General features: G+C 44.2%; 1 protein-coding gene across 3 annotated transcripts; it reads right to left on the reverse strand.

Annotated features, from left to right (window-relative positions):
* Positions 1 to 17,323: 17,323 nt before the first annotated feature.
* On the reverse strand, positions 17,324 to 200,927 carry mn1b (meningioma 1b). Of its 3 annotated transcripts, XM_063034455.1 has the most exons (3): positions 196,344 to 200,925; positions 173,293 to 173,459; positions 167,693 to 167,829 (listed from the first exon to the last, which is right to left on the reverse strand). In XM_063034455.1, exons 1-2 carry the CDS (start codon positions 199,969 to 199,971, stop codon positions 173,434 to 173,436), a joined length of 3,654 nt encoding a protein of 1,217 aa, XP_062890525.1. In that variant the 5' UTR covers positions 199,972 to 200,925; the 3' UTR covers positions 167,693 to 167,829; positions 173,293 to 173,433. The 3 variants fall into 3 exon arrangements, with proteins under 3 accessions (XP_062890523.1, XP_062890524.1, XP_062890525.1); XM_063034453.1 differs by lacking the exons at positions 167,693 to 167,829; positions 173,293 to 173,459 and adding an exon at positions 17,324 to 21,172 and having other exon boundaries at positions 196,344 to 200,927; XM_063034454.1 differs by lacking the exon at positions 173,293 to 173,459 and having other exon boundaries at positions 160,527 to 167,829.
* Between the last annotated feature and the right edge of the window lie 87,431 nt (positions 200,928 to 288,358).

Genomic DNA, 288,358 nt, shown 5'->3' on the forward strand with positions numbered 1-288,358 from the left:
GAATCCTCCCATTGTCGCCTCTCCGGCTGGGCCGTTTGGGCGAAGAGCAAGGCTTATACGCGGACTTCATGGTGGAGGGCATCAAATGCCGTGCATTGGTGGATGGGGGTGGGGGGGGGTGTCAAATATCACCATCATCCGTCCCAATGTGCTTCCCACCACTGACCGGCAGCTGAGCAGTGAACAGGTGAGCGATCCTGAGCTGACCCGGATGTGGGGGATGGCTGAGCACGGGGCAGTGGCCAAAGTGGGCAGACATCTCCACCCTGGATCCGGAGACTAAAGCCCTAGACTCTCAGGGCGGCGTACTGGAGATGCGCGACGGGTTGCTGTTCTGGTAGTGGCCATTTTCCAATGACGACGGACATCTCCTGCAGCTGGTGTCCCCCGGGGGCTAGCAATTTCGGGGTCGCAAAGATGCTGAGCAAGCTATGCGAACGTGTCTACTGGCCAGGGTACAGGCAAGATGTGGAGATGTTCGTGCACTGCTGGGACGCTTGCATGTCCCAGAAGGGGCTGGGCCTCCAGTCTCGGGCGCCAATGATGCAGTACATGGTGGGGGCCCCAGTATGGGTCTACTGCCCCTCCCGGAAGAAGGGACTATCCCCCAGGTTTGGAAACCATTGAAAGGGGCCAGGAGATACAGTATGCTCAACTGCATCTCCAATGTGGTATATCAGATGCATCTGCCTAGCAGCAGAAGGCAGCTGTATTGCACTGGGACTGGCTGGCACTATATCGGCCCTCGCCCACCACTGACTTAACAAGGCTGAAGGAAAGAAGTGGCACTCAGGGTACCCTGCCTTTACTGAACAGTTGACCCTGGTTCAATTCCCGTCGCTGCCTCTAAGGAGTTTGTACGTTCCCCCCATTAACTCGTGTGTTTCCTCTAGGTTCTCTGGTTTCCTCCCACAGTCCAAAGACGTACCGGTTGGTAGGTTAATTGGTCATTGTAAATTGTCCTGTGATTCGGCTAGGATTAAATCGGAGGTTTGCTGGATGACATGGCTTGAAGGGCTGGAAAGGCCTATTCAGTACTGTATCTCAGTTTTTAAAAAGCCTGCAGGTGTTGGAAATCCAAAGTAACACATACACAAAATGCTGCACGTCAGGGGAGCCTCAATGGAAATGAATAAACAGTCAGCATTTCGGGTCAAGACCCTTCTTCAGGACAGTTTTAAATATATTGCTTTCCAAAAGATCTCTTCAAACAATATTCTCTTCGGATGTGGATGTTACCTGAATAGCAGCTTTTAATTTACATCCCTAATTGGACTGAAGGGCGTACCAGCTCATCACAAAGCCGCGTTGGTCAGATGGAGGAAATCAAGACACGTAGACAGATTTCCTTCCCGGAAGGACACTTGTCAACCAGGTGGGGGTTTTTTAAACCACAATCCATTTGGTTCACAGTCACCATTACTGACCCTAAATTGCAAATTGACATTGACCAGCTGCTGTAGTAAGATTTGAAGCCATGTCCCAATATAATTTAATTAAATTTACCTCTGGGTATTCATCCAGTAATTTAAGCATGAGGCTATTATGCCACCTGAAATTTCAGATGCGTATTCTGTAAAAACAGTGCATCAGGATAGATGTTTGTTGTAAAATCCCAACTGGTTGAATTTAATTCTGAATTTTCAGATACTTAATCGGTAAAAAACAGTCATCCGGATAGATATTTGTTGTAAAATCCCAACAAACCTGATTGAACTTAATTCCCCAGAACATAGAAGATTGAGGGGAGATATGATAGAAGTATAAAAAATTATGAGGTATATAGATAGGCTAAATGCAAGCAGGCTTTTCCATTGTGGTTGTGTGAGACTACAGCTAGAGGTCATAGGTTAAGGGTGAAAGGCAAAAAGAGTCAGGGGAATATAAGGGGAAACTTCTTCACTCAGAGAATGGAACAACTTTCCAGTGCAAGTGTTGGATGTGATTTTGATTTCAACGTTGAAGAGAAGTTTGGATAGGAACATGGATGGGAGGGATAAGGAGGGCTGTGGTCACAGTGCAGGTCGATGGGACTAGGCAATTTAAATGGTTTGGCATGGATTAGATGGGCCAAAGGGCCTGTTACTGTGTTGTAGTTTTCTATGATTCTCCTATCTTCTGGAAAGGAAAGCTGTCAATCCTACCGCCCTTGATTTGATGTGACTCCAATCCCAACTCAATGAGTTTGGCTCATAGCAACCCCTGCTTCGTGGGTCTCTCAGCTGTACACATGAAGAGTGAAAATGTCCAGTGCCAGCCAGTTCACTATCAACAGGATTTATATGGTCATAGAATCCTACACTACAGAAACAGACTCTTTGACCCACCTTCTCCATTCAGACCATTAAAAACCCATCCATACGAATCCCATTTACTAGTTCTTGGTCCAATGCCATCCATACCTTGATAATTCAATTATCCTTCCAGATACTTCCAATAGCCTAAAGAATGATACTAATTGTTTTAAAGTCACGTGGAGGAGTGGAGATAAGTTTCTACCAAAGGAGGTGTAAGGCTCCTTCCCGCTGCTAGCCTGCAGGTCACCCTTGGGCAAGGTGTAGCACCTGCTTAGCCCCCCCCCCCCCAGTAAGAGTCACGTGAAGCCGTGGGAGCAGGTGATGGATGGCTGTATGAACAACTGGTGCACATCACAAGTCCCAGTTATGCGACCACTGATGTCCGGCAGACAATCTCTGAAGAGTATTGATAATGGCTGGGATTACCCATCTTGTAAAGACACTGCCCAGAAGAAGGCAATGGAAAACTACTTCTATAGAAAAATTTGCCAAGAACAATCTTGGTCAGTAAACTATAATCACCCATGTCATGCAACACGGCACATAACAAGCAAACAGCTTACCATTTTGAATCCAAATGAACGGCAAGCCCTGCAACTTGCTTTTAGTGATGTTTCATCATACCGCCTGTAACTTTTCTATTTAATTCTTCACTGGATGCAGAGAAAGAGATTATCTTGTCGGAAGATTGTGCAAGCATGGTTTCTAGTGCGCGTCAGGACGCGGTGACAAGAAGAAGGCCTGTGCTCTGATTAGCATCTGCAGTGAATAGACTAAAACGCACAACATTGATGGCTCATTTCACGGCTATGGACGGATAGTTGTCACTGGGCATGGATGGCTTGTCGTACATTGGTCACGAGTAACTTGCTGCGAATTAGCTATACATCAGTGCTGTGTGCTGCACATGGGGAGCCAGAAATGAAATGGACATTGATGACAAGTTTTGAATGAAATATGGATCATTATTTATGTGAGCAGTGAATGTGGATGAATGATTCTGTGATTCTGATAGACCACACATGGGTGACTAAGCATGAAGCACATGGATGAGTGGATATGCATGGGCTTACATTAGGCTGCCCAGGAATGGCTAAGTGCAGCCATCTGTCTGGTAATCTATTTACCAGCCAGGCATAACCTATTGAACAGGAGACCTCACTTCCACATATCCTTCCCCAGGGTAACAGTCTATGCCTGAGCTTACTTGTTAGTATGGTCAGACATTCAATGAGGAGAATGTGCAGGAGGATGTCCCTCAGATTTATACATGCCTCGTTCTGGCCAAGAGTCGGGTCTTTGCTTAAAATCTATCATGTTTAGTTTGAAAGTGGGAAAATGGAACAGGGTGAGGAGATATGAGTGGAAGAGAAGAAAGCATTCATTAAGTTTATATTCTGACAGAAACCAGATGGGCGGAAAAGCCCATTTATTTGTTTCAGCTTCTATGTACTCCTGTTATGATGACAACATCCACCACTGAGGACCCCCATCACCCAGGGCATGCCCTCTTCACGTTGCTATCTTCAGCGAGGAGGTGCGGGAGACTGATGGCACACACTCAGTGATTCAGAAACAGCTTCTTCCCTTCAGCCATGAGATGAGATTTATGAATGGACATTGAACCCAGGAACGCTTTTTGCACTTATTTATTTTAGCTATATACATATATAAATTTAAATTAAACAAAAAGTGCAAAAAAAGTTGTGAAGTAGGATTTTTATGTATCTCAAAGGTTCAAAGATTGATTTTACTGTCAACGTATGCATGCACAATACAACTCTGATGTTTGTCTTCTCCAGATAGCCATGAAATACAGAAATAAACACAGGAGGCATTGAAAGAAAAGACATCACCTCCCTCCCCGCATGAATAGGAAAAAGAAACAAAACTCACAAACCCCAAACCCCCTACCCCGTCCCTCACACAAAAGCTAACAGATCGCCCACATGTAAAACAGCTGCTTCAACGTCAAATCCCAAATCCCCACAGTTTTTATAATTATGTATTGCAATGTAACAGTTGCCGCATAACAACAAATTTCAGGACATATGCCGGTGATATTAAACCTGATTCTGATTCTGAATAAAACTCATTGGCGTGAGCACAAGTTATATGAATGAACAAGTTCCTTTCACAAAGCAATTAGCTATCTGTCCGATTTTTACCAGAGTGCCTGGGAATTGAGTGTTCTTATAAAGCTCACTGAAGCTGCAGAACTTCTTTGGAACTGGCAACATTTAGCAGAAGCAAATACAATGCTCAAACATTAAAATTAAAACTCTTTTACTGACTACCGCCCCGCAAATTGGCGAGTAGTACAAGAATGATGGTCATTTCCTCCAATAAAGGCAATAGTCTTTTGTCTTGTAGGTTTTTACTATTGGGCATTATTTTTGGTACAATGCATCTTTGAAAGGCCAGTGGTGTACATAAATTACTATTAACCGCCTCTGCCTAACAAGGGCCAAACAGTTAGACTTTTCTCACTTTTCTTCCTGATTAAACATTGTTCATTGAACTAGATATAAATTTATGATGCTCTTTAAAATTTTACAGCTAACATTGTACTTTATTTTTATTTTATATTTTATGATTGTGACACCCGATGGAATTAGGGGAAAAAAAAGCCCTCTGTTAAAATCACATGAGGCCTGTAAGTCACACTGAACGAATCAAGCAGATGAAATAGTCCTGAGTGGAGCAAGGTAAATTGCTCCTTAGTTTCTGATCCTTGGAAAATCTTTCAGTTTTTTTACTTTGTGTCAGACCCCTCTTTCCATCGTCATTCCTTCTCTCCATCTTTCCAAACTCCACTCACTCTCTCACACGACATTTAGCAAATCATTATATTCTTCCTCTAACAAATTAACCAATCCTCATTAACCAATCAGCATCATAGATATCAGGAAAGGAAGAGAATTGGCCAGAGTTCTTGCCCTTTGATCATCACCCAGTGAAGGCCTGCTGGATAGCACACGTGTCCTTAAGAACCTAAGTCACCTGGGTTGGCATGGTAGCGTAGTGGTTAGGACAGGGCTTTACCATATGGGCAACCCGGGTTCAATTCCCACTGCTGCCCATAAGGACTTTATACCTTCTCCCCATGACTGCCAGGGTTTCCTCCGGGTCCAAAGACGTACCAGTTGACAGATGAATTGGTCATTCTAAAAATTGCCTGATAATTAGCCTTGGATTGAATCGGAGGTTGCTGGACAGTAAAGGCCCAGATGGGCCTATTCCATGCTGTATCTCAATAAAATAAAATAAAAGCATAGGAGCAGAATTGAGCCATTCAACCCATCGAGCCATTCCAACAAGACTGATTCAATATCCCTCACAAACCCATTCTCCATCCTTCTCCCCGTAACCTTTGATGCCATTAGTAACCAAGAATCTATCAACCTCTCCTTTTAATATGCCCAATGACTTGGCCTCCACAACCATCCCCTGGCTAAAGAAATTCCTCTTATCGGAAGGAACAGAGGAATAGATCCAGGATGTACTCTGGATCCTTGTATCCTCGCCCACAGTTAATGTTCAACTCCAAGGTGAAGATGATAGTCGTCATTGCTGCCTCCAGTGTTGGGTTCATACACACAGAAGGGATTCAGTCATTGGGAGTGGAGGGTAAAAAACAATCTGTTGGTTTAACTCAGCGGGCTAAGCTGCATCTGTGGGAACAGGGGTTCCCAACTCTTTATGCCATGGACCAAAGCCATCAAACAAAGGGTCATTGGACCCCAGGTTGGGAACTTCTGCTCTAAGGTCAAGTCCACAATGCACTGCAGGGTGTGGTGAGGCTTCATCTCATTGCTGTAGCCCATTGAAAGGCTCAGGACAGGGTCCACAAGAGTGAAACCGTCCCAAAGAGCTCCGCAGAGAGGAATCGTTGCTCAAAGCTCAAAGCTGTCAGTACCTGAATCTACTGGGAACCTCTTGACCAGGATGATCTCTGAGTCTCTTTCCTTGTACTGGCAGATATGAAGAAAAGGGAAAGAAAAATCCCTGCAGTGGATTGTCCTCTCTGGTAACAGATTATGTAAGGCGAGGTCTACAGCACCATCCCCTTACAGCATCCAGCTGACAGTGTAGAGCTGAAAACTGTTTAGGGGGGAAATAGAAGGTGAGAAAATGATGAATAACCAATACTTTAAGGGAAATGCTTCTCCGGATTAAACCGAGCTGGATCTGGCAGCAGATCTGCTTAGTCCGTATCATTAGGTCGATATTTAATAGTGTAATCCAAATGCCGATTTAAACAGAAGTACACACTTGCAAAGAAGAATTCAGCTAGCAGCCACTCTACTTGAACCTCACCCATCAAGCCTTAACTATTTTTGTGACATTTTCCAAACTAAGCCTTGCCTGGCTAAGTTAAGACCAAAAATATAGGAGCAGATTTAGGCCATTTAGTCCATCGAGTCTTGTCCATGATTTCATCATGGCCGTTCAAATGTCCCTCAGCCCCAATCTCCTTTGAACCCTCTCCAGTTTCAGCACATCCTTTCTAAGATAAGGGGCTCAAAACTGCTCACAATACTCCAAGTGAGGCCTCAGAGCTGCTTTATAAAGTCTAAACATTACATCCTTACTTTAATATTCTAGTCCTCTTGAAATTAATGATAACATTGCAAATGCCTTCCTCACCTCAGAATCAACTTGCAAATTAACCTTTAGGGAATCCTGCACAAGGGCTCCAAAGTTCCTTTGGGTTCAGTTTTTTGTATTTTCTCTTCATTTAGGAAATAATCAACCCTTAATTTTCTTCTGCCAAATTCTTTTGCCCATTCTCCTCATCTGTCTAAGCCTCTTTACTTCCTCAAAACTAACTGACCCTCCACCAATCTTCATAACAGCTGCAAATTTGCAACAAACCCATCAATCCCATCACCTAAATCATTGATAAGAATTGGTTTCAACACAGACCCCTGTGGAACACTACAAGTCACCAGCAGCCAATCAGAAAATGCTCCTTTTATTCCCACTCTTTGCCTCCTGCCAATCAGCCACTGCTTTCTCCATGCTAGAATCTTTCCTGTAATACCATGGGCTCGCAGTTTGTTAAGCAGCCTCACGTGTGGTACCTTGTCAAAAGCCTTCTGAAAATCCAAGTATACAACATCAACTGATTCTCCTTTTTCTATCTTGATTGTTATTTCTTCAAAGAATTCCAACAGAGTTGTTGGGCAAGATTTTTCCTTGAGGAAACCATGCTGACTACAGCCTATTTTCTCATGTGCCTCCAAGTACCCCAAGACCTCATCCTTAATAATTGACTCCAGCACCTTCCCAAACACTGAGGTCAGACTAATTAGCCTATAGTTTCTTTTCTTCTGCCTCTCTCCTTTCTTGAAGCATGGAGAGATAGTTGCAATTTTACAGCCTTCTGGAACCGTTCCAAAATCTAATGATTTTTGAAAGATCATTACTAATGCCTCCATGATCTCTACAGCCACCTTTTTCAGAACCTTAGGGTATATACCATCTGATCCAGGTGACTTATCTACCTTCAGACCTTTCAATTTCCCAAGAAACTTCTCTCTATTTATGGTAACTTCACACACTTCGTGATCCTCGACATCTGGAAATTCCACCATACTGCTAGTATCTTCCACCATGAAGACTAATGCAAAATATTCATTCAGTTTGTCCACCATTTCCTTTTCACCAATTACTACTTCCTTGGCATCATTATCTAGAGGTCCAATATCCACTCTCACTTCTCTTTTACACTTTATGTATCTAAAGAAACTTTTGCTATCCTCTTTAATATAATTGGCTAGCTTATTTTTGTATTCCACCTTTACCTTCTTAATGACTTGTTTAGTTGCCTTCTGCTGGTTTTTAAAAGCTTCCCAATCCTCCAGTTTCCCACTGATTTTTCCTTTGTTATATGCCCTCACTTTGGCTTTATATTGACTTTGACTTCTCTTGTTCGATATGGTTCTGTCATATTTCCTTTAGAATACTTCTTCTTTGGGATATATATATCTTGTGCCTTCCGAATTGCTTCCAGAAATTGCAGCCATTGCTGCTCTGCCATCATCCATGCCAGTGTTCTTTTCCAACCAATTCTGGCCAACTCCTTTCTCATGCCTCTGTACTCCACTGTAATACTGATACATCTGACTTTAGATTGTCCTTCTCAAATTTCAAGGTAAATTCAGTCATATTATGATCACTTGCCCCTAAGGGTTCTTTTACCTTAAGATTTCTAATCAATTCTAGTTCATTGCATAATACCTAATCCAGAATATCTAATCCTCTAGTGGGCTCAACCACGAGCTGCTCTAAAAAGCCATCTCATAGGCACTCTAAAAATTTTCCCTCCTGGAATGCAGCACCCACCTGATTGTCCTAATCTACTTGCATATTGAACTTCCCCATGACTATTGTAACATTGCCCTTTTGACATGCATTTTCCACCTCTTGCTGTAATTTGTAGGCCACATCGTTACTATTGTTTGGGGGTCTGTATATAACTCCCATCAGGGTTTTTTCACCCTTGCAGTTCCTTAGCTCTATCCATAATGATTCAACACCTTCCAACCCTGTGTCACCTCTCTCTAATGACTTGATTTCATGTTTTACCAACAGAGCAACTCTGCCTCCTCTGCCTTCCCGCAATTTATATCCTTAGATAGTAAGCTCCCAGCTATAAGCTTCTTTCAGCCATGATTCAGTGATGCCTACAACATTATATCTGCCAATCTGCAACTGTGCTGCCAGTTCATCTTCCTTATTCTGTATACTGCGCACATCCAAGTATAACACCTTCAGTCCTCTATTCAACCTTTTCAATTTTGTCCACCTTTTACATTGCAACTCATCCTGTTGACTGTGATTTTGCCCTATAACCAGCCTCTCCTCACTACACACTGCCTCTGTTTGTAAACCAACTACCTCATCTTCAGTACTCTCAGCCTTTCCTACGATACTTTTGGCATTGAAATATACACAGTTCAGGACACTAGTCACACCATGCTCAACCCTTTGATTCTTAACTTTGTCTGGGGTCTTACCAACGTCTGCCTCCACTACCTCTCCACTAACTTTTCTGGCACTCTAGTTCCCATGCCCCTGCAACTATAGTTTAAACCCCCAGTGCAGCATTAACAAATCTTCCCGCTAGGATATTAGTCCCCCTGCAGTTTAGGTGCAAACCATCCCTTCTGTACAAGTCCCACCTTCCCTGGAAAAGAGCCCAATGGTCCAAAAAGCTTATGCTTTCCTGCCTATATCAACTCCTAGCCACATATTAAACTGTATAATTTTCCTAGTTCTGGCCTCACTAGCATGTGCAACATCTCTTCCACTGGCACAGGCTCATCCTCAGTCACTTTTTTAATTAACAAGTGCTCTCATTTGTCAACATCACTACGCTCTCAGTCTCAGCCTCTACTTCATCAGCTTTATCTCTCCATTACCCATTCTACCCTCCGTGATCTTCCCCACCCAACTCCACCACCATCGTCTCTCAGCTGAACAAGCAACCCCACACGATTGCCACCGACGGGATCTCCTCCTGTCCTGCCCACAAGACTGCACCCCTACAGATCTCTCCCTGAAATGATACCTCGTGCTAAAGTTGCTGATTTTGTTGCTTCACTGGCCAACACCCTAATCCCAGATCTTCATAATCCGTAACTGTCCATAATTCCTAAACTTCTACCCTGCTATTCGCCAATCACATGTCTCCTGACTCCTGGATACTTTCACATTTTCTATCTAACTTTGCCCTCATACATTCTTCCTTCTCTTTGACCTACTTCACATAGACATGTCTTCTGCCACATAGACTCCATGCACTGAAATCCCAACCTGTATCTTCCTGCCCCACCTCCTTCCTCTCTTCTTCACTTCAAACTCCACATATTTGATCAAAATTATTTGGTTCAAGCAAAAACTACTGGAGGACCTCAGCAAGTCAGACAGCATCCCTGGAGAGGAATAAACAGTCGACCTCTCAGGCTGAGCTGAATCCATCGACTGTTTTTCCCTCTCCACAGATGCTGTCTGACCTGCTGACTTCCTCCATCATTTTATGTTTGTTGCTCTGGACAACCAGCACTTGCAGAACCTTTTGTGTTTAGTATTTAGTTCAAGATGTGTTCCTTCGTGGCATTTCCTTCTTCGGTTAACATGCTTTGGAAAACTCTTCTGCACTGAAGATGTGTTTAAAATATGAGTTGGTGGTCCTTGCTAGCAGGAACTGAACTATAGACACTCACAGAAACTCAGCTATTTCCAAAACTAGCAAGTAAGCTGCTTTAAATAAGAATGTAATTGTATTTTTTCAATCCTCAGGCACCAGCCAAGAAAGCATAAATATTTGGATAATTATGGATGGGGTCCCTACTATTCCTTTTCTCTCTTCCGTCTGGAACTCAGGGTGCTTCTCAACTGGCCTTGATGGATATCCACTAACTTTCTCAATTCTCCTCTATCAGATTTAGTTCATCCATAATCTCAGCCATATCTTCCCTTGCTGAGACTTCAATATCATCTACTTCATTGGTGAAAGTAGTAATTTATTACCTCAAGCATTTCCTCTGAATATAAGTAAATTTTGTTTATGTTCTCCCAACTGGTACCACATTTCCTGTTTATGTGCATGAAAAATAATATTGGAATCTCTTAGATTTGCAGCCAACCTTTTCTCACTCACTGTCTCCTTCCATTTCACTTCCACACTGAACTTCTGCCTGGTTCTCGCTTGTGTTAACAATTTGGCATTTGCCACAGTTTTTTTTTCTCTCTGCTGCATCTTACTCTATATCGTTTTAGACAGCTAGCAGGCTTTGGCTTTAATTTCCTTACCGTTCATCCTCATGGGAATGTGTCTGGGCTGTTTTTCCTTTGCCTTTGGATTTCTGTTGAACTCTCTTGTCCAGGATCACTGCTTCCATGAAGCTCTGCTCCTCTCTCCGAAGAGATTTCATTTTTTTTTTAACTTTGATCACCTTTATAGCTTTCTGCTTCCCTTCCTTTGTTAAAAAAAATGCTATTTAGTAGAACCTGTTTCCACGCTCCTTCTTCAGTGAATTGTCCCTCGCTATAATTTATTCCACATGGATCCCAGCTGAAATTCCATGGCTCAGATTTCAGGTCCGTTCACAATTATTTATAGCATCTCCACATGTACCTTTTTGTTCCCCACCAGCATTTACCACCCTATTTCATCTCATCATACTTTGTCTCTCCAGGGTCCCCCTAGATTTTTTCTGACTTTCAGCCCTTCCTCTGCAAGTTTAAATGGCCCTCGTTTGTAACTTTTCCCATTTCATTGAAAGGTCAAAGAGCTGAGATGTTAATTCTGTCTTCGTAGATGTTGCCTGACCTTTACAGCATTTCCTGCATTCCCTGTTTTTATTTCCTTCCTGACCAATTCAGAATGGGAAAGCATGGAAACAATAGATTATTAGCAGGTAAGACAGAGTCTGCAGAACTACCGTCATCTTGTTCAGATAATGTCATGGGACGTATGGAGAATAGAATATCTCACCTCCATTCAACATTCGCAGTGACCATTCCCAACACATGCCCAGGGAAGACATCAACCACTATCATTCCCTCACATTCCACTCCTTTAATTTACTTACTTACTGCCCATTATGCTGCTGGCGTTTAGGGCGGCAATGTCCTGCATTTCTGGCAGTGTTCAAGGCTTCCTTCATCATGTCAGGAGCTTCCTCAAGCTTTTCACTACTGTCAGTCATGCAGGTCCAAGGTGGAGGCTCAGGAATACCAATACACTCAGATGTAGAAGGATTCTTCATTGCTGTTTCCATAAGAATTTTGTTTTACCAGCCAGGATTGTTAGCGCTGAGCTGAACCCCCGAACCTGGAGGACCAGTGGACCACTCTTAGTCTGCCATCTACCTACCCTTTGACCTGTCAGCATGGGTAACCAAGAGCCAAAGCATAAAGCCCTGACTCCAACCAACATAGCTCTCCGGGTCATTGAGGCACAGAAGCCTCCAAACCCAATTACAAGTTTGTGGTCCCCTTGGAGGTACCGTGAATTTAGATAAAGACAAAAAGCATTCGGGAATAGATTTCTGCTTTACGATGTGTTGTTGAATCAAGGAGTTCCAAACCAGCCTTGGCAGATATACTAATTGAATGGGGGCAAGTGAAAAATATCTAAGGTCTAAAAGCAAAGCTAGAGTCAGCACTGGTGACCAAGAAACTGCTGAAACCTTGCAAAATATCACTTGGATCTCTAGTGTCCTTTGGGGAAGAAAATTTACCATCTTCATCCAGTCTGACCAACATGTGGCTTCAGCAATGCATTTGTCTGGGTATATCTACACTCAGGGTCCACTTTGTTAGGTATCTCCTGGACATAATAAAGTGGCCACTGAGTATATTGGGTGGAGAGGTGGAGATACATCTCTACCAAAGGAGGTGTAAGATGCTCCTTCCCTCCGTTAACCTGCAGGTCACCTTTCAGCAAGGTGTAGCACCTGCTTAGTTCCCTGATCAGGGTCAGATGATGGATGGTCATATGAGTAGTTGGTGCACATCACAAGTCCTGGTTATGTGACCACTGACGCCAGGCAGACAATCTCTGAGGAGTATTGATAATGGCCGGGGTCACCCACCTTGTAAAGACACTGCCCAGAAGAAAGCAAGGGCAAACCACTTCTGCAGGAAAATTTGCAATAACTATCATGGTCGTGGGATTGATTGCCCATGTCATACTAAACAGCGCATAATGATGATAACAGAGTATATGTTCATGGTCTTCTGCTGCACACCACTGCTGCAACACATGGTTATATGAGTTATGTTGCCTCTCTGTCAGCTTGAACCATTCCGGCCATTCACCTTTGACCTCTCTCATTAACAAGGTGTTTCTGCCCACAGATCTGCCACTCGCTGGATGATTTGTGTTTTTCACGCCATTTTCTGTAAATTTTAGAGATTGTTGTGCGTGAAAATCCCAGGAGATCAGCTGCTTCTGAGATACAGAAACCACCCCTTCTGGCACCACCGTCAAGTTCACTTAGATCACATTTCTTCCCCATTCTGATACTTGATCTGACAAGAACTGAAGCTCTTGATCACGTCGCATGCTTTTATGCATTAGGTTGCTGCCACGTGATTGGCTGATTGGATATTTGTACTTACAGGTGTACCTCATAAAGTGGACACTGAGGGTGGTTGTATCAGGGTAAAATAATTATATAATGAATTCTTTATGTGCTGTTTTAAGTAGCGTGTGCCTGGGCTTCAGTTGCTTCCTTAGAGTTGGCTTCATGTTGTAAATATATTTAGCTGGTTGTGCAGTGTTGTCAATGGTAATCAAAGCTGCATCACTCTCCATTGGCTGACACAGTTTATTTCAATTTCCGCTTCTTAAAAAAAACATTCATCAAATAAATTTACATCTCTTTACACAAGCTTGAGTCCTCATGAAATATTTACAAGATATTAGAAAAACTTAAAGTCCCATCAAAGTACATTTTTGACGATACTTAGAAAACAAAATGGCTGCTAATTTCTATGGTCTTAACTTTTCTGATTCCTTGTGGTGCAGTATTTTTAAAGACTTTTCTTTTGTAAATGAATTGTACCTTGCATGCATGGTTTGGAGAAGCTAAAACCAAGTTAGAACTGGAGACAGAGCTGGACCGACCCACACTATACCTTGGCAATACGTTCAAATCTCCTCAACAGCTTCTCAAAGAATATACTGACCCATTTTTTTTTAAAGAGAAAGTTTGGTGTGAAAACACACATTGATTTTAGTATACAAATGTCAACTTTACAATAATTGTTAAAATCTCTGTTATTACCATGTGTGGAGGAATTTCATACAAGCACATAAACATTTTGTACACTGATATGGCACTGCAGATTTCAGCCCAACCATTGAAAATTCAGATTCCAAGTCACTTGTGTTTCTACCTGGGCCTAGAGATTCTTTGATGCTGAAGAGTGCTTTGCTTGGGTACTGCCCCTGGGGACCTTCAGCATTTTGGGTGAGAAAGTGAGGGGGAAAACAATATTCCAACATCCATTTCGCACACGTTTAAATCGCAAATCTCAAAACCCACACAAAAAAAGTAAATTAAATCAGCATTAATCACAAAGTAACATGAGAAGGGCAAACTGCAACCATGGCAGGAGATCATAAACTGACATTTCTTGACAAGAACAGTAACTTCTATTAATTAGGCAGCTCTGGGTCAGATTTACTCTTGAGTGCTTGGATGAGACATGCTGCAGTTGGGCATTGGGACAGAGATTGCAGCATCCATGCGTAACCACGTCAAATGCATGGAAGACTGCGATGACATTCGCCATGGTATGCAAAAGAACTTTGGGACCTTGGTCCCTTATTTTCCTTAAGTTTGTTAAAAATGGCTAATAGACTCAGCATAGCTCAGTGCATGGTCTCTCAGCAAGGGCTTTGCAAAGTGGAGCTTAAGTCTTTCACTCAGAAAGGGAACAATACTGAAGTTTGGGAAAGTTTTAATTGCGATTTTAAATTTACCTTCCGCAGTGGATCAGCAATTAAAATCCTCACTGGTCACTTGAGTTGCTGCCAGTATTTTCACCTCTCTCTGCAGCAGGTGAAGATGTCAGCCTCCTATCTGCCAGCCACGTCCTTCGCAGCATGCCCACTGCGGGTGCTGAAGATTCTGTCTGATAAGGCCCATTATTCAAGGCTGGATCAAGGTCAGAAGAGGCCCATAAAGGTACTTTGTTGGGAAGTGTGCACCTCCAGGCCTCAGGGAACAACAGGCATCTTTTGCCCTCCACCCATCGGCAGACCCCACTGACCAAGTCAGCAATGAGCAATGTGCCATTCATTACCCCATCAGATGTGAGATAAACTGCGACGTTTAAATAAGACCAGACAGTTAAAATATATATTTTTTTTTTAAGTCCAGGGGGTTAAAACATGCATTTTATCCTACAAACCAAAACTTGGAGTTCTGAACTCTGGCTGAGAGCAGTCTTCGGCCAACTTGGGGCTGCATTGCAAGATTTTAAAGACTTAATGCACTCACAGAAATCCGGCTCAGGTTCCTGGACATCGCCAGGGTTGGCAACTTGCATCCTGATGTCACTCGGGCTTCTCAGACTGAGGCACACCTAAACAGATTATGCCTGCTCCACTATTAATGTTCCAGGCATTCCTGATCCACAACATGGGTGACTAAGGCAATGATCCTTTTGCATTTCTGTCCATTTTGTTGGTGTTTGCACCCACTTACTCTTTTGCTGATTTATTTCATGTGCCCCCACTCACACGTTGGAACTCCCTCCTTCAAGACCTAAATCCAATCATCATCACCACCACCTGACCACTCCCAGTTCCAGTGTCCCAGACCTCAACTCTTCCCTACCATCTGCTCCTTTCATTGGGCTACGTGCTCAGACCACCCGACAACGCTTGGCCTCATTGTCTTCTCCCACTAGCTGTGCAGTGGCAGAACTAACACAGTTCATTCATTCGACCCTGCTCCTCAAACATATTAGAATCTTGCTGCTGAGGGTGTTGTTGAAGATTTCAGTCTCAATTGACTCATCTTATTTTGAGAGATTTAAGAATTTCTGGGCCAAAAGGATGCTTAAAAATAAAGTGGCAAATGAATGCGGGAGCTTACCCATTTCTGCCTTTTCATAGCCCTGCTAGTTTCCAGTCCTGATCAGTCAGGAATTCAAATCTGTTTCTCTCTGAGCGACTGAGTGTTTCCAGAACTGACCAGAAACTGGAACGTTAAGATTTCTCTCGCTCTAGAAGGAACAATTCAACTGAACAGAAACAAAGGCCAAAAATCTCTCCAACTCTTGACTGAACTGGTCTTTGTATCTTCAGTAGAACTTCTGGGTCCTCTTAAGGAGATCCCCCACAACGTATTCTACTCTTGATGAATAGCAACAGAGCACTATTTTTTGTACAATCTTGGAAGTAAAATCAATTGTTAATACACAAAACAGAAATGGGTCCTAATTTAGGTAATGGATACTGAAAAGCAAAGACATCACAATTGACCTTGCCCAATCCTGGACTATTTCCGAATCTCCAGAAACAGTTCCTAAAGTGGATATCAAATTCCAAATGATGGTCATACTGTTACAATACAAGTAACAATTGATTGATTTTTCTTATTTTTCAACTAGGCCCAATTTTTGCATCGATAGACAAATCAAGCAGCCAATAAGTGGCTTTGCTGTTAAAGTGGCATTTGTGACCGAAATGCTTACATATACAAATTGAACCAATAAAAACGATTTTGAATGAATGAGATTTACATATAAAATAAGTTTTGGTTGAACTAAAGCATTCGCAGGAGTACCTGAACCATAACACCAAAACCAAGCTGAAACATGCCGGTTATATTGAAAGTGAAGCTGTATGAGAGTCTTTCATTATCTCACATTGGCTTCTTGAAGGTAGATTATGGTCTGATCCTGAATTGCTTTTCAACTGTGACCAACCCCAAAGGATGGCAGTTTAAATGAATTGATTACATTCTCGATGATATTAAATGTAATTGATGTGATTCCCACAAGAAAAAGAGATCGGTACAAAAATGGATTCTCTAATTTGAAACATGTTTAAAAGTGTTCAGTTTAAGACCAGCATCCAGCCATTTGGAAATCCTGCTGACTGGGCTGCTGACTCACCAGGTAATCTTTGCTGCACTCCCTTTCTGGTTGCTGGGGCCTCAATTTCTACACTTCCTTCTGACTGGCTGGGGCCAAGGTTCCCTTGCTCCTTCTGAGTTGCTGAGGCCCCGGTTCCCATACTGTTTTCTGACTCACCAAGGCCAGTTTTCCCAAATTCCTTTTCAACTCTGCAGTGACACTGTTCCTATCCTCCCATGGAACTCGCTGGACTTAAGGTGAGCAAGTCCCCTTTGGGATGGCAGGGTGGAGAAATATCTCTACCAAAGGAGGTGTAAGGCGCTCCTTCCCTCCGCTAGCCTGCAGGTCACCCTTGGGCAATGTGTCACAGCAGCTTAGCCACCCCCCCACCCCCCCGATCAGGATCACGTGAAGCCATGGGAGCAAGTGATGTATCGTCATATGAGCAGCCAGAGCATATCACAAATCCTGGTTATGCGACCACTGACGCCAGGTAGACCATCTCTAAAGAGTATTGATAATGGCTGGAGTCACCCATCTTGTAAAGACACTGCCCAGAAGAAGGCAGAGGCAACCTACTTCTGTAGAAAAGTTTGCCTGGGACAATCATGGTCATGGAAACATCACGATCGCCCACATCGTATGACGTGGTGCATAACGAGTGAATATCTCCATTAAATCTAGATTCAGTGGGAAACTTGTTATAATACTGGATAACATCTTTAAAAGGTGAATTTATAATGTGAAAGGGTATTAAATGGAATAGTATCCAATAGTCTAGAAAAGCTGCTGTTCTTGCACCACCGAAGTCCCAAGTACGCAAGGTTATTGGAGTTTATTATATTTAATCACCAATGTATGGTTATGCCTTCCTTCAATAAGCCTGGGTTAATTTTCACCTGCCTTCCCTTGTGTGGTTTGCCTACTCCATACTCGTCTGGGCCCAGTCTGAATAGGCCTGGTTAAGTTAGATCCTGTGTGGTTGAGACCCATGGTTCCCTTGGGCCCAGTTTGGTTAGGCTTGGCTTGACTCTGCTGGGATGTGGTTAGGCTGAATTCAGACTACAAATAATTGACTCTTGACCATGAATATCGAGCTGCAATATTCCTTAACGGATCAACATTCCAACGTCCTGACAAGTTACTCAACATTGTGACCTGGAGCCGCAGAAGGAGATAACTGGGAGTCAAGTCATCCACTCCACAGTGAAAAACAAGGTTCTGCAAGGGATGGGCAGCATCTCCTGTGAACAAGAGCTCTGTAAGGAGAGTGTAATGTGGAATCTGCCCATGTGCATTACTGAAAAGCAGAAGTCATAATAAATTAGTGTCACCTTTTGCCAACTTCCCACTCTTCAAGCATTTTCCGGACATTTCCTGAGGGTGGATTCTGTTGTCAAGGCTCTACTCCAAGTCTGGTCAAGCACACCTGAACATTCGTCATGTAAAATACAGTCAACAGTCAAGGCTAGAAAGTTAGATTAGAAAGAAGATGTTTCTATCTTGTTGAGGAAGATGTTAATTTAAAAGTGAAATTTTAAAGTAAAAGGTGTCAATTTGTAAAATTGAACTTTATTGAAATGTTAGCATGCTTTAAATGATCATTGGTCCAGACCTTTAACATCACCATTCAGTGGCATCCTTGGGGAATGTACTAACCATAACTCAATTTATACAGGAGGGCAAAGGGTTGTCACAGGTTGAATTTTCCCACAGCTCCAGAGACCTAAGTTCGAGCCTGACCTTCAGTGCTGTCCGTACGCAGTTTGTATGTTCTCCCTGTGACTGCATTCCCCACCATCCACAATTTCCCCAGATGCTCCAAGTTTCCCACCACATTCCAATGGTTCTGTGGTTAATTGGTCACTGTAAAGTAGGTGTGTGGTAGAGGTATGAGTTCACACTTAATAGGTGTGTGAGAGACCAAGTTCCAGAGAAATAAATGGAAGAATGGGATTTGTCTGAGAGCTAGTATAAGCAATGGGCTGAATGTTCTCCTTTTGTGTCAGAAGGAAATGAATATAAGAAGATTGGTGAGCCAGCAAGGAACAGGGAACAGTTGTACTGAGGAGACCTATGGTTACTCTGATCTGATTCACCTGCCCACTCACAAACAGTCCTGATGAAAAGCCTCACACTGAACATCAACTCTTTATTCCCCTCCATAGATATTGCCTGACCTGCTGAGTTCCTCCAGCATTTTGTGTGTATTGGTCTAGTTCCCAACCCCAGGATGGGAACCCCTGTTCTAGATGATTGGTGAGCCGACAAGAAACAGGGAACAGAATCTCTGTTTATCTGCAGAATCTCTTGTTTTTAACCATTTAATCTCTCACTCTTCTGCGGGCTCCCATTTCCTGCCTGAGTGGAAACTCAAGGAACTACACAGATTGAAAAGAAAGGGATTATCTTTATGTGTCACATGTGCTTTGAAATGTACAGTGAAATGCATCATTCGCATCAAGTTAAACCAGCTGGGCAGCCTGCAAGTGTCACAAGGCTTCTGGCCCACAACTCACTGTCCTTAACTGTTCATCTTTAGAAGGTGGGAGGAAACTGGAGCATCCGGAGGAAACCCACATCTTCACAGGGAGAAGGTACAAACTCCTTACAGACAGTGGAGGGGAGGGAACCCTGATCTTACAGCTGGCATTGAAAAGCGTTGTGTTAACAACCATGTTCCTGCGCTGCCCATACTGTAACCTGGAGCCAAAAAAATATTGCTGACGGAACTTAACAGGCCAGACTGCCCTAAGTGTCCTAAGACGTCAATCGTTCCCTCTGCCCCTGCAGATGCAGCCTGGTTTAGAGGACATGTGCTACCATGAGAGGCTGGACAAACCTGGGTTGTTTCCTCTGGAGTGGTGAAGGCTGAGGGGAGATCTGATAGAGGTGTTTAAGATTATGAGAGGCACGGATAGAGTTGACAGGCAGTAAATTTTTCCCAGGGGTTGAAACGCTTAATATTAGAGGATATACATTGGAAGTGCAAGGGGGTAGGTTCAAAGGGGATGTGAGGGGGAAGTTTTTTACTCAGACAGTCATGGATGCCTGGTATGATGGTGGACAATGTACCCTCTAAGGTGTGCGTGAGCCCACATCTTTTGCCACTAGCACACAAAAGATTGTCACTGTCTACCTCATTGGCACGTTATGTATATTTCACGATTGTACACAATCACATTTCCTTCCCCGGTTTCTGTTGACAAGGCGGAGTTTGTGATGATTTGTCTGCAGATCTTAGAACTGACTTACTTATATTGCTTTTATTGAAGAAATTACTCAGTGCACACATGTTGTTGTCACTAGGCAAAAAAATTGCACGGTACAAGATTTTTGCACACACTGGTCCTTAGAGGGAACATCAGGGGTGGGGGCAAACACATTAGAAATTTTAAAGAGACGTTTAGATAGGCACATGAATATGAGGAAGATGGAGGGATATGGACATTATGTAGGTAGGAGGGATTAGTTTTGGGTTTTTTTTTTATTTACTTTTTAGCTGGCTTGGCACAACATCCCTGTGTTGTAATGTTCTACGGTCTATGTTCCATATATGAATTCTTCCAACAGTTTGTACTCTGCCTGAGTGACGATGACTGGGAAACGTTTGCCTTCTCATCAGTGACTGGCACTTTTCCGTGCACAGCTTGAAAGCTATTCTTTAGCTGCGGGCCTAACATCACAGCTCTTCTTGCACTCTGGTTATAGCTGAGGTAGTCACAGACACCGATCGAGGTGGGACCACCAGGATGGCATAATTGGAAAATTACTTCAGCCATGAGCAACCATTTCTCATAGTGAGTTAGTGAAGGACTTTGACCAGGGTTTGAGAGATTGAAATGGAAGACCACATGGGCCAGCCAGAAGGAATATTGCAGCTCTTCTTCTCTGACTTCTCCAAACCAATTTAGAAGCATCACACCACACAACATTATGACCAGGCACAGAAATGTACCCCTAAAGACTTAAAAGATGTTAATGTAAAACTTTTGTTCCGTGGTTTTGGTAACCCTTTCCAATCGGCCTAACAAAATGAAGTCTCTTTCTTCCTCTCCCATTTCTTGATTCCTCCAACTATATACAAGTCAAGGCAGCGGCGAACGTCCCAGCTCTGTAACTGATGTCTGAATGTGATGCCATCCATGACTGCACAGGGCTCTGTGGCTTAGAGTCCATGAGGTCAGTACTGTGGACTGAAAGATGCTGAGAATGACTCCCGACCGGGCCCATCAAAGCCTTGCTTTGGGAATTGTCCTGGGCTGAAAAAAAAAATCAATACATACAGTCAGCAAGTTGCCTAGAAACCCAGACATACACGTATTTATGGAATCACATGCACAAGAAAGCACAGATACACACAGCTTTTAACCTTGAATATATCATTATGGAGCTCAATATATTGTAGTTTTGGCAGTGGTTATTAAAACAGCCTGTATTTCCACAAACAATCGTTCCATCTAATATCAGAAAAGGTAGACAATATACAACCTGAAATTCTTGCTCTCCATGGACATCCTCGAGACAGAAGGAAAAAACCCCAAAGAATGAATGGCAGAAAAAAGATGTGAGAACCCCAAAGTCCCCTGCCCCCTCCCACACACAACCAGCATTAACCCTCCCCCTTCCTCTCCCCCAAATTATTCTAGCATAAAGCATCAGCATTCCCACCACCCACCATGCAAGCAACAGCAAAGCCCCCAAAGGGAGACCATGGTCTACAGTCCATCAAAAACTAACTGTTCACTCCAATATTTTCAACATTCCACAGGCTCCTTCTCTCTCTCACTAGAAACCTAGCAATCGCAGGTCTTCTGGAGGACTTGGCTGATGGAAGGCATTGATCCCATCATCCATTTTCCTAGGTACAGTGCAGAGGGGATGGATCTAAAGTCAACCCTTTACAAACTGATGGGTAAAAACAGGTTGAAGACATGAACTCATCAACTCAGGGTTCTGGATTGTAGTTTACTAATATCATATGTACATGCTGTCTTATATGTGCCTTGTGATGTGGGTGACTGGTTTTACTGTGTTTTTCACCTTATTCTGTTTGACTGTATTCATGTAAGGTTGAACGACATTTAAACTTGAACTTTGAACTATGAACTAAATACAGAGAAAGTTCCCTCTTCTCTGCCCCCAACAAGGTGTCAGTCTCCAAGTTCTGAACAGCACACCACATTGCATCAGGTTTGATCTTCTACCACTCATCAGGGTGCCTTATCCTTCAGAGTGAGATCACCAACAGGCAAATGTTGGCCAATTTTTGAGACAATAAACTGGGGGCAACGTGCCATAGTTAGTCAAGTCCCTGCCTCACAGTGACAAAATCCTGACCCCAGGTGTGGATCTGCGCGATTTGTAGGTTCTCACTGTGGTTGTGAGGTACTCCCTTCCACTGACATACGGATTGGTAGGTTAATTGGACAACGTAAGTTGTCCCTAGTGTGCAGATGGTGATAAAATCTGAGAGAAATCAATGAGAATGTGGAGAGGATAAAAGAAGGATTAATCTAGGATTAGATTAATTGGGTAGTTAATGGTCAGTGCTAATTCGATAGACTGTAGGATCTGTTTCTCGGCTGTATCTCTTGAGACGCTGAGGATTTATGACTTTCCTAAAACCTATTTCATGTTGCAGGCAAGCAGAAATTTGGCCATGTTTCTTCTCGCTGTTGCAATTGAGGAAGGAAGTACAGAAACATTAGGTCCCACACCACCAGGTTCAGGAAAAGTTACCACCCTACAACCAATAGGCTTCTGGATAACTTCACTCACCTCAACTCTGAAGTAATTCCACAATCTACAGACTCTCTTTCAAGGACTTCATAACTCATGTTCTCAATATTATTTTTTAATTTATCTGTATCTATCCATCTATTTATTTATATATTTTGCTTCGTTTGCCTTCTTTTGCACAATGGTTGTTTGTCGGTCTTTGGGTGTAGTTTTGAACTGATTCTGTAGTATTCCTTTGTTTTCCTGTGAATGCTGGTGAAACACAACAATGACTTGCTGGCAGCAAATGAAATGACTAACTACTGTATTAATCACAATTTTTCTGGTAACCAGTCACTGAAATCAATACGCAAACAACAGGAATTCTGCAGATGCTGGAAATTCAAGCAACATACATCAAAGTTGCTGGTGAACGCAGCAGGCCAAGCAGCATCTATAGGAAGAGGCGCAGTCGACGTTTCAGGCCGAGACCCTTCGTCAGGACTAACTGAAGGAAGAGTGAGTAAGGGATTTGAAAGCTGGAGGGGGAGGGGGAGATGCAAAATGATAGGAGAAGACAGGAGGGGGAGGGATAGAGCCGAGAGCTGGACAGGTGATAGGCAAAAGGGGATACGAGAGGATCATGGGACAGGAGGCCTAGGGAGAAAGACGGGGGGGGGGTGACCCAGAGGATGGGCAAGAGGTATATTCAGAGGGACAGAGGGAGAAAAAGGAGAGTGAGAGAAAGAATGTGTGCATAAAAATGAGTAACAGCTGGGGTACGAGGGGGAGGTGGGGCCTAGCGGAAGTTAGAGAAGTCGATGTTCATGCCATCAGGTTGGAGGCTACCCAGACGGAATATAAGGTGTTGTTCCTCCAACCTGAGTGTGGCTTCATCTTTACAGTAGAGGAGGCCGTGGATAGACATGTCAGAATGGGAATGGGATGTGGAATTAAAATGTGTGGCCACTGGGAGATCCTGCTTTCTCTGGTGGACAGAGCGTAGATGTTCAGCAAAGCGGTCTCCCAGTCTGCGTCGGGTCTCACCAATATATAAAAGGCCACATCGGGAGCACCGGACGCAGTATATCACCCCAGTCGACTCACAGGTGAAGTGATGCCTCACCTGGAAGGACTGTTTGGGGCCCTGAATGGTGGTAAGGGAGGAAGTGTAAGGGCATGTGTAGCACTTGTTCCGCTTACACGGATAAGTGCCAGGAGGGAGATCAGTGGGGAGGGATGGGGGGGACGAATGGACAAGGGAGTTGTGTAGGGAGCGATCCCTGCGGATATCTGTCCCCCACTTTTCCTTCGCTATATCGACGACTGCATTGGCGCTGCTTCCTGCACGCATGCAGAACTCGTTGACTTTATTAACTTTGCCTCCAACTTTCACCCTGCCCTCAAGTTTACCTGGTCTATTTCCGACACCTCCCTCCCCTTTCTAGATCTTTCTGTCTCTGTCTCTGGAGACAGCTTATCCACTGATATCTACTATAAGCCTACTGACTCTCACAGCTATCTGGACTATTCCTCTTCTCACCCTGTCTCTTGCAAAAACGCCATCCCCTTCTCGCAATTCCTCCGTCTCCGCCGCATCTGCTCTCAGGATGAGGCTTTTCATTCTAGGACGAGGGAGATGTCTTCATTTTTTAAAGAAAGGGGCTTCCCTTCCTCCACTATCAACTCTGCTCTTAAACGCATCTCCTCCATTTCACGTACATCTGCTCTCACTCCATCCTCCCACCACCCCACTAGGAATAGGGTTCCCCTGGTCCTCACCTACCACCCCACCAGCCTCCGGGTCCAACATATTATTCTCCGTAACTTCCGCCACCTCCAACGGGATCCCACCACTAAGCACATCTTTCCCTCCTGCCCTCTCTCTGCATTCCGCAGGGATCGCTCCCTACACAACTCCCTTGTCCATTCGTCCCCCCCATCCCTCCCCACTGATCTCCCTCCTGGCACTTATCCGTGTAAGCGGAACAAGTGCTACACATGCCCTTACACTTCCTCCCTTACCACCATTCAGGGCCCCAAACAGTCCTTCCAGGTGAGGCATCACTTCACCTGTGAGTCGACTGGGGTGATATACTGCTTCCGGTGCTCCCGATGTGGCCTTTTATATATTGGTGAGACCCGACGCAGACTGGGAGACCGCTTTGCTGAACATCTACGCTCTGTCCGCCAGAGAAAGCAGGATCTCCCAGTGGCCACACATTTTAATTCCACATCCCATTCCCATTCTGACATGTCTATCCACGGCCTCCTCTACTGTAAAGATGAAGCCACACTCAGGTTGGAGGAACAACACCTTATATTCCGTCTGGGTAGCCTCCAACCTGATGGCATGAACATTGACTTCTCTAACTTCCACTAGGCCCCACCTCCCCCTCGTACCCCAGCTGTTACTCATTTTTATGCACACATTCTTTCTCTCACTCTCCTTTTTCTCCCTCTGTCCCTCTGAATATACCTCTTGCCCATCCTCTGGGTCACCCCCCCCGTCTTTCTCCCTAGGCCTCCTGTCCCATGATCCTCTCGTATCCCCTTTTGCCTATCACCTGTCCAGCTCTCGGCTCTATCCCTCCCCCTCCTGTCTTCTCCTATCATTTTGCATCTCCCCCTCCCCCTCCAGCTTTCAAATCCCTTACTCATTCTTCCTTCAGTTAGTCCTGACGAAGGGTCTCGGCCTGAAACGTCGACTGCGCCTCTTCCTATAGATGCTACTTGGCCTGCTGCGTTCACCAGCAACTTTGATGTATGTTACTGAAATCAATAGCCTGTAACTGCCCTTTCGGGCTTGAGCTTTTCAACAGTAGAAGAGGCCATGGATAGACATAACTGTAAAGATGAAGCCACACTCAGGTTGGAGGAACAACACCTTATATTCCGTCTGGGTAGCCTCCAACCTGATGGCATGAACATTGACTTCTCTAACTTCCGCTAACGCCTGCCTCCCCCTCGTACCCCATCCGTTATTTATTTATATACACACATTCTTTCTCTCTCTGTCCTTTTTCTCCCTCTGTCCCTCTCACTATACCCCTTGTCCATCCTCTGGGTTTTCCCCCCTCCCCCTTTTCCTTCTCCCTGGGCCTCCTGTACCATGATCCTCTCATTTCCCTTTTGCCAATCAACTGTCCAGCTCTTGGCTCCATCCCTCCCCTTCCTGTCTTCTCCTATCATTTTGGATCTACCCCTTCCCCTCCAACTTTCAAATCTCTTTCTAGCTCTTCTTTCAGTTAGTCCTGACGAAGGGTCTCAGCCCGAAATGTCGACTGTACCTCTTCCTAGAGATGCTGCCTGGCCTGATGCGTTCACCAGCAACTTTGATGTGTGTTGCTTGAATTTCCAGCATCTGCAGAATTCCCAGTGTTGACATAAAATTTGTTAACTTAACAGCAGTAGTTCAATGCAATACATAATCGAGCAGAGAAAAGAATAATAATAAATAAAATAACAAATAACAATAATAAGTAACCAAGTAAATCAATTATGTATATTGAATAGATTTTTTAAAATGTGCAAAAACAGAATTACTGTATGTTAAAAAAAAATGAGGTAGTGTCCAAAGATTCAATGTCCATTTAGGAATCAGATGGCAGAGAGGAAGAAGCTGTTCCTGAATTGTTGAGTGTGTGCCTTCAGGCTTCTGTACCTCCTATCTGATGGTAACAGTGAGAAAAGGGCATGCCCTGGGTGCTAGAAGTCCTTAATAATGGACGCTGCCTTTCTGAGACACTGCTCCCTAAAGTTGTCCTGGGTACTTTGTAGGCTAGTGGCCAAGATGGAGCTGACTAGATTTACAACCTTCTGCAGCTTCTTTCGGTCCTGTGCAGTAGCCCCTCCATACCAGACAGTGATGCAGCCTGTCAGAATGCTCTCCACTGTACCACTATAGAAGTTTTCGAGTGTATTTGTCGACATGCCAAATCTCTTCAAACTCCTAATGAAGTATAGCCGCTGTCTTGCCTTCTTTATAACGACATCGATATGTTGAGACCAGGTTAGATCCTCAGAGATCTTGATACCCAGGAACTTGAAGCTACTCACTCTCTCCACTTCTGATCCCTCTATGAGGATTGGTTTGTGTTCCTTCGACTTACCCTTCCTGAAGTCCACAATCAGCTCTTTCGTCTTACTGACGTTGAGTGCCAGGTTATTGCTGCGGCACCACTCCACTAGTTGGCATATCTCGCTCCTGTATGCCCTCTCGTCACCACCTGAGATTCTATCAACAATGATTGTATCATCACTGTTTGGCTGATTTAGGCGCCAGGCCAGATTGAAAAGGTCAGCATGTCAGGGCTGGAGGCAAGGGAAGGGCTAGTGTTCAGCTCACTGCTCACGAGGTTTACTCATCTCTGCACTGAACTGAGGTTGCTGCCTGTAACTTGGATCAGCTGTGACTGTCTCAGTGACTCTGATGAACCAGTTCTGAATGCTATTTGCTTACTTTTATTGTTTGCACAATTTATTTCTGCACATTGGCTGTTTGACGGTCTTCTTTTCTAATGGGTTCTATTGGGTTTCTTTGTTTGGTGGCCGCCTGTAAAGAGACAAATCTCAAGGCTGTATATAGTATACATACTTTGATAATAAAAGTACTTTGAACTTTTTTGGAACTTTGAATGTCTGCAAGAAAATGGACCTCAAGGTAGATATCTATGTAGTTTGATATTAAACTTACTTTGAACTTTGAAATATTCATGCCCATCAGAATGGGCTAATTAACTCATGCTGTTGAAATGGAACCTAAATCATTCAGAGAAGGTACTTGCTGAACATTTCACTGCCAAGGTACAGAATGAACATTTGAATCCCAGTCTGTGACAAACTTTCAGAACTACTTGCCCCTTCCCTGAATAAATGAGAGAGAAAACCTTATGAGCTTTCAATTGATACCTGGTATATTGTGCTCAGTTCTGGTTACATCATTATAGGATGGATGTGAAAGCTTCAGAGACGACACAGAGGAGATTTACCAGGATGATGCCTGGATTAGAGAACTTGTTTTATGAGGATAGGTCAATTGAGCTAGTGCTTTTCTTTTTGGAGAGAAGGAGGATGAGATGAGACTTGATGGAGGTGTACACGATGATAAGAGGCATAGATCATGTGGACAGTCAGAGACTTTTCCCCAGGGTGGAAATGGCTACTTCAGGGAAACATAACTTCAAGGAAATGGAAGGAAAGTTAGGGGAGGGGATGTCAGACATAGATTTGAGAGAAAGAGGAGAGGAGAGAGGGGAGAGGGGAGAGGGGACAGAGAGATATGTATACATATATATGCACCAAAACTGCTGCCAGGTCTGATGTTTTAGGCCAATACTTTAGGGATATTTAAGAGACTCTGAGTAGGCTCATGGATCAAAGGAAAATGGAGGGCTATATGGGAGGAAGCATTAAATTAATCTTGGAGTATTTTAAAGGGTTGGTACAATATTGTGGGCTGAAGGGCTTGTACTGTTCTATGTTCCATAATTCAAAAGTATATGGCAACACAAGAGCCTTCAATAATGAGTCAAACGAAGGGAAAAGTAAGTGTCAGGAACACCCACACTGGAACTTCCTCATTAGCCAATACAAAAACAGTATTAATGGACCCATATTGACATCTATATCACACACTGTACCAGGAGACACAATTCTGTGGGACTAAGACAAAGAGGCCGTGAACAACACAATAATCAGACAGTACTCATTAAAAAAAATAACATTCCTGTTTTTACAAACTGCCGTTGACCTCCAGAAGAACAATTGTGCATTCTTGTAAATTTCTTTTGGGGGGAGAACATAAAAGGCCAAGCAATTCTTGCGATGGCTTTCAGACAAAAGCAGCAGAGTTGCAGGTTGGGAATGCACAGTGAACTGCTGCCGCACAGGAGGGGAGTACCACAGCGCCAATGCTGCTGCCAGTTCGGGGGTCCCTCGTGACGTCACTCAGCTGCATTATTTGGAGGATCAATCAGTGCACAGCCCCTAGAGACTGAGCTGGAAGAGAAAGTTATTTATGAAAATGGAACTTAGAGCCATTTCCATGGAAACAATTGAGTAAGTTTGCATAGCTGAACTCGCCTTGACTATGTGTCACACACCTTTTGTTTTAAAGTGACCTATTCTCCTCTTGCAACCTCCTTCTAACCTCTTGCATCAAACAGCACACCCACAAAAGCAAGTCAAAAGCACTGGGTCTCCAGCACCAGACCCCTGCAGTTTTATCAATCCATCATTCGTTGACAGTCAAAGTCCCTGCGTTACTCCCCGGCAATGCACAGAGTAACCTTCCGCTGCTCAGGGGCTTTCTCTGCTCCCCTCGTTGGGGCTTAGGTTTACAATCCTCAAACACATCAAACGTATATTTCAATATTTATCACATTATGTACAGTATATACAAATGAACTGAGCAATATAAATGATAAATTGCTCCTGTTATTTGAGAAACATAGATGCACTATCTGGCCAAACATGAAACAATGCAAATGTCTAATGCAAACTGACAGATTGGCAGATGTAATGATGGATAAGCAGGAAAGCTGGATAAGCAGTCCCCGACTATCCCTGGGCTAGGAAGGAGAGATTTCAGCCAGCCTTGTGCTTCAGTTCAAATATCTGTGATGCTAGGATTGAGCGTCGCTGCGATGTCTTCTCCGGTCATCCGCAACCCGCTGACACACTGGGGGCTGAATTCAATTGCCCTGGAAAATGTCCACCGTTCTCATGCATTTTGACTGCTACCCAGGCGTACTGTGGTTTTGTGATTTCTGCTTATTGGAATGGTTTCAGCTTCCAGCTAATGCTGACCAATCCATTGATTGGGAGTTTCACCATCTGGGGGCCAAAAATGTGAGTGTGGCTGGCTCTAATTAAAGATAACCCACAACACTAGGATGTTTACAAGAACATTGCCAGAGCTGGGGGACCCGAGTTATAAGGAAAGATTGAATAGGTCAGGACTTTATTCCTCAGAATGTAGAAGATTGAGGGGACATTTGATAGAGGTATACACAATTATGAGTGGCAAATGCAAGCAGGTTTTTTCCAGAGATTGAATGAAATGACAACCAGATGTCATGGGTGAAGGGTGAAAGGTGAAAAGTTTAAGGGGTATATGGGGGGAACCTTCTTCACACAGAGGGTTGTGAGAGTGTGGAACGAGCTGCCAGCAAAAGTGGGGCATGACAGCATGATTTCAATGTCTAAGAAGTTTGGATGGGTACATGGACGGCAGGGATATGGGGGACTGTGGTCCCACTGCAAGTCAATGGGAGTAAGTTTAAATGGTTTGGCACAGACTAGATGGGCCAAGTGGCCTATTTCTGTGCTGTACTGTTCTATGACTCCATGACTAAAAGCTCTTCATGCACGGTGAACCCTCAATGCAGTAGATTCTATCAGCTATTCTAATGGTGAATCTGACCTGCGAAACAAGGGGAAATGCTGAATTATCAAAGAAAGTAGGCTCCAATGCTTTTACGGAGAACTTTGTAGAGGAGGGACAAAGCAGAGGAGATGTCCCACAACTGCAAGCAGCCACTAAAACATGTACAGAAAACAATGGTAGCCAATGACAGAAACCAATCCCAAAAACTAGGATATAGTATGGCAAGAAGTTCCATGATTTTGCAATGGCTGGCATCACTGGATATATCATTTTGTGATTTCTTACCTAATTATTGGCCTGGATTGAAATATATTCTGCTCTAAATTAACTTCGTCGAGCACCTACACACCATCCGCCACAAGCAGGACTTCCCAGTGGCCAAACATTTTAATTCCCATTCCCATTCCCATTCCGAAGTATCAGTCCATGGCCACCTCTTGTGCCAAGATGAGGCCACCCTCAGGGTGGAGGAGCAACACCTTATATTCCATCTGAGTAGCCTCCAACCTGATGATATGAATATCGATTTCTCTACCGGTTCCCCTCCTCCCCATTCCTCTATTCCCTACTCTTACCTCTTCTCACCTGACTAATTATTCTCCCTGGGTCCCCTCTTCATTCCCTTTCTCCTATGGTCCACTCTCCTCTCCTATCATATTCTTTCTTCTCCACCCCTTGACCTTTCCCACCCACCTGGCTTCACCTATCACATTCCAGCTAGCCTCCTTCCCCTCCCCACTATCTTTTTATTCAGGCATCTCTCCCCTTCCTTCTCAGTCCTGATGTAGGGTCTCGGCCCGAAACATCGACTGTTTATTCATTTCCATAGATGCCACCTGGCCTGCTGAGTTCCTCCAGCATTTTGTGTGTGTGTGTGTGTGTGTGTGTGTGTGTGTGTGTGTGTGTGTGTGTGTGTGTAAGTTTACAATTTCTATTGTCTATCCCTTGAGTAGGTTGAACTGTTTGAAATACTGAATTACTGCCTATACACGTTGTACTCAACCCCAGGAAGTGGCAGCACCTTACAGAGTGGACGAGAGAAGTTTGAAGGAACATCAAACACCAGCCGACGGTAGTGAACTGCCATTTGTCACCCTAAATATCTGTGTTTTATTATCATGATGAGGCCCACTTCTTGTACCCATCACCCTGTCATTAGATGGAATGAATGATTTATGTTTTCCCTTAAAAAAGGCAGAATTATGAGTCAGAAGAAGATGTTTTTATACAGTACTGAAATGGAATAAGGATAATTTTCCTTCAGCCTTCTTTCAGCACAAACTGTTCTTGGCGTTACCGGGACTCTGCCCCAAGAAACAACATTTAGCCAACAGAACAAGGTGTCTTTCTGTAGGGTTTCTTCGCAATCTCACTGAGGTGGTGAGGAATTAAACAAGCAGACCTCCACCACCCAGGACATGCCTTCTTCTCAGAGCTACCATCGGGAAGGAGGTACAGGAGTCTGAAGGCAGACACTCAGCAAACAGCTTCTTCCTCTCTGCGATCTGATTTCTGAATGGAACCCATGAACACTACCTCACTACTTTTTTCATTTCCTTTTTTTCTACTTATTTAATTTAACTATTTTATTTATATATAACATTTACAGTAATTCAGTTTTCTTTTTTCTCTCTACTATCATGTATTGAATGTACTGCTGCCGTAAAGTTAACAAATTTCACGACATATGCCGGTGATATTAAACCAGATTCTGATTCTGATCCTAAGATGTCGGGGCAGCAACACACTCAGCCTGAAACCTGTCCTGGATTTTGAAAGGGGCTTGAGTGGAGTTTGGAGTCGTGCTTTAGAAATGAAAGGTGGTCGGTTGAAACGCCACCTATAAAGTCAACATACAAGTGAAGTCTCTGCTCTCGTGCACCACAAGGTTACCCATTGTCAAGAACATCTGAACACAGGAAATGAAGAGCAGGAATACCTACTTTTCATATTAGCATGACTGATTAGCCCCAACCTCCAAGAGGACCACAGTCACTGGAATGTCATAGGTCAAAGGGTAGAGGTCAGACTAAGAGTAGTCCACTAGACCTCCAGATTCAGAGGTGCAGCTCAGGGCTAACAACCTTGACTGGTAAAGTGAAATTGTTACAGGAACAGCAATAAAGAATCCTTCGACATCTGAGTGCGATGCTATTCCTGAGTCTCCACCCAGGACAAGAGTGAAAATCAGGAGGAAGCTACTGACAAAATGAAGGAAGCCCTGAACACTGCCAGAGATGGATGACCTTCACTGCTGTCCCAAATGCCAGCAGTGAAACAGGCAGTAAGTCAGCCCCAAGCCTCAACTCCTTCACAGGCCAGTTCCTCCTCATCCCTCATTCTTTCAAAAATGTATCTGCCTCCTCTGTAAGTCCCTCACATGATCTAGTCTCTACAGCCCTCTGAGGGAGAAATTTACAGTCATTCATCCCCATCCTGTGAAGAAATTCCTGTGCACCTCAGTTTTATAGTACTTTTCCATCTTCCTCCCTCCACCCCCACCAACCCTATGTTGGAATCATGTCCGTTGCCTTGTTCAAGACATTACAACTGGTGGAAATATTTCAACATTGATTAACAATGTCACCCTTCACTGAGATGACAAGCCAAATTGCTGGTGCTGGTGCAGGGCACATCAAAACAAGATTCCCACTCAATCAACACACACAAAATGCTGGAGGAACTCAGCAGGCCCGGCAGCATCAGATCTGCAGATTTTCTCTTCTTTGTGATAAGATTCCCATTTCACGTGCATAGTAAGGGTCCAATTTTGAAGACAATTGTGTGGCCGCAAGTAATATGATAGGGCAAGGTTTTAGACTGTAACTCTACTTTTGCCTGCACCCTTTCTTCACACAGAGTCATCATTGGGTCTAATAGAGGCCTCTATAGGACTAAGGTTCACATTGGCAGTTCTCAAGTCAGGACTTGCAAGGCAGCACTAGCGCCGCTCTTAACAAGTCTCAGGTGCTTAAGGGATCCACTGATGCGGTATCTCCTACAGGTGTAAGATTCATGCATGCCTGGAGGCGGTTATCAGGATGGCCTTACTGACTTGCATTCAAGATCTTTGATCCTTTCCATTTCTCCTAAGCTACATAAACAGGGTGAAATCCTGATGATTGGAGCCATGGTGGCAGGAGTATCACAAAAAACTAGCAATGAGGTTCTGATGAAAGATACTCCCAGTGGTTAATTAGAACCACCTTTAGTTCAAACAGAGCACCTCCTAGAATTTATAAAAACCGGGGACAAGTTGGACATTGGACAATGCAATTTGGAAACAGCAGCATTTGGGTGGAGGCTTGAAGTATCTACCACCAGGGAGGAGGTACAGGAGCCTGAAGATCCACACTCAAAGTTTTCATGACAGCATCTTCCCCTCTGCCTTCAGACTTCTGGACGGTCCATGAGCACTACCTCATTTTTCCTAAACATGGGAAAACCTGCAGATGTCGGAAATCCCGAGCAACACGCACAAAATGCCGCTCAACTGGCCAGGCTGCATCTGTGGAAATGAACAAGCAGTCGACGTTTTGAGCCGAGACCCTTCTTCACGACTCGGTGGGTCTGGGTGAGCACATGGTCAAAGAATCGGAGGGCTGCAGAGATCCCAGTGGGGAGTAGTGAGAGAGAGTATCACTGAACTACCGAAGGGAAGATTTAAACTTCTTCAGGGTAGGCAACCCTCAAAGAGACGACAGTAGCAGTAGTGTCACAAACACGAGAAAGTCTGCAGACGCTGGAAATCCAAAGCAACACATGCACAATGCTGGAGGAATTCAGCAGGCTGGGCAGCATCAATGGAAAAAAAATAAACAGTCTACATTTTGGGCCAAGACTCTTCATCAGGACTCATTATTCCTCTTTTGTAATACCTATCTATTTATCTATTTGTGGCAACCCACTTTCTAGCACACACGAACTGGCGCGTGCCGGCAGAGAGGCCGGCCCCAAAAAGGGCGCCAGGCTATCTTCACCAGCAGGGGGAAAATCCCGCGCGCGGGAACGGGAAGGCTTAAAAAGAGGCCGCGGAGTTTGAATAAATCTCTTTTAGCGCAACTTATTCTAGCACAGGGTGTAGCACACCGCTACATATTTTTCTCTCTATCTACTTATCTATTTACTTACTTGATTGTTTTTATTTATTTATTTTTAGTGTAACTTATAATAAGTTTTGCATACACTATACTGCTGCCACAAAACAAGTTTCATGACTTATGGCAGTGACAACGTACCTAATTCTGATTTCAAAGTCAAAGTAAAATTTATTTTCAGAGTACATACATGTCACCACATACAACCCTGAGATTCCTTTTCTGCAGGCATACTTAAAAAATTTATAGGACAGTAACTGTAAACAAGATCAATGGACAACAAATTGTGTAAATGTAGGTATAAATAAATAGCAATAAATAACGAGAGCATGAAATAACTAGATACAGAGTCCTTAAAGCAAGACCATCGGTTGTGGGAACACCAGAAAGTAGAATGAGTGTATTGTTATCCTCTTTTGTTCAAGAGCCTGATACTTGACAGGCAGTAACTGTTCTTGAATCCTGAGGAACCTGTACTTTCTACCTGACGGCAGCAGAGAGAAAAGAGCATGGCCTAGGTGGGGAGGATCTTTGATGATGGATGCTGTTTTTCTATGGCAATGTTTCACGTAGATGTGCTCAATGGTGGGAGGGTTTTACCCGTGATGTACTGGGCCGAATCCACGACCCTTTGTAGGAGTTTCCACTCAAAGGCATTGGTGTTCCCATACCAGGCCATAATGCAGCCAGTCAACACACTTTCCACCACACATCTATAGAAACTTGCCAAGGTTTTTGATGACATACCAGATCTCTGCAGACTCCTGAGGAAGTGGAGACGCTGCTGAGATTTACTTGCAATTACATGTATATGATGGGTCCAGGACAGGTCCTCTGAGATAGTGACACTCAGGAATTTAAAGTTGCTGATCCTCCCCACCCCTGATGCTCTGAGGGTTACTGGCTCATGGACCTTCGGTTTCCCTCTCCTGAAGTTTACAATCAGTTTCCTGGTCTTAATGACATTAAGTGAGAGTTTATTGTTATTACACCACTCAGTAAATTTTCACTCTCCCTCCCGTATGCTGATTCATCACCAACTTTGATACATTGGCGTCACCAGCAATCTTGTATATGGTGTTGGATCTGTACTTAGCCACACAGTCATAGGTGTAAAGCACCTTTGAGAAACTCACCCAATTTCCTGGCAATAGACACCCCATCTGGTCAACAAAGAAGACAATAACCACAGAGCAGAGACTTCAGTTTTATCGAAAAGAGTTTTTACAGAAATGTAGTATCTTTCCTCTACGGAACTCACTGCCTGAAAGATAATGGAGAAAAGCTCCCTCATCAAATTTAAAATGTTGCAAATGAGCTTCTAACAAGCCACTACTGGTAAGGTTAGGGACCGAGATCACTGAAATGGGAATAGCATATGGTCTGTTTTCAAACAGCACAGACATGATGTAGCAAATCCCCTCCTCGTATGTCGCAAATCACCATGGTTCACTGAAGAAAATTGATTGTGTGGTGTGAGATATTCATAAGTTAGACAAGAGAGTGGAACACAGATGTCAACATCAGCACTAGCAATACTAAGAGTTATGACATAAGTTATCCGGTGTGACCTGGTGTGATTGGTGTAACTATAATTGTGTGGTAAGTACAACTCCAGTGTTATATTTAAATGTGCTGATGAAACCACATTGCTGGCCAAGACAGAGTGGATTGAAAGGCCTGGACAAAGTGGGCAGAGAGAAGAAGATTCCTCTCGTTGTGGATTCTAGGATCCTCAGAAATCAGGGACATCCATTCAGAACAGAGGTGAGGAAAAATTTGTTTAGACAGAGGATGGTGAACCTGTGGAATTCATTTCCCTCGGACGGCTGCACAGGCCAGCTCATTGGATATGTTTAAGGCAGAAGTTCTTGATTAATCAGAACATCAAAGCTTGCAGGAAGAAGGCAGGGGAATGGGTTGAGAGGGATAATAAATCAGCCATGATGGAATGGTGGAGAAGACTGGATGGGCCAAATGGCCTAATTCTGCTCCTATGTCTTGTGGTCTATGGTCTTAAATGAAAGGTGCTGACAAATCGGCATATAGAAGAGAGATTGAAAATCTGGTCGAATAATGCCACATCAACAAACTCTCACTAAACATCAGCAAAACAAGAGAGCTGATTATTGACAACAGGAGGAAGAAACCAATGGTCTGTGAACTTGTTCTCAGCCAGGCAAGTGTTATATTTTCTGCATTTTTACATGCAATAAAATTGGTAAGCAATAAGTAAAGCACTTTTATGGAGTGCAAAGTGTTATAGGGGAAATTGCCATGGACAAGTGTGATAAAAAGGGAATTGGTACTGAAAAGCAGTGATATAGAAGGAAATGGAAATTTTATTGAGGGAGTGCGACGGATGGTTGTGTGGTAGAAGGGAATGGTGTTGCATTTCCTTTACAATAGACAGGAGTGTAATGAATGGATGTGTTGTAACACAGTACTCTACATAATCCTCCAAGAGGTTTGTGTGCCTCAGTGACCCAGAGAGCTACGCTGGCTGGAGTCAGGGCTTTATACTTTGGCTCTTGGCAGGGTCATCCATGCCAAACAGTTCAAAGGGTAGAGACCAGACGAAGAGTGGTCCACCAATCTCCAGTTTCAGGGGTTCATCTCAGGGCTAACAACTCTGACTGGTAAAACAAAGTTGTTCCAGAAACAGCAGTGAAAAATGCTTCTACACCTGAGTGCAATGGTATTCCTGAGTCTCCACCCGGGACTTGCATGATTGGAAACCGAGAGGAAGCTACTGACATGATGAAGGAATCCCTGAACGCTGCCAGATTTGGAGGACCTTCATTGCTGCCCTAAATTAGAATGGTGTAATGGGCAGTAACTAACTCTATATCATATCAGGCTCTTGAGCAAAAGGAGACAATTACACTCATCTATTGAGATGTTACCGCAACCAATGATCTCACCTTATAGACTCTTTATCTTGTTAGTTCATGCTCTCATTATTTATTGCTATTTATTTATATTTGCATTTGCACAGTTTGTTATCTTCTGTGCTCTTGCTCTTTTATTGATCCTGTTTAAAGTTACTATTCTATAAATTTGCTGGATATGCATGCAGGTAGAAGAATCTCAGGGTTGTATGTGGTGACATGTACATACTCTGATGATAAATGTTACCTTGAATTTTATTCAATATACAAAACAAAGGAGTGCTATAGAGGGGAGTATTGTGGCACAGCATCCTCCTTAAGATTTATTTTGCAATAGATGCTGCAGTAAGTTGGTTGGACGTGAGCAGCAACTTTCAAAGCAGCATCCTGAGCACGCAAAGCTGCAGGAGATGGAGTCAAGTGACCCAAGAAATAAAACTGGAATATTTTATTAACGTTGAGTGGCTAGAAACGCTGGAGGAGAGGGATTTCTGTGGATACACAAGAGCATCAGTCAACAAAAGTATCCCAAAGTCAAGTCAAGGTGTGTTCTTTATCGCAACAGGGCTGCAATAAGAAAGTGAGGATCAGCTACTTCAGTTTTACAAAGTCATAATCACAGGCCAGTACTGTAAACGTGCAGCTTCAGCCACTAGTGAGGATGAATTGGTTTGGGGGACGTGCACAGCTCAGATTCACCTGAATGATACAAGGCCCAAGAGAGCTATGGTACAAGGAGAGACTGCACAACATTTACTTGTATTCCATTAAGCTAAGTTGGCTGATAGGTTCTCAAATTGAGGGGGGGTTTATTTATTGATTGAAGGAGTGTGGGCTTCATGGGCTGTGCCAGCATTTAATTGCCGATCCCTAACGTACTCTGGGAAGATGGTGGCCAGCTGCCCTCTTGATTCCCTGCAGTCACTTATGAGTTGGTATACACACAATACTGTTAGAGAGAGAGCTCCAGGAATTATATCCAGTAACGGTGAAGGAAGACAGGTCTATTTCCAAGTCAGAAAGATGTATGGCTTGAAGAGAAAGAAGTGGTTTTGATAGTGGCATGGCAGCATAGTGGTTAGTGCAACACTATACAGGACTGCCAACCCAGGATCAATTCCTGCCACTGCCTGTATGTTCTCCCTATGACTGTATGGGGTTCCTCCAGGTGCTCTGGTTTCCTCCCACAGACCAAAGGTGTACCATTTGGTGGGTTAATTGGTCACTGTAAATTGTTGGGATGCTGGGCGGTGTGGCTTGAAAGGGCCAGAAGTGCCTGTCCCACACGGTGTCTCAATAAACTTTTATAAAAGTAATTGTCCCTTCATAAATCACGCACAAAGATGAACAGCCTTAAGATTGGAGCTTGGCTGCCTTGGAGTAAAAAATAAAGGGGCCGCGAAGATGCAAACAGTGGTGTGGTGAACTGGAGTCAGCCGAGGCTCAAGCCCCATCACTGGAAAATGTGACTAGAAACAAATCAGCTCCTTTTCCATAGGACTCCGGATCTAGGCGAGGACAAGACGTGGCAAGGCAACAGGTCTGGACGTGGCGGCAGGACGCGGGACCAGAACTGGATGAGGACACGAAGCTAAGACTTGGACTTGGGAGACTGGAACACAGTGCCTTGGTCTTAGGAGACAGGAAAGCAGAAGACAGAGCCTTGGTAATCTTGGGAGACAGGAATGCGGAACACAGAGCCTTGGTAATCTTGGGAGACAGGGACGCGGAACACAGAGCTTTGGTCTTGAGAGACAGGAACACGGAACACAGAGCCGGGACCCCTCCTTGGGAACAGGACGTAGGACCGGGACTCAAACACAGAGCTGGGACCCCTCCTCGGGAACAGGACGTAGGGCCGGGACTCATACACAGAATGCTGAACACAACAAGATGGTTCCCAACACAAGGTAGCAGCAAACGGCCGGACCTACCTAGCGAAGGAGTGGACACAGAGACGTTTCCCAACACTAGGTAATGGCAAATGGCCAGACCTATCTAGTGAAGGTGTGAACACAAGAGACGGTTCCCAGCACAAGGTAGCGGCAAACGGCCAGACCTACCTAGTGAAGGCGTGGACACTGAGACGGTTCCCAACATGAGGTAGCAGCAAACGGCCGGACCTACCTAGGAAAGGCGTGGACACTGAGACGATTGCAAACAACGAAAGACAGTTCCTTATCTAGACACAGCAAGGCTCTGGTCTTGCTCCGGCGGTAGAACTTGACGGCGAGAATAGGTGAGGACGCAGGTGAGGCTTCAGGGGGAAGGGGGAAGGGGACAGTCCAGCAAATGAAGCTGAACCTAAGAGCTACTTATGTAGCCATCCCAAAATGAGAATCATGTGCTTCAATTAAGGCACACAACAGGACAAGGGAAAACCAGAAAACCTGGAATACAGATCGATGGACCAGACCATGAACTGGAATGTGGACTTCACGGACCGGACCATGACAGGTCCATGGCATAAAAATGGTTGGGAACCTCTGGGCTAGAGGAACTCAGAGGGTCAGGCAGTATCTGAGGAAGGAAATGGACAATTACGTTTCAGATCAAGACCTCAAGACCATTCATGCCACTTATTTCAGAAGCTGTCAATCACAGAGTTCTCACTGAGTACTGCCACTCTGGGCATTTCCCACATCAGTGATGATGGATCGATACAGGACTTCCCAACCTTGTTTATGCCATGGACCCCTACCATTAACCAAGGGGTTTGTAGACTCCAGTTTGGGAACCCCTGCATGGGTAGAACTTTTCCCTTGCAAACTGAAAGTCACCCCACTGACTATGGATGGGGCCGTCAGAAAACAGTGAATGTCTCTGTTGGTATAGAGAGTAATAAATATCCGTGGAGCTGTGTGTCATATTTTGTATTCTTGAATCAATTTGCGTAGGGAGATAGAAACTGTCTAGGGCATATGAGCACACACAATTTTACCCAGTGGAAATCCGACCGTATATTAAGAGTGCAGCCTCTTTCATGGTGTTTGCTGCTTTCCATAGGAAACGTAACAAAATTACTGGCAGAGCTAAACAATTTTTCATTGAAATGCTTGACGTAAACCTGTACTGAAGGTAGGGAGATGTCAAAAGATGTCCCTCAATTGACAGATTAGTGTCTTCAGGATGTCACAAAGACTTCGGTTTTCTGCATAGTGGCCTGAATACAACATTCACAACTGGCTGTGTTCAGTGCTGCAGGTTCGTGGACGAGGACAGATGTGAGCAATCTGTATCTGATACTGCTTGTGTGGTTCCTTCATTCTCTAGTCTGCTCCTCCAAATTCACTAAATAAAGCTTCCAATATATCATCAAACCAATCAAACATGTTGTCACAAGAGGGAGTACAGCTTGGTGAATTATAACTGTAGTAATGCTCATCTGCTTCTCTTTGTGAAGCTCGTTGTTTGGTGAACAGAATTTATTGAATGTTGTTCAAAACTTTCCAAAACACCATAAGACACCGGAACAGAATTAGGCCTTTCAGCCCATCAAGTCTGCTTCAGCATTTGATCATGGCTGACCCATTTCACTCTCAGCCACATTCTCCTGCCTTCTCCCTGTAACCTTTCATGTCTTGACTTATCAAGAAACCATCAACCTCCAGCTTAAATACACCCAAAGATTTGCCCTCCAAACCGCCTGTGGCAGTGAATTCCACGGATTCACCACCCCTCTGGCTAACAACATTCTCCTCATCTTCATTCTAAATGGATATCCCTCTGTCTGAAGCCACGTTCTCTGGTTGCAGAATCCTCCTCTATAGGAAACATCCTCTCCACATCCACTCTATCTATGCCATTCAACATTCCATAGGTTTCAATGAGATCCCCCACTCATTCTTGTAAATTCCAGTGAGTACAGGCCCAGAGCCATCAAAAGCTCTTTGCATGATAAGCCTTTCATTCCCGGAATCATTTTTGTGAGCCTAAATTGAACCCTCTCCAATATCACCACATCCTTTCTTAGATAAGGGGCCCAAACTGCTCACAATACTCCAAGTGAGGCCTCACCAATGCCTTGTTTTTATATTCTAGTCCTCTCTAAATGATCACTAACACTGCATTAGCCTTCCACACCACCAGCTCAACTTGCAAGTTAACTTTCAGGGAATCCTGCACGAGAACTCCCCAGTCCCTCTTCACCTCAAATTTTTGAATTCTCTCTCCATTTAGAAAATAATCTACCCTTTTATTTCTTCTACCAAAGTGCATGGCCTTACACTTCCCGACTCTGTAATCTATCTGCCACTATTTTGCCCCTTTTCCTAATCTGTCTAAGTCCTTCTTAATGGACACCTCCCTCTCCTTCACCGTTTCCCCAGCCTCCTTTCCCTCTTTCACCTTATCTCCTTGCCTACCCATCACCTCCCTCTAGCGCTTCTCCCCCCATTTCTTTCTTCCATGGCCTTCTGTCCTCTCCTATCGCACTCCCCCTTTTCCAGTCCTGTATCTCTTTCACCAATCAACGTCCCAGCTCTTTCCTTCACTTCCCCCCCTTGAGGCTTCACCTATCACATTGTGTTTCTCCCTCCCCTTCACCCCCTCCCCCTTTTAACTCTACTCTTCATTTTTCTCTCCAGTCCTGCTGAAGGGTCTCAGCCCGAAACATCGACTGTACTCTTTTCCATAGATGCTGCCTGCTTAGTTCTTTCAGCAATTTGTGTGTGTTCCTTCTTAAGCCTCCCTGCTTCCTCAAAACTACCTGTCCCTCCACCTAGTTTTGTATCATCTGCAAACTTGGCCATAAATCCATTGACATACAGCAAAAAGAAGCGATCACAACACGGACCCCTGCAGACCTCCACTAGTCACCAGAACCCAATCAGAAAAGGCTCCATTTATTCCCACTCTTTGCCTCCTGCCAATCAGCCAATGCTCTATCCATGCTAGTATCTTTCCTGGAATTTAGAAGGCTGAGAGGGGATCTTATTGAAACATATGAGTTTATTAAGGGATTGGACACGCTGGAGGCAGAAAGTATGTTCCCGCTGATGGGTGAGTCCAGAACCAGAGGCCACAGTTTAAGAATAAGGGGTAGGCCATTTAGAACGGAGTTGAGGAAAAACTTTTTCACCCAGAGAGTGGTGGATATATGGAATGCTCTGCCCCAGAAGGCTGTGGAGGCCAAGTCTCTGGATGCTTTCAAGAAAGAGATGGATAGAGCTCTTAAAGATAGCGGAATCAAAGGTTATGGGGATGAGGCAGGAACTGGATACTGATTGTGGATGATCAGCCATGATCAATGTGAATGGTGGTGCTGGCTCGAAGGGCCGAATGGCCTACTCCTGCACCTATTGTCTGTCTATTATCTAATACCATGGGCTCTTATCTTGCTAAGAAGCCTCATGTGTGGCACCTTGTGAAAGACCTTCTGAAAATCTAAGTACACAACATCTATCAATTCTCCTTTGTCCATACTGCTTGTTATTTCCTCAAGGAATTTTAACAGATTTGTCAGGCAAGATTTTCCCTTAAGGAAACCATGCCAACTCTGTCCTATTTTACCATGTATCTCCAAGTACCTGACATCTCATCTTTAACAATCGACTCCAACATTCAAGCAACCACTGAGTTCAGGCTAACCAGCCTATAATTTCCTTTCTTCTGCCTCCCTCCCTTCTTTAAGAGTGGAGTGACATTTGCAATTTTCCAGTCCTCCGGAACCATGCCAAAATCTAGTGATCCTTCAAAGATTATCACTAAAGCTTCCACAATCTCTTCAGCTACCTCTTTCAGGACCCTGAGGTGTAGTCGATCTGTTCCAGGTGACCTATCTACCTTCAGACCTTTCAGCTTCCCAAGCATCTTCTCCTTAGTAATAGCACCGTCACTCACTTCTGTCCCCTGACACTCTCAAACTTCCGACAAACTGCTAGTATCTTCCGTGGTGAAGACTGCAGGTAAATACTTATTAGGTTCATCCGTCATTACTTTGTCCCCATTACTACTTCTCCAACATCATTTTCCAGCAGTTTGATATCTGTTTTTGCCTGTCTTTTACTCTTTTTATATCTGAGAAAATTGTTGGGTATTCTGTTTTACAATATTGGTTAGCTTACCTTCATATTTCATCCTTTCTCTCCTTATTGTATTTTCAGTTGGCTTCTGTTGACTTTAAAAGCTTCCCAATCCTCTAACTTCCCACTAATTTTTATTATATTATATGCCCTCTCTTTAGCTTTTATGCCATTTTTGACTTCCTTTGTCAGGCACTGTTACCTCATCTGAATTGCTCCCAGAAACTCTAGCCTTTGCTACTGCCCCTCAGATTGCAGGGTGAATTCCATCATGTTATGATCACTGTCTCCTAAGGGTTCCTTTACCTTAAGCTCCCTCATCAATTGCAGTCCTTTGCACAGCACTCAATCCAGAATAGCCGATCCCCTAATGGGCTCAACCTCAAGCTGGTCTAAAAAACTACAAATTCTCTTTCTTGGGATCGAAAATAAGCACCAACCTGATTTTCCCAATCTACCAACATATTGAAATCCCCCATAACTATCACAACATTGCCCTTTTGACATGCATTTTCTCGCTCCTGCTATAATTCGTAACCACATCCTGGCTACTGTTCAGAGGCCTGTATATAACTCCCATCAGGGTCTTTTTGCCCTTGCAGTTCCTTAACTTTACCCAGAAGGATTTTATACCTCCCAATCCTGTGTCACCTCATTCTAAGTATTTGATTTCACTTTTTACCAATAGAGCCACACTACCCCCTCTGCCGAGCTGCCTGTCCTTTCAATACAATATGTTTCCTTGAACGTTAAGCTCCCAACTATAGTATAATCTTCTATCAGCAATGACTCAATGATGTCCACAACATCATACCTGCCAATCTCTAACTGTGCTACAAGACAATTTTTAGTAATCCACTCATAAATTCTACTTTATGAAGAAGCCATCAATCAAAAGCAGCCAATTCTGGCTTAAAGGGTGTTCTTCCACTTGCGTCAGAAGTCTTGGCCAGCAATGGCAATTCTGTTGACGTCTGCTGTCAGAAAATTAGATTAACTCTCACACTTGTTTTCCTTACATTACTACAGTTTGTATACTTCGATGAAGCACTCAAAAACTGAAACATGATAACAAGTGTGGGAATGCCATCAGAACAAACCCGAAACGTTGACGGAACTCAGCAGGTCAGGCGGCATCGATGGAGAAGAATGAACAGTCGATGTTTTGGGCCGAGAACCTTCTTCAGGGTTTAACTGGTTGCTTGGCCCACTTGAGATTGGTTTTGTAGATGAAGCAGGACAGTTCTGTTGATTCCAAATTAACGTCGTATGCTGGAACTTAGAAGAGTGAGGGGGATCTAATTGAAACCAATCAAATTGCTACCATCAGGGAGGAGGTACTGGAGTCTAAAACCACTGCCTCAATGATTCAGGAACAGCTTCTTCCCTTTGCCATGGGCATCAAATCACCTCACTTCTTATTTTTTAAAACTATTTATTTAACTATTTAATGTACATATATATATTTACCGTACTTCACAGTTTATTTTCTATTACACATACCAGTGATATTAAAGCTGATTCTGAATATTGAAAGGCCTAGTGGAGAGGATGTTTCCTTTTGTGGGGGAGTCTTGGACCAGAGGGCACAACCTCAGAATAGCGGGGCTTACATTTAGAATGGAGATGATGAGGAATTCAGTTAGCCAGAGGGTGGTGAATCTGTGGAATTCATCGCCACAGGCAGCTGTGGAGGTCAGATCATTGTGTATTTAAGGCAGAGGTTGATAGATTCTTGATAAATCAGGGCCTGAAAGATTACAGGGAGAAGGCAGGAGGATGGGGTTGAGAGGGAAATGGATCAGCCATGATCAAGTGCTGGAACAGGCTCAATGGGCCGAATGGCCTGATTCTGCACCGATGTCTCATGCAAGCATCGCGTTTGCCCGTGAGGCAGAATTGTTATCCACGCAACAATAATTCAAGCAAAAGCAGAGCCTTGCATCGTTACTGGAGCAATAAGTAACAGTGAGATTGCTGACCAAAACCTTGCAAAAAATCACTACCAAACTAGCCAACTGCAGGCAATAAACTAGCATTATTAGCACTCTTCACTTTTAAATTATAACCTCATCCAAGATAATAGCGAAAGCATTTGATTTTTTTTCCCAAAAACTCCAAGTTCTTCCCAATAAATTAAGGAACAGCCCAAGTCCCAGTAAAATTTCCTCACACTTAAGCATCTGCAGTATTCTCTAGCCAAGGGCAATACAGTAAATTATGGGACTAACAGAGAATCCATTGGGAAGTCGACATCTAATGAAATGAATGCTAAATTCCCAAAGGAGTTAGACTTGGATGAAGATACTTCATATCTAATGAGCACAGAACAGTTACCAGAAGCAATATAACCAGACGCAGTGGTCTGGGAAACTTCGCTTATGTTTTTTTTAAATTTTATTTTGCATCTCGGGATAAAAGGATGATTAGAATGTTTGGTTACCTCTAAACAACACTCTCCCACCACCAGTGCCTCTCATTATGTACAACAGTGCAAGATACCGAGTTTCTTGCTTCATAATTTTACCTGGGATGTGTCAGTGACTCCTAGACACAGCACAAATGCCCACACACCCCACAAAGCACTTCTTCACACTCTCGGTCATGGACAGATGGGATACTTTACCCTACAGAATCAACGGACACTCCGCAGAGTTCCACTGCAAATAATTGTCATCCTGCCAAATCTAGAGAAACTTCAAGCATTATTTTTTTCTTTGGTTACAGAGAGGCTAACTCTTTCCCTGCTGAATAAACATTTAACAAGTAACAAACTCCATCCGCTATCCGCAACTGAAGAAGATATCAGCAGCCCAGATGATTCTATCTGTGGAACAGCGTAACACTATCCCAGTCTGTGGAATGTAAATGATCCTTTTCTCTGAGTGTTTAATTACGCATGTAACTCATGCACCAAAAATTGATTGCTGGATTTTTATTCTGTGCCTATCACAGAGAAAAATACTATTGTGCACCCTTGTTTATACTGTTGGCTATACTTTCCTTTGATCATTTCTGTCATGGCAGGACGAAGGTACAGGTGCCCCAGGACTCACACCACCATGTTCAGGAATAGATAGTTTCAGAGCCCCCACCAACAGGTTTAGGAACAGTAATTACCACTCAATCTTCAGGCTCTTGAACCAAAAGGGATAACGTCATTCAACTTCACTTGCCCCATCACTTAAACGTTCCCTCAACCAATGGATTGAACTTCCAAGGCCTTTTCGTCTCATGTTCTCAATATTTATTGTTTACTTATTTATTACTATTTCTTTCTTTTTGTATTAGCACTGTTTGTGTCTTTAGCACACTGATTCTATTAGGGTTATTATTCTATGATGGATTTATTGAGTACACCTGCAAGAAAATGAGCCTCAGGGTTGTATATGGTGGCAAAATGTACTTGGTTATAAATTTACTTTGAACTTTGGTCCGTCAAGTTGAGTAAGATGTCTAATGGTGGGCCCTCAGGTAGCAGTCGAGGCTGGTCCGGGAGCCACATATTCTGGTGCAGGACGGACACCAGTGGTAGCTGTGATTAGTGGGTAGGTCTTTTGGTTGTTCGGCTTATTTCTGCAACAATGCTATCCCACAGCACTTGCTAATTAAGCAAGCTGTCACCCTCCAGGTCCTGCTTTGAAGCAACCGACTCGTGTTGAGATCCCCCTTTCCCATAGTTTCCATCCCTGTCTTTCCATACTGGAGCCAATACCTGATTATTCCCTTTCCTTTTCTCTACTCTCTTCCTCCATCACACACACACAGCCAAGATGGACTCAAACAGCTGTAAAGATGGAGACTGAGGGTTAAATTTATTTGGTAGGGTGATAACAGGCGGTTATTATTGGAATTGCAAAACCACTACTTATTGCATTAAGCCATTTTAACGTACTGAGCATTCCCAGTGCTTCATGCTGTTCCCCAATGCGCTACTTGCCTGGGTTAAAGGCATCTGTTAGTCTTGCGAGACTGTGGATCTGTGCCTGGAAAGTCTTCACTCTCCAGGGCGCAGGCCTGGGCAAGGTTGTATGGAAGACCGGCAGTTGCCCATGCTGCAAGTCTCCCCTCTCCACGACACTGATGTTGTCCAAGGGAAGGGCACTAGGGCCAATACAGCCTGGCACCAGTGTCATTGCAGAGCACTGTGTGGTTAAGTGCCTTGCTCAAGGACACAACACGTTGTCTCAGCTGGGGCTCGAACTCACGACCTTCAGATCGCTAGTCGAATGCCTTAACCACTTGGCCACGTGCCTGGGTAAACGTCCATCAACCTTCGGTGGGGGGGGGCCTCAGCAGGTCAAGGTCCATCCGCAAAGGTCAAGACTGCAACAGGACATGTGTCTCAGTGTGAAATATCAAACATCCTTTTGCCTCCACAGATGCTGCTTGACCCTCTGAGTTTCCTCAGCAGTTTATTTCTTGGCTTCACATTCTAGTGTCTGTTCTATCTCTTGTGCTTCCCTTAGTAAAACTGGAAAACCATCCAATCTCATCCGTTTCACCACTGGGTGGATTAGGTTGAATTTAACTGCAAAGGTTCATTTTATTATCAAAGTATGTATGCAGAATGCAACTCAGGGATTTGTCTTCTCCAGATAGCCATGAAATAGAGAAAACAATAGGAGTAGTTGAAAGAAAGACATCAGCCCCTCCGCACAGAAAGAAAAATAAAAAAAAACTCACAATTCCCCTCAGCCCCTTCCTTGCACAAAAACTAACAGATCACCCAAACCCCCAGCCCACGAACTGGCATCAAGAAAGAATGGGCGAGAATATGAAAAAAAATAGAACTGAAAGAGGACAATATGAACTACAATCCAATGCATAAATCTCAGAATTCTGATAACATCTCCAAGAGTTTCGGGACCCAGCGGTCCCTCTGAGAGCATCGGGACCGAGCAGCCTTTCCGAGGAAAGCAAGACGAACCAGAGGCCTCTCCGAGGGAAGCAACACGAAATTTAATTTCCATGTTTCATTGCATTTCTCTCAAACTGCTGCAAGTAAAACCTCACAAAAGATGCTCCACTGACAGCAGCGACGGCTGCAAGAGTGCAGTGCAAATACTTCAGTTTTACCCTGAGAAAAACTATTCAGCACAGTTCAGGCAAGCATCCAGATGTCTGCAGCCAATTTTTTAATGATAATGAATTCAAATTCACACTCAGACACAACATCTTTTCCTTTTAGTCTACTAGTAACACATATTTGCAGCCCTTAGGGGCCCCTAAGTCAAGGGTGCCTCAGAACGCAGTGCTTCTCATCAGTACCTGAGTAAAAAGGCTTTGTGGAATTGAGATGGGGCTGTGCTGAACCACCGAAGGATAAGAAAAAAGGGAAAACTCCCAGCCCTTTCTGTGAGTGCCATCAGCGGCAGACCATGCTTCCTTTCCTCTCCCCAGCTGATCGGTATGGGATTGTCTACGCATGACTGCCCCAGCTTTGCAAGACCACCGTTGACACAAAAACCTTCCGGCATCTGCACACTTTAGGGTCAATTTTCAATGCCCTCATCTGGCATCAGCGGTGCAGCATTAGCCTCCAAATGTGGGTGGAGAGCCTGGCTGCCCCACTCACACTGAAAATGCCAGAGGCTCCATTTTAAAAGAGGCCCCACATCAGGATTCCGAAGAGATTGCCTGCTACATCCCTGTTAGATTCGTGGCTTATGACTGGATTCTCTTAGCACTTTGGTGCAAGGGTGTTTATTAGATGCATCAAAACTCAAACTTACAAAAATTAGTAAAAACTGCCAATATTTACAAAAAGATACCCACCAGCAAAAACAATAATAGTTCTGTACTATTTTGTACAGTGTAAGTGCCTGGATGCCTGATTTCTCTCTCTCCCACTGAGAACCAAGACGGCCATTTTTAGGCACTAAGACACATCATCTTTAATTACCCAGAAAATTAACTTACGACAACACATGAATTTGAATATGCTGCATCCACAATGTAGTTACAATCATATTACAAAATAAGCAGAAGCATGTAGCTTAAATACGGTACAGAAACAACATTTACAGATCATTTACACAGCCCTATACTAAAGAAATGGAATACTCTGCTGTGTATGGTGGGAAAGGTACCATAAAGCCAACCCGAGCACATCAGCTCGGTTTCAGACCCATTATGAGAATATACAGGGGAAGACATTGAAGTCAGTACTCTCAGCGCAATGACAAGGCAGTGTGTGTATAAATGCTCAGATGTAATGAAAGCATTTACTGTGCACTCTCCATCACAAGCCCATAACTTACCCACGATTCCAATGACCATTTTAGGTCAGAACTCGTTACCAATGTACAAAAGTGAGAATAATAGAGTTAGGTCTGAAAATCAGTGTTTGACTCTGCCTGGAATTTGTCGTTGTTGATTGTTGCGAAGGAACTTATGTAGTTTTACACAATCACAAAAAGAAGTCTGCAGATACTGAAAATCCAAAGCCACACACTCAACATGCCAGAGGAACTTTGCTCTTCAGTAGTTATGGGTGCACCTGGCACTCTCTCTCCAAAACCTGGCTCCATTGTGGGCAAAGGATCTGTATTTCAGAAGTAACATCAAACATACAGCTGTTTGTGGCTTAGGTCCCCTTCCTAAGCAACTCCCTGGTCCACTGATCTCCCTCCTGGTACTTATCCTTGTAAGCAGAACAAGTGCTATGCCTGCACCCACACTTCCTCCCTCACTACCATTGAGGGCCACAAAAAGTCCTTCCAGGTGAGGCAACGCTTCACCTGCGAGTCTCTTAGGGTATCCGGTGCTCCTGGTGTGGCCTCACATATATCAGTGAGACCAGGTGAAGATTGGGAGACCACTTGGCCGAGCACCTTCACTCCATCTACCGCAAAAAGTAGGATCACCTGGTGGCCATCTGTTTCAATTTTACTTCCCATTCCCATTCTGACATCTCAATCCATGGCCTCCTCTACTGCCAGGATGAAGTCACAATCAGGTTGGTGGAATACCTTAAGTTCCGCCTGGGTAGCCTCCAATCTGATGGCATGAACATCAGCTTCTCCGACTTCTGGCCTCCCTCCTCTTCTTCACCATTTCTCTCTCGCACCTATCTCCTTACCTGCCCATCACATCCCTCTGGTGCTCCCCCTCCTTCCCTTTCTTCCATGGTCTTCTGTCCTCTCCTGTCAGATTCCCCGTTCTCCAGCCCTTTATCTCTTTCAGCAATCAACTTCCCAGCTCTTCACTTCACCACTTCCCCTCTCCAGCTTTCACCTATCACCTGCCACCTTGTACTTCTTCCTCCCCTCCCCCCACCTTCTTATACTGTATCCTTCCCACTCCATTTCCAGCCTCGAAGGGCCTCAGCCCAAAGTGTCGACTGTTTATATTTCTCCATAGATGCTGCCTGGCCAGCTGAGTTCATCCAGCATTCTGTGTGTGTTGCTGTTTGTGGGATTAAATGAAGCTCTGCCAACTAATTATCAAAGCTGGATTTTCCCAGATATATAAAAAAAATGTGAAGGAGAGTAATGTTCTCAAAGATTGCCGAGGGTAGAAAGAAAAGTCACTCAAAGAGATGTCATTTGTCATTACACTCAATTCTGGCAGCTCATTAGTGAAGAGGAGGTCGCAGATATAAAGTGAGGCAGCAATAAAATAAAACATTTTCAAAAACTGAATTTATGGGATATCATTTGCTTCCTTCCTGGGTCTACTGTGCCCGTAAATCATTGAGTCTAATGGGCAGAACAGAGACTTGCAGTGACAGAGGGATTATCAGAAGGACAAGGACGGGAGGGAGGGAACGCCGACTCAGACCATGAGAGGCCTGCGTCGGGCGTTTTCATGCCTTACAAGACACAGGTTAGGGTGTAATAGAGAGTATTACACAGAAGTGTGAGGTAAATCATTGAGTTTGACAGTGAGAAAGGAGGGCTATCTGACACTGTTACATGAAGTGTATCAGTGAGGTGGGATCGACAGGAAGTGTAAACAGGAAAAAAGGTGAACATCACAGAAAGTTTTCAAGTTGACTGTGTGGGCTCGTTGGAGCCTGTTTCGGTGAGCCAGGTGTGGTGCATCTAAGTGAATTTACCATCGGCTCAGAATGTCATAGTGGGAGATGCAGGTTTTCACTGATGGTTACTGTAAGGTTTATATGAATAGCAGAGGGTCAAGGCAAGGGTTCATAAATATTTCATGAGCACTAGCCTCCTTAGTATCCAGGACATTTTCGAGGAGCGATGCCTCAAAAAGGCAGCGTTCATCATTAAGGAGCCCCGTCACCCAGGACATGCCCTCTTCTCATTGCTACCATCAGGGAGGAGGTACAGGAGCCTGAAGGAACACACTCAACAATTCAGGAACAGCTTCTTCCCCTCTGCCATCCGATTTCAAAATGGCAAATAAACCCATAAACACTACCTATTTTTTTAAATTTCTATTTTGCAGTACTTATTTTGTTTTAACTATTTAATATGTATATATTCTTACTGTAATTCAGTTTTTTTTCTATATTTATCATGTATTGCATTGTACTGCTGCTGCAAAGTTAACAAATTTCATGACCTACGCTGGTGATATTAAACCTGGTTCTGATTCAGAGACTTTCACAAAGAGGGTTATGACAAATCAGAGCGGGTTAGAGTGGAGCTATGGATATTATAAAGGGGAATGAAGTTATTTCTAGGAGTGTTACAATGAAAGTCATGGGTACATCAGTATGACTGCTAATGGCATGTGATAGACCTTGAAATGAAAATCCAACAAAAGGTAGTGGATTCAGCCCAGTACATCATGGATAAAGTCCTCCCAACCATTGAGCACATCTACATGAAATGTTGCCATGGAAAAGCATATCCATCATCAAAGATCCTCACCCAGGCCATGCTCTTTTCTCTCTGCTGCCGTCAGGTAGGAGGTACAGGCACCTCAGGCCTCAAGAACAGTTACTACCTGTCAACCATCAGTCCTGGGGGTGGGGGTCCTTAATGATGGGTGCTGCCTTTCTGAGACAACAGTCCTTGAAGTTTTGAGTCAATGTTCCTCAAGGTTTCGAGTCCACAGCACAAAACAGAAATACTGGTGAACAAAAGGATTGAGAAGAAAATGTGGAGATGGCAAATACAGTACTTCTAGCTTGCTAAAACGGGAGATTTTCTAAATGAGCAGATTTCTGAAGCCAAATAACTGAAACTCCATCGGCACCTCAAAAAGGCTTAGCCTCCACTCAGGCATCTAACCATGACTCACAGCAACAAAATAAATGCCATGGCAACCGGATCACATGACAAGCAAGCAAGCACACAATTCTTTGGGTGAATAAATAACAAACAGCTGAGAAAGATGTACAACTATATTACAGAAAGAACCCTGCAGTTGAGTATTTCAGAATGTGAACTCAATTCCCCCTCCTTCTAAAAGGAGGGAATGATGAGTAATACAAAGGAAGGAATTATTTCACCCCTCCAGAAACTCCGCTTTTTTTTAGAATTTTGCTCATTGCCCAGCCTGTGAACACAACAGTGCCTCTAGCAGTCAGCTGTGCTATATTAAGAGTTGTCAGATATACCTGCTGAAAAGCCAGAAGAACTGCAGCAAAATGTAACCTGATTTAAGAGCTTGAGTCTGTGATGTCACTCAACCGCAATTAAAATTTTATTTATTTAGAGTAGGGGGTTCCAAAACCTAGGGTCCACAGACCCCTCACTTAATGGTATTGGCCCATGGCATAAAAAAGGGTTGGGAGCCCCTGATTTAGATATACTTTTCCCACACAGCACCTGCCCAACTTAACCCTAGCCTAATCACAGGACGACTTACAATGGCCAATTAACCCCTTAACAGGCACGTCTTTGGACTGTGGGAGGCAACCGGTACACCCGGAGGAAACCCACGTGCACACGTGAAGGAGTGCACAAACTTGCTTACAGAAGGTGCTGGAAATTAACTCCGAACTCCGATGCCCTGAGCTGTAATAGCATCGCGCTAACCGCTATGCCACGGTGAAACGAAATGATGCACAGTAAGAAAGACAAAAAGCTGATGCTATTTTGTATTACACCAGTGTCTGAGCATTTGTGGGGTTTGTGAAACATTAAGGTATGAGGGGTCCTGATACTTTAGAGTACAGACATTGAGAGGTTCCTCAGATATTGGGATATGAGCAATTGGTGACTACCACAGATATTAGAGTTAAGAAAAACAGAGGGATCCAAGGCATTTTTTTCTCTCTTCTCATTCATTTGCCTGTTGTTAGGAAATGTAGAGGAGGCCTGACCCAATAGCCAAGCAGAGGAGACAAGTTAACAGTAAACGATAACTTTAATAGTAGACCGCAAAATATCAAGTCACGGGGATTCACAAAGCAAGAGACAACAGAAACTAAGCAGAACAGGCAATGAAGTAAACCTTAGGCGGGAAGAGTGAATGCTAGGACCAACTGGTTGAGGCAGGCTGGTTTGATGGATGACCAAGGACTGTGGATGAAAACCGGGGCTAAATAGGCTGCAGGCAATGAGTCCAGACTGAGCAGCAGGTGAATCTCATTAGCTGAGTGGAGACTGGGAGGTGACTGCAAATGCAGGCTGGGAGGTGTCAATGGGAGCAGGCCTGACATTAAGAAACAAGAAACACTATCAATGTTCAGAATCAGGAGAAATGCTGATTCATTTTCGGATTTATATTAATGTCACAGCTTTGCAGGGAAGATCTCTGAAGGGGGCAGCATGTATAGAAGAAACATTCAGGAGTATTCCAGAGGTCAGGGAGTATAACTCCATCAAAAAAGTAACAAAATACAGAAGTTAGAGTGGGTTAAGTAGGATATAGAAGGAAATATGTGATTGAAATGAAACGACGCCTGTCCACTTCAGTGCTGACCAAAATTTATGTTCTGTGCCCATTACCATGATTTCAGTTTCCAGACTACAATTGTTATACTATTGCTGGCCTCAAGAGGTATTTATTTGGCTGTTTTTTTTTGATATAATGTCATTGAGTCAGCTGTCTTGCGAAGTTCTAAAACAAACGGAGATCTTTAGCCCAATCTATCATAGATAGCTATGGGTACTCTCACTAAAAGGAGGGTTATACTGTAGTCACCTAGTCTCAAAGGCTAGATCACTTCCCTGTTTATCCTCCATGGTGAATTTAGCTGCCAATGTCCATTATTTGAACAGTGGATTTTCTCCTTATTTCCAGCTAATGAAGTAATTTAAACACGTCTCATTTATTTTAGTGGTTCACAGTTAAATTTAGATAAAATTCTTAAAACGTATTTAAAACTCACTGAGGATTTCTATCTCTAAAAAGGTTTCCAAATGACAAACAAATCCTAAAACACAAAGGATTCCCAAACACAGGTACAATTCCTGAAAGCTAAAAAGACATTCCAACGAGCTGCAAGTGAACAAGATGTCCATCGCAGAAGTCAAAGGCAGAGAAATGGATTCTAGTCACCCCATCTTTCTGCCATTCTTCTTGTTGCTCCTTGACCATTCCTAACAATTCTGACTGCTCTCTTAAATTTATTATGGTTTTTCACTACTTGGTGACTTTACACACATGATATTTTTCCAGATACTGTACCTTCTCTGGGCAATTCACAAGAGATGGTCTATAAGCTCTGGGGTCAGAGATCCCAGACATTTAAAATGAAAGCTGAGAGGGCTGACTGTCTGAGTACACAAATCTCCAAACTATTGATAGATCATCTATTTGATGTGCTAAGTGATAGTATCAGTCTGATCTGCATGTTTCCTTGGACTAAATAACTCAGCCAGAATTGTCTGATTTAATGCAAGCCCAATGACCATATCTCTGTTGTTTTACACTGCATCTCTTGAACAGACTGCCCCGTGCTGTGGAAGAGCAGCCTGTGTTCTTTCACGCTTGCAAAGCTGTCTTTTTATCTTCAGACTGATCATTGCTTGCGATTTACATTAAGTACTGAAGACTAGTTCTTATTTATGACAAGAATTTGAACAAGGAATATAGGTTGTGAGTTTAACTTACTCAAAAACAACTCTTTGACCCCTGGAAGAGTCGGCTGCTGTGTTAGAAAGCTGAGCTTGGTAAAAAAAAAAAAGACCCCCAAGACCTGGACAGTGAATATCCATCACAATGAGTGGTCAGTACAAGTTAGTCTGCACCCATTACAGGGGAGGTGTTGATGCTCCAACAAACAGTGGAAACCAGGCCCGACAGCAGTCAAAAACATCTTCTCCAAATTTCATTCATGAGGGCTGGAGGCCTTATTGAAAAACAGGAGGAATCGTGAAAGGTTCTTTCATTACAGGAAGGCAGGAAGATCTTCATAGAGTGAGGAGATTGTCCCACAATGCAATAAGGTAATGACCTGAGATGGACAGTCAGACCCAGGAAATCCATCAACATATCTCTCAGCAACTGCACCATGGACCTATGCAACACATCCTCATCAACAAGGAGTAAAAAAATCTATGAGTCAGCACTGAGACCAAAAGGTAGATTCACTCACAACTATGTTGCTCGGACCTTTTGCCAATAAATCTGTTCTCCCTACTCTAACTCCACGTCTTTGTTTTGACCGGCTACCCGCCTCTGCAGGCCTTTCCTCTCCACTTCATCCTGATGTAGAAGGACCGGAGGGATCAAAAGATCAAAATTCCATATATGGGTGAAACTGCTGGAGGCTCAAGCAAACCTCAATCAAAAGCTGCAGCAGTTCCTCATGACTTCTGCAACTTCAACAATATCTGACGATGAGAATGAAGCGAGCTCTCCTTCCAAAAAGTCACCAACGTCATGCAGTTCATTGAGGGTCCTTCTATACACCACTGGTGGAATGTCTAACTACCTAATGTCTCACTCTGGATTCAACATAGAAGATAGTTCAATGGCAAAAGCTGGATCATCAGGATGTTGCTTTGGGTTACATCACATGAAAGTTGACCCCACATTCCATTTACTCTAGGTACTTCTTAATGTTTAAAATTTTGAGTTACAGCTCAGTAACAGGTCTTTCAGGCCCAGTGAGTCTCTACCTGCCCAATTGTACCCAGGTGACCAACTAATCTATACATGTTTGGAACGTGAGAGGAAACCAGAGCCTCTGGAGGAAACTCACGTGGTCACGGGGAGAACGTACAAACTCCTTACAGACAGCGGCAGAGTTGAACCTGACTGGCACTGTAATAGTGTAATGGTAGCCGCCACACTACCGTGCCACCCCGCCTGATGGGACTGAGTGACACGTGTTATCATGGCATCCAAGTTCCTTGGACAGGCAACTTCTACTGGCTCTCAACCATCAGGCTCTTGAAAACAAGGAGATGACTACACTCACTTTCCCATCCATTGAGATATTTCCACAACCAGTGATCTCACTTTAAGGACTCTTTATCAGATTATCTCATGTTCTCATTTTATTGCTATTTATTTATATTTGCATTTGCACAGTTTGTTGTCTTCTGCACTCTGGTTCATCTTTCACTGATCCTGTTATAGTTACTTTTCCATAGATTTGCTGAATATGCCCACAGGAAAATGAATCTCAGGGTTGTATATATAAAAGTAAATTTTATTATCAAAGTGACATATATGTACTTTGATAATAAAATTGACTTGGAACTTTTAACTTTTTTACTTCATAATTCACATACAAAATTGCGTGCTAGCCAATTGCGCTGAAAAAGGTGGTGTGAGAAAACCCAAATCTCACAGCTCCTTTCTTTCCACGATTCCAATTGTCCCTGAATTAATGTATCTTGCCCTTCTCTCTTCTCTCTCACTTTCTCCTGCAAGATATTTGGAAAATTTCTCTCCAAATCCACTCTCAATCCTGACCCAAGCATTCGGAAAATTAAGCATACCACAGCCGTCGCTCTTCTCAAAAATAAAGAATGTATTTTAACGTTTTAGCGAGATTCTGATAAACAATAGCTGGTTTGCCAAGAATTTATCTGCCTGGATCCAGATCTGTGCAGTGTGTTTGTATAAAACACAGCGATGTGGAATACTTGTACCGCAGCCCAGTAATCATTCACTCCAATCTAGCCTAAATCAAAAACGTTATTCAATACAATGTGATCTTTCACAGGAGAGTTGTGTTTTGAGAGAAAAAAAAATCTCAGTGTGCAGCTAGAAGCGAAGTACAATCACTGGGAATCCTTTCCTGGAATATTTAGAAGGGTCTGTTCTTAGATGTGTCCCCTCCCGATATCTACACGCCTCTATGCTGTCAAGAGGTTACGTCAAGTCACTGCACTTCTGAGTGTGTCAACACACATCGCGACATGTCTGCAAGCATCACAGATTAAAAACAAAATAAAAATGCTGGAAACACTCAGCTGGTCAGGCAGCCTCTGTGGAGAGAGAAGAAGAGTTAACGTACTGGCTGACGGTCCTTCATCAGATCTCGAAAATGAAAAAAACAAGTCAGTTTTAAGTTGCAGAGAGAATGGGGCGAAGGGGAAATTGCTGATGTTGGAGAGGTCAGCTTGCCATGTAGATGAATAGCAGAACGTTAGATTAACGGGGACAGTTAGAGAAAATGAAAGTGGTAGCGGCATGGTAGCGTAATGGTTAGACCTAGTGACGTGGGTTCAATTCCCGCCACTGCCTGTCAGGAGTTTGTACATTCTCCCAGTGACCGTGTGGGTTTCCACCGGGAGCTCCAGTTTCCTCCTACACTTCAAAGACATCTGGTTGCTAGGTTAATTGGTCATTGTAAATTGTGTCGTGATTAGGCTTGGATTAAATTGAGGATTGCTTGGCAGTGCGGTTTGAGGGGCCAGAAGGGCATATTCTGTGCAATAAATAAACAGATAAATAACAAAGAGAGTGACAGGTGAAAGCTGGGAAATACAGATTGAACTTACTGCGGAGGAATAAAACTGTATGGATAACGTTGGAAAAGTTTGGCCGATCAAGTGTTTCTCGAGAGAAGAAAAAGAATGAGTTAATACTACAGACAGATAACCTTACAGCAGAACTGGGGAGTTCTGATACTGAGAAAGTAAGCGCTGAAGTTATTGACACCCTTGACAGACACTGCAAATCTCTTTGACACCCCCCCACAGATCCCTGCGCGTCAGGCTGAGTCAGTGTGGAGCCCAACAAGCTGAGGTATGCTGTTGCCAATCTCTGTGGGTGGGAGTGCATCAGTGCAGATCCTGTGTGCTGGGTGACTGTGCAGATCTGAGACTACCAGTATTTCAATATCTCAATATTTCAGTGGGTAAAGGTAGGTCTCTGTAGATGTGTGCCCTGTGCCCTGTGTCCATGGACTGTTTCTCAACATCTCTCTGGAGCAGTTGTGTGTCATAGGAACATAGAAAACATAGAAAATAGGTGCAGGAGTAGGCCATTTGGCCCTTCGAGCCTGCACCACCATTCAGTATGATCATGGCTGATCATCCAACTCAGAACCCTGTACCTGCCTTCTCTCCATACCCCCTGATCCCTTTAGCCACAAGGGCCATATCTAACTCCCTCTTAAATATAGCCAATGAACTGGCCTCAACTGTTTCCTGTGGCAGAGAATTCCACAGATTCACCACTCTCTGTGTGAAGAAGTTTTCCCTTGTCTCGGTCCTAAGAGGCTTCCTCTTTATCCTCAAACTGTGACCCCTCGTTCTGGACTTCCCCAACACCGGGAACAATCTTCCTGCATCTAGCCTGTCCAATCCCTTTAGAATTTTATACGTTTCAATAAGATCCCCCCTCAATCTTCTAAATTCCAGCGAGTATAAGCCTAGTCGATCCAGTCTTTCATCATATGAAAGTCCTGCCATCCCAGGAATCAATCAGGTGAACCTTCTTTGTACTCCCTCTATGGCAAGAATGTCTTTCCTCAGATTAGGGGACCAAATCTGCACACAATTCTTCAGGTGTGGTCTCACCAAGGCCTTGTACAACTGCAGTAGTACCTCCCTGCTCCTGTAGTCAAATTCTCTTGCTATGAGTGCCAGCATACCATTCGCCTTTTTCACCGCCTATGTCTCTGCATATTTACACAAAAGTACACAAATTACAAATAAGACAGTGAACAAATTCAAATATGACTATTGTCTATTAAATAGTCAAATCCCTGGGGGTCCCACCGTTCATGGAAGTCCCTCAGTGTACCCATTGTGGCCGCATGCTCCCTCTCCAAGGACACCCGGGCACAAACATATACACATCCCCAGAAGAGGACAGGCAGTTGGCCCGCACAGAGTCCTCAGTTGCCACATTCACATCCAGACTGTTTTTACACGCACACACACACACACACACACACACACACACACACACACACACACACACACACCCCGACCATTAACACACACTCATATGCGCACTCCCGGGCTGTTCACACATACGTACGCATACGCACATACACAAACACACACTCAGACTGCTCACACATTCACACCAGGACCATTCACAGACTGTTCACACACATACTCACACCCTGACTGTTCACACACAGGCACACACACACTCTCCTAATCCTCTCACACTCACACTCAGACTGTTCAATATTACATAACACTCACAGGTGTGTCAGAATTACCAGCTACTGAACCAAACACAATGCTCAGATGTGCCAAACATCACATCCAAACTTACTGGGCAACACACCCAGACAAAGCAGGCAGGACATACGACATCACATTCAGACGTCATATCCAGAGGCAGCAGACGTGGAACTCGGGTGCAGCAGACTTCACAGCAGCCAGCCATCCAACCTATCCAGCCGTAGTGACACTCTGCACCCACATGCGGTTATTTCCATACTGGACACTAGACATTACTCCAAAGCACTTCCACTGAAATGATCATACCTCATTTACACTGATCCCAACCTCTTTCATGTCAACTCTTTTTCAACCTCTAGCACTGAAACACAACATCAAAAGCCTATTATGGCACTTGACACCCCTTCATTGAGACCACGTTCTTCGCCTGCCATTGATTGAGAAAGGCCCTTGATGAGACACACGCTAAGTGACAGTGAGTGCAATCCAGAGATGCTTCACAGCCCTAAATGTCAAAGCATGCTCCCTTCTGCCTGACCTGTTACTGCAGAGAGGCCTCCGGCCATGGGCCAAGCCCGTCCTTGCCTGTACAATTATTGGCATCACACTTCAAGAGGATGCAAGAAGTAGATTGTTGGACGACAGGCATGTTGTGTTATGCAGGTGTTACGGGGCATGCACGTCTTCCAGCTCTGAGAGGCCTAAATTCCACACTGACTTTTATTAACGCGATGAATCAGTGCAGATCATTGTGTTAATGCTTGAGGAATCCAGTGATTCTAACATGCAGTTAAAAACACATGGTATCAATTCTTGTACAAATTCTTCTCAAAAGCTAACTATATCCTTACAAGGAACAATGCCAGTCTGATGCATCGGATCATATTACAATCTATTTTATTTTAAAGAGATGCATATGCATATTTATGTTGTTAAGGTTAACTGTGATTGAGATAATCCACATCGTTTTGGATTTAACTATTGTTTTGTTTTTTTTTACTGCAGTTCCGGAGGGAATGATTATGAACAAGGGGGAGAAAAAACCCAATTGTTTAAAGTGATTTTCTTTGATGGTAAGCATGATTGTTTAGAAGACTTAATGAAAACCTTTCGAATAAAGCAGTTGGAAAGGCTGTACAACGGTTAGCCCTGCTGTGTCACTGCCCCCGGGACCTGGGTTAAATTCTAATCCTGGGTGTTGTCAGTGTGGAGTGTGACTACATAAATTCCCCTCAGGTGCTTCACTTTCCTCTCACATCCCAAAGAGCCACTCGTGGGTTAGTTGACCTTTCTCAATTATCCAGTGTCGGAGAGTTGCAAACGAATCAAAAGGGAATTGATGGATATGTGTAAAGGGCGGAGGGAGGAAGTTAGTATTGCTCTGCTGTTAGTCAGCATGGGTTCAATGGGCTGAATGGTCTCCTATGCTGTAATTAATAATTAAATCAGAATCAGATTTACAGTACTATCACCAGCATCGTATGTCGTGAAATTTGTTAACTTTGCAGCAGCAGTACAATGCAATACATGATAAATATAGGGGAAAAAACTGAATTACAGTACTGTAAATATATATATATATATATATATATATATATATATAATAGTTAAATTAAAACAAGAAGTGCAAAAACAGAAAGAAATAGAAAAGTAGTGAGGTGGTGTTCATAAGTTCAATGTCCATTTAGAAATCGGATGGCAGAGGGGAAGGAGCTGTTCCTAAATCATTGAGTGTGTGCCTTCAGGCTCCTGTACCTCCTTCCTGATGGTAACAATGAGAAGAGGGCAAGTCCTGGGTGGTGGGGGTCCTTAATGATGGGCGCCGCCATTCTGGGGCATCGCTGCTTGAAGATGTCTTGGATACTATGGTGGCTAGTGCCCACGACGGAGATGACTAATTTTTCAACTTGCTGTAACTTTGATCTTGAGCCATTCATTGATCCTTAAGAAGGATAATGACAAGTAAAGGAGTGATCCACTAAAACATCAGGCTGGATGAAGAAAGGTTGGCATGGGGATCTCGTTATGATCAGTCTTACTTGTGGCAATTGAATTGTTCTCCTATGTTGCTGCAGCCTCCGCTCCTACTCACAGCTCCGGCCACCAGTCTCACTCTCTCAACGCCTTCATCCAGCTTGCAACAATCATCACGTCATTATTGATGAGGGTTGCTGCCCCTCTCCAGTTTCACAGCTCTCATTCCAGCCTCACGCCCTTGCTGCTTCGCTCCGTGTTGGAAACTGGAAGCATCAAACCGCATACAAAGGTAGCGTAGCGCGCCGCTGCCTGTAAGGTGTTTGTACGTTCTCCCCCATCACCACGTGGATTTCCTCCGGGTGCTCCGGTTTCCTCCTACAGTCCAAAGACCTACCAGCTGGTAGGTGAGTTGGTCATTGTGATTAGACTAGGATTAAATTGTGGATTGCTGAGCAGCATGGCTGGAAGGGCCTATTTCATGCTGTATCTCAATAAATAAATACACTAATTCAGTCTTTATTTATTTAGCAGTACAGTGCAGAGTAGGGCCTTCTGGCCCCAGTAACCCCCGACAAAACCGATTAACCCTAAACTAATTGTGGGACAGTTCACAAAGACCAATTAACCCAGCTGGCGTGTATTTGGACTGTGACAGGAAACTGGAGGACCTAGAGAAAACCCACATATTCCAACGGGAGGATGTACGGAGACTCCTTACAGAACGGGGCCGGAGTTGAACTCCGAACTGCGGAACGCAGGCTGTAATAGCATTGCTTTAACCGCTATGCTACAGAGGCACCACGTTATTTATCTCTAACATCTTCATCTCGTCCAATTTTTCCTTCTCACTTTAATTTACATGTTTAAACCCTCCTCCAGAAGGTAGGCTAATCATTAAGCTGTCCAAATGTTTACATCTCCCTTTCTCCCATGGTCCACTCTCCTCTCCTATCAGATGCCTTCCTGTTCGGCCCTTACCCTTTCCACTGCTCACCTCCCAGCTCCTCACTCCACCCACCACCCCTTCCCCCATTCACCCATCTTCCTCCTCACCTGGCTTCACCTATCACCTGCTCACACGCCTTCCCCTTCTCTTCCTTTCCAATCCTGATGAAGGGTCCCTCCTCAGATGCTGAGTTCCTCGAGAGCTTCGTGTCTGCAGGATCTCGTCTGCTTATTATTTTAACTTTTTTCCTTGAGTTTTTTATCTCCACTGTATGACCCCTATATTGGACCTAGGTGTGTTTATTTTTCTCAGCTTAACTGAGGGCAACTGTATACAATCAAGCCCAATATTACTTCCACCCAATGTTCACCAGGGTGAAGGTAGCTTAGGATGGTAACCAGCTCCTGGCTCATTTTAGACCATGAGAGTCTGCTCCACCATTTTGTCATGGCTGATCCCATTTTCCTCTCAGCCCCAATCTCCTGCCTTTGCCCTGTATCCCTTATACCCTGACCGATCAAGAATCTATCAACTTCTGCCTTAAATATACATAAAGACTTGGCCTCCACAGCCACCTGTGGCAAAGAATTTCAATTTTCTCCTACCTGATCCACTTATATTGAGGCAAGTTATAATTCCTTAACTGCCCCTAACTAGTTTATCAAGGACCACACACACACACAAGATGGAGAGGATGTTTCCTACAGTGGAAGGGTCTGGACCACAAGGCACAACCTCAGAATAGAGGGATATCAATTTCGAATGGGGATGAAGAGAAATTCCTTTAGCCAGAGGATGGTGAATCTGTGGAATTTGTTGCCACTGGCAGCTGTGGAGGCCAGGTCATTGGGTGCATTTAAGCTGGAGGTCAACAGATTCTTGATAAATCTTGATAAGTGAAAGGTTATGGGGAGAAGGCAGGAGAATGGGGTTGAGGGAACAATGGTGAAGCATACTCGATAGGCTGAATGACCTAATTCAGCTCCAATGTCTGATGGTCAAAAATGGTGGGGGAACTCAACAGGTCAGGCAGCATCCATGGAAGGGAATAAACCATCTGCATTTTGGGCAGAAACCCTTCATCAGGACTGGAAAGGAAGGGGGAAGAAGCCAGAATAAGAAGGATTGGGGGTGGGGTGTGATAGGAGCGGGGGGAGGTGGGTGGGTGGGGAGGGGGGTGGAGTAACAAGACCATGGAACGTTCCAGAAGGGGATATATCAGTGCCAAACCGTGCACCCCGGTTAGCACGACACTGCTACAGCTTGGGGCCTTCTGGTGTTCGGAGTTCAATTCCAGCACTATCTGTGAGGAGTTTGTACGTTCTCCCTGTGATCGCGTGCGTTTCCTCCAGGTGCTCTGGTTTCCTGCCACAGTCCAAAGACGTACCGCTCAGTAGGTTAGTTGGTCATTGTAAATCGTCCTGTGATCAGGCTTGGGTAGCTAAACAGTGCGGCTCGTTGGACTGGACAAAGCTGTTCCATGGTCTATCTCTAAAAAACAATCCCCTAACCAGACACCGGAGAATTGGACTTTACTCACATGCCTGACTGATCCATTATTGACTAATATTTGTGCCCTACTCATCGATCACTGGAGAGTTGAACCAGCTCCCTGAACCAAAGCAGCCCAGAACCACTCACCTCCGTCAGACTGAGGGTAATGCGAGCATCTTGCCACTCCATAAGTGGACGACCGTGTGGATTTGATTCAAACAGATTAGGCAACACAACCGAAGATCAAGAGCAGTTTTGTACTCTTTTAAAAACAACAAAATGTATCTGATATTTGCATCTGGATTTTGTCATCTTCACCCTCCTTTTCCAGTCCGGAAGAAGGATCTCAGCCTGAAATGTCGACCGTTTATTCATTTCATAGATACTGCCTGACCTGATGAGTTCTTCCAAGGTTTGTGTGTGTTGAAATACATCTGATGCCATTGTCTGTGTCCAGTCTACAGAATAATGGAGCCTATGATTATTCTGCCAACAATAAGCACTGTTTAAAAGTTAACTCAGTGTATTAATCAGCTTAAAAACAGGGCCCTAAAGAGGTAAGGTGCCTGGAAAGGCACATTATGTCATCACCACATGGTGGACTAGTGATCATCTGGTTCAATTGCCTCAAAATTCAGTATCACACAGGTTCCAAAGCTCCCCCTCATTGTTGAGCTGCTGATCCCACATCATGTCATGGTTGAGTTAATATAATTAGAAATGGATTCTGTGGCCAGCGAGACTTAGTGACGCTCACCTCTTATTGGCTGAAGTTCAGCAAAGTCCTATTTTTTGCACTGTTTAGCCGACTCCTGAAAAACTCCTGCATCTGCTAATATATTGAGACCATTTGCTTGTTTAATTTAAAGATTAAAATTGAAATAGGCTAACATATTTTAACCAGTGAATGAAGAGCTGTATCCTTATAAATTTCAACTACAAGTTCCTCAAAACATAGAACTAGCAACGTAATAGAGAGAAGTCAAGATGCCATTATGACCAGTACTGGTTTGGAGATCTTCTCTCAAATAATCTATTTACACTGGACTGTTTAAACGCACAGATAAATAATGGTAAATTACGTCTTCTCAGCTGCCCATCACCCCCCTCCACCCGGGTCCACTCCTCCTTCCCTTTTTCCTGTTGTCCACTCTCCTCTCCTATCAGATTCCTTCCTCTCTAACCCTTGAATTTACTCACCCACCTGGCTTCACCTATCATCTTCCACTTATCCTCCTTCCCCTCCCCCCACCTTCTTATTCTGGCATCTTCCCCCTTCCTTTCTAGTCCTGAAGGAGGGTCTCAGCCCGAAACGTCGACTACCTATTCATGTCCGTAGATGCTGCCTGACCTGCTGAGTTCCTCCAGCATTTTGTGTTTGTTGCTGAAGTACCGGAGGATGGTCTATAGTATGAAACATTATCTTTGACATGAGCTGGATACAAGGTCCTGAGGGACTTCCTAACGCAAATGGGATTAACAAGTCACCATAGTGTTCTTTTCCCTTCTCGTCTGCATTGCTTGGCAGAGAATTAGACAGGGAGTTCACTGTCCTGAGCTGGGGAGTAATCTGACCTTCCCTTCCTTCCAGCCCTGCTCTGATCTTTTGTTACAGCGTTATCCCCACTCTATGGTCAACATTGCTTTTGCTGTTTATGTATTTTTTTATTCGTGCTGCTTCCTGTGCTGAATGTTCCTGACTGGTGCTTGCTCAGGATTTCGACAATCCAGCAGGATCAGCCATACTTCCCAGCCCACACAGTGTTTTAGATGAAGCCACATCTAACCGTGCAGACCCTAGGAGAAGATTTAGGGACAACTGAAAGGATAATTAGAGTATGTGCAATTATCTATCTTGAAGATCCTTGTGCACACTAAACCTATACAGATTGTATTATAATTAAAACAGAGAACATGGTGTTGGTGCTGGAAGACCAATTCCATCTTATGCCAAGGTGAGGCACATTCCGGGTGGAGGAGCAACACGTTATATTCCATCTGGATAGCCTCCAAGCTGATGGTGTTAGTATCAGTTTCTCCTTCCAGTAAAAACATCACCCCTAACCCCTCTTCCTCTATTCCCCACTCTGATCTTGTACCTCTTCTCACCCTCCTCCTGGGTCCCCTCCTCCTTCCCTTTCTCATATGGTCCATTCTCCCCTCCGACTTGTTTCTTTCTTCTATTTATTCTTTTCCATAGATGCTGCCTGACCTGCAGAGTTCCTCCAGCATTTTGTGTGTGTTCTTCTGGTGCTGGAAGAAACAGAATCGAGAGCACAAATGCACAAGGACCAAACTTCCTCTCCGCAAAGTTTTATCAGTGATTGAACAAATGGGTGATTAAAAATGCTTGGGGCTTCTACCAGTAAACCAAGTTAAGAGATTCAAGAGATTACTGCACAGTATGTCAATGTAGGAAAGAATGGCCGAGAGTAGGAGAGGAGCGAAGCCTAACCAGGAAGTGGAAATCAATGGGTCCTCTCCCTTTTTCTTGCCACGTTACAAATCAGCTGTGTCGTTGCTGGTAACACAGCACACTCACTCTGAGTCGGAATATCCTGGGTTCTAGTTCCACTCCAAGAATTTAAGCACTGTAACATCTTCACAGATGTATTAAGGTTCGGAATGTGCACAGCAAATGAGTTTGTGGTCGATGTGCGAGTTGCAATACTTAACCCTCACAATGAGTCACATGCTGTGTTCCAGTCAGTATCGTGATACAAAGCAGGCACACTAAACTAATCAGAACCACAAAACTTCTACACTGAGAAATACAATATACTGTCTCCCTCTTTACTAAAGACACTTTTGTGTCTACCTCTTCTATATTTTCAGCAGTGAGCTAAGATATCAATAGAAACAATTCATGATTGTGGGACATGTTTCAGATGTTCAGTTTAATAAAATATTTTCACACTTTGGGTCTTTTGGTTCTGTATTTAAATCCAATGAAGGATTTATTTCTTTGTCAGATTTATTTGGATTTGACCTTTCATCTCCTATCATGTGTAGCAGATCCAACTCAGGCACAATCTCAAGATAAAGTGGTCCACCATCCAGATTAAGGCAGTGCCGGTGATACACGGCACCATTTTGTAGGCAGCTCACAAGATGACTAGATATAATTCTTTTCAGCTATGATTACTGCAACCTGCAGCCTGTAATGTCCCTTTGAGAAATGTACATTTAAACCGTCCAAACACACAAGTGATACCACAATCTCCTGAAGGACTCAATTTTATTTATTTATTTAGTCTGTTTTTGTATTTGTGTGGTTTGTCTTCCCTCACACAATGGTTGCTTGTCAGTTGTGTGTAGTTTTTCATTGATACTATTGTATTTCTTTGTTCCACTGTGAATGCCCACAAGAAAATGAATCTCTGGGTAGTATATGGTAACATGTGACAGAACAGGTTGGCAATGTTAATTCTCCTGCTAACCTTGCCCCTTTACTCAGTTAGTCACTCCTCTTCGTTCCATCCCCGATCTAGTTTCACCAGTAGTTCACACACGTTGCCCCTCCCGTTCTGCAGTTCTTGGGAGTTCACCATTCACACACCCAACAATAAAACAATCATTAGCTTGGCTAATCAAATCAATCCCTTCAGTCAACGTGCTCTACTGGTTTACAACTCATAAAAATAAGAATTCTAGACACAGGCATTCCAAACAGTTTCATTTATTTTCACTCATACCGTTATATCGGTTTGCGGACAGTAGAACAGTCCCAAAAGACCCGAGGGACAGTTTGGGGCGTCCTAAAATAATGCCTGGGTTGGTGGGAGCGAGTGCACTACATCCTACACAGACAACACCACTGGTGGGGAAGCATTATTCTTTGATATTCGTTTGAACATTTAGACACTGATCTATGGACTTAACTAAGGCATTTGTTGTGTAATAAAACTGTAGGATGTTGGAATCCCTGTTTAAAATGTTCCAATTCTAGACCTGAAATAATTATCATGGTCTGGTCACATGATTATTCTCCCCTGCCCCCACCTCCCCCACCTCCTCCAGATCAATAGTAGGATTTCTTGGTCCTGCTAGGCCAGGTGGAGGCAGATTTAAATCTTCAGTCTGTCCTTACTGAGAGGTGTGGAGATTGGAGTTGACAGTTGGTGAATAGTGGTTGATTTATAGAGAAAAGTTAAAGACATGATAAAGAAGGAGGCCATTCAGCCCATTCAATATTTACTGACAGAGCAATCTCACCACTTATTTACTTACTTTATGGTAACCTATCCTCTCACACATGTGCCCAACCTGCTTGGTAGACAATTTACAGCAGACAAGAGACATATCAACCAGAATATTTTTTGGGATAAGGGAGAAAACCTGAGCATCCTGGAGCTACAGGGAGAATATGAAAACTTACAACAGATAGCACCAGAGATCAGAACTGACCTGTGAGTCAGCTGCACCACCAGCAGTCGCACAGGGCCACTTTTATCATTATTCCTTCCTCGCACTTGTGTGGATTTGACTTGCCATCTGTGCTTCGAAACTATTCGAGTTCGTGTTTATGGTGACACTGTTCATCCAGGAATTCAGAGGTGATCCAACAAGTATGTTCTCAACATCTCTTCAGCAAAGGTCCTGAAGGTAATGCAAGGGTCTGTGGTATCACTGGAAGATGGACAAATGCCATTTCCATGCTTCAAAGATTCAAAGGACACTTATTATCAAAGTCTGTAACTAGTACACAGCCCTGAGATTCGTCCTCTCCACAGACAGCCACGAAACAAACACATGGAACCCGTTCAACGAAAAACCTCAAAGCCCCCATGCAGAAAAGAAATCAAATTGTGCAAATGGCAAAAAAAATGAGTGAAAGACACAAAGTATAAAACACAAAAATCGAAAGAGTCCAGGCATATCTGTCTCAGTTCAATCTAGCACTGTCGTTCATTATCTGAGCGGCAAAAAAAAGAAGCAACCAGAAACCGGAAATGCATCATAACGTGAACTACAGAGTCCAATTCACGTTTCATGCTGAGCTCTGAAAGTCCCTGAAACATTCTTCCTTGACAACTAATTTCTGTGATTCTCTCTCACCCTTTGACCATTTGATGCCAAAGGATATGAAGGGACGTGACTAGGGTTGATATCATACTGCTGGGTTAAAATTGGTGACCATACAGAGGGATATTGCTAAGAGCTCTTCCAAGAGGACCACAACCTTGTTATGGTTTGGAGACTTGTGTGCCTCAGTGACCCAGAGAGCTATGCTGGCTGGAGTCAGGGCTTTATGCTTTGGCTCTTGGTAGGGTCACCCCTGCCAAACAGGTCAAAGGGTAGAAAACAGACCAAGAGTGGCCCACCAGTCCTCCAGGTTTGAGCTAACAAATAGAATTGTTACAGAAACAGCAATGAAGAACCCTTCTGTATCTGTGTGTGATGGTATGGACAGACTGAGATGGAGGACCTTCATTGCTGTCCTAAACGCCAGTGGTGTAATGGACTGTAGGCAACTAAGTATTATATGAATGGGTAGACCACAAATCCTGTATAGTATGAATAGTAATGGTATATGAACCACATGTCTTCACCAGTACCAGAAATTTGTCACTCCCTTTCTTCACATGTGTATATATTCTCTCTGTCAAGATCAGGGCAGTCATGACCTTGACCATGACTGCAAATCTGTTTTATGAGCTTTGTTGCATTGTTCCAATAATTTTGGCAAACGTTACAATTGTTCATCAATATTTCAAGGTCACTGAACAAACAAGGGTTATGAACAAAGTTTCTTGCACTAGCATTCCTACTACTCAGTCCTGTGTGCTTAACGTGAAGTTCAGCCAAAAACCCCCTCTCATCATGAAACAGCCATAATGTGCCCCATCCCGTTGTACTCCTGTTCGCATGAAAATCCACAGCAAAAACTGTGAGACTGTTTCAGTTCCTCAGCTACACACAGATCAAATTCTGTCTCTCCTTCCAGTAAGTTCACCGGCATTCGGCCACATTAAGCCTTTCTGGGTGTTGTCTTAGGGTGGCAGGGTGGAGATATGTCTCCACCAAAGGAGGTGTAAGGTGCTCCTTCCCTTCGCTAGCCTGTGGATCACTCTCGGGCAAGGTGTGGCACCTGCTTAACCCCACCCACCCTGGTCAGTGTCACATAAGGCCATAGGAGGAGAGGGTGGATGATCATATGAGCAGCTGGTGCATATCACAAGTCTTGTTCTGCTACCACTGGCAGCAGGCAGACATTGATTATGGCTGGGGTCACCCATCCTGTAAAGACATTACCCAGAAGGCAATGGCAAACCACATCTGTAGAAAAAAGGTCCAAAAACAATCAAGGTCATGGAAAGACCACAACTGCCCACCTCGTATGACACAGCACATAATGAACATAGAACAAAGAATAGTACAGCACATTACAGGCCCTTCGGCCCACAATGTTGTGCCGACCCTCAAACCCTGCCTCCCATATAACCGCCCACCTTAAATTCCTCCATATACCTGTCTAGTAGTCCCTTAAACTTCACTAGTGTATCTGCCTCCACCACTGACTCAGGCAGTGTATTCCACGCACCAACCACTCTGAGTAAAAAACCTTCCTCTAATATCCCCCTTGAACTTCCCACCCCTTACCTTAAAGCTATGTTCTCTAGTATTGAGCAGTGGTGCCCTGGGGAAGAGGTGCTGGCTATCCACTCTATCTATTCCTCTTATTATCTTGTACACCTCTATCATGTCTCCTCTCGTCCTCCTTCTCTCCAAAGAGTAAAGCCCTAGCTCCCTTAATCTCTGATCATAATCCATACTCTCTAAACCAGACAGCATCCTGGTAAATCTCCTCTGTACCCTTTCCAATGCTTCCACATCCTTCCTATAGTGAGGCGACCATAACTGGACACAGTACTCCAAGTGTGGCCTAACTAGAGTTTTATAGAGCTGCATCATTACATCGCAACTCTTAAACTCTATCCCTCGACTTATGAAAGCTAATACCCCATAAGCTTTCTTAACTACCCTATCTACCTGTGAGGCAACTTTCAGGGATCTGTGGACATGTACCCCGAGATCCCTCTGCTCCTCCACACTATCAAGTATCCTGCCATTTACTTTGTACTCTGCCTTGGAGTTTGTCCTTCCAAAGTGTATCACCTCACACTTCTCCGGGTTGAACTCCATCTGCCACTTCTCAGCCCACTTCTGCATCCTATAATGATGATGATTTCTGACATTGTTACTGTAAAGTCCTTATTGACTGCATTCAACATGTAGATTAAAAAACAAATTGCTGGAGGAACTCAATAGTTCTTGCAGCTATAGGAGTGCTGCAGAGTCAGGTTTAATATCACCGGCATATGTTGTGTAATTTGTCTTTGCAGCAGCAGTACCACCCAGGACATATTAATAGAGAAACCAACATGAATTACAGTAAATATATATAGATACCCTGGATACTACGGAGGCTAGAGCCCCTGACGGAGCTGGCTGAGTTTACAACTCTCTGCAGCTTATTTTGATCCTGTGCAGTAGCCACCCCCAACCCCGTACCTCATGGTGATGCAGCCAGTTAGAGTGCCCTCCGCGGCACATCTGTAGAAATTTATCTTGACAATTCCAACACCCTGCCCCCCACATAGCTGCTACTTGACCTGTGGATGTCCTCCACCAGACTGTATTTTGCTCCAGATTCCAGCATCTGCAGTCACTCCTGTCTCTATTTAACATAGAGATAAATGTTTTCACTTCCACCATCAGAGTTCCCTCAATGGTGGCCACCATGGAGCACTCCCAGCAGCTGCATGGCATCACCATGTTTTATTTCTAATTCATGCTCTTTGGCCCAGGTGATTAAATTGAAAAATGTTGATGACACTATGGTAATACAATTCGGTGTGGCTCAGTTCCCTTCTCCGTGGGGTTTACTTGTCCCTGCACTGAACTGAGGCTGTGACCTGCAACCGATGGGCTCCTGGATCAGCTGCAGCGATGACTGGCTTCACTGGCTTCATGAACGTCAGTTGTTTGCTTGCTTTTGTTGTTCACACATTGGATGTTTGATGGTCTTTTTTAATGGGTTCTATTGGGTTTTGTGGCTGCCTGTAAGGAGACGAAACTCAAGGTTGTATATAGTATACATACTTTGATGATAATAAATGTACTTTGAACTTTGAATAATTTTAACTTGGTATAGAATTCCTCCGGCATTTTGTGTTTGTTGCTTTGGATGTCCAGCATCTGTAGAATTTCTTGTGTTCATAATTTGGGAGCTGTTAGCTTAAAATTGTTGCAAGGATAAAGGGTATAGCTGGAAAATACTAAAGAAATCTGAAGATTTCCAATGTAATTTCCAGCGTTTCTATCAACCTGTGCATAATTATGTTCCCTTCTCCTTCATTCACCATGAGCTCCATTCTTGCACCTATGCCATAAATTGGCAAGTCAAGTCAAGTCAAGTCAACTTTATTGTCATTTAACTATATGCATATACACTATCAAATGAGACAATGTTTCTCCGAACCAAGGTGTAAAGCACAGTAGCACACATTACACACATAAAAAAAACAATAACTTAGGAAAGAATTAAATCTACAAATAAATTATGCATAGATAAACAAAGTAAAGTGCATGAATTAAATATTGCAGGGTATAATACAAATTATCCTGTGACACTTCGAATGCAATGCGGCAGGAAGTTCAGAAGCCTAATGATCTGAAGGAAGAACCTGTTTCACATCCTGACCATTCTTGTCTTTATGCATCGGAGTCTCCTGCCTGCTGGTAGAAAGTCAAAGAGGATGCTGGATGGATGGGTGGGAGGGATCCTTTAAAATATTAAGGGCCCTGCGTATGCAGCACTCCTGATAAATGTCCTCAATGGATGGTAGGGAGACCCCTATGAATCCCTTGGCCATTCTCACAGTCCTTCGTGGGAACTACTGGTCCAATGATCTGTCGCTCCCATATCAAATGGAGACGCAGCTTATCAGGGATGCTCTCAATTCGATTAAGGTGGGTGGGGCAGGGGGAGCCTCGCTTTCCTCAATCTCCTCAGGAAGTACTGCTGTGCTTTCTTATTCAGGGAGGTGATATTGAGGGACCAGGTGAGGTCACCTGTAATGTGAACACCCAGGAACTGGATGCAGTTAACTCTCTCGATATCAATACTACTGCAAATAATAAAGAGAACTGTATTTGCCTAGTTTTTCTTGCTTTATTTATACGCATGGTGTTAATCCTTGCTCCACACCCATTTTATATTCTTTTCCAAAAGTGATGAAATGGTCTGAGCACCATCACAGGACCTGGACGGAAGTCTGTAATAATCTCAGTTACAACTATTGCCCAGAGACATCTTCAGAACATAACCTCAGTCACAACTATCGCTCAGCTATATCTTCAGCCTTTTTTGATAGCCTTTACTATTTCCTTCCTGAATTGTAGGCCAACAGCCCCAGCCTACACTCACTCTGTCTCTACAAAAATGAAAATTTCCCCTACTTCGGCACCATATTCTGTTCATGTAATCCCCTGAATGAATCCTCCTTAATCAGAAGGATTTTCTTCTTCTTCTTTTGGCAATCTATAGATCAATTTAGTTACACAAACCCACTCGATGGGAAATTACATCCACACGATACATGGGCAAAGACTTGAACACATAGGATAATGTCATGTACAAGTGATGTTGACAGTGCTGATTTTTGGTCAGCATCATATTTTGGTAGATAAGGAGAGTTCTAATTTTGTGAATACGTTTCACAGTACTAAACCTGCATATCGGTGCACTGCATATATTAGTCCTGACGAAGGGTCTCGGCCTGAAACGTCGACTGCACCTCTTCCTACAGATGCTGCCTGGCCTGCTGCGTTCACCAGCAACTTTGATGTGTGTTGCACTGCATATATTGTTCATTTTCAATGGCTCTTTTTAGTGTACTTTCCAATCTCTGCACAGTTTCCCTTGCCTTACAAATAACCAATATTGGCATAGGCCACTCATTCTTGTCAGCTTTCACAAGCTGTTTTGTTGTAGCTTATCCAGTTCCTTTGCAGCTTAACACCTAAGGTTAAAAGGGAGTGATCCAGGCTGACAGTCGGCCACTTGGTACAATGCAAACGGAAGTACCCTATACTGTTACACGAGTGAAGCCGTCTCTAGACTTATCACATCCTATTATTCCTTCTCAAAAATGCTCCAAGGGTCAGCTTTGATTCAGATTCAGATTGATTGATTGATTGATTTACTTATGTACTTACTGAGTTACAGTGTGGAATAGTCCCTTCCGGCCCTTCGAGCCGTGCAGACCAGCAATCCCCCGATTTAACCCTCGCCTAATCACTGGGCAATTTACAAAGACCAATTATCCTTCCAACCAGAACGTCGTGGGACTGCGGGAGGAAACGCAAGGATGCCCACAAGTGTCGCCACACATACCAGCGCCAACATAGCATGTCCATAATGCTTGGCAGAACAACACAGAACACAAGAAAACAAAAAGACGTCAAGCAAGGAAACAACCACATCAAAGCAAGCCCCTTCCCTCCTTCCTACCTACCCACACACGCACAGACAGTCCTGCAACCCCTCCACAGGGACTCTGAGCCTCCAGGCTTCAGCTATCAGGCTTTGACTTCCGGAGTTCAGATCAGCTTTCGGGCTTCAGTGACAGAACCCCTGAACTCCATCATTGACGGAAGTATTCTCCCAATCCAGCATACATTTTCTCTGCCAGTCTTTCTGCTTCAGTCCCCTAAGGTTGTTCTAACCGGGAGTGGAAGAGCGGGATCCTGAGCTGGAGCTCCTAAGGCAGCCTACGTTGAGTTCAATGCTGACTGGCAACTCCTGCGACTCCACGGGTGCCAGTCTGTTTCAGTTTCTGCCGTTCCATTGCATTCATCAGCTGTGTAGAGAGAGGGAGCTTGCTGCACGGACGGCAGCTTGCTCTCCATATTGTACTACCCTGGCTTGTGTAACACACAGACAGCTAGGATGCGGCATTCATGGTCAACCTTGGCCAATGGAGGGCCTCTCTCTGCTTCAGAAATGCCCTGTTTCTATAGCTTGCCACAAAAGTGAGTATCTGAGTTCACTAAGGGTTCTATAGGACGGCAAATTCCATGTAGCTCCCAAGTGGAATAGGTTTGCAGGACAACCTTTTCCTTCAATAGCATCTTGTTGAGTTTGTTAAAATATCTTTAGATTAGATTAGATTAGGTTCAACTTCATTGTCATTGTGCCGAGTACGGATACAAAGCCAATGAAATGCACTTAGCATCTGATCAGAAATGCAAAGAATAGTATTATTTGCAAAATAACTGCAATAAAAAAAGTGCTACAGCACACAAATATAAAAGTACTGGGACAGTACAATACGGATGCAATACTGCTTAGTGCTGTGATGAGAGGTTCAGCAGTGTCACAGTCTCAGGGAAGAAGCTCTTCCTGTGCCTGCTGGTGCGGGAGCGGAGGCTCCTGTAGCGCCTACCGGATGGGAGGAGAGTAAAAAGCTCTCATTCCTGAAGAGTTTGCAGCAGTCATCTCACATGGCAATGATAGTTGTATACCAATACCTTACTTACAGCTCCCTGTGTACCACTGTTACCTAATAATAATGTACCGCCTCATTTATGCTGATAAGCAAAACCTAACAGAATAAATGGGGGCAATGCTTCACTTTCCCGATGAGCACGTCGTCTTTTATGTATGCTTGAAGAGGAAGAATAACAGGGCACCCTTGCAAATCCCTAGAGAATCTGATGACCCTGTGGCACTGATGTCAAAACATCCTTCAACAGGGTGAACCCTTGCAAGGCATAAGGCCCCAGTGATGCACCTGGCAGGCTGCTGAAAATCAAACCAACTGGCTGGAGTGTTCAGGGACATCGTCAACCTCTCACTGCTGCAGTCTGAACTGCCCACCTGCTTCAGGCAGACAGCAATCATACCAGTGCCCGAAAAGAGCAAGGTGAGAGCTACTAGCAACCAGTAGCACTCACATTTACTGTGATGAAGCTCTTTGAGAGGTTAGTTATAGCTAGAATTAGCTCCTGTCTGAGGAAGGACATGGACAGTCTCACTGACTCTCCATTCTGCTCTGAAGCACCTAGACAACTGCAGAATATACAGCAGGCTGCTGCTTGTCAATACAGCTCGGCTGTCAATACATCATCCTCTCAGTATTAATCATCAAGCTTCTAACCCTCTGTTCCTCCCTCTGCAACTACATCCTTGGCCTCCTCATCTGGAGACCATGTCAGTTCAGATCAGTGATCGCGTCTCCTCCTCACTGACAATCAACACAGGTCACAGGTCAAAGGTGGGCGCTCGGCCACTGCTCTACACAGCTCAAATGCCATTCGTAAATTTGCTGATGACACCACTCGGATGGCAAGAAGAAAACTACAGAAGTGAGATAGATTGGCTGGCTGAGTGGTGTCACAACAACAGCTTTGCACTCAGCGTCAGCAAGCATTAGGAATTGGCTGTGGGCCTCAGGACAGGTGTCCCACCAGCTGGGAGTGCACACACCAGCCTGACTTGAGGGGTCAGCATTGGACAAGGTGAGCAGCTTTAATTCCTAAGTGTCAACATCTCCAAGGATCTGTCCTGAGCCCAACACATTGATCCATCATGGAGAAGGCATGCCAGATAAGAACTTGAGGAGATTTGGTATGTCACCAAAGATTCTTTTAACTATCTATGGATGTATGATGAAGAACATTCAAGAGGGCAGCATCCATCATTAAGAACCCTCACCATCTGCAACATGCATTCTGCTCATTACAACCATGGCTCTGCTCATTACACTCTGCTCATTACAACAATCACTCTGCTCAATACAACCATCACTCTGCTCATTACACTCTGCTCATTACAACCATCACTCTGCTCATTACAATCATGACTCTGCTCATTACACTCTGCTCATTACAACTGTCACTCTGCTCATTACACTCTGCTCATTACAACCACTCTGCTCATTACACTCTGCTCATTACAACCATGACTCTGCTCATTACAGCCATCACTCTGCTCATTACAACCATCAGGGAGGAGTACAGAAGCCTGAAGACCCACACTCAATAAATCAGAAACAGCTTCTTGCCCCAGTATCAGATTTCTGAATGGTCCATAAACTCATGAACACTACCTCATTAGTCCTTTTATATGCATTATGTATTTATTTTGTCCTCACACACAAAGTCGGCTCTGGTGGACTGGGTCGATGAGATCTACAGCAAGATACAACTGCCAGGAGGGCAGTTCCGTAATGCTCCACAGAGAGCGGAGGGCATGACGAGGCACAGAAGATGTCACGGTCATCCACTGCAACCAAGGAAGACCCCAGTTTTTGACGCCTGTTTGTACCACTGGACCCGGACCTCTGAGGTCAAGAGCGTGAAATTGCCCCAGTGCAATGGCTTTACCACTTTAAGACATCTCCAGCACAGATTTCCTGTCAGCATCAGACACAACGGACAACCACCATCATATATTTATTTTGTAATTTATAGTCATTTTATGTATTTGCACCGTACTGCCTCAACAAATCAGCAAATTGCATGTCATATAACACTGTGATAATAAACCTAACCTGTTTCTGATTTTGGTTTACTTCTTCCTTCCCCAAATTTACTTCCAAACAATGATGTCCCCCTTTCTATGGTTAATTCAGAACTGTTTTTGTTGCTGGTTTTGGCTTTGGAATGCGATCTTTCATTTTGCAGCTGAAACAACTGGCTCTTTTTATCACCGACCAGATGCCACGATAGAGTAACAGTTAGCACGACGCTATGACAGCTCGGGGCGTTCCAGAGCTCAGAGTCCAATACCATTGCCGTTGTGTAAGGAACCTCTGTCTGACTGTCCTCCCCATGGAGTGTGTGGATTTTCCCCCGGCGCTCCAGTTTCCTCCCACAGTCCAAACACGTAGCAGGTAGGATAATTGGTCATTGTAAATTGTCCCATGATTAGGTTAGGGTTAATCAGGATTGTCGGTGGGGGGAAGGGATCGCTGGGGTGGCGCGTCTTGAAAGGCTGAAAGGCCCTACTCCGCACTATATCACTAAAATAAAACTTCAAAAAAATAAAATAACAACTGGACTCATCAGATCTGGTTGGGTAGCCTTCAGCTTTGTTCCAGCTCGCTAACTGTAGACTGTAGCTTTGCCCGTCATCTGGGTGAACAAAGCTCTCCAGCATCCTTAGATGCCTGTTCCATAAACCACAGAGATTTTACAAATATCATGCATTGCATTCAGAATATGTTCATCTGCCAAACTACACACAATCCTACCACATCAGGCTACATCTAAAACTGGGGTTCTTAACCTGGAGTTCTCAAGGAGAGATTCCAGGGGGGTCTGTGAACTTTGATGGGGAAAAAAAATTACATCTTTACTGACCTCGAACTGAAATTTAGCATTTCCTTCAATTATGAATGTAAGTAACAAACCACAGTAGTACTAGCAGCAGCTGTCACTTTGTCACCAACGGAAATCACAGTCATTTTCATATCACACAAAATGCTGGAGGAACTCAGCAGGCCAGGCAGCATCTATGGAGAGGAGTAGAGTCGACGTTTTGGGCCGAAACCTTTCGGCAGTACTGTAGAGTTTCGGCCTGAAACATCGACTGTATGCTTTTCCATATTTGCCGTCTGGCCTGTTTAGTTCCTCCACCGTTTTACATGTGTTGCTTGGGTTTCCAGCATCTGCAGATTTTCTCTGGTTTGTTATTTTCATATCACATTACAGTGGTTACAGATATCTCAAAATAGAGCTTATAGTCATCACTACTTCCGTATTACTGTAGCTATTTGACACACCGCTAGGTTGAACGTGATTGCAGTCTTCCTGTCTGCAGATGCTCATCTGACATAGTTGTCCAACTATCAGGCAGCCCTGTGCCTTTTAGCCATTCACATTTATATGTCTTTAAAAGAATAAAATTTTATTTTAACTTGCCTATATTTTAAATGTAGAGCATTTTGATTTAATGTGTTAACAGAGAGGCACATTTCTTACTATATCACAAATTTTTAAAAATACTTTGTTAACTGTATTTCAATATAATTGATTTATTTTGTTACCAAATGTATTTAATTATATATAAATACATTATTCTGGGAAGGGGTCCATAGGCTTCACCAGAATGCTAAAGGGGTCCATGGCATAAAAAAGGTTATGAACTCCTGATGTAAAAGGACACCAGGATTGCAACGTAAGGTTATATTAAAATAAACAATGTATCCACTAATCACCTCACATTGCTTTAGACTTATTCTTTTCAGCGATTTCTTGCTGCTTTGGATTAAAGTGATCACCCCGTTTCTGCACGTTACCTTTAAACAAGATATCCTTCAGCTTGTGTGAGACAAGAATTGTCGGCTGCCTAATCGCATCAAGAGAGTTGCTTTTGTACGCTCAGATGTTACATCATTTTGGATTCTCACAATATCAACTTCTCCGTCACTGTCTGCAATATAGTTTAACTTAAAGAGCATGTCCATTCACTTGATGCCTGAGTTGAACAATTCCCAAGCTTGGTCATACATGCTGAGGTGCTGATGTAGCTTGTCAGAACAGCCATGTTATCCTACACTTCTTCAACGGTAACAGAGCTACCTGTAGAGCAGACAATAGCCGATTGATAACTCAATGCCATTGCCTCTTGTCACCATGGCTTGATGTGATATGCGCTCTTGATAGTACACCTGGAGAGCTTTAAACATGTAAGATTTCACGTAAGTTGTCATAGGAAAACACTGCAGGAACTTAGTTTACCCGAGTTCTTTGGCAATGCCGGAAAAAAATGGATTGACATCCTATCCGTTTCTGTAATCTGTAAACCTCTATGAACACACCCCATCCTCATTGAGAGATCAGAAGAGGAAAGGGTGAGCAATTTCAAGTTCCTGGGTGCCAACTTCTCTCAGGAACTATCCTGAACCCAACATATCGATGCAGTTACAAAGAAGGCATGACAGCGGCTATATTTTATCAGGAGCTTGAGGAGATTTGGTATGTTACCAAAGATGCCCACAAATTTCTGCAGATGTACCATGGACAGCATTCTAATTGGCTGCATCACCTTCTGGTGTGGGGGTGTGGCGGTCACTGCATAGGATTGAAGTGAGCTGCAGAGAGTTGAAAACTCAGTCAGCTCCATCATGAGCACTCGCCTTCCCAGCATCCAAGACATCTTCCAGGAGCAATGCCTCAGAAAAGTGGCGTCCATCATTAGGGACCCCCATCACTCAGGGCATGACCTCTTCTCGTTGCTACCATCAGGGAGATGGTATAGAGCATGAAGGTACATACTCAACGATTCTGGAACAACTTCATCCCCTCTGCCATCCGATTTCTGAATGGACACTACCTCACTACTTATTTAATTTAACTTTTTTAACCTATATTAACAACAAATTTCATGACATATGTCAGTGATATTAAAGTTGATTCTGACCTCTGCAAAATGTACTGTATGGATGCATCACAAAGTAGAACATTCTATCTATAGGCCTTCGAACTTCCATCGCAAATTGTGCCTTCCAATTAGTGTCATTATTACAGAGTGGCCCTTCGCCAGACCCTCTTGACCAACAGGAGCAAAGGTCCTCGAATCTCACAGGTACACCAAAATCACAAAACCCAAGCGTGATAAAGAGTGCCGGTAACACTGCAGCTTTGGAGGCCTGCCTTCTGCATGAGGGGTTCAACCTGTTCTCTCGGGAACACCTACGCAATCACATGGTAATATTTGGAAAAGGAGCAGGCAAGTTATCCCAGGGGTCCTGCCCAATATTTATTCCTCAATCAACAACCTGATACACATTATCTGCTCATTAGCACATTGTTGCTTATGGAAGTTGGCTGTATACAAGCTTGGCTGTATACAAATTGGCCTGCTCTCTTAACTGCATTAAAACAGTGATTACAATCCAACAGCAGATAATTGACTACAAAGTGGTTTGGAACAAGCTGATGATATAATTGATGCTATATACAACACTTTGGAAAAGTCTTAGGTACATATATATATATATATATAGCTAGAGTGCCTAAGACCTTTGCACAGTACTGTGTTTGTCAACATAGAGTGGCGAGTGAGTTTGTAAAGGGTGTTGGGAATGGCGAGGGTAGAGCACTACGGGAAGGGTGTGGCAGAAAAGGAGTGCCAGGGTAGGGTGTGGCGTGGGTGCAGACATATTGCTCCTCTCTTTTCCCCTTTTCCCAGCCATGATTCCCCTCTCCCTGCCCCCTTTCTACTCTCATTCGACAATAGAGACCCATATCAGTAATACTTCTCAGGCTAAGAATGCAGGAACAAACAGGAGATATGCAATTAAAGTCAATCCCAATTACTTTGGGACTGCAAAAAAAATCTGATTGAATGAGATTAGTGCATTACTGTGTATTCCCTGCATTCTGGACAACTCACTCAAACTTAATTAAAGAAATATTTATTAAGTTGATGAAGCTGCATTTGGAATATTGTGTTAAGTTTTGGTCAACCTGATATAGGAAAGATGTCATTAAGCTGGAAAGGGTGCAAAGGAGGCTAATGAGGATGTATTGTTGTTCAGAATGCAGAATATGGCCTTACATTTGCAGAGGAAATGTAGCACAGGCAGACAAATAAAGCAACAGCGATGATGAGGTAGATTGAGAGATCCGGTTCTTTAACATACAACTGTTCTGGGTAGAATGAGGAATGTTATGGTTACTGTATTTATTAATGTGTCTTTAAATGAAGGTTGGAAGTTAAACTAAGAACAGGAAAAATATTGTGGGAGGATAATGAGCCAAAGATGGGCAACTGGCAAGGAGATTACTGTGGTCAGCATGGACCATTTGGGCTGAAGGGCCGGTTTCCATACTGTATTACTCTATGACTCTGACACGATATCAGAATCAGGTTTAACATCACTCGTATATGTCATGAAGTTTGTTCTTCTTTTGCAGCAGCAGTACTGTGAAATACATAAAATTACTACAGTACTGGGCAAAAGTCTTAGGCGCCCTATCTATATATAGTATATGTGCCTAAGACTTTTGCATAATACTGGATGTCCTCTAGTTTTCAAGAAGTTACCATTTCTTTAATTATTATATATTGGAATCTTCGGATCTACATATTCTTATTGCCTGTACAGAAAGTGCAGATTCTAGTAATATGTCTTAATTTTTACCTATTTGATTAACCTGTAGCAGATACTTTTTGTACATTCTGCTGTCCTGTTTCCTCAAACTCTTCAGGGAGCGAGACAGTGAAATTGTTGTTGGTTGTCAAATGAAATCGCCACCACTGAACAAGGTTTAAAAATAGTTTGGTTCTTTCGAAAATCAAATGCACTAGGTGAGGTTCGAACTGCCAGAGGACCGTTCCTATTCCCATTGCTTATTTGTTGGCTTGCTCTGAGTTGTAAAGATCAGAAAATAAAGTTTTTAGATGTTTTTTTCTCCTTCCTGCTGAGCACCAATAACTCTTGTGATAAGACACGAACACTCCTCCGATTCAGACCTGTCGAACATCCTGGATTTTAATTGCTTCTTCATTGGTGGCTGTGTATTCAATTGGCAGATTAGTGAAATTCCCCACCTAATATTACTGCCTCTCAACCCATCTCTCCTTCTCTGAGTCAGTCTATTAGCTATTTCTTTTTAACTGAGCTCTTTCTTATCAGGACTGATGACTTATTAGCTTACTGTCAAATTCTGTTTGATGACACCCCTGTGAAGTATCTTAGGATATTATGGTATGCCAAAGGTGCTATATACTCAGTGGGCACTTTATTAGGTATCTCCTGTACCTAATAATTTAATATTTGTGGTTTTCTGCTCCTGTAGTGAAGGTCAAAGTTCAATGTGTTGTGCATTCAGACAAGACATGGTTATTTGATTTTCCTGTCACCCTCCTGTCACTTTGACCACTCTAGCCATTCTCCTCTGACCACTCTCATTAACAATGTGTTTTTGCCCACACAACTGCCGCTCACTGCACGCTTTTGGCTTCTCGTACCATTCTCTGTAAACTCGAGAGACTGCTGTGCTTGAAGATCCGAGAAGATCAGCAGATTCTGAGATACTCAAACCACCCCATCTGGCACCAACAATCATTCCACGGTCAGAGTCATTCAGATCACATTTGTTCCCCATTCTGATGTTTGGTCAGAACAATAATTGAACTCTTGACTAGGTCTGCATGCATTTATGCATTGAGTTGTTGCCACATGATTGGCTGATTAGATGTATCCGTTAACAAGCAGGTGTACCTACTAAAGAGGCCACTGAGTGTATAAAGGCAAGTTGTTGTTATTATCATTAAAGCTGTAACTATTCCATAGCTCTCATATATATTCCAAATTTCTCAGCAATTTGATCATTTTGGGTCTTCCACATAATTGTGTCTTTGGTCATATGATGCTGTTTGGTCCAATATATAGACAATAGGAACTTAATTATAAGACCAGAAGATAAAGGAGCAGAATTAGGCCATTTTGCCCATCGACTCTGCTCTGCCATTTCATCATGGCTGATCCATTTTTTCTCTCAGCCCCAATCTCCTGCCTTCTTCCCCGTATCCCTTCATGCCCTGACTAATCAAGAATCTATCAGCCTTTGCCTTAAATATCCAATGACTTGGCCTCCACAGCTGCCTGTGGCAACGAATTTCACAGATTCAACACTCTCTGGCTAAAGAAGTTCTACCTCATCTCCATTCTAAATGGACACCCCTCTACTCTGAGGCTGTATCCTCTGGTCTTAGATTCTCCGATCGTAGGAAACATTTCCTTCACATTCAATCTATCAAGACCTTTCAGTGTTCAATAGAGATCCCTCTTCATTCTTCTGAATTCTAGTGAGTACAGGCCCAGAGCCAACAAATGCTCCTCATATGATAATCCCAGAATCATTTTCATGAACTTCCTTTGAACCCTCTCCAATGTCACCAATTGACAAGAGTTATTCTTTTATTGAGTAATGTCAGACACTGACACCATTTGCAATTGGGTTGGAAGTGGAGTTTGAGAGAGAAAGATGTGTATCAAATGAAACATTCTGAAGTGAAAATTAAAAACTTGATGGGGATAGTTTTAGGCCTGCATGATTGTGTAAATTGAGCACTGTCAATGTAGCTACTGATTGTACACGTCTATTGCCTTCAGTGGAAAGTAAAATGGGGAGAGATGTACAAGGATAACTGAATCAGTATTGACTCTATCACACAGATATCCAAAGTCAAAATTACGCATAAGAACAAGAATGATCAAATTGCTGAAAAGCATTGGAATATACTTGGTGACCATGGAACACAATAATGGCTTTATAAAGCATCTTTGTCAAAATTTAAATGAATTTTGCAGGGAGATGGGAAATGGAGTGATAGGGCCGAGGATGGGGCAGTTTGTATACAGGTAGATGAAGTGCATAGTGAGACTGTGAGGAAAGACAGGTAGATGATCAGACAAAATTGCAGTCAGTAGGATGAGTTAAACTGTAACATTGGGGCAAAATTGAAAAGGGTGATGAATACAGGACCGCAGGTGTTATATTTGAATGTATGCAGTTTACGGAATAAATAGAGAGATCTTATAGTGCAGGTAGAGGTTGGCAGTTGTGACGTTGTGGGCATCACTGAGTCGAGGCTGAAAGATCATAGTTGTCAGCTTATCATCAAGGACGCACATTCTATTGAAAGGACAGGCAGGTAGGTCAAGATGGTGGGGTAGCTCTGTTGTTAAAAAATGAATTCAAATCCTCAGAAAGAGGTGATATCAGATAAGAAAATGTAGAATCCTTGTGCGTAGGGTTAAGAAACCGCGAAGGTAAAATACCCTGATGGGAATTCTATACAGACCCCTGAACAGTTACCAGGATGTTGAATATAAATTACAATGGGAGATAGAAAAGGCATGAAATGTAAAAGGACTTGGGAGTCCTTGTGCTGGATTCCATAAAGGTTCGCTTACAGGTTAAGTTAGTGGTAAGGAAAGCAAATGTAACGTTAGCATTCATTTTAAGAGTTGGAGAATACAAAAACATGTCAATTTGTTTGGTAGCAGTTTTCCTAATCAAAGGAAGGGTTTGTCTTATCTGCCATCGGGAAGGAGTTTGTATGCTTTCCCTGTGACCGCATGGTTTCCTTCAGGTGTTCCAGTTTCCACCCACCGTCCAAAGACCTGCTGGTTGGTAGGTTAACTTGTCGTTGTAAATTATCCCGTGAACTGGCCAGTTACCCGTCCCATTTGCCCCGCTGTCATCACAGTTGGTGGCGGGAGGGTCGGGGCCATTCACCATTGTGATCAGCCGTGGCAGAAGGAAGAAACTTTCACACCCCTCTGACTTCAGGATGGTGTCTCTGAAGCAGGCAGAAGGGCATTGTCTCAGGTCCATTGAAGAGAGAATGACAGGACATCTAAACACTGAAGAGCTGAAGCCCTCTGGTCCAAAGAGGCCTAACAGTACAGAAAATAACTCTAATAGTTAAAGTAATGCTGGACTTTATACTTGAAGGACTGAGGTAGAAGAGGAAGGAACTATACCATCGCTGTGTAAAGCCAGTTTAGACTGCACATGGTATAGTGTGGGTGGATTTGGGCAATGCTGACTTTGGAGAGAGTGCAGCAAAGATCAATCAGAATGATAGCTGGAATTAAATTACATGGAATTATGGCAGAAATAACATAACTATGATTGTTGGGGGAGAGTCATTGACTGAAGTTTTCTAAATTTGAAATGGAAACTGCTAGCAGTAAAGTGAGAGAGAAGGAAAGAGAGGAGAGAGAGATAGTGACACAGAGACAGATAGAGAGAGAGACAGAGACAGAGACAGAGGCAATGAATGAGAATGTTTTCTCTCATTGGGCAGTCTAGGATTAGTAAACAGTCTCGGAACCAGAGCCAAGTTCATCACTCTCACGGTACATGAAATGGAACATCAGAACAGTCATCTGTACATGGTAAAGATCATCATCAGAAATCTGCGCCACCCTAGACGTGCTCTCTTCCTGCTGCTGCCATTAGGTAGAGGGTCCAAGAGCCTCAGGACTTACACCACCAGGTTCAAGAACAGTTACTACCCCTCAACCATCAGGCTCTTGAACAAAAGGGGATAGCTACACTCAGCTTCACACTTTCAAGGATGCTTTGTCTCATTATCTCATGTTCTCATTATTTATTGCTATTTATTTATATTTGTACTTGCACAGTTTGTTGTCTTCAGCACTCTGGTTGATCTTTCATTGATCCTGTTATAGTTACTATTCTACAGACTTGCTGAATATGCCCATAAGAAAATGAATCTCAGGACTGTACATGTACATGGTGACATTTAAGTATTTTGACAATAAATTTACTTTGAACTTTGAATTATTGAATGCCAGGTCAATTGGTAATTCGAAATGTAAAGGTATTAAGGGATATGGAGAGAAGACTGTCATCATATTACCAGAATTGCAATAGGTTTGAGAGGCTAAATTATCCAATACAGTCCTTATGTTGCCTTATGGAATAACAAAGCAGATGCAGTGTCCAACAGCAGACTGATACTTCAGAAATATTGTCTGAGGTGCAGGAATTATAGGCCACTTCAATATGCACAGAAGTGTTGACCAGAAAAAAAACTGCCTTGCACAGAAGGTTTGCATCAACCACTGTAACTGCAAACCACTCACAAGGAGCAGCTCATTCAAACACCGTGACAACAAGCTGCTTCATCACAAACGGTGGTTACACAATCAGTAATTCTTACCCTTTAAATATGCAGCAGCTTCAACAGCCACACAATGAATAAGGAAGAAAGAAAGGGACTTACTTCAATTTTTATTGCACCCTATCATGCCTCTCAGAAATATCCCAAAATATTTCACTTTCAGTGAATTGTTTCCTCATGCGATCACTGTTGTTATGGAGACAAACTTTCCACATTAGGGCACTGAGTAAGTGATAGTTCTAAATAAACAGGAACTCAGTACAATTACCCGATGATAGTTGTACTTTCAAAAATGTCTGAGGGTCCACTGTTTTGGAAGAGGGGAAATTAAGCATTTTTGGTGGAACCTTCCAGCTTGGGCTGAACGGTTGCCACAAGAGCAGATCGCAACTACTATCTCAAATCATAATACAGGAGGAGACCATTCAATCCCTCACGCCCAAGTCAATACAGGAGGATTGTCCTATGGCCTGCCCATTTCCTCCACCTCAGCCCCTTGATCCTGCAGGCCTAATGCCTTTGAATGCCCATTCCCATTCCCTTTAAATTATTGAGCACCCCGGTGGTGAATATTGATCGCTCGGGTTGAGGTGCTTGATGTTGCGGTGTTTGCTGACCTTGGCAACTAGCTTACAGACATTTCGTCACCTGATGAGGTGACCTCTTCAGTACGCAGTTGATGGTGTTTCCTTCTGGGAGGGCTCGCTTTTATATAGGCCCCGTTCGTAGCTGGCATCTATTTCGATATGTTTATTATATGTCTATTTTGAAATGGAGACATGATCCACTCTTGAAGAACAAGAAGGACACCACTTTAACTGGGACACCTTGGAGGTTCTGGCACAGGCAAACACAGGCACGATAATTTTTAGAAGTGTGGTTCTCTTCTGATAGATCGATGTACCACCAAATAGAAATAAATGCCAAATATGACCCCAAAAAGCCAAAGAAGCACAAGCCAATAGAATTCAAAGGTCAACTGAAGGGGTAGCCAATTGCGACTGAGGCAAGCAAATAGGGACCTATACAAATACAAGCACTCCCAGAGAGAACCACCAACAATTGTGCACTGAGGATGTCACCTCGACTGGTGATGAAACATTTGCAAGCTAATTGCCAAGCTCGGCAAACACCACAACTTCAATTGATTACCATTCTCATAGGTAACAGGTTTCAGGGTACTGTCAGTCTCTGCAGTAATTACTTTTTCGTATGTATCCTATACCACCTGCCAGAAATTTTAAATCTGTATCCCTGGTCCATGGACCAAGGGCCAACAGAAACATCTTCCCTTTGTCTGCTTTATCAAAACCTGTCATAACCTTGTATACCTCTGTCAAATCTCCTACAACCTCTTTTGGTCCAAGGAGAATAACCCAATTTCTCAAACCAAACCATCAAACTAAAATGCCTCTTTGAAGGAACTGTTCAGGTAAATCTCATCCACTTATGGAGAAGAGGATTTATACGCCGTGTCGTCCCTCTCTCATTATGGGCAATGTGAGATCGCTGGGTAATAAAATGGACGAGTTGATGGCGCTAGCCAGGAGTCAGAGAACATTTCGGGAGAGCAGTGTTATGTGTTTTACTGAAACATGGCTGCACGAGGACATACACGTCCAAAATGTTTCCATAAAGGGCTTCCAGACCGTTCGGGCTGACCGGAAGTGCACTGAGAGCAGTAAGCGTAAAGGAGGGGGGTTTGCTGTTCTGGTTAACAACAGATGGTGCAATCCTGGTCATATTACGATCAAGGAACATGTTTGTAGCCCGGATATTGAACTTTTTGCTGTTGGACTCCAGCCATATTATTTGCCAAGGGAAATCTCACATGCAATTGTAGTTGTTGTGTACATCCCTCCCTCTGCCAACCCGACGTCGGTGTGTGACATCGTTTACACTGTTGGGCACAGGAGTACATTCAGCCAGAGACTCATTCCACTGGGATGCAGCACTGAGCGTCATAGAAAGACATTCCTGCCTGTGGCCATCAAACTTTGCAGCTCCTGGGAGGGTCAGACACCCTGGGCCAATGGGCTGGTACTGGACTTATTTCCGTCTGGCATGGTTTACATATTATTATTTGATTGTTTGTGGTTTTGTATTGCTATGTTTGTACTCTGTTCTTGGTTGGTACAACTGTAACGAAACCCAATTTCCCTCAGGATCAATAAAGTATGTCTATCTATCTATCTATCTATCTATCTATCAAGCCTTCAGAGATCTCCTCAACCTTCCCAGAGCTGGGTGCAACTTTCTAGTTGAGGCTGAACCAAGACAGTTTTAGGTATAATTTCTATGCATTTATACTCAACACTTCCAGTTATGAAGTGTGGCCTGGTGCCAAGCAATAACCACTTCCTCAATGTCAACAAGACAAAGGAGATGGTTATCAACTTCAGGAGAACTCACACCACTCGCACTCTTCCTTTTGTCAGCAGCACGGCAGTGGAAACTGTGAACAGTTTCAAATTCCTGCGAGTGCTCATCTCGCACAACCTCTCATGGTCCCAGAATACGTCCTGCTCAATCAAGAAAGATCACCAAAGCCTCTACATTCTGAGGAGGCTGGAAAGAACTGGACTATGCACACCAATACTCAGGACCTTCTACAGATGTGCAATAGAAAGGACCTAACATATTGCATCACTGCTTGTTACAGACACTGCACTGCGCTGGACAGGAAGGTTCTATAACGCGTAGCCAAAACTGCCCAATTCATCACTGGCACCAGCCTACCCACCATCAGGGATGTATGTAGAGAAAAAAAAAACAGCAATATCATGAAGGATCCCATCCACCCCACTCGTGGACTGTTATCCCACTTCTATCATGATAGCAACCACCAGACTTAAAAACTGCTACTTTCCCCATGCAGAAAGGCTAATCAACCCTTGCGTTCATTAGCTCACCCCACCATTCAGAGTCACCTTATGTATAGACACTCTTGTGTCTACCATCACTTGAGGGACATACAATCTATCTACATATATAAGCTATCTGATGTATTTATACTTATTACATTTTTTATTACTGTGTTGTTTATCTTATTGTGCCTTTTGTGCTGCATTGGATATGGAGTAACCATTGTTTCCTTCTGCTTTACACTTGTGTACTGGAAATGATATTAAATAATCTTCAATCTTCAATCTAAAATGGAGCCTGAGATCTCATATGGGGATATTTAAGGCAGAAATTGATAGATTCTTGATTGCTAAGGGGATTAGGGGTTACAGGGAGAAGGCGGCAGAATAGGGTCGCAACAAAATTCAGCCATGATTGAATGGTGGAGTGGATGCAGTGGGCTAAATAGCCTAATTTTCTGCTCCAATGAATTATGGTCTTTAGCTAACAGTTCTTCTGACTAATGTGCTGACTCCTTCAAAAGATTTTGCACATGGACTCCGAGGCCCCCCTATTCCAACATTCTGCTTAGAATTATCTGCCGATATCTATCTTTTGTTTCTCCCAACCCTTCCGTCAAAATTCTCTGTACCAAGTGCTACCTGCTTCTTGTCTTCCTCTTCTGCCAGGCTGTCTACTTCTCTCATCCTCAACAAATTTTGAAAATTTACTCTGCATTCGAATCTTCATAACAAAATCAATGAAAGACTGCCCAACTGGGGCGTTCAACCAGAGTGCAGCAGACAATAAACTGTGCTAATACAAGAAGAAGAAGAAATAATAATAATAAATAAATAAACAATAACCCTATCTGAGGAAGGCTGAAGAGCAAGCCATTCCAATATTGCAACGCTCTTGCCCTAAAACTTGAGGATCTAGGATGCAGACTATTTTGACATCCACTCCAAGCCCAACCAGCTTTTCCAGCCAATCAATTAAAGAGAGAAGATATAGGAGAAGATTTCAGCCATTTGGCCCAGTGACTTGGCCTCCACAGCCATCTGTGGTAATGAATTCCATAGGTTCACAATCCTCTCTCTGAAGGAATTCCTCCTCATCTCTGTTCCAAAAAGACATCTTTCTATTCTGAGGCTGTGCCCTGTGGTCCTATACTCTCCCACTAATGGAAACATCCTCTCCATATACAGTATTCAGTACAATTCAATGAGGTGCCCTTATTTTTGTTTTAACTCCAGCGAGCACATGCCCAGAGTTACTAAATTCTCTTCCTTCGTTCATTATCATCCTTGAAAGCTTGCTTCTTCACTCTGAAGTGCATTGGCTGTCAAACAGTTGCTGCTTAACACGTTTCTTTGACCTTTTTGACACTGTGGTTGAATTTTTGCTCGAAGTCGACTGGAGCTTGGGAAACAAGATTGAACTTGTACATGGAGATGTGGCATACCTAGCTGATCTATATGACAAAATGAACATTCTAAGTATGAAACTGCAAGGTGAGAATCTCAACGTATTCCAGGCAACAAGTGCAGTATCCATTTTTATTGGAAAATTAGAAATATAGGACACACTCTCTTTCACAGACAGTGATTTGCAAGGGTACTGCTTACACCTGCAGTCACTGAAGAAAGATTTTCAGAATCAATTCAAGGATTTGAACAAACTGGAAATTCCAGATTCGGTAACTAACCCATTTCTTTGCAAGGTGGAAGAACAGGAAGAGAGCTTGCAAAATGAAATTATCAAAATTCAGAATGATGAAGAAACAAAAATGCTTTTCAAAAATACTGACTTTTCTGCTTTGTGGCTACTCTGTCATACAAAGTTTCCCGGTCTTTGGAGAAGAGCCAACTGCTCTTCATTGCATTTCCATCCTCCTACCTTGTTGAAAGAGGCTTCAGTACAGTAAACCACATACTCACAAAAAACAGAAACTGCTTGGACATTGTTACACGTAGGGACTTAAGGCTTTTGCTGTCACAACTTGAACCAGATATTTCAACTCTTGCTAAATCCTATCAAGTTCAAGGATCGCATTTATATCAAAGCTGCTGTACAGTGCAGAGGTACTGTATTAGCTTGGTTTAAAGACAAATAAAAATTCAAAGCAGAATCATTTTTCTCATGTTAGAATAAGGTAGACATGTTTTTACATTATGGGTGCACTGGAACATATATTGTGCTTAAGAGGGGTGTTGACAAGTATGGAGGTGCTCTGGGGGTGGGGGGGGTTGGCAAGTATGAAAATGCTTTAGGGCTAAAAAAGGTTGGGAAATTATTTGATTATGGATTTATGAATATGCCTGCAAGAAAATGAATCTCAGGATTGTATACAGTGACATTCATGTACTTTGATAATAAATTTACTTTGAACTTTGAATGCCTGCATAAGGACTCACTCTTAATGCACAAGTTTTTTTTTCCATTGGCTATGATGTACAACAGGAGTAAGAAGGTAGTCTTTATTTGTCTGCATCAATACCGAAGAATTTCAACATCTTCCAGGCAAAGTGGCTTGCATTCATGGTGCAAAAACATATCCACCACAGTCAAGAAATCTGTCCAACAACTCTAGTTTCTGAGGAGTCTGTAGTCCATCAATATTCATGACCATGTGCAGACACACAGTCGATGTGCACCCTAACATACTACATCTGCTGTGTGGTACGGAGACTGGACTGCAGCAGACGGGAAGGCTCTACAACAGGTAGTCAAAACTGCCCAATCCAGCACCAGCACCAATCTACTCACCATCAAGGACATATATACAGAAAAAAAGGCCAGCAATATCATAAAGGGTCCCACACACCCTATTTAAAGACTGCTTATTCCACATGCATCAGGGAAGAGGCTATGTAGCATCTACACCAGGACCACTAGATGCAAAAACAGTTACTTCCTCCAAGCAGTCTGGTTGATCAACACCTCCACTCAATAGTCAACCCTCACCGCTACAAATGCACCACTTAGTGTCACTTTATATGCATACAATCAGTGGGTGTATACATCAGTTACTTGTATGTTGGGTTTTATAGGATTGATTTTATATTTATATTTATTGTGATTTTTAAAATTTTTTTATTGTGTTCTTTTTGTTCATTGTGTTTTTTTAAGGCTGCATGGGATCTGGAGTGACAACCAACAAAGGAGAGTTTAAATTCTCCTTTACACTTGTGTAATGAAGAATGAGAATAAGCAATCTTGAATCTCGCTAGCCCTCCCTGTACTCACCACGAAGAGCTACAGGCGCATTGGTGCTTGCAGTGCATACCGTCCACAAGTTTTGCCAGGGCTTCATCAACAGCACCTCCCAAATCTATGAGCTTGTGAATCTGTGGTTCATGGAGACACAAGCGCCCACAGCTTCCCCTCCAGATCTATCTGGTATTGTTGTTCCTTCCTCATTGTCAAAGTCCTGTTAACCTCATCCTCCAACAGGGATGCAAGAATACTTTTACCACACATACCACAGTGGCCCCCCTACCACTTACTAAAGCCCAGTCCAGTAAGGGCAATGAATGTAACTTTTAGGAAGAAAAAAAATCTAAAAGTAACTCCATCGACTTCCAACAAATATGTCTAATTTCAAGCTTGCAGAAGCCTTCTATTTGTTTTCTGTTTCCATACTTATTTTTGTCTTCATCAAATCACCAAAACAGACTGGCAATCAGTCTTATGAGTGCTGGTTGTCCTTTGTAAAGTCTATTACTGTGTTTGATAGGCATTTGAATGGGCACTTAGATTAGAGAGGAGAAGAGGGAGACGAGCTGAAGGAGGGCCAGTTAGGTTTGCATCAATAGACATCACAGTTGGCATGGGTGAGGTGGGTCATAAGATCCCATTTGCGTGCTGCATGTTTCTATAATTCCATGGTTCTCTGCCATGAGGGACAAACATCAACTCTACAAGCATAAGTCTAGCCATTGAGATTTTGCAGAATTTATCCTTCCTGGTCCTATGACTGCGCAATAGAAGAGCCTCCCGTTTCACAAAACTGCCTATTCTATCAATACATATATATAGTTTTCTTAAATGGCCAAAGTTTATCCCACCCCCTTCCCGCCCCAATAAGAGTATCCAAGGAGCTGTGGAGTTGCTAGGCAACTGGGCCGCAGACGGCGGGCCTTGCTTCGTGCTCCGGTGACTCGCACACATGGCTTGACTGGAGGCGCTCTGACCTGTCAGCTTGTCAGTCCGCTCGCTGCTAATACGATCTTGTGTCGAGCAGAGCACAGGCACCTAAAGCCGGTCATGGGGATGCTCGAGCTCATGTCCCTGCATTAGGGAGAGTGTCAGCGATATCAGAGGTGCAGGAGAGCTGATCACAACAGGCCTGGCTGGGCAAAAAGCAGACAGCACAAAGCCCTCGTCAGATGTCAGAGGGCACCGGGCCTTTTCTGGGCCTCTCACAATAGGAGTTTTAAATCAAACTATTCCCTGTAGTATAAAGTACTTACTCTGAAAAAATATAATTCACAGCTTGCAAACAAACAAAAGATGATTTGCACACTCCCTTGGCTATGGCACAATTCAAGGTTGTTCCAATTCCCTCGTGAGCAATGTTATATTTTTTTCTAAAACACAGACCCCCAAGGAACAATTCTGTTCTCCTCCAAAACACAGAGGGAGGGAGAAGTGCAGAATTTCTAGACTGTGCCAAATTGTTGGTTCTGCTTGACTTGAAACCAGCCTCAGAAACAAACCAACCCACACAAGGCAGGCCTCCCCCTCCGTGGTTTATGGTTTCATGGTGGCACTTGCCAAGTTTTAATAACGTGCTTCAAGTCTGAACTGCCTGGCTGAACACAACACGGACAAGTCTCACTCTGGGTCCACTCAGCGTTAGGGACCCTTTCGAATAAACCCTGCTTTTGCTGAATAAACAAAAAAAAATTCTCCACAATTGCACAGTTGGGATTCCCCTCCAATTAAATAAGCTCCCAGGTATTCCCCAATTCTGAAGCTGCACAGCTTGCTTGTCCCATCGGCGACAGGGAAACTCAGTAACGAGGAGCCAGGAGAACCAGCAGGCACAGACGTGTGCACTGGGGGAGTAAATTTCTTAGAAACCCAGGGATGTCCGAGTTACAAAAAGACTTCATGCTGACCGGGATTCCCACACCCACCCTTCTTTCTACTGGGGATCAAACTGATAATAGGACTCTCACTCCCACTGGTATTTTCATTCCTACTGGTTTGCTTTCTTCTCTTGGGACTCCTGTTAATGCTGAATCTGCTGGTCCTACTGGAAACCCCATTTGCTGCATCTCCCAGTCCTGCTGGGATATCCGCTTCAGTGGGGAATAGACCTGATGTATCCCCCCCCTCCTTCCTGGCTTTCATGTTCCTGTTGGGATGGCACCTCCTGCTGCTTCTCGTTCTCCCACTAGAGTTGATCCTTCTCTCTTGCTTCTGCTGAGACTGCTCTTCCTCCTGCCCAGACTCCCACACCCAATATTGCTTCCAAAAGAGACACAACACTCCAAGATCTTGCTTCACCTGCCCAGGCTTGTATGGGCTTGTCACGTCTCGACAAGTGTTCCCCCTCTTCCTGAGGTGCAGGAAGAGTCGACAGTTCAGGAAGAAGGCCACTGACCTCTGCCTGAAAGCAGCAGCTTGGTCTCCAGGCAAGAAGGTACGGCAGCATCTCTGCATTCTCAGAAATTTGCGAAGACTCGGGATGTCGCCTAAGACTTTGACAACCCTCTGTAGATGCACAGTGGAGCGCATACTGACTGGTTGCATCGAGGCCTGGTATGAAAACGCCGACACCCTCGAACAGAAAAGCCCAGCCGATCGCAGGTAAAGCTCTCTCCTCACCAGTGAGCACATCTACAAGAAGTGCTGTCACAGGAAAGCAGTATCCACCATCAAGGACCCCCGCCATCCAAGCCGTGCTCTCTTCTCGCTGCTGCCATTAAGAAGGCGGCCTTGGGTTCCACACCATCAGGTCAGGAACAGTTATTACACTCAACCATCAGGTTCCTGAACCTAGTACTGGATAACTTCACTCACCCCAACAATGAACTGATTCCACAACCTATGGACTCACTTTCAAATACTCTACAACTCATGTTCTCAATATTTATTACTCATTCATTTATTAATATTAATTCCTATTTAATTTCTTTTTCGTATTTGCAGAACGTGTTGTCTTTTGAACATTGATTTGTATGCGGTTTTTCATCGATTCTATTATGTGCCTTTGTAAATACCGTGAATGCCCACAAGGAAATTAATCTCAGGGAGGTATGTGGTTACATATAGTGTGGGCACGTGGCCAAGTGGTTAAGGCATTGGACTAGCGACCTGAAGGTCATGAGTTCGAGCCCCAGCCGAGGGAACGTGTTGTGTCCTTGAGCAAGGCACTTAATCACACATTGCTCTGCGACGACACTGGTGCCAAGCTGTATGGGTCCTAATGCCCTTCCCTTGGACAACATTGGTGTCGTGGAGAGGGGAGACTTGCAGCATGGGCAACTGCTGGTCTTCCATACAACCTTGCCCAGGCCTGCGCCCTGGAGAGTGAAGACTTTCCAGACACAGATCCATGGTCTCGCAAGACTAACGGATACCTTTATTATTATTATAGAAACATAGAAAACCTACAGCACAATACAAGCCCTTCGGCCCACAAAGCTGAAAAAAAAAATCAGCCAGGAAATCATTGCACCCTCACATCCGACACAAGTACGACACGGTAGCATAGTGATTAATACGGCACGATTGCAGTTTGGAGTTCGGAGTTCATCTCTGGCCCCGTTCTATCAGGAGTCTCTGTATGTCCTTCCCGTGACATGCATGGGTTTTTCCTGGGTGATCCAGTTTGCTCCCACAGTCCAGGTAGGTTAATTAGTCATTGTAAGTTGACCCACGATTAGGTTCAGGTTAATCGGGGTTGTGGGGTTGCTGGGGTGGCGCGGCTGGAAGGGCCTGATCCCAGCTGTAACACTAAATAAATAAATAAATAAAGCAGCAGGTTTCTGAGTGGGAGAGTCTATGACCGGAGGAAACAGCGTCAGGACAAAAGGATGCTCCTCCAGAACACAGGGGAGAAGGAATTTATTTAACCAGAGTGTGGTGAATCTGCGGAATTCATTGCCACAGACGGCTGTGGAAATGGAGTCATTAGGGAACGTCGACTCAGACCATGAGAGGCCTGCGTCGGGCATTTTCATGCCTTACAAGGTGCAGATTGGAAGTCTGTGTGGGGCACCATTCCTCGCACAGACACTAGAGCAATGTGTGGTTAAGTGCCTTGCTCAAGGACACAAGCACGCTGCCACAGCTGAGGCTCAAACTAGCAATCTTCAGATCACTAGAAGAATGCCTTAACCACTTGGCCACGTGCCCAACACAGTGGAGTCATTTGGGTATATTTAAAGCAGAGCTTGATAGGTTCTTGACTAGGAAAGGAGTCAAAAAATATGGGGAAAAGGCAAAAGAGTAAGGTTGAGAGGAAAAATAATTCAGCCAAGATCAAATGCTCAAGCAAACTTGATGGGGAAAATAGCCTAATTCTGCTCCAATGTCTATGGTCTTTTATTTATAGGTCTATGGTCTTGAGGTTAGAATAACAGAATCAGGGGGGTTGGAGGAACCTTATCCAACCTGATTAACGCCATGATCTGTGCCTGTCCCTCTCACACAGCGGACTTGATCACCTCTGGGGAAACGCTGCAAACCCCAAGGACAACGTAAAGAGGGCAGGAATGTGGCCAAAGGAGTCCCTCTCTCGAATTTCTTTAGATGTACTATACTCAGGGTCCCCATTAATCGAGGGGTCTATGGACCCCAGGTTGGGAACCTCTGTGCTAGAGGAAGGATCCTGATGGGTTGCACCTCAGGCTAGTATGGCAATTGCTCTACTCTGGGCCAACAGAATCGGCAGAGAGTGGCCAATACTGCCCAGTCTGTCACAAGCATTTCACCTCCTTCTACCCAGTTCATCCTCATGGAATAGTCTTCAGGAAGACTAATAGCATCATCAAGGATACCTTCTACCTTGATCATCTCCTTTGCCCTTTCCTACCTTTTGAGAGAAGATACAGGAGCTTAAAATCCCAGAGAACCAGGAATTAGGACAGCTTCTTCTCCACAGTGACCGGACTTCAAAATAAATCACCACTTGCACTGGCCCTTCCCAGTGATGCTGCCACGTTCTCAAACTCTTCATTCTATCTCTTGTGGTTATTCTTTTATTGTTCCTTCAGCATTTGTTTTTGAACGACTTGAGATTTCACTACTATCATTGCATCATTCTCTTTTTTTGTGCTCTTTGCTGTAATTATTGCATTTAATAGAGCACTGGACATAGGATCAGAATTAGACCATTTGGCCCATCGAGTCTGCTCAGCCATTCCTACATGGCTGATTTATTATCCCTCTCAAACTTATTTTCTTGCCTTCTCCCCATAGCCTTTGATGCTCTGACTAATCACAAACCTACCAACCTCTGCTTTAAATATACCCAATAATCGGCCTTCACTGCCATCTGTGGAAACAAATTCCACAGATTTACCAAGTCTGGCTTAAGAGATTCCTCCTCATCTCTGTTCTAAATGGACATTCCTTCATTCTGAGGCTCTGCCCTCTGTTCCTAAACTCCTCAACAATAGGAAACATCCTCTCCATATCTACTCTATCTAGTCCAGACAGTATTCTATAGGTTTCAATGAGATTCCCACTTACTCTTCTAAGCTCCAGTAATTACGGGCCCAGAGCCATCAAATAATCCTCGTACATTAACCCTTTCATTCCCAGAATCATTCTCATGGACCTCCTCTGCACCCTTTCTAATGCTAGCACATTTTTTCTTAAGGGGCCAAAACTGCTCACAATACACCAAAATTCAGTTTGACCATTGCCTTATAAAGCCTCATCATTACTTCTTTGCTCTTATACTCTAGTCCTCTCAAAATGAATGCTAACATTGCATTTGCCTTCCTCACCACCAACTTAACCTGCAAGCTAACCTTCAGAAAAACCTGCATGTGGACTCCCAGGTCCCTTTGATTTTTCAGTTTTCTCCCCAATTACAGTCTACAACTTTATTCATTCTACCAAAGTGCCCTGTATACTCAAACAACAGGAATTCTGCAGATGCTGGAAATTCAAACAACACACATAAAAGTTGCTGGTGAACGCAGCAGGCCAGGCAGCATCTCTAGGAAGAAGTTCAGTCGGCGTTTCAGGCCGAGACCCTTCGTCAGGATTAACTGAAGAAAGAGGACTAACTTCCTTCAGTTAGTCCTGACGAAGGGTCTCGGCCTGAAACGTTGACTGCACCTCTTCCTAGAGATGTTGCCTGGCCTGCTGCGTTCACCAGCAACTTTTATGTGTGTTGCCCTGTATACTGTTTACTCTTTAACCTTCAACAAGCAAGGAATGTCATTGCACGCCGATGTATCTGACAATAAACTAATTGGAATTTCAAACCCAATCTGTATCACAATCGGAATCTGAATCTGAGGTGAAAATTTCACAAGAGAGAATTTCAAATGCATGGTTCATAGAACTGCACAGTCTGGCATTCCTAGCACTGTCAGTTTTAGCATGGCGGCCCCTGCTGAGGTGTTGCAAGTTTTCACAGTTGTAGTGTACACAGATAGTGAAATCTTTCAAGGTTCCTTGACGTCTTAAAGGGACACAACACAAAGCAAACCAGACTTGTCTAACTATAGAAGAGAACTGCTAAAGAATAAATAACTGGTGTAAGTAGGGAGGTCTTACCAAAGGAGGTGTAAGGCGCTCACTTCCTCCGCTAGCCTGCAGGCCACCCTTGGGCAAGGTGTAGCACATGCTGAACCCCCCAATCAGGGTCATGTGAAACCACGGGAGAAGGTAGTGGATGGCCATATGAGCAGCTGGTGCATATCACGAGTCCTGGTTATGTGACCACTGACGCCAAGTAGACAATCTCTGAAGAGTATTGACAATGGCTGGGGTCACCCATCTCGTAAAGACACTGCCCAGAAGGCAATGCTAAACCACTTCTGTAGAAAATTTTGCCAAGAACAATCATGGCCGTTGGACAATGATCGCTCGGGTCACATGACACAGTACATAATGACGATGGTGACGAAATAGGGAGAGTTTGATGGAAGGGGGTGGTCTGAGTAGTAATCGGAACAAGATGGACAATATCCATCGATTTCCCTCACACCTCTGTGACAAAAACTCAAATCTTCAGTGGGGAGAGTTGGCTGCCACAGGATGCCCATATAGTTTGAATATCTATGATAGGCTCCCACTGTAAGGAACTGTCCAGATGAAGTCTCGGCCCTAAACACCAACTGCTAATTTCCTTCCATAGATCCTGCCTGGTCTGCTGAGTTCCTCCAGCATATTATTATATTGTAATTTGTCCTCTACTGTGCCTATTGTCTTGTTTATTAATTATTGTAGTGCCCTGCACTGTTTGGTGCACTTTATCTAGTCCTGTGCAGGTCTGCAGTCTAGTGCAGTTTTTATGTTGTTTTATGTAGTCTGGTGTAGCCTTGTGCTGTCTCACACAGTCTAGTGTAGTTTTGTGTTGTTTCATGTAACACCAGGGTCCTGGAGGAACGTTGTTTCGTTTCTACTGTGTACTGTACCAGCAATTTATGGTTGAATTGACAATAAACTTGACTTGATTTGTGTGTGCTACTCAAGGTTTCCAGCATCTTCAGGATATCTTGAGTCTCAGCAAGCTTTACAAGCCTGCTGCTTTAGTAGGTCTTTGGGCCCAAGGCCTACTGACAGTCAAGGCTAAGAGTGTGCAGCTGAAGTCTTCCTTATGTTTCCTGACACAAGACCTTGCCAGAGGCAGACCAGTACTTGGGTAGCAACCAGACACATGCCACCAAACATGAGCATTCTTTCCCAAGCAGGTGCATTGAGTTCAGGTTTCGCTTGCTTGGGGCAGGTATCAAACATCAAAGGCAGACATGGTATGTCCACTGTGAATATCAGAGCTGGATTCATGGGCTGGAGAAAGGTGCTCTGAAGACATCCTGCTCTCCACTTTAATAAATGCATTCAGCAACAAAATCTTCAACTTAAATTTACATCACACTGCTAAAATAGTATTGCAGGTTGGGATGCTCCACAATGTTTTCTATTTAATATTTAGTAACTTTTGAGTAACTTTGTAAATATTTGTTGTTTAAGCAGTCGTTTGCTTAATTCACTACAGATCATATATAAAAATATGTGAACTGCATACGTCATGACACTACCATGTGATATGTACACGCCTCGCTTAAAGAACGAAGTTAGACTCACATCTCTCAGCTCTCTTGTTTTCCTTTGAATTAGTTTAATGTTTTGAAGTTATGAAACAAAACACACAATAGCTCTATCGAATTGAAACTAGCTACAGGATACCCTGAGGAGCTAGTAGGTTAAATGCTCAGAACTTTAGTCAAAATGGTTGGTTTTACCAAACTTCCTAAACAATGGCAGCAGTTTGAGGCGTGGTGAAGCTTGGATAAGGAAGTCTGGAAAGGATCACAACACCAGGAGGGACAGAGCGATGATGAAGCTTCTATCTTCATTGATCAGCAAGGAGTCAAAGTGGAGAAGTCAGTTACCTTAGTGGGTTATAGAGGACAAAGTCTTTGGAGAATGTTTCAAATGATATTCAAACTGTAAACTTAAAGCAATGTTTCACAGTGTACATCAGGCAGGATAGAGGTGAGAGTGAATGGGATGGTGCAAGTTAAGATAGGAACAGAAGAGATTTTGAGCACCTCAATGTTGCAACTGTGCCAGTACTGTATTGGAAATGATGGAAAACAGAGTTATGAGTGAAGGTTTCAGCAGGAGTTAAGGGCACAAGTAAAGCAGCCAGGAAAGAAATCATCAGATATAGATTTGCTCAGGCAAGCTGAGATCTAATTGTCCCTGCACATCCTACCCTCCTATAAATGACACACTGGACTCAAAGGCATTAGTTTGAAAATAGTCAGTTCTAAAGATAGAAGTTATCCACTTCAAATCCATTTAAAAACGTTAGTGCGACAGTCATCTGAAAGAGAGAGAGAGAGAGAGAGAGAGAGGGGAGAGGGAGGGACAGGAAGGGAGAGATAGGGAGAGGGAAGGAGAGGGAGGGAGAGGGAGGGAGAGGGAGGGAGAGAGGGGAGAGGGAGGGAGAGGGAGGGAGAGGGAGGGAGAGGGAGGGAGAGGGAGGGAGAGAGAGGGAGAGAGAGGGGAGAGAGAGGGAGAGAGAGGGAGAGAGAGGGGGAGAGAGAGGGAGAGAGAGGGAGAGAGAGGGAGAGAGAGGGAGAGAGAGGGAGAGAGAGGGAGAGAGAGGGAGAGAGAGGGAGAGAGAGGAAGAGGGAGGGAGAGGGAGGGAGAGGGAGGGAGAGAGAGGGAGAGGGAGGAAGAGGGAGGGAGAGGGAGGAAGAGAGAGGGGAGAGAGAGCGAGAGAGGGGAGAGAGAGGTAGAGAGAGGGAAAGGGAGGGAGAGGGAGGGAGAGAGAGAGAGGGAAAGAGGGTAGAGGGAGGGAGAGGGAGGGGAGAGAGAGGGAGAGGGAGGGAGAGGGAGGAAGAGGGAGAGAGAAGGAGGGAGGGAGGGAGAGAGGGGAGAGGGAGAGAGAGGGAGGGAGGGAGGGAGATGGAGGGAGATGGAGGGAGAGGGAGGCAGAGGGAGGGAGAGGGAGGGAGAGGGAGGGAGGGGAGAGAAAAGGAGAGAGAGGAGAGGAGGGAGAGAGGGGAGAGGGAGAGAGGGAGGGAGAGGGAGGTAGAGAGAGGGAGAGGGAGGAAGAGGGAGGGAGAGGGAGGGAGAGGGAGGGAGAGGGGGGAGAGAGGGGAGAGGGAGAGGAAGGGAGAGGGAGGGGAGAGAGAGGGAGAGAGGGGAGAGGGAGGGGAGAGAGAGGGAGAGAGGGGAGAGAGAGGGAGAGAGAGAGGGAGAGAGGGGAGAGGGAGAGAGAGGGAGGGAGAGGGAGGGGAGAGAAAGGGAGAGAGGGGAGAGGGAGGGAGAGAGAGTGAGAGAGGGAGAGAGAGAGTGAGAGAGAGGGAGGGGAGGGAGAGGGAGGGAGAGGGAGGGAGAGGGAGAGAGAGGGGAGAGGGAGGGAGAGGGAGGGAGAGGGAGGGAGAGGGAGGGAGAGGGAGGGAGAGGGAGGGGAGAGGAAGGAAGAGAGAGGAGCGAGGGAGGGTGAGGGGATAGAGAGAGGGAGAGAGAGATGGAAAGAGGGGAGAGAGAGGGAGAGGGAGGAAGATGGAGGGAGAGGGAGGGAGAGAGGGGAGAGGGAGAGAGAGGGAAAGGGAGGGAGAGGGAAGGAGAGCGAGGGAGAGAGAGAGAGAGGGAAAGAGGGTAGAGGGAGGGAGAGGGAGGGGAGAGAGAGGGAGAGGGAGGGAGAGGGAGGGAGGGAGGGAGAGAGGGGAGAGGGAGAGAGAGGGGGGAGAGAGGGGAGAGAGGGGAGAGGGGAGAGAGGGGAGAGGGGAGAGGGAGGGAGAGGGAGGGAGAGGGAGGGAGAGGGAGGGAGAGGGAGGGAGAGAGGGAGAGGGGGAGAGAGGGAGAGAGGGAGAGAGGGGAGAGAGGGGAGAGAGGGGAGAGAGGGGAGAGGGGAGAGGGGAGAGAGGGGAGAGGGGAGAGGGGAGAGAGGGGAGAGAGGGAGGGAGAGGGAGGGAGAGGGAGGTAGAGGGAGGGAGAGAGAGGGAGAGAGAGGGAGAGAGAGGAGAGGGAGGGAGAGGGAGGGGAGAGTGAGGGAGAGAGGGGAGAGGGAGGGAGAGGGAGGGAGATGGAGGGGGAGGGGAGAGGGAGAGGGAGAGGGAGAGAGAGGGAGAGGGAGGGAGAGGGAGGGAGAGGGAGGGAGAGGGAGGGAGAGGGAGGGAGAGGGAGAGAGAGGGAGAGAGAGGGAGAGAGAGGAGAGGGAGGGAGAGAGAGGGGAGAGGGAGGGAGAGGGGATAGAGAGAGGGAGAGAGAGAGGGAAAGAGGGGAGAGGGAGGGAGAGGGAGGTAGAGAGAGGGAGAGGGAGGAAGAGGCAGGGAGAGGGAGGGAGAGGGAGGTAGAGAGAGGGAGAGGGAGGAAGAGGCAGGGAGAGGGAGGGAGAGGGGAGAGAGGGGAGAGAGGGGAGAGAGGGGAGAGGGAAGGAGAGGGAGGGAGAGGGAGGGCAGAGAGAGGGAGAGAGAGGAGGGGAGGGAGAGGGAGGGAGAGGGAGGGAGAGGGAGGGGAGAGAGAGGGAGAGAGGGGAGAGGGAGGGAGAGGGGAGAGAGAGAGGGAGAGAGAGGGAGAGAGAGGGAGAGGGAGGGAGAGGGAGGGAGAGGGAGAGAGAGGGAGGGAGAGGGAGAGAGAGGGAGGGAGAGGGAGGGAGAGAGGGAGAGGGGGAGAGAGGGAGAGAGGGGAGAGAGGGGAGAGAGGGGAGAGGGGAGAGGGGAGAGAGGGGAGAGGGGAGAGAGGGGAGAGAGGGGAGAGAGGGGAGAGAGGGGAGAGAGGCGAGAGGGGAGAGAGGGGAGAGGAAGAGAGGGAGGGAGAGGGAGGTAGAGGGAGGTAGAGGGAGGGAGAGAGAGGGAGAGAGAGGGAGAGAGAGGGAGAGAGAGGGAGAGAGAGGGAGAGGGAGGGAGAGGGAGGGGAGAGTGAGGGAGAGAGGGGAGAGGGAGGGAGAGGGAGGGAGAGGGAGGGGGAGGGGAGAGGAAGAGGGAGAGGGAGAGAGAGGGAGAGGGAGGGAGAGGGAGGGAGAGGGAGGGAGAGGGAGGGAGAGGGAGGGAGAGGGAGGGAGAGGGGAGAGGGAGGGAGAGAGGGGAGAGGGAGGGAGAGAGAGGGGAGAGGGAGGGAGGGGATAGAGAGAGGGAGAGAGAGAGGGAAAGAGGGGAGAGGGAGGGAGAGGGAGGTAGAGAGAGGGAGAGGGAGGAAGAGGGAGGTAGAGAGAGGGAGAGGGAGGAAGAGGCAGGGAGAGGGAGGGAGAGAGGGGAGAGAGGGGAGAGAGGGGAGAGAGGGGAGAGAGGGGAGAGGGAAGGAGAGGGAGGGAGAGGGAGGGCAGAGAGAGGGAGAGAGAGGAGGGGAGGGAGAGGGAGGGAGAGGGAGGGGAGAGAGAGGGAGAGAGGGAGAGAGGGAGAGAGGGGAGAGAGAGGGAGAGAGGGGAGAGGGAGGGAGAGGGGAGAGAGAGAGGGAGAGAGAGAGGGAAAGAGGGGAGAGGGAGGGAGAGGGAGGGAGAGGGAGGGAGAGGGAGGGAGAGGGAGGGAGAGGGAGGGAGAGGGAGGGAGGGAGAGAGAGGGAGGGAGAGAGAGGGAGGGAGAGGGAGGGAGAGGGAGGGAGAGGGAGGGAGAGGGAGGGAGAGGGAGGGGAGAGAAAGGGAGAGAGGGGAGAGGGAGGGAGGGGGAGGGAGAGGAGAGAGGGAGAGAGAGGGAGAGGGAGGAAGAGGGAGAGGGAGGGAGAGGGAGGGAGAGAGGGAGAGAGGGGAGAGGGAGGGAGAGAGAGGGAGAGGAAGGGAGAGGGAGGGGAGAGGGAGGGAGAGGGAGGGAGAGGGAGGGAGAGGGAGGGGAGAGAGAGGGGAGAGAGAGGGAGAGAGGGAGAGAGGGAGAGAGGGCAGAGGGAGGGAGAGGAGGGGAGAGGGAGGGAGAGGGAGGGAGAGGGAGGGGAGAGAGAGGGTGAGAGAGGGAGAGGAAGGGAGAGGGAGGGAGAGGGAGGGAGAGAGGGGAGAGAGGGGAGAGGGAGGGAGAGAGAGGGAGAGGAAGGGAGAGGGAGGGGAGAGGGAGGGAGAGAGGGGAGAGGGAGGGAGAGGGGGAGTGAGTGAGAGAGAGGGAGAGAGAGAGGGAGAGAGGGAGAGAGAGAAGAGAGAGAGAGGGGGGAGAGGGAGGGAGAGAGGGGAGAGGAAGGAAGAGAGAGGAGCGAGGGAGGGTGAGGGGATAGAGAGAGGGAGAGAGAGATGGAAAGAGGGGAGAGAGAGGGAGAGGGAGGAAGATGGAGGGAGAGGGAGGGAGAGAGGGGAGAGGGAGAGAGAGGGAAAGGGAGGGAGAGGGAGGGAGAGCGAGGGAGAGAGAGAGAGAGGGAAAGAGGGTAGAGGGAGGGAGAGGGAGGGGAGAGAGAGGGAGAGGGAGGGAGAGGGAGGGAGGGAGGGAGAGAGGGGAGAGGGAGAGAGAGGGGGGAGAGAGGGAGAGAGGGGAGAGGGGAGAGAGGGGAGAGGGGAGAGGGAGGGAGAGGGAGGGAGAGGGAGGGAGAGGGAGGGAGAGGGGGAGAGAGGGAGAGAGGGAGAGAGGGAGAGAGGGGAGAGAGGGGAGAGAGGGGAGAGAGGGGAGAGAGGGGAGAGAGGGGAGAGGGGAGAGGGGAGAGAGGGGAGAGGGGAGAGGGGAGAGAGGGGAGAGGGGAGAGAGGGAGGGAGAGGGAGGGAGAGGGAGGTAGAGGGAGGGAGAGAGAGGGAGAGACAGGGAGAGAGAGAGGGAGGGAGAGGGAGGGAGAGGGAGGGAGAGGGAGGGGAGAGTGAGGGAGAGAGGGGAGAGGGAGGGAGAGGGAGGGAGATGGAGGGGGAGGGGAGAGGGAGAGAGAGAGGGAGAGGGAGGGAGAGGGAGGGAGAGGGAGGGAGAGGGAGAGAGAGGGAGAGAGGGGAGAGGGAGGGAGAGAGAGGGGAGAGGGAGGGAGAGGGGATAGAGAGAGGGAGAGAGAGAGGGAAAGAGGGGAGAGGGAGGGAGAGGGAGGTAGAGAGAGGGAGAGGGAGGAAGAGGCAGGGAGAGGGAGGGAGAGGGAGGTAGAGAGAGGGAGAGGGAGGAAGAGGCAGGGAGAGGGAGGGAGAGGGGAGAGAGGGGAGAGAGGGGAGAGAGGGGAGAGAGGGGAGAGGGAAGGAGAGGGAAGGAGAGGGAGGGCAGAGAGAGGGAGAGAGAGGAGGGGAGGGAGAGGGAGGGAGAGGGAGGGAGAGGGAGGGGAGAGAGAGGGAGAGAGGGGAGAGGGAGGGAGAGGGGAGAGAGAGAGGGAGAGAGAGGGAGAGAGAGGGAGAGGGAGGGAGAGGGAGGGAGAGGGAGAGAGAGGGAGGGAGAGGGAGGTAGAGGGAGGGAGAGGGAGGGAGAGAGGGGAGAGAGGGGAGAGAGAGAGGGGAGAGAGGGGAGAGAGGGGAGAGGGGAGAGGGAGGGAGAGGGAGGGAGAGGGAGGGAGAGGGAGGGAGAGAGGGAGAGGGGGAGAGAGGGAGAGAGGGGAGAGAGGGGAGAGAGGGGAGAGAGGGGAGAGAGGGGAGAGAGGGGAGAGAGGGGAGAGAGGAGAGGGGAGAGGGAGGGAGAGGGAGGGAGAGGGAGGGAGAGAGGGAGAGGGGGAGAGAGGGGAGAGAGGGGAGAGAGGGGAGAGGGGAGAGGGGAGAGGGGAGAGAGGGGAGAGGGGAGAGAGGGGAGAGAGGGGAGAGGGGAGAGAGGGGAGAGAGGGGAGAGAGGGGAGAGGGGAGAGAGGGGAGAGGAGAGAGGGAGGGAGAGGGAGGTAGAGGGAGGGAGAGAGAGGGAGAGAGAGGGAGAGGGAGGGAGAGGGAGGGAGAGGGAGGGAGAGGGAGGGAGAGGGAGGGGAGAGTGAGGGAGAGAGGGGAGAGGGAGGGAGAGGGAGGGAGAGGGGAGAGGAAGAGGGAGAGGGAGAGAGAGGGAGAGGGAGGGAGGGAGAGGGAGGGAGAGGGAGGGAGAGGGAGGGAGAGGGAGGGAGAGGGGAGAGGGAGGGAGAGAGGGGAGAGGGAGGGAGAGAGAGGGGAGAGGGAGGGAGAGGGGATAGAGAGAGGGAGAGAGAGAGGGAAAGAGGGGAGAGGGAGGGAGAGGGAGGTAGAGAGAGGGAGAGGAAGAGGGAGGTAGAGAGAGGGAGAGGGAGGAAGAGGCAGGGAGAGGGAGGGAGAGAGGGGAGAGAGGGGAGAGAGGGGAGAGAGGGGAGAGAGGGGAGAGAGGGGAGAGAGGGGAGAGGGAAGGAGAGGGAGGGAGAGGGAGGGCAGAGAGAGGGAGAGAGAGGAGGGGAGGGAGAGGGAGGGAGAGGGAGGGGAGAGAGAGGGAGAGAGAGGAGAGAGAGGGAGAGAGGGGAGAGGGAGGGAGAGGGGGGAGAGGGAGGGAGAGAGAGAGGGAAAGAGGGGAGAGGGAGGGAGAGGGAGGGAGAGGGAGGGAGGGAGAGAGAGGGAGGGAGAGAGAGGGAGGGAGAGGGAGGGAGAGGGAGGGAGAGGGAGGGGAGAGAAAGGGAGAGAGGGGAGAGGGAGGGAGGGGGAGGGAGAGGAGAGAGGGAGAGAGAGGGAGAGGGAGGAAGAGGGAGAGGGAGGGAGAGGGAGGGAGAGAGGGGAGAGAGGGGAGAGGGAGGGAGAGAGAGGGAGAGAGAGGGAGAGGGAGGGGAGAGGGAGGGAGAGGGAGGGAGAGGGAGGGAGAGGGAGGGGAGAGAGAGGGGAGAGAGAGGGAGAGAGGGAGAGAGGGCAGAGGGAGGGAGAGGAGGGGAGAGGGAGGGAGAGGGAGGGAGAGGGAGGGAGAGGGAGGGGAGAGAGAGGGTGAGAGAGGGAGAGGAAGGGAGAGGGAGGGAGGGAGGGAGAGAGAGGGGAGAGGGAGGGAGAGAGGGGAGAGGGAGGGAGAGGGGGAGTGAGTGAGAGAGAGGGAGAGAGAGAGGGAGAGAGAGGGAGAGAGAGGAGAGAGAGAGGGGGAGAGGGAGGGAGAGGAAGAGAGAGGGAGGGAGAGGGGAGAGAGAGAGGGCGAGAGAGAGAGTGAGAGGGGGAGAGAGAGGGAGAGAGGGGAGAGGGAGGGAGAGGGGAGAGAGAGAGAGAGACACACACACACACACACACACACACACACACACACACACACACACACACAAGCCAAGCAAACTGATATTCTTATCCAAGTTCTGTTTTGCCTCGGGCACTGCAAAAGCTAATTTTACAGTGGTTTTGTAGGCTGTGCGAGCAGCCAGTGTGAATTAACCAGACTGCCTGCTGGCATTCACTCCTGTTTACTTGTAGGTATTCTACCTCCTGAGTTATTCTGGTCACTGCTAAAGCAAAAGAGTTACAATTGGTTGTGATTTTGGCCAGCGTTCACAAAGATAAGGCCATGGAAGCTGGGGAGGTGGCTGGGCTGGTAAACTATTTGTCACAGTACTGAGGTCATAACTGCACCTTGCATTAATCTCCTAGCTTTAATATGGTAACCACCACGACACACCCTCCCACCACCACACAAGGAGTTTTAGAGGAGAATAACTAACTGCTTTATATGTGTAAAACTGACCCCAACCTAAAAACAAAGAGTATCTGTTTCCCAGGGTTGAGGTATCTAATACCAGGAGGTATGCATTGAAGATGAGGGGGGTAGGTTCAAGGGGGACGTGAGGGGTAAGTTTTTCACTCAGAGAGTGGTGGATGTCTGGAATGTGCTGCCTGGTGTGGTGGTAGAGGCAAATATTTTAGAAGCTTTTAAAAGACGTTTGGATAGGCAGATGGATGTAAGGAGGATGGGGAGATATGAACGAGGTGTAGGTAGGAAGGATTAGAGTTTGGATGTTTTCAATTTGATTTTTAACTGGTTTGGCACAACACTGGAGGCTGCATGGCCAGTCCCTGTCCTTGTCCTGTACTGTTCCATGTTCTATTAGGACATGTGATTATAAGCTTGGCTAAGCAAAATCATCATGCTTACAGAGTTTGTTGAAGGCACCGAGCGGTTTACAAAGAGTAATGTGGAGTTTCGGACTGAGACATTTAAAAGCCCATCTGCCATATTCGAAAACAGGATATAGACAAGGGGCTGGAACAGACAGAGTTCTCAAAATGTCATAGGTTACCTCTGATGTTTCCTATAGAGGGGGAGAATCTAGGGCCAGAGGGCACAGCATTGGAATAGAATGACATCACTTTAGAACAGAGTTGAGGAGGAATTTCTTTAGCCAGAAGGTTGTGAATCTGTGGAATTCATTGCCACAGGCAGCTGTGGAGGCCAAGTCATTGAGTATATTTAAAGGTTCTTAGTAAGGGTGTCAAATGGTACAGGGAGAATGCAAGGAAATGGGGTTGAGAGGGATAATAAATTCGCCAGGATGAAATGATGGAACAGACTTGATGGGCCGAATGGTCTAATTCATGTCTAATGGTCTTATGGAATAATGGTTACAAAGATAAAGAGAAATGGAGTCATGTAGGGAACTCCTGGGTCTCTGTTCTGTTCTCCAGTGAGGGGGCACTGAAGACATTGCATGGTTCGAGATGTCTTGTTAATTTTCTCAAGTAACATCCAGTGAGTGGGTTATTTATTTATTGATTGATTGATTGATTGAGATATAGCCTTTCTGGCCCTTCTAGCCACAGGCCCAGCAAACCCCGGTTTAAACCTAGCCTAATCACCGGATAATTTACAATGACCAATTAACCTACCAACCAGTACATCTTTGGACTGTGGGAGGAAACTGGAACACCCGGAGGAAACCCACGTGGAATCGGGGAAAATGTACAAACTCATTACAGACAGCAGCGAGAATTGAACCCAGGTTGCTGGTTCTGCAAAGCAATATGCTAACCACTACGCTATTGTGCTGCCCAAAGTGTGCGATCAGGTCCAGCAGCAATATTGTCCTTGAATGGTGCAGCTTCTGGTGACAAACCAAAATAACTTCAGAGCTCATCTGTAGAACTTTGCAACTCAGACAATGGAATGGCCAGGACACGGGATGAGGTAGGGTTACAAATGCTGTCAAGCATCAAACTCTCCTGAGGGTGTGCAGGATGAGGCAGAAGACATGTTGGGTGGCATTTGGGGAGGCTACTGATCTGGTGCAGTAAAAAGGGGAAAACAAAACTTTAAACTGAGTGCTCCTTGCGATTTCAGTGCAGAGGGAGTGCCACAATGGCGGGGAGTTAGCACCTTTTAAATGAGATTCAAAACCGAGGCCCTTCCTGCTCTCTCAAGATGGCGCCGAAGATCCCACTGTCACTAATTCAAATAAGCTTGTATCCTTGGTAACACACACAAAATGCTGGGGGAATCTCAGCAGGCCAGGCAGCATATATGGAAAAAAGTAAACAGTCGACATTTTGGGCCAAGACACTTCCATCAGGCCTACGAGTTCCTCAGCATTTTGTGTGGGTTGCTTTGGATTTCCAGCATCTGCAGGTTTTCTCGTGATTGTATCCTTGGTTCCCAGGTCAATATTTAGCCTTCTGCCAGCATCATTAAAACCAACGACCTGACCGTTGTCGCTTTGCTGTTTGTGAGAGATAGCTGTGCAGATGGTCACAGCTACATTTCCTAAATCACAATCATGACTGCCCTTCAGAAGTACTTTACTGGGTTTAAAACATTCTGGCAAGCCAGGCATAGGGTCATGCTGAGGCTTTCTAAGGTATTGTTTAGACCCTGCTTTTCTGACCCTTATCTGTGGAATTATAGCTAGCATCGGAGAGGGTCCAGAGGAGGTTCACAAGAGTGATCCTGGGAATTAAAGGGTTAACGTACGAGGAGCATTTGATGGCTCCAGACCTGTATTTGTTGGAGTTTAGAGAAACGAGGGTGGATCTCATTCAAATCTATTGAATATCGAAAGGCCTAGTTAGAGTGGATGTGAAGAGGATGTCTCCTGTGGTGGGGGAGTCTAGGGTCAGAGGGCCGAGTGTTAGTACAGAAAGATGTCCATTTAGAACAGAGGTGAGGAGGGATTTCTTTAGCTAGAAGGTGATAAATCTGTAGAATTCATTGTCACAGACAGCTGTAGAGTCTAGGTCATTGGCGATATTTAACGCAGAGGTTGACAAGTTCTTGAGTAGCAATGTGTCACAGGTTACTGGGAAAAGGTAGGAGAATGGAGCTGAGAGGGACAAAAAAAATCAGCCTTGATAGAATGGCAGAACATACTCGATGGGCCGAACAGCCTAATCCTGCTCCAATGTCTTATGGTCTCTTAAATCTCCCTAGACAAGGTACAAATCATTTTCTTTTTTTTTATGAAGGGAAATTTCACGGTAACCTTGAACATGCCTTGAGAAAGGAAGGACACAGAAAGATCTCTCAATGGACAGCAATGGAACCCAAAGTGAAAATGGATCTCTGTACAGGTCTGCACACTTCTCTGGAGTGGTTTGCGACTGGGTTTTGGCCCGTTTGGTGCATTGTTGGCTGCTTCCTTCAACACGACCATTATAAGTTGAAGGTTTCAGCCCAAGGGGTCAATAAAGTAAACAGCACTGAATGCCAGGGGACTGACAGCAATAAAGATATTAATTACTTGAAGCATTTACTGCTTAAGAGAGGCCTTTGTTGCTGCAGTGAAGCTGATTTATAAGCAGGATCATCAGTAAACACATTATTGCACTGAAACGTAAATAATTTTAAAAAGAAAAGCTCTCGCAATCAAAGCTTCACTTTCTTAACATTTTGCCTGCTCAGGTACAGGTTGATCCTCTCAAACCTGATCTGTCATAAGTACTATATTTGTCTTTCTCTATTTCCTTTTGTTTCATCGTGTATATATTGGATTATTTTTTCATTTCATGACAGTGCAAGGAGTGGTGTCACAGAACAAGCTTAGTTTGGATGAATATTCTTTTTGTTCAAATCAAGTCTCCACACCTCCACCTGAAAGAAGAGAAGATTTCATTCATGCCTGTGGCAGGCTGGCTGCTCTCCCAGTGGCCCAGAGAGTAATTGCTTGAGACAGCGTGCAACTGTGCCTTTCAGATCGGACGGCCGCAGGATCAACCCTCGATCTGGGCCAAGAAGTTGGATCACTAACCGGCGCAGCAATGGAGACGCGGCAGGTGGGCCTCAGCAGGCATGGGACTATACAGCAGATGGTCTCTGCTGACGGCTATCCCGCCGGAGGGGGTGCGCAGTTGACTGCGGGGCCTGGCTCGGCTCTTCTGCAACCCGTGGTCAAAGCCACCCGCCCGCAATGCATCCAACAGCGCAGCGTGGCGCTTGTCTGGGGCAGCTGAAGATCCCTGTTGCCTGGGGAGATGCTGTTCCAGCCGGTATCCATGCCAGTCGGCAGGTGGAGAGGAAAAGGGTTGCTTATTTATTTATTGTTTGGAGATACAGCACAGTAACTGGCCCTTCCAGCCGAACGAGTTAAACCCTGTGACCCGTTGACCCAACAACCGGTACGTCCTTGGACTGTGGGAGCACCTGGAGGAAACCCACACAGTCAGGGGCCTCCTGCTGGAATTGTCCCCTCCTATGCTCCTCCTGCTCCCGCAGGAAAAGTCCCCTCTGTTCCTACAGCACATCTCCTGCTCCTGCTGGGACTCCTGTTCCTTCAGCTGCTCCCATGAACAGACACGGTGCTCCAACAGCATTTTCAATATGGAAAGGCCGAGCCAGAGTGCACGTGGAGAGGCTATCTCTTACAGTTACAGTGGCGGAGTCCAGGACCAGAGGGCACAGCCTCAGGACAGAAGGACCTCCCTTTAATTTAACAATTATATGTGTGTATATATATATATAAAATAGTTAAATTAAATAAGATTAAATAAGTGGTGCAAAAACTAGAAAGAAAAGGTAGTGAGCTGGTGTTCATGGATTCGATGTCCATTCGGAAATCTGGTGGCAGAGGGGAAGAAGCTGTTCCAAGATCATTGAGTGTGAGCATTCAGGCTTCTGTGCCTCCTTCCTGATGGTATCAATGAGAAGAGGGCAGTCCTGGGTGATGGGGGGGCCTTGGTGATGGACGCCACCTTTTTGAGGCTTCACTCCTTGAAGATGTCCTGGACGCTACGGAGACTAGTGCCAATGATGGGGCTGACTGAGTTCGCAACTTTCTACAACTTCTTTCGATCCTGTGCAGTAGCCCGTCCCCCCCAAAGCACTCACAGCAGACAGTGATGCGGCCAGTTAGAATGCTCTCCATGGTACGGCCGTCGAAATTTACTGAGAATATAAGTTGTTGAGTCCATAAAAGTGAGTTCATAGGCTGTAGAATCATTTCAGGTTGAGGTGAGTAAAATTAGCCACGCACGTTCAGGAGCCTGATGGCTAAATGGTAATAACAGCTCCTGGACCTGGTGGCGTAGGACCCCAAGCCTCCTGTACCTCCCTCGCAAAGGCAGCAGCGAGAAGAGAGCATGGCCTGGATGGTGGGGGTCTTTAATGATGGATGCTGCTTTCCTGTGACAGCACTCCTTGTAGATCAGCTCGCTGGTGGGGAGGGCTTTGCCTGTGATGGACTGGGCTGTGGCCACCACTTTTTGTAGGCTTTTCCATTGTTGGATATTGGTGTTTCCATTCCGGGAAGTGATGCAAACTGTCAGGATACTTTCTACTGTGCATCTACAGAAGTTTGTCAAAGTTTTAGATGACGTGCTGAATCTGCACAACCTTCTAAGAAAGTTAGCTGAAAGTTCTGCTGCAAGAGGAAAGAGAAAAGGAACAAAAGGTTTTGCCTTTATGTAGCACCTATCACAAATATAATATGGCCAATGAAGTAGATTTGAATTGTCAGCACCATAACAGGGTGAAGGAAGCTTTAAAGTCTACACACAGGTTCACAGAAGGAAAATAGTTAGTGTCCCTGATAAGGAGTAATAAACTTTGACATAACTCAAGGCAATCCATTTGACGAACACTGGGGGTAAAACAGACGCCCCACGAAAGGAGCAACCTTGTAAATAGAGAGATCAGTGTTTTTCTCCTCACTCCTGTCTAGATGCAGAGCCTTACTGCACATTATCTCCGAAAATGCTTCCCCTCCTACTGAAGGATTTCGGCTCACGGGCAATAACAGCAAAATCAATTTCACCGATCGTGCGTCAGTGCGGCCGAGCGACCAGGCAATCGACTGACTCCACCCCCCCCCCACAGAGCAAGCACAAGATCGACCTGCCCTCTGAACGAGGGACCCTGATCACAGCACAAAGCAGCACTGGATGCATTCCCCACCCTCCTGTCCCTGGTCCTGGTCAATAGAGTCGTATTTCAAATCTCAGCTCCCTGATGCTGCACCAGTAGGTACACCACCCAATATGATGCTGAGATACAGGGATTAAGCCAGTCATGGGTTTAATCCAAGATCTATTCTCTTCATTGATTTTAGCTGGTGGGCTTCGATCAGCACCCCTGGCTTCGAGAGAATGCACGCCTCTCTTTTCACTGACTATTCAGCAATCAAAAATAGAAACATGACCTTCTGGGTGGAGGTATGCTGCGCATCTATCACTTTTACTCTTCTTGTGTTTCCCTATCTTTACTCTGTCACTTGTCAGACTGTTTATGATCTCCGGGATCCTAACCCAAAATCTTCCATCACAAACATGTCATTTAACTTCCAGGAACAGACTCATTTTTCACCCAGTTCCCAGATCCACCACTCCGATATTTTCACAGTCACTCCACTATCCACCACCTCCTTCGTGCCTCACTCATCGGTCACCCCTCTCACTCTTGCCCTGGCTGACCTGCGCGAGATCCTCACCCCTCCCCACTCGAAAATTCTTACCCTCGTTTAAGTACTGCGGCCTGTCCTGGCGCCAAAACAAGCCCTTCCCAACTTTTTGCAGGCTAACAATTTTACTGATTCGGACATCTTGCATCTTCCCCCACCCCTCCCATTTTGTAGCCCAACACTCTGGAGTTTTCTCACTAAATGCCCCTACCTCCCAGCTTCCTGTTCTTTTTAGGAAGCCCTCCGTTAGTACCGAGCTTTCTGATCCGACCCACCCCACTCAGAGACTGTCCCACTCCCACCAGGGAAGAGGCTCCCACCATGTCAGAACCACCAGATTCAAAACCAGATACCTCACTCACACCGACAGACTGATCCATACCTCCACCCCACTCCCACCACTTTAGCCTTTCCTGTCCAAATCACCTTATATACAAATTCTCCTGTACCTATTGTAATGTTATGTACATTTATACTTTATACTTATACTTTATAGTTGCCAAACAATTGATACTAGAATGTACAACCATCACAGCGATACTTGATTCTGCGATATCTGCAATATATGCAGTCTATCTGCATCCACCAATCTTATGTATTTGTGTTTAGTGTTGTTTGATGCTGCATTTCAGAATCAGAATTAGAATCAGGTATAATATCACCGGCATATGTCATGAAATTTGTTAGCTTAGTGGCCAGCAGTACATGATAATATAGAAAGAAAAAAAAATAAGTAAATCAATAACAGATATATTTATATAAAATAGTTAAATTAAAAATAGTGCAAAATAGAAATGATAAAAAAAAGTGAGGTTGTGTTCATGGGTTCAATTTCCATTCAGAAATCGGATGGCAGAGGGGAAGAAGCTGTTCCTGAATCGTTGAGTGTGTGCCTTCAGGCTTCTGTACCTCCTCCCTGACGGTAGCAATGAGAAGTCCTGGGTGATGGGGGTCCTTAATGATGGATGCCGCCTTTCTGAGGTACTGCTCCTTGAAGATGTCTTGGATTTTGAAGAAGCTAGTACCTATGATGGAGCTGACTAATTTTACAACTTTCTGTAGCTTCTTTTGATCCTGTGCAGAAGTCCACCCACCCCCATACCAGACAGTGATGCAGCCTGTCAGAATGCTCTCCATAGTACACCTGTAGAAGTTTTTGAGTGTTTTCAGGTAATAAACCTAATCTCTTCAAACTCCTAACGAAATGCTTTGCCTTCTTTATAGCTGCAACGATAAGATGCCCCAGAAGGCCCAGAGTTTGATTAACAATTATTTAATTCTGCTTACGCTTGTGTACTGAAGAATGATAATAAACAATTTTGAGTCTTAAACCTTAGTGTTTAGTTATCTTTCCTTCTCTTCTCGCCTATGCTCTGCATTTTTATCTTTGACCCTGCCTCCTCTCTCTCACGCTCTAATGTATTCTTCCTCAGTTATCCCCCCTCTACCTCGATCACTCTGTCCTCGCCCTCTCTATCTCCATGCCTCTAATTAGTTTTGTCTCTCCCTTTTCCTTGTTCCATTCCTTGCTTTCTAGCACTCCATCCTCTCCATTTTTCCTGTCAGCTCTTCCATTTTGTTGTGATGGCGAAGGGACCTGACAAGAAACCGGGAGGGAATGGGTTAAATTATTGAAAAGCCCTCAGCCCTCTGGGCTCGCTGATATTTTCTATCAATGAATTATGCAGAACTCACCAGATAATGACCCACCAGGCAGAACTGTTTAACAAAACCAGAAAAACAAAAAAAGTCAATCAATGCTGAGGCTGGAGTACTCCAGGGAAGCAATAGCTGGGCACGGCTTGAGAGAGGGAAAAAAAGGGTTGGGGGATGGGGAGAAGAGGTGCAAAGCACATCCCTTAACCCCCCTTCTCAATATGTGGTTTGGAGCCAGAATTTATGAGGATAATTTAGATGGTAATTGAGTGCATTCAGTATCTACAGCCATGAATTACACTACGCACTTGATCTGAGTTTTAGTGAAATCATTCCCTGCGCATCCAATCTTAGGCACATACATGAGCAAATATACACACTGACACACACACACACACACACACACAAAAGAACAACTACACACATTCCCTTCCTCTCTCACACACACAATCAAGTAAGCAGACACAGAGGAGAAAAAAGACACACACACACACACACACACACACACACACACACACACACACACACAGATTAAAATGCAAGGTGCACGCACACACACACATACACACACACACACAAACACAAAATGCAAGGTGCATGCCCACACACACAGAGTAAAATGCAAGGTGCACGCACACACATACACACACACACACACACACACACATACACACACACACACACACATACACACACACACACACAAATACTAATAAGCAAATACTGAAGAGAATAATCATACTCAAATACATGCAAATATATACACACAGACAGACTACACACACACACACAAAATGATAAGCAGGCACAGAACCGAATACACACACAGATATATGCAAATACACACACACATTAAGAAGAGACAACAGAAACAAATAAACACATGCAAATGCATACAAATAAACACATGCACACGCATCAATAAGCCAGCACAGAACCGAATACACATTCAATTACATGCAAATACACATAACCACACTTACACACACACACACACACACACACACACACACACACACAATATCACACAAATCCACATGCCTCCCTTCCAGGACTGTGTATAACAGCTCCATTTTCCCCTGAATAAAACAGACAACAGCAGCAAGGGAATAATCAGAAGGTGTTACCATCACTGATGGAATAAAAGAAATCAGCTCCTCGTTAGACACTATTCCAAATCTAAACAGCCAAGAAAGGCCGAGGAAGAGCAGGAAGGATTCAGATGTCAAATGCGATTCACGTTAACCTATCTCGGCACATTAGGGGGACTGCCTGCTCACCATCCTGGGGGCAACTTCTGTACGGGACAGAAGGAAGACCCCCACTAGGACTGTCTGCGGACAGGTGCCTCTGGCGTTCGAAGGGTTATACATGGGTTACTGCCCCAATACACTGATGTTGTTAGAGCCTCTGTGTGCAGCTCAGTGAAGGAGAGAAAGAAAAATCCCTGTTCAGCCTTTTGTCTGGCTTCCCAATATCAAGCAGATTCAAGCTAAACACAGAACATGCTCAGTGGGTTGAAAGCCCTGGCCCTAATACCATCATAAAGCACGCTGCATTGTCAATAGGTAAAAGCAGCAGCCAGTTCAGGTTTTCCCACACAGGCCTCGGCACCCACAAAACCAGAGTGGAATTAAATCATCCTCAATCCCGAGCGACTGCCGAAGAGTTCAAGTCAACCGGGATGGCCCTGCTTTTAACGCCTATCCCGTGATGTTGGTTGTTTTATACTGATACTCTGCAACAGTAAATTTAATTCAAAGTTCAAAGTAAATTTTATTTATCAGAATACATATATGTCACTACGTACAACCCAGGGATTACGCTTCCTACATGCACACTCAGTCAATCTATAGAAAAGCAACTATAACAGGATCAATGAAAGATCAATTAGAGCTTAGAAGACAACTGTGCAAACGCAAATATGAATAAATAGTAATAAATAACAGGAGCATGAAATAACAAGCTAAAAAGTCCTAAAAGCGAGATCATTGGTTGTGGGAACATCTCAATAAATGAGTGCAGTTGTTCTCTTTTATTCCAGAGCCTGATGGTTGAGGGGTAGTAACTGCTCTTGAAATTGGTGGTGCGAGTCCTGAGGCTCTTATACCTTCTACCTGATGGCAACAGTGAGAAGAGGGCATGGCCTGGATAGTGAGTGTCTTTGATGATGGTATGGAGGCCCATTGGTGTTCTGATTTAGAAGTCCTGAGGAACATCACAGAGATTCCCCAATCCTGATCACCCTTCAGAGGAAACTCCTAGCAACGTCCACCTTGGCTGACAATGGGGACAGGATACAGATGGCTTTCACTGCAAAGGAGGTAAAGGAGCTTTAGGTACCACACCACCCAGTTCAGGAACAGTTATTCTTCAACCATTGCGCTCCTGAACCAACATGGCTAACCTCACCCACCTCAACTCTGAACTCACTCCACAACCTATGGGCTCACTTTGCAAGTGGACTCTATGATTCATGTTCTCAGTATTATTTATTTATCATTATTTGTTATTTGGTGTGCTTTGTATTTGCACAGTTTGTCTTCTCTTGCACTTTGGAAGCTTGCCTGTCTTTGTTGGTTTTCACTGATTCTATTGTATCTCTTTGTTCTACTGTGAATGCCCACAAGTAAGTGAATCTCAGGGCAGTAAACGGTGGCGTATACACACTTTGATAATAAAGTTACTTTGAACTTTGAAGTCCTCTGCAGTGCTGAGCAAAAGTCTGAGGCATGCGAGATTTTTTATATGGTTTCAGATAGTATGGCCTCCATGGAGCCCTGATCTCAACATCATCGAGGCTCTCTGGGGTTACCTGGAGAGACAGAAGCAAACAAGACAACCAACATCTGCAGAAAAGCTGTGGCAAGTTCTACAAGATGCTCGGAACAACCTACCAGATGATTTTCTTATAAAACTGCAAGACAGTGCATTGATGCAGTTTTAAAGGCTGAGTGCAGGTCGGTGGGACTAGGTGAGAGTAAGAGTTCGGCACGGACTAGAAGGGCCGAGATGGCCTGTTTCCGTGCTATAATTGTTATATGGTTATATGGTTAAAGGCAAAGGGCAGTCACGCCAAATATTGACTTGATTTAGCTTTTTACTGCCTACTGCTCTTTATAGTATTTTTTTGATATTTAGAAACTTTTCATTTCATTATATTTGAAAGTATCTTCACTTTATATATTTTTTTACATGTGTTTAAGACATTTGCACAGTACTGTCAATCAGAATACTTGTAATCACTTAAAAGTCCTGTTACTTCGTGAAAGATACCAACAGGACAACTGACCTGCAAACTTTTGACAAAGGTGGTATCAAATAAAGACAGTTTTAAATTAAAGACCACCCCTCCTCCCCACTCTATCCTAAGGCACTGGCAGAGCATGCAACACACACAAAATGCTGTAGGAACTCAGCAGGCCAGGCAGCATCTATGAAAAAGAGTGAACAGTCGATTTTTTGGGCCGAGACCCTTCATCAGGACTGGAAAGGAAGGGTGATGACATCAGAATTAAAAGGTAGGGGGAGGGCAAGGCTGATACTTAGAGGTGATTGGTGAAGCCAGGAGGGAGGAAAAGGTAAAGGTCTCTTCTTTACTCAAGAGAGTGGTAGCTGTGTGGAACGAGCTTCCAGCGGAAGTGGTTGAGGCAGGTTCGATGTTGTCGTTTAAAGTTAAATTGGATAGATATATGGGCAGGAAAGGAATGGAGGGTTATGGGCTGAGTGCAGGTCGGTGGGACTAGGTGAGAGTAAGAGTTCGGCATGGACTAGAAGGGCCAAGATGGCCTGTTTCCATGCTGTAATTGTTATAATATGTCTAGAGAATTGTTATAATATGTCAGATAGGAGAGGTGAGTGGACCAAAGGAGAAAGGGAAGAAGGATAGGCACCAGGGGGAAGTGATAGGCAGATGAGAAGAGGTAAGAGGCCAGAGAGGGGAGCAGAGGGAGAGGGTTGGGGGAGGGTGTATGAGACCCTCAGTCCTGATGAAGGATCTCGGCCCAAAACGTCGACTGTTTACTCTTTTCCATAGATGCTGCCTGGCCAGCTGAGTCCCTCCAGCACTTTGCGTGCACTGGCTTGGATTTCCAGCATCTCCAGACTTTCTCATGTTGGCAAGAGATGAAAGCTGTTACCTTCCTCTGATCAGCCAGTGCGTCAGACCGCACGTTTGATGTTACACGGACACCGAATGGCAATCCCTCTTTCATTCCTTAACACCAGAATCAATCCTCAATTGTGAACAAGCTGCCCTTAGCGAGAACACCTGAGATTAGGTCAATTAAAAGCCTTTTCCCTTCCTCATTCAATTGATTAAAAAAGCCCCAAAAATAGAGAGGCTTAACGCTGTATCAAATCACCAATTAACATAGTCCTGTCATTGATCGACTCTGACAATGCCAATTAAAGTCTTGCAAATTTGGCCCAATAAAATAGCCTTCTGTTCACTAGTTCTACGTAAGGGATCTGCCTGACTTCCAATATCTAAAGGTTGGCTTGGGATCTCAGAAAATTAAAGGCTTCCTTCAGACTAGCCAGGGAGGAAGAGTGCAGATTTCTGATTTCTCTTAAATGACATTTGCTAAATTTGCAAATAAAACTTGAAATGAGCAACTTTTTACAACCCATAACTGTGGCCGGCACATCGCTTTACAGTACCAACAACCGGGTTCAATTCCCGACGCTGCCTGTAAGAGGTTTGTACGTTCTCTCTGTGACCGCGTGGGTTTTCTCCGGGATCTCTGGTTTTCTCCCACAGTCCAAAGATGTACTGGTTGGTAGGTTAATTGGTCATTGTAAATTGTCCCGCGATTAGGCTAGGATTAAGTAATTTATTGAGATACAGGGCGGAATTGGCCCTTCGAGCCACGCCGCACAGTAACCCGATTTAATCCTAGCCTAGTCACGAGACAATTTTAAATGACCAATTAACCCCCAAAGTGGTACATTTTGTTTCGGACTGTGGGAGGAAACCACAGCAACTGGAGGAAACCCACGCGGACACGGGGAGAAGGTACAAACTCCTTACAGGCAGCTGCCCGAATTGAACCCGGGTCACTGGAACCGTGAGGCGTCGTGCTAACCACTACACCTCTGTGCCGCCCCATCACAGGGGAAAAGCTGGACGGTGTGGCTCGAAGGGCCTATTCCACGCTGTATCTCAAAAAAATCAAATAAAAAAAATAACTCTTTTCAAATCTCACATTATTTTTCACATAATGGAGACATCTTTCATTTCTGATGATTCATTCTGTGCAACCTGTAATTCGCTGAGACAGTAAAAGGACTCCCACAGCAATACTGAGAGACAAAGAGAAATACATGGTTCCCCATTTTGCATTGGGCTAATTCAGTTGAAGAAAGGCTGCAGCAGTAGTAGGTCTCTGGGTTCTTGAGCTCAAAGAGAAACGTAAAGATCAAAGTTCAAAGTAACTTCATTATCAAAATACATACATGTCACCATATACAACCCTGAGATTCATTTTCTTATGGGCATACTCCGCAAACCTATAGAATAGTAACTATAACAGGATCAATCAGAGATCAACCAGAGTGCAAAAGACAACAAACTGTGCAAATGCAAATATACATAAACAACAATAATTAATGAGAACACGAGACAAAGAGCCCTTAAAAGTGAGATCATTTGTTCTGGGAACATTTCAATGATGGGGCAAGCGAAGTTATCATTCAGGTACTGCAGTTTCATTCCACATTCCAAAGGTGTACAGGTTAGTAGGTTAATTTGTCACATGGTTGTAATTGAGCAGTACGGGCTCGTTGGGCTGGAAAATCCTGTTACTGTGCTGCATCTCTAAATAAATCAATCAATCTATTATCCTGCTGTTCAAATTACTCCATGGCCTTCTCTATGATTTTCATCTCCACAGCACTTTAAGCCTTTATTGTCCGCCTCTTCCATTTCCTTAAGTCCTTTTAAGTCCACAGCCGGCAATCGTAACTTCAAAATAATCTGCAGATGCTGGGGCCAAAGCAACACCCACAACACACTGGAGGAACTCAGCAGGTCGGGCAGCATCCGTGGAAACGATCAGTCAACGTTTCAGGCCGGAACCCTTCGTCAGGACTGTAGAGGTAAGGGGCAGAGGTCCTATAAAGAAGGTAGGGGAGGGTGGGAAGGAGAAGGCTGGTAGGTTCCAGGTGAAAAACCAGTAAGGGGAAAGATAAAGGGGTGGGTGGGGGGGGAAGCAGGGAGGTGATAGGCAGGAAAGGTGAAGAAGGAAAAGAGGAAAGCACAATGGGTAGTAGAAGGAGGTGGAACCATGAGGGAGGTGATAGGCAGCTGGGGGAGGGGGCAGAGAGAAACTTGGATGGGAGAAGGGAGGGGGAGGGAATTGCCGGAAGTTGGAGAATTCAATGTTCGTACCAAGGGGCTGGAGACTACCTAGACGGTATATGAGGTGTTGCTCCTCCGACCTGATCATAACTTCAGTCGCCGAAGCACTTGGCTTTGTTCTTTCCTCCCTAAATCTCAGCATCAGTCCATTGTCATGGGCCCTTTGGGCCTCTGCACCTTGCTGTAGAGTGTTGGGCTTTCTCGATCACCTGTATTTACTAACTGTCATCTTAACGAGAGTTGTTGAGCCTTTGTGCTTCCTGTTTAACCCTGTCAAGTTAGCTGTGACTGGCTCGGGTTTTCCTCATTCTACGATTATTTAATGCGGACTCCCATTTAGCACTGTTCGTGGAGTCTTTGTGTGGAGAATGATTTGCCTTGCAGCGCCGCACAGTCATGCTGCCATTTTGGTATTCCTGTGTATAACCTTCTGTTTCCGTCTCTGCATGGAAATCTGCTGTTCCTTAGCAGCTGGGCTCAGCCCTTGCAGTGCTCACCGTGACAGAGTCTGTTTGTCCCTCTACACTTGGGTTCAGTCGCTGCCAGTGCTCCCCTTGACAGTCTGCCACTCGTGTGCACCTCAGTTCAGTCGCTGCCAGTGCTCCCCTTGACAGTCTGCCATTCGTGTGCACCTCAGTTCAGCTGTTGCCAGTGCTCACCCTTACACCCCACTTTTTCCCTCCTCTTCGACCGCTTTCAGTCCCCCCTCCCCCACTGGTTCTGTGTTGGACTTTACCCGATCATGTTCCATGTCCTATTTTTCTATACTGAAGGTATAACTTAAACACAGTTCCAGTAAGGGCACCCCATTTTGGACCAGCCACACGCACAAGATGGTGGAGGAACTCAGCAGGTCAGGCAGCATCTGTGGAAAAGAGTAAACCGTCGATGCTTCCGGCCGAGAAGCTTCTTCAGGACTGGAAAGAAAGAGGGGAATGAGAAAGAGAATAGAAGACTCTGACTCCTCTTCCCTTCCTGTCCTGATGAAGAGTCTCAGTCCAAAACGTCGACTGTTTACTCATTTCCATAGACCCTGCCTGATCTGCTGAGTTCCTAAAGCATTTTGTGTGTATTGCTCTGGATTCCCAGCATCAACAGAGCCTCTTGTGTTTATGAATTTGTGTGTGTTACAATGATTTCCATCATCTGCAGAATCTCTTGTGTTTGTATCCCAAAACTTCCTGTCTTTGGCTTCCTTCACTTCATTCTCTGCATTACTCTTTCATCTCTCCACTTGTCCTTCACTTACTTGTTTCTCTCCTTCCCTCTATTTAGTTCTGTGTGCTGATCTTTTCTGTGTGTTTTAATTAAATGACCAGGTCTAAATTAATCTGTCAGAAGGTGGTTGTTCTTTCACTTCCTGTCAACTCAAGTCATCATGAGATACAAGGCGAGAGATTACCGTTGGTTGGTAATAATATGCATTCATCCAACATTCATCTGTCTGCCCTCTTAACAAAGGTGTTAACTCATTTATTTTAAATTAGCAGACAGGGAAATGTCATACAAACTGGTTAAGCATTCATTTGCTAATGTCACTAAAAGCCATTTCTAACCTATAGTCCTCAGTCACTGCTGTCACCATCACCCTTGAGAGGCAGGTTGTGGGAAGAAATCATTTGGACAAGGCAAATGGAAAATCCCTTTTTCTATTAAAATTATCGCTGTATCTCTCTCCCTTCTCTTATACAGGTCAGTAAATGTGATGCATAAAAGGGCTGCGAACAGCACCGGGACAGGCCATCTAACCTTGGCGAGGCTTATAAGCAGACTGAAGTGTTAATCAGAGGGAGGAGCTCTCAAAATCTAAACACCCCATGAAGTCAAGAAGGGTTAAACAACGCTTGAGCTTCTGGTAACCAAGCTGCCTCTGAACAAGCACGAAAAGAAAACTTGATTAAAACCCTTTTTCAGACTCCCACCTCCTGTTAATGGAAGGTACTCCTCTGAGCAGAATGCCCATTCTTCGCCTTCACAGATTTACATTTGCACAGACCCTCTATCAAAGTGCCCATTGTCTGACATGACCTATGGCATTTCCCAAGGGCACTGGGAACAGCTCTCTCTGATTTCTGCAAAGCCCCTCTGGTTCCTGAAGAGTAGGGAGGTCCCGAAAGACTAAAGGCAGAATACGATTACAAAAAGAAAAATAAAAGAATGAAACAAATTTGCAAGCCAATCACTCCATCACAGTTTGGACTGCAAAACTGATCAGCCATTTTGCTGGGAGGCAGGAAGTGTGGAGGGGGGAGGGGAGAGGCACATACACTTCGTCATCACTCTAACTCTGCCACTCTGTCCGAGAATATAAATGTTAAATACAGACAAGCAGGATCATTTGACCCATGTTAACTTATTCATCAGGAAAGAAATATTAACAGATACCTCCATCCCATCATCCAACAAGCTTTTGAATGACTGCGAGGGTCTTCCTTCTCTAGTCAGGACCCTACTCCCAAGCAACACACACAAAATGCTGGAGGAACTCAGCAGGCCAGGCAGCATCTATGGAAAAGAGTAAACAGTCGATGTTTTGGGCCGAGACCCTCCCAAATGTTGAGCATTGTTTATTTGAGGAAATTCCCTAACCTAAACTTAACAAGCACAATTGTAAACCAATATCAAGTTGCTGATTTGCCCAAGATAATGGATGCAGATTTATATGCACTAAGCCAGTTTATATCTAGCAGCTGTCTTCTCACTGCTGCCATCAGGAAGAAAGTACAGGAGTCTCAGGACTCACATCACCAGGTTCAGGAACAGTTATTACCCCTCAACCATCAGGCTCTGATGGGGGATAACTTCACTTGCTCCATCACTGAACTGTTCCCACAACCTATGCACTCATTTTCAAGTATTCTTTACCTTATGTTCTCAATATTCATTGCTTAATTATTATAACTATTTTGGGTTTTTTTCCTCTCATTCTGTATTGGCAGAGTTTGTTGTCTTTTTCGGATTGGTTTTGTCCGTCCTATTGGGGGAGGTCTTTCATTGATTTTATTGTATTTCTTGGTTTTTTTCTGTGAACCCCCACAAGAAAATGAGTCCAGTATCAGGTTTCTTATCACCGGCATGTGTCATGAAATCTGTTAACTCAGCAGCAACAATACAGAATATAGAAGGAAAATAAAAAAATAAATCAATCAATCAATCAATCTCAGGGTTGTATATGGTGACATATATGTACTTGGATAAAAAATGAACTTTGAACTTTTATATCTTATGGATTTTATACCACTTCCTGGGGCTCTTCCTGCAATGCGTCCAGGACTTGAACACTTGCCTTATGTTCCATACACACACAGTCCATTCTGATCAGTGCACGACATTCTGTAGCACGCACTCCGTTAGTTCGGCTGTGCAGCTCAGCATGCTTTTCGTTCTTCGCTTACCGCATCAAGATCTTCAGTGGGGCTGCTGAGACTCAGCAGAAGACAGTAAGGATCCCATCCAAATCTAGTTTCAATGCAGGCTTTCTCAAACTCCAGGGAAAAGAATATCCTCGTGTCATATTTATTCATTGATCGACTGATTGATTGAGATACAGTGTGGAATAGGCCCTTCAAGCCGCGCCACCAGCAACCCACCTGGTTAAACGCAGCCTAATCACATGACAATTTACAATGACCAATGAACCTACTAACCGGTACGTCTTTGGACTGTGGGGGTAACTGGAGAACCTGGAGAAAACCCACGCGGTCACGGGGAGAACGTGCAAACTCCTCACAGGCAGTGGCAGGAATTGAACCCTTGTCGCTGGTACCGTAAAGCGTTGTGCTGACCATTACGCTATCGTGCTGCGGGTGGTCACGATACACGTCCACTAATACCATGACTCTTTTCCAATCTCACTTCCAGAAGAAAAAGTTGAATTTTACAACCTTGGGATTCCCAGTGAGTATTACAGTCAATAGGGAAGATAGATAGATAGATAGATAGACATACTTTATTGATAACAGCTCAACAGTATGGCATGGCAGTGTAGCAGTTAAGGCAACACTTTTTAGTGCCAGATGTAAGTACGGGGTTCGATTCCTGCCACTGTCTGTGAGGAATTTGTACGTTCTCCCCGTGACCACATGGGTTTCAATCCGCGCTGATTTGCTATTATTGCAAAACTATTCATTTCACTCTATCTTTCAATGTACATGTGACAAATAAAGCTAATCTTTGAACTGGAGTCCCATTTGTAATGCAGTATATCTTCACCCATTCCTCTCTCAAAGTGCCCCACATTTAATGTGCTGAATTTCATCTGCATCTCTTTATGTATCATTATTCCGATTCAGCTTTTTCTTAACTCCATTTGGAATCACTTATAACTTTGGCTGATTGTTCAGACAGATTTAAAACAGAAGTTCCAGCAGTTCCGTGTCCAGTCTATGAGCCGCTCATCAGTGAGTTGATGGAGCTTGGGTGAAGGAAGTGTGAAATGAGTGTGGAGCCACATGGATGGCAGATGCTGGAATCGGGAGCAAGACACGAAATAAAGGAGGAACCAGCAATTGGGCCACAGCTATAGAGGGAGATGAACAGTTGATATCTTGGGTCAAGACCTTCCATCTGGACTGGACCCAGATGAAAGGGTCTTGACACAAAACATCAACTGTCCATTTTCCTCCACAGACGCTGCCTGATCTGCTCAGTTCCTCAAGCATCTTGGGTGTTAAATGGTGGGTGGGTGGGATTGATTTATTTCAGAAAACTCTCCTCTGTGTCCACCTTCCTGAGTGAGCCGGCCGAGTTATTTCAGTCGCTTGGATCAGACCTGAATTATGATAGATCCTTTTTTGCAACAAGAATCTTCGCTGGAATGGGATGTGCCCCCTTCACTGCAGATCAACATTCAAAGTAAATTTATTATCAAAGTACATAAGTGTCACCACATACAACCCTGAGGTTCATTTTCCTGCAGGCATTCACAGTACAACAAAGGATCAATGAAAAACTACAAAGACTGACAAACGATCGATGTGCAAAGGAAGTCAAACTGTGCAAATGCCAAAAATAAATAAATAAACAAACAATACTGAGAACATGAGTTATAGAGGCCTTAAAGGCGAGTTCCACCTTACATCACACTGATGTTCAGGTATAACAACTGCTCAAAGTTTGATTTGCAAGAGAAATGTCCTATTCAATATAGTACAACTCTTCCAACATTGGTCAGCACCAGGAAGACAGCAGGACAGCTCTTCCAATTGGTTGTACTGTTTTACAAAAGGAGATGGCAGAAAAGAAAGGCAGGGGCCAATTCAGTCAAGTTACCTGCCCTCTTCAAGGTGTGTTCAGCTTTCTAGTTTTGGACCTGGAGGAGAACGACACCCTTCACTAGCACAAGTTATATTGAAGTTACCCTCCTCAGATACGCAAAGAGTTTCTTGACACCGACATCATGAAGTACTCAAATATCTATCCCCCTCGAAAAAGTGAGTTACTGCAGTATACTACTCACAGAGATGTGTTTGCCTAAATGAAGTTTCAAGCAAAATGTTAAGGTCCTTCTAGGCTCCTGTTGCTCCTGTTACTGATCATGAATATTGTGAATTACTCCTCCTTCCATGCAGAAGATGCACCAGTGATCATCGTTGTCATCATTATGTGCCCTGTCATGTGACATAGGTAATTCTGGTCTTTCCATGACCATGATTGTTCTTGGCAAATTTTTCTGTAGAAGTGGGTTTGCCGTTGCTTTCTTCTGGGTAGTGTCTTTACAAGACGGGTGACCCCTGCCATTATCACTACTCTTCCGAGATTGTCTGTCTGGCATCAGTGGTCACCTAACCAGGACTTGTGATCTGCACCAGCTGCTCGTACGACCATCCACCACCTGCTTCCATGGCCTCACATGAATCTGATCTGGGGGCTAAGCAGGTGCTACACCTTACCCAAGGCTGACCGGCAACCTAGCAGAGGGAAGGAGCGCCTTAAACCTCCTTTGGCAGAGGCGTATCTCCACCCTGCCACACAATCACCAGTGATAGCCAGATTATTTCAGCTCCAAACTCCTCTTAGAAGCAGCTGCCTCTTGTCTAGAGGCTTCCTGTGTAGATAGGCAGTAAAACAGGACTGCATCTGTGCCCTGACAATGCAGTGTTGTCAGAAACAGCTTTAGGTCTGTGCAAAAGCTGACTCCCAGGAAGCTTTCCCTATGAATCTTGTGGTTGTTGAATACAGTTCGATACAAAGCAGCAAGAGTGCATTCAAACTCACAGCCATAATTCCTCACGCTCTGCTTTATTGATCTTAATTGTGTCCACTGGTGGATATAGCAGGCAGTGATCGAAAAGTGTAAACAGGGTAGGAAAACAGTGAGAGAGCAGCCGAGAGAGTCACACTCATGCACCTCCAGTGACTACATTCTAAGCAGTATCGACAGTCGTCTCAACCTTATTGGAATACAATCAATATTCTCCAGACACAAGATTACCCATCTATTCAGCAGCACAATGCTTTAACCACTCTTGTTCCACACTCCGCCTGGTAAGGCAGAGCCGGAGGAAGGTGACACTGCACGTGACGGTCTCTCTCTCCCTCTCACTCGCTGCTCCCGGGGGAAGGACCTTGCGTTCAAATGATCTCTGCCTCCCCGTCGATGCTGTCAGAGGATGGCACCGGAGCAAGGTCTGATCGATGCAGTTTGTGGATTGGGCTCTAATTCATGTATGATGTATTTCTGGTTTCTGGTTCCTCCTATTTTTGTCGCTAGTCTGGTGGCTTTTGCATCGGGTTTGCCTGCAGATAACGAACACTGAGCTGAACTGAGTATGCCTTTTGATTTTGTGTATGTTTTCGCTCTTTTTTTTGTTGCCATTTGCTTGATTTTTTTCGTGCGTGAGGGGGTTGATGTTTTTTTTCTCTTTGAATGGTTCTTCTTTCTGTTTGACTGTGGGGAAGATGATCTCAGGGTTGTGTACTGCGTGCATACCTTGATAATAAATATGCTTTGAATCCTTGAATCGTTTGAACCATGCCAACAGACCAAGATTCATGCCGTAAATTTTTGTCCGGAATAACCTTCGGGTAATGGCACACCTTCCATCCACAAAGCTAAATGCTGAATGTATGAAAAGTGCAGACAAACAATACTAAACTGCTGCTCAAAGAGCCACACATGAAGAAGTGTTCAAAGAGAAAGTAAGCAGAGGGAATCTGTTCTTCGGAGGGTTCAAAAAAAAGGAAGAAAAAGAAATGATAGCAGGGGTATCGTGTTGCAACTAATCTGTTCATTCAACCTAGAAATTACAAGTTTTAAAAATAGAACAGGCTATAATTAAGGTTAGGAGTAAAACATGATCAATATTTCCACTTGTCAATTGTCAGCAGAACTTCAAACTCAAAATTAGAATCAGGTTTATTATCATTGACATATATTGTGTGGGGGAAGGGGTGGTAATATTCTTGATGCTGTTTGTGTGATTTGTTTTTTGTGCGTGAAGGAGAGGTTGATGTCCATATTGCCATTTACGCAATTTTTTTTGTGCGTGGGGGGGGGGGGATTGTTGCTTTTCTTTCAAACGGCTGCCATTGGTTTCTTTCTTTCACGGCTGTCTGGAAAAGATGAATCTCGAGAGTTGTATACTGCATACGTACTTTGATAATGAATGTCCCTTGAACCTTGAACTTGAAATGTATTGTCTTGTGGCAGCAGAACAGTACAAGACATCAAATTACCATAAATTACAAAAACAAATCAGTAATGCAAAAGACAAATAATGTGATGGTGTTCGTGGGTTCATTGGGTGCTCAGAAAAAAGGAATGAAGCTTTTCTTAAAACATTAAGTATAGAACATCAGGCTCCTGCACCTCCTTCCCAAGAATAGTAAAGTATTGATTTAATTATTTTGTGTAGTCAGAAATTCCAATGTGGCCACTATGTTTATCGATGGTACATTCTTACATAGGTTGACAACTTTCCAACCTGCCAATTTTACATTTCCAGTTGTTCATATTATACATTTTAAAATGTTCACATTAAAAATGGACTTTGGTAAGGCCTTTGACGTGGTTGACTGGCCTGGAAGGTGAGAACACATGGGATATGGGGTGAGTTTGTCAACTGGGCACAAATTAGCTTGGTGGTAGGCAGCAAAGGGTGGTAGTACAATGTTCGACGCTGATTCTTCTGCTGTTTATCATACAAGTGTTTTCTGTGAATGATGGTAGACACTGATGCAATCATCATCATCATCATCATCATCATCATTATGTGCCGTGTCGTATGACACAGGTGATCATGGTTGTTCCATGACCATGATTGTCCTGGGCAAATTTTTCTACAGAATTGGTTTGCCATTGCCTTCTCTGGGTAGTGTCTTTACAAGACGGGTGACCCCAGCTATTGTCAATATTCTTTGGAGGTTGTCTGCCTGGCGTCAGTGGTCGCGTAACCAGAACTTGTGATATGCACCAGCTGCTCATACGACCATCCACCACCTGCCTCCCATGGCTTCACATGACCCTGATCAAGGTGTGGGGAGGGGTGCTATGTAGGTGCTACACCTTGCCCAAGGGTGACCTGCAGCCTAGCAACTTTGGTAGAGACATATCTCTACTCCTGTAATAGGGGCACTTAAAAGACTCTTAGTCCAGCACATGAATGTTAAAAGAAAGGTGGTTTTGGGGCATTGTAGGAGGAAAGAATTAGATTGATCACAGAGTAGATTTATATAGGTCTGCTCAATATCACGGAAAAGTCTCTTCCAGCAGCACACACGCACATCAGTCAGCGTCTGCAGTGAAAGGTGGCGCAGTGTTTGCCAGCGGAAGTCAATCGGAAAACGATGCTGATCTGACATCCTTCCAGCAGGGGGCAGCCATCAGCAATAAGGCATCAAGCTTCTGACTGAGGCTTTCCGCTGTCTTGAGGCCATGTGAGCAGCCAGGGACCTCCACCACAGCTAAAACATTAAATTGCCATCAGTGAAAGAGCTCTATTCTCTTAGTGAACAGTGCCATGGAAACCCCACCCTATACAAATCACCCTCAATTACATCCCTACACACACACCCCTATTCTCACACACATGAACTCACTGCATATCCTCACAGGGGAACAGGGGTATGTAATATCACACTGAAACATACTGATATAAAATGTTATCTTTTTATCCAATTACAAATAAAATGCAAACTATTAACAATATAAAAGCAATGCTGAATTTTCATTTGTCGTATAAAATGAGTTAGTGTGTCCCAATTATTGGCAGAGGAAGCTGCAGAACAACTGTGTTTCAAGACCGCCAGAAACCCTCCCTGTGGAGTAATATCCAACTCGAAATTAGTTTAAATAATCAATGTCAGATTACTCTGTGGCTCTCACTAATAAAGCATATACTAAAACTTATATCTTTCCAAAAAAAAACACTAACCTGGTCTTGCAAAAAGAAAGAAACAAAGCGACTTCCCCACTCATAAAACAAAAAAGAGAGCCTGGTATCAAAGGCCCATTGAGGAGCAAGGGGTCCCTCATTCATTCATCTCAACGCCAGGGAACAAACGCTTTCTATTGGATTTCACTACAAGGTCAAAGTTCACTCCTTTTTCCCATTGAAAAAGAATGTGAATTTGATGATGGTTTTTTTTTCTCTCTTTCTTTCTCTGTCTGTCCCCACCCCCTCCCCCTCTCTTTCTCTTTTATTTGCCTGGTCACTAAAGAAACAAAACACAACCAGGCAATGGATTTCCTATTAAAGTCGATCAACTAGATAGACGATTGCAGGAAGAAGTAGGGTCAGCCCACAGCACGAAGAAACGATTAGTGTAACGGCAGCCCCCTTTTCACTTGGACGGCTCAACGATGATAAATCTTCAGGCAGTGAGGGTATTATTCAAAGGCTAAGGCTGCCAGGTATGTACGCACGTATAAGCCCTCAATCAAGTTTGCTGTTTGATTGAAATTGGGGCAATGCCCTTCCATACACAATTTGTTATGGCAGAAAATACTCCAGCTCACTCAGGACCGTGCCGCACTCTACCTCTCTTGCCCTGTTCTCCAGAATGGCTTATCTCATCCCTCTCCTGCCCACCTCCAATTTCCTTCCCACTTCTTCTCGGCTGCGGGAACCGCACACAGCAGAGAGGAAGGGGTTTCCACGGACCCCGCAGGTAATGGTAGGGATTTATGGCATGAAAAGGGTTGGGGACCCCTGAGCTAGAGGTTCCCTGGTTCATTTTGAAGAAGGGCAGCAGCGCAATCTCCAGAGTCAATGCCATCCCTGACCAATACCAACAACCTTGCACCCAAAGTCAGTAAGACCAAAGAACTGATTGTGGACTTCAGAAAGGGTAGGACGAGGGAACCCACACCAGTCCTCACAGAGGGATCAGAAGTGGGAAAAGTGAGTGATTTCAAGTTCCTGCATTTTTGTTGTGGGTTCTCAGAAATCTGAAGATCTAACTTGGACCCAACTTATCGATGCAGCTACAGAGGAGGCACGATAGCAGCTATATTTCATTAGGAGTCTGAGGGGATTTGGTATGTCACCAGAAGCATTCAAACTTTTCTACAGATGTGCTGTGTTGAGCATTCTAACCAGCTGCATCACCATCTGGTATGGGGGAGCTACTGCACAGGATCAAAGTAGTTTGCAGTGGGTTGTAAACTTAGCTCCGCCATGGTCACTAGTCTCCACAGTATCCAAGACATCTTCAAGGAGGGAGCAATGTCCAAATAGGTGGCGTCCATCATTAAGGACCCCCACCACCCAGGTGATGCCTTGTTCTCATTGTTGCCATCAAGGAGGATGTGTAGAAGTCTGAAGACACACACTCAACAATTCAGGAACAGCTTCTTCCCCTCTGCCATCCAATTTCTGAATGAACATTGAACCCATGAACACTACCTCACTGCAATTTTATTTCTATTTTTGGTACTACTTATTTAATTTAACTATTTAATATGCAGTAAACATACTTACTGTAGTCACAGTTCTTTTCTCCATTATTCTGTATTGCCGCCTCAAAGACAAGAAATTTCACGGCATATGCCGGTGATATTAAACCTGATTCTGAAGTTTATTTAACACCTTAGAATACCCTGAGGGTGTAAATGTTTCTGCTAGTCTTTTCCTCTGTGTGTCTTGTTTATTTTGATTGGAAACAGAAAAGGAAGATGGTCTCATCGCTCCCATCAGTGTCACTAGTTGGGGTCTGGGCTGAGCCCCCATGCCGAGGGACAAGGTCACTTGTGTAACTGTTAAGAGCTGCCAGTGCTCACAGGATAACTCCAGTGGGTGCCTCCTTCAGATGTTCCCCCCTTAAATGGTGAGGGGCACTTTGTCTTTGCATGTGACACCTTCCCCTCCCCTGCCCAGTGGGGCCCGTCTTCCAAGGGATAATTAATCCAACATTGCAAGACCTTTCTAAAGCTCCCAAGAGCTACACACCAGGAATTAGAAGCTCTGCTGTGACTGTTTAACGAACAGAAAAGGAAAGAATTTCCTGGGAACTCCCTCTGACACGCCCCCCCCCTGACACCAGAGGGCAAGCACAAGATCCAACCTGCCCACCCACATCTCAATTGGACTTTAAAGGTCCAATGCAAATGTCCCCGCATCCCAACAAATTGGGCCAATGCCAATGTCCTGTTTTGAAATTGATTTTATGTCCGAATCTCATCCCTAGAATTTTGAGGGAAAAGTATTATATTTAAAACTATCTAAGTTTTATTGTTTAGTCAATTTTTTTTTAACCAGGATACTTTGCAGCACCCTGCTGTTGTCTCCCCTTTCATCCTGATGCAGGAAGTTACTGGCTTATATCGTTTCAGTCACGTTGTAAGACAACTACGTTTAATGACAGCAACGATGTCCTCCTTGTGCCTCACCAATAGTACGGAGTAGTAAAGCTGTATTTGTCTATTGTTTTGTACAGATGAAAGGACAGAGTAAATTAGTTTATAATTGTCACATGTTCCAAGGTACAGTAAAAAATTTGTGTCACGTGACATGGGTGATCATGGTCTTTCCATGACCACGATTGTTCTTGGCAAATGTTTTCACAGAAGTGGTTTGCCATTGTCTTCTTCCGGGCAGAATCTTTACAAGATGGGTGACCCCAGCCATTATCAACACTCTTCAGAAGCAGTCTGCCTGGCATAACCAGGACTTGTGATAGGCCCCAGCCGCTCACAATTCATGCTGATCAATTCATTACACAATCTCTGAGGATCTAACCTGGTCCCAATCTATCGATGTGGTCATAAAGAAGGCAAGACAGCGGCTATACTTTATTAGGAGTTTGAAGCGATTTGGCATGTCAACAAATACACGCAAAAACTTCTATAGTTGTACCATGGAGAGCATTCTGACAGGCTGCATCACTGTCTGGTATGGAGGGGCTACTGCACAGGACTGAAAGAAGCTGCAGAAGGTTGTAAATCTAGTCAGCTCCATCTTGGCCACTAGCCTACAAAGTACCCAGGGCATCTTTAGGGAGCAGTGTCTCAGAAAGGCAGCGTCCATTATTAAGGACCTCCAGCACCCAGGGCATGGCCCTTTCTCACTGTTACCATCAAGTAAGAGATATAGAAGCCTGAAGGCACACACTCAGCGATTCAGGAACAGGTTCTTCCTTTCTGCCATCCGATTCCTAAATAGACTTTGAAGCTTTGGACACTACCTCACTTTTTTCTAATATACAGTATTTCTGTTTTTGCACATTTTTAATAATCCATTCAATATACGTAATTGATTTTACTTATTTATTTATTTATTATCATGTTTTATTTTATTTATTATTATTACTTTTTTCTCTCTCTCAGCTAGATTAATATTGCATTGAACTGCTGTCGCTAAGTTAACAAATTTCACATCACATGCCGGTGGTAATAAACCCAATTCTGATTCTGCATCAAGGTAGTAGAAGTGAAAACAATAATAGAGTGCAGAATGAAGTGTTACAGTTACACAGAAGGTGCAGCGCAGGTAAGCAATTATAGGCCACAACAGAGTAGACTGCGAGTTGATATTGTAGTAGGGGACCGTACAATAGTCTTTATCAGCGAGATGGAAGCTATCCTGAATCACAGTTATCATATCACCATCTCTCTTCTTGCTGCTGTCATCGGAAAGCGGGTAGAAGAGCCCTGAGTCCCACCCCACCAGCTTGAGGAACAGTCATTACCCTTCAACCATCAGGCTCCTTAACCAGCCTGAATAGCTTCACTCACCTCAACACTGAACTGATTCCACAACCTATGGACTCACTCTCAAGGACTCTATAACTCATGTTATCAGTATTATTTATTTGTTTGTTTATTCTCATCATTTGTTTATTTTATATTTGCACAGTACATCTTCTTCTGCCAAGGTCACTCTTGGGCAAAGAATTTCACCTGCTTATCACCCCTCCCTGCCACTGATCAAGATCACGCGAAGCCATGGGCTCAGGTGGTGGATAGTTGTATGAGCATCTGGTGCATATCACGAGTCCTGGTTATGCGACCACTGACACCAGGCAGACAATCTCTGGAGAGTATTGATAATGGCTGCGGTCACCATCCTGTAAAGTCACTGCCCAGAAGGTGGTAATGGCAAACCACTTCTGTAGAAGAATTTGCCAAGAACAATCATGGTCATGGAAAGACCATGATCACCCATGAAATACGACATGGCACGTAATGAACGAGTGTCTTCTTTTGCACATTAGCAGTTTGTGTATAGTTTTTCATTGATTCCAGTATATTGCTTTGTTCTGTTGTGAATACCTACAAGAACTTTGAGCTTTGATCTTACCGTACTCGGGAAACTTTACATACCAGTGAGATATAAGGTGAGCTTGTTAAACTAACAGGGATATTCTTGGGCAGTAAAACAATTCGTGCCTTGGGGAAACAGAAATGGTGTGTTACCAAAGCATGAAGATCAGTGTTTGAGTTCCACATCACTTCGTGCTAAATTGATTGATCTCTTTCAATTTAGTTATCCATGTTCCTGAAGCCCGGGGCTTTTCTGCATGCTCATTTATGGACATTGGGGCAAGAGCAGGATTGGGACCAGCTCTGATATGTGGTTAAATAAATGGCCAACATTCACATGGCGAATAGCCTCTTTAGCAAGAAACACGACGACATGGGCATCAATGATACAAAGGCACACGATAGCATCCATATCTTCAGGATAGCAAAATTACTCTAATGAGTTAAACCAGGCTAAGCATTAATCATTGATCACTAATTTTGATTAATTAGCTGTCAGAGTGGTTCCTTAAATTTGTCATAGCCGGGGTGGTAGTGGGGTTAAGTTCCCACTATCTATTAAATAGTCCCCTGGTCTTCATATGTGGCCTAACTACTAAGCCCGGTGGAACTGTTTCTACTGACAGGAGAAGGGGCAAAGGCTTAAGACCAGTCACTTTGGGCAGACGGTGCTCGTCGGGCATGGTTGGCAGCTCGCTTAGGGGAAGGAAAACTTTCACCTCAAGCCTCACTGCCTTGTGGCTGTACCCACTCATGGGGAAGGCTTTGGGAGTAAACTCTGAGGGAAAATATCCAGAGTGAAGTCCCTAAGGCAGTCTTACTGTGAGTGCAATGCTGACTAGCAGCTCCTGCGACACTGCTGATGCCAGGCTCTACTGGTCTCTGCCGTTCCTTTGGGTTCATCAGATCAATGGAGAAGCGGAGCTTGCTACATGGGTAACAGTTTACTCTCCATATTGTACTGCCCCGGCTTGCTATCTAGACAGCAATAAATTCTAAATTCTAAATTCCAGGAAACAATATCTAGAGTCAGCCTTGACCAACAGAAGCCTCAGAATCTCGTATGGATGCAGGTTTAGATTGAAGCGCAAGGAAACTTAGTCCCCTTAATTTCTCCAACACTTTTGTTACTTTAAGTTTTACAGTATCATTGAATTCTGGTTCTCTCCATTCTTATTACAGATACGGTGAGTTCTGCAGTGAAGAGAGATATAAAATATTTGCTACATGGTTTAGCTATTTCCTCATTCCCTACCTGCAGTTAATTCTACCATTTTCTTTATAGGAACTCACTTCACTGTGTTGGTATTTCATGCTAGTATGGTCCTGTGCTTTACCTTCTCCCTCGCCATTCGATGAGTTATCATTAGAAATCAAATTGTCCTGTCTTACTATTTGCCCTGGCAATGTTACAAGCCTTCTCTTTTAATTTAATTGTATCTATAACCTCTTTGGTTAGCCTCGGAGGAATCACATATTTACTGGAGAAAATTTCTCCCCGTCAATAAAAATTACCTCCATTAAAAATGTTAAAATCTCTCTTTAATTGCTGGTTATCACTATTGGTTGGCAAGCCTAGATTCAAACTTACTTTAACCGAAGCACCCCTCCATGCGTACAATAATTGGCTTAATTTAAGGACCTATGACGGAGCTGTCACCGCGAAAGGACATGCAACATTTCACCCTATTGTGACCACTTTTCCCTGGAGAATCTCTTGGGATTACTAATTATTCATGTCTTATGACAAACATAAGGTTTAAGTGGTCTGTCCCTTAATGATGCTGTAACACATTGTTCTAGAGAACTGATGTACTCATCCTCTAAAGTACTTTTGCAAAGTTGACTTTTTGAAATGGTGGGAAGTTGATCAGCCTATCTCACCACTATTAAATATACCCCATCTAGCCCTGCTTTATGTACATACAATCTCTCTCTCTCTCTCTCTCTCTCTCTCTCTCTCTCTCTCTCTCCTCTCTCTCTCTCTCTCTCTATATATATATATACACACACACACACGGGATTATTTTTACATTTATACTAATTGTGTCTTTTTTTCATTGTGTTCTTTATATTTATTGTGTTTTTTTTATTCCACATCGGATCCAGAGTAACAATCATTTTGATCTACTTTATACTCTGTACTGAAGAACAATATTCATTCCTGAATCTTGAATTTTGTACCCCCACCCCTTCCTATTTTTGGTAGTACCTTTGGTGCAGACTTTTCTGATTTCTTTCTAAATTTTAAAGTACTTTTGTGATTTCTTACCAATTTACTTCTGAGAGAATGATTGAAGCAGAGTCACTCATGCAGTGTCTAGATGAGGACTGGAATCGCAGAATCATAGAGAAGTACAGCACAGAAACTGGCCCTTCAGCCCATCTAGTCCATGACAAACCATTTAAACTGACTACTGCTGTCAACTAACACCAGATAGCCTTCCATACCCCTACCATCGATATACCGATCCAAACTTCTCTTAAGTGCTGAAATCAAGCTTGCTTGCACTATTTGTACTGGCAGCTTGTTCCACACTCTCATGACCCTCCGAGTGAAGAAGTTTCCCCTCATGTTTCCCTTTAACCTTTCACCTTTCACCCTTAACCCATGATCTCTGGTAGTAGTCCCATCTAACCTCAGTGGAAAAAGCCTGCCTGCATTCACCCTATCTATACCCCTCATAGCTCTATCCAATCTCTTCTCAATCTTCTATGTTCCAAGGAATAAGGTACTAACCTATTCAATCTTTCCTTATAAGTCACGTCCTCCAGTCTTGGCAACATCCTTATAAATTTTCTCTGTACCTAGGTATACAAGGCTATAGACAAAGTGTTAGAAGATGGGTTTAACATGGATGGAAGGTGTGGACAAGATGGGGCAAATAGCCAGTTTCAATGTTGTACGATTCTTCTACCTTCTCCATTTTGTTCCCATTGTTACGGAGCATGTAAACTTTCTAACTTTCTTTTTTATTGCTTCTTTTCACTTTCACCTGTATTGATACTGATTTGGCTTCCTGTCCTTGTAAGACACAATCATGCCTTACATCACCCTCATACCTTGCTTTAATTCAAGGTAATCCCATTTTGACCAAGTGCCGAGTGACTTCACATAATGTTCCCAATGCTCCCCCAAACCCTTACCTAGATTCTAGTTAAATGGCACCTTGTGATGCTATTTTATTGTAATTCATATAAAAAAGTAATTGCATCTGTTTATTACCAATCTGCCAAAAGCCTATCATTAATTACTTCAGTAGTTTTAAGAAACATTATGCAAACTCCAACAAGAAAATATCAATTTAGGAATTTGAGAAGTCACAGCTTAATTTGGCTGCTCCTCCACACTTTACCACCCAAATTGGCCACCAACTCCAATGTCTATAAAATGTTCTCTAGTAAAATACATTTATTTTCCAATAAAAATGTTTAATTTACCAAGGTATGCAAAAGAGCCCAGAATTTGCCTGTTGTTCAGATTACTAGAGACCATTATAAGGTATAACATACCAGGGCTTTGAGCTATAATGGGATGTGTCCTATTTTCTCATTCCTGGCTTTGTTTTATGCCATGGAAGACTATTTCGAGGATTCTGTGGTTTGAAGTTTAATATTCTGTGAGTTATTCACTTGCTTTTTGCTGTTTGCATGATTTGTTGTTGTTTTTTTTCAAAGTTCAAAGTACATTTATTTTCAAAGTATGTATGTAGTATTGCTGTGGTGTAGTGGCATCCGTTCTGGACTTCAAAGTGAGTGGTCCTGGGTTCGATTCCGGCCGGCTCCTTGCACGCTTTCCATCCGTGCTGGGTTGAGCATCAAGACCGAAACTCGGCCTCATAAAAAACAGACAGAATGCTAAAGAAACAGCAAGGTTGCCACCTGATGCGCCACAAGGCGCGGAAAAGGACAACGAAACAATGTAGTTAGTATATAACTCTGAGATTCATCCTCCCGCAAGCAATGAAACACCATGGAATCCATTCAAAGGAAACATCAAACACCCAATGCGCAGTTTAAGATGACACTGGTGAAGCCCAGTGACTACTTACAAACAGCAAATGAATCTTTGAATGACACAAACTAAGGCTCATTGTCTTGGGATCGGGACCAAGTCAATATCCGGACCTGCATCTCGGTTTTTTTGCACTACCTTACTTCCCATTTTTCTATTTTCTATTTATGATTTATAATTTAAATTTTTAATATTTACTATCGATTTGTAATCCAGGGAGTGGGAAGCGCAGAATCAAATATCGCTATGATGATTGTACGTTCTAGTATCAATTGTTTGGCGACAATAAAGTATAAAGTATAAAGTGTAGGCCAGTGCTAACCCAATGGCCTAACTGTGCACATCAACAGGGTCTATATCGCATAACTGTCTAGTCTCAATTGTGTTACCAGAAAGTTGTCTGTGCTAACACTCAGCATCACCCAGATTGTAATATATATGAACTGAATATACTTCTCTGAAGCACTCTTACTAACCTGTCAGAGGAGGGAAGCACAGGAGCTCATGAGAGCAGCATCCTAAATTAAATTGGCTTCAATGTTTACGAAACGTCTTGAGGAAATTCTGGTAATTGTATTTGGCAACTAGTGCTGGGTGCTGCAGAGAATGCCAGCATCTTCTTCCATTTTCAATGGGGAAGAACAGATGTGAGGTAGCAAAGTTTATTTTTTGTTCATTTACATTTACATTTTATATCTTTTTGAAATGCTTTAATACTTTCAGGTTTTCTTGGTAGTTCTGATATTACATCATGTCTGAAATATTTGCGCGTTTTGTTAGTGGGAGGAGCTAAGCCGGCTGAGAGTGTTTCTCATGAGTTTAACTGGTGAGGTTTGTTCCGATGACTCGGTGGATGGGTTATAAACACAGGGGACATTGTTGCCCTGTTGTATCTTCCCATTTCAGATGAAATTGTCATTGTGCATCATTTTGCCCTGAGGTGATCGACACAGCGAAAGAATGGGGACGGCATGGTCAGCACAACGCTTTACAGTTTGGGCGAATTGGGTTCAATTCCTGCCACTGCCTGTAAGGAGTTTGTATGTTTTCCCTGTGACTGCGTGGATTTCCTCTCACAGTCCAAAGACGTACTGGCTGGAAAATTGTTCATTGTAAATTCTCTGGTAATTTGACCAGGATTAAATCGGGGGATTGCTGGGCGGCACAGCTTGAAGGGCCAGAAGGGCCTATTCCGTACAGTGTCTAAATAAATAATCTTCTTCACTCAGAAGAAGTGGAACGAGCTACCAGCGGAAGTGGTGGGTACAGGTTCGATTCAACATTTAAGAGAAATTTGTGTAGGTACATGGATGGGAAGGGTATGGAAGGCTATGGTATGGGTGCAGGTGGATGGGACTGGGAAGATTAATAGGTTGCCATGGACTAGTTGGGCCAAAGGGCCTGTTTCAGTTCTGCAATATTCTAGGATTCCATGACTCTATTAACTGTTTCTCTTTCCACAGGTGCACCCTGACATGCTGAGTTTTATTTTCCATCATCTTCTGCTCTTGTTTCAGAACTTGTTGAAGGAGCAGTCCTTGGATTCCAATGATGTAATCTTGCAGTCTCGCTGTTTCGTGGCAAGAAAATGCGAAAATGGGATTAAAATTTTCACTACTTCTTAATGTGCATCGGTTTACTTTGGCTGCAAACTGAAAATTTGCATTTGGCTCTATGGCTCAGAACTGACACATTCCTGGGAACTCCCACTGAGCAAGCTAATGAGCATTTTCCGAGATTCACTTTCGCAAGGTGCTTAATAGGACTGATTATCAAACAAAATTTAGGACGCAGAATCCACAGTGAGAATCGGTGAAAAAATTGTATCAGTTTGTCGAATTACTCTAACTTACGGAAGTAATTAAATACTTCTCAACGTTAAGTCATGTAGGATACAGACAGATAAACTCCATGTTGCAGAGGGTAAAAGAGGTTAGGGTATGTGCTTTGCAGAATAGTAATATTTAGTCCTCAAGCAAAGAGCCCATGTTTCCAATCGTCTGTCATTTTACCTAACTGACCAACTCCCATCCCCACCCTACTCAGCCTCCTGAGAATCACAAAAGCAAGTGTCCTCGAAAAAATGTGGTTCCAATGAAGTCTCAGTGACTTGATGTTTAAAGCTTGCCTCCTCTACAGATGCTGCCTCTCCTGCTGAGAATTTCAGACATCTGCTTCACAGAGTCAGAATCACTTTGCTGCCAGAATGTGAAACAGACCAGAATTGATTGTGGTTCGGTGCCAAGCATAAAACAAAGGACAGCACCATAACAGACAACACAATAGGAACCAACAATTTACAAGACAACAGCCCAAACATCCATGAGCAATCTACAATTAGCGGGAATGGTCACACACACAAACATCAATAATCAAACTTCAATAAATGTGACCCTATGAACAGACTCAATAGTTATCAGCAGAACACGGAGAGCAGGACAGACCATTTAACGGATGTTGTGCGGGGACAGTCAGGGTATCACACCTGAGTGAGTTTTGTTGAGAAGCTGGATATCTACAGGAAAGGAGATGACATGTCGTCCCAGTGCTTATAGACTTGTAGCTAGAGTTGCTGGAGTTAGCAGTAATTTTTTCAGGCAATACACACAAAATGCTGGAGGAACTCAGCAGGCCTGACAGCATCTATGGAAAAAACGCTGTCTGGATGCTGTCTGGCCTGCTGAGTTCCTCCAGTATTTCGTGTGCGTGTTACTTGGATTTCCAGCATCTGCAGATTTTCTCTTGTTAGTAATTCTTTTAGCTCTTTTTTCACTCTGATGAAGAACAGGTCTTTTAATATCTTTAGGGGCGGTACAGTAGCGTAGTGGTGAGCTCAACACTTTACAGTAACAGCAACCCAGGTTCAAATCTCGCCACTACCTTAAGGAGCTTGTATGTTCTCCCCATGACTGCATGGGTTTCCTCCAGGTGCTCCGGTTTCCTCCCACAGTCCAAAGACGTCCCAGTTGATAGGTTAATCGGTCATTGTAAATTGTCCATGATTAGGCTAGGTTTAAATCAGGGCTATTCCTCGCTGTATCTCTATGAATAATATTGATAACTGACAGCCTGATGGGACCACTGCTGCAACCTGGACTTGGAGAAGGAGGAGGCGGCGGGAAACCAAATGGTGACAGAGGCGGTCGCAACCCTCTCAGTGATGGCTGAGTAAAAATTTATCGGGGTACACCCTGAGATGTAACAAGCCCTCTTATTTTTGCTACCCAAGTCTGTAAGTGCTGCATGCTAGCCACTTTCTCCCTCCCTTTCATTGAAGGCTTTCAAGTATCTGATGGGAAGACAGTGAGAAAATATGGACTAGGGGAAAAATGTGCACTTGATGGTCAGCCTGATCTTGGAAGGACGTGGGTTATGACCAAAGGACAATTGGCTGGAGTCACTTAGCACTTTAGTGGAAGGACATTTATTAGGTATCTCAAAAATCAAACTTACAAAAAATAGTGAAAAGAAAACTGCCAATATTTACAAAAAGATATCTACCAGAAAACAGAATAATAGCTCCATACTTTGTCCAGTGTGAACTCCTGACAGCCCCAATCTCTCTCTCTCACTGAGAGCAATTCCCATTTACTGGACACCAGGACATCCCATCTTTAATTACTCACACAGTTAACTTACAGCAACACATGAACTAGAATATGATGCATCGCACAACATAGTTACAATCATATTACAAAATAAACAGAAATATACATTAAACACAGTACACAAACAATATATACACACCTACACATCCCCATTACTAAAGAAATGGAACATTTTGCCATGTAAGGTGGGAAAGGCACCATAAAGGCAACCCTTTAGGATCCATTATGAGAATACATGGGGGAAGACATTGAGATGCACACACTCAGTGCAACGACAGCAGAATGACAAGACAATGCGTGTGTGTGTGTGTGTGTGTGTGTGTGTGTGTGTGTGTGTGCGCGCGCGCGCGTGTGTTCGTTCAAAGTACATTTATTATCTGAGTATGTATACATTATACAATCTTCAGATTCGTCTTCCATCAGAGAGCCACAAAACAAAGAAACCCTAGAAAACGCCTATAAAAGAAGACCGCTGAACACCAATGGTGCAGAAACAAAAATAAACAAATCAGGGAAATAATAAGGGCGAACAAACAGCATTTTGAACTGAAGTGCACAAAGAGAGTCCCAGACCCATAGCTCAGCACAGAGCTGAGCAAACATTGCAGAACGGAGAGCTGAACCCCTTGCCTCGCGCACCGACACGCTGACCTTTCCAATCTGGCCCTGCGCCTAATCGCCGTCTGAACACTGGGTTCTGTCCCCTCGATACGCTCTGCTGCCTGGACTTCTCCACCTCGATTCGGCCTGGGCCCGCCCTTTCCAATTCAGCCCAGCGCTTAAATCTTCATCTAAACATCTGGGGGGGGGGTGTAAAGTGTGCGTTTACCTTGTAAACTCCATCACAGACTGAAGGGCTTACTTCAGTATTGCATCCATGATTTCATGAGTTAAAGTACTTCCAATATGACTGCTTTATCATTATTTTATAAACAGTGCGCTGGCTGGATGAGATGATAAATTACGGTGAACGTTACTGTTTCTAACACCCGCTCGCTGAGAAGCTCTATCATGCTTGATACGCTGTGCCAATAGGAAACAAACAGACAAGAGACTAAAAGCAAACAATCTTAACTATTTAATAGGCCCACTGGGGTATATCAGAATAGAACCTTAGGCCCAGTCACTGCAAAGGATCTCCCATTCTAATCTGTGTAATCATAAATCATGAAAGGACAGTTTCCAACAGGTCAAATTAAGATAAAATGCCTTTAATTATCAAAGCAACAGCTACTTGTCCCATCACAAGCTGTATTTCATCCCTGAAGAGAGTCTGAGCAAGCCACTGACGAGATGCGTTCATTGTGCTGCCGTGACACCAGGCAACCTTCAACTGGCTTCCTTTCCAGGCATGGAGAGGAAGGTGGCTTCCTCTCAACTGCCACTCAACTATTCCAAGAAAGGGAATTGTAAACAGTGGCTGGGGGAAGGGCCCCAATCAAGAACAAATGCTCTCCGCCTCCCACCTCACTCCCTGGCTTAAGGCCTGCTGATTAGGCCAATTATCATTACTTAATGACTTTTCAATACCAGAACAAAAAAAATCTAGTAGCACCACAAAAGGCTCAAGGAACAACTGTCTGGATTTAAGATTCTATTACGGAACCAAACCTGAAACTGGAGTCCCGTCTTAAGTAAGCATCATTCAAGGGCTGGGATATGTGAGAAAGTTCAGATTGCACAAACGTTCAGAGGAAAAGCCTTTTGTCTCTGTGGTATTCGGCCTCCACTCTCAGTGCCCCTGGCGTGGTTTTTTTTGGCAGCCTTATGCTGAGGGTGCGTGCGTGTGTTTTTTTTAATAAACTATTGATTAGATTTGTTTGCTTGGCTGGCTGGAGACTCATTAACAAACAGCTGAGAAGTCGCTTTTTCAGGATTTTAATCCCCCCAAATCTTTAGCCTCTGAAAAGGCTATTGGGCTGCCCTCCTGCTGTTTGAGCTCGACCCTGGCACCTGGGTCACCATTCACCACCCCCGATGACGGCTCAGAGATATTCGCACACAACACAACTTAACTCTAATCTGTGGATTCAGAGGCTACGCAAGGCACAACTGCATCATTAACCTCTGGTAACCTGTAGTCAGGGGCAGTCCAGTAAAGGTTTCATCTGCTTATCGTAACAGCATTCTGGTCTTGTGGGGTTTTTAACAGAGCCAGGCCCTCACATCAGTGTTGATCATACAAACTTTTACACCAAGTTTCAGCAGCAAATACCGAGGATCGAGCAGTCAAAGAGACAGCTTTTAAAGTATGTCTCAGAGTATAAAGAATGGGGCAACATTGTGGCGCAGTGGTTAGCACGGCGCTTTACAGTACAGATGACCCAGGTCAATTCCCACTGCGGCCTATGAGGAGTTTGTACATTCTCCCCATGACCACGTGGGTTTCCCCCAGGTGCTCCAGGTTCCTCCCACAGTACAAAGACTTACCGTTTGGTAGGTTAATTGGTCATTGGGCTAGGATTAAATCGGGGGATTGCTGGGCAGCGTGGCTCAAAGAGGTGGAAGGGCTTGTTCCACACAGCATCTCAATAAAAGAAAATAAATAAATAAGGATTAAGGGTCTCATAGCTTAAGGAGAGGTATCCAGACTTTGGTGACTTGGCAGTGAAAAACATAGCCACAGTGGTGGAGCGATTAACCTGAATATAGACAAGAGCCCAGAAGTTAATTTGGTGGCTATCAGGGGCTTGCATGGGGAGGTGGGGGAGCAAATAAGGTCATGACCCTGCCCAGTAATCACTAAGCACATAAGTATGTGTAATATTTGCCCAAAAGAGCTGCTTTCTGTACTCACTTCTCTTGGAAGTTACAGAGTTAAACGGCGTCTAGGGAGGGAACAAAAACATTTGCTATTTGCTTGGAGTGGTGGGTGAAATGGAAGAGGATCACAACCTGCCCATCAAAGTCAGATTTAATATCACTGGCATATGTCATGAAATTTGTTAACTTTGCAGCAGCAGTACAATGAAGTACATGATAATAGAGAGAAAAAACTGTGAATTACGGTAAGTATATATATTAAATAGTTAAATTAAATAAGTAGTGCAAAAAAAAGAAATAAAAATGTAGTTAAGTAGTGTTCATGGGTTCAATCTCCATTCAGAAATCGGATGGCAGAGGGGAAGAAGCTGTTCCTGAATCATTGAGTGTGTGCCTTCAGGCTCCTGTACCTCCTTCCTGATGGTAGCAATCAGAACATGGCATGTCCAGGGTGATGGGGGTCCTTAATGATGGATGCTGCCTTTCTGAGGCACCACTCATAGAAACAGAAAACCTACAGCACAATACAAGCCCTTCGGCCCACAATGCTGTGCCAAACATGTACTTACTTTAGAAATTACCTCGGGTTACCCATAGCCCTCTATTTTTCTAAGCTCCATGTACCTATCCAGGAGTCTCTTAAAAGGCCCTATTGCATCTGCCTCCACCACCATCACCAGCAGCCCATTCCACACACTCACCACTCTCTGTATAAAAAACTTACCCCTGACATCTCCTCTGTACCTACTTCAAAGCACCTTAAAACTGTGCCCCCTCGTGTTAGCCACTTCAGCCCTGGGAAAAAGCCTCTGACTACCCACAAAATCAATCCCTCTCATCATCTTATACACCTCTATCAGGTCACCTCTCAACCTCCGTCGTTCCAAGGAGAAAAGACCAAATTCACTCAACTTATTCTCATAAGGCATGCTCCCCAATCCAGGCAACATCTTAGTAAAACTCCCCTGCACCCTTTCTATAGTTTCCACATCCTTCCTGTAGTGAGGTGAACTGAGCACAGTACTCCAAGTGGGGTCTGACCAGGATCCTATAAAGCTGTAACATTACCTCTTGGCTCTTAAATTCAACCCTACGGTTGATGAAGGCCAATGCACTGTATGCCTTCTTATCCACACAGTCAACCTTGCCAGCAGCTTTGAGTGTCCTATGAATTTCGGACCCCAAGATCCCTCTGATCATCCACACTACCAAGAGTCTTACCATTAATACTATATTGTGCCTTCACATGTGACCTACCAAAATGAATCGCCTCACACTTATCTGGGTTGAAGTCCATCTGCCATTTCTCAGCCCAGTTTTGCATCCTATCGATGTCCCACTGTAACCTCTGACAGCCCTCCACACTGTCCACAACATCCCCAACTTTTGTGTCATCAGCAAATTTGCTAACCCATCCCTCCACTTCCCCATCCAGGTCATTTATAAAAATCATGAGGAGAAGGGGTCCCAGAACAGATCCCTGAGGCACACCACTGGTCACAGACCTCCATGCAGAATATGACCTGTCTTTGCCTTCTGTGAGCAAGCCAGTTCTGGATCCACAAAGCAAAATTTCATTGGATCTCATGTCTCCTTACTTTCTCAATAAGCCTGCCATGGGGTACCTTATCAAATGCCTTGCTGAAATCCATATACACTACATCTACTGCTCTATTTTCATCAATGTGTTTAGTCACATCCTCAAAAATTCCAATCAGGCTCGTAAGGCGTGACCTGCCTTTGACAAAGCTATGTTGACTATTCCTAATCATATCATGCCTCTCCAAATGTTCATAAATCCTGCCTCTCAGGATCTTCTTCATCAACTTACCAACCACTGAAGTAAGACTCACTGGTTTATAATTTGCTGGGCTATCTCTACTCGCTTTCTTGAATAAGGGAACAAGATCTGCAACCCTCCAATCCTCTGGAACCTCTCCCGTCCCCACTGATGATGCAAAGATCATTGCCAGAGGCTCAGCAATCTCCTCCCTTGCCTCCCACAGTAGCCTAGGGTATATCTCATCCATTCCCGCTGACTTATCCAATTTGATGCTTTCCAAAAGCTCCAGCACATCCTCTTTCTTAATGTCTATATGCTCAAGCTTTTCAGTCCGCTGTAAGTCATCCCTACAATCACAAGATCCTTGTCCATAGTGAATACTGAAGCAAAGTATTCATTAAGTATCTCCACTCTCTCCTCATACATACTTTTCCACTGTCAAGCTTGATTGGTCCTATTCTCTTACATCTTACCCTATTGCCCTTCACATAGTTGTAGAATGCCTTGGGGTTTTCCTTCATCCTGCTCACCAAGGCCTTCTCATTTCTCCTTCTGGCTCTCCTGATTTCATTCTTAAGCTCCTTCTTGCTAGCCTTATCATTTTCTAGATCTCTATCATTACCTAGTTTTTTGAACCTTCTGTAAGCTTTTCTTTTCTTCTTGACTAGATTTTCAACTCCTTGAAAATGTCCTGGACACTTCAGAGGCTGGTGCTCATGATGGAATTAACTGAGCTCATAACTTCCAGCAGTTTATTTCAATCCTGTGCAGTGCGTCCACCACGCCCCATGCCAGATAGAATGCTCTCCACAGTACATCCGTAGAAATTTGCAAGTGTTCTTGGTGATGTACCAAATGTTCTCAAACTCCTAATGAAATATAGCCACTGCCGTGCCTTCTTTACGACTGCATTGATATGTTGGGTCCAGGTTAGGATCTCTTTGTAGCCCCCTGGCCAGCCTCAGGGTCGCTCGGCTCGCTGTTGTCTAGGGAAACAGCCCTCGGCCCCGCCAAACTGGGTAATTAGTTTGTGTGGATGCTGTGTGATGTACCCCACCCCGCCCAAATTACAGACAATACCACCAGATACGATTAAATGATTTACAGTTTATAGATATTACTGGAACTATATAATTAATAGAGAATAAAATATAAAAGGAAAATAAAAGGCGCCACACTTATCAAAGTTCAATCTCTTCATGCACAAACAGTTGGAACTCAGGACCCTTCTTCTTCACCCTGAGACCCTTCGGACCACCTCGACCGGCCACCTGGGGCCAACAATGGTGGTCAACCAGACACTCCACACGAGTCCGTCTTCGTCTCCTCTTCTCGCCGAACGCCCTCTTCAGGGTCCGACCTTATTAGCGGACTCACAGCACCTGGTCCATCCTCTGTCTTTCTCTCCCGCCTTCTGCCCCAAAACCCCGCGCATACAGTATCTTTAAATACACCAAAATCATAACAACTATCCCAATTGGTTCGTAACATCTTCATATCACCGCCTAACCCAAAACAAGCTGCTAGCGCAAAGCTTTCTCAGCGTTTAACAGAACAAAGAAGCATTCCCAAGTATAACATAACACAGAAGCCATTTTAATTAGCCTACACAGTAGTATAAAGACGGAACCCCTTACATCTAATTTCCAGAAACAAATTGCTGTCCAGTTTTTCCCTCTCCACTCTCCGTACATCAGTGAATGTTGAACCCCCCCACACTCCCTCGCAGACCATCAGCACCTGATCAACATCCATACATCATATCTCTCCATCTTTGTACATATATAAACGTTACTTTCCCTTGATTCTGCAGTCTTCCAGCTCTTGACTGCTTCAATGTCATTCTGGGGTACTGCATTTAACCCCTAAAATCATTTGAATGCTCTGGGAGATTTATTCACACATTCACAAGCCTGGAGGATGGAAACACGTGGGTGACGTGATTGAACCAGGAATGGACCACTGAAGCTAAGGCATAAGTTTCACCCCATCACCTCAGCCAAAGAATTTAGAGATGGAATAACTTGGAATAAAAACAAAGGCTATATCATTAACAATAGCCATTCTGTAGATGTTGGAATTCATGGGTAACACACACGAAATACTGAAAAAAGAACAGTCAACGTTTTGGGCTGAGAAACAGTCCAATGATTGATGCTGAGTAACACGCACACAAAATACTGGAGAGACGAGGCAAGGCAGGCAGCGACCCTAAAGGGGAACAGAGAATCGACATTTCAGGCCGAGGTCCTTCATCAGGTCTAGTCAAGCGTCTCAGCCCGGACCGACGGCTGCTTATTCCCCTCCATAGATGCTGCCTGACTTGCTGAGCTCCTTCAGCATTCTGCGTGTGTTGCTCTCGATTTCCAGCATCTGCAGAATCTCTTGTGTTTCTGACTTGCTGAGTTCCTCCAGCATTTTGCGAGTGTAGCCTACGTCATCAGCACCATGAAAGCCATCTGTCTTTCAGAGAAGGAAATCTGCCGACCTTAAGTTGCCTGGCCTTTATGGAGTCCACTTTAACTCTTCACTGCTTCCTCTGGTCAAGGGCATTTAAGGATGGATGATAAATGCTGTCGTTGCCAGTGACATCCGCGCCCTGTGATAAGTGAAAGGGAAAGCAGGCTTGTGTTTGACCGATGCTGGACGAAGCAGTAGGACATCGCTGCGTCTGGCTTGGAGCAGGAGTTTACACTCCAATCTCCTGCAGGTCCCAACAATGGTGAGGCTCACCATGTTCAGCAGATCCTCACAGCCCTGTGCTTCCCCAGAGTCCCCCGAGTGCCATTAGTTTTATGAGAGAGCGTTGCCTTCACTTATTGATACACTCGGGAGTCTGCTGGCTGTGGCCAGGCAAAACATATTTTCTTTGTTAAGGCTGAACAAAACCAAAAGAGAGAGAAAAGAAAGGATGCATGCTTCCCCCCCTCCCCCCACCAGTGCCAGGAGAACAGGCAGCAGCGCTCTCTCTGAAATTGGATTCTCCCAAAACTATTCTCTGAAGCGACATTGACACTTTCTTTACCGAGGTGCTGTTTAGGAATAAAGAAGATGGAAGCTGGAAAAGGGAAAACAAAGGGGAAAAAGTATAAATAAAATGCCTCGAATGTTTGCGTCATTGAAATCTGATTACATGCATTTTACAAACTCAGAGTGATCTTGTGGTTAAGAACAGCCAAAGAATGGAATCCGAAGGAGAACAACACATACAAACTACGAGGGGTGATTGATAAGCTCGTGGCCTAAGGTAGAAGGAGTCAATTCTAGAAAACCTGGCTCATTTATTTTTTAACATAGTCCCCTCCTACATTTACACACTTAGTCCAGCGGTCGTGGAGCATACGGATCCCTTCTTTGTAGAAGTGGTCCACAGCAGGGGTGATTGATAAGTTCGTGGCCTAAAGCAGAAGGAGATGAGTTATTAACTTCAAACTTTCTGCATAATCACTCAGAGCTGACCTGCACGTGCATGTAATGAGAGCTGTATATCTCCTCTCCTTCGACCTTAGGCCACGAACTTATCAATCACCCATGCTGTGGACCATTTTCTGGAGGTCCAAGACACCAACTTCCACAAAGAATGCAGTTTACTGAAGACTTAAATTTCACATGTGGAGATCTGATGGGGGCCTGCAGTCAACAAACCACACAGCGCTAAATTGAACTGAACTGAACTACACTGCTAGACTGCTCCGAGGACCCTGTGGTTTGATGTTTAATATTATGTGCGTTACTCACTCTTTTTTTTTGCTGTTTGCATAATTTGTTCTGTTCATTTTATGTGATGGGTGTTTGATGGATTCCACTGCGTTTCTTTGTTTCGTGGCTCTCTGTGGGGAGACGAATCTCAGATACTGCATATGTACTTTGATAATGCATGTACTTTACATCTTGTACAAGCCAGATTTCCACATCATACACGTGAAGCTTTTTTTACCTCCAGAATCTCCGTTTGTATTTTGCCACACAAATCCTCAGGACATCCTAAAATGCCTTGGACCTCAACGCAGGCAAACATGGTGGCCATTTTCCACACAGCAAGATCCCACATTTGATTGAAGTGAGGTAAGCAACCTGTTTTCATTATTGTTGGTCAGGGGAATATATTCCAAACCAACAAGAGAACGGTTCAGGCCTTGGGGAGGCTTCACCTCCACTTGACATGCTCTTACTTGACATCACACAGCACTCCAACAGTGCAGCGTTTCCTGGGCTCAGAGTCTGCCTGGATTATTGGGCGAGGCAATTGAACCCCAGGTTTTCCAAGTGAATTTACAGTTCAGGAAGTTTCAAGCCTTTGCAACCAGATCTCAAACAGACAAAGCCACGTGGTGTTACAGATGACACAATGAGGCAAACCAACTCAGAGCTCTGCACATGGAACGGGAAACATTTTGGCAAAACTGACAGCAATCAGCTCCGATTACATTAAGTTAAAAGAAACAATACAGAGTGATATCCACTGACTGTTTAAACCAAACAAAATGGTTTGTCCCCCCCTCAATGCTTACATACCTGTGGCACTGCCGCAAGGAAGTATTTTTAATTGTACTTGTACCTCGCTGCAACTCTGCTTAGGAGTTTCGGGAGACTTGATGTGTCACCAAGGACTCTAGCAAATTTGTATTGACATACAGTGGCGGGCATTCTGAATGGTTGCATCACAGCCTGGCACGGACACTCCAATGCACAGGATTGCAAGAGAGGGAAGTCGACTCAGTCAGAACCCTCCCCACTATCGGAGACATCTCGACGAGGCAGTGTCTCAAAAGGCAGCATCCATTACTGACAGCTCTCTCCAGAAAGGCAGCATCCATCTTTAAGGACCCCCATCACCCAGGACATGCCCTCTTCTTATTACCACCATCAGAGAGGAGGTACAGGATCCTGAAGACACACACACTTAACATCACGGGAACAGCTTCTTCCCCTCCACTGTCAGATTTCTGAACGGACAATGAACCAAACCATGAACACTACCTCACTATGTTTGCTCTCTTTTTGCACTAATTTAATTTATGTATATTTATATCTATCTTAATGCAATTGTATTTTTTATGTAGTGCTGCCGCAGAACATCAGATTTCATGGCAGTGTCAGTGATATTAAGGATGATTCTGGTTTGGATCTGGGACCTGCTATCTTCTCGATGGGGCAGAAGGCACAGAAGCCTCAACCTCCATACAGAACAGATGAGAAACAGTTTTTATCCCCTCCACCGTCAGATTTCTAAATGGTCCATGAGCTATGAACACTACCTCATTATTCCTATTTTTGCACTGTTTACTTATTGTGTCATTCACAGGAATTTTTTAATGTCTTTTAACTAAACTACTGCTACAAAATAATAAATTTCCCACGATAACATATCTGATACTGATTCTAGTTATGGTTACGACGATAAACTTGACTTCACTCAACTCGGTGTGCATTAAGCCAATCAAGCTCATTTGCTCCCATTTCAGATTAGATAGTGCCAAGAGATACAACTGGCTGCTTTTCCCAGCTGAAGAAGATATATAAAAAAAACATCAGCCAGTAATTCTCCTCCATTTTCTGATTAATAACCATTGTGAGCACAGCACAGGGTCAGGACAGATCCAACATAAGCAATGCCCCACTGATCCAAATCATTCCGGCTGTCCACATGTGTGAGAAAAAGAAAGCAATTACAAAGATTTGTATTTTGTTTCCAAAAGAACAGCAACCCAACCAAGATAACTGGGTACAAGTGAAAACATCAGACTGCAATCAAAGTGGATCGGTTTAAGCACCGTGCCAAAGGCCGAATCGGGCAGCGAGGTCCGGGCGCCGGAGCTCACTGATTTGTCTGATCTCGATGTTCGGACGCAGACTTAAGCACCATGCCGAACTGGAAAGGTCAGTTATAAGCCGAAGCTAGGTGACGAGGTCTGGGCACCAAAGCGTACGGAACCGACTCGATTTGATACTTGGATGGAGACCGAAGCGAAGGGCCGTGTCAGAAAGGTCAGTTACAAGCCGAATCAGACCATATCAAGGCAATTGAACCCAATGTCTGGACCACAAACGAGAGGAAATCTGCAGGTGCTGGAAGTCCTAGCAACATACACAAAATGCTGGAGAAACTCAGCAGGCCCGGCTATGGAAAGCAAGTGTGGTAGACGTTTCGGGCCGAAACCCTTCGCAGGACTGGAGGAAAAAAGCTGACGAGTAGACTTAAAAGGTGGGGGGAGGGGAGAGAGAAACACTAGGTGATGGGTGAAACATGGAGGGGGAGGGATGAAGTGAAGAGCTGGGAAGTTGATTGGTGAGATGAGGTGAGAGAGGGAAAAGGGATTGGGAAATGGAGAAGGGTGGGGGAGGTGGCCAGAAGTTTGAGAAATCGATGTTGGTACCATCAGGTTGGAGGCTACCCAATTGGAATATAAGGTCTTGTTCCTCCAACCTAAGTGTGGCCTCATCACGACAGTGGAGGAAGACATGGATGGACATATCGGAATGGGAATGGGAAGTGGAATTAAAATGGGTGGCTACTGGGAGATCCCACTTCTTCTGACGGATGGAGCATAGATTGCTCGGCAATCTCCAATGCTTGGATGTCAATAGTTTTCTCCAATGCTTGGATGTCAATTTAGGTGCCGGACCAGATTGAAAAGGTCAGGGTGTCGAGGCCCAAGGCGAGGGATGGGCTGGTTCAGTTCACTGCTCCCCGAGTTGGCTCTAGGCTGAACCACGGGACTCTCATTGCAGATTTCAGTTCAGAATGCTATTTGCTTCCGGTTATTGCCTGCACGATGTGTTTTTTCACTCTGCACATTGGGTGTTCAATGGTCTTTTTTAGATTTCTTTGTTCTATGGCTGCCTGTTGGGAGACGAACCTCAATGTTGTATAACGTATACATACTTCAATAATAAATGAAATGCTGTAGGAGCCCAGCACTGAAATCCAAAGCAGAAGTAACAAACCCAGAGGACTGATGAGATGAGAGATTGGCTTTATTTGCCTCATGTACATCAATACATACAGTAAAACGCATCATTTGCGTCAATCACCAACACAGTCTTGAGGATGTGCTGGGGGCAGCCGGCAAGCGTTGCCATGCTTCCAACACCAACATAGCATGCCCACAAACATAGAAACATAGAAACATAGAAAATAGGTGCAGGAGTAGGCCATTCGGCCCTTCGAGCCTGCACCGCCATTCAGTATGATCATGGCTGATCATCCAACTCAGAACCCTGTACCTGCCTTCTCTCCATACCCCCTGATCCCTTTAGCCACAAGGGCCATATCTAACTCCCTCTTAAATATAGCCAGTGAACTGGCCTCAACTGTTTCCTGTGGCAGAGAATTCCACAGATTCACCACTCTCTGTGTGAAGAAGTTTTTCTCATCTCGGTCCTAAAAGGCTTCCCCTTTATTCTTAAACTGTGACCCCTCGTTCTGGACTTCCCCAACATCAGGAACAATCTTCCTGCATCTAGCCTGTCCAATCCCCCCTCAATCTTCTAAATTCCAGCGAGTATAAGCCTAGTCGATCCAGTCTTTCATCATATGGAAGTCCTGCCATCCCAGGAATCTATCTGGTGAACCTTCTTTGTACTCCCTCTATGGCAAGAATGTCTTTCCTCAGATTGGGGGACCAAAACTGCACACAGTACTCCAGGTGTGGTCTCACCAAGGCCTTGTACAACTGCAGTAGTACCTCCCTGCTCCTGTACTCGTATCCTCTCGCTATAAATGCCAGCATACCATTCGCCTTTTTCACAGCAAGACACTCGGCAGACGCTGAACATCCTTAGCAACTCACAAAAAGCTGGAGGAACTCAGAAGTCAGGCAGCGTCTATAGAAGGGAATAAACGCTTGATGGACCCTTTATCATCACAGCATGCCCACAACTTGCCAAACCTTACTGACCTATATTTCTGATATTTCTATACCACCTTCCTCAGGAAGGTCTATCAAACACTGGTGGACAAAGCAAACGCTTCAAAGATCGCATCAAAATCTGCCTGAAGAAATTCCACATTATATCTAAAAACTGGGAAGACATTGCCCTCAATTTGTACTCCTGCAGAACATCTATTCAAGAGGGAACTCTGCTGGAACAACCTCCACTGACCCCAGCCACCACTCACTCTTGCCCACACTGCTCCAGAACACGAGGATCCCGGATCAGCCTCTACATCCACCCTAAGACCCACCAATAAACAACCCCTGAGAAGAACATCATACTTGACTTGAGTGATTGCATACTATATCTACTACCTCCCCTTCCTCACCGGTCCTGATGAAGGGACTCAGCCCGAAACATGGTAGGTTTGTTTTCCTCCATGGATGCAGCCTGGCCTGCTTGAGTTCAACCAGCATTTGGTGCATGTTGCTCTGGGTTTCCAGCATCCGCAGAATCTCTTGTGTTTGGAGTTGTTTCTATGTCAATTCAAGTCATAAACTGAGGGAGTTATGATCTTGCTGTGGTTCATCACTGGCTGGGTCAAGGCTTCCAGTTTTTTTTGCCCACATCCGCCAAGCTCCCTCCCTCTGGACGAACGGACCACACTGTTCGAACAATGGCTCCTCACACACAAAAGGCAAGTTTGCCCAGCAAGGTTTCAGGTGCACACACTGAATGGGGCAGGCTGCCAGCGGGTTTTTGAAGCCGGTAAAGTGGAGATCTGTGTGTTAACGTTACTTCAGAACTTTCATCCGGGCTGAGGGTGGACCTTGGACACGCAGCAAACAAAAGGAGGCCCACACAGCCAAAATGCTTCCGAAAACTAAACTTGTGCATTTATACAGTCACTTTCACGGCATCACAGTGCGGGCCTTTCAAATTGTGGTCTATGCAGGTAAAGTGTGCAGAGTAAGATCCCTGATAAAAGACCATTGATCATAAGACTGTAAGACATAGGAGCAGAATTAGGTAATTCCAACCATCAAGTCTGCTCCACCATTCTATCATGGCTGATTTATTTTCCCCCTCAACCCCGATCTCCTGCCTTCTCTCTGTAATCTTCAACCAGCACCCTCCACTTTAAATATACCCAATGATGTGGCCTTAACAGTCCGTCGCAATAAATTCCACAGATTCACCACCCTCTAGCTAAAGAAGTTTCTCCTCATCTCTGCTCTAAAGGGAGTCCTTCTATTCAGAGGCCCCTGGTCTTAGGCTCTCCCACGATAGACCAGAATACAGAACACAGAACACAGAACAGTACAGCACAGTACAGGCCCTTCGGCCCACAATGTTGTGCCGACCCTTATGTTTCTCATAACGCTTACAAGCCAGTTTGCTCCCACCTCAACCAAAATGCTGCTGGGGCTGCCTTCCTAGGTCACTGGGTGTTGTAATGTGAGCATTATAAAAATAAGTTAATACTAATTAGGATAATATTCCCGCTAGGGGAAGCTGTTTGTAAAGAGAGGGCTGGTTCCGGGGTTGAGGGTGTTTTACTTCCGTTTCTCTCCAGTGTGCATGTGTGTAGCTTCTCAGCCATGCAGTACGTCTCAGTGAAAGCCTCTGTATGTAAATATTGGTTTTGCCGTCCCAGATAAAGTTGTTTTTTTCCGGCATGAAGTTGTGGAATGGTCCTTTTTCAAAGTAGAAGTTACAACACTGGGAATAATACCCCCCCTGCCCCCACCCTACCCCACCGCTCGTCCTCAAAGTAGTGGCATGTGATCTGTAACATTCCTCCTAAAAAGGGAGAAACACGACAACTCCAAAGATGCAGCACACCTTCAGCACGGAACCAGCGAGTCTTAAAAAGAACTTAAACCGACATTTTTATGGGGGAGCAGTGTTTAAAATCATTGCTAGTGAAAACCTTGCAGGAGATAGGAAGCCACGGTGGCGTAGTGGCTTAGCACAACGCTTCACAGTACAGGCGACTGGGGTTCAGTTCCCGTAAGGAGTTCGTAAGTTCTCCCTGTGACCGCTTGGGTTTTACTCCCGCAGATAGTAGGTTAATTGGCCAATGTAAATTGCCCCGTGATTAAACTGTAAGTTGCTGGGAGGCCTGTCTCTAAGGGCCAGAAGGGCCTATTCCACAGTGTATCTCAATAAAAAATAAATAAACAAGCCTTAGGTCCCACACCATCAGATTCAGGAACAATTATTACCTACAACCATCAGGCTGTCAAACCAGCATAGAGAAATTCACAATCCTCACAACTGAACCAGTTCAAAAACCTATGGACTCACTTTCAAGGTTTCTACAATTTATGTTCTCAGTATTATTTATTTTTAAAAAATGCATTATTTGCACATTAGATGTTTATCCTTTTTTGTTATGCACAATTACACATAAATTCAATTGTATTTCATTACTTGCCTGTCAGAAAGTGAAACTCAGTGTAGTAGATGGTAACGTATATATATTTTGATAATAAATTTACTTTGAACTTCTGCGTCGACTCTGCAGTATAACTCACTGCCGAGTTTCTTTTTAGGCACAATCAGTAACAGTGTAAATGCAAGGATTATTATTCTAAATGTGAGCCCTGAATTTGCAGGATTTTCATTGGTTTTGTGTAACAAGCCTCCTAATACAAAAGCGGGCTATGTCCTTGCTGTTGCCCTTACAGCACGAGTGAATGCTGGATTGACAATGATTCCATACACAATATGGTCTGAAACAGAAACCTCATCGCAATTTAACCTGATCCCAGCTTTCCCAAAGAAAGTGAACCATTCCATTGAGGAATGTTATTCAGTAGTCACCAGTGCCCTCCCCTCTACCACCTCCCTCTCATTCTCAGGGTCCCAGTTGGTTCCCTCAGTGAATTCAGGTGACACTGCACAGATCATTGTGATTGATGTCCCCGGGGCGGGGGGGGGGGGTCACAGGTAAATCCATCCCCACCACTGAGAACATCTACACTAAGTGTTGTCGTGGGAAATCAGCATCCATCATAGGGGAACCCCCACCACCTCGGACATGCTTTCTTCTCACTTCTGCCATCAGGAAGAAGGCACAGGAGTCTCAGGGCTCACACCACCAGGTTCAGGAACAGTTACTACCCCTCAACCATCAGGCTCCTGAACCACAGGGGATAACTTCACTCAATCTCACTTGCACCATCATTGAAGTGTTCCCACAACCAACAGACTCATTTTCAGGTCTGCTTTATTCAATTTTCTTGATATTTCTTGCTTATTTATTTATTATTACTCTTTTTCTTTCTTTTTGTATTTGTACAATTTGAGTCTTTTGTACACTGATTGAACCCCTAAGACAATGCAGTCTTTCATTGATTCTGTTATGGTTATTATTCCATTATGGATTTATTGAGTATGCCCGCAAGAAAATGAACCTCAGGGTTGTATGTGGTGTCATATATGAACATTAATAATAAATTTACTTTGAACTTTGATGCAGTATCCAACAGAGAAGCTCGTTTACTTGGAGAGCATTCTGACTGGCCGCATCACTGTCTGGTATGTAGGGGCGGGTTACTGCACAGGATCGAAGCAAGCTGCAGAGAGTTGTAAACTTAGTCAGCTCCATCATGGGCACTGGCGCCCGTAATACCCCAGACATCTTCAAGCAGCAATACCTTAAAAAAAGGCAGCGTCCATCATTAAGAACCCTATCGCCCAAGACATGCCTTGTTCTCATTGCCACCATCAGGGAGAAGGTACAGGAGCCTGAAGGCACACACTCAACAATTCAGGAACAGCTTCTTCCCCTCCACCATCCGATTTCTGAATGGACATTGAACCCATGAATACTACCTCACTACTTTTTAATTTCTATTTTTGCACTATTTATTTCACTATTATAGATATATATATATATATATATATATATATATATATATATATATATATATATATATATATATATATATACTTACTGCAATTCACAGGTTTTTTTCTCTATTATTATGTATTGCATTGTACTGCTGCCACAAAGTTAACAAATTTCACAACATATGCTGGTGACATTAAACCAGATTCTGACTCTGACCCAGTGAAGGAGCTGCCATTTGTTTTAAATCAGCCAGCAATAGGTTCACAGCAGCTCAGTTTCCAGGGGTGTCAAATAAAGAAAGATGCGAGAGGAGCAGACAAGAGTTATCACTTGCATTATATTTTATTCATTGTCTTGTGTCTCATTAAAACATATGTATACATTAGGTATGAGTACAGACAGGTGAACACACCTACAGTACATAGTCCATATCTTTATATTCTTCCTGTTTCCAGAACTAAGTCCTGTTGCACTGAACGAGACAAAACACTCAGAAAACCCGTGGGAACTGCTGGAGTCAGTCAACAGGGACTAAAGCAGCATTGTGTAAGAGACAAGAGTCAAACAAAAACTCCAAATTTCAAAATGTCAATAACAGGATTTGTCAAACCAAACAGCAAGAAGTTATCGCAGTTATCAGTTCATATTGTTACATCTGCAGCTAGATCTGAAGTTGAGGGGAGGGCGGGGGTGTGTCCTATCTCACCCTGGTATTTGAAGAAAATTTGACCGTGACCCTGCAATAATTCGATGCACAGGCTATTCTTTTCCCTGCTCTCCCAATACACATTTTTAAACCAGAGAATAGTTAAAGTCAGTCACAATCATAATATAATATGGTCGAATCATATCCCCGATTCTCACACAGTAATTTAATGCCAGGAGGGTGGTGCTTGTTCGTTTCGGTGCCCGAAATGTGTGTTGTTCTTTGCATGGGGATCCAGCCCAGAGAGAGAGGAGGAAGATCTCTCCCTGGCGACAGTCGGCTCTGCGCGGTGGATTGCACAATCTGTCCTTTCGCCTCCCTACTCAGTTTGGATCCCAGCCCAGAGTGACAGGCATTAAACAACAAGACGACCTGGGCAGTCTCAGCATTAACAATGACGGGTCTCAGATCTGTGGCTTGCACTGAAAGCAAAATGCTAATCGTGACGTTGGCAGAGTGACCTCAAGGTTTGTTGTCCCAAAGAAGAGGAGTATGAATTTATAACAACGTGCACTTTACACTGTGAGGGACAGCTGATGTGGCAGAGGTGGTGCCCCAGGGAGGAGGTTTTATTGAAACACAAACAGGAAGAATTTAAGAGGCTTGAACGAGGGAAATGAGGTGTCAAGGCTAAATTACAGAGAGTCACTGTGGATGGGTAATTAGTGGCAGAGGTGTTAATCACTGATACTGGGTAAGAATAGAGGCTGGCAGATAGGGGTGCCAGAGATTGATGAGATCAGGCAAGAGGGGTGGGGTGAAATGATGCGGTATTTAGAAGTGCAATTAAAAAACAAGGTGAAAAATGTGCTAAAGAACATTTTGAATTTTACTCTGCTGAAACGAGTTATCAATAAATTAGTGCCAGTGGAAAAGAGAGGGGGCTGAAGGATTGTGATGGATTATTCAATACTTTACTGACATAACATGTACATGTGACCAGAACACTTCAAACTACCATCATAAAGCTCTCAGAGGCAGTGAAATATCCAGTCATTACTAAACGTCAAGCAACTGTGTGCGGAATGCTGGGTAGCATCTGAGCTAGACACCATTTAACACCACTTACAGATCGAACAAAGGTACTGGCAGGGAAGTGTGTGGTACAAATTACAGCAATGATTATATTGTTAACTTAAGGAATTGGACCACACTGGAAGGTGTCAAGTGTGGAATGATTGTCCTTAATGACTGTGTGAAGAAGCGTGTGTTTCAACTGGGTTGTACAACAGGTAACATAACACTTGGTATTCGTCACCAGTCGCACTCAATGATTCTCTGCAGTTCCATGCACCAGAAACAAAGCAAGGCAGCTCAGCCATGGCGATAGACTCCACAATGGAGTGAAACTCCTTCACGCTTAACGGAGCCAGTAAGCTGTGAGCAGAACAGAGCCCATGTTCCATTTGCAAATTTTCATGAAAGAATCTGATTTATTAATCAACAAAACAACTTCAGATATTTATTTATTAAGATACAATGCGGACCAGGACTTAAAGCCCTTCGAGCCACGCCGCTCAGCAATTCCCCCGATTTAACCCTAGCCTAATCACAGTACAATTTACAATGACCAATTCATCTATCAACCGGTACGTCTTTGGACTGTGGGAGGAAACACACGCGGTCATGGAGAGGAAGTACAAACTCCTTATAGGCAGTGGCAGGAATTGAACCTGGGTTGCCTGTACTGTAAAGGGTTGTGCTAACCACTATGCCACCCCAGCTAGTGTGAGCTGAGGAACCTTCAATTTCATAATTAGATGTAATATTTTGCCGAATAGTTACTTTATAGTGCTGAACAGTTTTAATAGAAGTGACCAAAAGTGTGCGATTTTGGACGCAAGTTTGCATAGAGTTAAGACGTATGGGTCAACAGGTATGCCATGGAATAGGAAGAGACTGATTTTGTATCAGCTGTCTGGGACGTAGTGGGGCAGCCTCCTGAAGACTCTTGGGTGTTGATATGAATAGTCAATATTGCAATGACTGTAGAACTGAATGTCAGCAGGGAGGTTAACAAGTGCCTTTATCATGCTGTCCTTGTCATAGGGTTTGGAGGCCTGACTGCCTGAATGACTTGGAGAGCTATGTTGGCTGGAGTCAGGGCCTTTGGCTCTTGGTAGGGCACCCATGCCAAACAAGTCAAGGGTAGAGGACAGACTAGAGTGGTCCACTGATCCTTCAGGTTTAAGGGTTCAGTTCAGGGGTTCAACCCTGACTGGTAAAACAAAACTGTTACAGAAACAGCAATGAAGAATCTTTCTACAGCTGTGTGGCCAAGGACAGACATGGGAGGGCCTTCATTGCTACCCTAAATGCCAGCAGTGTAATGGGCAGTAATAAGTTATTATGCTAAGCTGGAAGACAAGCCTCAGAGCCCCATCCTCTGTCTACAATTTTCAGCAAAATTAACACAGCACTCTGCAAGAAAGGGTGGGTCTGCCAGGAAAGGTGATTGGGAGACACTGTCACTTAGTCCACCATGATGCTAATATAGAGTAGAAACTGGATATATTCCTCCAAATTTCATTACGTTGTGACCAGGTATTGCAGTGCCCACTTGAAAAGACAATGGTGTGTTGGCTGTTCCACAACACCACTGGGACCGTAAGATTGTTTCACAAGTAACCATCGACCATCACCATTAAAGAAGTGTTCTGCATGGCTTATTTAAGACAGCAATTAAAGCCGATGGAAAGTCAGTCCTAATACAAAGTCTCTTTGCACATTGCTCAAAATGGGTTTGAAGATCAAAGGACATCCCTGACAACAGGGAGACCAAAACAATTCATAGAGCTGAGCTGCATAACATTTCAAATGAATGCCTTCCCTAGCAGGCCATTGGGAACCCGTTTCCTAACTGCATTGTTTTATCTTCAGATAAAATGTAGGAAATAACTCAGGTCTGAGTACAAATGTCTTCAAAATAGAAGATGGAAGTACATCACAATTGGCTGGGGTCCCTACCAGTATTTTGAAAATTGATCACGACCGGACCTCTACCAAACAGCCCATATGATCGCTTTTTAGCCTTCAAAGAAAGTTTAAGGAAGAAAATGCAAGAAACCTGAAATTATTGCATTAAACAAAAGATGTTAGACACTCTCAGCAGGTCAGGAAGTTGGACTTTCTTCACAGACGCTCCTTGACCTGATGAGCATTTTGGCTATTCCTTGTTTAATTTATGATGCTGCTGTTTTAGGCAGGTGCCAAACAATGAATATTGAACTGAATGTTAACAGATTGCTGGAGGGTAAATAGAAATTATAAACTAAAAAAAATCAATGCCTTTAGATTAAAAGAAACCTACCTCAAATTGAATTACCCAGTCACTGGAATCTTACTTTGAGCAACAGAACTGTTCTTAGCTTCCTGTTGTGATTCATTGTCATTATCCTCTCCATGGGAACAATTGGTTAAATGTTCAGTATACCAAAAGATTGCATTGTTTTCTAAGGTCTTTTCCTGATAAATAATCGGTCAGATTGGAAGTTGGAATAGATCCTAAATGAAATCTCTTTCCACTTGCTGTCTGATTTTTGTCTTATGGAGGAATAACTCACCTGTGACCCACACCTTGTGCATAAGGTTACACCAGCCTGCAGGTTTGGGGATGAGGGGTGGTTGTTTTGGCTTGGTCCAACGTGATTCAGTTCACCATGTTTCACTGCAGTCTGTGGAACAGACTGTGCAGAGGAGAGTTGGTGCTCTGGGATGGTGATGAATGTTGGTAGCTCGGGTTGAGGTGTTTGAAGTTGATTGATTGCCAAGCTCGACAAACATCAAAGTCACTGTTCTCACACATACGTAGTGTTGGCAAACTCAAGCGAACCTCCTCCACTCAGACGCCTATATTCCAAGAAGTCAGTGCCGTGAGGGGGAGGATTGCCAGCCGTCACTGAGGCAGGGTACTCTCCCACAGTTACTCAGAGAAGGGCAACTATGGGAGAATGTCCTGCCAGAGCCGGGTCACATGGCACACAGTGTGGCATATCCACTACCCTGCCACGCACCCAGCTAACTTAACTGTGGACAGGCAGCAGGGTCTTCCCCCAGCGTTCTCTTCTGCAACCAGGAAGTCCTATAAAACCCTTGTTGCTGCACCTATTACTCTGTACATCATCTCACACCAGATCATAAAGGAAAACAATTAAGTACGTTCCCGGCTTCAGCCAATGCGTGCACACGCATTCCCTGGCAGGGAATCAAAACAGGGAACTCTCCCCCTTCTCATCAGCAGCTCACTGAGGACAGTATTGCTCCCAGCTGGCCACAGCCATCTCAGGACACTTTGACAAGAGGAACCAGCCTGCTGGGACTGTGGGGCTCAGCACGTTCAACCCACTCATTTAGTGTCCATTAGAAATTCAGTTCTCTCCCTCGGACAATCCTCCCTGAGCATTGTCTGGTGTTCCAGTTTTAACATGCTTTCTACGACGTGAATGCAGAAGGGTTGGGCATGGGACTAGTAACCCCATCCCATAAAAAAAAACCCAGTGCTCTAGAAACGCCAACAAAAACTCCAAAAACCTCCTGGGAGGAGATGGATACACCAAGATGGGCCTGCTGGGGTTAACGTGAAAGATTGGCCCAGGACAGGGGACTCTACTATTGTCAGCAGCCTATGCCCCAGCAGGGATGATGGGGCTTATGTAAAGTGGTTTTCTGGCTGTAGGGAGGATCGAACTGTCAGTTTCAAATGGTCACCTACAATGGATGAATTCCGGGCAGGACAGACGTGGGCAAGCCTCTTTTAATGGCAATTGCACCACAAGGTGAACACTGTCAAACTGTGAACGGTATCAAGCCAGCTGGCTTCACTCATCAAACATGAGGCTCAAACGAGCACTGAATTGGAAACTTGGGAACTGTTGGTATTAGGGATAGTGGACATTTGGAAGGAATACTTGGTACTCATCAGCAAGTATAATTATCAGATTGTAGTTAACGTGTCCACTGCTACCTTTATGGTTCCTCTTTTGTATCTGACAAGGCACTGAATAAAGGATACAACCTATTTCCCTCACAGGCAAAAGCACCATAAGGCTCTCAGTCCTCACCTTCCTTGATCTCTTTCAACTTGGTGAGAGGGATACGGAGTCTGGGCTGCCATCCTTGGCGGCAGCCACCCAGAGGATTTATATTCTCTTGGACGCTAACCTCCTCCGCATGGACAGACCCTCTGCATAAAGCCAGAGGGAGGAACACCTAGGCTCTAACAACTGACGCACAGAACCCTCAGAGCTGCTAGTGGGACTTTCAGTCGCTCGTTTGTGAAATGTAAAAGAGAACATGAAGACGGGGCAGGTAGGAGGGGAGAGTCCTATACTGTCGGCTTTGCCGTGCATCATGGCCCTCTTCCTCCTCCATACCCTGATGTATCTCTGGTTCCTTATAAAACTGTTAGGGTGTAGGAAAAGACAGACGACTGCACCCATAGCACCTTTCACTGAGATCAGTGTTCCAACTCCAGATGCCTGCCTCTGCCCCTTTACACAATGCCCGATGTGCCTTGGGCTGAAATGGTTATGGAGTGTTGAATGCCAGTGATAGCGTGCAGGCCAAGGCAGGGGATATTCCACTCTGCTTTTCACCTTTAATGTTCTGATCACTGATTTTTGCTGCCTGGAAGAACAACTTTAAAACATCCTCCAAGTGAAAGAAACATTTTCAAAAACTACACAGGTCATGGGAAGCAACTGACGATTTTGTGCGTATTTTTTTCTTTAATGTACTTTTTTTTTCTGCAGAAGGTTTAACATATTGAGCTCGGATTGGCCCAGGACCTCTACAGCTGAATATAACCTGGTGGAATATATTGACTCCAGCACCGTTTTGCTACCTGTTTCGATTTTATTTTACGGTCCAAACATTAGCAATTTCTAATAGTTTATTAAAACACATGAATATCTATTCCCCCAGATTTTCTGTGTCTCTTCACCATTGAACCATTATTGTCTGAGGATATAAACAAACCATCACATCAGCAAAGGAAACCTCTGGACCTCAAGCCACAATCCCAGCCCCTCACCTTCACCCCTCCTGTTCCCCACATGACTTTGGCTGAAGGTGACAACTCCGTCTGAGCTGACGGATTTTGCAGGTTGCATATCACGGACTTTAGACTCCTGATGAAGAGGACCGAGAGGAATATTGCCATCAATGCTTTGTTGCTGCCTAGGGGGCAGGTGCCTGGCGCGGGGGGGAGAAATCAGGTTATAAGTGCAAGGAATCCACTGAGAAGAATGTCGTACAATTCCAAACACAAGCATTTTGTTCAGCTCAGCTTGGGACTGGCCGCTGCATCATTTACTGAGCAATCCAACAGGCCTGGTATCAAGCTAGCAACGGCGGCCAAAACCAGGGTGACGTGGGCTCGGAATTAACCCTTTCCAGGCCACCCAGCCAATGTTGCGGGTCATGAACCGAAGTGCCAGCAAGGGAACCCAGATCCTTTTGTAACTATTTTATCTGTTTTGATGTCCTGTCTGTCTGTCGCACTGCAGCAGCCAAAAGGAGGGAAACGATTTTTTTTAAAAAAAACAACAAGAGAAATCAAAAGAAAATTCATCTCTGTTCAGGTCAAAGCAGCCACGAATGTCCCAAATCGATTAGAGATGTCCGAATGCAAAGATCTCCAAGTTTGCATAGGGCTCCGGCCCTTAGAGTCAGTAAGGTCGTCTGTGCAGTGAACTGACAGGCACTGCAAGTGGGTGCCAGCCTGGACTGATGAAGCCTTGTTCTGGGAAAGCTCGTGGGCTGGAAAGGGTTAATAAACAAAATAAGTTTTAGTTTTCTGCCTTATGGTTTATTTTCGTCTTTTTTTCAAAAAAAAATACAATTTGATTACTTCTCTTATAAGCTAAAGTAAAACCCTCTTCCATTCAAAAATAAATCCATAGTGTTTAAGAAGCTGCTTCAAAGAACCTGGACCCCCAGCCCTGTCGTTAGTTAAGTGAATGAAGGAATGAAACTCAGACAACAAAATTATAGGCCCTAGAGCTACAATTCGACTGAGGAATCATCATCTTCTCCTGGTCATGGATATCTGAGATGAGGACGTTGTACTCAATGAACCAACATCTTATTTATTTATTTGTTTATTGAGCTAAACAAATAAATAAATAAGCTGTTTATATGTGTGAGCTCGTGGCCAAGTCATTAAGGCATTGGACTAGCTACCTGAAGGTCGGGAGTTCGAGCCCCAGCCGAGGGAATGTGTTGTGTCCTTGAGCAAGGCACTTAATCACACAGTGCTCTGCGACGACACCGGTGCCAAGCTGTATGGGTCCTAATGCCCTTCCCTTGGACAACATTGGTGTCGTGGAGAGGGGAGACTTGCAGCATGGGCAACTGCCGGTCTTCCATACAACCTTGCCCAGGCCTGCGCCCTGGAGAGTGAAGACTTTCCAGGCGCAGATCCATGGTCTCGCAAGACTTAACGGATGCCTTTATTTTATTGAGCTACAGCGTGGAATAGGTGCTTCCTGCCCTTCGAGCCACGCCGTCCAGCAACTCCCAATCAGCCCGATCACAGGACAGTTTACAATGACCAATTAACCTAGCGGGACCATGGGAGGAAACTGGGGCGCCTGGCGGAATCACAGGCAGCCACGGGTAGGACATACGAGCTCCTCAGAGGCTGTAGCAGGAGTTGCAGCCGGGTTGCTGATACTGTAAAGCGTTGTGCCAAACACTACGCTACCATGCCGCCTGTGGGTGCTTGACAGTCTTCTTTTTCCTAAACGGGTGCCATTGAGTTTCTTTGCTTTGTGGCTGCCTCTAAGGGGATGAATCTCAAAGTTTTATAGAGTATACATACTTTGACCATAAACTTTGAAATGTAAAAACAGCTCAATAGTTCTGATTCAAATAAGTTTAAGAAGCACCCACTGTAGCAAATCTTAAATAGTTATTCACTACTTAAAACTGTAGGGTGCTATTCAGCTGCATTCACCCTGAAAACAGTTTGCAGAAGAATATTATCATGACTCCCCTCCTTTGGGTCCATTTTCCTTGGACTCTGCAGACAATGGAAACATAAATCTCTTCTGATTTGGTTGGATTATAGCATTCAACAGTTTCTTTTTATGTTGACCAAAAGAAAGAAGTTGCAAATGGACTAACTTTGGGCCGCCTAAGCTTCAAAAGTGGCATCATCAAAGCACCTGGCAGTGCTGTTGGGCAGGTCAGCTTTCTCTCCAGTTACCATTCATTTAATACACCACCCTATTGGAGCACCCTCAAACAGCAGCAATGGTGAAACACTGATTCAGAACGGCAATTGTGAATTGCAAACTCATTTCAACACTCCTATCTTTGAAAAGGTAGGGATGTGGATTTGCCCACGCTACACCAGCAAGTGCTGTGCCCAATTCTCCATTTCGGTTTAACACTCAGAGCTTTACCTTAAGGACACACCATAAAAAAACTACAGCACAGTTACAGGCCTTTCAGCCCATCTAGTGCAAGCTGAACCATTTAAACTGCCTAGGCCCATCAACCTGCACCTGAACCGTAGTGCTTCATACCCCTCCCATCCACGTACCTATCCAAACTTCTCTTAAATGATGAAATCAAAATCACATCCACCACTTGCGCTGGCACAAGTCCCACACTCTCACTGCCCTCAGAGTGAAAAAGCTTCCCCTCATGTTTCCCTTAAACTTTTCACCTCTCACCCTTAACCCATGACCTCTGGTTGTAGTCCCACCCAACTTCAGTGGGAAACGCCTGCCTTGCCTTCACCCTATCGAACCCCTCATAATTTTGTATACATCTCTCAAATCTTCCCTCAATCTTCTAACTTCTAGAGAATAAAGTTCTAACCTATTCAATCTTTCCTTGTAGCTCAGGCCCTCTAGTCCCAGCAACATCCTTGTAAATGTTCTCTGTACTCTTTCAACCTTATTTACATCTTTCCTGTAGGTAAGTGACCAAAATTGCACACCAAATAATCTCAACAACGTCTTATACAACCTCAAAATTACAGTTTACAAAATTCTAATTCTGTCGACTTTTCAGGTACGTTATTTTACTGACTGTTGTTCATTGCAACCTTATTTTGATTTTTGTTCAGAACAATCTCTCAACTTCATTTGTAAATGCAAGGTTACTGACAATGGACAACTATTCAGTTCACTTCCCAGTTAAGGCCACATGCAAAGATGACAGAACATTAATCCCTTGATTTTGCTGAGTCGGGAAACAGCAGTAAACTATGGATATTTCTTTTCTAAGAAGGAGTCTGCAGTATCCTTGCAGTGTGCAATGGTAGAATTGAATCTGGTTGCAGTACGTCACAGAGGGATGGTTGATCAGCAAATATTTTGTTTTCTCATATGAAAACTGGCATTTGGGGAGAGCACCAGAGGCCCAGCATTGCCATTGGTAGAGTACCCAATGCCAATCGGTCTCCAATGTTGCCTTCTCAAAGAAACAAGAAGACTCATTCAGAAGTAAAATTGACTGAAAATATTCTGACATCTACTAAAGGCCAGAAGAAAGAGAGAGCACCTCCTTTAATCAGACACCTCTTTCATCTTTTTCTATTTCAAGCAAGCAGAAAAGTTTGTGAGGGAAAATAAATACTCTCTTTCAGTCTTATGGTTTTTGTATTTTGTGTTATCGCCCATACTTCCATTGTTTTGTTTTGTGTAGGGGAGGGGGATTGGGGGTGGCCGATGTTCTTGTTGCATTTTGTATGGGGAGGGGTTTTAGGGGTTTGATGATCGTGTTGCCATTTTTTTTTTGTGGGAGGGGTTGGGTTTGCGGTTTCTCATTTGAACTGACTTCTGCGATTTTTCTTTGTTCCGTGGCTATCTGAAGAAGACAAATCTCAGAATTGTATACTGTAAACATCCTTTGAGTGTTTGAACCTTTTAGAACCTTTTTTTAATCCCACTCCTTGCCCCAGAGGGCAGAGGAAGTGAAGGAAATTCCACAGTTAATGACTTAAAAAGAAGACACAAAGGAAGAAATAAACTAGTAAGATAGCTTCAGGGTCATATTTTGAGCACTTAAATAGAGCCAGTTGCTCGACTATTCGATAATCTGCCAGTCTGTGCACTTGAATAGATGACAGACGGATAAGTAAGCATTCACCAATAAAACAAATTCTCCACACCCATTTATTTCCACAGTTGATCACAACAGATCCTCAAATATTGGAAGCTTCAAAACAGCTTGGGTGACAAAGGTGGTCACTCCACACAGACACTGAAAGGACAGACTCACAGAGTGACCCTTTAGATCAGGAGATCCCAACCTTCGGTTAATGGTAGGAGTCCATGGCATTACAAATGTTGGGAACCCCTGCGTTAGAGGCAGTGCCATTCCTCTTCAGTGGCCAAGTTTCAGCAGCAGACATCAAGGTACACTCAGTGTGTGTGTGTGTGTGTGTGTGTGTGTGTGTGTGTAACTTCAGGAAGCTGAGTTTTACTGCTGAATGCCCACCACTCACTCAGTTTGTACAAGAGTAACTTCAGCTGAACCAAAGCGAGAACATCTGTGATGAGAATATTTACAGAGAAGTATCAAAATAACAACATTCAGTACACCATACCAGATGGACTATGGGACTCCCAACATAGCTAATGACGTGAGTGGCAAGGGTGGAGATATGTCTCTACCAAAGGAGGTGTAAGGCCATCCTTCCCACCGCTAGTCTGCAGATCGCCCTTGGGCAAGGTGTAGCACCTGCTTAGTCTCTCTTCCCACCCCACCTCCCAGTCAGGGTCATGCGAAGCCATGGGAGCCAGTGGTGGATGGTCGGATGAATAGCCGGTGCATATCACAAGTCCTGGTTATATGACCAGTGATACCAGACCGACAATCTCTGAAGAGTATTGATAATGGCCAGGGTCACTCATCTTGTGAAGACACTGCCCAGAAGGAGGCAATGGCAAAGGAACAATTTGCCAAGAACATGGAATGGAAGACCGTGATGGCCCACGTCATACGACACAGCACTTGATGATGATGATGAACATAGCCACGTTTCCTCCTGCTAGGTTGCAATCCTCACCCCATGGCCAGGGGGTGAACAAGACTGCTGGATCAACTTCCCGGCCAGCGTCTGAGCAAACAATTCAGGGATGCGAAACCCCTCAGAGATGCAGAATGTTGGGGGTTAATGGTGAGGGATCATCCTATCAGGTAACAATAAGTACCTGCTTTCTAACTAGCTCAGAAGAGCTCAGTTGATGAGGGAAGGCAATGTGTTCCACGACCGCTGTGTCAGGTAGTCTTTGGTGGGGCGTGTGTGGGGGGAGGAGGCAGGGAGAACCCTCCAAGAGCACATCCTGTCAGAGCTGACAGACTCGTCAGTACCTGTTGCCCTCAGCTCCTCCCTGGACCTCTGGGCCCCCACTCACAGCCTAAACAAACACAGACTAGAAGACAGAGCTGCTCCCTGTTCTCACACCCCGGCAAACCAAAAGTAATGCTATTCACAGGCAGGGCTATCCCAATTTCTAAGTCACAGGTAGAAGGCACGTGTTAAATAGAAATTTTATTTTTCTTATATTCAGTGTGGAGCAGGCCCTTCTGGCCCAACGAGCCACACCGGCCAGCAGCCCCCTATTTAACACTAGCCTAATCACTGGACAATTTACTATGACCAATAACCTTGACTGAGTATATCTTTGGACCGTGGGATGAAACTGGAGCACCCAGAGGAAAGCCTGGTGGTTCATGGGGAGAATGTATAAAACTCCTCACAGACGGCGCTGGAATTGAACTCCAAGCTCCGGAACGCCCCAAGATGTAATAGTGTGCTACCGTGGACCCCCTACTGCGCTGCTACTCGAATGCAGTAAGTGTGATGGGACAAAAGTTCCTGGCCTCCACCTGCCAACTGCCTCTCATTCCACAACTGAGATCAGGGACTTCTGTCCTCGTCGCAGCACTGCGAAGTATCTGATGCATTCCTCGAAGGGGTCCCGTGCAAGCAGGAGCTCAGGACTGTAACACAGGCCAAAATATTACCCTGTGCCCCGAGAAGAAAGTGCATTATTGTAGATGAATGTGGAACTTCATGAGGAAACAATGGTCCTGTTACCCTGGTGTCCACTCTAACTACATGCTACGATCACAGGGTTGAGCGGTACGGTATTTGCCGCGTCGGACTGACGCTTTCGGGGATCTGTTGCACAATGAAAAGACCGATCGGTACTCAGCTCTACTGATATCAGCACAACACATCCTGGGAGGAATACGCACCGTGCTTTTTGTCGCGCGCTCGTGCGTCGATGTCACGCTGAACACCTCGAACAGCTTTACGTTTTTTGTTTCAGCCCATGTGCACGCCAACTGCCCAGCTACAGACTACAAGTAACAAGTTTGCCTTATCGCAACATTGTGTCAGCTGTCCTCGTGGAGAACGGCATCTAAAAAACACAAAGAGGGCAGTCAGAGCTGTACTCGTATATCCACTCACCCCCAGCCACCCCGAAAAGCAGCGCATCCTCTTGCAAGGCCAGTCACAATTAAACAGGGAGCTGCCACCACAGATACAACGCGGATCTATCAAGACACAAGATTGCTAGCAATCTTGCTGGAGGAACTGAGCAGGTCAAGCAGCATCTAAGGAAGGAAGGGAACTGCCGACATTTCAGGTCAAAACCCCACATCAGGACACAGGATAAATAGTGATATTGGTATGATGGTCTTGGCTGCAGCAAAGGTGTTGGAAAGGCAGTCTCTGGCCTCTGCTGCACAGTCCTATCCTATCACACTGCTGTAGCAGGAGCTTTCCTTAGAGGGGGTCCTAAACAGGTGATAGACCAGAACTGCAACCTACAAGTTCTGAGTCCAGACACAGGGGTTCGAGCCGAATCGTTGGCAATTTCTTTTCTCCAGCAGATGCTGCTTGATTCACAGTACTCCTCCGGAAGGTCATTTGGTGAACCCGCCAAGGCTCACTTCAACCTACTTCTGTCCCTCGTCTCTTCCACCTCCCTGCAGGAGATGCCTCAGATGCTAGCCATCAACTTGAACTCTGCTCCAGCACCCATTTATGGTCCTGCTACCCTAACTGGTGTCTATTCCAACCGTGCAAAGATCTGGTTCAAACTGACACTTTCAGTGACGTTCGTCAGACTATTCCACAACTGCGAGCTACCACAGTTAATCCAAAGTCTTACTTCACCCCACATCCATACCTATACACCTTCCCGAACTTAACTTATAGTGCTTGGACCCCCAACTCAAAACATTGTCGGAATACTAGTATCAACTAGCTCTTCACAAGCCCAGAAATAAACAACATTCATGATACAAAAATCACACTGATTAAATCAAATTTGCCTTTCTGAATCTTAATTGCCTAACTATTCTTATGCACTAATCCAGAGATCTTTTAGATCTTGTGTGTAAAACACATGGTTTATTCTTATCTGTGCTGTTCTTCCCTTCTCCTCCTTAGGCTCTCACAACAACCCAGCTAAAACAGATTTCTCTCTTCCCCCACATTGAAGCCGTGGTCCCGGGTGCATTTATCCTCAATTCCCTCACACTTGTTCCTTCTATAATTTTTGCCAGCACCTCTGAGGTGCTCACCTCCAGCTCCTTCAGTCACAATCCTCTAATCCCCAGCATCAATAGCAACACACGTAAGATGCTGGAGGAACTCAGGAGGCCAGGCAGCATCTGTGGAAAAGAGTAAACAGTCGACGTTTTTGGCCGAGACCCTTCCTCAGGGCTGTCAAAAGACCTTCAAGCTGTGCCAATAACGCTTGTGCCCTCATTCCTAGTTTCCTTGCTCCTTGAGGCCACACTCTTTATTCCCTCACCCTCCAATCACCCCAGTTGAGTCCCTTCACCCTTGGTTCCTTCCTCTCTGATGCACAGACCTCTAACCCCTCCTACCCAAGTGTCCCTCAACCCAGGCCAATTCACCACAAGTCCCCTCACCCGAGCAGCCACATCCCTAAGTTTCCACACTGCTGGTACTTTCACCAGTGTCTTCTCGCCCCCTGGTGCCGCACCCAGGTTTCCTCATTCCTAATCCCCTCACCGCTCATTCCATCACTTCTCATGCCCCCAGCCAAGTATCTTCACCCACACTCCTTTGTCTCCTCACCTCTTCTATCATCTCTTCATCCACACTGCACTCACCCTACTGCTCACCTCCTGCACCCTCGCTCCTCGTCACTGGTACCTTCACTCCCTGTACACTTATCCCTCACCCCACTGCCCTCATCCTGTCCACTTCACCCCCATTCCCCAATCCCTCTCGTAGGCTTCCAACTCACGAAGGTGGAAGGAAACATAAAAGCTTTAATGTTTCCTTGACACCACTGCTTTGTCCTTGACGGTGAACGTCACCAGCCGAAAGAGCTGTAAAGAACAGCCTAGAGAAGTAACTTAATAGCTGCATCCCTAACACCTGCACATCAAACATACTGCAACTTATTTTTGTAACAACTACCGAACAATTGTGGTTGAAAAGTAATTGAGCTGAGGAAGAGGAGCAACAGCTTCACAGCTAATAACACGTTAGGTTCTGTGCCAAGAAATCTGCAATGCAACGCTAGGACAGCAGCGGACGTGACGAGTCACAGTTACAACAGAAATGCGCGATGGCGTCAGTGGCATTGAGAAAGGACTCTCACTGGTAATTCCGTGCCCCTCCTGAGAAAGTCACTGGGAAAATAAGCTAAACTGCTCATATATTAACTGAAAACTGGAACAGGAAAGGTCATTCTAAAAACGCCAACAGCTGTCAAGGTGCAACTGGACATCAGGGGCACTTCATCCAATAATTCTGTACCTGGGCAGTGACAGACAAGGCACTGTCTCTCTGACATACACGTTGCACTTGACATACATGGATCACACCGCACGTAAAACTCCATGGCACGTACTGCAAGCATGCAACAAAAAAAAGCACTGTGCATACACAAGTTGCATTGTGTGCATCATACGTAGCCATGCTCATGCGCACGGTACTGTATGTGTGCATTAAAGATCAGCCTTACTTGTCACCTGAAACATACAGTGAAATGTGTCACTTGCGTCAAATCAAGTCTGCGAGGATTGCGCTGGGCAGCCTGCGAATGTCATCGCATTTCCGGCGCCACCACTGCGTGCCTGCAACTTGCTAACCTTCGGAATGTGGAGAAAACCGCAGCACCTGAAGGAAACCCCACGCAGTCACGGAGAGAACGTACAAACGCCTTACGGACAGCAGAGGAAATCGAACCCTGATCTTACCGACAGCACTGAAGACATGACAGTGTCACTACATGCTGATGACTTAATACACATAGAAACCCCAAGAATAGTTTTTTTTAGATATTTGTTTTTCAGAATCTGGGTATTACTGACAGGACCAGCATCAATTTCACTCATGAAAATGGTAGTAAAACGCCTCCTTAATCTCTGCAGTCCTTTTGTTGACGGTACCCCAACATGCCTTTGGGAACAAAGTTTTGGGAATGACAGAAAGCAGTGATGAAGGAAGGGCGATACCTTTTCTAGTAAGATGATTTGCAAATTGAAGGTGGAACCTGCAGATGTGGCGCTTCCAGGCACTCTCAGCCCTCTTGTCCTTCTCAGAGGCAGAAGTTGGTGGTTTGAGAGATGTTCACCCGCAAATCTGCGAGGGCCGTCTATTGTGTCTGGTGCTCCCGATGTGGCCTCCTCGACACTGGTAAGATCCGTTGTAAATTAGAGGACTGCTTCATCGAGCAGCTCCACTCCATCTCCCAAAAGCAGAATTCACCGGTGGCTAAACATTTAAATTCCCATTCCCATTCCTGTTCCAACATGTTGGTCCATGGCCTGCTCTTGTGCCATGATGAGGCCACCCTCACGGTGGAGGAGCAGTGCCTTATATTCCATTTGGGTAACCTCCAGCCTGATGGCATGAATATCGATTTCTCCTTCCAGTAAAAAAATTCTCTCCCCTCTCCTTCTTCTATCCCCCCACTCTGATCTCTTAGCACTTCTCATCTGTCTATCACCTCCCTGTGGGTCCCCTTCTCCTATTGTCCACTCTCCCCTTCTATCAGATTCCTCCTCTCTAGCCCTTTATCTTTCCAACCTACTTAGCTTCACCTATCACCTTCTAGATTTCCTCTTTTCTCTCCCCCCACCTATTTAATCCGGCATCTTCCCTCTTCCTTTTCATTCCTGAAGAAGGGTCTCAGCCTGAAACGTCAACTGTTTATTCATTTCCACAGATGATCTGCTGAGTTCCTCCAGCATTTGATGTATGTTGGTTTGGAAGCTGTTGTTGGGAGCCAGGCAGCCAATTAAGAGTACAGATTATTGATGGTGCACACTGTTGCCTCTATGAATCAGAGGGAGTGAATGAATGCTTAGGATGGTGGATGAGGTGCCAGCCATCAATTTGAAAGTGGGCACTCAACTCTTAAGAAACACCTCAGCAGAGAAGGTCTGAAATCAAGGCTTCGATGGAAGTATTTTCAAACAGCAGTGAGGCTGACGCTCATCAGCGGCTGAGCCAAGTCCACAGCTAAAATCAACTGAATCTGTTACCACAATACCGAAATTATTTTCAAAACCTGTGACCTCTTTTAGCAGCAACAAACACACCCAGATATATGGGCTCCTGTAATTCTGGTCGCTTGCACACCCACAATATTTATGCCCTCATTTTCTGTAACTTCATTTCGCTACATTCACTCTGAGCTCTGGAACTTCTGATATAAATTTCCCCTTTGTAACGCTCCTTATCAGGTTTGCTGACCAAACCTCCTTCGTCTTCTTGGCTTCAAATTCTGGAGAATATTAGTTTCTGCAAACTGCCTCCAGGAAGTTTGTTTTTAATGGTAAACACGCTACATAAATGTAAGTTGGTTGTGCTGTTGGCTGTTTGGTTAGAGGATTGAATGGGACCTGAATCAGAATCAGGTTTAAAACGGCAGCAGTACAATGCAGTACATAATAACAGAAAAAAAAACTGTGAATGACAGTAAATATATTTATATGTGGTAGTTAATTAAATAAGTAGCGCAAAAATAGAAATAAAAACGTAGTGAGGTAGTGTTCATGGATTCAACGCCCATTCAGAAATCGGATAGCAGAGGGGAAGAAGCTGTTCCTGAATCGTTGAGTGTGTGCCTTCAGGCTTCTGTACCCTCTCCCTCGTGGTAGTAATAAGAAGAGGGCATGCCCTGAGCATTGGGGTCCTTAATGATGGATTCCTTTTAGAGGCATTGGTCTGTGAAGATGCTACGTAGTCTAGTACCCATGTCGGTGCTGGCTAATTTTACAAATCTATGCAGCTTACTTCGATCTTGTGAAGTAGCCCACCCCCCCCAACCCCCATACCAGTTAGAATGCTCTCCACACTACATCTGTCAAAATTTTCAAGTGTTTTTAGTGATGGCGGCAAAACCCTAAACAGAGAGGGTTGGCACTTCCCTCCAGGAGGAGGGAGGAGAGCACAGAGGGAAGAAACTGAGAAAGAAAATGTTCACCTTCTGAGCAAAAAAAAAAAAATCCAGGCGGTAGGAATCTGAATCGCAGATTTATCCTTGGCTTTCTTCTCCCGGGGAAGGTAGAGTCACACACAACAAAGAGAAATAAATGGGCCTTTTAAAAGCTGGATACACATATTCCTGTACTGAAAACACAGCCAAGTGTGAAATCTAATTCCCATTCCTGCCCTACATAAAAATAATTAAAGTGAGCAGGAGCACAGTGACAATACATTATTCAATTTTATATTTCAATCCATTTCATTATAATCTTTACCTATCAGGTCATCACACTCAGTGAAATTGAGCATGTAAGATTTGGGGCCTTTGTTGGCTATCCTACTGTACTCAAAATTAATACCTCACTCTCTTCATCTTCCTGCTTATAAAGAGGACGCACTTCCCCCTTACGCGATTTACCACCTGCACAGGGCATCACAGGAACTTCAGAAGAAGCATCAAGCTCCAAGGATTTGAAACACAAACCAGAAATCCTTCCAGCAGAAACCACAAGCAGTGACTTTACATCAGGGAGCTACGCTGTGATATTATGTGTGCGCGGTCTCATTTCTGATGTTGGCTCCTTTCTCCTCTGTGCTGGGAAGTTATTTGAAATTGCAATTTGCCAAGGGTCACTCCTGAGAATCAGATGTACACTGTAGTTAAGTGCAACTGGGAGATTTTAAGTGACAGGCCCAAGTTTGAGTACCTGCCGCAGACTGTCGGCCTGCTGGAGTATGCTGACAAGGTGCCTGGGCTCCGTCCAGTCAGCGCAGCACGGGACCTAATATGAAGATGACCACTCACAACAGCTCATCAAACACGTTGAGATCCTGATCTCCTGTTCCTTCTCTCTCTCTCTCCTCCCATTCCCTCTGTCCTTCTGTCTCCCCCCTCACTATTCTTCTCCCTCCCCCTCCCCCTTTCTGTCTCCCCCTCTCTTTCCCTACCCTTAAAATGTAAAATAAATTCACTTTCCCTGAATGGCTACAAAATAGAAATACACCTCATACTTAAACAATCACTAAGTTAAATACCGGCCTTGCGTTTAACTTCTGAGGTTCATTTTTTTAAACAAGCAAACCAGTTGTTTCAGCTGCAGTTCATAAACCAGTCAGATACCAACAGCCGACAGAAACTGGTCTTTCAACTTGGCTGCCCCTGAAGGGGGCCCTGCTCTCCCTGTCCTGCCTTTCCCATCTCAGGCAAACTGACCCTGGAATAACACGGGGTCAACTGTGGCGGGAAAAGAGGGGGGAGAAAATTCCTTTCTTTCTCCCTCTTCAAATCGCACAATACGTCAAGCTGCCAACATGCCTGGTGGAGTTTAGTTGATTAAGGGACTGCAGCATCCACTTCCTGTGCCCAAATGCATTCACACAAAGGAAGGATCTTTGACGTGCTATGCATTTTAATATTCTATGAGTTTATAATGCATTAAGTTCAAAGAACTCCTCGAGATTATGAGCTGACACCGATCCCCAACCCATATCTGTTACCTCAAAAATGAATATGTCCTTGGAAGTTTCACAAAATTCAGGCCTCAGACAATCCAAATTTTTTATCCTGTTTCACCAATAACTAAAGTGTCTGAAGGAAAATCACAACAGTATAGAAATTCATCCTCTGTTTAATGGGCTTCGTGCGCAACGTGGTGACAACTATACATCGAACTCCCACCTGAAATTCTGCTTCGGTCACTTTAGAATCATCGTAAGAGCTCAATGCCCACAAGTACTGAAAAGACATACAAGGACGTTACCAGGACTTGAGAGATTGAGTTACATGGAAAGGTTGGACAGGCTAGCTAGGACTAAATTCCTTGGAGCGTAGGAGACTGAGGGATGATTTAATAAGGTTTCTAAAACCATGAGGGGCATAGATAGGGTGAATGCTTTCAGTCTCTTTCCCAGGGTTGGAGAATTAAGAACTAGGGGGCATGGGTTTAAGATTTACTAAGAGCTTGAGGGGCATTTTTTTACACAAAGGGTAATACATATCTATGTGAAACGAGCTGCCAGAGGAAGTGGTTGAGGCAGATACTATTACAAGGTGAAAAGACAGTTGGACATGTATATGGATTGGAAAGATTTAACAAATACAAGGGATTCTGCAGATGCTTTAAATACAAAGCAACAGACACACAAAATGCTGGAGGAACTCAGCAAGTTAGCAGCATCGGGACCAAGGCTCTTCACCAGGAATGGAAAGGGAAGGGGGTAAAAACAGAATTTGCAGAATTTTCAGGCACCTTCCCCCTTCCTTTTCAGTCCTGATGAAGAGCCTTGGCCTAAAGCATAGAAACAGTACACGAGCAACAGGCCCTTCAGCCCACAATATTGTGCTGAACCAGCTAAAAAGCAAATCAAAACACCCAAACACTAATCCCTCCTGCCTACAGCATATCTATATCCTTCCAGCTTCCTTACATTCATGTGCCAATCCAAACGTCTCTTAAAAGCCTCTAATGTATTTGCCTCTACCACCATACCAGGCAGCATATTCCAGGGATCCACCACTCTGTGAGTAAAAAACTTACCCCTCACATCCCTCTTGAACCTATCTCCACTCACCTTCAATACATGCTCTCTGGTATTAGACATTTCAACCCTGGGAAACAGATACTCTCTGTCTACTCTATCTATGTCTCTCATAATCTTATAAACCTCTATCAGATCTCCCCTCAGCCTCCGACACTCCATCCCAAGTTTCTCCAGCCTCTTGTGATGGCACATGCCCTCTAAACCAGGCAGCATCCTGGTAAACCTCCTCTGCACCCTCTCCAAAGCCTCAACATCCTTCCTATAGTGGGGCAACCAGAATATTGACTGTTTATTTCTCTCCATAGATGCTGCCTGACTTGAAAGGGTTTAGAAGGTTATGGGTCAAATACTGGCAAATGAAACCGGTTTGGATGGGGCATTTTGGTCAGTATGGATTAATTTGACCAACAAGCCTGTTTCCGTGTTGTAAGTGACCACAATGCACATCTCGTGCACACAACGGAGGATGGATTTCCTATTTTGATCTAGTTTGGTTTCACAAAATTATTCTATGGCATCAAAAAAAAATCAATTTGTGACGACCCCAAAATAATTTTGAAAGGTCGGCAACCCAATCCAATGCCTAACATCACTTCCAGGTTGAAGGTCGGCCTGCTTTTACAGGCCGCCACTGCTGTTGGTGGCTTGGCCGTGTGCTGAGCTTCCTATCATCCTGTTGCTTTCCTAACTATCATTCTAGTTTCCCCCCCCGAATCATCTCAACTTGGACTTGGGATGAGATCACATGTAATTCTGCCCACCTAAATTCACAACCCGTGTGTGCACCCTAGTAGTTTTTAATGGGCAACTTAGAACCATGGACTTCAACAACCGGGAGTTTCAAAGTTATAACAACTTTTTCAATGTTTCCCCAGGCAATCTGGCTTACTACACTTCAGCAAGAACATGTAAAGTCTGCTGTTGTTCCACCAAGTTTGGTGTATTTGAGCATTTGAGCCGGGGGGCGGGGGGGATCACACTATCACCATTTGCCCCAGGGTTCTCTAAACCTGAGAGGGATCTAAAGCTTCTGCAGTGTATTTAGTGTTTAAGTAATATTTGAGCGATATTGTAAATGTATGGTTTGATCAAGCATTCTTTGTTGTGTACATAATCCATTATGGGTTCTATGTAAGAAGTATGTGAATGGCATACGTCATTACGCCACTGCGTCACGTGTGAGCACCGCACTAAAAGAGAACTAAGTAAGCAAGTTATCCTGGACTCCCGAGCTTCTCGCTCGCTTCATTTCTGGAGTAACAAAACATAATAGCTTCTACTTCCATGTAGAAATCGGGCAGGGAAAGGATCACAATGGGTGAGAACCTTTTCCAAATTTAAGTTTCTTCTGACATGAAGAATTCCCACTTGGTGTATACAGGACCACTCAATACTGTTAGCAGATGGAGGATGGGAGGCACTTTACTACATAAAAGGAAATATATATGAAAATGCAACCTTTAAAATATAGATGAAATTCCTTTCTTGTTCCCACATTCTGCTGTCAAACAAAACATGTGACAAGTGCCTCCTGCTAAGAGCATACATCTTTAAGGATTAATTTTCAATACCATGCCACACATTATTCCCCACAGACCACAGATAAGAAAAGTTACCTGCTTCCAGTGAATATTTTAATTCTTTTACAAAAGAAGCCAGAGACCAACACTACATGCAAGTTGTCAGATTTAGAAACACCTTGAAGAATCATATTGTGCTGGCTTAAGCTTAGTCTGAAATTAATAAAAGCACTTAGAGCATTGCATAAGCTGTGAAAGTTCAGTGGAAGTAGTAAGGAATTAAAAGTACTTAAAACTCTGCACAAACTGTGAAAGTTCAGTGAAAGTAGAGAGAAACAAGTCTGAGATGAGTACAAAGCACATTTTTACGGTTGCCAAAAATCAAACAGGGTACACAATTCACTAATGGACACACCAAAAATATATATTGGATGCAAACTTTCTGAAGAATCATTCTAACCATCAGTCTGTCAAATCAAATATGACAAATATGCCACAGTGCAGACAAGCATAACTTGTCAAAGATACAAGCAGATTTGCGGTTTCAACATTAATATTAAGATAATACTGATTACAAACTCTGGGTTAGATAGAGAGAAGAGGGGCAGAGAGAACATCAGAGGTGAACAAAGATGGGAGATACAGATAAACAGAGTCGGAAACAGGCAGACAAAGACAGGAAGAGTAAACGGGCATGGATAGATGTAAAGGAAGACAGACAGGGAAATAAAGATGGACAAATACTTATTAGTTGGAGAGCTATGAATGTCTTTGCCTGCTTGGTCTCTATAGAGAAATATAGAGACCAAGCAGGCAGATACAGACAAAGATGTTCCTCCAAAGAAGTCCAGACCAATAGGCAAAGATGGACCGACTTGGCATAAATAAACATAAAATGTTATGCGTATGAGAGATAGAGCACCAAAAACAGGGTCTTCAGCCCACTCAGTCTCCCTGACCATGAAACACCCATTTTACGCTAATTCTATAGTAATCCCATTCTTATTCCTCCACTTTCTCTTTAACTCTTCCCAAATTCTACCCCTCATCCACACATGAGGAGCAATTTACAGTGACCAATTAATTTACCCACCTGCATGTCTTTGGGATGTGGGTAGACGGTCAGGCAGACACAAGAATTTTGATACAAGTAGTCAATCATAGGCAGATGAAAGACTATAGAGGAGTCAGTGAATAGACATTGGAAGGTGCCTGAACAAAGGAATGGAAAATGAATAACGACAGATGAGAACAAACAGACAGACAAAGGGAGTCACAGAGAATGATGCAGACAGACAAATGAAGATAGACTGATTCGAACCGAAGGACACAGATAGACAGACAAACACAGAAATTCAGGTGTAAGGAGATGGATACAGTGGAGACAGGGAGACAGGAACTACTAAAGAACAGAGACAGATACGTGGATGTGAGAAGACAGATACAGACAACGGAGTCAGGCAGGAGGACAGACACATCTGTGAGGCCACAAGAACATGCAATATATCACATACAAGGCTTTACAAAGTTGGCAAAAACTGCACTGATCAAATTCAGCATTAAGATTTGCATTCAATTGCTTACGAACATGTTAAAACCAAACCCACAGCTATAACATTATCCTGAACATGCTGGCCATTGACACTATAAACATGCAATAATGAGCAGAACTGTTCATGGTGGAGGGAAGGTTTATTTTATCTGAATTATAAGACTGGACACTGATAGTATTTGCAGCATTTCATTTGGTAAAATTAACAGTCCTCCAGCAAATAATTATATGGAGACCATTTGTTTTTATTAACACCAATTATTTTCAATCCTTCGCTGAAAGCATAAACTCCCTGGGGTGGGCAGGGGTGTCTTCCCTCTCCTGAACATTCAGACTTTTTCAGCTGGGGAATGAGGCAGTGGAACCAACTCTCAAATCTTGAAGATGCCACCTCTCACCAACTCTCTCCAACCCTGGTGCCACCTCTCCTCTCCCGAAGATGCCACCTGTCACCATCTCCCCTCTCCTAAAGATGCCACCTGTCACCAATTCTCTCCAACCCTGAAGGTGCCAACTCTCCTCTCCTGAAGGTGCCACCTGTCACCAACTCTCCAATCCTGAAGGTGCCACCTCTCCTCTCCTGAAGATGCCACCTGTCACCAACTCTCTCCAACCCTGAAGGTGCCAACTCTCCTCTCCTGAAGGTGCCACCTGTCACCAACTCTCCAGGTGCCATCCCTCCTCTCCTGAAGATGCCATCTGTCACCAACTCTCCTCTCCTGAAGATGCCACCTCTACCAACTCTCCTCTCCTGAAGCTGCCACCTATCACCATCTCTCCAATCCTGAAGGTTCCACCTCTCACCAACTCTCCTCTCCTGAAGGTGCCACCTGTCACCAACTCTCCTCTCCTGAAGATGCCACCTGTCACCAACTCTCTCCTCTGCTGAAGGTGCCTCCTCTCGCTGGCACTCCTATCCAGAAGCCTGGTACATCTCCTTTCAAATGTGCTGACTTTCAATGGTCTTCCTTCCCTGAAATCCCCTCTCCCTGATACCAGTCCATACTTGAGTCTCTCCTATCTTACTGTGCTCACTTTTGCTGGCTACAGGTACTAGTCACTCTCCATTCTTTTTCTCAGATGATTGTGTTTCATATTTGAGTTTATGATTGAATTATCTGACCTGTGTTGCATCATAACTCCCTCACCCCCGACCTCCCCAGGTTAACAGTGAACAAGTTCCAGGAAATGAAACTGAAAATTATAAAGTTAAAGCTAAAGTAGGTTGTATAGTTGTCCATCAAACCATTTGAACAAGCTTTTTTTGTTTAATAGCATTCCTTTCCTTACTTCACCTTAATAGGGGTTCCTAACCTGGGGTCCATGGAGCTTTTGGTTAATGGTAGGGGCCCATGGCATAAGAGAGGTTGGGAACACCTGCTTTACAAGTTAATGTGATGTCAATCTCCAAATTCTGAGATAAACCCAACAGAAGTGAAGCAACTTCAGCTTAGCGGTGATAATAGTCTCACAGAGTATAACATGGATGTCAAGACCCCTAATTCGAGGGGGAAGCAGAGTGAAACTACATTGTCTCCTGTCACATTGTGCACACATCCACTTGGACAGAATCCAGACCCATATTGGATTTATGATTTTACCAAACAGTTGCTAAACCATTTATATAGCTGAACATATTCCACATATTAGGTCAAACCAAAAACTCATAGTCCCTGATAACACTAATAACCTCTGTAAAGGGACTGACTGTATTCAAAGTAATAGTGACACTGTCTGTAAGAGGATGAACTGTATTTGAAATAGACACACAGTTTCTGTTACAGGGCAGACTGTCCACATGGTACACTGACAGTGTCTGTAGGAGAACTGATGGATTCATAATAAGACCAACAGTGTCTGCATAGGGATTTACTGTATTCGTAATAAGATTGACTGTGGTTGCATGAGAACTGACTGTATTCATAATATAACTGACATTATCTCTAAGAGTTTTGAATGTGTCACTGAGAGGATTGACAAGCCTAGATTTTTCCAATAATTGTTACTTAACATTAGCAGTAAGTCTATGGGCTTCCAGCAGGTGTTAAGTACTGTCGAAAAGAAACCCTAAGCCACTGTTTCCTCCACAACTGACAGAGGGGAGTTATACATTGCCAACTAGGCAGTTAGCTAGGCCGCCCAATACAGAAAGTACTGACTTGTTATTCCATTGAAGTCCAGGGTTGACACTGGGCAGCGATCCACCAGACGGACAGAGATGGTGAGAATTAGTAAAGGAGAAGCGAGAAGGTTGACTGTGGCAAGGTTGGCTCTGCCCATGATAGACGGGCACATCTGAATAATATTACTTATTCAAACCACATCAGGAGATGGCCAAGGACAGACAGAGATGGAGGACGTTCATTGCTGCCTTAAATGCCAGTGGCATAATGGGCAGTATTAAGCAAAAAACACATTAATGATGTCTTCCTTATCATTGTCTGCCCATGTTAATAAGCAAATGAGACCTCTACTGTTAGACTACACTATAGCACTCAGGCTGCTGACAATATCCATGTCTTGAAAACTATTGTTGAAAATTCGGTAGTTTATCACACCTTTCACCTTTTATCATTTGCATGAGCTTTCATCTCCCCTCCCCTCCCAACTAAAACAAGCTCTCCAACTTCCCTTCAGGATTTGCAAAACATCGACTCTTATCGCCAAAATCACATCTATCAGAATCAGATTTAATATCATCAACATATGTCGTGAAATTTGTTAATGTTACGGCATCAGTACAATGCAATACACGCTAAATAAACATATCGAGAAAAAAATTAATTACAGCAAGTATATATATGTCTATTAAGTAATTTAGTTAAAACAAGTAGTGCAAAAAGACAGAAATAAAAAAGTAGTGAGGTAGTGTTCAAGGATTCAATGTCCATTCAGTAATCCGACGGCAGAGGGGAAGAAGCTGTTCCTGAATCATTGAGTGTGTGCCTTCAGGCTTCTGTACCTCCTTCCTGATGGTAACAGTGAGAAGAGGCCTGGGAGATGGGGATCCTTCATGACGGAAGCTGCCTTCCTAAGGCAGCTCTCCTTGAAGATGTCTTGGATACCATGGAGGCTGGTACCCATGATGGCGCTGACTAATTTTACAATTTTCTGCAATTTATTTTGATCTTGTGCAGTATTCCCCCCTCCCCCACGCCACACAGCGATGCAGCCAGTCAGAATGCTCTCCAAGGTACATTTGTAGAAGCTTCCGAGTGTTTTAGTTGACACTCCAAATCTCTTCAAACATAGAAATCAAAGCACGAAGCTTCAGCGTGCCATTATACTGCAACAGAAAGGAGGCTAAGAAAGTATCAGAGTCGAGGTTGAATCCTGCACCAGGGCTTACTTACTGGGCTGTGGTTGGAAGCAAGCGCCCAACCAAGTGGTACTGAGGGAAACTGTAGGCCTCTGCAACCCAGCTAAGTGTCAAGGGACTGAACCTCTTATTCTGTACAGATAAGCAATGCTTGAATGAAGTCATCAAACTTTAACTCACACACACACACACACACACACACACAGAACATTTTAATTACTAACAACCCCCTCCACCATCAATGTCTCTTGAACATTGCTTGTTTCCCAACCCACATGAGGCAACAGGTGGAAATTCTCAATCATTAGACTTCAGAACAGGAGGTTTGTTTTTTCTAAGTATGCATTGGTTCCAAAATAATTCCAAATAAAGCACTGATTTAATTGTTCTTCAATAAGTGAGCTATTTACAGCAAGAGTAATTAACACCTTCATTGCAGCCTTCCTCAGCTAAGGCTGAAACTAAATACCCAGCACAGAAATACTCACACAGAGGTGTCATTATCGGTTCCAAGTCACTAGCATAGCACCATTGTTGAAAATGACACCTAACTTATCACTCCCATTTTAAGTTTTGGAAGGATCAATAGATTAAAAATATTAGAAAGCTACCCTTCATCGTCGAACACCAGCTAGACCGCGGTTACAGCAAAGGTGTCCCATCATCATTCTCCCCCACCATCCACTCTCCAAAAAGCAATCTGATCCCCATCTTCCTGGCAGTCTTCAGTCCGGATCAGAAGAGTGTGGATCATGTGCTCTCTAGCATCACAGATATCAGTGCGCAAACATATCAGGCAGCCAGCCAGCAGCCCTTTAATCCCAAGCCATTTCTCTCCCCGACTGCTCTCACTCTTAGAACCAGGCACTGAGGACTGATGTCGTAAGAGGAAGGAAATCAGATTCATATTAAAGAAAACAATTGTGGATCGGCTTCCTGTTAAAAAAATACAAAGTGAGAGAATCAGAGTTGGGGCGAAAACACAAAACAAAAGAGGGGAGGAGAATTTATTTTTGCAATGAGATGTAATGACCTTGGGTCAGTGGAAACAAGTCAAGTCAATCAAGTTATTGTAATTTAACTATATACATGTATATAATCACAAAATGTATATAGAAACAGCGTTTCTCTGAACCAGGGTGTAAAGCATATAGTATACATAACACATGATAACTTATGGAGGTAAGGATAAATTCTACAGATGAATCACATAGAAATAACAAGCTGAAGTGTATTAATATTAAATATTGTACAGTACAGATTAACCAGTGACACTTCGAATATGATGCGTAGATCGAATATAGACTTTCAGAGGAGAATTAGATAAATGCTTGGAAAAAGAACAGTTGCAGGATTATTGACAAAAAAGAGTGACAGGGAATTATTAAATAACTCTTTCAAAAATGGTCCATTCTGGGGCTTATGGTTTTGTGACTCCAAAGCTTGTGGAACAGACTGCATGATGACAGAAATGGGGGGGGGGGGGAGAGAAAAAAAACAGACAATTGCAGGTAAATGCCAACCAACCTTTTCATACGTACAATCAGTGGAGATGTAGAACAACTTATCAAAGCAAGTGCACTGAAGAAATTGGATGCAGTTCCCAAAAAAATTAAAGAATGTGTTAGGCAGCAACAACGTGTGTTGATATCAAAAGAAAGATGGGGCATGTTTCTTCCTTCCTAATAGTTCTTTCCTTCCTTCTCAAACATTCCATTTCCATATCTCAGTAAAACGTGCATTGACCAGCAAGAACAGCGATCACATTGAACTGAACCTCTGATTGAATTTACAGTACGGTACAAAAGTCTTAGACACATACATAGAGCTAGGGTACCCACTACTGTTGCTTAGCACTGTATTTGTCAACGTGGAGCGGAGAGCGAGTTTGTAGATCTGGTGGGAGGAAAGGATGTAGGGAAAGGTGAGGGTGGAGTGCCATGGGACAGGGGGCAGAGAAGGAGTGCCAAAGATATGGGCAGGGGGTGGCACGGGTGCAGGCACATGCCACCCTGAGACACCGGGCAAGGTCAATAAACAATTGGTTTATTGACCATTACAGAAAGTCTCTTTGGTTCTTCCTGCTCCCTTCTCTCTCCCTTCCCCTTTTCCAAACCATGATTCCCCTCTCCCTGCTCCAGCACCACTCTCAGTCCATAATCAAGACCTATATCAGAATCAGGTTTGTCATCACTGACATATGTTATGAAATTTGTTTTCTTTGTGGCATCAGAACAGTGCAATACATAAAATCACTACAGTAATGCGCAAAAGTCTTTTACATCCTAGTTATATGTGCACAGTACTGTAGATTAAAGGCAAAAATTGCTATAATGCATTTCTAGTAACAACAAAATTATTACTTTGGTGTACAAATGCAACTATTCCTAATTCCGATTATTCTGATTCTATATGAAACTCCTGGTTATAGTATTTTGTAAACAAATTACCTTTTCTTTGTACTTTAAAGAATTAATCACTTGGTGAAAGGAATTTCACTCGATCTATAAAGGAATATTGGATGCTGACCTGGCACAGTTTTAATACCGAAGTGAACACAAATCGGTGTGTTATTGAAGCGTCTTGTTTGAAAGAAATTCAAACAAAGTGAAAATAGTTCAGGCAAGTTATCAATCTGTAAATTGGTATGCGATTTCTAATTTAATATCCAGATTACAAAGCAGAGAGCGACTATCAAAGGAGCTCAACCAAGGGATGGAAGAATCAATTCGCCAAGCCAGCACCTGATAGTTTCCACACCAGACAGATCCCACTATGTATTTGCTTAATGCAGTAAATGACACTCATGATCCCATTCTCCTCAGAGTAAACAAATGGTGTAAATTGCAAAGGCTTTAGGAGCCATTTTCAGCATCAATAGATCAAAATTGACGGAGTTTAATTACATGAGCTGTGCATTTTTGTTTTTTAAAAAATGACTGTCGGCGTAAACCAAATTAATTAGAAAACCTAACCGAAAGTGAGACACACTGACACAAATGATCAGCGAAACCTGTATCAAGCCCAGGGTGGCTGGAAACAATTTCGGCAGATGAATAGTCCCTTATTGTACAGAAAATCAAATATCCCCACAGACCATTTCTTGGGATCTCTCCTACAGCAGCCGTTCAATAGATGAATAGGTGGTTAATATAAAGCTGAACAAGCGCTTATTCCCTTCTCTATTTAATGATTACTATTGTGTGGACTGAGCTCCGCAGATTTCATTCCTGTGCTCAGAAACAACCTGTTTGTGTCACGAATATAGAGTTCTTCTTCAAACTCCATCGTTGTTGTGCGGGAATCCCGTATTCTCAAATGTTTGGGGGTGCGAATTCAATCGTATTGCAGTTTGAGCAGACTGCAATGGGATTTGTTTAGAAATTAGAGCAAGCTATGTACGCCACTAATGGATACATATTCGCAGGAGACTGGATGCAAAAACGGGGGTTATCCAGAAAGCAGAATGAAGGGAATTAATAGTTTCAATTTCAGTTCACTTTCAGCCCCCACGCGGAAACAAATAACTGACATAATTCCTGTCTGCAGTGTTCAAAATCTTACCGTGAAATACATATACATAAAAGAAAGCTCTGTGTGTGGGTGGTGTGGAATTATGAGAGAAGAGGGGAGAGTGCCATGTGGGGTAATGAATTCACGTAAGTTTAAGACAGGATAAGTGCGTGCGTGAGGGAGAGAGAGAGAGGACACGTATCGCACTGTCACTCCCACACACGCATAATCTATTCACATTTCCATATACTAGCACACACAGTGAGAAATATTAAGGACTTTCAAGTCAATCAGATGTGCCGGTTATACAATGAGATGGAGAGTTGGGTTAGGTTACGATCGAAATACACCCGAAAACATCGCAGTGATCCAAAGAGAGCTATTACCGCTCATGGTTCGGTTACAGGAACAGAGGTAGATCCCCAAATCCTGGAGTCCCCTACAGGGATAAAGCCCCCAGCGCGTCTACGAGAAGGCGGCTTCTATTTCAGCGGTCTGGGACAAACAACTCACTCCAGTTCCATAATTACCCCCAGCGGGAGCCCAGCGCCCACACCAACAGAAGGGCAGTTCGAGCACTCGTTGTGTTACTGCTGTCTCTCTCCCAGTCCAGATCTTCCCTTCAGTAATTCGAGATTAGTTTCAATCGAAGAAAGTCATCGCAGGCATTGTGATGCCTCTTCGGATTGATAAACTGTGGGTAAAGTTGATTTAAAAGATCCAACGCTCCTCGCAGCACAAGATTCCGAAGAAAAATACCACGGAGAACACAAAAATTTAATCAAATCACCGGGGGGGGGGGGAGGTTATAATATAATATCTCAATTATTATCAGCTCAAAATACCTAAGTAAATTCAGAAGTATTAGAGCAACCAGGACACAATCATGTTTTAATCAGTAATCGTGATATCTGATCTGTGCCATGTCAAAGGAGGGAAAAAAGTTTAAACGAACCATTCTTGCCTGTTTCTGTAGCCTGTGTGTGTGTGTGTGTGTGTGTGTGTGTGTGTGTGTGTGTGTGTGTGTTTCTCTTTCTCTCTCAGCTTGCTTTGCAAGTTGAATTGGGCCCCGGTTCGCGTATCAGGGTGGCTGGGAGAGATCCCTATTAAATTTAGAACGCCTTCCGCATTCTGCCGCCCCCGTGAAATATTTAAAAACACATTCACCATTAGAATCTGCCAATCCAACAACAAAGGATGGTTACGAAGGCTAAAATCCCCGCAGTCTAATCTAATAATCAAATGCCTTGCACTGGCAAAAATTCCATTCCCGGCGTATCCCTTGCTCCTCTCATTTCCCCACTTGTTTCGATTGCCACGGTTTAGCCAGCAGCCCGTTCCCCAGACACTGTCTAGCACCGGAGCAGCTTTTAAGGTTAAAGTCTGGTAGTATTGAAAGCGTTACCCCTCTGAGGACTCCAGGAATGTTTCAGTTCCAGAGAAGCAGATGTGTTTCCCATCACTCCATAGCGCGAAGCAAAACCAACCCGTGCGCTCTGTTACCCGGGGCATTCTTCGCTGTGCCGTACCCTTGTCTTACTAACCTATAGCACATTAAGAGTGTACTCTGAGTATCACACCTGCAACATCACACTAAAAAAATGATTCACACATCAGTACAAGTGTCCCAAATCTGCTATTACAAAACACTACGAATCTAACCTGGAATGTCACACATTGAGAATTAAAGCACATAGACGTGCATTCCTACTATTAGCCACTGATAAACCATAGCGCATTACAATGGGCTCTGTATTTTCCAATAAAACGAGTCAGTTAATGCGTCTAACGCTGGGTAAACCGTTCTTACAACATGACACTGCCGAGCCGCGTTAAAGGCGCTATGTGAATTCAAATTGTTGAATGTCATCTATCAATTTTCTAGCACCTGACCAGCTGCTGCCATCACATTAGGAAGCGACCGGATGTATTTCTAGTTTCAGTAAACTATACAGAAAGTGACAGTGCCGAAACTGCACCGTTACCGCAGATAAACAGGGAGCCTCTCTCAGCACAGGGTCACAGCGGGTAAGGATGCCTTTCCATTCATCCCCTTTGTACCGAGTACAGGATCCAGACACAACACAACTCCCAGGCAGCACAAAGCGAGGATCCAGACAGAACTAGCATTCCCCAATTATTCCAAATTCAATTTCCGAGTATTCGGAATGGTCTCCTCCCGACCAAGCCACCAATCACCCACCCAAACAACAATCCTGGCGTCTGATTAACAAATAGAAAACGGTCTGGACTAATTCACCTCGAAAGCACTTTTATGCAGTTGCAAGAAGTTGGAAAGGGAGAGTGCTAACGAGTGAGAGGGACGATTATATTGCAAACAGGTGCGGCTGCGAGGAGGCGTCCTGTTAGTAAAGTCACCCTGAGTTATAACTGCATCAAAATTACCAGGGAATGCCGCTCTTGGCTGTGTTTTGTGTGGTTTCTGATCGATGACTTTTTTTTTGTAAGAATATATCGTGGCTTCTCTCTAAGATTATTTTGCACAATAGAGACAAAGTTTTACATGTAGAGCAGGTTTGGATTTTGATTGCAATCTTGCGCCCGTCTAGCGGCTGTATTGACCCTTTCCTGCTTTCTGACGATGTCAAGCTTAGCTCCATTTAAGGTTCAAAGTTAAAAAAAATACTCTCGAAGATGCGTGAAAGCGCCCATCTGATAACACCAGGTGCGAGCAAATGGGACAGAGGTGAGCGCATTCATGGGATGCCACCTCCATACCGTGGTTACAGGGAAATCAACTTTACCATACACATCTGAACTGTCAGGCTTTACAGGCAATAAATCAAATCCAAATAATCATTTCAGACAAAATAAACATAACTTCCCCCAAGCACGGGTGCGCCCTCATGCCACCATATAACATCTTCACGGTGGGCCTGGACAAACTACTGGGGCGATGTTTATTGTTTATGAAATAAGTACAGCTTGTTCACAAAACATTTAAAACACTGCGTGTCCGTGTGGGGACGGCCGAAAACATCACGGAAGACAGAGTCGCTCCGAAAACGAAGTCGGAAGAGGGGAGGGTGTGCGAGGTGAGGATGAGTGTATCGGTGTGAGAGTGAGCCTGGTTGTAAATCGCCGTGGTTGCAGCCGTTTGTGCTTGTATATTGGAACTGTGGTCCTTAGAACATGTATTGATAAACAAGAGAAAATGTGCAGATGCTGGAAAATCAAAGTAATTAACACACAAAATGCTGGAGGATTTCAGCTGGCCAGGCAGCGTCTATGGAAAAAAGTCAACAGTCGATGTTTCGGGCCGAAACCCTTCTTCAGGACTCATCAGAGAGTGTGCTTAGTTTCATCTTTCTGTGTATGGGGTGTATATAATTATGTGTAGCTGTAGCCGTGTCTTCAAGAGTGCATGTGTATTAACAGAAACATTTAATTTATGCAGCTGGAGCAATGTCTGAAGAAATTATTAATCCCAACAGAAACAACTTTTGTGACCGCACGTACCAAAGACAAGGAACCTTATGCGCGCCTCTAAGTTTTGTGACCGATTTTAGATGTGGGTGTGAGTCTGAATTTGCGTAGTTGTTTTTAAAGCGTGCATTTGTTGGAGAGAGCCGCGCTAAAACCGGAGGAAACACGGAAACAAAGCAGTTCGTCAATAGTAGATGTTACAGGTCAACAAGTCCACATGATGAATGTTTATTTCAGACTCATTCCTCAGCCAAACCAAGAATACAGCTGTACAGGAATTCTGCTAACCAGTTATTGATCCAGTTGGCCCTAACCGTTGTGAACATAAAAGGCCAGCAAGGACGGCGTGCAACTACATTTAAAAATGGAAAGAAGATTCTCAACGAACCGATTTATGTCCTTGCAGTGGCGGAGCTCAGAGAATGCTGATGTGCGTCTCCCCTCCACAGACCCTGCATGTTAAACACGCCCGCTTCACATTACAATACTCCTGTGCTGAGTATTAAATAGAACAAAGGAACTATCCGAAGAGCTATTTCTGCACTTTCGCACTGGGGAGACTGTGACGATCGCTTTACTCTGTTGCAAACTTCTCCATCTCCCACCTACCTACCTCCTAGCCCTCCACCCCTCAGCTACCCCTCCCCCTCTCCCCCCCACCCCCACCCCCGCAATCCACTTTCAGAGAGGAGTTAAAACCGTGTCAGCCCGATAATGTGTACGTGTTAAGAGCCAGGCAGCCAAACCACAGATGGGAGCTGGCAAGCAAGGAAAGAGCAGCACACAGCTGCAAAGACCTGTTGTGTAGTTTCGCCAATAAATTGGAGATAGTCCGCTTTAAAACTGAGGCAAGGAAATTATTGTTGAGGAAATTTAAATCGGAATAAACCAATATAGCTTTGATTTCCAATATATCTCTTCAAAACGTATTGAATTATAAATCTGATATTAATGGAATAGAAAGTTTTATGAGATTTATCTCAAACTGAGCAACTCCTGAAAAAGACTGTGTGCCTTGAACCTAAATAATCAGTGATTTTTTTTGTATGTCGATAACAATAGTATTAACCCAAGCTTCACTGAAGCACTCTGCTAATTAAGCGGTAACAGAGGTGTGGGCACCCCTCGTCCTCAAACCAGTGACACACACACACACACTTCAAATAAACTTCCAATGAATATATTTGAAAGTAATGCTGGTGGCGTGCGCACTCAGTGTACTGCCAAGTCGAACTTTAAGCAACCCAGTGTTCCTCTCTGGCCTCTGATCAAACGCGACAACTCCTCGGGAGGTCCACAAAGGGTTAAATTAACCAATGTTAAAGACGGAACGCTCACCAACCAGACTGGGGGGGATTCAAACCCTGACGGCCTGTCTATTGCTTTCTCGGGTAGTTCCTTCGGATTCCCGTGTTTACAACTTGTCTTAAAAGTCCCCAATTTCATTTACGACCATATATATACATATATTTAAATTATAAAACGATTAGTGTTAGTTGAAGGACGTTACTATTGCTAAAGGAATTGAGATGGTTCTGTTTGTAATGGATTTTCACTGCTACACATTAAGAAGGCAAATCTTCCTGGAACCTGATCAGCTCGCCCTCAGTCAATTATCAATTCATTATAGAAAATGTTAGTTCTTTGGGAGAACAAGTATTGTTCTTTAATTTGAAAGTGAAGTCACACATCTCTAACTCACAAACTCTTGCCTCTCTTCACCACCTTATTCTGTTTGGTCTACAGAACTAATCCAGCCTGTAACTATCTACCCAAGGAGAGTGCAAACCGCCATGGTTCTCTCTGGAAACTTCCCCTTCCTAATCTGTATTGAGAATTGGACAGCCACAGATACTCTGGTCAGACTGACCACTTAGCGAGATATAACGTGGTTTGTGGATCTACGTAAAAGAGAAACTAAGAAGTTACCTTCTTTGTTGGAACTTGCGGGTTTGGCCTTTTCCCAAGGTGCCATTTGCTTGTCTTCATCCTGTGGATCCATCATGGCCTTGTCGCTAGGCATGTACCAGGTAGAGTTATGCTCTGCCATCAGTGACTCAATGTCTATCGTGCTGATGGCAGCTTTGCCATTGTCCGTGCCGCAAGCGGCCAGTTCTGTGTCCCCGTTCTGACCGGGGCACTCGACCTTTTTGTTCTTCATTGCGAGGGGCTGGTCTTCGGATATGCTGAACTGTTGCCGCTGCAGCTGGATCTGTGCTTGCAGGATTTCCAGCGGGTGAATCTCGTCCTGCGCTGACGTGCTGGTTGGAGTTCGGACCTGCTCCATCCCGGGAGTGCCCGGGTGCCCACTCCCGCTGCTGCTGAGCCCGAAGCTGTCAGCGACAGCGCCCGCATTAGAGGTAGTGTTGCTGTTGGGATGTGCATTGAGCATGGCGTGACCCATCTGTTTCAGGCCGTGCTCAACCCGTTGCAGTTTGGGGGAACTGGTCATTAACCGCGTGGATTTGGATAGGTTGTTGTCAGAACTCGATGACACCTCGTCCTCGTTCGCATAATTGTTGTTGACATCGTCGGAGAAGTCGACCTGGGGTGAACTGCCGTCGGACTTTGTCACGCTTTGAATCCCACTGTCCAGGGAAGACATGAGGTCGGGTTGGTCTGGGAGTAGCAGGTCATTCCCCTTAGCCCAGGATGGCGAGGTGAGGGACTTATCCTGCGGGGTCCCACCTCGATCTCCGCCGAGTGAGGACTGACCCTGTTGCCCGGGACTGACCACTGGATTCACATTCTCCGCTGAATACTTGTCAAAGAAGTTCCCTGGGCTAACGTGGCCACTGTCTCTTTTCCTCCTCCCTCTCCCTCTCCCGGCCTGTCCTTTGCTCTCAGTTGGAACGGCCTCCAGCCCATAGTTTGGGGAGAGGTTGCATTCGGGCGGTGTGGGCTGGTTCTGGCCCTGCGTGCAGTTTTGGGACGCTGGGGCGGCCAGTTTGCCGCTCCCGTTACCGGATACCCCCATCTGGTTGCTTTGAGGCGTGTTGCTCTGGAAGTATTCGGGACCGTTCCCAGAGCTCCCAGTGGAGGCGCCACCGACGCCCCCAACACCGGCCCCACCACCGCTGCTCGGGCCTCCGCTCCCACCATCCTGCTCGGTTTGACTAAGTTTGCGTTTCCCTTCGTTCTGGTTTTTCTTGTTGAATGTGACATTGAGGTTCGGGGCTCCCAGACTCGCAATCATGTTCTGGCAGGCAGTGGAGAGGGCGGCGAGGCAACTCTGACCATAAATGGTGCTGTCCTTAGCACCCGGCTTACTGAAGGAGCCCAAGGACAGGGAGCCGATCTTGCTCATGGAGGGGCGCTGGTTGGGCTGGAATTCGTTCTGGGCCGGGTAACTGCCGGGGGATGGAGGTACGCCCGCTGCGTTGTTGTGCGGATTGGCGGATCTACTTGGGCCCCCAAACGGAAAGCCCGGCTGCCCGCCAATTTGGGGCCCAGGGAAGTCGGGGCCTCCTCTTCTGTCGGTTGAGGTGTTAGGCAGGCCGATGCCCGCACTGGGGGACTGCATTTGAGAGACATTGCCCATATTGCTGCCAAACTGAGAGTGCATCCCAGGAGAGTGCAAACCCTGTACATGTCCCTCGCCTGGCATTCTCATTGACTCCTGCATACCCAGTCCGTTCCCACCTGTCCTGAATAACATATTTGACCCATTCTGCGGCAGGTTCATCTGGACAGATTCGTGGGGGCTGCCGTCAGTAGCCACAGCGGACCCACCGAGCCTTCTCTGCAGCAGGTCCCCAGGAGGGTGCGGACCCGCAAACCACGAGTTCTCCTGGGCCATGGGTGGGTTCTGAGGATCAAAATTCGACATCCTGCCGCCGCTTTCCCGCTCAAAGTTCGGCTGGGACAGCGTTCCCACTTGGCTGTTGTGCGCCATGCTGTTTTGATTGACATCTCCATGGTGGCCCAGATGCTGGAGATCGGATTGCCTCATTCGGTGCCGCTGGTTCCGCGACACCATTTGCTTAAACATTATCAGCATGTTCTGGCGCTGCTGTAAGGACTGCTGGTCGGTCCCCGGGTGCTGAAGAGGGGGACCGTGGGGGAAGCCTTCTGGGCCAGGGGGCGAAAACTCATTGGGCAGTCCGGGGTAGGCAGACGGCGACAAATGGTTTTCCAAACTCGCGTTATGCAAACTGTTACCACTCCAAGTCGCACAACTGTCCACGCTGTGGTTACTGGCAAAGTCAAACCTGGGCCGCTTCGCCACGTTGAGGTACGGGGCGTCAAAATGCTGCAGCCTCTGGTTAGCCTGATGTTGAATGTTGAACATTGGCTCGCTGTAAGGGTGGACATTTCTGTTCTCAAGTCTCTGAATCGGGTATTCAAACGGAGCGTGCTGATTCTGCAGCATCGGCCCATTGTCCTGCACGCTGGAGTTAGGAGCGCTGGCCTCCGCTTGCTGTTGCCTAGGTATCGCTGGGGGGCAAGAGTTCTGCCGTGCAAGCAGACCCGCCTGTTGCTGCATTAGAGGATTCCTGGCAGCGACCCCGGGCTCCATGCCCACAGACATCTTCCGAGCATTCCCAAACCTCTCGTAAAACGCACCATGCTGCTGTGGAGGGTGGACTTTCCCCACGCTCACCATGCCCGGCGCCCTGGGCAAGGCGGGGCTGCCGGGAAAGTTACTGCTGGGCACCTGCCTGCCGGGGCCGCCGTAGTGAGGGAGTTGTGCGCCGGACTCCGAGGAGGAAAAGACCGGCATGTCAAAGGGAGGGTCGCTCGGGTAGTTGTATTCCATCGAGTCCACAGGCGGCTGGGTCTGCAGGCGCCTCTGCTCCAGTCCGTGTGCCTCGGATGAGGAAGAGGTTGGAAGCCCATGGAAAGAGGCAGCGCGGTTGGGGGACTGGTCCAGAGGTAGACAAGGCGTGTGATTAGATGACGGGGTATGGTGCTGGTGGTAGTCCGTCAGGTTCCCTGATCTCCCCGGGGCGGGCTGCTGCTGCTGCTGCTGTTGTTGCTGTTGTCCAAACGCCTCGCCTCCCCCGCTACCTTGGTTCTCGGCCATGGGGTCGTAAGTTTCTCCGAAGGCAGGCTGCTGTCCGCTCAAGGGGTTACTGCTGTAGCCGGGCGCCCCCAGGAGCCGCCCCCCGTGGAGGCAGGAAGGACCGGGTTCAGATCCGCAGAAGCTACCGCTGAAGTGGTGGTGGGCGTGCGGGTGGTGATGGTGGTGCCCGTTGGGGAAGTAGGCGTGGGCTGCCGAGGGCTGGGGTTGAGCCTGGGGCTGGGGGGGAGGAGGAGGTGGAGGAGGCTGCGGCTGGGGGGGAGGCGGCGGCTGGGGCATGGCCCCGGCCCCGTGCAGCTCCGAGTGGCCCCGGGTGTGGAAGGCGTACTGCTCACCGCCCAAAGCCGGGTTCATGCCCATCCCCAGCATCGGGGGCTCGCTCAGGGCGTTGATCCCCTGCTCTCCCATGGCACTGCCACCCCCGCCGGGGAAACCCGGGCCCTTGTAATGCCCCGACATATCCAAGGCAGCTTGGCCGAAGTTTCTCTCCGCTCCTTGGCCACCGCTTCTGCTGAACTGATTCAGCCCGAACATACTTCCCAAAGCCCCGATCAATACGGCATGACAGCCGAGCCCCCGGAGCTATCTTCACAGTCTCAAACACAGTAACAAAAATACAATAATTAATGGAATTAAAATAGCCCAAATCAAAATAAAACCATAAAAAGTAAATTGTGGGGAAATAAAGATTCCGGTCGCTTCAGTATCCAAGGTCCAAATATTATTTTAAAAATGTCTCAAACACAATGAGAAAGGTTTGCAGAGAACTCACCCTGCTTCGGGATCACATTGTGATTGCTTTATCTCAATAATGTCACTTCAGCCTTCGTTTAAGCATTTTGTTGTTCTTTCTCTTCTTTTTAAAAATAATTCTTGGATTTTATTATTTATTCTGAATCTCCTCTTTCTGTCCTTGATTTTGACAAGAGGGATGAAACCTCCCAGCTCCGTTCTATTCGGGAAAAAATAGGGGGTTGAGTTTTTCTCTCCCTCTCTCTCTGTTGTCCGGCGATTAGTCCAGAGAAGGCGGCGGGATGAGATCGGGCAGAACGCGCTAGGACAGTGCACTCACTGCCCGCTCACAGTGGCTCCAAACTTGCAGACATCCAGTGACTTGAAATCCCCGGAGCAAACAAATCCTGACTGGAATATTGTAGTTGCAATTCGCGTTCCCTTGTAAAAATGTTGATCCAACACATGTAAGTGAGCACTGTCTGTTTTCACTCTTTCTCTCTCTCTCTCTCTGTCTGTCTGTGCGTCTCTCTCTCTCTGTCTCGATCACTACTGCTGGTTAGAGGAACACAGCCTGATCTCATCCCCCGGAAAGCCAGCAACAAGTTTGCATACTGGTGTCTGCAATCAATTTCAGCCATTATTCCTCCACCAATCATTGCTACGCATGCTCCTGGCCAGAAGGCGGGGCTTGGAGTTAAGGTGGACCGGGATACGTCCCTCCCTTAATAAAAATGGAAAGACAAAGAGGAAAATGGACAAAAAAAATCTGAGGGAGAGGGAGAAAGAGAGAGAGAGGGAGGGAGGAGTTCGACTGGGAGCGGAGAGGGGGGAACCACAAAGTAACACAGGATCTTGATTTCGAGTCAAGCTGATCAGCTAGGGCTCATCGATAAACCAACTGTATTTAGAACAATATTGTGCAAATACCACTGGACAATGTTTTAAATAGCTCTGCTCGCCAAGTTATACAGATAAAAATGTTGGCGAAGGAAGTTAAAGATCACTCCGGGGGAAAAAGGGGTCGCTTCTTGTGGCTGAGAGTTTAACGGACGATTTCACCCCGATGTACACAGCAAGAGCCGGAACATTACATTTTGTTGTGTCTGTCCGCGTAAACCGTGTAAAATAGGGAATTAAATGATAGTTGTGTGTTAGTGCTGTAAAACTCTTACCGAGGAATTAATAAAGATGTTCTCCGGAGAGAGGGACAAGGGTGCCAGTATCCATTCAGTGTACTTACTATTTCAGTTTAATCAAGTTATTACAATGCTTCCCCCGACTTTTTCCTCATTTGATGAACCGTGGTGTTCACGATGCAAAACCCTCGATAATTAAAATTATATTCCAGCGTCGGCAATGCCTCCTTAAACAGCCCAATTAGTCTTCAGGGGCTAACGAATGCAATTCTGTTGTGATGCTAAAATCAATAGTGCAATTTAATATCTCCTCCTCACTTTATGAAATATTTATGCCAATAACCTCTAGTTAAAATGTTTAAACCTTTATGTGATCTGAGCGCAGAGTGGCGGAGGCTTGAAATTCATCCCGCGATTAGACACAAGGCAAGGGCTCCGCTTCCTCACCGCAACCCGATCCTCCTCAGAGGAACCCAAGGAGCAGCTTCTCTGGGAATGGGAGTTCGCACGCACCGAGGATATTACCGCCAAAAGAACAGGCTTTAATTCAATAATCCCAGCTATTCATGAAATAAAATTAAATGCCAATGAATTTAGAAACTCCCAGCTCTGCACCGTTTACGTCTAGGTAAACATAATTAATTCTCCAGAATACATGTTAATTTTAGGTCAATTTCTCCTCGGCTGCAAAATCAGTCTGATATTTTAATTTTGAAAAAGTTTCGAAATGGTGAAGTTATAATGACCCGAGCTGTGTCCGAGTGCGTGAGGCGGAGGGGGATTAATGTATTGCAGTGGTTTTTTTTTTAAAGAATCTCTGCTCTGACTGTTATGGAATCCAAGGAGCTGAAGCTAGTGATTAAATATTGATCCTGTGTAATTAGTTTTCATGTGGGCCATCCGCGTGGTGATGTTTTTAGGTATTGAGTAACAGCGTCGAAATGAACTTCGACACTGAAATTATTAGTTAGGATGTGACAGGCTGGGGGAGATTTGAACGAATTTGCATTGTGATCTAGCAGAAAGAAACAGCTTAGAATAAAAAAAAGACGCCCATAATAAACCTGTTCTATTTATTTAGTGCTTAAAGTTTAATAAAGTAAAGAATGGTGTAAATACTTGCGACTGATAGTGTAGAAATATTTGTCATGAAATAATATTTATAGATAAATATATTATCAAATCAACGCCAAAATAAACAGTCGGAGGTTTTGTACCTGAATCGCAGGTGAACTCCATCCTTTGTCTGATATGAATTGCAGAAGAGAGGTATTTATTTAAAATGTTAATTGTAAAACAGCCCTTCCATTTTAAGAAGTTTAACTGCAATTCTTCCCTATCGATCAGAATCCTTAATTCCCTATTCTTTCTTAAGTCTTTCATTTACTATTAACGTGTCAACCCTAGGATATAGTCTTGGAAATGTAATGAACATAAATACGTACATATTGTTGTGCGTATTTAACCAGGAGACAATTATAGAACAAAATATATATTTCTCTTGCAGAGCAGAGGCGCCGTTTTCTTTCCCAACCCCGCCCCCTCTCTTGCACACACAAAGCGCTGGTTCTTTGTGGTTCCAACGCGGATACGTGAAGGCCCTTGCACACGTGAATACTGCCATCTTGTGGCTTTGGTTGGAATAGTCCACAGAAAGAGCGGCGTTCTGATGTCTTCAAACACGAACGCGGTTAAAAATAACTACAGGCTGGCACCAAAAAAGGCGATGTTTCATCATCTCTCTTTTCACGAGCTGAAGGTGCAGTTGTGAAACTAGCTGCTACTTTATTCTGAACGGGCACGTACCCTGGCAGCTTTTAAAAGGGTAGTGGCCCCTTGTTACCAATACCCCAATTTCCTGGAGTAGTATGTCAGCCTAGATCGGATGCGGTGGCCACCGGCATCCTACATTCCTAAGAGGAAAAATAATTCCCCTTAGTCTAACCATACCAAGTCATCGCTGTTTGATTAGCAAATACGTATGAATTGGTTTCAAAGGCATAGATAGGTACCGTCCGACCCATGCCAATCATTTCGCCCATCGACATTTGTCCACATCTTTCTATGTCTTGCCTGGTAAATGTAGGGATTGTATCTGCCTCTACCTCTTCTGCAGTGTGAGTGCGACTCTCTCTACATGGGGGGAAAAAAAACTTTCCCCTCAAATCCCCAGGGATGGATCGTATTTATCCCAGAGTGCTGAGAGACCAGGGAGGAGATTAGTGAGGCCCTGACTGTCATTATCTGAATGTCAATGAACGCAGACAGGGGGTCAAAAAGATCAGCGTTTTGTAAACAGGCTAATGTGCATAAATTCACAAAAGGATGACAAACCAACACCAGCTATAAGAACCAATTAACAGCATTTCATGTAATATGATGGAGTTAATTACAATAACTATATTTGAGGAGCTGTAGACCATTAACCTAGTCAGAGGCAGTTACCGGGGGAGTACAAACCTCCTCCATCCCGGAACCAACAATCCAAATTTTGACAGAGGTTTAGCAGGAAAATCTGTTAAATTATTAACTCAAAGCTGGGATGAGGTGTGAGGGGAGTCAGGGTGGAATTCGGAGTCAGCCATCAGGATTGATATGAAAATGGCTTAAGTAAAAGCAAAAGAAAAAAAGCTAGGGATTCTGCAGATTCTGGAATCCAGAGTAACACACTCTAAATGCTAGTGGAACCCTTTAGGCCAGGCAGCATCTATGGAAAAGAGTAAACAGTCGATGTTTCGGGCCGAGACCCTTCATCGGGCTGAGAGATAATGGGGAAGAAGCCAGAATAAGAGGGTGAGGGGAAGGATGGCAAGCTAGGAGATGATGGGTGAAGCCAGGTGAGGGGGAAGGTAGGTGGAGGGTGGGGGGAGGGAGAGAAGTGAGAAGGTGGGTGGTGATAAGTGGAGAAGGTAAAGGGCTGAAGAAGAAAGAATCCAATAGGACAGAAGAGCAGACCATGGGGGAAAGAGAAGGGGGAAGGACACCAGGCAAAGTTGATGGGCAGGTTCAATGGTGAGGAGAAGAGGAGAGCGAGACTGGAGAATGGAAGAACAGGGAGTGGGGTGGGGGTTCGGGGGGGGAGAAGATTTATCTCAGAACAGGCTAGTTAGGTTTGACTGAGGTGCTTCAGGCATTTGGTGATTAACCCTGCAGACAATACAAACCTGCAGGGCCAAGGAAATAACAACCTAAAAGCTACAGAATGACTTTGAACATGACATGCCAGCAGGTGAACAACAGCAAATTTAATATAGTACAATTAAAATGTTAACTGCCACCCAGAGAAAGGAAATAATAGACTACACCCGCTCCACTAAACTGGATAATGAAGAATAGGCACTGGGGTCTCAACAGCTTCAATATGAAACATTATATGGCATTGGTCAGACCAGACCAAGTATTGTGAGCAGTTTTGGGTCCCTTATCAAAGAAAGGACGGTGCAGAGGAGGTGCATGAAAATGATCTTGGGAATGAAATGGTTAAGCTGAAGATGCACATTTCTCCTTCCCCATCACGTTTCTTGAACTCCACTCTCACTAAGTGGTTTTGGCTGTGTTAAAGATGTTATGTAAATCGAATCAGCTGCTGTTACTGCATTGTACTGTATATCTGCTGATATTTGGAATGGCTAAAGAAGACCTGGAGAGGATATTTCTGACAGTAGGGGAGTCTAGGACCAGAGGGCACAGCCTCAGGATACAGGAACATCCCTTTAGAATGAACATCCCTTTAGCCAGAGGGTGGTGAATCTGTGAAATGATTGCCACAGACGGCTGTGGAGGCCAAATCATTGATTATATTTAAAGCAGAGGTTGATAGGTTCTTGATTAGTCAGGGGTCGAAGGTCATACTGAGAAGAGCGGAGAACAGAGTTGAGAATCAGCCATGATAGAATGGCGGAGCAGACACAATGGGGCAAATGGCCAATCAACCTTCCAGCTCTTGGCTCCATCCATTCCCCTCCTGTCTTCTCCTATCATTTCGGATCTCCCCCTCCCCCTCTCAAATCTCTTACTATCTCTTCTTTCAGTTAGTCCTGACGAAGGGTCTCAGCCTGAAACCTCGACTGTACTTCTTCCTATAGATGCTGCCTGGCCTGCTGCATTCACCAGCACTTTTTGTGTGTGTTGCTAATTCTGCTCCTATATCTTATGCTCTTATGTCAAGTCGAAGCAAAATAGTTATCAATCAAAACTGCACCATGTTACAGAAAAGTGAAGTGCTACAAATACACAACAGGTCTGGGAGCGTATGGGGGGGGGAATTGAATTAACTCAAAATAAATATTAAACATCAAGAAAACAGATACTAAAAATGTGAAGTAAATACAGAAAATACTGGAAACACACAGCAGTCAGGCAGCATCTGTGGAAAGAGAAATAATTCTAGTGAAGGGATTCAAACTTGAAATGTTAATGCTATTGCTGTTTCCAGAATCTTCTGTTCTTATCTTACTTACTTAAGCCCACCACTGCCACTGGAGCACAGGCTGCCAAAAGCAGCTCGCCTAAGTTCCCCACCTCGGGCCAGTCCTTCATATTATCTCTGGTATAGCCCCTTTTCTCATTCTTCTCCCAGGGATGAAGCCTTTGGAGCACCTGTTGGCGTTTCTGCAGCACTGGGCTTTTGTAGGACAGGACTGCCGGCCTCATACACAAATTCCTCCTTTCGTAGCCGGGCTTAGGACAACTCATGGCGGAGTTTGTTCTTATCTGAGTCAACTCAAGTCTCGTTCAGACTTTATTTGTAATTTGTATGCAGCTTTTCAGTAATTCCAGTGTATTTTTTCTATGCTACTGTAAATGCCTGGAAGAAAATGAGTCTTATATGGTGTCATATAAATACCAGCATCCAGGACATCATCAAGGAACGATGCCTCAAAAACATGTCAAGGACCCTCATCACCCAGGACATGCCCCCTTCTCATTGTTACTATCAGGGAGGAGGTACAGGAGCCTGAAGGCACACACTCAGTGACTCAGGAATAGCTTTTTCCCCTCTGCTATCCGATTTCTGAATGGACGCTGAACCCATGAACACTACCTCACTACTTTTTTGCTCTCTTTTTGCACTACTTACTTAATTTAATTTCTAAGTATATATATATATATATATAAAACTTTTAAATATAGTGTTGGCATGTGGCCAAGTGGTTAAGGCATTCATCTAGTGATCTGAAGGTCGCTAGTTCGAGCCTCAGTTGAGGCAGTGTGTTGTGTCCTTGAGTAAGGCACTTAACCACACATTGCTCTGTGACGACACCGGTGCCAAGCTGTATCGGCCCTAGTGCCCTTCCCTTGGACAACATCGGTGGCATGGAGAGGGGAGACTTGCAGCATGGGCAACTGCTGGTCTTCCATACAACCTTGCCCAGGCCTGCGCCCTGGAAACCTTCCAAGGTGCAAATCCATGGCCTCACGAGACTAATGGATACCTATTTTATATTTATATATATATATATATATATATATATAGAGAGAGAGAGAGAGAGAGAGAGAGAGAGAGAGAGAGAGAGAGAAAGAGAGAGATACTTTTTACCATAATTTACAGTTTTTTATTATTATGTATTGCAATGTACTGCTAATGCACAACATCAAACTTCATGACATATGGCAGTAATATTAAACCTGATTCTGATTTGGACTCTGATTTTGATAATAAATTCACTTTTGAACTTTTTTTGTACTTAGAACTCTTTGATGGTTATATCATGACAAGTTAGAACACATCTGGCACACCAAAATGCGATTTGCCAATGATGCCACTGCAAGTAAATTTTTCTTGGCACCTGTGCATGCATGTATTTGCGCATATGATAATAAACTTTAACTTCGATTTGGAGTTCAAAATAAGATGTTTTATTTAAGGTGATATGATAGGGTAGTGGCTAGCACAACGCTATTACAGCCTGGGAGGTCAGAGTTCAGAGTTCAATTCCAACATCATCTGTAAGGAGTCTGTGTCCTCTTGTGGAATGCGTGGGTTTTCTCTGGGTGCTGCTGTTGCCTCCCATGGTCCAATCAGTTAGTACGTTAATTGGTCGTTGTAAATTGTCCTGTGATTAGTCTACAGTTAAATCAGGGATTGCTGGATGGTGAGGCTCAAAGGAACCAAAGGACCTATTCCACACTGCATTTCAATAAAAAGAAAATGAATATAATTAATTCTATTCCTCTCTCCATAGACAATGATTGACCTACTGAGTATTTCCAACAGTTTAATTTTTTTGAATTACATATTTCAGCAGCTGCAGTTTTTTGGCTTTTCACCGCATCATTCCTGCAAGAGAACCACAGCCTTGTCATGGTTTAGAGTCTTGTAGGCCTCAGTGTTCCAGAGAGCTATGTTGGCTGGAGTCAGGACTTTACGCTTTGGCTCTAGGTAGGGTCATCCATGCCAAACAGGTCAAAGGGTAGAGGCCAGACTTAGAGTGGTCCACCAGTCCTCCAGGTTTGGGGGTTCAGCTCAGGGCTAACAAGCCTGACTGGTAAAACAAAGTTGTTGAGGAAACAGCAATGATGAATCCTTCTACATCTTAGTGCGATGGTATTCACGAGTCTCCACCGAGGTCTTGGATGATGACAGCAGTGAAAACCGAGAGAAAGCTACTGAATGATTTAGGAAGCTTGAACACCTCCAAAGATGGAGGACAATCACTGCTGCCCTAAACACCAGCAGCGTAACGGGCAGTATTACATCATTAATAAAGGAGAAGGTAAGTGAGTGTGGATAGTGACCTAGCTCCAGTAAAAAGGGAAAACAATTATAACCACCAGAACACAGTCAAAATGTTAGTTCCTGGTGGTGGATTGAGTGAGACATAAAGTTAAATATATAAATGTAAAGGTGAGATATCTGAGAAGTGAATTTGCACAGTTATTTAGGATTGTTAATGACATTGACATTTGTTCCACAATACTAATTTATACTCAAAAGCAAAATCCTATGGTTACTCGAAGTCTTATGTAAGGACAAGAAACTTTGAAGTATTCTGTAATTCAGGCAGCATTTTGGAAGAAAAATTAGTTAATATTACATCAATCTTCCTTTATTAGAATCTGAACATGTTGGAAAGGTAGAAAAATTAAGCATGAACAGACAATTGTGAAGGTGATTGAAGACTGCAAGGGGAGGTCTGTGATAAGGTGGAAGGTAGGAGAGTTTGACATACAAAAGATGCAGGATCGCAGGTAATGGGAAGGAATCCTCATCTGGGCATAGCAATGAACTGGCTTTGTGACTGAGGACTCACCTTCATGAACTTTAGCTCTGAGTGTTATTTGCTTACATTTTATTGTTTGCACAATTTGTAAACTTTTTCCCCCACACTGAATGCTTGATGGTCTTCTTAATGTGTTCTATTAGTTTTTTTTGTGACTGTCTGTAAAAAGATGATTTTCAAAGGTTCATTTTATTATCAAAGTCTGTATGCTGAATACAACTCTGAGATTTGTCTTCTCCAGATAGTCATAAATTGCAGAAAACCATAAAGGTAGTTGAAAGAAAATACATCAATCCTGCCCGCACAAAAATAAAAGGAAACAAAACTCACAAACCCCAAACCTCCCAACCCCTCCCTCGCACAAAAACTAATGGATCACCTGCATGGAGAAACAACAAGAACATCAAACCCCAAATTCCCCAGCCCGCCAATCAGAAACTGGAAAGAATGGACAAGAACACAGAAAAAATACATAAAACTGAAAGAAGCCAATATGAACTACAGTCCAATCTATAAACCCTAGAACTTCAAGAACATCTCCAAGAGTTCAAGGTTGTACATAGCATACATACTTTGAACTTTAAAATAAAGGCTGCACAATGGGGAAAGCTACAAAGTCACCGCCTCACATCTCTAGCTACCCCGGCTCTACCCTGATATATAGAGACATTCTGACTCTGTGAACCACAGGAATTTCCCAGGGTGCTCTAGATTCGATCTACACCCCAAAGACTTATGGGCAGGTGGGTTAATTGTAAGTTACCTCAATGTGTAAGTGTGTGGTAGAATATGGAAGGGGTTGATGGGAATGTAGAAGAATAAAATGTGATTAGTGTAAGATTAGTGTAGATGGATGCTTATGGTTGGCATGGATTATTTCTGTACTCTACAGCTCTATGATTAAAAGTTCAAAGTTAATTTTTTCTCAAAGTACATATATGTCACCATATAGAACCCTGAGATTCATCTCTTGGATGCATACTCAATAAATCCATAGAATAGTAACCATAACAGAATCAATGACAGACCCACCAATTTGGGTGTTCAACCAATGTGCAAAAGACAACAAACTGTGCAAATACAAAAAGAAAGAGATAACAACAATAATAAATAAATAAACAATAAATATTGCGAACATGAGATAAAGAGTCCTTGAAAGTGAGTCCATAGTTTGTGGAAGCATTTCAAAGATGGGGCAAGTGAAGTTGAGTGAAGTTATCCCCTTGGTTCAAGAGCTAATGGTTAAGGGGTAGTAACTGTTCCTGAACCTGGTGGTGTGGTTCCTGAGCCTCCCACACCTTCTTCCTGATGGCAGCAGCAAGAAGAGAACATGTTCTGGGTGGTGGGGGTCCCTGATGATGGATGCTGCGTTCCTGCAACAACTCTCCATGTGGATGTGCTCAATGGTGGGAGGGCTTTACCCATGACAGACTGGGCAATGTCCACTACATTTTGCAGATTTTTGTTCTATAAATAAAACGAGGGCCTAAAGAAGTAAATCTGAATAATGGAATCATTAATGAACTTTTTTCAATGCAGCACTGAGACTGCAAGGAATAATGAAATGTTGTACTTCCAGTTTATCGTGAGCCCCTTTGGAAGCATGTTGGAACCTGAAGAGAGAGGGCAGAGTGAAAGCAGGATAGAGAACTGAAGAGGCAGATGACTGGGAACTGATGGTCATACTTGCAGACAAAAATGTATTTGGCAAACCAGTCACCTGATCTGCTAGTCTTGAGGAAACGACGATGTGAGCATTGACTGCAGCATGTTAAATTGAAAGAAACACGTGCAAATTGAAGGAGTGAATCAATGGTAGGTGCTGTACCTCTTCTGTTTGCATAAGTTGGGGAGATATAAAAGGCAAGGGATGTTGGAAGCCATTTAGGAGGGAGCAGTACCTTGGACTGCTGAAGATGCCAGGAAGACAAAGATGGGTTCACTGGTGGCAGCACTTTGGGTGTGGCAGTAATGCTAAAGGATGATCTGTTGAATAGACAGGCTGACGGGTGGATGATGAGAATAAGATTGACCTTCTGAGAGCGGGAAGGTGAAAGTAGAAGTGAAGGAATTGGAATAGGAAGAGTTGAGATGGAAATCAGGGCCTTATTACCACGCAGTACAGGACTGGCATTATTTTTAACAGTATTTAATGAGCCATCATATGTGGAATTGGGCGGTGGGGTGGAGATACGTCTCTACCAAAGGAGGTGTAAGGCACTCCTTCCCTCCGCTAGCCTGCAGGTCACCCTTGGGCAAGGTGTCGCCCATACTTAGTGCCCTGATCAGGGTCCCGTGAAGCCGCTGGAGCAGGTGGTGGATGGTCGTATGAGTAGCTGGTGCACATCACAAGTCCTGGTTATGTGACCATTGACACCAGGCAGACAATCTTTGAAGAGTATTGATAATGGCTGGGGTCGCCCGTCTTGTAAAGACACTGCCCTGAAGAAGGCAATGGCAAACCACTTCTGCAGAAACATTTGCCAGGAACAATCACGGAAAGACCACAATCGCCCACGTCAAATGACACAGCACACGATGATGATGATGACATATGTGGAATATCACTTGTTAGGAAATGAGTCACAAAATTGTTTGTAGAGCATTTAAAAACAATATTAGCATTAGGAATTTTGTACCTTGCTTTCCTCCATGACAGCTTCTCAAATTTCAGCGTACATTCATACAGTACTGTGCAAAAGTCTTCAGCACAATGTCTAGCTATGATGCCTAAGAATTTTGCACAGTAATGTTTTTGCCAAAGTGGAGCAGAGAGTGAGTTTGTAAATCTGGTGGGAGCAAAAGATGTTGGGACTGGTGAGGGTGATGTGCCATGGGAGGGGGTGGGGAACAGGTGGCAGAGAAGGAGTTCCAGGGGCAGGGGTTAGCGTGGTTGCAGACGCACCCCGCTGTGAGACACCAGGCAAGGTTATTTGATTCCAAGCAATTGGTTTATTGATCATTACAGTATGGTGCTTCCCACTCCGTTTCATCTCCCTTCCCTTTTTCCCAACCATGATTCCCATCTCCCTGCCTCCTTCCCACTCTCAGTCCACAATAGAAACTCATATCAGAATCAGGTTTATCATTACTCACATATGTCATGTAAAGTGCAATATTAAAGTGTGTAAAATTACTACAGTATTGTGCAAATGCCTTAGGCATGCACCCTAGCGAGACATACAGTATGTCTAAGACTTTTGTGCAGTACTGTAGATAAATGCATTATATCCGTGTAGGCCATGCCTCTAATTAGAGCAATTCTCTCAGTCTTATCCGCTTACTTCCTCCTACCCTGCAAGTCAGTTCTTATCAAGTGACTCTCCAATTTCCTTTTGAAGGAACTGAATGATTCTGTCTGCACCAACCTTATAGTCTTGATTTCCTGGTTAGAACTACCTTATTCCAAATTTTTCCTCAGATCCCTTTTGTGTCAGTTCCCCAGAATTTCTCTTCATGAATCAAGAGCTGACTTTTTACAGAGTTTCAAGCACAAGAAGAACTCCTCCAGTCCCAGACCAAAACAAATAAACATGGCAGTTTTGGCAACTTTGGTGCTTTTCACCTGGGTTTGTGAAAGAGCAGACAAGGGCAAGAATGCTGGCTGCTTAACTCATTTTCCACCCGCCCCCCCGCCCCCCCCAAGCCACAAGTCAACATGGAAAACTGTGGAATCCTAATTACCGTGAGCCATTTCAGGAGGAGAGAGTGGGAGTGAACCCTAGCATTTTTCATAGACAATAGAGTTCAGTGGAGAAACTAACTCAATGAAACAAGGAAAACAACTAAGTACTTTGTTAACGCAAACACGAGGAAATCTGCAGATGCTGGAATTTCAAGCAACACACATAAAAGTTGCTGGTGAACGCAGCAGGCCAGGCAGCATCTCTAGGAAGAGGTACAGTCGACGTTTCGGGCCAAGACCCTTCGTTAGGACTAACTGAAAGAAGAGCTGGTAAGAGATTTGAAAGTGGGAGGGGGAGGGGGAGATCCGAAATGATAGGAGAAGACAGGAGGGGGAGGGATGGAGCCAAGAGCTGGACAGGTGATTGGCAAAAGGGATATGAGAGGATACAGAATCAACTGTCCAGCTCTTGGCTCCATCCCTCCCCCTCCTGTCTTCTCTTATCATTTCAGATCTCCCCCTCCCCCTCCCACTTTCAAATCTCTTACTAGCTCTTCTTTCAGTTAGTCCTGACGAAAGTACTTTGTTAACCTCTCTTTTACTATGCAAACAATCGCCTGCAACTTCTCTTTAGACTTGAAGGCAATTTGATGTGGCAGAACTGAGGTGAAGTGAGGGAGGCAAGGTGAGGCAGCCAAGAGCGAGGAAGTCCAAGGCTCGGCCGATTTAAGCATATATATATATATAGCTTGGGTGCCCAAGACTTTTGCACAGTACTGTAGTAATTTTATGTATTGCACTGTACTGCTGCCACAAAAAAAAAGACAAATTTCATGACATATGCAAATGATGATAAACCTGATTCTGACGTGGGTCCCTATTGTGGACTGAGAGTGGGAAGGGAACAGGGAGAGGGGAAATCATGGTTGGGAAAAAGGGAAGGGTGAACCACCAGAAAGACATTCTGTAATGATCAATAAACCAATTATTTGGAATCAAATGACCTTGCCTGGTCTCAGGGCTGGGTGTGTCTGCACCCCTGTCACCCCCGTCCCTGTCACTCCTTCTCTGCCACTTGTCCCATACCCCTCCCATGGCGATCCACCCTCACCATTCCCATCATCCTTTGCTCCCTCCAGATTTACAAACTCTTTTTCCTCTCCACGTTCACAAATACAGTACTGTGCAAATGTCTTAGGCACTTTAGCATGTCTAAGACCTTGGCACACTATGCACATCAGCCGTATGCTTAACTGGTCTCAACTAGTATTATCCTTTGGAGCAATATGGCAGGATACAGGACCATCTTTTCTCTTACTTTTCTCTGTTTTCTTAGCAAGAGAAACTCAAAGAATTAATAGAAAGACAAACTTGTGTGTATGGTATAATTGAATTATACTACAACATTATATTACATGATACAGCAATTATAAAGAGTCCTGGGGGACCTGATTTTGGTGTTGTGTACATTTGGTCCACCTGTCAAAGGAAGGATTACTGGTCATTGTCCTATGTGGAGTGTTTAATGAATGGGCCTGGAATCTGCTGAGTTTAAAATAATGAGGGGTGATCTCATTAAAACGTGCAACTTCCTTATGGTTTTGACAGGACAGATGCAGGGTGATGTGTCTTCTGGCCAGAGTGCCCAGAACCAAAGGCCACTGTCACACAATAAGCAGTCGGCCATTCAACACTGCAACCGGAAGACATTCCTTCACCAAAAGGATAGTGAGTGTTTGGACTTCTCTATCCTGCAGAGGACAGTCTTTCAGTTTACTGAACACAGAGTTTGATAGATGCTAAAGGATTGGAAGGGACCTGTGTCCAGAACGGCAATGTGATGGCGAGGCAAAAGATGTACAGTGACCTTCCTCAACAGAGGGGCAAGCACAAGGAGCCAAATGACGTTAACATGAGTTTTAGCATCTCAGCTGTCAGACCTCTATAGTCATAAATTAAAGTTCAAAGTACGTTCATTATCCAAGTATATATACTGTATGTTATACAACCTTGAGATTCGTCTCCTTACAAGCAAAGAAACCCAAACTTGCCCTTTAAAAAGAAGACCGTCAAACACCCAACGTGCAGAGAGAGACAACAAAAATCATGCAGACAATAAATGCAAGTAAATGGCATTCTGAACTGAGGTGCACGAGGGAGTCCGCCCAAAGACCCTCAGATCAGCGCAGATCAAACGTCGCGAAGTAAGAAGCTAAGACAGCCCAACATTTGCCTCGGGCCCTGACACCCTGACCTTTTCGACCTGGCCCGGCGTCAAAACATTGCTTTCTGTCACTTCGATACGCGCTGGGGCCTGGTCCCCATCTCCTTGGTATCCAACCTTTCCAATTAAACCCGGTCGGTCGAGCCTCTGGTCTTCCTCACTCCTGGCTGTCTCGCCTCGCCTCCCTCACTTCACCTCGGTTCTGCCACATCACATCGCCTTCAAGTCTAAAGGGAAGTTACAGGCTATTGTATGCATAGAAAAAGAGAGGTTAACAAAGTACTTAGTTGTTTTCCTTGTTTCATTGAGCAGCAGCCAAAAACCACAGAGGTTCACCAGCACCATTTAAGCTGTAAATTATGCCCAAACCCCAGATCACACAAAAAAAAACCCTAGATCTCACCAGGTTCTATTGTACGTACTCAGGTTAAAAAAGCAGAGCAGAACTAAATAACAGCTGATGAACCTCTAAAACAATGAGTTTGCTCTAGTGAAATTGGTTTACTTCTCTCCGTAAGAGGAGGATTTGCACACACCTCCCTCACGAGTGTGCTGTCTTTCACAGGGAAGTGTCAGTGTCAATAGGAACACCTTATATTACTGCAGGATGCCCGGCGAGTCAAAGACAGCGAGTTTAACTCGGTTTCACTGTGCTTGCTTCACTTTTCCTGGAAAATAACATGGAAATAGCAGTAAACTGAAGTCATCCAACAAAGTTCCTCAGAAATCAACGGGAACTACAACTAAATCCTCATACCACAAGGAATTCAAGACTTGAGCCAGAGCAGGGAATAAATCCCTTGCCACGCCAGGTATATGTTGTCACTCCAGTTCTCTGCGTAGATGTCACCTATTTCTCCAACTGTTCAACAGGCCTGCTGTGTCCTTGGCCTCTCCTGCATGGAGAAATTGGCAGAGCCACAACATCACCCACAAACCACTCCCCCCCTCAAAAAACAACTGGTTATTAGAATTGCAAACATCTTACTTCATATAAATGGAATTTGTCTTGCTAGGTCAGTATAAATCAATAGTTATGCTTGCCTGATTTCAGAGTTCAACCTGGATTGTTCTATTCGAGCTGAGCTTTGGTGTAATGTGTCAACAAAGGAATGAAAATTACAGGGGAAGTGCACTGTGTCAGGGTTTAGCCCCTGAGACCTTAGCATCAAAATCATCCGCAGTGAGCATGTGATAAACTCCCACATCACTGCTTCCAGCCACCTCGTATTCAAAAAGAATTCACAGTCCTGAGAGTGTTCCTCCTGGCCCCTTTAACCTGCTGACACCCCATCCAAGTTCAAATGTCCAAAGGTGCATTTAATATCCGAGTATGTATACAGCATGCAACCTGAAATTTGTCCCCTTCACAGACATCTACAAAACAAAGAAACTCCATAGAATGATAAAAACTTCGAAGCTGCCCCATTCCCTTCGCACAAGCAACAGCAAAGATATCTGCCCCACCCGTGCCAACAGAACCACTGACCCCTCCCACCCCCTCACCATGTGAGCAGTAGCGGAAGAACCAGACAGTTGACTGATCCAGGGTCCATGAAACTACAATTCACTACAGTATCTCAGACAGGCCTTCTCCAGTGAGGGAGAGCGCGGTCTCTCCCTCAACAATGAGAGCGGAGACCCACAGCTCACTGTTGTGTTGTGACAATCTTCCACGTCGCTTCTCCAAGCCCCCTGTCTGGAGGACTGACAGGCTCTCTCTCTCTCCATCGAAAGGGGGGTGGGAATCATTTGAGTACAGGGCCCTTCCTCCGTCAGCAGCCAGCGATGAGCAAACACACCGCCCGCTGTCTCAGTGTTCCAGTCTCGATGTTTCAGTCACCCACGATGTTGCATTCGGCGAAGTCGGCAAGGAAAAGGGTCACCCAAGAAGCCGCTCGCCAACTTCCGACCTCCCTGCCCCAAGGGCGCTTGTTTTCCAGGCCATTCCTGGAGATAGTGAAGCATTAGGCTGCGCAATCAGTCCAAACACCCAGCACTTGCGAAGAGTTATACTTTGAGCTGGAGATCAGGGGCTCCAACGATTGAGGATCACATTAGCCCGATTTATGATCAATCCAAATCCAGATCATCTTTTGTCTGTGTAATGTGTTGCTAATATTGTCAGGTGTCAAATCAGCACAAGTCAAGTTTATTGCCATTTAACTATATACTGACGAAAGAGACAACATTTCTCCAGACTAAGGTGTAAAACACAGTGGTACACATAACACACAATAACTTAGGAAAGTAAGAATTAAACCTGCAAATGAATTACGTGTAGATAAACAAAGTAAACCTTCAGGAAGACCACAACAACCATGTCATGATTTAGAGGCTTGCAAGCCTCAATGATCCAGAGAGCTATGTCAGGGCCTTGTACTTTGGCTCTTGGCAGGGTTACTCATAGCAAACAGGTCTAAGGGTCGAGGCCAGACTAAAAGAGGTCCATCGGTCCTCCAGTGTTCAGCTAACAACACTGACTGGTAAAACAAAACTATTACAGAAACAGCAATAAAGAATCCTTCTACATCTGAGTGTGACGGTATTCCTGAGTCTCTACCCGGACGTGTGTGAAAGTCGAGAGAAAGCTACTGACTACTGAAAGGAAGCCCTGAATACCACCAGAGATGGAGGACCTGCATTGCTGCCCTAAATAGGCATCTGTTAGTCTCGTGAGACCATGGATTTGCGCCTTGGAAGGTTTCCAGGGCGCAGGCCTGGGCGAGGTTGTATGGAAGACCGGCAGTTGCCCATGCCGTAAGTCTCCCCTCTCCATGCCACCGACATTGTCCAAGGAGAAGGGCACTAGGGCCGATACAGCTTGGCACCGGTGTCGTCGCAGAGCAATGTGTGGTTAAGTGCCTTGCTCAAGGACACAACACGCTGCCTCAGCTGAGGCTCGAACTAGTGACCTTCAGATCACTAGACTGAGGCCTTAACCACTTGGCCACGAGCCAACACTAAAAGCCAGCACCGTAACAGACTTAGTAAGTAAGTAGTCAGTAAGTAAACAAAGTAAAGCCCATAAATTAAATATTGTTAGGTATAGTACAAATTATCTGATAACACATTATTCGGTGTCTGGCTAGCAGGAACGCGCCAAACAGGCCAGAATATACAAGTAAAAGAAAGAAAAGGTGAGAGGTGGGGTGAGAAATGGCAAACACAAATAGCCCATTCTGATACAAATAGAAAGAATGGGTTAACTGTCCACCAGTGGCTACATCATTTCATCCAGTTTGGTGGACATCCTCTTTGTTCAACACACCACCCTCCCCCACTTTTTCTGCAGTGGACTGACTTTCTTTCTCTCTTTCTTATTTTTGACAAAGGGCCTTTGACCTAAAGTATTAGCTTGTTTCTCTTTGCATAGATGCTACTCAACTGGCTAACCTCTTCCAGCACTTCCATAGGTGCTGCCTGACCTGCTGAGTTGCTCCAGCATTTTGCATGTGTTGCTTTGGATTTCCAGCATCTTCAGACTTCCTTGTGTAGCCCCCCTGGCCAGCCTCAGGGTCGCTCGGCTCGCTGTCGTCTAGGGAAACAGCCTCAGCCCCGCCAAACTGGGTAATTAGTTTGTGTGGATGCTGTGTGAGGTACCCCACCCCGCCCAAATAACAGACAATACACCAGATGCAATTAAATGATTTACAGTTTATAGATATTACTGGAACTATATAATTAAAAGAGAATAAAATATAAAAGGAAAATAAAAGGCGCCACACTTATCAAAGTTCAATCTCTTCATGCACAAAACAGTTGGAGCTCACGGACCTTCTTCTTCACCCTGCGACCCCCTCAGACCACCTCGACCGGCTGCCTGGGACCAACAACGGTGGTCGACCAGACGCTCCACATGAGTCCGTCTCCGTCTCCTTGCCGAACGTCCCGCTCAGAGTCCGACCCCGTTAGCGGACTCACAGCACCTCGTCCATCCTCTGTCTCGCTCTCCCGCCTTCTGCCCCCAAAACCCCCTCACAAACAGTATCTTCAAATACACCAAAACCATAACAACTATCCCAATTGGTTAATAACGTATTTCTTATCATCCTCTAAACCACAACAAGCTGCTAGCGCAAACTTTCTCAGTGCTTAAGACAACAAAGCCACATTCCCCAGATTAACATAACAAAGACGCCATTTTAATTAGCCTCCGCAGTAACATAAAAATCGAAACCCCCTTACACTTGTGTTTCTGACTTGCTTTTCCACTGCAAATTCTCTCTGAGGGATGTCTACCCTGAAGAAGTTTAAATCTTCTCTTCAATGGGAGTTCAGTGTAACTCTCTCATCGTACCCCCTCTGTGATGTCTGCTGCCCTCCAACTCTTCAACCATGTGCTCACCCAGACCCATTACCACAGCTTCACTATCACCTTCCTGCTAGCCTCCTTTCCCTCCCCCTCTCCTTTTTATTCTGGCATCTTCCCGCTTCCATTTCAGTCCTGAAGAAGAGACGCGGCCCAAAACATCCACCGTTTATTCATTTCTATAGATGCTGCCTGTCCTGCTGAGTTCTAGCATTTTGTGGGTTACTTTGGATTTCCAGCAACTGCACACTCTCTTGTGTTTATTCTTCCAGCATTTCGGTTTTTGTTTCAGATTCCAGAATTTGCAGTTTTATTACATTTCTGGGTCCTTTTTTTGATTGACATCTATTTCAATCAGGTTCATATGACTTACAAAACAAGGGAAAGGAAACAGCTTCCACCTTGGTTCAGGGTCACATGGATCAAACCTATTGGTCCCAACTTTGGTCTTGGTTGATAGCAGCGAATAACATAAGACAATAAGCCAAGCGTTGTGAGAGGTATAAGGAAATCAGGAGTTGAAATATATAGGAATTTAACCAGAAGTGATTGGTTTATATTATAATTTCCAGGCTTTATTGGTTGCGCCCTGCATTACAGAGATTTGCCTTCATGGTTTCCCACATCTATTGAATAAAAACTATCTGTTTTAATAATGAAGCAACGCTTTAGAGGCTGGAGAAACTCAGCAGGTTAGGCAGCATCTATGGAGGTAAATGGATAGTCAATATTTCCAGCTGTGATTCTTCATAAAGTCAAACAGGTCCTTCAGCCCAACTTATGCAGGCCAACCAAAGAGCCTATCTGAGAAAGTCCTAAATGACTTGTAGTCAGAATCCTGGGTGGCAGAGATGTATCCTTTGATACAACTCTATCAAAGGAGGTGTAAGGCTCTCCTTCCCTCAGCTACTCTCGGGCAAAGTGTAGCATCTGCTTAGTCTTCCCCACCCCACCCCCCGATCAGGATCACGTGAAGCTATGGATGGTCGTATGAGCAGTCGGTGCACATCACAAATCCTGGTTATGTGAGGACTGGCGCCAGGCAGACAATCTCTCAAGAGTATTGATAATGGCTGAGGTAACCTGTCTTGTAAAGACACTGCCCAGAAGAAGGCAATAGCAAATCGCTTCTGTCGAAAAATTTGCCAGGAGCAATCATGATCAAAGACCACAATCGCTCACGTTAAACAACACGGCACAAAATGATGATGATGATGATGATGAATGTATTGGAATTATTAATAGAAAGTGGTAACTGGGAGAAAGAAAGAGGGTCCACAAAAGATCTTGCAGACAATACAAGTCAAACATTTGATTCTTAGGTAGTCCCTTGGCATCTGGAGAAATCTGATGAGGCCAGTGTCGCATCTCATGAGTTGCTCCAGATTCCAACATCTGCAGTCTCCTGCCTTTCTGTTTAATAATTGTTCAGCTTCTTCTAGGTTTGCCATGGCCAAGAAAGGGTGGTCTTCCCCTCATCCCCCTCCCACTCTCCATTCCCCCCATCCCCTTCCCGCTCCCCATTCCCCCCTCCCCCAAACTCCATATCTCAATTGACTGCTTGAACAGAAAAGTTCTGAAATTAGTATCAGACCAGATGATCTAGCAAAAAGGAAAGGAGCCAATTTCAGTAAATGGCATGGGTCCTGAGCTACAGGCAAGAAAGAGGAAAAGATATTCAACATGCCTTTGAGGGAAGAACTAACTGATGCATTATCTCAGTCCGTGCACTGCCACAAAATCAGAATGCTGAATAGAAGGGAGAATGAATACAAGCAAAGGCAATGGCTTAGAAAATTGGGATCTGCTACAAAATACTCACCAGGTACTGGCCACTTGCTGTGCCAATCATTGATGCTTTGGTGCAGCTGATTTCTGTAGCACCCGAGGCCCAAGACATTAGGCACCAATAAACAAGTATTACACATACCCCTGTTTTGCATTGCAGAAATCAGACGCAGGGGCATAGCCCACTTCAGGTACACCCAGTTAAGTTTAAACCATCCAGGAATGTTCACTGTTGTATTTTGCTCGAGGAGAAGTTGATTTTCACTCACAAAGCGAGGAAATGAACAAATTCACATGTTCACTTGCTTCTGGCTCAGTGTTTGAGCTGACAACAATGTGGTGGGCGAAGTTTTGATTTCAACATTGAAGAAAAATTTGGATAAGTACATCGATGGGAGGGATATGGAGACATATGGTCCTGGTTCAGGTCATTGAGATAGGCAGACTGATAGTTTGGCATGGACTAAATGGGCTGAAGGGCCTGTTTCTGTGCTGTCATGTTTTATGACTCTATGATGCTCGGCACTCATAAACTGAAATGTACAGGCTGGGAAAGGCATAGTTTGAAGTGAACATTCCTTAGCTCAGTTGAGCGGTGAAAGGAGGTCATTAATCTGAACTTTGGCATTTTCTACGTTGAATGGAGAATTTGCCCAGCATCATGCAAGGTCTGAGGACAACAGTACAAATGGTTAATAAACGACCAATGATGGCTTCTTTCCAGAACAGTAGAATTTGGCAGCTCTACAGGCACCTGCACTCAAAGCCAAAATAATCGAAACCCTAAAGCCAGTTGTGGTATCTCTCACGAACACTCAAGAGTCATTAAATTCCATTCTCCAAAGGCTGCTTTGTGTGATTTTAAGATGCTGGGAACTTCAACGCACACAGGATTAATTCTGAATTTCACCAGCCTCGTTATTGCCTGGGGATCTGATCCTGGATCAGCAAGGTCCACCAACAGGGACATGGTTAGAATGATGATTATTGGGTTTGTTCCTTCAGAATAAAGATAGCCATAAGACGTAGGAGCAGAATTAGGCCATTTGGCCCATCAAGTCTACTCTGCCTCTAACATGGCTGATTTATTAACCTTCTGAATCCCATTCTCTAGCCTTTTCCCATAATCTTTGATGAACTTGCTAATCAAGAACCTATCAACCTCCACTTTAAGCATACCCAAGGACTTGGCCTTCACAGCTATCAGTGGCAATAAATTCCACAGACTCACCACCCTCTGGCTAAAGAAATTCCTCCTCATCTCAATTCTAAAGGGAGATCTTTCTATTCTGAAACTGTGCTTCAGTCCTAGACTCCTCCAACTATAAGCAACACCCTCTCCACGTTCTCTTTAGCCATTCCAAATATCAACAGATATATAGCACAGCACAATAACAGCAGCTGATTCAATTTACATAACATTCTCTTAAACCGAGAGCAAAGTTTGATCAATCTAAGCACAAGGCCGAACGGGAAAGGCTGGATACATGTTGAAACATGATGGCAGGGTCCAGGCCCAGATCCCAACGTGACAACACACTGTTTGAATGATTTAAGTGCCCGGCCAGATGGATTAAAAAGGCAAGGTGTCAGGCCAAGAGGCAAGGGTCGGGCCAGTTCTGCTCGCTGCTCCGTGACATTTGCTCGGCTCTGCGTTGAACTGAGGCCAAGGCTGTGGCCTGTTCTGGCTTCTCTGGGCTCCGTGTCTGAGGACTCTGTGACATTTGCTCAGCTCTGTGCTGAACTGAGGCTGAGGCTGTGGCCTACTCCAGGCTTCGTGTCTATGGACTCAACTTTTGTTCTGAATGCTGTTTGCTTACTTTTATTGCTTACACGATTTATGTTTTTCTCCTCTGCAAATTTGGCATTTGACAGTCTTCTTTTCTTCATGTGTTCTTTTGGGTTTCTTTGTTTTGTGGTTGCTATTGGGAGACGAATCTCAAGCTTGTATCATGTATACATACTCCGGTAATAAATGTGAACTTTGAACTTTGATTTGACCAAAACTACTTAATGAGCGAGGAGTTCGAGAAAAAGTGATGGTGAGGTAGAAATGTGCATCTTCAGTTTAGAGTAGAAACAGGGGCTGTGCTTAGGATGATGTTGCCATGGAGACAGTGTGCACAGAAGGAACAGGAGGGGCAAGAACAGATTCTTCAAGGGTATTTGAGGTAAAGAGGTGAGCAGAGGAAGAAAAGCCATTTTTCTCGACAGCTGACTGGAGGGGTGAGAAGTATCAACCTCATTCACCTTGACATTTATATGTAGAGTTCGAGTACCCCTTATCTGAAACTCCAAAATCTGAAAACCTCCGAAATCCAAAGTTTTTTTGAGTGCAAACCCCACATGGCGCTGGGATGGTGCCCAGGCGAATTGCAGGCCTCTGCACACCACAGGCAGTTCTGAGAAGGGGCCTCACAAAGTGTATGCAATGAACAGAAGTTAATGAAAAACAGCAAAACACTGCATAAAGCGAAAAATGAATATCTTGAGCGTGTGTTGAAAGAGTCGATTCGTCAACATCGGACTGAACATATGCCACTTAACGGTATGAAATTAAGCAATGATCTATCACGATGAACTGAAAATTGAAGGCAATTGTGAATATTCAGCAGGTTGGTTGCAGAAATTTAAGAAAAGGCACGACATTAAATTTTTAAAGCAAATGCTGATCACAAAGCAGCAGAGAAAGTCATCGAATTTGCCGAAATTGCCGCTGATGAAAATCTAACACCATATGTCTACAATGCTGATTGATTTTATACCTTACATAAACCCTAAAAAAAAGGTAAAAATGCACTGTAACCATTTAATCAAATCATGGCATCGTAGGTGGAGACTGATACTTGCTGTTGCTTGTTGTTGTCCAACAGCTGATTCAGGTATTCTCCCAATGTTTCCGTGCTGCTTTTGTACCCGACACACATTAGATTTTCATTATATTAAAGGGATAGAATACTTTTTACTGTTAAGTACATATGTGTAAGATAAAGACTGCTTACTGTTAGCACATAAATTCAGAGTTGGAAATTATGGCGATCCCAAGCTATGTCATCATATCTTCCAAAATCTGGAAAGATATCCAAAATCCAAAACACCTCTGGTCCCAAGTATTTTGGATAAGGGATACTCAACCTGTATTAGGAATTTACTGTGGTGTGTTGGTTAGGGTGTGACATGCAACAAAAAACAAAACACCACTCAATAATCATAAAGAATAAAGAATTATCTCCCATTGCTGTCTGTAAGGTGTTTGTACGTACTCCCCCATGACTGTGTGGGTTTCCTCCAGGTGCTCCGGTTTCCTCCCACAGTCCAAAGACATACCAGTTGATAGGTTATTTGGTCATTGTAAATTGTAAACAGATAGAGCAGGGGCTTCCACCCTGGGTTCTACAGGCCCCTCGGTTAATGGTAAGGCTCCATGGCATAAAAGAGATTGGGAACCTTTGAGGCAAAGGGATGTTAAAGTGGTTGATCAGATTAAATGCCTGGGGGAGAAATTGTTTAGGATGGTGTGATGTTTCCTTTTTAATAGTACTATGGTGCTTTCCAGAAGAGAGTTTTTGGGAAAGGTAGTTTGCAGAGCATGTAGTGTCTGCAATGATTTTTCCTGACTACTTTCTTGTCCTGGATACACACAATTCCTGTAATGATGGTAATCAGATTAATGCTGCTCATCTAAAAAGAGAGTCCTCCAAGAATTTGGGGGCTTGCATGCCTCAATGACCCAGAGACCTATGTGGGCTGGAGTCAGGGCTTTATACTTTGGCTGTTGGTAGGATCACCCATGCCAAACTGGTCAAAGGATAGGGGCCAGACTAAGAGTGGTCGTCCAGTTCTCCAGATTCAGGGGTTCAGCTCAGAGCTAACAACCCTGACTGGTCAAAAAACAATTGTTACAGAAACAGCAATGAAGAATCCTTCGAGACCTGTGTGCAATCGTAAAGAAAATGGCCAAGGATAGACAGAGATGGAGGACCTTCATTGTTGTCCTAAGTGCCAGTGGCGTAATGAGCATCAATGAGCAATGATAAAAGGAAAAGGTGTGATGTACTTTGTCAAGGATTGTGGAAAGGATGAGTTGGACAAGCAGGGAAAGAATCCCTTGGTCACAATCAAACAGAATGTCATCAGTGAGAGCATCTCCATCGGAGCTGGTTTTGGACCTGGAGTAAAACCCAGCACCAGCAGCCAGAAGATCACTTCAGTCACAAGAGACACAGTGCTGAAATCCGGATACTCACACTTCCCCTACTTTGGAGATACTAGAGATACCACTCCAGATATTTAAAAGCCTTATATCAAAATGTGGCTTACATGTTAGCTATTGTATCACAAAATGCAGTGTGTTGGATTGAACGAACACCGTGGTGAATGCATGAAGTGAGACATCACATTTTTCATAGAACACCACAACCTTGTTTGGAGGTTTGTGTGCCTCAATGACCTGGAGAGCTATGTTGGCCGGAGCCAGGGCCTCGTGCTTGGTGCCAAACAGGTCGAAGGGTAGAGGTCAGACGAAGAGTGGCTCACCACTATTCCAGGTTCGGAGTTTCAGCTCAGGGCTAACAATCCTGTCTGGCAAAACAAAACTGTTACACAAACAGCAATGAAGAATCCTTCTATATCTGTGTGTGGGGATAGACAGAGACGGAAGACCTTCATTGCTGTCCTATGGCATAACGGGCAGTAAGTAAGTATTGAAGAGTATGGCACAGTTTGAACCTTTCAGGCCACAATGTTGTGCCAACCTATATAAACCTACTCTGCGATCAATCCACACTTCCCCCACACACAGTCCATAACCCTCCATTTTTCTTTTATCCATGTACCAATCTAAGAGTCTTTTAAATGTCCCTATTGTGTCGCCCTCCCACAACCACCTCCAGTGGTATGTTCCAGACACCTGCTATTCGCTATGTGGAAAACCTACATCCAACATCTCAACTAAACTTTCCTCCGCTTATCTTAGATCAGGGGTTTCCAACCGGGTGTCCACAGACCCCTTGCTTCATGGTATTGGTACATAGTGTAAAAAAGGTTGGGAAGCCCAGCTTAAAATGGATGTCTTCTGGTATTTGCCACTGCCGCTCTAGAAAGAAGGTGCTGGCTGTCCACAATGTCTATCGCTCTCATAATCTTATGTACCTCTGTCACATTAGCTCATGTCCTTGGTCAAGCCAAAGGCAAAAAAGCCCTAACTCGCTCAATCTTACTTGCAAAACTGCATCAGCTGGAATCTCTTCTATCCCCCAAACAAGATTTGTACTACATATTTAAAGTAGCTGTTCACTCCTTTCCTAAACAGAGGTATCACTTAATCAATTATTCCTCCTTTGAGGTGCTCCTAAAGGCAAACGGATGAATGATGGGCTGAATAGCTATTTATCAGGCTTGGAGTTAAGGCACCTCAAGGAGCATTATCAAACTAAATTTGACTTCAATCTTGGTAAGGACTACTGGAAGTTTCATTTAAGGAACATCTCAAAAAAGAGGAGACATGTTAGGAGATGGAGATATTTGGGGAGGGAACTCCAGAATATTGGATATAGGAAGCTGGAGGTACTACAGCCATCAATAATAGAGCATTCCTCAAGAAGTCAGAATGGAAGAACCATGGATATCTCAGAGTGCTCATAGACCATGGAGATTGGGAGAGGAAAATTTGAAAACAAGATTAAGGGGTCTAGTCAAGGATCAGAGATTCCAAGACTATGCAAAAGCCTCTAGATGGTTGTTATACACGAATGCTCCGGATGGCTTTTGACGTGAGTTGGCAACAGCACATGACGAACGAGCTCGAGCTCTATGACGACCTACTGATGCTCACCACTAAAATCGAGGTGAGAAGACTGCAACTAGCGGGGCACTGTCTACGCCACCCCGAGCTACCTGCCAGCCTAGTCATCATATGGGAGACCAAGCATGGGAGGATGAACCCTGGGCTATGGTCAACACACTCCTAGAAGACAGCGGCGTGGCTAATGTAGATGAACTGAACACACTGATGAGGGAGAAGGGGAGAGTCCGTCAACATGCCGGACGCCAGCCCCCTAGGCCTGAGTTGACGTAGTAGTAGTAGAGATTCAGTCATGTTATCTCATATAATCCAATTAAATAAATGTATTATCAATCACTAATGTGCTCTGAAATTTAATGTGACATTGGATTGGGTGCTTCCATGGGCATTCCATGAGCATGGCATACCAATGCATGAAGGGCACTCAGCAGGCAGGAGTGATGTCACCTGTCTTACAGTAACTTTCAACATTGTTGTTGCAATATCGGACAAGTAAGCAACAGAGAAACACCGTGTCCTAGCGTCATCACGAAGGAGTGAGCGTTGGCTTCCGCTTACACACAAATACTACTCATGATTGTTCACACAAGGCAGCCTGACTGCACCCAGCAGCAGGTTCAGTTGAAGCCTGCACTTTGCAAGCATGAGCTATGATGCCATATCACACAGGTTAGCCAAACGCTCATGTGTATGTCTTGTAAATTATTGCAATTAAAGTGTGCAGCTGCTTAAATGGTACTGCTAACATACACAATGTTCCCTTCCCAGAGACCCAGATCAGACTGACGTTCTACCTCCAGCAGCATCTTTTATGCAAAATAGACTCCTCGACCATGGGGAGAAGATGTAGGGCAGGTAGCTCTGGGATTCAAAGATTCAAAGTACAGTACATTTATTAACAAAATACGTATGCAGTATACGACATTGAGACTAGTCTTCCTACTTCTACTACTACTACTACTACGTCGACTCAGGCCTAGGGGGCCAGCATCGGGCAAAAAGGTAAATCTTCCCACAGACAGCCACAAAACAAATGAAACCCTAGAACCTATTCAAAGAAGACCATCAGGCAGTCAGCCCTGAATGACCATGGATTGCAATGAAGGACCATGGGTATCTCAGAACATATTAAGGATTTGGAGGAGAAAATTTTGAAGACAAGAACGAGAATGTCAAGCACCACTGATGCAAATGTGGAGGGCGAGTGCCAGTGGCCTGCTGATCACTGTTGAGATCTCTCTGCTGCCGAAGAGGAAGCCTGTAGCCTATCGCTGTGCCCAAAGCCTCTCTCTTTTGATAATGCTGGTGAATGTTACCAAGGTTTCTGCGTATGGATTTTTGACAATCGATTATAGACTTTTTTAAGTCTTACGGTTTTTATATTTTGCGTTTTTGCTGTTCTTTCTCACTTTTTTTGTGCTGAGGGAGGGGGATTTGGGGGTCAAAGTTCTTGTTGCGTTTTGTGTGGGGGAGAGGGAGGTTGGGGGGTGCTGATGATCATATTTCCATCGTTTTTTGTGTTGGGGGTGGGTTTGCTGTTTCTCTCTGAACTGACTTCATGGTTTTTCGTTGTTTCGTGGCTATCTGGAGAAGAGGAATCTCAGAGCTGTATATGGCATACATATGTTAATAATAAATGAACTTTTAACCTTTGAACCAACTCCCCCATGCACAAAAAAACCGCACAAACAGCAAAAAAAAAGGAGGAAAAACACAGAATAGAAAACACAAAGGGTAATAGTCTTATTAAGAGCTGGGACACAAGCAGCAGAGTTTTGGTTAAACGTTTTTTTGTGTAGGAGAAAGAAGAGAAGATTGTAACATAGTGTAAGAATGTTTAATTCTGGAGCTCAGAAATAAATGAATGGCGGGGTCAGCAGAAGATGGACTGAGGAAGACAGGTGGGAGGACTGAGCCAGGCAGAGGGGAAGTTGGTTTATCTAGAGCTTTCTCCTTTTGGCAGATAGCAGATGTGGTCTTCTCCTTCATATGCTCCATTTTAATGACTCAGTGGTAAAGTTGCAGAACAAATAAAAATAAAATTAAGATCTTGTGCACTCCATTGAGACCGCTGAGGAAAGTTCATCTATTACGTTTATTTCTGAAGAATATTTGGTAGATGCCTTGGTAGCTTCAGCAGTTTCATTAAGTTGCTGATTGCAAATATCTCAGTAACATTTGGAATCAAGCTAGAAGATCTTCAGGAAGCCTACCTGATAGCTACTGCCAAACTATGCCAACTTCTACAAACAACTGCTGTCTTATCACAAACTATGCCAACCTACAAACAACTGTTGTCCTATCACAAACTATGCCAACTTCTACAAACATCTGCTGCCCTATCACAAACGATGCCAACTTCTACAAACAACTGTTGTCCTATCACAAACTATGCCAACCTACAAACAACTGTTGTCCTATCACAAACTATGACAACTTCTAAAAACAACTGCTGTCTTATCACAGACTATGCCAACTTCTACAAACTGTTGTTCTATCATAAACCATGCCAACTTCTACAAACATCTGTTGTCCTATCACAAACTATGCCAATTTCTACAAACAACTGCTGTCTTATCATGAATTATGCCAATTTCTCCAAACAACTATTGTCCTATCACAAACTCTGCCAACTTCTACAAACAGCTGCTGTCTTATCACAAACTATGCCAACTTCTATAAAGAACTATTGTCCTATCACAAACCGTGCCAACTTCTATAACAACTGTTGTCCTATCACAAACTCTGCCAACTTCTACAAACAGCTGTTGTCCTATCACAGATTATGCCAATTTCTGCAAACAACTATTGTCCTATCACAAACTATGCCAACTTCTACAAACAACTGCTGTCTTATTGCAAACTATGCCAACTTCTACAAACATCTGCTGCCCTATCACAAACGATGCCAACTTCTACAAACAACTGCTGTCCTGTCATAAACCATGCCAACTTCTACAAACATCTGTTGTCCTATCACAAACTATGCCAATTTCTACAAACAACTGCTGTCTTATCACCAATTATGCCAATTTCTCCAAACAACTATTGTCCTATCACAAACTCTGCCAACTTCTACAAACAGCTGCTGTCTTATCACAAACTATGCCAACTTCTACAAAGAACTATTGTCCTATCACAAACCATGCCAACTTCTATAAACAACTGTTGTCCTATCACAAACTCTGCCAACTTATGCAAACATCTGCTGCCCTATCACAAACCATGCCAACTTCTACAAACAACTATTGTCCTATCACAAACTATGCCAACTTCTACAAACAACTGCTGTCCTATCACAAACTGTGCCAACTTCTACAAACATCTGTTGTCCTATCACAAACTATGCCAACTTCTGCATACAAATGATGTCCTATTACAAGCATACAATATTTTACATCCTGGTGTACTTAATCCAGCCCAGTGGTAAATGAAAGGTTTTCATCAGGCACTTTTCAGCCTTGTGCAGCATTCTGTCATATCAATGAATGACACACCAACATCTTAATCAGACATCCATTGGATTTACATACAAAAATAAAAGGTGCTTTGAGATTTTTGCATGGTGGCTGAGATAACTTTCAGTATTAGGTGCTTCCATTTGCTGCCTTACATTGCCACTCATTGCTAGACTCAGAGTGTTATGTTCAAAGTTCAAGGTAGTTGAAAGTAAATTTTATTATCAAAGTACATATATGTCACCATATACAACCCTAAGATTCATTTTCTGTGGGAATTCTCAACAAATCTATAGAGTAGTAACTATAACAGGATCAATGAAAGATCAACCAGAGTGCAGAAGACAACAAACTAGGCAAATGCTAATATAAATAAATAGCTATAGATAACGAGAACATTAGATAATGAGATAAAGAGCCTTAAAGTGAGATCATTGGTTGTGGGACCCCCTCAATGGATGGGCAAGTGAGTGTAGTTATCCCCTTTTGTTCAAGAGCTTGATTGTTGTTGGTTGGCAGGTGGTAGCCTGATAACATTTGCCCTGATTACTTCACGTTTTTTTCTCTTTTCTACTCCTTTTTATTTTGATATTTCCCCCTCTTTTTTTGGAAGTTAAAACTGCCGTCCTGGGTTCCACATGCTGAAGCTACTGTATCTCCAGTAGGTTCCATTATGCTGTGATGCCAAACCTCATTTCCGAGCTTGGACCACTTTTTTTCAGTGGGGCCTTCATGCTCTCACCTGATGTGTGTGTGTGTATATAGATATATATATGGATTTATCATTAATCATAATCACAATTCAGATTTTTTCCCAGCACTATCAACCTGCATTCATGGATAAGTGGCAGTTTCCATAACACTGAATCTCCTAGGAGCAATGATGTGCACTGCTTGTGATATTTGTGGAATACCAGGTCTGGCTTCAGCAATTAATCCCTAATTTCTCACTGATTAATAAACATGAGCTTCAACAAGTTCCTCAGGTACAAAAGTGAAACACTATAATTGCTGGAAATCCAGACATAAAAACATATAATACATTCAGCAAGTCAGACTCGAGTTGTGATAACACCACATTCTTCCATCCTCTTCAGTCAGTAATGATACCCATGCATTCAAGATTGAAAAAACACACAAGATTCTGCAGATGCTGGAAATCTAGAGCAACACACACAAAATGCTGGAGGAACTCAGCTTGTCAGTCAACATCTATGGCAAGGAATAAACAACTGGTGTTTCAGGCTGAGAGCTTCCATCAGGACAGAATCAAGATTGAAAAAGTGGTGTATTAGCCATGGTCAGTAACACTAATGCTTCTGAAGGTACCACATTCAAGTGCTGCTCCAAATACTTAGGCACAACAATGCTGTGTAGTAGTAAGAAAGTGTTACTCTTTCAGCATCGATGCCTTACTGATAGAAAATCAAATCAAGGTTCTGTATGTTCTTGTAAAAGGTGTAATTTCACAGAATATCAAACTTAGCCCAAGTGTCCCAAACAATACTTTTCATTCAATTAACATCTCTCATAAAAGTTACTTTGTGTCCTAAGGGGGTAGTTGGGAATGGACCCAAGTGCAAAACACAAATACTGAAGTACTAGGGACGGGACTAGGATGCAGGGTGAGGGCTAGGACATGGACACGAAAACTGGGAACCCGGAACAGGACTGGACAAGAGAGCTAGGATCCCGGGCTTGAACTCCGAGCCAGAGACAGGACAAGGACCCAGAACCTGGGTCCTGCCTCTAGCTCGGACCCCAGAACTAAGCAAGGATGTGACTTGGCTGGCAGGCAGGACGAGGCTGGAGTCTTCAGACTTGAGGCGAGGCTGGAGACCAGAGACTTGAGGCGAGGCTGGAGACCAGAGACTTGAGCCGAGACTGGAGACCAGAGACGAGAGGAGGCTGGAGACCAGAGGCTTGAGGCAAGGCTTGAGACTAGAGGCTTGAGGCTTGGGGTCTTGAAGCTTGGCTAGGGGCGAGTCTTGAGGTTTAGGGTCTTGATGCTTGGCTAGGGGCAAGGCTTGAGGCTTGGGGTCTTGAAGCTCCTCCTGGGCAGGGCGCGGTACTCCACCCAACGGAGGGAAGGGACAGAACCAACCATAGGGTAACGATAATTTGGCCTGGCTTACCCGACAGAGGCAAGGGACAGGAAGGGACAGAACCAACCGTAGGTAATGGCAAGACAGCCTGGGTCACCCGACGGAGGCAAGGGACAGGAAGGGACAGAACCAACCGTAGGTAATGGCAAGATGGCCTGACTTACCCGGCGGAGGCAAGGGATAGGAAGGGAGCTGGGTATATGGCGGTTCCAAGACAAGACTTCAGGTGAGATGAGGTGAGAGTTACCAGCAAGACAAGGCAAGGCTTCAGGCAATGCAAGGCGAGACAAAAACTTTAGGCGAGGCAAGAGTTACCGACAAGACAAGGCAAGGCTTCAGGCGAGGAAACAGAAGGCAGGGGAAGGGATACAAGGAGTAAGGACAAGAACAATCCAGCAGCCATGGCCTAGTCTCTGGAGGTATTTATGCAGCCAGCCCCAACGAGCATCAGCTGCCTCAATTAGTGCTCAACAGGAACAGAAACAGGGTAGACAGGAAAACCTAGAGCAAGGGTCGATGGACCGGACTGTGAACCGGAATGCGGACTTTACGGACCGGACCATGACACTTTGCCATTATGAGGCTGTTGTCTGTGGGACTGTTTACCTATGTATTTCAATATAAAAACACTTGGCGATGTCCTGAAGCTACGAAAGCACAAATTCCTAATTTTCTGTTTCATTTACATGTCAAATTGATGCTGCAAGCTGGAGAGAATAAAACAATACTTAAAAGTAAGGAATTAAAATGAGATCACAAACCATAGGACCATTGCTTTCTACAAGGTGACTGTGATGCTTCCATCTCAGGTGATCTCCACACCTTTTATGCACACTTTGAAAGGAAGGATAAAACTACAACTGTGCGAATCCCTGCAGTATCTGGCAACCTTGAGATCTCTGTCTCAGAGGCTGGCATCAGAACATCTTTCAAGGTGGTGAACCCTCTCGAGGCATCAAGCCCTGATGACATACCTGGTAGGGCATAGTAAACTTGTGCCATCCAACTGGTGGGAGTGTGCAAAGACACTTTCCAGTGTTCAAGGATATCTTCCATCTCTCCTCACTGCAGTCAGAGGTTTCCACCTGTTTCAAAAGAATGGCAAGCATACCAGTGCCCAAGGTGAGCTGCCTCAATGACTATCACTCAGTGGCATTCACATCTCCTGTATGAAGTGCTTTGAAAGGTAGGTCATGGCTAGAATCAACTCCTGCCTAAGCAAGGACCTAGACCCACAGCATCTGCCTTTCGTCACAATAGATCTACAGTGGATGCAATTTCACTGGTTCTGCACTCCACCTTGGATCACCCAGGCAATAGTATTACCTGCAGTATGTTAGGCTGTAGTTCATTGATTACAGCTCAGTGTTCAACACCATCATACCCTCAGTAATAATCAACAAGCTCCAAAACCTGGGCCTCTGTATTTCTTCCTGTAGCCGGATCCTTGACTTCCTCAACAGGACACCACAGTCAGTACAGATCAGAAATAAAATCTCTTCCCCACCGACGATTAACACTGGTGCATCTCAAGGATGTGTGCTTAGTCCACTGCTCTTCTCTCTCTGCACCCATGAGTGTGTGGCTAGGTTCAGCTCAAATACCATCTATAAATTCGCTGATGACACAACTATTGTTGGCAGAGTTTCAGAAGGTGTCGAGGAGGTGTACAGGAGCGAGATAGATCAGGTGATTGAGTGGTGTCGCAACAATAACCTTGCTCTCAGTGTCAGTCAGACCAAGGAATTGATTGTGAATTTCACGAAGGGGAAATCGAGGGGACACACACCAGTCCTCATCTAGGAATCAGCAGTGGAAAGGGTGAGCGGTTTCAAGTGCCTGGGTGTCAACATCCCTGAAAATCTATCCCAGGCCCAACATATCAATGCAGTTACAAAGAAGGCATGACAGCGGTTATATTTCATTAGGAGTTTGAGGAGATTTCATATGTCAACAAGAACACTGGCAAATTCCTACAGATGTACCAGGAAGAGCATTTGAAATGGTTGCATCATCATCTGATATGGAGGGGGGGCCACTACACAGGTTTGAGAAAACTGCAGAAAGTTGTAAACTCGGCCAACTCCATCACGGGTACTCGCCTCCCCAGCAGCGAGAACATCCTCAAAAGGCAAGGTCTCAAAAAACTGTTAAGGACCCACATCACCCAGGATATGCAGGATATGTCCTCTTTTCATTGCTACCATCAAGGAGGAGGTGCAGGTGCCTGAAGACACACACTCAATGTTTCAGGAACAGCTTCTTCCCCTCCACTGTCAGATTTCTGAATAGACAACGAACCCATGAACATTACCTCACTATTGTTTTTTGCTCTTTTTTCATTTTTTGCACTATTAATTAATATGTTTTGAAATTTGTATCTATAGATAGATACAAATTTCACAACATATGTCAGTGATATTAAAACCGATGCTGATTCTAAGTTGACCAGAATCTGGCCATTTGGCCCATTGAGACTGCCACACTATTCAATCATATTATAGGCACCCGTTAGTCTCATGAGACCATGGATTTGTGCCTTGGAAGGTTTCCAGGGCGCAGGCCTGGGCAAGGTTGTATGGAAGACTGGCAGTTGCCCATGCTGCAAGTCTCCCCTCCACGCCACCGATGTTGTCCAAGGGAGGGGCATTAGGACCCATACAGCTTTGCACCGGTGTCGTCACAGAGCAAGGTGTGGTTAAGTGCCTTGCTCAAGGACACAACATGCTGCCTCAGCCAAGGCTCGAACTAGCGACCTTCAAATCACTAGACGAATGCCTTAATCACTTGGCCACGTGCCAACACTATTCATAGCTGATTGCCTTTTAACCCTTTTGACCTTTCTCCCCTTAACCCTCAAACCCTTAATGAATGAAACAATTAGCGTAAATCAATGAAGCGTTTTCTTACAGGATTTGATAGGTATTGACTCTGCTTGTTTATATGGAGGCACTATATCTGGATAATCTGAACCCTGTTGAGCCCATGTAGTTTAGATCTTCACCAGGCTAATGTCTAAAGTTTGTCTTGTGTCTATCAGCTGCCTTATGCTTCAATCAACTGTTGTTGAATAAACAAACAAAGAAAAAAATTCTTAAATATTGTGAGATTAACATCTGGATATTTGTCATCTTCTGTATACACTGCCCTTGGACGGAATATAATCTCTATAATGGATTATCCTAAAGGTCCTGTATTCAAAATGAATAGACTCGTTCGACTTTATTGTCTGTCAATTTGCATATATTAACATTTCAAATAAACCCGACCAGCTACCAGAACAACTTTGACTTAATTGGACGCTCAATAAAGCTACTGAATGCATTTCCATAGACAGTGTATCTGTGGTCCTCCATAATAAATATGCGTGGAAAAAATACAGTCCACGTTACTCCTTCTGAAAGAATGGCTACATGTCACAACCAGGAGCACGAATCTTGTACATTTCTTTCTTTTCTCGGACAACTGAAGTCTCTGACTGAGATCTGTTGGCTCTGCACAGTCAATGAATTGAACCTGAAATGTTCCTGGACCGTATAGCTCAATTCCTCAATGTATAAAACAGCTGAACCATCAAGGGGGCTGGCTCGTCTTCCTCTGTTTTCCTATATTCAAAAATTTAACAGAACAGTTCTGACATATCAACTCCTCGTAAAAAGCTTGCAACCTCTTTATACACAGTAACAGATCCCATTAACTCTGCTCTGTCATTTATAATGAATGCTGTTTTAAGTATCATGTGATCACTGGTCCAGCTCTGGAAAAAAAAACTATTCTTTTAACGTGTGCTTCAGACAGTCGGTGAGCATGAGAAACGACCTTAGACGATTGGGTTTCTTCCTCATTTAAAATGCATGGCTGAGACGTTGGCTAACAACAAAACTTCCTTTGTTAACTTTAAAGATCCCCAAAGGTATGAACAAAGACTGGAATTCAAAATGTTAAATGATTTAAATGTTATTTAATAAACATGCTGCAAGTATTGGTTTTAAAAGGAGAAAACTGCTCTCTCAATTGTGTTGTGGCATTGGTGTCTGGTTTGTAGGGTAAGTGGAACAGAGAACTTACTTTGCATGCCTTGTTTGGCTTTCAGCCACTGTAGTTCACATGATCTCCTCATCTGTCCACGATTATTGCCCGGCCCTGTGAGGACAGGTTGGCACACATAGATCTGAACAAAAAGCGAAAAAGCTGCAGACCTTAAAAAAGCTGAAATGAAACTCTGAAACTACTGGAAATACTCAGCAGGTCAGTCAGTATCTGTGGAGTTTCAGATCTTTTCCTTTCCAAGCCCAGGACAAGGCCCACTTGAGCTGCTTTGGCTGAGATCCACAACTAATCCAGTTTTGATGCTGCCTGACCTGATGAAAATCTTCAATATATTCAGTTTTTATTATTGATTTAAGCAGCCTCTGAGCTCCACATCCATTCAGATGATTCTCATTCTTTTTCTTTCTATTTCTTCCCCCTTGTATCCATTATCTCCTTCCACACCACGCTTTCTTCATGACTCGTTAAGAATTCAATGAAGAGGGATTTCCAAGCTGAAAGTGCACCAACAGGACCATGTGATATCAGCTATGTCAATAAGACATTAAATAGCTAGTTGGTCTGGAATCTGGGACATAAGGTGCAGGGGGAAGACATCTATTGGTGTAAAATTACCCGCGCCAACAGTCCTAAAACATATTTAGACACGTCTGTGCCCAGATTGGGCAGTGCTCTGCCCAGCATCTGTTCTCCATGCTAGAGGAGCCGTAGGTATAAAAAGCAAAACCCTTTTGCTTTAGGAATGGAGAGATGTCTACAGAACAGAGTGATACAGCCACTGCCTGCGGTTTGTCTGGCCATGCCTGGAGCCAGCAGTGGGCCTGACAGTTGGCCAGCTGCTGAATAGGTAGGTCGGCACCGGTAAACCCAAAAAAGATTCAAAGTAGCCCACTAACACCACAGGCTGTGCCTGCTGCAGGAATTTCTCAGGGGAGCAGTCCACTTACAATTGCGACTCCTTCAGCATCTACGAGAAGAAAGACACCCGTGAATAGGTCATTAGAAGTAAACACATTCATACTGGATGTATATTATTGAGTAACAGAACTTGTGATTGATGTGACAGTAAGCAGGGACAATCTTCATCAACAGTTTACAGCACAATATCCCTCCATACAAGCTCAATGTAGAGTGACAACAAAAAGTAATTTAATCTCTATAGACGTGTTAAACCAAATAAAATACGAAGTTGTACAGCAGCTAGAGAGAAACCAACCCAAAGACCACAACAATACTTTGCAAGAAAATAATGAAGATGCAACCAAAGCACTGATGAAAATACAATTATTTCAACAGCTTCAGAATCAAATGTTAACAGCAACAACACTGTCCTAGAGCCTCTGCCGAATGCTGATGATGAAGCTGAGCTTACAGGCAAAATTATCCGAATATTTGACACCACACTTACAGAATATATGGGCATGAGCATTGACCCAACAAAAAGACCCTACATACCAAACCATAATATGTTACCAAAATTTGCAAAAAATAGTTAATACTTTCAACAATATTATATTAGCACAACATCTAGGAAAACTTGAAACATTTGAAGAACTACACACAACAACATACTGTGCAGCATTAACAGCATTGCCATGCAATGGCTCCAAACTAGAGGCACTCATTAATAGAAACTCAAAACTGAGTAATGAAATGAGAACACCGATGTGGCAGAAGAGATATAAAAACAAAATTGAAACCTTAAGATCAGAAATAGCCCACCTAATGGAGTACAAAAAGGATAAATTTAGCAAGAAAGTTAAGCAAAAAGCCAAGGAAAGTTAAGGTCCATACAAGATACGATCAGCCTAACAAAAGCACTACAGAGTTTATAGATACATTAAAACAAGAGCTTGGTGCACACAAAGCCAGGCTAAGTAGATACGTGAAATGCACCAGACTAAGCAAACAGAATTATCAGTTCAAAAACAATGAAAAAGTTTTATATAGGACATTGAAACTAAATTTGATGCACCAAAATGTCACCAACCCCTGCACAGAATTACTAACAACTGCAGAGATAATGAATGTTTGGTCAAATATCTCTTCATACAGGGTGACACACAATCAAGAAGCAAGCTGGATTAGGGAGGAAAAAGTTTGTACACACAGACACACACACACACACACACACACTCACAATTGAAGAAATGCAAACATCTGAAGTTACAATGGATATGCTAAAAGTGGTTATAAAAAGAAACATAACTGAAAAAGTGCTGGAAGTGAGAATATTCATAATTATTGGTATAAAAATTTTGCTCTCCTTCATTCTTCTTTCTTTCTTTTTAAATCTTTTTATTAATTTTTCAAAATTACAAACTCAATAACAAAGTTGGTACAAAGAGATTGGAAAAATGTTCATAACATATATAAAATGAATTTTAAGTAACATAGATATAAAAGACTTCCAAACTCATAATGAGATTAAACATTAAAAAAGAAATGAAAAGAAAAAAAATATATAAACAAAAAAAAACCCCAAAAGAAAAAAAACAAAACAGGGCTAGACCAACAGCTTATATCGGACATGTTCAATAATGTTGTTAACTCCGCTCCTCTCATCATATAATTTAAATTTAGAAAAAAGATTCAGAAAGGTCAGATTACGTTATATGAAAATGTTGCATAAAAGGTTTCCAAGTTTCTTCAAATTTAACCGAAGGGTCAAAAATATCACTTCTAATTTTTTCTAAATTTAAACTTAATATGGTTTGAGAAAACCATTGGAATGTAGTTGGAGGATTAGTTTCCTTCCAGTTCAACAAAATAGATCTTCTCGCCATTAAAGTAACAAAAGCTATCATTCGACAGGCTGTAGAAGACAAAGATCTATGTTCTACCATTGGCATCCAAAGATTGCCGTAATAGGATGGGATTTTAAATCAAAGCATAGAACTGTTGAAATAATATCAAAAATGTCTTTCCAATATTTTTCCAAAAGCGGACAGGACCAAAACATATGAGTTAAAGAAGCCACTTCAGAGTGACATCTATCACAAGTAGGGTTTATATGGGAATAAAAACGAGCTAGTTTATCTTTGGACATATGAGCTCTGTGTACTACTTTAAATTGTATTAAAGTATGTTTAGCACATATAGAAGAAGTACTAACTAATTGAAAAATTTTATCCCATTTCTCTGTAGGTAGGGAAACTTACTTCTTAATACATATCATCAACTTCCTTAAATTTCCTGAAAAGGTGCCTGAATTTTTGACAGAAGGTAAAACATATTTACCTAAAGGGAAATCATAAAAGAGCCATCAAAATATGGTCCTATTACTTGTTTACAAACTATATATGGAATTGTAACATTATGCATCTCACAACTAATCACCTTTCACTTAGATAACCACAATATACTTACAGGAGAGCAGAAAGGATGCCGTGAGGGTATGAAAGGATGTATAGAACAACTGATAATAGAACCCGTAATTCTAAATCAAGCCCAGCGGAAAAGAAGAAATCTTTCATGTTGCTATATTGACCATCAAAATGTATTTGACTCTGTCCTACACTCATGGTTAATAGAAGTTCTTGATATATATAAACTACACCCAATACTTGTGAAATTCCCGCAACATCAGGTGAAGCACTGACATACTAGACACAACCAATCTATTAACAACCAAAATAGAACAACCACTGTTATCAAAATAAACTGAAACATTTTCCAAGGAATCTCTCTAAGTGCACAACAGTTCTGTCTAGCTTTAAACCCACTCTCTAATTTACTGACTCAAACGAAAATTGTGTATCAAATCAGAAACAATGAAATGAGCTGTACCTTAATACATCTTCTATACATGGATGATTTGAAATTATATGCTCCCTCTTCAGTTAAGATAAAGCAATTAATTCAACTAGTAGAACTATTTTCAAACGACGTAAGTATGAACTTTGGGCTGGATAAATGCAGAACATTAAGCATAAAGAAAGGTGCAATAGAGCTAATAGAATACAAAACAGGGCAGCAGGGTACAGTACAACCAATGGGTGACTATGAAACATATAAGGACCTGGAATATCAACAAGGAAAATAAGTAAATCATAGTGTGACAAAGAAAAAAACTTTTGACAGAATTTATTTCAAGGCCTAAGACAATCTGCCAAACAGAGCTCAACAGTTCAAACAGCTCAACAAAAAATATAACAAAGGCAATAAACAGTTTTGCTATACCTATATTACCACATTCTTCTGGCACAGTACCTAGATCTGAAACCAATCTGGAAAATTTACAAAGAAAATAAGAATTGAAATGACAAATTTCAGAAAGCATTATATACATTCAAATGTTCTTAGATTGACGCTACCTAGGACAGAAGGGAAGAGAGGAATAACAGACAATAAAAACCTGCATAACTGTCGGATAAAACTTCTAAGGATATACCTTCAAGAATGAAAACAGGACTCAGCACTTCACACAAAGTACACATCACTACACTTAAATGAGATCAGCACAACCCAGAGAAATGAAGACATTATCACCATTGAAGCAAAAGTTAAACAATGGAAGAGCATGACCCTCCTTGGAAGACATCCCCATGATCTAAGCAGACTAAATGTCGACAAGAAAGTGTCAGAATGTCTGGCTCAAAGTTGGAGATCTCTTCCCAGAAACAGAAGGGTTCCTTGTGGCAATACAGGACCAGGTGGTTAACACAAAAAAAAATCGCAAAGTGCGTAATAAAAGATCAACACATTCAAGATGATAAATGTAGAAAATGCTGAGAAAAGACAGGAACAATCCAACATATTGCAGGATCCTGTAGCAGTTTAACACAATCTGATTACTTACACAGACACAATCAAGTGGCAAACATCATTCATCAAAATCTTGCTTTAAAATACAAAATCATAAAAGGAAACAAACCAGAACCAGTTTTAGAGTCAGAATACCATGAATTATATTATGCCTGATCAGTTATTATAGATAGGGTAATTCATAATAACTATCCAGATTTAATAATACAGGATAAACAAGCAAGAACAACTTATTTAATAGATGTAGCCATTTGAAACATACATAACTTACAGAAATCAATAAGAGAAAAACACCAGAAATATGCTGAATTAAAGAAGGAAATTGAAAGACTTTGAAACATGAACAAGGTATACATTGTTTTGATTGTAATATCTTCAACTGTACCATCCTAAAGGCACTACATAATAGCATTAAACAATTAGGGCTACACAGCAATATCTATGTAAACCTTCAGAAAGCCACAATACGAAACACCACTAGAATAGTCCAAACGTTCCTAGCAATTGCCAAATGAACATGCTTGGTTATGCCTGTACCCCAGGTTTTACCAGAATGTGCTGAGAAAAAATAAAATATAGACAATAATAATAATAATAATAATAGTTGCTGATGAAAATACAATTATTTCAACTGCTTCACAACCGGACGGTAACAAAAACAGAATCTTCGCAGAATGCTGATGATGAAGCTGAGCTTACAGACAAAATTATCCAATTATTTAACACCACACTGGGCATGGGCATTGTCCCAACAAAAAGACCCTACATACCAAAACAAAATACGGAATCAAAATTTGAAAAAAAATTGTTAATACTCTGAATAATATTATATTACCACAATATTTAGGAAAACTTGAAACATTTGAAGAATTACACACAATAACATACTGTGCAACATTAACAGCAGTGATGTGCAATGGCTCCAAAAGAGAGGCACTCTCTAATAGAAACCCAAAATTGAGTAATGATAGGACAACACTGAAATGGCAGAAGAGATTAAGAAACAGTACTGAAATCTTAAGGGGAGATATCGCCCACCTAATGGAGTATAAAATGGAAAACCTGAGCAAGAAAGTTAGAGAAAAGCTAGGGAAATACTAAGGAAATATAGGTCCATACAAAGTACAATCAACCTAACAAAAGCATTGTAAAATTTATAGATACACTAAAACAAAAGCTTGCTACATACAAAGCCAGACTAAATAGATGCATGAAATACACCAGAATTATCAGCTCAGAAACAATGAAAAAGGTTTATACAGGATATTGAAGCTAAATTAGATGTGCTAAAATGTCACCAACCCTAGCACAGAAATACTAACAAACACAGAGATAATGAACATTTGGTTTAATATCTGAGCAAACAAGGTGATGCACAACCAAGAAACAAGCTGGAATAGGGAGGAAAAATAATACACACACACACACACACACACACACACACACAATTGAAGAAGTACAAACACCTGAAGTTACAATGGATATGCTAAAAGTGGTTATAAAAAATACACACATCTGGAAAAGTGCTAACAGTGATTATATTCATAATTATTGGCATAAAAAATGTACTTGCCTTCATCTGTACCTATTAACACATATCAACAATTTCCTTAAAAATCCTGAAATAGTGCCCATATTTTTGACAGAAGATGAAACATATCTCTTACCTAAAGGAGAAATCACTAATGACTCATCAAAGTATCATCATATTACTTGTTTACAAGCTATATATAAAATTGTAATATCATGTATCTCAAAACTAATCACCACTCATTTAGTTAATCACAATATACTTACAGAAAAGCAGAAAAAATGCCGTAAGGGTCTGAAAGAATGTAAAGAACAACTGATAATAGATTCTGTTATTCCAAGTCAAGATCAGAGGAAAAGCAGAAATCATTCATATTGTTATATTATCTACCAAAAAGCATTTGATTCTATCCCACACATGGTTAATAGACGTTCTTAAAATATATCAATGTAACCCTCTCACTGGGACTCGTAGACAAACTTGGTTCAGTAGCTAACTCTGCTAACAGCCAAACGACGCAGCAGCGAGAAGGCCACCTTCCATATGCAACACGTGTCTAGGGTCGATATGGTTTGTGTTCAACGAAACAGGAAGGTTGGGATGTTCTGATTAAGGAACATCGATTGTGGCAAATGCTGTGTAAATACTGCTCACACACAATTAGTGGCTTCCAAGAAACAACAGTTCGTACGCCAGCACAGAAGGTATATTAACCAATTTTTCAACTTCTTCAAACAGTTAACAGCAAAAGAGAAGGATAAATGGGCCCATTATAGTTAAACCAGTCTAAATGTGCACATAAACATTGGAGCTCATTTCTGTCGTAGCTGGATGTATCGTTTTACTCATGATGTGCAATCCCCATCACCAACCACAGGTAGGACTTCCCTTCTTGGAATCGTTCACCTCACAAAGCACTCCTTGCATTAGGGTCTCCCCTTCGGATGGGATTCTCCAGACATCTTCCCTGGTGCTCTTCTCTCCGCACCTCCTGCAAAAGACCTTAAACCTTACAGTCCTTCAGAAAACACTTCATGTCCATCTCTAGGATTTTCCCTCACATTTCACTGGGCGGAAATTTACAACACGTACCCAGGCAGTCCTGATGGCTGGCACAACATTCCTTTGTTTGGCAACATGGCTCCTTATCTTTAGCCGAAGCCAAAACATTCTTACTAGCAGGACACACTGCATTATAGAAAACTGCTAAAATAATTACCCAGGGCATTACACAAACCATACCCAATAGTTGTGAAATTACTAAAACATCTGATGAAGCATTGGTGTACTATAATTACCCTATCTATTAACAACCACTGGTATAAAAGTAAATCGAGACATTTTCCAGGGCAACTCTCTAATACCACTATGGTTTTGTCTAGCTTAAGCCCGCGCTCTACTTTACAGAATCATACAAAAGTTGGGTATCAGACCAGAAACAACCAAACAAATTATACCTTGACACACCTTCTTTTCATGGACAATTTGAAATTATATGTTCCTTCATCAGTAAAGCTAAAACAATTAATTCAAATAGTAGAGCTAATTTCTAAAGGTATAAACATGAACTTTGGACTAGATTAGTGCAGGACATTAAACATAAAGAAAGATGAATTAGAGCTAGTAGAATAGAAAACAGAGCAGCAGCACACAATACAACCAATGGCTAAATATGAAACATATAAGTATTTGGGATATCAACAAGCAAAGAAAATAGATCATACTGCAATAAAGGGAGAACTTTCAACAGAATTTACTTCAAGGCTTAAGATACTCTGCCAAACAGAGCTCCATAGTAATATAACAAAGGCAATAAACACTTTAGCTATACCCATATAAATGTATTCTTTTGGTATAATATCTTGGTCCGAAACGAAACTGGAAAATTTACAAAGGAAAGTAAGAACTGAAATGACAAATTTTAGAAAACACTATGTAAAATCCAACACACTTAAATTAACACTATCTAGGACAGAAAGAGGAAGAGGAATAAAGACATAAAAAATTTGCACAACAATCAGACAAAACTTCTAAGGATATATTTTCAGCAGTGAAAACCAGATTCAGCACTCCAAGTGAGCATATGCAATTCCTATAAGAACAATACACCATTAAACTTAAAAAGTACAACCCAGAAAAGTGAAAATATCACCAATGGAAGAGCATAACCCTCCATGGAAGATGTCCCTATGATCTCAGCAGACGCAATGTCGACAAGAAAGCGTTGAAAGCCTGGCTCAGAGTCAAAGACCTCTTCCCAGAAACTGAGGGTTCCTTGTGGCAACACAGGACCAGGTGGCTAACACAAAAAATATATCAAAAATACATAATAAAAGACCAACAAATTCAAGACAATAGATGCAGAAAACGCCAAGAGAAACTCCAAACAATCCAATATATTACAGGATCCTGCAGCAGTTTTACTCAATCTGATTACTTGCACAGGCACAATCAAGTGGCAAACAACATTCATCAAAATCTTGCTTTAAAATATAAGACTGATAAAAGACACCATACCTCACCATAAATACAAGCCTCATCCAGTTTGGGAGTCAGAGTCCAAAAAATTATATTACAACTGATCCATTATTACAGATAGGCCAATCCATAATAACCACCCGGATATAATATTACAGGAAAAACAAGCAAGAGCAACTCACTTAATAGATATAATCATTCCAAACACAGACAACATTTAGAAATCAATAAGTGAAAAACACCAGAAATATGCTGAATTAAAAGAGGAAATTGAAAGACTATGGAACATGAACAGGGCATGCATTGTCCCAAAAGGAATATCTACAACTGGTCACTGCACAATAGCATTAAACAATTGGGCCTACACTGAAATATTTATGTAAATCTTCAGAAGGCCACAAACTAAATACTACTAGAATAACCTAAACATTCCTAGCAGTTGAGAAATGAGTGTACTAGGTTATGTCTGTTTCTCAAGTTTTACCAGCTTGAGCTAAGAAAAAATAAAAATATAATAATAACAACAGTAAGATATCAATATAGAATCATGAATAGTAAATAATGTTTGACTAAGCTATTGGAATTGTATATTAGCGTAACCATAAGACCATAAAATATAGGAGCAGAAGTAGGGCATTCAGCCCATTGATTCTGCTCTGCCATTCAATCATGGGTTGATCCAATTCTTCCAGTTATCCTCACTCCCTTGCCTTCACCCCATACCCTTTGATGCCCTATTACACAATACACCTGTTGGCCTGTTTCCATGCTGTATTCCTTGATGACTCCATTATTTGAGGATGTTTCAATTAGAGTAGGTAAGGGGGCGTGAGATAATTTGTGATTTAGATTTTTGGTAAGATTTTAGAAAGGTCTCACACATGAGGTTGCTGAACAAGGTCTACACATTTGGGACAGCAGGTGGCATAGAGGAGAGCATTGATAGTTAAGAGATGAAAGCCAAAAAATAGGAAACAACAGGTCATTCGCAAAACAGGAATATTTGACTAGTGAGCTATCACAGCACTTAATTCTGTATAATTTATATTAACAGTTTGACTGCGGGGAACAAATGTAACATTTCTATGTTTGATGATGATGCAAAACTAAGTGGTAATGTGTGGGTAGTGATGAGGATGCAAAGAGGCATCAAGACAGGTTGAATGAGTGGGTATCAATGTGCATACTGTAGTACAATGTGAAAAAACACAGAGTTATCTACCATGGTAAGAAGAAACAGAAACACTGAGCATTCTTTAAAACAATGTGAGGCTGGGAATTATTCATTGGGACCTGGGTGTCCTTATATAAAATTACTGGTATATTGGGTTTCATTGTACTGAGATATTAACACAACAGCAGCAATGTCTCACTATAGTTCTCTCGCATCTTGGTGAGGACATATTAGGAGCATTGTGCACAATCTGGTTTCCCAATCAAAAGAAGGATGTTGTTTCTCTTTACAGAGTGTAGTGAAGATTCAGAAGAGTGGAACTTGGAATATCAAGTCTGGCACAGGGTGAGAGGTTGAGAAGTTAGGCCTCTTCCAAAAGAATGAGAGGTGACTTATTGACAACCAGAATGTTCAGAGATCAAGACAGGGTAAATGTGAAAAGAATGTTTTCACTGGCAAAGGAGTCTAGAAATAAGAAATCACAGCATCAAAGTGAGCAATAAACTACTACAGATTGAATTGAGGAGAAAATCCTTTACTCAGAGGTGGTAAGTCTAATTTTACACTCATCTCTGGAGCATTGGAGAGTAAAAGACACCTATGTTAGGCTATCACCTTTTCATACCTGCCTGATACCTTCTCTTGGTTCTCTTCCTCCTTCTGTTTCTCCTATGGTCCACTCTCTTCTCCTATCAGATTCCTTCCTCTCCAGCCCTTTACCTTTCCCACCCACCTGACTTCAATTATCACCTTCTAGCTATACCCCTTCCCCTCCACCCACCTTTTCCCTTTGGCATCTGCCACTTTCCTTTTCAGTCCTGAAGAAGGGTCTTGGCCCAAAACTTCAACTGTTTATTCATTTCCATAGATGCTGTCTGACCTACTGAGTTCCTCCAGCGTTGTGTGTGCGTTGATCTGAATTTCCAACGTCTGCAGACTTTCTGGTGTTTGTGCTAGACTATTGTCTATAGACAAGGTCTGCCTTCAATGCTATCATCCCTCAGGCTAACTCAACTCCAAATTTCTAGACCTCAGACTCAAAATCTCCTTTTGCAAATCAATCCTTGACTTCTTGACCAAAATATCCTAGTCAGTAAGAAAGGATAGGCAGCAACATCTCTGCCATGATTATTCTCAACAGTGGCACCCCACAAGAGTGAGCATTCAACCCCCTACTCTACTTCCCGTACACTTATGAATGCAAGGTCAGATACAGCTCTAACTCTATCTAGAAGTTTGAAATGGTACGCTGTAGTGAGCTGTATCGCAGATATTGAGACAGAACGTAGGAAGGAGAAAGAGGCCCAGATACATCATGAGAGCAACCTTAACATTAATGTCAGTCAAAACAGCTGGAAATGGACTTCAGGAAGGGGGCAGTATTTCTGCTCCTGTTTACAACAGAGAGTTGAGAGCTTCAAGATCCTTGGTATGAATTCAACACGTAGACGCCTTGGCCAAGAAAACACACCAATGCCTCTGATTCTTGAGGAGGCTAAAGGAATTTGACATGTTCTAATTGACCATCATCAATTTTTATCAATGCAACAAGAGAAGCATTTGATCCAGACGCATCACAGCCACTCATCCAAACATTCTCTCTTCTCCCACCTCCCCTCAGGCAGAAACTACGAAAGCCTGAAAGCACACAATGTTATGTTTTGTACCTTCTAAGCGTTAAATTAATTCAAAGGAAGACGTGGGAATGTGGGTGTAACTTTGTCTTTAAGCAAGGCATGCACATATCACATGGTAGCATGGTGGCAATTAATGTATTTATACATATAACCAACGGCTGGTGGCGTAGTGGCATCAGCGCCAGACTTCGGAGCGAAGGCTCCCGAGTTCGAATCCAGCTGGCTCCCTTGCACACTTTCCATTCATGCTGAGTTGAGCGTCGAGCTAGCAACTTGGCCTCGTAAAATTAAGAAAGCCTGCTAATAAAAAGTGCTGTCATATATATATATAGAGAGAGAGAGAGAGAGACAGAGAGAGAGACAGAGAGAGACAGAGCAACACACTTCATCCAGCATCTGCAGATTTTCTCTTAGATTACTCAAATATTACTAAAATATTAAATAAACAACACATAACACCAGGCCACCAGGCCCAAGGACTGTTTCTCACCCAATTGTAAGACAATTGAATAATTCCCTAGTCCTAGTCCAGATGGACTTTTGACCTCACAATCTACTTCATTATGACTTTGAACCTTACTGTCTACTTTTACTGCACTTTCTCTGTACTGTAATACTCTATTCTTCACTCTGTTATTATTTTACCATGTAATACCTGAATGCACCATTGTAATGAATTGATCTGTATGGACAGTATGAAAAAGAAGTTTTTCACTGAACCCTGATACGTGTGACAATAATAATCCAATTTACCAACTGATCAATTTATGCCAGGCCACTGTGGAAGCTCTGTCATTGAATGATAACATTGATACATTGTGGATATTAAAGGAATCCAATGATATGAGAAATGGGCAGGAATATGGTGTTGAGAAGTTCAGCTGCAACCTGGCGCAATGGCAGAGCAGTTTTGAGTGGCCGAATGACTTACTTATGTTCCTATTTATCACAGACACGAGAAAGTCTGTAGATGCTGGAAATTCAAAGCAACACCCACAAAATGCTGGAGGAACACAGCAGGCCAGGCAGCATCTATAGAAAAGAGTAAACAGTCGATATTCCTGTTTCCCTCTCTCTCGTTATCTCCTTCTCTGCCCATCACCTCCCACTGGTGCTCCTCCCCCTTCCTTTTCTTCCATGTTCTTCTGTCCTCTCCTACTAGATTCCCCTTCCCCAGCCCTTTATCTCTTTCACCAATCAACTTCCCAGTTCGTTGCTTCACCCCCCTCCCAATTTCACCTATCACCTACTACCTTGTACTTCTTCCTCCTCTTACCCCCCCCCCCCCACCTCTTTCACCTGACTTCGTCTGGAATAATGGCTTAGAACAGGAATTCCCAATCTGGGGTCCATGGATCCCTCGGTTAATGAGAGGGGCCCATGGCATAAAATAGTTTTGGAACCCCGGGTTTAGAACATAGAACATAGAACATAACAACACTGCACGGGCTCTTCGGCCCACAATATTGTGCCAACCTTTTAACCAACTTTGAGATTAATCTAACCCTTTCCTCCTGCATAGCCCTCTTTCTTCTTTCATCATCTCAGCATTGGGTAGAGTCAAATTTAGCCAAGGTAAGGAAGCCAAAGGTATCCCTTCTAGGCTGACATATGATGCAGAATACTTAGAGAATGGTAGAAAATGGAGAATTGTCCAAATATCCAGCATGTTTTAACTAGAACCGTTGCCTCTACAAAAGATACCCATTGTTGTACTTTCAGCAATTGTTATGTTTACTTAATTTGCCTCTTCTAATTTAAATACATTTATGGGGAATCCGTACATCTGTTTACAGATATTTTAGCTTTAACTCTGAGCGGTATTGTTCATGATAATGGACATCAAACACTGACTATTTTTAAGTTGCTAGATTTTATCTTGTACTGGCTGGTGGAGTAATGGCATCAGTGCTGGACTTCGGGGCGAGAAGTCTCAAGTCCAAATCCAACCGGCTCCCTTGCATGCTCTCCATCCGTGCCTGGGTTGAGTGTCGTAAAAAAAAAAACCTGGAGAGGGATGGGCTCCGCCAGGTTTCAGATGCCCAAGACACACCATACAATGAGCATACCAAACTGGTGCAAAGCTTGTCATGACGGCACCCCGAGGACTCCACCAGGAGTTAAGGGTGTGCACGCGCACACACACACAGTTTTTATCTTACAAATTCTCCCTGTAGTATTTGTAGTATCACAACAATGCCCCTGAACGGAAAATCTTACCAGAAGTATGGTCCAGTCCATCATGGCTAAAGCCCTCCCAACCGTTGAGTACTTCTACATGAAACACTGTCTCAGGAAAGCAGCATTCATCATCAGGGACCCCCACCACCCAAAGAATGTTCTCTTCTCGCTGCTGCCATCAGGAAGAAGGCTCAGGAACCTCAGGACTCACACCAGCAGGTTCAGCAACAGTTGCTACCTTTCACTTTCCCGATCATTGTAATGTTCCCACAACCAATGGACTCACTGTGAAGGACTCTTCATCTCATGATATCAATATTTATTGTTTATTTACTAATTATTGTTATTTCTTTCTTTTCATATTTGCACAGCTTGTTACTTTCTGCATTCTGGTTGAATGCCCAAGTTGGGTGGTCTTTCATTGATTCTGTTATGGTCATTGTTCTATAGATTTATTGAAAATGCCCGCAAGAAAATGAATTTCAGGGTTGTGTGTGGTGACAGAAAATTTACTTTGAACATTGAAAGTGTTAGACTATCACATGGTCTTATATTTAAAGTTTAAATTATCGAGTCAATTTACTAAATTAAGACAAACAAGCGAATAATCTAATAATGATATACTACAATTATATTTTTAATTATATTTCTAATATCTAACAAATCACTCCTTAATACTCAGAAAACCCTTCTAAAAATAAATTTCCTGCAGCTTGCTCTTTTCTTTCAGATAATCAAAAGCTTTATCTTTTCTTTGGAGGATTCCAATCAGTGCTTTTATCTTCAATGAGCTCATCTTGTAAAATAGATTTACAGCGTACCACCTGCAAGGCTGGAGGAAATAGATTGAATAATATTTTTCAAAATGTAATTGTGCAAACACTTGAAGGATAAAGAAAATCTAGGACAATGAGAAAGAACAGGAGTGAGGCTAATTGGATAACCTTTCCAAACAGCTGGCAAAGGCACAATTGGTTGAAATCTCCCTTCTGTGTTTAACGTTCTAACGAGTAACAACTATTGGTGGGCTACAATACAGGTCAGAGGGCAGAATAATAGCTCTCTCAGTGTGGTCACAGACAGTGAGCACTGCCAGGCTGAGAGAGAGAGAGAGAGAGAGAGAGAGAGTGAAAAAGGAAGCTCAGCGCCATTGGCAAACTATTTTCCCTGTGGTGCATCGGAAAGCTGCCAGACTTAGCATCAAGTTATCTGGTATCTCTGGTGCAGCTGGAGGCTGAAATCGTGATGACAAAATATGACAGATTTAAGTATGAAACCTTCCATACAATAATCGCCATCCAATATCAGAATGGACGAATGACTTTCTGGAAGAGACTGAGGTACTGTGCTCAATCACAAACTAATTAATCGGAGTTTAGAGGATCCTCGTGTGAGGTCACAGAATGATAGAGAATTACAGTTTGGAAGTAGTCTCTTTGGCCTATCAAGAGTTCACTGACCATCAACAACTCCTTTATACTAATGCAACATTAATCCCATTTCATCAATCTCGCCACATACATATCAATTTATTACAGCTTCCACCACTCTCCTACACACTCATAACAATTTACAGCAGGAGATTAACCTACCAAGAACAAGTTCAAGTTTAGTTGTCATTCAGCCATTCATAGATACCCATGAAGCAGCGTTACTCCAGGACCAAGGCGGAAAACACAGTACCAACACTTATACACAGCATAAGGCACATATACTGTGCCTATAAAAAGCATTCCGCGCCCGCCCCCCCCGGAAGTTTTCATGTTTTATTGTTTTACAACATTGAATCACCGTGGCTTTTTTGACACTGATCAACAGAAAAACTCTCTTTTGTGTCAAACTGAAACTATATCTCTAGAGTGATCTAAATTAATTACAAATTTAAGACACTGAATAATTCATTGCATAAGTATTCACCCCTGCTTTAATATGACACACCAAATCATCACTGGTGCAGCCAATCAGTTTTAGAAGTCACATAACTAGCTAAATAGAGATCTGTTTTTGGAGACCTGTGTGCAGTCAAGAACTCCGCAAAAAGATTATTGAAAAGCACAAGTGAGGAGATGGATACAAGAAAATTTCCAAGTTGTTGAATATCCCTTGGAGTATGGTTAAATCGATCATCAAGAAATGGAAAGAATATGACACAGCTGTAAATCAGCCTAGAGCAGGCCATCTTCAAAAACTGAGTGACCGTGCAAGAAGGGGACTAGTGAGGGAGGCCACCAAGAGACCTGAGGCAACTCTGGAGGAGTTACAAGATTCAGTAACTGAGATGGGAGAGACTGCACATGCAACAAATGTTGTCTAATTGTTTCACCAGCCACAGCATTGTGGGAGAGTGACAACGAGAAAGCCACTATTGAAAAACCACACATGAACTCCTGGCTAGAGTCTGCTAGATGGCATGTGGGATACCCTGAAGTCAGCTGGAAGCAGGTTTTATGGTCTGATGAAACCAAAATTGGGCTTTTTGGCCTTCACACTAAACACTATGTTTGGCGTAAGCCAAACACTGCACAGTATCAAAAGCACACCATTCCCACTGTGCTGCATCATGCTGTGGTGATGCTTCATGCCAGCAGGCCCTGGAAGGCTTCTGAAGGTAGAGAGTAAAATGAATGCAGCAAAATACAGAGAAATCCTGGAGGAAAACTTAATGCTGTCTGCAAAAGAACTGTGACTTGGGAGAATATGTGTTCTTCAGCAAGACAATGATCCCAAGCACAATGCCAAAGCTACACAGGAATGGCTTAAGAACAACAAAGTTAATGTCTTGGAGTGGCCAAGTCAGAATCCAGACCTCCATCCAATTGAGAATTTGTGGCTGGAATTGAAAAGGGCTGATCACACACGATCCCCGTGCAATCTGACAGAGCTTGAGCAGTTTTGTAAAGAATGGGGAAAAAATTGTAGTGTCCAGATCCGAAAAGCCGATAGAGACCTATCCACACAGACTCAAGGCTGTAATTGCTGCCAGAGGTGTACCTGCTAAATGCTGCCTTGAAGGGGGTGAATGCTTATGCAATCAATTATTTTGAGTATTTGTAATTAATTTAGATCACTGTGTAGAGATATATTTTCACTTTGATATCAAAGTGTCTTTTTCTGTTGATCGCCGTCAAAAATCTGTAAATCACTGTCTATGCCGCCCTGAGCTACCTGCCAGCCTAGTCATCATATGGGAGCCCAAGCATGGGAGGATGAACCCTGGGCGTCCTCCCAAGACTATGGTCAACACGTTCCCAGAAGACAGCGGCGCAGCTAATGTAGATGAACTGAACACACTGATAGTCATAGTCATAGTCATAGTCATACTTTACTGATCCTGGGGGAAATTGATTTTCGTTACAATTGCACCATAAATAATAAATAGTAATAGAACCATAAATAGTTAAATAGTAATATGTAAATTATGCCAGTAAATTATGAAATAAATCCAGGACCAGCCTATTGGCTCAGGGTGTCTGACCCTCCAAGGGAGGAGTTGTAAAGTTTGATGGCCACAGGAAGGAATGACTTCCTATGACAATCTGTGCTGCATCTCGGAGGAATGAGTCTCTGGCTGAATGTACTCCTGTGCCCACCCAGTACATTATGTAGTGGATGGGAGATATTCACCAAGATGGCATGCAACTTAGACAGCATCCTCTTTTCAGACACCACCGTGAGAGAGTCCAGTTCCATCCCCACAACATCACCGGCCTTACGAATGAGTTTGTTGATTCTATTGGTGTCTGCCACCCTCAGCCTGCTGCCCCAGCACACAATAGCAAACATGATAGCACTGGCCACCACGGACTCGTAGAACATCCTCGGCATCGTCCCGTAGATGTTAAAGGACCTCAGTCTCCTCAGGAAATAGAGACGGCTCTGACCTTTCTTGTAGACAGTCTCAGTGTTCTTAGACCAGTCCAGTTTATTGTCAATTCGTATCCCCAGGTATTTGTAATCCTCCACCATGTCCACACTGACCCCCTAGATGGAAACAGGGGTCACCGGTACCTTAACTCTCCTCAGGTCTACCACCAGCTCCTTAGTCTTTTTCACATTAAGCTGCAGATAATTCTGCTCACACCATGTGACAAAGTTTCCTACCGTAGCCCTGTACTCAGCCTCATCTCCCTTGCTGATGCATCCAACTATGGCAGAGTCATCCGAAAACTTCTGAAGTTGACAAGACTCTGTGCAGTAGTTGAAGTCCGAGGTGTAAATGGTGAAGAGAAAGGGAGACAAGACAGTCTCCTGTGGAGCCCCAGTGCTGCTGATCACTCTGTCGGACACACAGTGTTGCAAGCACACGTACTGTGGTCTGCCAGTCAGGTTATCAAGAATCCATGACACCAGGAAAGCATCCACTTGCATTGCTGTCAGCTTCTCCCCCAGCAGAGCAGGGTGGATGATGTTGAACGCACTGGAGAAGTCAAAAAACATGACATGACCCTCACAGTGGGAGTCATGAGGGAGAGGGAGAAGTGGAGAGTCCGTCATCGTGCCCGACGCCGGTCCCCTAGGCCTGAGTCGAGGTAGTAGTAGTACTGTCAAAAAAAAGCCAAGGTAAGTCCACTTTGATTCAATGTTATAAAACAATAAAACATGAAAACTTCCAAGGGGGTGAAAACTCTTTATAGGCACTGTAGCATATATTGGATATTTGTAAAATACAGTCACGCAAAAAAATAGATAGACCAACCTAGAGTTCTTTGGAATGTGGGAGGAAACATGAGCACCTGGGGATACAAAGCATGCAGCCAGGGGAGAATGTGTTGGAATTCTCCAAGGTTGGAATTGAATCCAGATCTCTGGCATTGGGGCAGTGGCTCTACTACTTGTCTCAGTGGGTCTAAAGTCATTTGTGTGTGAGAGTCCCTTAATCACTCAAGACAGACAATCAGCAAAACCTGAATCTAACTTTCACCACCCACTTCTTGTTCTTGGTGCTTTGATGACCAAATTAGTAATAAATGACTGGCTTTGGAGGTATAAACAATACAAAGTTTCCCAGACTTTTTCACACTCTATTCACTCCAACTTTAGAATGGAATATATAACAAAAATTTTAGTATGTACCCAATCATACAATTTGTACTTTATTCCAAACAATCCTGACCTAAATAAAATATATAATTGGGAAAAGTTATTATTTTTGTCCTTTTCTGTTTACCCAGTGCTTTCTAGCATACTAGTGCAATGCCATAGAATACAGAAGTAGGCCACACAGTTTACCCAACTTACAACAGCAAATTTAACCAAAATTAACCTAATTTTCACCAGTGCCCCTTCACCACCTCTCTCACTGAAATGCAGGGACCTAAGCAGCCCTTTCAGCATGGTAGTGATCATGTGCATCTCCTCAAACTTACTCTATCGCACTAGGTGTCCATGACGCGGCCTCTTCCACATAGGTGAGACAAAGCTTAGAATGGGCTACCGTTCTGTGGAGCGCTTGTGCGCAGAACACAACAGTCCACTTGAGCTTCTCGTTGCTCATTATTTCATTTCCCCTTTCCATTCCCAATGGTGAATTTTCTAATTTTATTTAACCCTCTCCCACCTGTCCACCTAAGTTCTCTCTTCCAGATCAAAATTCACCATTCCCAACCTGTTCCGGCTGCCCATCTGGACTTGCCTATCTACTTGGATTTCTTCTCCTTTTATTCACCTTTCCTATCTTCTTCCTCACCTGGTTCCATCTGACCACGACCCCTTACTTACCTGGTTCCATCTATTTCCTACCAGTTTCTGTCTCTACCCTTCTCTCTCCCCTCATTCAGCTAGGACCATTTGCCTACTTCTATTCCTTGTCTGTTTTCATGCATCATCCACCATCTTTGTCTCAGGTCTCCCCTTTCCCCCATCTGGATTCTTTTACTCATCACCCATGACCCAACCTCCTCATCAGGTTCCATCTATCAACTCTGTCCCACCTTTCATCGTCTTGATGGTGGGTCTCGACCCAAAACAACAGCCATTCCCTCTCATCTACTGATGCTGCTTAACCTGTTGAGTTTTCATGCAATTTGTTTTTCATCAGTGACTATCCAGCTTAGACTGGAAGGGCCACAAAGAATAACCACAAGTAGCGTTGGGCATTGGGGAGGAGATACGTTCTACCAAACGAGGTATAAGGCACTCCTTCCCTCTGCTAGCCTGCTCCCTTGGGCAAGGAGCATAGCCCCCTGAGTAAGGGCATTTGAAGTTATGGAAGTAGGTGGTGGATGGTTGTATGAGCAGCTGGTGCATATCACAAGTCCCGGTTATGCGACCACTGACGCCAGGCAGACAGTATTGATACTGGCTGGGGTCACCCGTCTTGTAAGTTAACACGAGGAAATCTGCAGATGCTGGAAATTCAAACAACACCAACAAAAAATGCTGGTGAATGCAGCAGGCCAGGCAGCATCTATAGGAAGAGGAACAGCCGATGTTTCGGGCTGAGACCCTTCGTCAGGACTAACTGAGAGAAGAGATAGTAAGAGATTTGAAAGTGGGAGGGGGAGGGGGAGATCCGAAATGATATGAGACATTACTGAAGACATAGCAGGTGTGCAAGCACAGACCGGTGAGCACTGATCTGCATCAATCCCATAACAGTACAAGCCTGTATCCTATCTGTCTGCAGCACGATGTAGATTGAGGTCATATCCAGTTGTATGTACACTACTCCTGTCTTCTCCTATCATTTTGGATCTCCCACCACCCCCACCCCCACCCCACCGCCCTCCCACTTTCAAATCTCTTACTATCTCTTCTTTCAGTTAGTCCTGAGGAAGGGTCTCGGCCCGAAACGTCGACTGTACTTCTTCCTATAGATGCTGCCTGGCCTGCTGCGTTCACCAGCATTTTTTGCGTGTGTTGCTTGTAAAGATACCGCCCAGAAGAAGGCAATGGCAAAGCACTTCTGTAGAAAAATTTGCCAAGAACCATCATGGTCATAGAAAGATTATAATCATCCTCAGCACATACCGAATGAACACAAAGTGAAACAGAAAGACCTTCCAACATACACAACAAACCCAAACTTCAGCACACAGTAGTCTGACTATTTAAAGAACCGACTTTACTTCCTTGAGACAAAACTTTTACAGTTCTTTCAGAATTCTTTGTGTTCCTTCTCCAGCCTCGAGTGGAAGCCGGATATTGGAGACAATGCCACTTAGAAATGCCAAACGTCATGACTGAAGTATAAAGTGCAGTCAAAAGTTTTTCAAAAGTTCATTTCAAAGATTCATTTAATATCAGAGAATATACACAGTACAACCTGAAACTTGTACTCTTCACGGACATCCATGAACCATGAAACCCTGTAGAATGAATGATAGGAACATCAAAGTTCTGAAGTCCCCTCTCCCAACCTTCACAAAAGAAAGCAAAGAGAGCATCAAACCCCCTCCACCCCCTTCTCGCACCAACAGAAGCATCGATGCCCCCGGCCCATCATGCAAGCAAAAGCAAAAGCCCCCCCTCGCTAAAGGGACCTTGATCCAGAGTCCATCAAAACTACAGTCCGTAACCCAGCACTTTGGCATCTCAGACAGTCTCTGTCTCTCTCTGTCTATCAAGGGAGAGAGAGGTCACTCCCGCAACCACAAGAGCGAAGACCAGCAGCTGATCTTGAACCGTTTCTCCCAAGATTTTACCAGGCTCTCAAATTGTATGAATCCATATCTATGGCAATGTGGCTGTTTTAAATTACCCTTTGAAATGGCAGTGCTCGCCATTCAATTAGGGGCTATTAAGAAGGGGCGGCGCGGTAGCTTAGACGTTGGCACAATGCTTTACAATACCTGCGCCCCTAGTTCAAATCCTGCCGCTGCCTGTAAGAAATTCATATGTTCTCCCAGTGGCTGTGTGGGTTTCCTCCGGGTGCTCTGGTTTCCTCCAACAGTCCAAAGACGTACTAGTTATTAAGTTAATTGGTCATTGTAAATTGTCCTGTGATTAGGCTGGGGTTAAGTAGGTGGACTGCTGGGTGACTGGGCTCGTCGGCCAGAAGGGGCCTGTTTCGTGCTGAATCTCAATTAATAACTGATGATCACGACCTGTGAATGAATAGAGACCAAGATATGTTTCCTTTTTGTATTTCAGTGTGTTTGTTAACCTCTGCACAGAGTCCTCATCCAGCTGGTAGAGCTTGTTCGGAGAGCTATTACTCTGTCAGCTGAAGAGCGGTAACAACTACATCTGTGCCTGCAATTCCCAGAATACAGGAGCCTGAGCCTGTGCAGTGTGGAGAATCCTCCCGCCTGCATCTGCACGGTTCTCTCAGCTACTCTCCGCAGCAATGTGACGCATGCCTTTTCTCAGGCTCGAGCAGCAATTAGGAGCTGGAGGATGGCGCACTCGGTGAAACACAATGCACAAACGAACTGGAGCAGGTGGAGGTGGCACGAGAGGCACGGCAAGCAGCTGGCTGGCTTGCGGGGGGGTGGTGGGCTGCGAGGGAGGGCACTGCGATTGCCTCCAACCGCAGCTTATAAGGACAGGATTCTGATCTCTGGAGTCCAGCTTAAAAATAGGATGCTTTCTGAAATGAAAGATATCCGGAGTCATTGGGGACCACGGCAACCTGCTGTCAAGGTTTATGTACACGATTCGAAATTCAACACAGTGCTCTGTGTACCACACGGCAGCACTGGCGATGCCAAAGGAATGCTAATATCTCAGCGTCCCTCAAGTCTGTCCATTAACTACACCGTCAGCTCTTTCTGAGATACTTTGAGAGATCACCTGGAAAGAGCCACTCTTGGATTTTCCGCTGCCGTGGCGGACGTTGGGGGTGGTTTGCTAACCTGCAGAAATACAAGAGCACGTGCATTGTTCATTGCACGACAGCTCAGGGGCTAAATTGGGCCGTGTGGTGTCTGCTTCATAAAGCACTTTTCTTGTCGGGGGCCTGGCTTATTCTGATTGTGGAAAGTCACGTCTGTTGTGATTGGTCAGTTTAGAAACTGCAGCTGCTTTTCCCATTAGTTAGCCACCTGATGTTCAGTTTCCAATGTCCCAGGTATAAAATAGCACATGGAAGGGACTTGCTCTCTCTTCCTCTGTTTAAGGCAAGCGGTGCACACAGCCATTGGGAAGGTATGCTCCGCACACAATTTTGAATAAGTATGTTTGCCTGCTGAGTTCCTCCAGCATTTTGTGTGTGTTGCTTGGATTTCCAGCAACTGCAGATTTTCTCTTGTTTATGTTTGTTGAATGCATCTTTGTTGAATATTCAGCTTTGTAGTTTCTGTAACCTGGGGAACACGAATGCTTGGTTGAATTTTTACTCTTAGCAAATGAATGATTAATATAGGCAGTGTCTTCTGTCTCACTCGCCAGACGCACAAACCTGATTCAAGGTTACAAGCATGAAGATGTGATCCAGATTCAGAGTTCAAACAGGAGCGGTGCACATTTGCATGCATGTCCCGAAACAACGCTGGCAATGTATATTCCGCTCAGTCGATGTTGTTGTGCTGTGCTGATTTTTTTGCCATGGATGACATAGTTAAATGGGTCTCAGGATGGAGGAACATCTCTACTAAAGGAGATGTAAGGCACTGCTTCCCTCCGCTGGCCTGCAGGTCACCCTTGGGCGAGGTGTAGCATCTGCTTAGCCGCACCGCAACCCCCCCCCCGCCCCCCTGTGGATCAGGGTCACATGAAGCCATGGGAGCAGTTCATCGTCATGGCTATCCCTCGAGGTCAAGGATGATGGTCTTCGTTCTGTTGATCTACTTATGGGCTCTCGAGTGGCTTATGAGTCCAATCTTGGCTTTGAAAGTTCTTCCACATTCAGGACAGGTAGTTCCAGATGACAGATCGGGCTTTGGTTGTTGCTGCCTCTCTTTCCATTTTCTTCTCTTTTCTTCTAATTCTGCACGTCTGTTGGCGTCGAAAGTTGCTGTTCCTTCTCGGATCTGTCTGTCCTTGGCATTGGTTTCCCAATTGTTGATGTCGATGTTACATTTCTTCATGTTGGCTTTTGAGACGTCTTTGAATCTCTTCTGTTGTCCGCCTCTTTTACTTTTGCCTTCTTTAAGCTGGGAGTAGGAGATTTGTTTCGGCACACATTCGTCTTTCATCCGAACAACATGACCGCTCCGTCTTAGTCGTATGAGCAGCTGGTGCATATCACAAGTCCCAGTTATGAGACCACTGACACCAGGCAGACAAACCCAGAAGAGTATTGATAATGGCTGGGGTCACCCATCTTGTAAAGACACTACCCAGAAGAAGGCAATGGTAAATCACTTCTGTAGAAAAATTTGCCGAGAACAATCAAGGTCAAAGACCATGATCGCCCATGCCATTGACAAAGCACATGATGATGATAATCATGACATAATTAAACTCCACATGCCTGCCATCACTACCTTAATCTTTTGTAGCTGTAGGAACCATTTATCTATTTTTTTTCTGTCTATATTTTGTTATGTGCTGTGCGTTTATTACAGGTAATTTGTCACATAGGTTGGGGCGTGGTTGAAGCAAATGAGTATAATTACATATTCACACTTTGTCTAAGTTCATTTTAGCTTGGTTAAAGACGGGGAGTAGGCCAGTGGTAATTTATTTTGTTGACTGCCAATGCTTAAAATCGCTAGATCACTATTAAGAATGTTAATTTTTCTTTTACGCTAAAATAGCTACCGCTTAGACCATTATATCATTATATTGTAGTTTTGGTTTCATTAGATTTTTATTGCTACAAGATTGTTCTTAATGAAGGATTGAACACAATACACACAAATTGCTAGAGGAAATCAGCAGGCCAGGCAGCAGCCTTGAAAAAGAGTAACAGTCGACGTTTCGGGCCAAGACCCTTCATGAGGACTGGAAAGGAAGTGGAGAAGTCAGAGGAAGAAGGTGGGGGAGGGGAGGAGGAAGTACAAGGTGATAGTTGATAGAGGAAACTGGGAGAGCAGGGGTGGGTGAAATGAAGAGCTGGAAATTTGATTTGTGAGAAAGATAAAGGGCTGGAGAAGGGTGAATCTGACAGGAGAGGACAGAGAAGGCCATGGAAGAAGACCCCTACTTCTTCCTGTAACTTCTCTTCCTTTCCAGTCCTGATGAAGGGGCTCAGCCCAAAACATCAACTGTTTACTCCTTTCCATAGACCCTGCCTGGCCGGCTGAGTTCCTCCAGCATTTTGTGAGTGTTGCTTTGGATTTCCGGCATCCGCAGATTTTCACGTGAAAGGATCGACTGTACTCTTTTGAACTTTGTTATTTGGAGCACGTCAAACAGTGTTGACCCCCGTGCTTCGTCTCTGAGCAGGTTTGGCTTGTTTGCAAGTAACCACTACAATTGCTAATGTCAAACTAAAGGATTACCTAGCCCCTCAGTCTCTAAACAGAGTTATTGAGAAGATTCATTATCTATTTCATCCTTCTGGTTGTGATTGTGCTTGTTTCGGGAAGCTCTACTCTGTGGATGCCCGAAGACTTGCGTGTAATTCTGCAGCAGGAGAACATTAATAGAAACTTTGATCAGTCTACAACACACAGCAGGTACAATCACTTCCCAGGCATCACAAAGAACACCTTGGCCCAGGTGGTTTCCTCAGCCTCCACAGATGTTGCCACAGCCTCTCGCATACAGTCAGCTTCCGTCAGAGTATCACAAAACAGATGCATTTTCAAAAATTTCTTGCAGCCGCATAATATGTCCACTTTACGAACTACAGGCAGCCTTTCAGTAATACTATCTACCGACAGTTTTGAATCACTGCTGATTTTGTGTACTCTGATCGATGGGCATGGTTTAATAATGTAATGTGATCCTTACTCCTGTTTTTTGGCATCAGGCCAAGGTAACCTCCTCGAATATGTTCACTATTACGGGTACATATTTTTAAAAATTAGGAGCACTCCTTCTCTAATATACCCTGACTACCCTTCCAACTTAATCTTTATCCTCCAAGTCACGAAAATAAGGCAAAATTCTCAAAGAGGCATCTACACCAGCAGACTGTTTTGAGACCTGTAACATCTAGCACCTTGCTGTGACTGTACTCTGTGGTTGCCACCAGCTGATTTTACTTTTCTAAGGAGCTCAGGTGAGATTTCCTCAAAGCTGAAAACAATTCCAGCTAACTAGGCATCCAGGACATTCCCACTCCAAATCAAGCACAAAACAAACAAAGCGCATGATAATAATAATAATAATCATCATCACTATCCCCATTCAATACCCGTGTATGGCCCATTGGGTAAATGCTGTTATTTATTGAATAATAAAGAAACACAGAGAGGAAATAGGCTCTTCGGGACACTGTGTCTGTGCCAACCCATTTTTTTTTTATTAATCTTACATTCAACTCTGGGTGGTGGGGTGGAGATACGTCTCTATCAAAGCAGGTGTAGGGATCTCCTTCCCTTCGCTAACCCACAGGTCTTCCTTGGGCAAGGTGTAGCACCTGCTTAGCCCCCACCCCCCAATCAGGGTCACGTGAATCCATGAGAGCAGGTGCTGGATGGTCGTACGAGCAGCTGGTGCACATCACAAGTCCTGGTTATGTGATCACCGACACCAGGCAGACAATCTCTGAAGAGTATTGGCAATGGCTGGAGTCAACCATTTTGTGGCCAGAAGAAGGCAATGGCAAAACAATTCTGTAGAAAAATTTGCCAAGAGCAATCATGGTCAACCTCCAAGAGGACTACAAGCTTGTTGTGGTTTGGATGCTTGTGTGCCTCAAAGACCCAAAGAGCTACGTTGGCTGGAGTCTAGGCTTTATGCTTTGGTTCTTGGTAGAATCACCCATGCCAACCACGTCAAAGGGTAAAGGGCAGACTGAAGGCTGATTTATACTTGTGCATCAAATGTACGCTGTAGGTACGGCATAGCAGCATACCCTATGCTGTATCTACGCTGAACCCTATGCCATAGCCTAACGCGCACCTCTCCCAAAACGTAACTACGCGTCGCGGTGTCGCAGACCGCAACAACTGTGATTGGTCCGCTTGGTAGCATCGCATTTCCTCCCACGCTGCAATAGCTTCCCATTGGGCGACTGAAGGGCAGGGAAGGAACTCTGGCTGCAATGCTTTCCATAAAGCCTTACAGACCTCCGAAATTATGGAGGACTCTGTGCTTGACGCCAGTTTGTAGCCAGCTGCTACAGCCTGTTGACTTCCACCTGAAGCTAAAACTTGAATGGTGATTGCCAGTCTCTGAGTATACTGTGCATACACAGATGCAAAATAAATGGCTGGAGACGATGAACCAAATGGTCAAATCTACCTGCCGACATCTGAAAATATTTGAAATGCATTTCCTCGTCCATGTCTCTCAGTGGCCGGACAAGCACAGAAAATTCACCCTCCTTCAGTTTCAGTCGCCATTGTTTGAATCTTGAGTTTCTCCGTGTTGAGTTTCAACACGAAGAAACTCAACACAGTGGCATAGAAACCCCACCGCCAACTAGCGTTTTGGCGGTGAATTGCACAGCGATGCAGATATACCAATGCGCAAGTATAAATGCTCACAACGGCGTAGCCCACTGCTCAGGCTACGGCATAAGCTAATACTCACAAGTATAACTCAGCCTTAAGAGTGGTCCACCCATCCTCCAGCTGTTCAAGCTCAGGGCTGACTACCCTGACTGGTAAAACAAAATAGTTACGGAGACAGAAATGAAGAATCCTTCTTCATCTGAGTGCGATGGTTTTCCTGACTTTCCACCCGGGACTTGCATGGCCGACAGTAGTGAAAACCAAGAGGAAGCTACTGACATAATGAAGGAAACCCTGAACACCACCAGAGATGGTGGACTTCATTGCTGCCCTCAATGCCAGTGGCGTAATGGGCAGTAAGAAAGTAGTCATGGTCATGGAAAGACCATGACTGCTTACATCATATGTCACAGCACATGACGAACGAACAAGTGAATACTTAACCCAATTTCTCATTGACTATCCCTAGATTCTACCACCCACCTATATGAGGGGTAAATTGCAGTGACAAATTAACCTACCGATCTGCGAATCTTTAGGACGTTGGAGAAGAGCAGAACCCCGGGAGGAATGAGTCACAGTGAGAGCACGTAAATGTGAAAGCTGACTGCACCTGAGCTCGGGATCCAGCCTAGCTGTCTGGCACTGTGAGACCCACTCTGACACCTTTTAGAGAACAAAAACAGAGGGAAATATACCCAGCTGTAACTGATAAAGCAAAATTAAAGCTGCTGCTATAAGCTGATGCCCAGACATTCAAAGTTCAAACTACATTTATTATCAGAGCATGTATACTTTATACAACCTTGAGATTCGTCTCCTTACGGGCAGCCACAAGACAAAGCAACCTGAAAGAACCAATTTAAAAAAAAAGACTGGCAAATACCCAACATGCAGAGAGAAAGAAACTACAAAAGCAAGCAAACTGCACCCAGAAGGAAACTGAGTCTATAGAGATGAAACTGGAACAGACCACAGCCTCAGTTCAGTGCAGAGCGGTGTAAATGTCTTTAAGGTAAGAAATTGGAGAACTGTCAAGACTCACAATCTACCTCTGTATGATCTTGCATCTTATTGTTTACCTGCAATGCATTTTCTATATCTGTCATAGTTTTTCTGCATTGTTATTGTTTTACCTTGTCTAACTGAACTGTGTAATGATTTGATCTGTATGAGCAGTATGCAAGAAAAGCTTTTCACCGTATCTTGGTACATGTGACAATAACAAACCAATTTCTATTCCAAATGCAAGAATTACAATAAAAGAAGTGACCTCTTCTGCATTATTACAATGTCCTGCTTCAAGCACCCACACCGAATGCTCTTCAAATATATGTAAAGTTGAGAAGTCTCTGTCTAAGGGTGGGTCGCTCGGAGGATCTACTGGTGGGCTTCTAGCTGGGCCTGGCCGAGATGGCCATTCACGGGTCCAGGCAGTGAGCAGTCGAGGCCTCTGACTGGGCCGACTGCCTGCCCTCCCTCCAGGGATACGTTCATACCTGGGTGTCCCTGGGGAGGGTGCGTGCAATCACCGTAGGTACAGTGGTGGAGTTTGGAGAACGGTGCCCCACCCCCCACCAGAGAATTGACTTTTTTATAGACAGCAATAATCATATTTAACTTCACCATGGACGGTCCCAAGCCCAGCTGCAAAAGGAGAAGTGTTGGGATGGGGCTAGCAACCACATCCTGTAAAAACCCAGAGCTGAAGAAACACCGACAGAAGATCCAAACACCTCTCCTTTGGAGAGTAGGGATGCGCCAAGAAGATGGGCTACACCTGGAGACAATGTGAAAGAATGGCCCAGGACAGAGGGCTCCATCAAGCTGTCGTCGGTGGCCTGTGCCCCAGGACAGGTGATGGGATTAAGTAACTCATTTGAATTTCTTCACTGTCTTTTAAATACCTGACGTTTTTATTTTGTGTGTTTTTTGTGTGAGTAAACTTTTATAGGTCCATGTCCAATATTCATTCAAGGGGATAAGAAACTTTAAGATTAACCCCACAATGGTTACATATTGGTGGCACGTTAACTCTGCATCTGGCACTGAAAGCTAAGTGTCACATCTTAATGATTGTTTAGGAATAACGGCAGGCTTTTATTAAAATTAATACTTCAAGGTTTTCTCTCACGTTCCAAAGAGATATGGGTTAGTAGGTTAATTTTAGACTTGTCAGCAGCTTACCATACAGTGAACAATAGACGTCTCCTCTGCAAGATCCTAGAGATGACAAAAGATATTCACTTAACAGAGCTGTTAGAAAGCATGTTTCAGAATCGCCGGTTCTATGTTGAACTAGGTGGGAAGTGCAGCGGGTGGCATATTCAGAAGAATGGTCTTCCTCAGGGCAGTGTGCTTGCACCCCTGATGTACAACATCCACACGAGTGACCAACCTACAGATGATGTCACACGCCGTTTTATATATGCTGATGATTTATGCATCACTGCCCAAAGCACTGATTTTAACACCGTGGAGAAAAGACTTTCTGAGGCCTTGGAGGGACTAACATCCTACTATGAAGAAAACCACCTCCGCGCAAGCCCATTAAAGACGCAAGTTTGTGCATTCCACCTCAGGAACCGTGAAGCCAAACGACAGCTTAAAGTAACCTGGTGTGCAGCCACACTGGCGCATTGCGAGCACCCGATCTACTTAGGAGTCACCCTTGACAGATGCCTCACTTTCAAGAACCACATCAATTAGACAAAGGTAAGAGTGAGCGCACGAAACAACATCCTGAATAAACTCACTAACACAAAATGGGGAGCAAGCTCGAAAACATTGCGAACCAGTGCACTTGCTCTTTGCTAATCCACTGCCGAATACGCCTGCCCTGCATGGGAAAGATCTACTCATGCTAAGAAGATGGATGCCGTTCTGAATGCAAGCTGCCAACTTATCACAGGTTGTTTAAAACCAACGAACACCAACAGTCTATATATTCTGGCGGGTATCGCTCCCCCTGATATAAGAAGAACGGTAGCCAGCAAGAAAGAACGACTCCGTCAAACATCAGATGAGAGGCACCCTCTACATGGTCATACACCTAAACCCAGCCACCTAAAGTCAAGGAAGATCTTCATGAACAGTGTTGTTCCATTACAATCAACCCCATCTGAAGCCCGCATTGCCTTGTGGAAAGACCGGTTTGCCAGTCTCAAACAACCCCCAACGATGGAAACTCCACAAGGTGAAAGCCTTCCCCCAGGAGCTAATCGCAACTGGGCTCCCTGGAAGTGCCTTAACAGACTTAGGACTGGTGTAAGTCGTTCAAAGGTGTCACTAAGCAAATGGGGATATACAACCAACCCGACACTTGTGAATGTGGAACTGAGTCGCAAACTATGCAACATCTCCTGCAATGCCCATCGCTAGAGGAACCCTGTACTGTTGCAGATCTTGCCGAATTCAACAACAAGGCGCAAAAATATGTCCAGTTCTGGCTGGGCCATGTTTAGACTGTCCGTGGACACGATAAGAAGAAGGTTAATTAGTCACAGGGCCAGAATTGGCTCGTAGGGGTTCATTGCGCAGGAAGGTCCTGTCACCGTGCTGTATCTCCAAGTAAATAAATAACCATCTATTATTAGTGCTCATGTATTTTGGAGATGGGACAGCAGTGTAGCGGTTAGTATGGCACTACCACTGGAACGACCCGGGTTTAATTCCACCGGTTTCTGTAAGGAGTTGTACATTTTCCGCGTAACGCATGGATTACTCTGGATGTTCCAGTTTCACCTCACATTCCAAAGGCGTATGGGTTGCAGGTTAATTGGTCGGCTGGGTGTACTTGAGTGGCTTGCTGGGGAAGGGCCGCCTACTGTGCTGTATCTCTAAATACCTAAATGCCAGCATTTATTACCCATCCCTAAATGCTCCTAATAAGCTCCTGGTGAACCATCAGCTTGAATTGCTGCAGTCGCCCTGGGGAAATTGTTTCTGGATTTAGACCCAGCAGAAAAGGAAAAAACAACATTACACTCTTCATCCGTGATGTTTCGTGATTTGGTGGAGTGGGGTGGGGAGCTTACATGTATTGTGCTCCCATGCAGCCTTGCTCCTTTTTGGCAGTGGAAGGTCACAGGTTTGAGACGTGCAATTTGGAAAAGTCTAGGCGAGCATCTGCAGTGCATTTGTGTAAATGGTGTGTTTTGCAACGTCGCTACTCCGGTGGTGAATGTTTAGAGTGGCAAATGAGGTGCAATTAAACTCCAGGCTTTGACTCTCTTCAGTAGTATTGGAGCAGTTGTCTACTGTTAGCTACAGACATGCACAACAAAGGTTAAAACACTTTCTAGGAATAGACAATATCGTTCAACATAAATTAAACCAGTCTTTAAAAATGGATTCAGATTTTCTGATAGGGATAGGAAGGTGTTCTTATTCTCTCCTTGAGATGATTGAAACAATAACAGCTTTGTTGAATATGCAACGGTATCAACAAGCACTAATACTGCAGGATATCTCTTCACCGCATGATAAAATTAAAACCAAGTTTAAGCCTCTGGATAACTTCTGAAATGCTTGGAATTAAAGCTATTAGTCATAAATGATTATGCATTTTGCATTTTCAATGAGGGTGCTCACCGTTGCACACAGTTTTTCAGCGGTTTGCTTTGAGTGGGCAATGAATTAAAATGATGAGGCAATATCAGATACTGAATCAATATCAGGTGCTGGACTCAGCCAAATAGATCACTGGCACATCCCTCCCTGCCATTGGGATTATCTACAGGATATACTGCCTCAAGAATGCAAAATCTATCATTAAAGATCCCCAGCGTCTCGGCCATGCCATCTTTTTGCAGCTACCGCTGGCCAGGAAGCACAGAAGATTGGAGTCTTACATCACCAAGTTCAAGAACGGGTACTCCCCTTCAATCATTCAGCTCCCAAACCAGCTGCAAAAAAACTCTCACTACATTTTAGCCACACTACAACCATTCTGCACTAAGGTGGTCTCGTTTTCATTCTCGTTGTTTTCTTCCGTGTAAAGAATGTGCATATTTTAAGTTTTTACTGTGAATGCTTCTTATGTGATGCTTTTTTCCCCTCTCTCAGCACGTTGGGTGTTTGATGGTTTTCTTCTTTTTAATGGGTTCTTTTGTGGTTCTTTGTTGTGCAGCTGCCTGTGAGGAAACAAATCTCAAAGCTGTATATAGTATTAGATTAGATTATGAGGACACTCAGTCCTCGTTTATTGTCATTTAGAAATGCATGCATTAAAAAATGATACAATGTTCCTCCAGAATGATATCACAAGAAAACACAGGACAAACCAAGACTAAAACTGACAAAACCACAAAATTATGACATATAGTTACAACAATGCAAAGCAATACCGTAATTTGATAAAGAGCAGACCATGGGCACGGTAAAAAAAAGTCTCAAAGTCCCAATCGACTCATCATCTCATGCAGACATTAGAAGGGAGAAACTCTCCCTGCCATGAACCTCCAAGTGCTGACAACTTGCCGAAGCACTGGAAGCACCCGACCGCAGTCCATCCGAAAACGTTGAGCCTCTGACCAGCCCTTCGACACAACCTCTCTGAGCACCATCCTCTGCTGAGCGCTTTGACACCACCCTGGCCACCGAGCCACAAGCAAAGCCAAGGACTCGAGGCCTTCCCCCTGGTGGTTTCAGACCACGCAGTAGCAGCAGCAGTGAAGCAGGCATTTCAGAAGTTTCACCAGATGTTCCTCCGTGTTCTCGCATCCGTCTCCATCAAATCAGGATTGTGCACGACACCCTACTTGACAAATAACAGACATCACCACCAGAGTGGCCGCTGCGAGCTACATTACGCCACCATCTTCCCCTCCCGACTTCTATACATACGTTGATAATAAATGTACTTTGAACTTTGAACTATGTGCTTATGTGAACAGGTGCAATGAAGCTTTATGTTTAACTCATGTGCATATGACAATAAAATCAACTTCGAATTTGATAAATTAATTTCCATTTTACCATCTTGTGGCATAATTTCTAAATTCATGTTTTCTTTCCCCATATGGATTGCAGAATTGACTCTTCTCTTCCAATCAACTAATTTAAAGTCTCCCATGAAAATGGATCAATTACATGAGTTTCCTTAAAATGTGAAGCTGACAGCCTTGAAGGAAAGGAACGAGAAGGCTTTAGGAATCATCCAAGCCTTGTTAGAATGAGATCCAAATATGCCATTGTTTTTAGAGAAAATTTCATTTCTGCAAGGCCACTCCAATTGTAATTCCAATAAGACATGAGTCAGAAAGTATGTTTTGTGGTTTGAGGTGGGGGTTGGCGGTGGTGCAGGAAAAGGGAGGTCAGTGGTTTCATTTTCCTTAAGTAGAATGCATCAAATTAATCAGTGCTTTCTCTGACAGTACTTGTGAAGACAAGCACTCACATCTCATTTATGTCTCCCTCAAGAGTCTAGGAGCTCTGATGCTGACAGGTGGTGTCCTGAGCTTTGAACAACGTACAATGATGTAATCTTATCTGAAGGCAAGATAGGCCAAGTGGTACATGATCCGACAGATTAATAAGGGAGGTTGGAGATGTAGACCAGAAGCTAGGGAATGGTTCCTATAAAAACCCACTTTTGTTTTTTACCCTTGAGGTGGACAGCAGCTTGACAAAAAGCTGTGTTGTGTTTTCTACCATAACACTGGTCAACATTTTTATTCAGAAGTGTCGCTTCCTCAGAATTTTTTTTTGTTTATGATAGACTGCTTGAAGCTGAACACAAATATAATTTCAGACTACTTGTATCACGTAGGAATTTGGAGAAAATAGAAATTATTTTTTATTTATTTATTTTATTGAGATACAGCGCAGAATAGGCCCTCCCGGCCCTTCCGGCCCTTCAAGCCACACCGCCCAGCAACCCCCAATTTAACCATAGTCGAATCATAGGACAACTTCCAATGACCAACTAACCTACCAACTGGTACATCTTTGGACTGTAGCAGGGAATCAGAGCACCCGAAGGAAATCCACACAGTCACGTGGAGAAGGTACAAACTCCTTGCAAGCAGTGACAGGAATTGAACCTGCGTCACCCGCACTGTAAAGCGTTGTGCTAACCACTATGCTACCGTGCTGCCCTATTGAACTTAATGTGTTTAATTGCATAATGGTGCTGACACTTTGCAATAGTTCTTTCGTTTTCTTTTTAAATCTTTTTATTATTATTATATTACTCAAAAATAACATGAGTACATCGAAGTAAACAACACTTACAATGCCTCAAGGAAAAAAAACATTATTTTAAGGATTGCAAAATTTTGGCGATAATAAAAAAGCCCTACTAAGCAGAAAAAGTGTGAAAAAAAACCCACTAGGTGCACAACCCTGGAGCCATGCGTCATACAAAAAGCCTCTAAAGATAAACATCAAACCGCCGGCAAGAAAAAAACCCAAGAATTTACAATTAGATCGTGGAGGAAATCTATCAATTAACTCAAATGATAATAACAAGCAAATAGTTCAACTAAGCTAAAACTGCTTTGTTGACGATTTTTGCTTGTACTTCGTGTTTGATGCTTCTCACTTAAGTGTCCAACAATAGTCAGCTAGCATTGATGGATTCCAGTTGCCCTGAAACCGTTTCTCCATGACCGCAATGTCCTGGTGAAAATTTTCACCATGCTGGTGACTGACAGCACCAAGATTAGCAGGGAAGAAGTCTAAATGGGAATGCAGAAAATCAATCTTTTGTGATATGATGCACTTCATGGTTTTGTATGCTTGAAGCATGTTGTCAATCAGCTGCACGTGATTTGGTGCTCTGTAGTTGCTCAGAAACTTTTTAACAACATCCTTTATTGCCTTCCATGCAATTTTCTCCAGTCCCACTAGTTTCTTTGAATTGCCTGTCATTGATGACCTGTTTGATTTGTGGACCAACAAAAATGCCTTCCTTAAAGTTGGCATCAGTTATTCTGACTTGAATTATAAATTGAAATAACAAATCCAGGCAATTAAAATAAATGTTCGATGACAGGGGAATTTCATTGTGATTTTCATGATCAGCAGCCCAAAATCCATAAGGTACACCCAAAGGTATTCTGGAAGCAAAATCTTTGCTGTCCAATGTAATCCAAACAGGGTCATGAGCAACCAGGAAGGATTGTATCTGCAAAATGTCAAAACTCTTTTTTTAATAAAGTTGTGCAAATAAACACACAAAATGAAGAGAGACTTTAACTTGAGAATCATAAACTGGCCGTTTAAATTAACACCTTATCTCAGCCCAATGGGAGACTGACAAAGCGTGCATTGAAATCCAGTTAGCAGGAGCCATTTTGCACACGGATCTCAAAATTAAACTGTCCAGTCAAATATAAACTGGCATGCAGTAATTATTTGCTAATTATCCTGGGAGTGACATCACCAACAGCATGTCCTGAGCTAACCATATGGATGCAAAGTCCAAGAAAGTTCACCAGCATCTCTGCTTCCTCAGAAGGTTAAAGCAATTTGGAATTTCCCCTTTGATGCTTACTAACTTTTATCAATGCACCATAGAAATCCCCCTATCCAGATGCATCACAGCCTGGTAAGCCCATGAGCACAAGAAACTGTGGAGAACTATGGATATACACCAGCTCAGCACACCCTGAAAACCAGCCTTTCCTCCATGAACCCTCTCTCTACACTTTTTACTGCCTCAGTGAAATTTCCAACATAATCAAAGACCCCAACCACCTCAGGCACCCTCATTTCTTCCCCCTCCCACAGACATCCCACCTCTCCCGGAAGTTCTGGGAGTCTCCCGCATATTAATAGTGGCTCCCTGATGCCCGCAAATTATATACAGTATCCCGGAAATCAATTTTTTTTGAGAGCGAGCGAGCGAGAGAGTGCGAGAGAGAGAGAGAGTGAGAGAACGAGCGCGCAAGAGAGAGAGAGAGCGCGCCATGGCAGAGTGTTCCAAAAAAAGAAGATATAAACCCTACCTCACCCCAGACTACACTAAAGCGTACCCTGCCTAATAGGGGTCAAAAATAATGACACTGTTGCTCGCTGCACTGTTTGCAACAGTGACTTTTCTATTGTCCATGGTGGGTTAAGACTGTAAAAGACATGTTGAGGTGAATTTAACAGGTGTCATTCGTTCATTAGCACAGCTAACATTATTTAAACTAGCTGGCTAGCTGCTAAGGAGCTACTCTATTGCAACATCCCACCTCTCCTGGAAATTGATGGTGCTACCTCCCTGAAATGAGTTTTTGCAGGGTGGGATGTCTGCTCCCATCCCGGCGGAAGATACGAAATCCAGAAAGCAAGTATCATCAGGCTCAGAGACAGCCTCTACTCCGTAATGATAAGACTATTGGACAGTCTCTGAATATGATAAGATGGACCTTTGACCTCGTTATGCCCTTGCCATCTTACTATCTACTTACACTCTACTTTGTCTGTAATATGTTATCAAAGATTCAAAGCACAGTTATGGTCAAAGAATATACATCTTGAAATTTGTCTGCCTACAGGCAGCCACAATGCAAGAGACCTGAGTAACCCCATAAAAAGAAAGACCACAAACCACTGCACAGAGGAAGAGAGAGAAATACAAACACACATCATGCGAATGGTAGGAGCAAGCCAACAGCATCCCCAACCAGGCCTGCTCACGGAGTAGGCCCAAGCCTCGGTCCCCAGTTCATCACACCAGCTGGGCAGAAATACACAGCAGCCGGTTCAGTTCACAGCCTCGGCGCCATGGGGAAAGGAATAAACATTCACATGAAATCAGCCCGACCCTCGTCTCCGTACCCGACAATCGGGTTTCCAGTCTATCTGAGCTGACGTATAAATTGTCCAAGTACTGAGTAGTGCCACGTTCCAGGACCCAGATCGAGGCACCCCGATACGCCTGGGCCACCCCGCCCGAAGCTGTTCCTGATCTCACCAAATCAGCTTGGCGCATTGATCGTTGCAACCTTGCTCCGGGGTTAGGTGAATGGCCATTGAAACTCTTCCACATCAACTCCTCTCCAGATCACTCGCTCCATCTCCGACAGTGATACGAACTCTGTCTGCAACCCCAGCCCAAACATGCTGCATCTCGCAATGTCCCAGCACAGCTCATCCTTCGAATCTGCCTCACCTCCACCTGCAATAGTTCACCAAAATTTTCTTCAGAAAAGATGTTCTAAGTAACATATTTAGTCAGATCTCTTCCCTTACTATTCACCTTTTTCAGTAGCACATCTCCGGCAGCGCCATCTTAAACCAGAAGCATTTTGTTATTGTTTTACCTTGTATTACCTCAATGCCTTGCTATATTCAAGACAAGTAATTCGCTGTTCCTCAGTATATGTGACAATAATAAGCTTGTTTTCTTGATAGGCCCGGTATTTAGGCTCTTTTCACCAAAGAGCTTAAATTGCTGGTTGGCATCCATCTGTCCTGAAGGACAATGGGTGATGGGCAGAAGGTATGAAGATCCTGAGATGCCCAGTCATCAAGATCTGCCTCTCAGCCTCACCAGTGTAGACCAAAGGAAAGCTTATGAAGCAATATTTTTGGCACCAGCTTGGCTGCAGGAGCTGCCGGAAAGATGTTCAATGATGTCCAGCTGACTAACGGGCTCCACTCCGGATTTGCTGTCTGGGTTTTACTCCCGTAGCCTTCATCTCTCCCGAGGTTGCCCACAAGGCAGTGGGGCTATTTACCCACAGCTGGGGATCTAGTTCACGAGCATCAGGCATGTCCACACACCGGTGAGCCTGCGTGCTACGTGTGCAGGGGCCAGACCTCCTCCCTGTCCTCTATAGTTCAGCCTGAGTCCAGAGGAGTTCTGTTTCCGTGTGTTGTCAGCGAGGAGGCACTACACAGGGCTTGCTGTTGGAGAGACTGTGTACTGGCAGGGAGAGACTTACACATTCAGCTCCCCTTTTTGTGAGACTGCCAGCCAGCGGTGGAAGCTGGAAGTGAGAGCGACAAGCACTCCCCACTACACTACCACACTAGACGCGTCACAACAACCATTTTAACACCACCAAACATTACTCAGTTATATCAGGACAGGAATTACATTTCATTTTTCCCATTTCAGGGTTAAAAGTAAACCACAATGGACACCAACATCTAGAGACCAGGCCTTACACTAAATCTGCCTCAGCATTCAGTCCCCACTGCCCTGTACATCTTCAGCAGGCGAATAAAACCATTATCACTTATCGCCCATTACGCCATTGGCATTTAGGGCAGCATTGAAGTTCTTCCATCTCTGTCAGTCCATACCATTGCACACAGGTAAAGAAGGATTCTTCATTGCTGTTTCCGTAACAATTTTTGTTCAACCACTCCTGAGCTGAACCCCTGAACCAGGAGGATCAGTGCACCACTCTTAGCCCGGCCTCTACCCTTTGACCTGTTTGGCATGGGTGACCCTACCAAGAGCCAAAGCACAAGGCTCCTGCTCTAACCAACGCACGTAGCTCTGCGGGTCATTGAGGAATGCAAGCCTCCAAACCCTATGATATGGTTATGGTCCTCTCTGGCCAATTTAAATATACAGTAACAGATCTTTAGACCTTCTGCAATATGCACAACATTTAGGTGAACTTAAAGTTTCAGATAACTTTATCATTCCATAGCTGAAACAGTTATTGTCATAGAACTTTTGGAGGCAATTAAGTATTAAGGAATTTTTTCCCCTTTTGAGTACTGTAGTGAAAAAGATAATTTCAGCCAACAACACACACAAAATGCTGGAGGAAATCAACGGGCCAGGCAACATCCATGGAAAAGAGTACAGTCGAAGTTTTGAGTTGAGACCCTTCATTAGGACCAGAAAAGAGATGAAGAGTCAGAGCAAGAAGGTGGGGGGAGGGGAGGAAGAACCACAAGGTGATAGGTGAAACCCAGCGGGGTGGGGGTGAGGGGTGAAGTAAAGAGCTGGGAAGACGATTGGTGAAAGAGATACAGGCTGGAGAAGGGGGGGAATCTGAAAGGAGAGGACAGAGGGCCATGGTTGAAAGAAAAGGGTTGCTTGGATTTCCAACATCTGCAGACTTTCTCGTGTTTATGATCTCAGCCAACACCAAGGCCTACCACAACGTGTTGGTCTCATCTGTTCTTCAGGTACTGGAGTGTCCAATTGCCTTTGAACATACTGAGAGTTTCCCTGTTTCTGTCCACCTTTCCCCTCTCAACCTGATTGTTCAGGATAAGGATCTTTAGGTTTCACTCAGTTCCCCTCATTTCCAATGTTCCCATTGCTCTGTGAGGGAGATGCTCAGTACAACCTCATGCCAATCAATTCCTACAAACTCCAGTTTCCCACGCCAGTCCCTAGCCTCTCATTTTCCATTCACACAAATTCCAAACTGTTAACTTCAATTTAATTGCCCACTTGATCAACACTCCTAAATTGTATTCCCTTGCATTCTTCTCTTCAAAAGCGCACCCCGCCTTTCCTAGTCTCTGACCCCTACCCCTAATGAACCATTTCCTTGGTTCTATATACCAGATGCCCATTCTCTTCCATATCATAAAGCCATAGAAGATTACAGCACAGAAACAGGCCCATTGGCCCACCTAGCCTGTGTTGAACTATTATGCTACCTGCACCTGGACTATAATGCTCCAGACCCCTCCCATCCATATACCTATACAAATTTATCTTAAAAATTTCAAAATCAGACACACATCCACCGTTCCTGCTGGCAGCTCGTTCCAGACTCCCACCACCCTCTGAGTGAAGAAGATCCCCCTCCTGCTCCCCTTAAACATTTCATCTTTCACCCTTAACCCATGACCTCTAGTTCTAATCTCACCCAACCCCCGTGGAAAAAGCCTGCTTGCATTTACCATCTAATTTTGCATATCCCTAGAAAATCTCACCCCATTCTCCTGTGCATAAGGAATAAAGTCCTATCCTATTGAACTTCTCCCTGTAAGTTCAAAATTCAAAATTCAAAGTAAACTTTACTGTCGAAGTACATGTATGTCACCATATACAACCTTGGGATTCATTTTCTTGCGTGCATACTCAACAAATCTGTAGAATAATAACCATAACAGAATCAGTGAAAGACCACCCAACTTGGGCTTTCAACCAGTGTGCAGAAGACAGCAAACTGTGCAAGTACAAAACGAAATAACAATGATAAGCTATAAATATCAAGAACATGAGATGAGAAGTTCTTGAAAGTGACTCCATTGGCTGTGGGAAGATTTCAATGATGGGGCAAGTGAAGTTGAGTGAAGTTATCCCCTTTGGTTCAAGAGCCTGATGGTTGAGGGTTGGTAACTGTTCCTGAACGTGGTAGTGGTTCCAATAACTCAGGTCCTCAAGTTCCAGCAACTGGGAAGTATCCTAATTCCCAGTTCTAACATTCCACAGTCATGATCAACTTCCAGCCCGTTATAGGTCCTTCAGCTTAATCACTGGCCCTAATCCCAAAAACTGGCGAGATTGAGAACGGCTTCAGGCTGTGCAGCCCAAGTGTGTCACTGCACCAGGATCCAGGTCCTAGAGTGAAGCGCTACCTGGTGCTTGGGCAATTTAAACTCCAGTCCAGATAGACTGGAAAGCCCGAGTGTCGGGAGCAGGGGTGAGGATTGGGCTGGTTTTGCTCGCTCTCCCGTGGTGTTCATTCCTCTGTCTGCAGCGCCAAGGCTGTGAGCTGCTCCAGCAACGTTTCTGCCTTGCTAATGTAATGAACTAAGATCAAAACTTGGGCATGCTCCAGCTTCTCCAGGGAGTGAATCAAAGGACTCAATTCAGTTCGGATTTTTGTTGTTTGCTTCGATTGTTTGCGTGATATGTGTGTGTGTGTGTGTGTGTGTGTGTGTGTGTGTGTGTGTGTTTTCCCTCCTTTTTGCACATTGATTATGGTGTTTTTTTTTTAACTGGGTTCTTTGAGTCTCTTGCTTTGTGGCTGCCTGTAAGCAAACAAATCTCAAGGTTGTATAATTTATACATTCTTGCTATAAATGTATTTTGAATCTCTGAAAGGATATCTCCTTGCTTTGTTGTGAGAATTGGCCTCCTTGCCAACATCACCTGGGCTTCATGACATCATGTTCTTGGGGTCTTTGTACCTGGCCCAATCTTGGGCAAGGAAAGTGCTGGGAGAAGGCTGGCAGCTGTACCCACCCAGATCTGATAGCTTCGGCAGGAAATTTGGTGAAGAAACAGACTTTATTAATGAAAAAATAACAAAGCAAAATGTCAATTGATTTGGACAAAGATCCTGCAGCCTCTGAGAACGGCTTGTAAGAGAGTGTAGATTTATTGAACTGCTGCTCACCTGCAATAACTGTGCAGCAGCTAAAACATTAATAAAGCCCTGCCTTTGTGACCTTCATAAAATCATGTTTTTTACTGCAATCCTGTGGTTCTGGAAGATGGCCGTGTGTACAGTATTGCGTCGGATAGATTAGTGGTTTGTGTGGTTGACATTTCTAAATCCTACAAAAGTATAATTGATAGGTCAGCAGTAATTGGGCTTTAAAATGAAAATGGCAATCTGTCTCGCTGAGAACCTGCCCCTAATTATGTCTCTCATCGCTCTGGGTAGGATACAGCAGAAATTGTCATTAGAAACCTTCCCAGAGAAGGTATCTGATTGTTCATTTCTACACAAATTGCAGGTGAGTGTGGGTCAGGTACATCCTGATCACCCTGAGAGAAAAATAGAAGAATTAAGCATTGACTGTGACAATAAAGTGTGTCCTTTGTAAAGTGTTTTGCTTTACAGCCTTCTAATTCTGTTAGTTGCTCCTTGAAAAATAAATTCTCAGAACTAAGCAAGACCTTTGTGATGGTACTGGGTTCCCAAGCAGATGGTTGGAAGTTCAAAGTTCAAAGGTTCATTTATGATCAAAATATGTATGCAGCATACAGCTCAGAGATTTGTCTCCTCCAGATAGCCACGAAACAAAGAAAAGCATGGAAGTCATTCAAGGAAAAACAAAAAAAAACAAATCTCACAAACACCCCCATGTGAAAAAACGCACAAATGGCAATATAATCATCAACCCCACCCCCCACCCCATCGCACATGGAGAAAAAATAAAATTATGCAGACAGCAACAAGAACATCAAACCCCAAACCTCCGACCCCCACCCCCCACCCGTGTAAAAAAACTAACAAATCGTGCCAAACAGCAACAAGGAAGAATGGGCAATAACACAGAAAGTAATAAACATAAAACAGAAAGAGACTGATTTGAACTACAAGCCCACAGTCCAATCCATAAATCACAGAAATTCGGTAACATCCTCTGACAGCACCGAGGAAGAGAGAGACTCGATCGCAGGGACCTTCCAAGATCTGTCACACACAGACACCTTCTCCGGCCGCAGCAAGCAAGAGGCGGGTAGTGAGTACTGAACACTTGCTCTCCTCTGCATTCGCCCCGATATCCATTCTACCTCTATGCTTTAAGCAGCAAGAAGTGGAGTCGATCATGGGCTCTCACGCCATCTCTAAGCTGCTTCGCTTCAAGGCCACTCGCGTCGCCTCCTGAAACTTTCTAGAAGGCAGTAAAGCCCGAGACCACTCAATCGATCTCCAACCTGTAAATCGTGGGTTCCAACATTTCTAGAAACCCATTTAACGTAAAAAAGAAGACATGGAAGAAGTGAAATAAACAATTCTGTGGACTATCCCTTTGCAAGGAGAACATGCTGTGGGCTACCCCTGTTTGGAAAGTTGCGCATCCAACTTCAGACGGTTTGCATTAAGAACTGGAGACTGGTTCTTGTTTACAACAAAAAGCTGAGCTAAGGATATTTGCTAAAAGTTTAACTTTATCTCCAAGAACTCTTGACTCCTTAGGAAGGTTGTGCCATTGCACTAGAAAGCTAAGTTTAGCAGCAAACCTCTTAGGACCTGGAAAGTGAATATTCAAGTGCCTTTCTATAATGTGTCAGGACATTACATGGCCCATTGAATCCAACCCGAACAGATGGGAATGAAAGTTTTAAAAGCAAAATATTGCAGATACCAGAAGCCAGAGATAAACAGAAAATGTTCAGCTGGTCAGACAGTACCTGATAAGAGAGAAACATTTCAGTTGAATAGCCTCTCAACAGAACAAACATCTTACTTTGAAGTCCAGTAAGTCTAAATGACAACCAGCACCAAGCATAGAAGGTCTGTCTGTCTGTAGCTTGTTTTACGGCGGTTGGCATCCAGCTTAATGGTGCATTACTGCCACCCTCTGCTCCAGAATGTGCACTAGACAGACATTCTAAATCCCTTCACCCAATCGCGCACGCGTACACACACACACACACACACACACACACACACACACACACACACACACACACACACACACACACACACACACACACACACACACACATATAGAAACATAGAAACATAGAAAATAGGTGCAGGAGTAGGCCAATCGGCCCTTCGAGTCTGCACCGCCATTTATTATGATCATGGCTGATCATCCAACTCAGAACCCCACCCCAGCCTTCCCTCCATACCTCCTGACCCCCGTAGCCACAAGGGCCATAGCTAACTCCCTCTTAAATATAGCCAATGAACTGGCCTCAACTGTTTCCTGTGGCAGAGAATTCCACAGATTCACCACTCTCTGTGTGAAGAAGTTTTTCCTAATCTTGGTCCTAAAAGGCTTCCCCTCTATCCTCAAACTGTGGCCCCTCGTTCTGGACTTCCCCAACATCGGGAACAATCTTCCTGCATCTAGCCTGTCCAATCCCTTTAGGATTTTATACGTTTCAATCAGATCCCCCCTCAATCTTCTAAATTCCAACGAGTACAAGCCCAGTTCATCCAGTCTTTCTTCATATGAAAGTCCTGCCATCCCAGGAATCAATCTGGTGAACCTTCTTTGTACTCCCTCTATGGCAAGGATGTCTTTCCTCAGATTAGGGGACCAAAACTGCACACAATACTCCAGGTGTGGTCTCACCAAGGCCTTGTACAACTGCAGTAGTACCTCCCTGCTCCTGTACTCGAATCCTCTCGCTATAAATGCCAGCATACCATTCGCCTTTTTCACCGCCTGCTGTACCTGCATGCCCACTTTATATATATACAAACCTACACTTCACCCTCCCATCTTTGACCATCCCAGTATCCTATTCCTGTTTATTCGTCATATTCTATAAAAAACCCCTGTACCCCTTAAAAACACTAAAAATACCCGGATTTGTGCTCTCTCACCCATGCCCAGCAACCCTTTTAATGTGAATTCCTGCATCCCCAACTCCCTTAATTTATTTCTCATCATTTCACTCTGTATCCCATACTTCCTGCAACTCAAAACTACCTGTTCTACTGACTCCTCTTCCTGACATTCCTCACACAATCCTGTCTGGTGTTTCCCTATCATTTTCAATGTTTTGTTTAATGCACAATGCCCCAGCCTTAACCTAGCCAACACAATTTCCTCTCTTCTGTTTTCATTACGCATAGAAGGTCACCGATTTCATGACTGGCTGTCTTACTAGCTGTCTTACTAGCTCTTCTTTCAGTTAGTCCTGACGAAGGGTCTTGGCCCGAAACGTCGACTGTACCTCTTCCTAGAGATGCTGCCTGGCCTGCTGCGTTCACCAGCAACTTTGATGTGTGTTGCTTGAATTTCCAGCATCTGCAGATATCCTCGTGTTTGGGTATATCAATGACTTGACCTTCACAAGTCCTGTCGGGATTTGACTACTGAGCAGACGATTGCGGAGTGTGTTGGACACAGTTCCTTGTGGACTTCATGCACCAGATTTTAAAAAGTGACCGGGGCCTCTCGGGACTTGTTTGCTGAGCGGGAGATTGCCGAGGTTATTCGTAACTTAGCAAGGTCCAATTAAAAAGAAGGGCGAGATAAGCAGAGCGGCCTTTGACCAAGCAGCCATTGGTGGAGTGGGCTGGTGTTAGAGTGGTCAGGCTTTGGCTCAATGGGCTTCAGCGAGAACTGGTGGAGGCAAAAGGTGCTGAGTCATTTGGAATCATTTAGGTGAATGTTGAACTTAAATGTAAGAAGTTAGAGATAAAGGTGTAACAAGTGGCGGCAGTGGATTGCTCCTTCCGTATGATGCAGGATTGAAGGACACCCAATGGTCTCTCTGATGACTACATCTGCATGAATTGCACCTAACTTCTGCTCATGACTGACAATGCCAAGGAACTTGGAGCAGGAGCTGGATGTACTCAGGACCATCTGGGAGGGTGAAAAGCTCATAGATGAGACTTTTACTGAGGAGGTCACACCCAGAGTGCAGGCTTCAGATAGGTGGCCACCAGGAGAAATAAGCAACGTAAGCAGTTAGTGCAGGAGCAGCGAATATAGTGAGTTACAGAAGAGGATCTCCAGGGTAGCAATCTTTGGATTATTCCCAATACCACGTGCTAGTCAAGGCAGATAGGAAGATAGTACAGATGAATGAGTGGCTGAGGAACTCATGCAGGGGGAAATATTCCAGTTTTCTGCATCAGTGGGATCTCTTCTGAGGAGGTATGACCTGTACGAAATGGATAGGATACTACTGAACCTGAGGGGGATCAACATCCTATGGGCAGATTTTGCTGGAGCTGTTGGGAAGGGTTTAAACTAAATTGGCAGGTGGATGTGAACTGGAATGGTTGGGCAGTTGATATACAAGTAGGTGTAATGAGACTGTGAGGAAGGAGAAGCAGGTGACAGGGCAAAATTGCAGTCGTGGGATGACGTGAATTGCAACGTGAGGGCAGAATCAAAAAGAGTGATGAATACAAGACCGAAGGTGTTATATTTCATTGCACGTGGTATACAGAATAAGGTAGATGATTTTGTAGCGCAGTTAGAGATTGATAGGTATGAAGTTGTGGGCATCACTGAGTCATGGCTGAAAGAATCATAGTTGAGAGCTTAACATCCAAGGATACGCCTTGTATTGAAAGGACAGGCAGGTAAGCAGAGGGGGTGGAGTGGACTGTTGGTAAAAAAAGAAAACCAAATCCATACAATCAAATCACCTGGTCCCTTAATATTGTCTCCCTGAACAAGAAGGCACAGCAACACCTCCACTCTCTAAGGAGATTGAAGCAAGCAAGCTTTTCCCTCCCCACTGCTCCTCCCCCACTACCTTAACTGCATTTTACAGGAGCTCCATACAGATTGTCCTGACAACAGCATCTCCATCTGATATAGGGGCAGCCGAGCATCGAGCTGGAAGTCCCTACAAAGGACCGTGAGGATCATAGGGGTCTCCCTACCATCCATCAGGGACATGTATCAGGAGCGTTGCATATGTATGGCCCTTATTAAGGAACCCATCCAACTATCCAGCATTCTCTTTGACTTTCTCCCATCAGGCAGGACACTCTGATGCATTAAGACAAGAACAGTCAGGATGGGGAACAGCTTCTTCCCTCAGGCCATTAGGCTTCTGAACCCCCTGCTGCAACACCTTCGTAGTGTCGCTGGTTAATCCGTTCTATACTTCACAATATCTAACTTATGCACTTTATTTTGTTATTTATGTGTGATTAATCTGTAGATTTTATCCTTGCTTTCCTAAGTTATCATGTTATGTGTACTGTGTACCTTAGTTCAGAGAAATGCATTGTTTCTATATACATTATATGGTTATATTGGTTATATACATACAGTGCCTATAAAAAGTATTCATCCCCCTTGGAAATTCCATTTTTATGTTGTTTTGCAATATTGAATCAGAGTGGATTTAATTTGTCTTTTTTTGACACAACAACGGAAAAAGACTCTTTCATGTCAAAGTGAAAACAGATCTCTACATAGTGATCTAAATTACTTACAAATATAAAACTCAAAATAATTGATTGCATAAGTATTCACCCCTTCAAAGCAGTACTTAGTAGATGCACCTTTGGCAGCAGCTACAGCCTTGAGTCTGTGTGAATAGGTCTCTATTAGCTTTGCACATCCAGACATTACAACTTTTCCCATTCTCCTTTACAAAACTGCTCAAGCTCTGTCAGATTGCATGGGGATCATGAGTGAACAGCCCTTTTCAAGTCCAGCTACAAATTCTCAATTGGATTGAGGTCTGGATTCTGACTTGGCCACTCCAGGACATTAACTTTGTTGTTTTTAAGCCATTCCTGTGTAGCTTTGACTTTAATGCTTGAGGTCATTGTCTTGCTGGAAAATAAGTCTTCTCCCAAGTCGCAGTCGTCTTGCAGACTGCATTAGGTTTCCCTCTGGATTTTCCCTGTATTTTGCTGTGTTAATTTTACCCTCTACCTTCACAAGACGTCCAGGGCCTGCTGTAGTGAAGCATCCCCACAGCACGACACAGCCACCACCATGTATCACAGTAAGGAAGGTGTGTTTTTGATGATGTGCAATGTTTGGCTTACGCCGAACATAGAGTTTAGTCCGATGGCCAAACAGCTCAATCCTGGTATCATCAGACCATAGAACCTTCTTCCAGCTGACTTCAGAATCTCCAAAATGCCTTCTGGCAAAATCTAGCTGAGTTTTCATGTGAGTTTTTTTCAACAGTGGCTTTCTCTTTGCACTTTCCCATAAAGCTGTGACTGGTGAAGCACCCGGGCAACAGTTGTTGTGTGCACAGTCTCTCCCATCTTAGCTACTGAAGCTTGTAACTCCTCCAGATTTGCCATAGGTCTCTTGGTGCCCTCCCTCACTCGTCTCGTTCCTGCACAGTCACTCAGCTTTTGAGGATGGCCTGCCCTGGGTAGACTTACAGCTGTGCCATATTCTTTCCATTCCTTGATGATTGACATAACTGTACTTAAAGGGATATTCAGCGACTTGGAAATTTTCCTGTATCCATCTCCTGACTTGTGCTTTTCAATAATCTTTTCGCGGAGTTGCTTGGAGTGTTCTTTTGGATTCAAGGTGTCGATTTTGCCAGGATACTGACTCACCAGCGGTTGGACCTTGCAGGTATTTTTAATACAATCGATTGAAACACCTTGACTGCCTACAGGTCGCCAAAAACAGAACTCTATTTAATTAGTTATGTGACTTCTAAAACCAACTGGCTGCACCAGTGATGATTTGGTGTGTCATATTAAAGGAGTTGAATACTCATGACATCAATTATTTTGTGTTTAATATTTGTAATTAATTTAGATCACTTTATAGAAATCCATTTTCACTTTGTCACGAAAGAGTCTTTTTTCTGTTGATCAGTGTCAAAAAATGTCCAATTAAATCCACTGTATTTCAAGGTTGTAAAACAAGAAAACATGAAAACTCCTAGGGGGGAGTGAATACTTTTTATAGGCACGGTATATATAGTTAAGTGACAATAAACTTGTCTTAACTTGACTTTACTCGACTTGACTTGAGAAAGAAGTGACATAGGATCAGAAGATGTAGAATCCTTGTGGGTTAAGAAACTGCAAGGGTAAAAAGACCCTGATGGGAGTTACATACAGGCCTCCGAACAGTAACCAGCAATTGGGTTACAATTTACAATGGGAGATCAAGAACATCTGTAAAAAGGGCAATGTTACAATAGTCATGGGGGATTTCAAAGTGCAGGTCGATTGAGAAAATTAGGTTGGTGCTAGATCCCAAGAGAGGGAATTTGTAAAATGCCTGCAAGACGGCTTTATAAAGCAGCTTGTGGTTGAACCCATGAGACAAAAGACAATTCTGAATTGGGTGTTGTGGAATGAACCAGATTTGATTAGGGAGCTGAAGGTAAGGGAATGCTTTGGTGCAGTGATTATGACATGATGGAATTCACCTTGCAGTGTGAATAGAAGATAAAGTCAGGTGTATTACTAATACATTGGAGTAAAGGGAATTACAGAAGCATGAGAGAAGAGATGGTCAGAGCTGATTGGCAGGGAACACTAGCGGGATTCACAGCAGAACAGCAGTGGCTGAAGATTCTGGGGGCAATTCGGAAGGCATAGGATAGATATTTAGTATTCTAAAAGGAGGATGAAGTAACTGTGTCTTACAAGAAAAGTGAAAGACAGCATAAAAAAAAGAGAGGGCATAAATTACAGAAAAAAATTGTGGGAAATTAGAGGATTGGAAAGCTTTTAAAAACCAACAGAAGGCAACTAAGAAAGTTATCCAATCATTTCAAAGAGGATCCCAAAATATTTTTCAGATAGTCTGTATAAAGAGTAAAAGAGTGGAGGGAGTGGATATCGGAACACTATAAATTGCCTCTGGAGAGGTGGCAATGGGAGACAAAGAAATGGCGGACAAACCTAACTGTATTTTGCATCCGTCTTCACTAAAAACACTAGCAGTATGTCAGGAATTCAAGACTGTGACAGGACGGAAGTGAGTATAGTTGCTATTACGTAGGAGAAGGTGCTTAGGAAGCCGGAAGGCCTGGAGGTAGACAAATCACCTGCAGCAGACACCCCAGTGTTTGAAAGAGGTAACTGAAGAGGTTGCGGAGGTATTAATAATGGTTTTTCATGAATCACTAAAATCTGGAATGGTTCTGGAGGACTGGAAAATTGTAAATGTCACTCCACTCTAAGAAGGAGGGAAGCAGAAGAAAGGAAATTATAGGCCAGTTAGCCTGACTTAAGTAGTTAGGAAGATGTTGGAGTCCATTATTAAGAATAAGATTTCATGGTACTTGGAAACACTTCGATAAAATAGCGAAAGTCAGCATGGTTTCCTTAAGAGAAGTTTTGCCTGACAAATATGTTAGAAATCCTTTAAGAAATAACAGGCAGGATAGACAAAGGAGAGTCAGTGAATGTTGTTTACTTGTATTTTCAGAAGGCCTTTGACAAGATTCTGCACTTGAGGGTATTTGACAAGAATAAGAGTTCATGGTAATACAGAAAGGGTATCTAGCATGAAGAAAAGATTGGCTGACTGCCAGGAGTCAAACTGTGGGAATAAAGGAGCCCTTTTAAGTATTAGGACCACTTCTTCTTTTAATGTCACATGCCAGTCATTTGAAGATGGAATTGAAGACATTTTGGCCAAGTTTGCAGATGATAAAAAGATAGGTAGGGCGGAGGTAGTTCTGAGAAAGCAGGGAGTCTGCAGAAGAACTTAGACAGCTTGGGAGAATGGGCACAGAAGTGGCAGATGAAATATAGGGTAGGGAAGTATATGGTCATGAACTTTGGTAGAAGAAATAAAGGCATAGATTATTTTCCAAACAGAAGAAAATTCAAAAATCAAAGGTGAAAAGGAACTTGGGAGTTCTTGTGTAGGATTCCCTAAAGGTTAACTTGTAAGTTGAGTTGATGATAAGGAAGGCCAATGCAATGTTAGCATTCATTTTGAGAAAATTAGAATATCAGAGCAAGGATGTAATGCCAAGGCTTTATAATGAATTGGTCAGACTGCAATTGGAGCATTGTGAGCAGTTTTGGGCACTCTTCTGAGAATGTAAGGGTTAATGTATCAGGAGTGTTTGATGGGTCTGGGCCTGTATTCATTGGAGTTTGGAAGACTGGGGGCGGGGGGGTGGGAAATCTTATTGAAACCTATTGAATATTGAAAAGTCTCGACAGAGAGGATGGGAAAGGATGTTTCCTATATTGGGTGAGCCTAAGACCAGAGGGCACAGATTCAGAATAGAGGGATTTCTGTTTCTATTTTGAACAGAGATGAGGAGGAAATTCTTTCTCCAGAGGGTGGTGAATCTGTGGAATTCATTGCCACATGCAGCTGTACAGGTCACGTCACTGGGTGTATTTAATGTAGGGATTGATTGATTAGTCAGGGCATCAAAGGTTACGACGATAAATCAAGAGAATGGGGTTGAGAGGGTGAGTAAATCAGCCCAAATGGTGGGGTAAACTTGATGGGCCAAATGGCTTGATGTTGGTCTGTCTTATGATTTTAATTTGTTTCTGCTTAATGGAGGGAGGATGCCTATTTTGTGTGAGAGATTTGAGCTATTTGTATGAAGTTACAATTAGGCTAGTTTAATGTGCTTAAATCTGCCTGGTATTTATACCGATTGTATGATGGAGATAGCCAGTGTTGTACAGAGATAAGGTTCAGATGTACAACATCAAGGAGTCTGATGGAGAGGTTCAGCAAGGACTGTTACCGAACAATTTTCTTTTGTGTTTTTTCCATTGCCACAGAGGCTTGGGGAGTCTTTGCAGCAATTGTTTGTAAATAATATCATTCCTCCAAGCCTTTCTAATAGTCCTCTGCTTTTTTTTTCTTGGGAATTGCTTTGAATCTGTAATCCTGTTACAAAAGAAGATGTGAAATTATGAGAGACATTGATAAGGTAGACAGCTTGAATCTTTTACTGAGGATACAAATGTTTTACAACTCGTGCTCTCAGTATTATTTTTTTATTCGCACAGTTTGTCTTGTTTTGCACATTGGCTGTTCGTCAGCTTTGTCTGTTTATGTATAGTTTTTTATAAATTTTATTGTATTTCTTTTTTGGCTGCAAGAAAATGAATCTCAAGGTAGTATATGGGGACATATATGTACTTCGATAACAAATTTACTTTGTGACTTTGAAGTACGCGAGGTGGGGGGTGGTTTAAAGGAGATGTGTGAGGCAAGTGTTTTTTTTACACAGAGAGTGATAAATAGCTCAAATCTCTCACACAAAATAGGCAACTTCCTTCCATTAAGCAGCAACAAGTTAAGACCGAAAGACCGGGGTAGTGATGGAAGCAGATACAAGAGTGGCATTTAAGAGGCTGTTGGATGCAAGAATATGCAGGAAATGGAGGGATAGGCAGACAGAACAAATTTACACTCACTGGCCACATTCTTCAGTACTTCCTGCACCTACTGAAGTAGCTACTGAGTGTATGTTCGTGATCTTTGCTGCTGTAGACCATCCACTTCAAGGCTCGACATGTTGTGTATTAAGAGAAGCTCTTTCGCACACCACGGTTGTAACGTGTGGTTATTTGAGTTACGGTCGCTTTCCTGTCTGCGTGAACCAGTCTGGCCATTCACCTCCGACCGCTCTCATAAACAAGGCATTTTTGCCCACAGAACTGCTGCTCACTGCATGTTTTCTTTTGTTTCTTGCACCATTTTCTGTAAACTCTAGAGACTGCTGTGCATGAAAATCCTAGAAGATCAGCAGTTTCTGAGATACTCAAACCACCCTGTCTGGCACCAAAAATTATTCTACAGTCAAAGTCACTTAGATCACGTTTCTTCCCCATTCTGCCGTTTGCTCCGAACAACAACTGAACCTCTTGACCATGACTGCATGCTTTTATGGGTAGAGTTGCTGCTATATGATTGGCCGATAAGATATTTACATTAACGAGCGGGTGTACAAGTGTATTTAATAAAGTGGCCACTGAACTAGTATCAGATTCAGCACGGACAT

This window comes from Mobula hypostoma, chromosome 27 (assembly GCF_963921235.1).
Source record: "Mobula hypostoma chromosome 27, sMobHyp1.1, whole genome shotgun sequence".
NCBI lineage: Eukaryota > Metazoa > Chordata > Chondrichthyes > Myliobatiformes > Myliobatidae > Mobula > Mobula hypostoma.

Bases quoted from the DNA above. Each gene is read 5' to 3' on its own strand.
- mn1b (XM_063034453.1), bottom strand. From the start codon at position 199,971: ATGTTCGGGCTGAATCAGTTCAGCAGAAGCGGTGGCCAAGGAGCGGAG. The intron at 21,173-196,343 runs GTAACTTCTTAG...TTTTTTTTTCAG, and splicing joins CGCAAGTTCCAACAAAGAAG to CCCAGGACAATTCCCAAAGC.